Genomic DNA, 275,723 nt, shown 5'->3' on the forward strand with positions numbered 1-275,723 from the left:
TCCTTTATTTGGAACAAAATCAGATCAATTGATCCTCACTACCATCTAGTGGTTTATTGTTGCAAAAATACTTTTTACTTCTCCCTTTTTCCAGTGTTGTCAATTTCTCATCTGCTACAAATATTGAAAAACATTGCACACAAATAATTGGGTGAAAAAGATGATGGTTAATAGATGTCACTTTAGAACGGCAATTGAACTCCATCACTCTGTCAACAGGTGTAACCTCTCAATGTTCCGTTATCTTGGGCTTTGGATCCTGGTGCTACCAGGCTGTCAGTCTTCTCACCATTTCCAATCTGTCTGACTGCCGCAGAATAGAATGGTAGAAATGTGAGTGATTTTCTCCTGGTGTTGGTCGATTTTCAGAGCTGAAGGAGGAGAGGAGAGCCATCCAGTTGGATCTGAAGAAGCAGAGCCTCAGCCTCACCTACTGTCCCTCCTCCCCTGTGGAAACAAGCCTGCAGAGCAGATCCGGATTGGCCTCTCAAGTCTGCTCTATACTCTCCTTTCCAACAGATCCAAAATACCTGTTTTACCACTTCTATGGATTTACAGGCTTTCAGGGGCTTTCTGCTGTCAAGCCCAAGGCATGTCACTGATTAGGGTAACATGCATACTTCCCAGACAAGGACCTAAATTCATTCAGATCAAGCACTAACCAGCGATAGCCGACACCCGCAAAGCTGATGTTTTGGTGGGTTCGGAGTTAGGAAACTGCGTTGGGAGTCGTCAAATTGGTGAGCAGCTCCTCTTGCAGTCATTGTCTTGAAGCCACACCCATCCCACTCGTGTTAAAAGTTTAGAATGAGAAAGTGTAGTCTATATACAGTTGAAGTCGGAAGTTTACATACACCTTAGCCAAATACATTTAAACTCAGTTTTTCACAATTCCTGACATTTAATCCTAGTAAAAATTCTCTATCTTAGGTTAGTTAGGATCCCCACTTTATTTTAAGAATGTGAAATGTCAGAATAATAGTAGAGAGGATTATTTATTTCAGCTTTTATTTCTTTCATCACATTCCCAGTGGGTCAGAAGTTTACATACACTCATTTAGTATTTGGTAGCATTGCCTTTAAATTGTTTAACTTGGATCAAACGTTTCGGGTAGACTTCCACAAGCTTCCCACAATAAGTTGGGTGAATTTTGGCCCATTCCTCCTGACAGAGCTGGTGTTACTGAGTCAGGTTTGTAGGCCTCCTCGCTCACACACGCCTTTTCAGTTCTGCCCACACATTATCTATAGGATTGAGGTCAGGGCTTTGTGATGGCCGCTCCAATACCTTGACTTTGTTGTCCTTAAGCCATTTTGCCACAACTTTAGAAGTATGCTTAGGGTCATTGTCCATTTGGAAGACCTATTTGCGACCAAGCTTTAAATTCCTGACTGATGTCTTGAGATATTGCTTCAATAATCTTCCATCCTCATTATGCCATTTATTTTGTGAAGTACACCAGTCCCTCCTGCAGCAAAGCACCCCCACAACATGATGCTGCCACCCCTGTGCTTCACGGTTGGGATGCTTGCAAGCCTCCCCCTTTTTCCTCCAAACATAACGATGGTCAAACAGTTCTATTTTTGTTTCATCAGACCAGAGGACATTTCTCCAAAAAGTACGATCTTTGTCCCCCTGTGCAGTTGTAAACCGTAGTCTGGCTTTTTTATGGCGGTTTTGGAGCAGTGGCTTCTTCCTTGCTGAGCAGCCTTTCAGGTTATGTCGATATAGGACCCGTTTTACTGTGGATACAGATACTTTTGTACCTGTTTCCTCCAGCATCTTTACAAGGTCCTTTGGGATTGATTTTCACTTTTCGCACCAAAGTACGTTCATCTCTAGGAGACAGAATGCATCTCCTTCCTGAGCGGTATGACGGCTGCGTGGTCCCATGGTGCTTATACTTGCATACTATTGTTTGTACAGATGAACGAGGTTCCTTTAGGCATTTGAAAATGGCTCCCAAGGATGAACCAGACTTGTGGAGGTCTACAATTTATTTTCTGAGGTGTTGGCTGATTTCCTTTGATTTTCCCATGAAGTGATCGAGGCACTGAGTTTGAAAGTTGGCCTTGAAATACATCCACAGGTACACATCCAATTGACTGAAATGATGTCAATTAGCCTGTCGGAAGCTTCTAAAGCCATTACATAATTTTCTGGAATTTTCAAGCTGTTTAAAGGCACAGTCAACTTAGTGAATGTAAACTTCTGACCCACTGGAGTTGTGATACAGTGAATTATAAGTGAAATAATCTGTCTGTAGACAATTATTGAAAAAATTACTTGTTTCATGCACAAAGTAGATTTCTTAACCGACTTGCCAAAACTATAGTTTGTTTCAAGAAATTTGTGGAGTGGTTGAAAAATGAGTTTTAATGACTCCAACCTAAATGTATGTAAACTTCTGACATCAACTGTTAATAAAGATAATGACGCTCAAATTGAATATCATTCATCAAAATAATTAGGATTTCTATCAGCCTAATTGAGGAGTAGATTACGTCTCACATTCCAATGTTTGAATTTGTTAACAATGCTGCATGGGATTTCTAATAATGCGACTCTGTGCAGCCAATGGCAATGTCCGCTTTAGGTATAATGCTGGGAGCCACTTGTGGATTTGAGCGCTCTGACACCATCAAAACAACCTCCGACACCATCAAAACAACCTCTATGCGGGTGTCGGCTAGCGCGGATCTGATAGAATCTAGCCCAAGGTCATCACTTACAGTATCTGGTGAAAGTATTTACGGTAGCTAATTGCAACCTAGTTGATCTTTGCTGTCATGAATGGTGTTAATGGCAATGTTGTTATTCCCAGGTCGATTGGATGGACAGGTTTGTCTGCGGATGAGACACAGAGACACTTGACCCCTGTGGTGGCCCCCAGACTGCATCCTCCACATACCAGGCCCAGTCCACCACTAGTAGTACATCTAGTAAGGAGGACTCCTCCCTTAGACAGGATGAGAGGCAGCTCTCCCAACACCAGAGTATCCAGCCCTCTGAACAACAACATCCAAGGACTCACAGCCAGAGCTCTGCGGCTTCCCACCCCTGCAACAGAGAACCCATCACCACCGCTCAAGCCAGGGACAGCTACCTACCGCCCCTGGTCCCCTCTGCTAGTACTGTAACCACCCATGGATCCTACCTCAACCCTGCCTCAGAACAGAGAATAAAGGGCAGAACTTGCAGGCCTAGTGGTCAGCCTGTGACTGTGAGAGCTCAAAGACATGATGACTCATGGTCAGACTCAGTGAACAGCTGCCCCTTGTTGTTCCCTGGTGGACACAGTCCTCTAGGCACCTCCACACAGCCTCCGGGGAGTAAAGGGAGCTGTGAGCAGATGAGCCCTGTAAGCATGTTCCACCCTGCTCCCCCCGCAGTGCAGAGGCCAGCCAGCAGAGGGCCGAGTGGGGCCGGGCACCTGTGTCTGCCGCAGCAGGGGGACAGTCTGGTTAGCTCCTCGTAAACTGAACTCTTTACTACAGAATAAGAGGATAGTGAATCTCTGATACTGTCATGTATGTTCTACCTGCAGTCTGGTCCTAAAAGGAGACAAGTCTCTCATCAGAGGTCAATAATACTCATACTTGTAAAAGGGATGTCGTAATCACTTTAATATGAAGTAATACAGTAACCCTAGTCTTTCACAATGAGCCAAGAGACACAGGGATGTTATATTGTCCTTTTCTAGAGACTGATAGAAGACCTGAAAGTGAACACATGACAAAAATATGGTTGGATGCTTTCGAAATGTGTCAAATTTGATCTACCTAATTGAACCATTTATTGAATGTATTTTGAAGTAAATAAATGGGACTGTATTTGGATAAATACATGTTCATATGCCTGTAATACATGTTCATATGCCTGTAATACATGTTCATATGCCTGTAATACATGTTCATATGCCTGTAATACATGTTCATATGCCTGTAATACATGGTTTATTAACAATCTACTTTCTCCCATCTAACAAAAGCCTGTCCAGAAAGACAAAACACAAATGGGACATGAACCACACTTGAGTGATCTTTAAAATAGATTTTATTTACCATTTGTAATGGCACAGTTTACGATATACAGCTGACATGACTAAGACAATTCAATGGATTTTGGCCCTAAGGTTCAAGAGACATGGTTAGATATATATGAGAAAGTACCAGTACTGTGTTCATTTCATTTGTGCTTTATTCTCCACTGTGATAGAATTGACATCGGCATAACATTGTGTCTTCTCTGCTGACATGTTGACACAGCAGCTTGTGCAGACCACTGTAAAGGCCTTATTTCAATATGGAACTTTGTATTGTTAAATATGTTATAAACACAAATGACTTGATTTAAAGTGCTGAAAAAAAAAACGTGTAAAAACATGTTTATGAGTTAGAAATTCAAGAGATCTCCTCGGTGATCGTAGAAAACCAGAGTAGATAAATCACAGTTTTAGTACAGCAGAGGCCGAGTATCAGTTTTCAGAACTGGTAACGTATTCATTTCTTACATCCCATATATAGATGACTTACAACAACGATTTCTAAATGAGATGAATAACAAATGTCCAAAAAATATGAATATTCATCTAATGTGTCCTTGAGTGTACATTTTTCACTACCTGCTTATATTAATTTTGAAGGAAAGATCTCACCAGATGCCAAGTTCATCAAATAATAATCCCAGTGCAAAAAGGGAAGAATAAGATAAGATTCTTACTCTGGATATGAGACATTTGGTTGAACCCATTCCTTATTGTCCAATTAGTTTACATTCTAAAACACTTCCCCAATACATTGATCTTTTGATCTAATGTCATATTTATTGCAGTTATAATGTTACCGATTTTGGCGTTTGATTTCTGTAATCTTTTGTTTGCCTTATATGCACATGTGAAATACCCCATCAAATTGAAAAGGCCAGTCTCTTTACACAACGGAATTTACAGAACAGTCACTACATTGTAACCGGATGTCGCTGCAGTATAGTACCACGGTGTTGGCTTAATACTATTGGCATTATTACTATGTAAAATGGATTAATACTGTTATTATATACTTTCCCCAACCGTCATGTACCTCCAACAGAACATACTGTAAAATGCAAATTTCAAGTTTCAACCCAAGCTTTTGTTTGGCAATACTTTTGATATCAGCTGGCTTTTAGAACACGATAAAGGTAGTGTCACTGAACATGGATGATTCACTTGTGACAATAAAATATATATATTTTTTAGTAAAAAACAAACAAAAGATCTCTTAAAAGGTAGATTGTGTTTTGTTACATGACAAAATTGATAGTTACTGATTGATTAGAATTACATGACATCAATACTGACACTATCCTGACCTAAGAACAGTCCTCAGTAGTAAGGTATCGACTACACACAAATACATATTACACTTAACATCGGCTACTTTTACTACAAGAAAAAAATCCTGCCTACCCCCAAATAAAAACAAATAAACACACAAACACCAGTTTTTACACGACTGTACAAGTATCTGATAGAGGAAGAGTTCGGTGGACAGCAGAGACCAAACGGTTGCAATAGCATGGTGGTTATCCTTAACTTACTAGCTACTGTAGCTAATAAATAAGAGGACTACAAGTCAACAGTTTAACAGTAACAGGAGAAAGAAGAAATAAAAGTCCTAGAGGACTCCCTGGAAGCATCCAGAGGCAACCTGACCTGAGCCGGCATGTCTAGAATAATCATACACCATTTCATTCTGTTATCAAATCCTGTCATCGGGGCCATTATATACTAACCCACTTTAGCTCAACCATTTACACCTGCTGTAAACTCCTTATTACCAAAATGATATGTATCCACAGTGTATAGAACACATCAGTTAAAACCATCATCATTATTAATATCCTGTGCTATTCCAGGGCCACTCCTACTCTGCTTTAGAACAGGTTGATTGGTGTGGCCGTACTGTGCTTCTGTCAGCATCAAAGGAGAACACACTAGTCTGTTGTCATCTGAAGTAAAGCTTGAGTCTGTTGGGCTGCATCTAACCTACTGGTGTGCTTTTTGTGTTAGTTCAAATAACCAACGAGTTTCGGTACGTCCCAAATGGCACCCTATTCCCTTTATAGTGCACTACTTTTGACCAGAGCCCTAGTGCCCTACATAGGCAATAAGAGGCCAATCGGAACCAAATAACCAAATACTTTCACCACTAAGTAACTACCTACTCCCCTGAGTGTCTGGATAACTAACTGTCATGACACTTTTAACACAGAGAAACTGAAGTAAAATGGAAGGAGAACAACTCAGTCATATATTCGACAGCAGAAACTGGATTTATGCAGTCTGACAAAGATGTTGAATATTATATTCAGTGATGTACTGGTTAAAGAAGAAATAAAACATCTGAAGTTTCACTAAGATGCGATGCTCTAGCACTTAAGCAGCTGCATTTCCAGACTACCTCTCTCCATCAGTGCAGGCCAGGCAAGGACCCAGTGGATTCACAATGTTACCAGACAGGTCTCTGCCTCAATACAACACAGATGCAACGTAACAGAGCAGAGACGAATGCATTGAATTGGATAGAGAATTGGGACTTCTTGACAATTGTCAATTCCAGCTATCTGTGCGAGCACAACCCCACAGCATCCTGCCACAAAGTGACTGAAATACATCTCCCTCCCACTCCAACCCCCTAAAATAAATCAATTACCAATAAAAATCAAGTCATGGATGAGGAATGGTAAACATTACTGTTATTTCTTAAGATACTGTAGCTTCTTTACAAAATAAACATGTCTTCCTTATAATTATTTACTATGTTACTTTACAATAATGAAAGATAAAATAAGATAATTCTATTGACAGAACGATACAACTACATATAAACTACATAATTCAGTAACTGATTATATATATTTTTTTATCTTGTGGAGACAAACTCCATCTCCAGGCCAACCGATGGCTTCTCTCCTTCCTGTTACCACATCCAATCACATCACTACTTGGCTCAGAGCTTTAAAACGCCTGTAAATACACATATTTTCCTCTGCAAAGACACCTGCTGATGCAAGTCTCTCAGTTTTGAAAAAGTTAACAAAGACACATACTCCAGCTATGCCACCGAGATATTAAAGTTCATGCATGTTTAACATGTTTTTGGTAACCATGCCTTGTTGGAGCAAATCCTACTTGTGAGTAACAGAGGCTATGACGCAACACCACTGTGTCCTCCCTCCTTGTTATGCTACAGATGTAGGACCTTCATTTGATCACTCTGTTGTGGCATGATTATTTTCCTGGTGTTAAAAAAAACGGGTCAAATTAAGAGCCTACATCTGTAGCTGCTTCTGTCGTCAATTAAACGTTCCCTTCACAAGTGAGATGCCACATCTTGAGATGCATTTCCCACGGAAATACCTGGAAGACTAAAAGAGAGATGGCACTTTATTGTACTCAGTTGCATCCATCCACCCATTTGTTTTTGTGTGTGAACATGTTATGGTTGTCTTTTTCTTAGCTCCCTCTTTTATGTAAAGCCTACCATAATCAAATAAAATGTACTCGGGTATTGAACTTGGTCAGTAAGTAGTAAATCATTTTGGGACCCTGAGAATGGGCATGGGGAAATCATGGGCGTCAGTCAGGGTAGGTGTTCAGAAAGCTGGAGACCAACACTGTGTGTGTTTGGGGAGTTGGTGCTGTAATGTATGTTAGTTGTTTACAACATTGGAAGTAAAATGGCTTTAATGTGTTGTTCAAATAAAATATTTCGGAGTAGCTAAATAGCCACTGGCTTACTCCAATATGAGTTGTTCTGGGTAACCCTAAAGCAGCATACGTAACAGTCTGAGTAGTGGAGACTATCATGTATTAGAGGGTACTGAGAGCCTAAAGCTATACCGTAGAGAAAACAACAGAAGGGAAGGATCAGTCCCTAGTGGTGCCATGTGTCTACACTGACCAAAAGAACATTTGGTCTCCAGCTTTAAAACCGCCAGCACTGTCGCTAGAAAAGTTGCCAATTCCGAGTGGATTTCTTTACAGTGTGCATCTCTACTTCAACTCCTGCATAATATGAAGAAGAAAACAAATAACGTGTTTACAAGAAACTGCATTGTGAAATGATGTTGAAACAAGAAATAAAATTCTTTTGGATGATGACCAATTTCTCTAGAGGTTAGAAATAATAAGCCCTTACAATATGTAAAGGTCTCCAGCGAGCGGGTTTTCCCCACAGTGCGGTGGGAACGGGTGAGGGGTGGTTGGGAGGGGGCTGGAGCTGGCCCAGGGGGGGCCTCTATGCGCTGGGGGTAGTGTTGTGTGCTGTGGAGCCGTTGCTGCCCTGGATGGTGAGGCTGATCTCATCCCTCTTCTCATCCTCCTTCTCCTTCAGCTCCTCTTTCAGGGGACGCGCCTCCACTTCTGCCTCTGAGACTGGGGTGGCATAGTGGCCTATCCGGTGCTCACTCAGGGCCGGGCCCCACTTTATGTCCGCCTTGCAGGAATTCTTCAACCGCTGTAAGGGGTAAAGGTTCAGAGGTCAATGTGATGGGAGGGACACAGGTTTATTATTTATTGCTAATTAGAGGCAGGTAAAGTTGGTGAGAAAGTTCTGGAATAACATAACACAAAATCCGTCATTTCTTTCAGTTCAAAGACCTTCGGCAACATGTGCCATTCAACAGAAAACACTAAAACACTTCCACTACTAGTGCGAACAACATCTGCTTCCAATACTAAAGACAGACAAAGCTCTAAACAGAGATCCTGTGGATTTTACCTCCAAAAATGTTGTTCCCTCAGACTTGGAGATCTTGTAGAGAGCATAGATGGGTATACATGTGACGGAGGACATGGCCATAAGGAAGCCGATGGCTAGGGACCAGCCGGGGTACACGTAGTCATTGTAAGTGATGGGCTTGTACTGGATCACTGTGAAGATCAAGATGAACTGCAAATGCAAAGAGAGGAGAGGGGTCACCGGGGTCAAGTCATTTCATTTAACAGAATATACCCTATTTCAATCCTCATACAGTACATATCTTCATCGATCACTTGTGTGTGTCTCATGGTATTCTGGCAGGTGTTTTGCATGACAGGTGTGGTTGAACAACACAGATTAGCGAGGATTAGACACGTGGAATGGAATGCAGAACAGGTCAAGCCTCTAAAACATGTCAACAAGGAGGCACTGGGTGGTAGCTACTATCTTACAGATATGATGATGGGTGATACAAATCTCCAGCAGACGCGGAAGAAGATGGGAGGGGGGAAGCCCAGCATCATCTCAACGTCCTTGAAGTATTTCTTGTGTCCTGAACACAAACAGTACAGCATGTTGTCAGTCATTCCATTACAGTCAGTTTGATTAGCTTTCACCAAGAACGTTGGCAGAGCATTGTGGACGATAGGCATTTATAATCGAGGAAAGACAGTTGGACTCACCATAGACGTACATGATGCAGATGCACATGATGCAGGAGATGATAACCAGAGAGAAACTAGCAGCGTAGTTATCCATGAGCAGTAGCCAGTAGATCCCAGCCTAGATACATGAGAGCACAGGCAGAGAACGCAACATCAGTATACATCCTGAACATTTGTGCCTGGATAATTAAGTGTGTGTTTATGTGTGTGTACACATGCATGTGTATGTTTGCGTGTATGGGTGTGTGTGTGTGATTGTGTGTGTGTGTGTGTGAGTGCGTGAGTGTGTGTGTGTGTGTGTGTGTAAACACCTCCAGTCCATTACCTGTGTGGTGAGCGGCACCCCCAACAGGAAGCCCACTATAGCCACTCCCCCTGTGACCACCGTTTTGTTCCTAATGATCCAGTCAGTACCGATCTCATCCACGATGGCCGTTACCAGGGTCTCCAGCAGGCAGAACTGCACACCGGGACACACACTGACAGGTCAACACTCAGCAGTGATTAGCAGCAGTGTACAAAAGGGATGGGGTTCAATGTAAATGATCCGGTGGCGATGTTATTAATTGTTCAGCAGTCTTATGGCTTGGGGGTAGAAGCTGTTGAGGAGCCTTTTGATCCTAGACATGCATGCAATGATGTCAGAGAGAATAAACAGTGTTACCCTATTCCATACATAGTGCACTACTATTGACCAGAGCCAAACGGTAATAGGGTGCCATTTAGGACAAAACCAGGATATCATGGTGGTTGACAGACTCACCTGCGTCCCCAGGCCCAGCAGGATGAGCATGAAGAAGAAGAGCAGGGACCAGAGGGGGGAGATGGGCAGCAGAGTGAGGGCCTCTGGGTAGGCCACGAAGGCCAGGCCGGGGCCGTGGTCGGCCACCTCAGATACATCCACGTTCAGGTGGTGGGCCATGAAGCCTAGGATGGAGAAGATGACGAAGCCTGCATACACGCTGGTTGCACAGTTGGTGATGCTGATGATGATGCTGTCCCTGTATGGGTAACCAATCAAAGGAGAGAAAACAGGAAGAGAAGGTTATTAGTACAGTGCATTGCGAAAGTATTCGGCCCCCTTGAATAATTTTGCATGCCCAATTTTTCAGTTTTTGATTTGTTAAAAAAGTTTGAAATATCCAATAAATGTCGTTCCACTTCATGATTGTGTCCCACTTGTTGTTGATTCTTCACAAAAAAATACAGTTTTATATCTTTATGCCTGACGTGGCAAAAGGTCGCAAAGTTCAAGGGGGCCGAATACTTTCGCAAGGCACTGTATATTACATTAACCAGCATTACGTTGTATCGGTCCACTAAGATGCAATCGGTGACTTTTACCCTCATACCATCAGTGGGGCAAAAAAGTATTTAGTCAGCCACCAATTGTGCAAGTTCTCCCACTTAAAAAGATGAGAGAGGCCTGTAATTTTCATCATAGGTACACTTCAACTATGACAGACAAAATGAGAAAAAAAATTCCAGAAAATCACATTGTAGGATTTTTAATTAATTTATTTGCAGATTATGGTGGAAAATAAGTATTTGGTCACCTACAAACAAGCAAGATTTCTGGCTCTCACAGACCTGTAACTTCTTCTTTAAGAGGCTCCTCTGTCCTCCACTCGTTATCTGTATTAATGGCACCTGTTTGAACTTGCTATCAGTATAAAAGACACCTGTCCACAACCTCAAACAGTCACACTCCAAACTCCAATATGGCCAAGACCAAAGAGCTGCAAATGACACCAGAAACAAAATTGTAGACCTGCACCAGGCTGGGAAGACTGAATCTGCAATAGGTAAGCAGCTTGGTTTGAAGAAATCAACTGCGGGAGCAATTATTAGGAAATGGAAGACATACAAGACCACTGATTATCTCCCTCGATCTGGGGCTCCACACAAGATCTCACCCCGTGGGGTCAAAATGATCACAAGAACGGTGAGCAAAAATCCCAGAACCACACGGGGGGTCCTAGTGAATGACCTGCAGAGAGCTGGGACCAAAGTAACAAAGCCTACCATCAGTAACACACTACGCAACCAGGGACTCAAATCCTGCAGTGCCAGACGTGTCCCCCTGCTTAAGCCAGTACATGTCCAGGACCGTCTGAAGTTTGCTAGAGAGCATTTGGATGATCCAGAAGAAGATTGGGAGAATGTCATATGGTCAGATGAAACCAAAATATAACATTTGGGAAAAACTCAACTTGTCGTGTTTGGAGGACAAAGAATGCTGAGTTGCATCCAAAGAACACCATAACTACTGTGAAGCATGGGGGTGGAAACATCATGCTTTGAGGCTGTTTTTCTGCAAAGGGACCAGGACGACTGATCCGTGTAAAGGAAAGAATGAATGGGGCCATGTATCGTGAGATTTTGAGTGAAAATCTCCTTCCATCAGCAAGGACATTGAAGATGAAACGTGGCTGGGTCTTTCAGCATGACAATGATCCCAAACACACTGCCCGGGCAACGAAGGAGTGGCTTCGTAAGAAGCATTTCAAGGTCCTGGAGTGGCCTAGCCAGTCTCCAGATCTCAACCCCATAGAAAATCTTTGGAGGGAGTTGAAAGTCTGTGTTGCCCAGCAACAGCCCCAAAACATCACTGCTCTAGAGGAGATCTGCATGGAGGAATGGGCCAAAATACCAGCAACAGTATGTGAAAACCTTGTGAAGACTTACAGAAAATGTTTGACCTCTGTCATTGCCAACAAAGGGTATATAACAAAGTTTTGAGATAAACTTTTGTTATTAACCAAATACTTATTTTCCACCATAATTTGCAAATAAATTCATTAAAAATCCTACAATGTGATTTTCTGGATTTTTTTTTCTAATTTTGTCAGTCATAGTTGAAGTGTACCCATGATGAAAATTACAGGCCTCTCATCTTTTTAAGTGGGAGAACTTGCACAATTGGTGGCTGACAAAATACTTTTTTGCCCCACTGTATTTCCAGTTCAAATTCATATTAAACAGTCTACATCTTAATTGCATAATATCAAATAGTGATAAATACTGAAGAGAGAGAAAGAGATGTGAGAAATATGTTTCCTGCTTACAGCTGGTGGGTTTGTTAGTTACAGTACTTCCTACTCTATCATTGATTTGCAGCCAATTTTAATGGGTGGCGACCCACTTCCTGTTAATGGTGGGTCGCGAATTGTCAGAGTAAATGTATAATTATTTCATGAATTACTGGAATTGATTTGGTCAAGTGCACCTGAGCTCTCTGTTCAGTGGGCTCTCTGCTTAGCAGCGGTCTCTGCTCAGTTTAGCAGCTGGCAGAGTGGGAGAGGGAGATGCCAGTGTGCTTCGCGATGTACCAGATATTTTTTCTGCAATTTTCATGAAGACCACTCCGCGACCCACACGCTGCAGCGCTGTTGTTCAGCAGCAGATGCGCCGTTAGTATGGGATCAATATCATGCCAAATGTATTCACAAATGTAAATCACCAATCCACAAATGTAAATCAAAGTGATTTACATTTGTGGATTGATTATTTACATTTGTGGAAAGTGATTTACATTTGTGGATTGGTGATTTACATTTGTGAATACATTTGGCATGATATTGATCCCATATGTTAGCCACTGACTTGTCAATCCCACTCGCCATCCCTCACCGCTGGCATCAAATGGACTGACTGAACTCAATAGTCATGGAATGCAAAAACAGCGATGAGTTTCGCTCTCTTCCATACAAACGTTTGAGAAATAACTAGGAGCGCCCACAATGTGTTTCGTATAGGGAAGTGTTTAGTAATAAGTCTCTCAAAACAAACAAATGAATTAAACGACACCAAACATCCACAGCATGACGGTAAACCCAGGGAGTTCTTTCAGAACAGGGCAGAATGCTTCAGGAAACTGTGCTTCGACAGTGGAAAAGTAAGTCAACCAGCAAGGCATTGTTGTCATTTTATAACAGGTGATGATAAGCAGAAATAAGAAAGTAACATTACTATCTCTCATAGTAGTAGATGTGAGTTTCTATTTCAAATAATCCTCTGGCCTTGTACACAGCTAATGGCTAACGTTAGCCAAAGCAAGCTAGCTAGCTATTATTGATAGTGATACCCCTAAATACAGATGAAGATGAAAAATTATCAGGCCTACTGTACATCTTACAGTAGAAATGATCAGGTCTACTGTACATCTTACAGTAGAAATTATCAGGCCTACTGTACATCTTACAGTAGAAATGATCAGGCCTACTGTACATCTTACTGTAGAAATGATCAGGCCTACTGTACATCTTACTGTAGAAAGTCCAGGTTGGAACTGTTGGTGTTAAAATACAATAAATATGTTTTATTCTGAACTGGAATAAACTGATTGAAGCAAGACACTTTTTGGGGCAAACACACACTGTTCTGGATTCCTTATATACAGCAGGAAGTCTCCTGTCTGACTGAGAAAGCAGTAGATGTTCTAAACCAGTTTGGCACCACATACCTATGTCCGTCAGGGTTCTCAACTCTGGCACACTTTAAAAAAAAGAACATAAACAGTCTCAATGCAGAGCATGACCTCAGTGTTGCACTGTCAAAAACTGAGCCCAGAATAGACATGCTTGTTGAAAACTTTGGCCTGCTATACACCTCTCATTAGGACTGTGTGTGTGTTCTGGTCTACATCTGTGTGATGTGATCAATCAATTTATTCCAGTTCAGAATGAAAATTATTTATTGTATTTTAACTGCAACAGTTCCAACCTAGACAGATATGTGTTTTTTTTAAATAAACATGAATAGCTATTTATATGGGTAATTAATTTAATTGTTTTTTTGTTTATGTCTGTATTACATTTGTTTTAGGCATAAGGGCAATGAAATGTGCTGATATTTATTTATAGTTGCATATTTGCCTAAGCTTGGGTCCCAGGAAAACACAGTATTTCTAATTAGGGTCCCAGGCTGAAAGAGTTTAAGAACCCCTGATGTATAGTATACTGTCCATCACTTCTGCCCTTCAACCACATGGTGGTGTTATAGAGAAGAGAAAACCTCTTCCAGTTTCCAGGAGATTTGAGTTGGACGACCGTAAACTACAAAGTTAACAATGCAACCGCAGGCGTAATAGCAGTCATTCTTTTGGTCTCCTTCACTCTCTCAGTGTGATGCCTCTGTCCTCCACCTACAGTACAGTGGCATGCAGTACCCACCATCACACCATACTACATACACACCATACACCATCACACCATACACACCAAACACACCATACACCATCACACACCATAACACCACACACCATACACACCATCACACCATACACCATCACACACCATAACACCACACACCATCACACCATCACACACCATAACACCACACACCATCACACACCATCACACCATACTCCATATATACCATACATCACACACCATCACACCATACTCCATACACACCACACACCATACTCCATACACACCACACACCATACACACCATACACTATCACACATCATAACACCACACACCATCACACCATACACCATCACACCATACACCATCACACCATACACCACATCATCACACCATACTCCATCAATTCTTGCAATTTGTAGCTGCCCTCCTCTATTCTGCACAATTTCTGTTCATCTCTGCTGACACTGTAGCGTGATCGCACCCAGAGAGGCAACAAAGACCCCTCCTGATTCACTCCAACTGAGCACGAAGAACTGCAATAGTGTAACCGCTTACACAACTCCAGGGATTTGTCTGCCATTGTAATCCTTGGGCAGGCCGCCGAAGCATTTTTTCGGTTGCCTGAATCCAAACAGTTTAAAAAAAATACATTTTCGGGATGGAAAACGCTTGAAATGTAAACTTAAATGACTAAAACAGATATAAAGTTTGTATAAAATATAATGGACCTATATATTTATAAATAATATAATCTTTGAGAACTAACAACCAAAATAAAAGCTAGACAGTCAGAGAGAAAAGAAGCAGTATTCATTTTGCTATCATGTGTGAGCAAAAGAACACAGCATGAGCCATGGCAAAATGCATAAAATCCCAGGAAATTAGCTTTAAAACTCAGCTCCATGGAGAAATGTGTATCATTGCAGGAATTTGGCTTAAAAATGCTCAAATTTCTCTACACCACCAAGATGGTGGCCTCTAAAATGTTTTTTTTTTAAATTTTTTTTATGTAATTGCTACACCCTCTGCCACGCCCCCTGCTACACACACCACCGAAGCCCCTTTTTGACACAGAAAAAGACCTGAACTCTGACAGGATATGCGTCCCAAATGGTACCTTAGTCCCTTTATAGTGCACTACTTCTGGGGAGAGGAAGAGTAGAGTACCTGTAGCAGTTGTTGTGGAACTTGTTGTAGGAGGCCATAGTGATGAGCCCTCCCCATGCACAGCCCAGAGAGTAGAAGATCTGAGAGGCAGCGTCTCCCCACACCTGGACAGACGGACAAACATGTTTCAGTACAACCACTGAAGAACAACCTTATTTAATATCTGAGGCATATTACATCTGATCAAGCAGTCTCTTCCAACAGCTGTGTTATGAGAAAGCCAATGAACCTACGCTATGAAGAGCTACAGAGCTATTATACGAGCAATAAACAGTAACTGTTTACAACTCATAGAAAGTAGTACTTCACTACAGCAATGGCAAAGAATTCCAGGACTTATAACTATGTTATTTCTATATGATTAACCACACCTTAGCGTCAAGGATCTTATGCCACTGTGGGGTTAGATAGTACTTGATGCCGGTGACAGCTCCCTCCAGGGTGATGCCTCTGATGAACAGGATGGTCAGCACCACGTAGGGGAACGTAGCTGTGAAGTACACCACCTGGGGACCATCGAGAGGAGAAGAACGAGTGAGAAAATCCCTGAATGTGTGTCAATTATACACCATGACCAGGAGTTCTTCCAGACTGTAGACTAAGTTATTTGACCAGGAAAAACCACTGGCCCAAACAATGACATTTGGAGGTGAGAGAGAGAGCGAGAGAGAGAGAGAGATAGAGAGAGTGAGAGAGTGAGAGAGTGAGAAAGAGAGAGAGAGAGAAAGAGAGAGAGAAAGAGAGAGAGAGAGAAAGACACCTCACCTTTCCTGAAGACTTGACTCCTCTGATGAGACAGAGGAAGACCACCACCCAGGACACGGCCAGACATCCCAGAATAGGGAGACGGACTTCCCCGAAATTCCCGATGTCGTCTGAGATCTTCAGCACATAGTGTCTGTGGGGAAGAGAAAAAAATGTATCACTGTGTCTATTCACAACAACAACGTCTGGATGGAGAAACGTGGAATATATAGTTAGTGCCGCAGGGACAAATAATGTCTTTACGTTAATTCCTGAAAGATAGAGAAGAAGCATTGTTCTGGATGTACCCTGGCATTACAATGAGCGAAGCCCATATTTCAATGCAGCAGCAGCTCGACCAAAAACCACTTGGTGCCAAGACAATGGATTATCTTTACTGACAGTTGACGGGAACAACAACTCCTTTCATGATATACTGACAGACAGCACCACCCGGACGGAAGGCCAAAACATTTAGAAAGTCATTAACCAACCACACTGTTTCCTCTGAATGGGCCCTATTCTCAATGCTAGGGGCATAGAACAGCTACACTACTCCCCATGTAGTAAGAATCCAGATAATATTATTTTCTAGGAAAATATACTAAACATCTAATGGTGTGTTCCTCAGACAGTGAACAATGAGTTATGCTTGGTGAAGGCTGGATGATTCATCGTAGGCCCGGATTAGCAAGGCAAACATGCATGCCTGCCTGCTTGTTTTTTTTTCTGACTGGTCTTGTTAAACTCAACTGAAGTATCTAGCAACTCAAACATTCCTTTACAGAGGTACACAAACCTTCTTTTGTTAATTAACCCATAGTCAAACATACTTTGTGTCAAAACACGTTGGGTGCTGCTTTACTGAACATACATGTATCTAGGAGTAATAGTGTGTATTAACCCTTGCAGTCTATTTAATCTAGTACACCTGAGTCAGCCATGCCCACACCTTCCCACCCAGGTACTGTAGGGTTGAAAAATGACAGTAACTCCTAAAATTCCCAGGTTTTATAGAAATCCCAGTTGGAAATTCCTGGAATCAGAAAGGAATAAGCAGGAAATCTGGAATTCTCCATCCAGGGCTTCTGGAAAACCTGGGAATTTTTCAACTCCACACTCAGGCCTTACTTCCAGCACTCAACAGATCTAGAATAGGGCCGGGACAATACCAGTATCGCAAAACTCATTAGTATCGTGGCAAGAAAACAAAACACGAATTAAGGAAAACGTCTTTATGTTGCCATCCAGAGTCACGGTTAGTTATTTTCCAAGCTAAAACACACAATATTTTACATACAGCAGGTTTTTAAAGGACCAAATAGTTTGCTTTGTGTTTTCATTTTTGCCATGGAAAAAAACATTGCGATACAGGTATCGTCACAGCCCTAATCTAGAACAAGATCTTTTGGGATTCAAATAAAGATTGATAACTGACTCCGGGTCCGGGTTAGGCCTTACTTCCAGTACTCCTCGCTGGGGCTGGTCCTCTTGGTCTTATTGACCACCTCCACGGCGACCTCAGCGGCCCCGGTGACCAGGCTGCGGGTGACATTGGCCAGGGTGTTGTTGATGCCCGTGGGCGTCACCACGCCGTTGCAGGTGGGCGTGTTCCAGGGGTTGTTGCAGTAGGTCCACGGCAGCAGGTTGGTCATGGAGGAGAAGAAATAGTAGAAGGCGATGCAGATCACCACGTTGTAGTAGATACCGATGTAGGTGGACACCACCATCATCCCGTAGCCCACACCTGATGCAGGAGAGGGATTGAAACAACATTAGAATGATACCAGGAGCTGAAGAGGTGAATGGACTTCTCTGACTGAAGTAATGTTAAAAAATAATAATACATTAAGCATTCCAAGCAGACAATAGATGTTGCCATTTATTTTCCACCTTTCAGTTTCCTAAGCATGAGATACAGTCAGTGATTAGTTGGATGCCACTGACCAATAGCAATGACGTAATGCCAATCACCAACGGCAGCAGTGGTTGTTGACTTGTCTTTGAACATGACTGACCAACGGCAGCAGTGGTTGTTGGCTTGCCTTTGAACATGACTGACCAACGGCAGCAGTGGTTGTTAACTGGCTCACCTTTGAACATGACTGACCAACGGCAGCAGTGGTTGTTAACTGGCTCACCTTTGAACATGACTGACCAACGGCAGCAGTGGTTGTTAACTGGCTCACCTTTGAACATGACTGACCAATGGCAGCAGTGGTTGTTAACTGGCTCACCTTTGAACATGACTGACCAACGGCAGCAGTGGTTGTTGGCTTGCCTTTGAACATGACTGACCAACGGCAGCAGTGGTTGTTGGCTTGCCTTTGAACACGACTGACCAACGGCAGCAGTGGTTGTTGGCTTGCCTTTGAACACGACTGACCAACGGCAGCAGTGGTTGTTAACTGGCTCACCTTTGAACATGACTGACCAACGGCAGCAGTGGTTGTTAACTGGCTCACCTTTGAACATGACTGACCAACGGCAGCAGTGGTTGTTAACTGGCTCACCTTTGAACATGACTGACCAACGGCAGCAGTGGTTGTTAACTGGCTCACCTTTGAACATGACTGACCAACGGCAGCAGTGGTTGTTAACTGGCTCACCTTTGAACATGGGACTGATCCTCCAGACCCCCAGGCATCCCTGGCTGGCAAACTGTCCGAAGGAGAGCTCCAGGAAGAACAGAGGGATCCCACAGAACACCAGCATGATGAAGTAGGGGAACATGAAGGCTCCTGTTAAACAACAGTAACATGGGGGTCAGGTCAACAGTTCGTCAAGCCAAAACATTTGTATGAAATCGACTAGAATCCAGCTTTGTGTTATTTGAATCTTTAAACTTGTACTTATTGTAAGTATGCATATGTTAATTATTGCTCACCACCAATGGCTTACCTAATGGTCATTCAAATGAAAAATAAATCAATATACAGAAATTGGTATTCCGTGCTGTGACTATATCCTATTTATGCTACTTAATGCTCGGTGAGTGAGTGAGTGGATGGATTGTAAGGTCATGTTTGTGTCTAGAATATAATTATTTTTCATACATATAAAAGTTGTCATCCCCAGACATGGGCAATATCATATTTTTGCTATGCAATGCTCAGTGAATGAGCAGTCAAATGTTAAGGTCATGTTTGTGTCTAGAATAGAAAAATTGCCTAGCTCATATAGAAAAGTTGGCATCCCATGGCAATATCCTATTTCTGCAGCGTAATGCAGTGAGGGGTCAGATTGGAAGGAGAGATGTTTATGTCTATGCCAGCCAGAAGAGGTGAAAGAGGTGAGGGAGCATCAAACAGAGGGTGATGCTAAGCCAGGCAGCAATCCTCTGTCTGCTTGACTGGTTTAACGTGGGGGCCACTGGGGCCAATGGGTCTGGGGAATAACCTGTCCTCTGGGACTGTAGTCTGAAATCATGTGTTAGAGGAAAGACTGGAGAGTGAGGAGCAGGCTGTCTGCGACACAAATAGATTCCTATTCCCTATAGTGCACAACTTTTGACCAGAGCATTCTTTTTTACCTATAAGCCTTGGTCAAAAGTAGTGCACAATATCGGGAATAGGGTGTCTTTTGGGATGTAGCCCAGGCCTCAGCAAGCTGATAGTCTACTGTGGTGTTATTACTGCAGAGCCTTGAGCTACACCAGTCCCCTTGGCTCTATACTCAGCTATGTCATTGTGTGACCTAATGCACAGGCTACTGCATCTGTGTGCCCTTCTATGGCGATCCCCGAACACAAAATGTATAGGAGACTAAAGACAACTAGGAGTGAAAACATTTGAATTGAGGGGGAATGAAGCCAAGAATGACTTGGATCCATTTGACACAATGTGAGGACTGTAAACTTAAACTTGACAACCTGCTACTTTGATTGCTTTTAAAAACACTGCAAAATGTATTGTGAATAAACTAGAATTTATTGCTGTCATTACTACTATATAATCAGTGTGTTGTGAGTGTGAAGACATACCTCCTCCATTTCTGTAGCAGAGGTAGGGGAACCTCCATACGTTTCCCAGGCCCACGGCATAGCCCACGCTGGTGAGGATAAACTCTATCTGGTTCCCCCAGTTCCCTCTCCTGGAGTTCTTATCTGTCTTCACGGGTTCCCCTGGAACAGCTCCATTCTAGAACACAAAGAGAGAAGAACGTTAGAGATGTTTGAACGTTAAGGGAGACCTGTATTTAGTCTACCTCCAGGCTGGAGTGGGTAGGCGATTCACTCAATGAGACACAACTCAAGGAATAAGCCTGTCGGTCAACTACCTACATTTAGCTGAATGTACAGGTCCGAGGTGCACTTTGCACCAATATTGAACAGAAACCAGTGTGAAATAGGCTACTGTACTAGTGAATAGTCACAGTGCTGCAGTGTAGATGCCAAACACCAAAAGGTCTTGTTGGCATGTCCAGTAATGAGGCTAACACTGCGGATGGCAAAATGCACAAATGATTTAATTCTAGAATACTTCTTCCCTTTCGTCCAGTTACAGGCCAAGTTCTACATTGCATGTTAGAACTCTGTAGTCGAGGTGGGCGCATTGGTGCAAACTTGATTTGAACTGAAATTGTTGTTGTGTGTCCAAAATCAACATTTGGTCTTGTCGTCCTGATTTGCAGCTTCTTCCCTCCATCTGTTGATGTCAGATGGTCCTCGTTCTGACCTGACCTCCTCACTAACCCCAAATGTTCACTACTGAGACTGCTACGTTCATCTGACTAACTAACTCACACAGCCAGAGCAGCACATGTTCCCTCCCATTGCACCACAGAACCATTAATAACTATTCAACATGTTATAGTTTCAATACAACTCATTCAGGTTAATGTTATACTACCTTAATCATACACGTGACAAAGGTTTGGATTGCTGTGGGTTTTTGGTTTTGGTGTCTCCTGGAGTGCACTGTTGGATATTATGTGCAGTCAGAGGGATATGAAAAGCTAAGTACACACACAGGCACGAGGAACAAAAACACACACACGCGGTCTAACGGCACCATCTGAGCTCCCCGGGCCATTGCTCCCAGCAGAGACGGCTTCACGCAGGCAAACAACTTATTCATCATCAAAAGACAAACAAAACAACTGAAAAATCCCATATTTTCGTGATTGCCCCCTAGTGATGTTTGGAGTCTAGTTGCACCCAAATGTTACATTTAAAACAAAGTTAACCTTTTTCACAAGAATCCCCAACCCCTCTGTGTTGAATTGTAAACAAAAAGAGGGGATAAATAATACAATATCACCAAACAAAACTCTTGCATATCAATAACATTATTACAGCCAAAATGTCCTGGCTGGCCATTGAGTTTGTGAAATGTGCGCACCTGTGCGGGTGCATGGGAAAGTGTGTGTGGAGGTTGCTCTCCTCAGTGTGATGCCTGTGTGCGTGTGGTGTGTGTTTTAACTGCTGAGCGTCTGAAGGAGGAGCACACCTGTTCAGTGCGAGGCGAGGGCAGGGCAGCTGTACAGCTGATAGAGCCCAGGGTGGAATGAGAGTCTAGCCAACCCATACAACACAACATGGCAGACAGAATGGGTTGCTACATGTTGCCTGCTGACCGGCTGGCCTCCCACCTCCAGCTCTCCCACCTGTGAGAAGCCAAGTCTGTCAACACATGATGCAACTCATAAACTCATCAAAAAAAGAAACATCCTCTCACTGTCAACTGTGTTTATTTTCAGCAAACTTAACATGTATAAATATTTGTATGAACATAACAATATTCAACAACTGAGACATAAACTGAACAAGTTCCACAGACATGTGACTAACATAAATGGAATAATGTGTCCCTGAACAAAGGGGGGGTCAAAATCAAAAGTAACAGTCAGTATCTGGTGTGGCCACCAGCTGCATTAAGTACTGCAGTGCATCTCCTCCTCATAGACTGCACCAGATTTGCCAGTTCTTGCTGTGAGATGTTACCCCACTCTTCCACCAAGGCATCTGCAAGTTCCTGGACATTTCTGGGGGGAATGGCCCTAGCCCTCACCCTCCGATCCAACAGGTCCCAGACGTGCTCAATGGGAATGAGATTCGGGCTCTTCGCTGGCCATGGCAGAACACTGACATTCCTGTCTTAAATGAAATCATGCACAGAACGAGCAGTATGGCTGGTGGCATTGTCATGCTTGAGGGTCATGTCAGGATGAGCCTGCAGGAAGGGTACCACGTGAGGGAGGAGGATGTCTTCTATGTAACGCACAGCATTGAAATTGCCTGCAATGACAACAAGCTCAGTCCGATGATGCTGTGACACATCGATCCAGACAAACCGATGTACCGATCCTGTGCAGGTGTTGTTACACATGGTCTTCCACTGCGAGGACGATCAGCTGTCCGTCCTGTCTCCCTGTAGCGCTGTCTTAGGCGTCTCACAGTACGGACACTGCAATTTATTGCCCTGGCCACATCTGCAGTCCTCATGCCTCCTTGCAGCATGCCTAAAGCACGTTTACGCAGATGAGCAGGGACCCTGGGCATCTTTCTTTTGGTGTTTTTCAGAGTCAGTAGAAAGGCCCCTTTAGTGTCCTAAGTTTTCGTAACTGTGACCTTAATTGGCTACCATCTGTAAGCTGTTAGTGTATTAACGACCGTTCCACAGGTGCATGTTCATTAATTGTTTATGGTTCATTGAACAAGCATGGGAAACACCATTTAAACCCTTTACAATGAAGATCTGTGAAGTTATTTTGATTTTTACAAATTATCTTTGAAAGACAGGGTCCTGAAAAAGGGCCATTTCTTTTTTTTGCTGAGATTAGTTCACTCATAGTAACATACTCAGCACATAAAATGTAAAAACGTTGACTTAAAATGCTCTACATAGGCTTATCCAAGCATTGATGCGACTTGATTCCATATATGAGGCATTATTTGTAAACTATAGAGATAACATTATAACTCTTGTCCACTTCACTATCTGTTCTGATTCTCTCTCCAGGCTGTCTCTCTGACCTGGCTATTAGGTTGTGTCCCAAATATCACCTTATTCTATACGCCCTATGGGGCCTGGTCAAAAGCAGAGCACTAAATAAGCAATGGGGTGACAGACCGCCCGATTCAGATCCACATACTCTCTGCCCTTTCCATCCCATCCACACCGCACGCCCAGCTGGGCCCATCTGCCCTTTACGTAAGCTGCACACATTCTCTTCTCTCGCTCTCTCTCTTCTTCTCTCTGAGGGGCCCTTCCAAATCAGTGGCCTCGGCCCCAGCCTTACTCCCAATGTCCTGCCTGGCCTGCCTCCTTCCAGCGCACTGCACACAGGTGCACCCCATGAGAGAGAGAGAGGGAAAGAATAGAGGGGGGGGGGGGGCAGAGAGCGAGAGCGAGAAAGATATAGGGAGGGGGAGAGGGACAGAGAAAGACAGACAGACTTGAATCGTGCAAGGAAGGGAGAAAGGGTGAGTAAAGACGATTCACATGCAGTGCTAAGACATGGGCAAATACAGTGCATTTAGAAAATATTCAGACCCCTTGACTTTTTTCACATTTTCTTATGTTATAGCCTTATTCTAAAATGGATTGAATTGTCTCCCCATCAATCTACGCACACTACCCCATAATGACAAAGCAAAAACAAGTTTAGATTTATTTAAAAAAGTAAATAGGTGATTACAGCCTCAGGTCTTCTTGGGTATGATGCTACAAGCTTGGCACACCTGTAGTTGGGGAGTTTCTCCCATTCTTCTCTGACGATCCTCTCAAGCTCTGTCAGGTCTCTCCAGAGATGTTCGATCGGGTTCAAGTCCGGGCTCTGGTTGGGCCACTCAAGGACATTCAGAGACTTGTCCCGAAACCCACTCCTACATTGTCTTGGCTGTTATGCTTAGGGTCGTTGTCCTGTACTTTGCTCCATTCATCTTTCCCTTGATCCTGACTAGTCTCCCAGTCCTTACCGCTGAAAAACATCCCTACAGCATGATGCTGCCACCACCATGCTTCCCCGAATGGATGGTGCCAGGTTTCCACCAGGCGTGACGCTTGGCATTCAGGTCAAAGAGTTCAATCTTGGTTTCATCAGACTAGAGAATCCTGTTTCTCATGGTCTGAGACTCCTTCAGGTGCCTTTTGGCAAACTCCAAGCAGGCTGTTGTGTGCCTCTTACTAAGGAGTGGCTTCCGTCTTGCCACTCCACCATAAAGGCCTGATTGGTGGAGTCCTGCTGAGATGGTTGTCCTTCTGGAAGCTTCTCATATCTCCACAGAAGAACTCTGGAGCTCTGTCAGAGTGACCATCGGGTTCTTGGTCACCTCCCTGACCAAGGCCATTATCTCCTGATTGCTCAGTTTAGTTTGGCCAGAAATAATATTTATGTTATACATTTTTTATACATTTGCAAAAAAATTCTAAAAACCTTTCTTCGCTTTGTCATTATTGGGTATTGTGTGTAGATTGATGAGGAAAAACATGTATTTAATACATGTTTTAATAAGGCTGTAACGTAACAAAATGTGGAGAAGGGGAACGGGTCTGAATACTTTCCGAATGCAGTGGAAATACACTAGGGTGATAGTTCTGAAATGACTACTGGGCTAGCTCTCAAATGAGTCGGTCTGATTATGGGTCATTTGGTGCTAACATGGCTTTTTGGGTTGTCATGCTAATACACGGTTATTTTCAGTTCTGCTGAAAGCAAATAAAAATATAGCCAAATTAATTTGATCAAACCTGCCTAGGTCTTGGTCCAAATAACTTAAACATGACTGAAACACGCACGGACCAATGCACTCTACCATTCCAGCTAATTTGATGGACAGTGGCACACACCTAACAAAGCATGGCCAATGACAGCTGTGACCCTGTCATGGTGATAGACATGCTCCATCTTCACTTGAGTGTAAACCCAACCTAGGGCCTGCCAGAGTCCCAGAGAAGCAGCTTGCTACTACAGTACACACAGTATAGTAGATGAGACCTGATTTGGATGCCATACTGCCAACAGGAAAAGACAGAATTGTGTCTGTTATTGTAAAGCTCCAGCCTACAAGGCCGGCTGGCGGCCCAGAGCTCCCTGGCATTTACTGACAACCCCTGCCTGCATCCTCACTAGGCATGCAATCATCACAAGTCATTATGTAGCCCTCTTCGCCGCGATGAGCAGCAATATTCCACAAAATTGGACTGTTTACTTGCCTGAGAGTGAGACACGTTTTACCTAAACTTTGTTCGTTGTGCCAAGAACTATTTGAAGGACTAGCCTGCATGACTGAGTGATAGGCTATGAACTACAGTTTAAGGATACAACTCATTTTCATTTAATACAAGATCAGCAAGTGGCGGAAAAGGGGAAGTGGAGACTGAGAACGAAAACAAAACATAGCGTTTTACACTACTATGTATGAGAGATGTTTTAGCACTGCACAATTCCATGTTGCACTGTACATGGGGGGAGATTGTGCGTGTTCACTTATCATAGCTGAGTACACACATGCCTCGCACACACACACACGCACGTGCACAAGCACACACACACACACACCAGAAGACCTTAACACACTTCTGCACATGTACCCCAGCACCTGATTCACACAGCTAGTTACCTCCTGTTCCACCACTATTATTGGGGACTGTAGACTGCTGACCATAACTGAATGAACAATACTGACAAACCATCAAATCTGCCTGTATGTACAGTGCATTCTGAAGATATTCAGACCCCTTGACTTTTTCCACATTATCTTACGTTACAGCCTTATTCTAAAATGGGTATAACAACAACAACAAAAAATCCTCAATCTACACACAATACCCCATAATAACAAAGCAAAAACAGGTTTTCATAATTTTTTGCAAATTTCTTAAAAATAAAAAATAAATGGAAATACCACATTTACAAGTATTCAGACCCTTTACTCAGTGCTTTTTTGAAGCACCTTTGGCATCGATTACAGCCTTGAGTCTTCTTGTGTATGACGCTACAAGCTTGGCACACCTGTATCTGGGGAGTTTCTTCCATTCTTCTCTACAGATCATTTCAAGCTCTGTCAGGTTGGATGGGGGGCATTGCTACACAGCTATTTTCAGGTCTCTCCAGAGGTTCAAGTCCGGGCACGGGCTCGGCCACTCAAAGAGATTCAGAGACTTGTCCCGAAGCCACTCCTGCGCTGTCTTGGCTGTGTACTTAGGGTCGTTGTCCTGTTGGAAGGTGAATCTTCACCCCAGTCTGAGGTCCTGAGCACTCTGGAGCATGATTTCATCAAGGATCTCTCTGTACCTTTTCATCTTTCCATCAATCCTGACTAGTCTCCCAGTCCCTGCCGCTGAAAAACATACCCAAACCATGATGCTGCCACCACCATGCTTCACCATAGGGATAGCGCCAGGTTTCCCCCAGATGTGACACTTGGCATTGAGGCCAAAGAGTTCAATCTTGGTTTCATCAGAACAGAGAATCTTGTTTCTCATGGTTTGAGAGTCCTTTATAATGGTGTAACGGATCGTAGTTGATCCATACAACGATCCGTACGGATCACCGCCCACGGTTAGGCACGCATGTGAACCACGGAGCAATTGCATAGTTTAACCATCATAGTGTGAAATACAGTTTCACTGCCGCTGTTACTTTTTAAAGTCAAAAAGCAAAGTAGACAAAAGAGCAGTGACAGCTATGGAGCTGGCGGAGGAGCTGAAGAACTGGAAAAGCCTCCCGCTTCATTTAAGTCTCATGTATGGGAGCATTTTGGCCTCCCTGTCAAATATGATGAAGGAAGAAGGGTGGTGGACAACACCATTACGGTGTGTTAGCATTGTGCCACAAGAAATCCGTATGATCATGGAAATACATCGAGCGAGGCCACACATTTAAAGCGTCATCACCCTGGTGTGTCAGTGACGGGAGCCAACTCAGCCAAGAATCAACAACGTCTCACCACGGCATTTAAGCAGCCCTTTGCTGCAGAATTAGACCGGGCTGAAGCCATCACCAAATCTATTGGGATGTTTATCGTTGCAGACATGAGGCCATACTCTGTTGTGGAAAACAAAGTGTTTAAACATATGTAGCAAGTGCTTGAGCCACGCTACAAAATCCCTCGCACACCCACCTTCATTATGAAGATCGTGCCAGATCTTTATGAACAGGAAAAGATCAAAATTATCGACAAAGTATCCAAGGCATCCTCTGTTGCCCTCACCACATACGGGTGGACCTCCAGGGCAACTGAAAGCTACATGACTGTGACTGCTCACTACACCACATACAGGTGGACCTCCAGGGCAACGGAAAGCTACATGACTGTGACTGCTCACTACACCACATACAGGTGGACCTCCAGGGCAACGGTAAGCTACGTGACTGTGACTGCTCACTACACCACATACAGGTGGACCTCCAGGGCAACGGAAAGCTACGTGACTGTGACTGCTCACTACAACACATACAGGTGGACCTCCAGGGTAACGGAAAGCTACGTGACTGTGACTGCTCACTACAACACATACAGGTGGACCTCCAGGGCAACGGTAAGCTACGTGACTGTGACTGCTCACTACACCACATACAGGTGGACCTCCAGGGCAACGGAAAGCTACATGACTGTGACTGCTCACTACACCACATACAGGTGGACCTCCAGGGCAACGGAAAGCTACATGACTGTGACTGCTCACTACACCACCTACAGGTGGACCTCCAGGGCAACGGAAAGCTACGTGACTGTGACTGCTCACTACACCACATACAGGTGGACCTCCAGGGCAACGGAAAGCTACGTGACTGTGACTGCTCACTACACCACATACAGGTGGACCTCCAGGGCAACGGAAAGCTACGTGACTGTGACTGCTCACTACACCACATACAGGTGGACCTCCAGGGTAACGGAAAGCTACGTGACTGTGACTGCTCACTACACCACATACAGGTGGACCTCCAGGGCAACGGAAAGCTACATGACTGTGACTGCTCACTACAACACATACAGGTGGACCTCCAGGGCAACGGAAAGCTACGTGACTGTGACTGCTCACTACACCACATACAGGTGGACCTCCAGGGCAACGGAAAGCTACGTGACTGTGACTGCTCACTACACCACATACAGGTGGACCTCCAGGGCAACGGAAAGCTACGTGACTGTGACTGCTCACTACACCACATACAGGTGGACCTCCAGGGTAACGGAAAGCTACGTGACTGTGACTGCTCACTACAACACATACAGGTGGACCTCCAGGGCAACGGAAAGCTACGTGACTGTGACTGCTCACTACACCACATACAGGTGGACCTCCAGGGCAACGGAAAGCTACATGACTGTGACTGCTCACTACACCACATACAGGTGGACCTCCAGGGCAACGGAAAGCTACGTGACTGTGACTGCTCACTACACCACATACAGGTGGACCTCCAGGGCAACGGAAAGCTACGTGACTGTGACTGCTCACTACACCACATACAGGTGGACCTCCAGGGCATCGGAAAGCTACATGACTGTGACTGCTCACTACACCACAGAGGAGTGGGAGATGTGAAGTCCGGTGCTACAGACATGCCCCCTCTATGAGAGTCACACAGGTACAAATCTGGCGCAGGTAATGCTAGAAGCAGTAGCAGAGTGGAAGCTAGAGAGGCCCAATAGCAATATCCCAATCACCACAGATAATGCCAGGAACCAAGAAAATGCAGTGATAGAAGCATCTTCACAAGGTCCTTTGCTGTTCTTCTGGGATTGATTTGCACTTTATTTACCAAAGTATGTTCATCTCTAGGAGAGAGAACAAGTCTCCTTCCTGAGCGGTATGACAGCTGTGTGGTCCCATGGTGTTTATACTTGCGTTAGTACAGATGAACATGGTACCTTCAGGTGTTTGGAAATTGCTCCCAAGAATGAACCAGACTTGTGGAGGTCTACAATTTTTTTCCCTGTGGTCTTGGCTGATTTCTTTTGATTTTCCCATGATGTCAAGCAAAGAGGCACTGAGTTTGAAGGTAGGCCTTGAAATACATCCACAGGTACACCTCCAATTGTCTCAAATGATGTAAATTAGCCTATCAGAAGCTTCTAAAGTAATGACATCATTTTCTGGAATTTTCCAAGCTGTTTAAAGGCACATTCAACTTAATGAATGTAAACTTCTGACCCACTGGAATTGTGATACAGTGAATTATAAGTGAACTAATCTGTCTGTCAACAATTGTTGGAAAAATGACTTGTGTCATGAACAAAGTAGATGTCCCAACCGACTTGCCAAAACTATAGTTTGTTTCCAATAAATTTGTGGAGTGGTTGTAAAACGAGTTTTAATGACTCCAACCTAAGTGTAGGTAAACTTCCCACTTCAACTGTATAAGCTCAGGTCTGCTTTGCTTTCTTCCCTTTTTTACTTGTTTCTGATGATGTGGACACGGGCTATTTTTACATTCACTATTGTTCAAAGGATGAAGGTATCATGCCTCATATTGCAATATTTTATTTTAAGATTCTACTTAAACATTGAAAAGTTCCTTGTTCTTTATGTAATAAATGGAAAGCAAAGTTATATTTGTTATATTCGTCTCCCTCTTTTTTTTGTTGCTGATTCGAAAAATGATCCGATCCGTGACTCAAAACAGTGATCCAATCCTAACCGTGAGTTTTGTGTTGCACCACTAGTCCTTTAGGTTCCTTTCGGCAAACTCCAATTGGGATGTCATGTGTCTTTTACTGAGGAGTCATATTTACATATTTACCAGACCTATGCCAAAGAGCTGAATAAGAATCCATCAAACAATATCTACTGTACATGTGGCCTACAGTTACTTTACAGCCTTATTCTAAAATATATTAAATAAAACATGTTCTTTATCAATCTAGACACAATACCTCCTAATGATGAAGCAAAAACAGATCATATATATATATATGTTTTTTAAGTATTCAGACCTTTTGCTATGAGACTCGAAAGGCACACACCTGTCTAAAGAAAGGTCCCACAGCTGACAGTTCATGTCAGAGCAAAACCCAAGCAATGAGGTAAAAGGAATCCTGTTTCCATTGATCATCCTTGAGATATTTCTAAAACTTCATTGGAGTCCATCTGTGGTAAATTCCATTGATTGGACATGATTTGGAAAGGATAAAAAAAAACAAGCCATGAGGTCGAATGAATTCTCCGTAGAGTTCCAAAACAGGATTGTGTTGAGGCACAGATTTGGGGACGGGTACCAAAACATTTCTGCAGCATTGAAGGTCCCCAAGAACACAGTGGCCTCCATCATTCTTTAATTGAATAAATTTGGAATCACCAAGACTCTTCCGAGAGCTGGCCTCCTGGCCAAACTGAACAATTGAGGAAGAAGGGCCTCAGGTGACCAAGAACCCAATGGCCACTCCGACAGAGCTCCAGAGTTCCTCGGTGGAAATGGGAAAACCTTCCAGAAGGACAACCATCTCTGCAGCACTCCACCAATCAGGTCTTTGTGGTAGAGTGGCCAGACGGAAGCCTCTCCCCAGTAAAAGCACATGACAGCCCACTTGGAGTTTGTCAAAAGGCACCTAAAGACTCTCAGACCATCAGAAACAGATTCTTTGTCTGATGAAACCAAGATTGAACTATTTGGCCTGAATGCCAAGCATCACGTCTGGAGGAAACCTGGCTCCATCCCTACAGTGAAGCATGGTGGTAGTAGCATCATGCTGTGGGGATGTTTTTCAGTGGCAAGGACTGAGAAACTGGTCAGGATTCAAGGGAAAGATGAACAGAGCAAAGTACTGAGAGATCCTTGATGAAAACCTGCTCCAGAGTGATCAGGACCTCAGACCTTCCAACAGGACAATGACCATAAGCACACATCCAAGACAATGCGGGAGTGGCTTCGGGACAAGTCTCTGACTGTCCTTGAGAGGCCCAGCCAGAGCCTGGACTTGAACCAGATCAAAGATCTCTGGAGAGACCTGAAAATAGCTGTGCTGCAATGCTCACTATCCAACCTGACAGAGCTTGAGAGGACCTCCAGTGAAGAATGGGAGAAACTCCCCAGATACAGGTGTGCCAAGCTTGTAGCGCCATTCTCAAGAAAACCAGAGGCTGTAATTGCTGCTAAAGGCGCTTCAACAAAGTACTGAGTAAAAGGGTCTGAATACTTACGTAAATGTGATATTTCTTCTTTTTTTGTGCCGAAATGTCTAAAAACTAGTTTTTGCTTTGTCATCATGGGGTATTGTGTGCAGACTGGCGAAGGGGAATTTTTTTGAAATCAATTTTATAATAAGGCTTTAACGTAACAAAATGTGGAAAAAGTCAAGGGGTCTGAATACTTCCCGAATGCGCTGTACGTTGGCATAAGCTACACAGTTTACGTTGAATTGAAGCTTGCTACTCTCGCACAAAAATATCACGCAGTTGAAGTACGTCTCCCTGTGTGATTCGGGCTTCATGTAGCTAGGCCAAATCTAAAATGCATTTAGAAAAACTTCTATTTAAAAAATATGTTTAAAAACAACAACGAAACATGTGCGGCTGTTGGTTTGAAACTTTTTCAATAAAAAGTTGTTTTTTTTATCCCGTTATTGCTCAGAAGGGAAGACTTCCATCAATAGAACACCCTCCCAACAACTCTCACATTGGAAGCTCAGTAGCCTAACACTCCTTCTACCATCCATTCTAACGGAGTTTGAATGTCATTTGAAAATAACTGAAGCTGATAAAAGACCAGGTTATTATCAAACTTCAAATCAAAGTCAACCAAGAGTGACTAATACAGTCATTCCAATACAAATGTTTTAAAGTGGCACCCGTAGATACCCTAGCTAACTAACTAACTTCACTTTGGGAGTAAACACGGGTGGGTTCAGTTGTACTCAACTGTGATTAAATAGACCTGGATCCTCAATGTCCTCAAAGGCAGCATTATAAAATGTATGTGAGGTGAAAGTAATTCAACTAAAGACAGCGAGACTGTGGCTTCTCACCCGGCTAGCGGAGGGCCACATTCCTCCAGATCCCATTGGGCATGGTGTGAATACCTACTTTCCATGGTTGATTAATTAAGTGTAATGGTGAGTTGTCAGGAAAGACAGGGGAAAATTGGGCCCAGTCACAGCAAATGGGGTGCTTTGATGGCCTCCCAGAAGCAGGGGTCATCTCTGGGTTACATCACTCAAGCACTGCTTACAGTCACAATCACATTAAGATCCCCTGGGTAGCTGGCTGGAGGAGCTGATCCTATAGGCTACTGCATCATGGACAGCAAAACATGCCTTTCAATCATTAAACTAGGACTTTGTTTAGAATATCTGATAAAGTGTGCTTTAAAAGTTATTGAAAGTCATATCTTGGTCATACCGAATTTGATTGAATTTCAAATTGTAGATATACATTTTTAGATATACATATGCAGATATAAAAACATTAAATCAAATATTTGGATTGACAGTTTAACAGTTTTCTCCCCAAAAGCAACACATCAAATTTGAAAATAAAAACAAGCCATATGCAAGTTATTAGGCAAATAATCTGTACCAACCCATATCTACTTAACTTTAATAAGCAACTATATAATTAAACTAAACATCCAATTACAAAAAAAATCCCAATGAGACAGCATCAATTGTAGGCCCATATTATATTAAAAATACAAACTGAATGGATAAATACAAATCCCACAATACACTATGAATTGTTATGTCATCCAAGTACACCCCCCCCCTCAAAAAAAAAATAGGCCTACATTCCAAAAACCCTGCAATAGCCTTACCTTAAAAAGTTCCATAGTAACTGTTGGTCAATACACACCAATGGACTCCCTGTGGCTGAGCAACTTGAGTATCTGACTCATACTTAGGGAGGGTCTACCAGTGGTGTAACCATTAGTCCAAAATGTTTTGCAACAGAAACCGTTTACTCCAAATGGAAAACGTCCCTTCCCATTTCGTTCCGTTTGGTTCTGTTTGGTTCCTAGTGAACACACCCTAGGGCTCCATGTTGCATCTAGCTACCCTTGCCTAGGAGTCTGGGGTGCAGTAGGAGTGGTTTCCAAGTCAGGAACCAAGTTCTAGGCAAAACAGCCAGTGACTAGCAACTACATCCTGTTTGTTGCAGTTAGACTTTTTTGGAGGGAGGGGTTGATTTAAAAATTTAAGACAGCATTAGGCTAATTAATAGCTATGAGTAATTGCCTTGACAGTTGACAATGTTAGTAGTTAAGTTGCCACTAGTCTCGGGTTGTCAGACTCATGTTCAAATCCAATAACTGGATGGATTTCTGCAGATAAAACAAAGGATTGCATGGCTGAGAGCTATAGACGCTCCTATAGAAAAAAACTGTCCGTGTTAATTTGTGCAGACAACCAGGTCTCGCTTCAGCCACGCGGATCGCTTAACTAGATAATTAAATTACTGTGCACTGGGCATGGCCGTTAAGTGATGCGGGAGGCAGCCTACGGAGCTATTGGCCAAAGCAAGCTGTTCACCTCCACCTCGCTCCCACAGTGAGAACCAACCGCACATACACTTAGAGAATCCTTTAATCACACACATACTGTATAGACAAACACACACCTTATCCCATCTCATCCCCAGATCCATCCCTCTCTCTCCCTAACAAAAATATTCACTTGACATCAAATATATCATAAACTCCTTTTTATGACAATTCACCCAGCAATACATTGAACTCCATCGCGGTTGACAAAGCTGTCAGCTACATGTAACGGACCTTACTGCTCAACCATGAATGAACATTGTTCTTTGGTCATCATTTGACTGTATAGATTTGAGCTACAGTACACTTTAAAACAGACATCCCATGTTATTCCAGAAAACGGACAATGTAGACATCAGACAAGGCAGACTACATTTACAGTAGTATTTGACAAAAACTTAAAGCCTGACTTTACCAATTCAATTCAAGGCAGGGTGAGGCAATTTAAAGAGTCTTCATCATTATAACAGTACTCTCAAGAATTTCAGGATGATATAAATTGACCCAGTTTAGTCTCTCCTTAAACAAGAGAAGAAAAAAAATCATGCAATACTGTATGATAAGGACATAAACATCTTAAAAGTCTGTTAGCATCAGGTCCTGACAGCCTCCCTTCATCACTCACACGAGGTCTGGTTTAGTACACTGGGAGCAGGGGAGGTCAGTTTATCATTTTAAAGAAAACCACAGATATTATTTGGGGTTTAGTTCAGCCAGTACCCAATAGACAATAACATGCAGGTAAGCACATCAACTAGACTAACTATGCTGAATTATAGAGAACTTCTCAATGAGATGACTGGAAGTCTAACATCACTTTGAGAGTGTCCTGGGCCTATCAACATCTGCACCAATTACTTTTCAAAAATATCTTCAGCCAACTACATCCTAGATGTGTTGCACAATCTGTTTGTAAGATGTTTAGCTGAGAGAGATGAGCATTCAACCCAAAAATCAGGTTGAGAGGAGATGGAGACTTCTCTTTCCATGCTTTTTCCTTCCATTCGTGACAATCCTAAATCTGAGCCTCTTCCAAGCCGTGCTCCCTGTCTCCAGGGCATGGTCTTTCATATCATTAACAACACTGCATCGTAGATCAAGACACTGAGCCGTGGTAGAGAAGTCAATAGACTCTACTGTATGCTAGGGTACTCTATTTCAAGTTCATAGGCCATTCACACTGAACCTGACCTGCCAATTATGTGTCCCAAATGGCACCCTGTTCCCTATGGTCACTGGTCAAAAGAAGTGCACTACATAGGGAATAGGGTGCCATTTTGGACTCATACAATGCCTCCAAAGGTCCGGAGCCTGAGGAAATAGAGCAGTACAATCAACCTTCTAGTCACCTAGCTCTCACACACTTAACACACCGACACACTTCTCTTGAACCTATTAAACCTTATTCTTTAATGTCTGCACCAAATACGGCATTTGAATAAGCACAGGACCATCTAATCGGAAAGACCCATGTTTTGTTGATGGTCCACTGTGGTAAACTCAGAGTAAAGAGTGATAAATCCCCTTTCATCATGCAGCTGTCGTCAGCAGCCATAGCACTTTTAGCACAGACCAATTGCCAGCAAGTCATCCAGAGGAAATGCACTCACTGACATCCAGGCTAATCAACCACTCAAAACATCAATGCTTAGAATGGAATGACACCCAACTAGTAACTGAATCCACTTCACAACATCCAGTGGAGACAAAAGAAGTCCCATATGGCCTTTTCAAACGGAGTCTGTTATATTCCACAAAAAAATAGGAAGAGTGCCTCACTGTTAGAGTATGTACGTCGAACATCTCATTCTATAAGCATGGGCATTAATATGGAGTTGGTCCCCCCTTTGCTGCTATAACAGCCTCCACTCTTCTGGGAAGGCTTTCCACTAGGTGTTGGAACATTGCTGCAGGGACTTGCATCCATTCAGCCACAAGTGCATTAGTGAGGTCAGACACTGATTTTTATTTTTGTATTTTTTTATTTAACTAGGCAAGTCAGTTAAGAACAAATTCTTATTTTCAATGACGGCCTAGGAACAGTGGGTTAACTGCCTGTTCAGGGGCAGAACGACAGATTTGTACCTTGTCAGCTCGGGGGCTTGAACTTGCAACCTTCCGGTTACAAGACCAACGCTCTAACCACTAGGCTACCTTTCCTCCCCATGTTGGGCGATTAGGCCTGGCTCGCAGTTGGCGTTCCAATTCATTGCCAAAGGCGTTAGATGGAGTTGAGGTCAGGGCTCTGTACAGGCTAGTCAAGTTCTTCCACACCGATCTTGACAAACCATTCCTGTATGGACCTCACTGTGCACAGGGGCATTGTCATGCTGAAACAAGAAAAGGCCTTCCCCAAACTGTTGGAACAAAGTTGAGTAAAGTACAGAGTCGTCTAGAATGTCATTGTATGCTGTTGTGTTAAGATTTCCCTTTACTGGAGCTAAGAGGTCTAGCCCGAACCATGAAAAACAGCCCCAGACCATTATTCCTCCTCCACCAAACTTTACAGTTAGCACTATGCACTGAGGCTTGTAGCGTTTTCCTGGCATCTGCCAAACCCAGATACGTCCATCGGACTGCTGCCAGATGGTGAAGGGTGACTCATCCCTCCAAAGAATGCGTTTCTACTGCTCCAGAGTCCAATGACGGCAAGCTTTACCCCACTCCAGCCGATGCTTGGCATTGCGCATGGTGATCTTAGGCTTGTGCAGCTGCTCGGCCATGGAAAGCTGCTCGACCATTTCATGAATCTCCCGACAAACCATTATTGTGCTGACATTGTTTCCAGAGGCAGTTTGAAACTCGGTAGTGAGTGTTGCAACCAAGGACAGACAGTTTTTACGCACATCAGTACTCGGCGGTCCTGTTCTGTGAGCTTGTGTGGCCTACCGGTTCGTTGCTGAGACGTTTTTGCTTCTAGACGTTTCCACTTCACAATACCAGCACTTACATTTGACCAGGGCAGCTCTAGCAGGGCAGAAATTTGACGAACTGACTTGTTGGAAAGGTAGCATCCTATAACGATGCCACGTTGAAAGTCACTGAGCTCTTCAGTACGGGCCATTATACTGCCAGTGTTTGTCTATGGAGATTGCATGGCGATGTGGTTGATTTTATACACCTGTAAGCAGTGGGTGTGGCTGAAATCGCTGAACTAATTAACTTGAAGGGGTGTCCACATACTTTTGGCCATGTAGTGTATGGGTTTTGACACACAATAAGATGATTCACGGGTGGTTAAAGCTGCAATATGTAACTTTCTGGACGACCCGACCAAATTCACATAGAAATGTTTGTTCTACATCTTCTCATTGAAAGTAAGTCTAAAAAGCGGTATATCTGTTCTATGTGTGCTATTTCTATGCTTCTCAGTCTTAAGTTTAGTTTTTGCGTCTTTCATTTCAGGTTTTGTACACCAGCTTCAAACAGCTGAATATACACGATTTTTGGTTATTAAAAATATATTTCACAGCAATTTAGATGGTACAATGATTCTCCACATTGCATGTTTTGTCACATAAACAGACATTAGGCAAACTATTAGAATTTTAGCAACCAGGAAATGGCAGAGTGATTTCTGCATATTACACTTTTAATGTTTACAAGAATCTATATTCTTGGTGGAATGTGACAGGTCAGTGTAGTTCATAGTTCAGGAATGTTATGACCATCTTAAGAACTAGGCATAGATCTCTGTACTCAGCTAAATGATTTAACACCGATTACCAGACATATCAATCGCTGCTATTGTTGTATATTGTTTATCGTTGTCATGCTAGGTAGGTGACCACACTGAAAAAAGTTATGTTATGTTTGAAAATCCCCTAACCCAACTATTTCTTACATAGAAAGAAACTCAAACTTCACGTTGGGCGGTCCCATCTGCATTTCTTATTTTATCTGCAATATGTCTGCAGGTCAGGTTAAACCAGCCTGAACTCCATATAGTGTCCCAAATAGCACCCTATTCCCTATATACTGTAGGCCTAGTGCACTATAAGGAGAGTAGGGTGCCTTTTGGGGACGAAGCCGAGGTCCGCTTGGTCTTCATACTGATCTCAATAGTAGAGAATTATTAGATTGTTTCTATACATCAGTGAAAGTATAGAACACTCAACAATGGTCTGCGGCACGGCCAGGCTGCACCCAGCCAGCCAGGCTGTGTTGTACTGCAGTGTGGGGCTAGCTGCCTCCCCTCTCCTCTCCTCGCTGCCAGCTGTGGGTCCAGGAGCACAACATGGCTGGAGACAGAGCCCCGAGCACACATATGTCTGTGCACTCGCCCCTCAGCTGCCTGCCCTCGATCTCTCCCTGCGTGTAAACACTCCAGCCACTGACTTCCGCTCCATATACTGGCCCTCTCAACACCACCTGCACCCAGTTGGAAGCGCTGAAAATAGGCCGGGAAAAATGGGGAAATGAATGTTCAATTGGAGTCGGATGTGCTTCAAAAGCGAAAGCCACTCATTTAGCTAATTTAACACCCATTGCTTACCAAAAACACAAGTACATTTTTACAGTAACCAGGCCTAAATAGTACTGTTGGTATTTTAAATCAATCCCATCGTTTCAGAGAATCCTCTTCATTCATTCATTTATCCTCCAGAATAAGAAGCAATTGGTGAAAGAACATATTTGAATTGAGGAGGGATATTTTTACAGGAGTTAATCATCTTATTACAGTGTTACAGAATTAGTCTAACATTGCAGCCAAACTGCTCTGCAGGGTATTGAAGTTAAATATGCAGTACAATAACATAACAGAGCCATACCCAGATTTAGGAACAACAGTAATCTGCTCCAAAGCCTCCAAGGGAAAATAATATCTGCTTTTTAACTCTGCAGCTCTCATTAGCTTTCTGGCATTGCCTTTTCACGATCTAGCAAATCTGTTTCTGTATAGTGAAATCATTCCAAGCTATGTTTTCAACTGCAATATGTTCTTGTCCAATCGGAAACGGTTTGGACAATTTAAAGAGACGTCTGTGTCATGATATCTATGCTATATCTAGGCACTTACTTCAAGGCACAAAATCAGCCCACTACAATTCAGTAAAGAAAAAAGCAAGACCAATACATAAGGATTACATTTGTGGGCAAATCTTTACATCAAAATCGATGTATAAATCTTGCAAGTTGAGCCTATTCCCAAACTACAATCTATCAATCTCTGGACCCGGCAACAATTTCAAGCAGATTTCAAGCAATGTCACCATCAAATGAAACCAAACTGTCTTTATGAAACCAAGGGATGACGTTAGAGTGCCATTACATTTTTCCTGATTGTGAAAGGCTGTCAGACTAAGTCAGAGGTGCCTACACTAGCCTACCATGCAATTACCACATCCTTCTGAAGTTCTTATTACTTCAATTATCACTGGAGCATGCTTTACAATCACAGATGACCTTAGACAATTGTATTCCTAACAGCGGGTCAAACTACTGCAGAGAATTCACGTAGGCCAGACCGGCTCCTTTATGAATAAGGAAATGGGATATCTGCTGAAAAAGTGGTTTTATAATAACATATGCTATTTAGCAGATGGTTTCATCCAAAGTGACTTACAGTCATGCGTGCATAAACCTTTTACCTATGGTTAGTCCCGGGAATCAAACCCACTATCCAAGCGTTGTGAGCCAGTATCTACCAACTGAGATACAGAGGACAGCAGAAGCCTAAAACATAAAAGTATAGCAATAGAAAAAGTCACATCCCCTTTGGTACAAAGAGAGTCACTTATGACACATGGTAGTCAGTCAGGGGAGCGTGGCAGTGCGGTAGGTAGGTAGGTAGGTAGCTGTCCTATACAAAGCGACAAGGCTCTGTCTGTCTGTCTGTCTGAAGGGTCTGTCGTGTCAGGTGCACCTGATCCTAGAGCTCTCTCTGTGACCCACCATCCTGTCAGATAAACCAGTCGACACAGGACAGCAGTAGTTCACCTCTAACAACTACTGTAACTTATTCAATGAGACTTCTCAGTATAACGTCAACGTAAAACGTCAATAATCGCCAACGGCTTTGTAAGCAATTCACCAATCAGACAATATGTGGTCTTTATTCACTTTTAGGAATATGTCTATAGCAATGTGACACATACATTTTCCAGCAGAAATACATTACCAGGTAGACTCTGATGTTAATGCTATCTGAAACCTGAACCTTCTGAAGAACACAATATCAAATAGATTCTAGAGTATGTCGCATACCAGGACTGAATCAGAGGGACATTGCATCATTCAAAATAACTGTACAAACATTGATTGCATCCTTTGTCACATGCACCAAGGGCCATCCCTTCATCTGAGTAAATAGAGGCTGTTTCGCCCTACATAGATAAGAAAGCTTTCACTCAAATCTGTATCCATCCTAACAAGGGGGCAACGGGAGGCGAGGCGCTCAATGAAAGTGAAGATAAGAACAGTCTGCAAACAGGGCATAGGGAACTCAACGTTCTAAACGGACTGCTTGTGGACACACTAGACAAATGGATAGGATGTTCAGTATCAGCAAGCAGAACAAAAAAAGATACATTGAGAACAGCCAAGCCTAAAATTAGACCAAATAGATAAGCGTAATACCTAACAGGCCATGAGCCTTTTAAGAGAGTTTTATCAATGAATATTGGCTTGATAACTTTGTGGTGCAACATGCAACATTTTTGTTTCCATCTTAAATGAATAATTTTTCTACAGATGAGAAATCTAGATGACTCCTTGTCAACCCTTTAAGTTCCCCTACACTTCTAGGAGCACGGTACATTCATTTAGATGCATGGCTCTGACAAATTTGCATTACATTAACTTCACACACACCAAAACAGGGGGCATACACACGTACAAAGAAAATATATATCTCTGAAAAAATAGGGCTATATTAAAGCTTTACCTACCGCGAGCAACACCATTTTTTTTATCTTCATAGAAATGTTTCTTTAAAAGTATGTGCAATGATCTCAGCGGCCCGTTTCCTTGTGTTTGTTACTGAACACTAGGAGGCTTGCTCAGTCTTCACAGCGGCCAACCAAAAGATGTGACAAGACTTGGCGCTCCACATAAATCGGCAAAGAACAAAGTGCCATAACGGATATCTATATATTTTATTTTAAACAAATCTTTTGGTGGAATTGTTTAACTGACAAGTCCCTTGGCCACTAAAGAGAGTGGCAAAGGAAGAGAGAAAAAACATAAATATGAGCCAACCCCCCTTTTTCGGACACTTTTCCCTTTCCCACTCTGTCACTCTTTCACAGTTAGCCTGCCCACTTCCTTAGAAACTTTATCACACACCCCTCAGCCAGCACCACCAGAACTTCCCACTGCAATTAGTTATAAAAACTTTTCAGTCCAGCCACACGTGGTCTGGTTTTTAAAGAGTTGTATCCCCCTTCTCACGTGGTATGGGGGCTATTGAGTCGTCACAGACCCCCTGAATGATCGCCGAAAAATAAGGCGGTCCAGACAATAGGTCGTCTTGATTCATTCAATTCTTTCAGGACCTTGTACCGTCGTCCGGGCAGCTCCACACAATTGCTGCTTTGATAGTTTGGATAAACTCACTCTCTCCGTTTAATCTAAAAAATCCAATCCATTTTTTTTTTAACAGTTAACTGTCCAAGGTTTTCTCCACGAGTCGACAAAATTACAACATTTTGCTAGAGATCATTGGTATCACATACATCTGTGTATCAAACAGGTCACAAGATGAAAATAATTAGTAAAAAGAAACTGACCTGGTCAGCTGAACAGGCTGCATTGCTGTTGGACTCTGACATGGTTTGATAGTGCCCAGTGGTTCTCTCGTTTCCACTCCTGAGTTCTTCATTCACACCTTTCCTTTCGGTTACGCAGAAAGAGGGGAAAAAAAGAACAGCCTCTTTTTGCCCGGGGTTGATTAATGCCTGAATTATTTTCACCTCATTTCATCTGATGGAGTTCTGTTTCCTCTCCGCCTCTCTCAATCATTCGGCATGGTAGCGCTCTCTCTCCCTCCCCACTCTCACTCACCCTCCCTTCCTCCCCCTCTCTCGCTTTTATTGCCCTCCCTCTCTGTGTCCCCTTTCTGTTCTACTTCACGATTTCAGGAAAATGCCCCCCCCTCCCATTCCCAAAAAGACAGGAGAGATCCACAGCTTTTGCCTCTACCTCCACAATGAATGGATTGTTGTCATCGCAGCACCTTGGCTGAATACAGAGCGAGGGGAGCTGCTGGTTTAGCTGACTGGAGTCAGGGCTCCTGCCAAACCTTCCTCAAGAGATGAAGGAAAAAGTGAGGAGCCGTGCGCTTCCACTGCACTCACTACCCTTGCTGTCTCTCCATTTCTTCCACTTGTTTTCAAGGCAGCTGCACCCAGACCACCAACACTCTCATTCATGAACACTTGACTCTCAAATCCTTGTCCCTTGACATTGCCAATTCCTCCCTGTATGTAGTGCAAAAGGCACAGGGGCACATACCTTCCTCACTGCCTACAACATGCTTGCAGGGTCCCCACCCACCCATTTTTAATTCATGCTCTTCCTCTTTTTTTCAGAGGTCCAAAGATACCATATTATTTGTGCTCTTGACAATGTATGGCCAACTGATACGTGACAAAGACAGTATTAAGTGAGAGAACTAGAATTGCATCACAATGTAAGGAAGGGTTCAACAAAATGCCAAAATGTGTCACAAAGGAGGCCTTTCAAAAACTCTGCTTTTGGCCAAGTCCTCCAAAGAGTATCCTGTTAGTGGTGTCAAAAGTTGACAGACACCTGGCATGGATCCTAATGGATGTTTGATAGTGGGGGACAATGGTGGCAACCGCTTCAGTGGATAGACTCCATGAGTAGGGCTGGCACAATTACCGTATAACCGTGTAACCGACGGTTATGGATGAAGACGTCATGAAAATAAAATAACTAACCCTGGCATTTTGACTGGTAAACTCATGGGTACACTTGCAATAGATAAATAGGTCAATCAAACTCAACCAAAACAATGTAATTGCCATGTAAATACATGGGGGAAAGGGCCATGGGGGAAATATATTGAGTCTCCTGTTTATATGTATTTTACACTATGTTGAGGTAAAAATCGGAGTATAATGCTTCTAGGGATGTCAACCCCAACACATGTTCATGTCATTGTTACCAATCAACTGGATTACATTTTTAAATGAATTAGACTACCACTACCGATTTCTGTATACTAGCTATGCCAACCTGCTTATACGAACAGAAGTTAACATTGAGCAGTCACAAATAAATTCAAATCGGTCTTAAGTGACCAGATTGTGGGCCTGTTATAATACAGAAATCTTGATGGATTTGACAAATATCCACTTTGGTAAATCAGATTTGTTGAATGTGCGCCAAATTGGTAAAAGAATGTCTACATTCTACTGAGTCCTTTACCACATCCTATGGTTGCCTGGTATTGTGATGCAATCATTTCAATGGTAATGTAGAATGTTCATTCAAATGATGATAACTGATGTGGCTCATGCTTTGGATATTTTTTTGTATGTCAATTGAGTTGAATCAACAGATCACTGCACATATTTTACTTCCTGCTTTGCTCCTATAGTTACACTTGCAATACATGCCAGTCCACCCACTATTTCATCATTGACTTGAATGTGGACGCCGATCTATTCATTCTATTTCTATGGCAGGACATGCAGTCAGGAGTGTAGCTGAAGAGAAAATATGCCCCCCCACATTTCTTTGCTATTTGAACAGTTATTACTGTTAATAACAGTTATTATGGTGACAGAAGGTACTGATTTCTCTGTCAGGGTTGGAACCTGACTTTACATTACATTATGAGGTTGCATAAAGACAAATTGCCACACCATCATTGGAGGAAATGATGACGTTCACACATCAGTTTAAAAAGAGAAGTAAACAAAGTTGGCTCACATAATAAAGGAGTTGTGCTATATTGCTTTTTTAAAGAGAAAAACGAATATTCCAACAATTACGCTACTATTAGCCAAATGTAATTTCCAACATTTAAAATTAGATTAGCAGATACATTGCTTTTGAATTGAACAACATAGGGGCAAATTATGCTAGGAATAAAGCATAAATAAGAAATAAGTATTTGAACCAGTGGGGGCCCCAGGACAGAGTTTGGGAAACCCTGCGCTTGGCGACAGCACACTTCCTGCATGCTCTTTAGTAGTAAAGGTCTGCAGACGAGCAAGTGTGTGGTGTGTGTGTGTGTGGGGGGGGATAGTGGAATAAATTACACACATGTAGAGCTCCTCTGGGCTTCCATATGAGGCCCAGGCAGCCACGAGCGTGGCGGTGGGGGAGTTTGACACTGTAGGTCATTAGAAACTCTACATGGGCCACAGCCAACTCCTATTAGTCAGACCAAGAATAGGTCAGATCTAATGAGGATTTTGCGATGCACTATTTTTCCTGCCGCTTATCAATAGTTGAACGGAGAGAGCTGTGTAGAGGGGTGACTATGACCAGGAAAAGAGACAAGAAAACTTACTATAAAAGCCAGTTGACATGTCGGGGAACTTGTTTTTCTAATTGTCCTTTTATGTCTGCTATTTAGCTCCATTTAGACATCACAGATGCCATGCTCTGTAATTGCCCGGATTTGTTCAAATCTTTTACTGCAGGAATGTAAATTGAAAATGTGAAACTAACATTCACACATAATGATTGCTCATTGGAATGGCATGGACCAGTGTTTCCTCTAGAAAAATGTGTAGCAGTGCGTGGAAAAAATGAATTGAAATAAAACCACACTGACACCATATTGGTAAAGTTATTTGTTGTAATGATTTGGACATATTGGACCATGCTTACAGTGCATTTGGAAAGTATTCAGACACCTTCCTTTTTCCACATTTTGTTACATTACAACCTTACTCTAAAATTTATTTAATTGTTTTTTTCCTCATCAATCTACACACAATACCCCATAATGACAAAGCGAAGAAATGTTTTTAGAATTTTTTGCAAATGTATTAAAAATAAATAACAGAAATATTATTTCTGGACAAACTGAGCAATCAGGAGAGAAGGGCCTTGGTCAGGGAGGTGACCAAGAACCCGATGGTCTCTCTGACAGAGCTCCAGAGTTCATCTGTGGAGATATGAGAACCTTCCAGAAGGACAACCATCTCAGCAGGACTCCACCAATCAGGCCTTTATGGTGGAGTGGAAGTAAGTATTCAGACCCTTTACTCAGTGCTTTGTTAATGCACCTTTGGCAGTGATTACAGCCTCAAGTCTTCTTGGGTAAGGCGCTGCAAACTTGACACATCTGTATTTGTCCTAGTCTGAGGTCCTAAGCGTTCTGGAACAGGTTTTCATCAAAGATCTCTCTGTAATTTGTTCCATCTATCCCTCGATCCTGACTAAACTCTCAGTCCTTGCCACTGAAAAACATCTCCACAGCATGATGCTGCCACCACCATGTTTCACCGAAGGGATGGAGCCAGGTTTGCTCCAGACGTGACGCTTGGCAATCTGGCCAAAGAGTTCAAACTTGGTTTCATCAGACCAGAGAATCTTGTTTCTCATGGTCTGAGAGTCTTTAGGTGCCTTTTGGCAAATTCCAAGCATGCTGTCATGTGCCTTTTACTAAGGAGTGGCTTCCGTCTTGCAACTCTTCCATAAAGGCCTGATTGGTGGAGTGCTGCAGAGATGGTTGTCTTTCTGGAAGTTTCTCATATCTCCACAGAGGAACTCTGGAGCTCTGTCAGAGTGACCATCGGGTTATTGGTCACTTCACTGACCAAGGCCCTTCTCCCGCAATTGTTCAGGTTGGCCGGGCGGCCAGCTCTACGAAGAGTCTTGATGGTTCCAAACTTCTTCCATTTAAGAGTCCACTGCGTTCTTGGGGACCTTCAATGCTGCAGACCTTTTCTGGTACCCTTCCCCAGATCTGTGCCTCGACACAATTCCTTCAAACTCATGGCTTGGTTTTTACTCTGACATGTATTGTCAACTGTGGGACCTTATATTGACAGGTGTATGCCTTTTCAAATCCTGTCCTATCAATTGAATTTACCACAGGTGGACTCCAATCAAGTTGTTGAGACATCTCAAGGATGATCAATGGAAACAATTTTGAGTCTCATAGCAAAGAGTCTGAATACTTATGTAAGTAAGATATTTCTGTTTTCCCTTTGGCATTATGGGGTATTGTGTGTAAATTGATGACGAAAATGTTTAATTCAATCCATTTTAGAATAAGGCTGTAACGTAACTAAATGTAGGAAAAAATCAAGGGGTCTGAATACTTTCCAAATGCACTGTACAACCTATGTATGGTCAATATTATCAGGTATGCTATCAGCAATAAGCATTATCACCTGTAGCCCAACTGATGCAGCAGAGTGGCTATAAATAAATAAAGTCTCAAACAAGGGGTAGCCTATCTGCACTTACCCTAGTGGGCCTAGGGTGACCTTTTAATTAGTTAGCATCCTATTGATGAATTGTATGTCCCAAATTCTTGCTTAAACACAGTTAATATAATGTAGGCCGACCTGTAAGGGTCGTTTGGGGTAAACTGCCACCCAGGGTACACTGCCTGTACTTCTCACAGAAACCACTTCCTGTCACAATTTCCCTGGGATACCCTTCTTTTTAACACAGTCCATTAAAACTGCTGTTTTCCCAGCGATTGCAAGACTTGTTGTGCATTGACTGACTGCTTGTTAGAATGCATGTTTCGCTCCCTATGGTACTCATAACTTGAACGCGCCTCGATAGGGATATTTATTTACACACAACAACAAGCCGACGAGATCAATAGATAAACTACTCTACTATAGGGTGTCGGATTTTTGTATTCATTACTAATTTTGTTTGCAGTGGAAATGTAAATGTGGACTGTTCCAGCATAGTTCAACCTTCTGACTCCACAGATGATTGGGGTAAACAGGTTAAACTAAACCTTTCATGGCACCTCCCTACTGGGCGTCAGTCATACCCGGGTCATACGCTGCCCATCACACACAACCCTGCTGCTAAGAATGCATAGGCCAACCCTAACCCGCAAACGAGACAGGGAGACCGGGATCTCCCTGAGAACTCACCATCATCATCATCACTACACTCCTCATACTAATGATACTGAATATGGTAGTGGCGAGGGGGCAAGGTAAGGGGGGCCATTGGGACAGGACAACTTCCGACTAAGGCATGCAAGAATTTAGGAAGGATCGTCTGGCTGTGCACAGCCCATCAATGAGGCGGCCCGGCAGCCTGAGAAAAGCCCAGTTGCTATAGAGAGCAGGGGTAGGCCACAGTCCTAATAGAGGAAGAGCGTGCGGGAGAGAGAGAGTGAGGGGGGGGGGGGCAGTGTGTGGATTAACACTGGGTGTTCCATTTCAATTCTAAATTTGCCGTCTTTATTTCCTACTACGCTCCTATCAGAGAGTAGATCTCACCACATGCCAATTTAATTTGCTGAGAACATCTGAGTTCTAGTCTAGCCCATCGAATCTGCCAGCATTTTTAAAAAAAAAATACTTTTTGGAAGGGTATGGCTAGCGTTATATCAGGTATAAGATAGAAAATCTCCCTATTATTACACAACAACATCTCAATCTTATTCAAACAAAACAAATCACTGAAGTGACACAGAATGGTCCCAGGACGGTTTGAAATGAGCCGCCTTTGGGACTCTTTCCTATTCAAAGCACGCTGCCTCTATTGACAAGCCAAACAAGGAACTTCAGTGTGGGCTAAATTACTACTGCTGACCAAACATGTCACTTTCGCAACTTACTGCCCTATTGATGTGCGGTTTCCGGATCATATTCTCACTCAGTTGGTTTGCAGACTAGAGATACTGACGCAGACATGCACACACAAATATTGCAAAAGCAAGCGTAAACCAACATGCCTGTTACCCCACCGCTTGACACACAAAGCTTGTTGCTGATTGATTTGAAATAATAGGAAAGCACACGCATAGAAAATCCATTTGTGAGCAATCTCATTCCGTTTTGAGTGAAACGTACTCAACTGGGGTGTGTCGTAGTGGCCATGGCCAATGGTGCCGTCTCCGATCTTACATTTTAAAGGCCGTCCCCTTGGCGCAGAGACAACATTTCCTGCAATTCTACATATTGTGGCTTGGGGCGGAGAGAAAAGGTTACAGTTTTAAAGCTAGTTTGATGCAATTGTACACATGTTGTCATGGGGAAGAGAGGAAATTGCAATTTTAAAGCTAATTTCCTGCAACTCTACAGAACGACATCTGTCGTTCTGCCCCTGAACAGGCAGTTAACCCACTGTTCCCAGGCCGTCATTGAAAATAAGAATTTGTTCTTAACTGACTTGCCTGGTTAAATAAAGGTAAAAAAAAAAACATGATAAGAAAATCAATAGGGGCCCCATGACATTTGGGGAATTTTAGATTCAGATAGTGATTGTTAGTTCTCAAAGATGATCTTATTTAAAAATATATAGCTCAATTTTCTTTTCTACATATTTTATATCTGGCTTTAGTCGTTTTAAGTTTACACTGAAAACATTTTATCATCCCAAAAATGATTTACCCTTCCCATAATCATATTTTTTGGCGTGCCGGCAATGAATATAGGGGAAACACTGAGCTTGAGCTGCCCTTGCTCAAAATGTAGGAATCATTCTTACCATTCTCCTCATTTTAACTGTTTTAGCAATACTGATTCGTTTTTTGCCCAAAGGTAACAATAGTCTAACTATTGGGATCAAAATAACTATTGAGTGTTATCTGATCTCATTGTACAGAATCTGAAACAGAACACATTTTAATACAGGTGTAGACAGGGTCACAGGGAAGCTTTTAGTAATCATTCCCAACATTATCATCGAGACCTCTCAGTAGATTGGTATGATGGATCTCTCGGCCGAGTCTTCTTCAGTGATACATCTAGTACCCAGTGCGGTGCTCAGAGATATTCAGCTCTCCCGTGGACATGGTAATGATGTTTGGTCCTATTAAATCCACCTGCATTTAGATTTCTGTCCATTATTGCAATTTACTTAATAGCTCATCACCTCTGATTAGTTTCACCTAAGTGATGGGGTGCGTGAAGGCTTGGTACAAGGAAAATTAGGATAACCCTACATTTTCTCAACAGTTCAGACTGAAAAACAGAAAAGTGACTAAAAATAGCTCTGGGGAATCTCTCTCGCCGGACAGACTAGGTAACGTGGAGGACAGAAAGCAGAGAGGTCAGAAACGGCCCTTTTTTTGGCGAATCTGACAGCCTTTGTCCGGGCAACAAAGGGACAAATTCATTAAGCTATGGTCGGAAAACAACGTCCTAAGCATTTCTTCCAGTTAGAAGAGTGAGTTCTGCTTAGCCTGGCAGCTTTCAGGGACACAGGAGAGCAATCTCTAACGCTTGGGTTAACATGAAGTTTTCATGATAATATCTCCCCTCTGTAATTTAGCTGGAAGGGCCCCAGCTGTTAATTCTTTATAAATAGCGTGTAGCTCAGATTGCCTCCAGGGAGAATGGGGCTCAGTGGAGTAGCTGGGGAACAAATCGGGCCAGATAAAGCACACAACATACACATTTTGACAAACATATGGGACCATTGCTGGGGATGAAAGTGAGGTACATGTGACTTTCGTTCACCTCACGTGGATTCACCAATGAGCAAATTAGAAGAGCAGCAGCAGAAATTGTTGCCGACCTGACTTTTTTTGAGAAGTGATCGAAATTAAGAGGGCTTTATAGGGAAAAAACTCAATCCAAATAGATTTTTTGTCTGAAATAGCTACCACAAGGTTAGTACATTTTCAAGAGTTACCATTATTATTATTTTTATTATTCACACGGGCTCAAAAGTAGAATTGAGCATACATGCTAGCCACTGTAGGTAGGCCCCACTTAATTCTTCTTACGTGCTTTCATAACTTTGAAATCAGATAAAACCTTGTATAAAAGATAAACTAACAACTGATTTAACATTTGCGTTTAGTGACACCAAGGGTGAATGAAGGCCCTTTATCTAGCTAGGTAAACAGAACTGGTCCAGGGTGGTTGTAGGATTTTATCTAGTATTTGAAATGCTGCCAGATTTCTAGTAACATACATGTGTAAGGGACATAATGTAGGTTAGTGAACGTGAAAAATGTAAAAGGAGACAAAAAAGCTTCATTCTAATCTTTTCAAAATTCAATGTTTTGCTAAGTGCTAAAAATGAAGACTTTTCTTTGCCAAGTCATGATAACAACTCAACAGAATAATTAGTTATATTAGTAAATTACTTCAAAACAATACCTTTTTGGAGAAATAATTTGTATATTAGGCTACATGTGGAACGTGAGCAAGAAAGAGCAAACTTTTGGAGATGCTTTCGGGGGGCCTTGGACATGGAAGGAATCAAAGTGATACATAATATGAAGGCAGGTGTTCCTGTGAGGGAGCCCTGAGAACGACAGACCCCCCTTCGTCCCATGCCTATATCTCCCATTCAATAGACAAGGGGCAGAGCAGGTTGAGTTCAAACGCAACAAATTACCTAAATATGGGGTGAAAAGCCTTTGAAGGACCTCAATTGGACTGTCGAAAATAATAATAATAAAAGAGATGAGAAGATTTAAGAGGCCTCGAGGGAACACAATGCTCAACTGCTGTCCATAATTTCACAAAGTAGCCAGCGAAAGTGGGTCTCTCCCTTTTTCTTTTAACTTTGTTTATCCTTTATTTGGAAGGGGCTGCCATTAAACAGAAGAGAGAGGAAGAAAAGTAGGAAAAAACTACATTTTCAGCCTGAGTGGTTTCTTCAAATGAAATCTAAAGGCCGAAACTCAATGGGCCCTTTGGTTGGGGAAACTTTTTAAAGGAAGCGCAGCAGTGGACGTGTTTGGCATTTGGTGGCCCTTGTCCCCCCATTGTACCTTCGCCACAGTGGCTGCATTTTCCCTGGCTCGGCTTCTTGGTGCACTGCACTGTACAGTCAGAGGCTCAAACAAACAGAAATCATGTTTTGACTTCCCCTTTGCTCCGTCACATCTGTTCCCATGCCCCCGAAGGCAGCACAGTTGCACAGTTACAAAGATGTGAACACTCAAGCTAATTCAAGTGAATGACTGACGGCTCAATATGGTCCTCCTTACATAAGAAGGGAAGGAAAAGCTTTAAGCAGACTGAAGACTTGACGGACAGACGAACTTAAGCTTGCCACACGTTGTCTTTACACAAACTTCACATTGCAAGGCAATTATGTACAACATTACAAGTCGTTTAGATCCTCTGCGCCTCGATACTACACGAAATGTCTTGCCAGTTTTCCAAGGTGAGAATGTTAACAAGTAAGAAACAATAAAAGACAAACTACATCAATATTCGCAATATACTTGTTTTTTCCCCTTTTTCATTGCTATGGAACAGACATTTCTGTATCACTCAGTCTGCAGGTAACCTACTGTAAACCATTTCATGGCAGAATGGTCCTTAACAGGGATGGCTCCTGTCCTATGGGACCCTGCAAAGAAGCCCACATTAGCAGGCAGCCCATGGGAAATGCAACTCACTGCAGCACTACCCTCGTACCCAGGGGAGGGGGTGCAAGAAGTCACCACAGCTAACAGTCGCTCTGCTACTGATCTTTAGTCTTTCGTCTCTGACAGGCCAAGCAGAAATACCCCCGTCATTACCGGGCACAAATATGTTTTCAATGTCCGTTTCACATGCATTCTTTCTCTTCACTTTCTTAGAGAAGTGTTTCCTAACCCCCAACAGCACACATTTCTGTTGTAGCCCCTGACAAACTCACCAGATTCAAGTAATTGAAGGCTTGATGATTCGTTGACAAGTTGAATCAGGTGTGCTCGTCTGGTGCTACAACAAAAATGTATACTGTTGGGGGTACTGGAGGACTGGAGAGGGCAAACACTGTCTTAGACGATTACAGAAGAGGCACAACGACACGTGATGCGTGTCCCTTCCCCAACATATCGTCTCTCAATACATAAGACAGCTAGCTGTCTCGTAAAACTGTGCACCAAAACCTCATCCGGCTGCCAATTCAGGGAAAGTGAGTCCATATGCTATAAAAGATGCAGGAGAGCAATTCAGAAGATACGGCCTCTCTTAGAAAGGTTGCAAAGAGTCAGACTTGGGTTTCTAATGCACAATCCCAAGCAGAATAAGCAGCATGTCCATGGCAAGTAAGCTCTCAAATAGATAGAAAACTAGAAAGAGCAATTTTAGCAGTAAGTGAAAATAAGTATACAACTACTAAAACGTCAATTACTGTAGGTTATGTATTAGAGGTCGACCGAGTAATCGGAATGGACGATTAATTAGGGCCGATTTCAAGTTTTCATAACAATTGGAAATCTGTATTTTTGAACACCGATTTGGCGTTTTTAAAAAAAAAAAATATTTTTACACCTTTATAAAATCTTTATTTAACGAGGCAAGTCAGTTAAGAACTCATTCTTATTTTCAATGACGTGGGTTAACTGCCTCGTTCAGGGTCAGAACGACAGATTTTCACCTTGTCAGCTCGGGGGATTCAATCTTGCAACCTTACAGTTAACTAGTCCAATGCTATAACCACCTGCCTCTCGTTGCACTCCACAAGGAGGCTGCCTGTTACGCGAATGGAGTAAGCCAAGGTAAATTGCTAGCTAGCATTAAACTTATCTTATAAAAAACAATCAATCATTCATAATCACTAGTTAACTACACATGGTTGATGATATTACTAGTTTATCTAGCGTGTCCTGCGTTGCATATAAATGTAAATGTAATAATCTGACTGAGCATACAAGCATACAAGTATCTGACTGAGCGGTAGTAGGCAGCAGCAGGCTCGTAAGCATTCATTAAACAACACTTTCGTGCATTTTGCCAGCAGCTCTTCGTTGTGCGTCAAGCATTGCGCTGTTTATGACTTCAAGCCTATCAACTCCCAAGATTAGGCTAGCGTAACCGATGTGAAATGGCTAGCTAGTTAGCGGTGTACGCTAAAATAGCGTTTCAAACGTCACTCGCTCTGAGACTTGGAGTGGTTGTTCCCCTTGCTCTGCATGGGTAACGCTGCTTCGAGGGTGGCTGTTGTCGTTATGTTCCTGGTTCGAGCCCAGGGAGGAGCGAGGAGAGGGACGGAAGCTATACTGTTACACTGGCAATACTAAAGTGCCTATAAGAACACCCAATAGTCAAAGGTATATGAAATACAAATGGTATAGAGAGAAATAGTCCTATAATTCCTATAATAACTACAACCTAAAACATCTTACCTGGGAATATTGAAGACTCATGTTAAAAGGAACCACCAGCTTTCATATGTTCTCATGTTCTGAGCAAGGAACTTAAACGTTAGCTTTCTTACATGGCACATATTGCACTTTTATTGCACATATTGCACCAAATTGAACATGTTTCATTATTTATTTGAGGCTAAATTTATTTTATTGATGTATTATATTAAGTTAAAATAAGTGTTCATTCAGTATTGTTGTAATTGTCATTATTACAAATAAATTTTAAAAAATTGTCCGATTAATCGGTATCGGCTTTTTTGGTCCTCCAATAATCGGTATCGGCGGCGAAAAATCATAATCGGTCGACCTCTATTATGTACAAGAACAAAACATTATAAATAAATCAGTAATACACCATGTCATAAAATCTAAAGATGGAGGCAATTCTACCGTATGTAATATAATACACTGTATGTAGGGGAGCCGTGGCAGTTATTTATGGCGGGAGAAAGGCTCGGTCCCGTGGAATGACTAGCATCACTGTCTGTCAGTGGAAGACAACAGACTCAGCCATGGGGACCGGAGCAGGGGGGAACCAATCACAAGAGGGGAGGGATTTCTGGAGGGATTTTTTTTTGTGAGGGATTTTGGCTCTTTCTACTTTTGACTTCACGTTTAAACCTCAAGGTTTGACCTTACTCGTATGCTTTCCTGTCCAGATAAGAGAAGTTTTACTATCTCTCACTGTCCATTTCTCTGTTTTTACTAACAGCAGTGTGAAATTTGAAAATGTTGTTGTGAAGAACATGTGATGTTGTTATTGAGGCCTTGGCCTAAAAATATTTACAGAGTGGTTTGATAGGACTCACTTATAAAATACAATACAAATAATTTATGTGACGACTTGCGATCTTTATTTGCTTATTCTATAAGCTAACTGTATGTCAAATTGTCTTACAACTGTATAACCTTGGAACAACCTGCAAGAGCCAGTACATTTTTTCAAGGTATGTATGTATTTTGTGTAAGATTTATCAAGTTACGCTAGTTCTCTGGAAAATTACATCATAACCTCTACAATTAAATGAATTAATCATTTAATTCAGCCTAGCAAGATGTGTAATTTATTACAGTTAAGGCAGTTTTAAAGTAGTGAGAAGCTGTATTTGAGTTCAGTGGAGAGTTTCTCTGTGGCCCTCAGCCAGGGACACACTGTTCAGACAATTACAGAAGTGGCTGCTGCGAAAGACACCTCGGCCAAGTCAAACAATCAGCCTGCAGTATACCTGCTTGACAGACACATGGGTCCGGTTGGGTAAAGCCACCCAAGGTCCAGTTACTTCAGTACTAATATTGTGGCAAGGGATGGCTGCTAGCCACTATCCCCAGTGTTCCCCAGTGTTCTCAGTAGTCAAAATCGAAAGGGATAAAGGCATGGAATGAAATATTAGGGATAGTCAAAACCAATTTCATACAAGTTATACAAACATTAAACACATACAAAATACATAAAACAATAGACAGGACACTTAGGAACGTTTGGCTAAATTCAAGCAAGAATCTCGGAGAACCTCATTGATCAAGTACAGGTAACACCTTGTCGACTTGATAAATAGGCCTATTCTATGTCTTCAAATGATAGGCGAAACCAAAAGGATAATTCTTCACACTCAAGAAACATTTCATTCAAATGAATGTGCTATTTAATTACTTTAACCCAAGTACATACTGTATATTATCTAAAGGACCTTTCAAGTCACTAACCAGATGTTTGGTTGATATGCAAAAACATTTTATTTTTGGTATGAAACATGATTTATTTTTCAGTTACTAAAATATTTTCTATATTTTAACTGGATGTAATTTATAGTCTTTAAAGTAAACATTGGATTATCTCCCACATTTTGCTAAAGTTTCTACAACTAGCTAGAATTCTAACTACATTACATTTTTTTTAAATAATGAACAAAGCAACAAAAACAGTAGACATGTTTTTATTTCATTAGCCTACATTTTGATAGGTAGACTATAGGTCTTTCCAGTTGTCATCCAGTTAGCTGATCCTTGGTCTATAGGGCTAGACCAGTGACCAAGTAACAATGGGATACATGATCAACAGCATAAGGTCAACTAATGTTCAATTGCTGGGCAACAGCTGCACACTGCTATTCCTCATCAATGAAAAAACAATACTGTAGCTCAAGTGTGATTTGCCACCCTTAAAAGAAGAGAAGCCTCCACAAGTTATTTTACCAGTCCTAAACCAAACTCCTCTTGTCTGCCCACCAGACACTTGTGTGGCGACCTACTCCCCTCAGTCTATGACGGGGTGTGTGAGGAGATGAGTATGGGAGGGAGGGGGAAAGACTAAATAGAAATACAATAAACATAAACTTAAACTCACCAGAATCCCCTGAAACTGCTTTTCCGCCATGCTTCAGTCAGGAGCGCTTTCAAGCAGAGGGACCTCTTTCTCTTCCGTGAAGATGTAGTCTATGTCCGTGCTGCTGCTCGTCTTCTTCTGGACACCGGTATGTTTCAGTAACAGCGGCTCGCGTGCGTCGTCGCCCCGTTGCTCTCTCGATTCCCTTGTCTCCGACCGTAGCTGAAGTGGCGTCTCTCCTTTGTATTAATTCTCCACTAATCCAGGAACTTTTCTTTCCTGTGAAAGGGACATGTGACAAGGAGGGGGGTGGAGGCAACACTTTTAGTTCCTTTCCCAATTTCAAACATAAATTTCATCACTGGGAAAACAACTCCCTCCCTTTCTAATGGTTGAAGACACTTGTCTTTAGCTGACCAAAGGCACCAGTGGTGAGGATGCTGATATATGCCACAGATTGGAGAGAAACTAGACTGAAATTTTCCTGAAAACTAATCGCTGAAACAATGTGCTAGTGTATAAACAGATTAGTCGACTGTTAGAGAAAAAGCTCAGACTTGTCATTGACTGCACATTGCACAACAAGTGCAGAGAGCAGTAATCGAAATGAACCCAAGAACATGGGAAGCTAACAGTGTTTAATTACTTCCCAGTATAAATTGAATTGAAATTTGATGTCTGCATTGTTCTCTTTTATTCAATTATGTGACAATGGTAAAATTGTTCAAGTCAAATACTTTACATTTGGAGCACATAGAAATCAATTGCTCTCTGTATCAGGGGAAGATGCTGTTTATCCTATAAGCTAATTAATGCCATAGGAAAATTCATTAACATTCACTAAAGCTAAAATTCATCATATTTAAATTGAATTACACAACAATAATTAATATCATACATACAAGTGCCTTCAGAAAGTATTCATATACTTTGATTTATTCCACATTTCGTTGTGTTACAACCTGAATTCAAAATCGATTAAATATATTTTCTCTACACACAATACCCCATAATGACATGGTGAAAACATATTACATAATTTAATTGATAAGTCAATTCCTTGTAGAAGCACCTTTTGGGGTAAGTCTCTAAGAGCTTCCAACACCTGGATTGTACAATATTATTCTTCATAAAATCCTATTTAAATACTTTTTACATTATTTATTTAAAAAATTATAATATTTTTTAAATTCTTCAAGCTCTGTCAAGTTGATTGTTTATCATTGCTACACAGCCATTTTGAAGTCTGCCAATAGATTTTCAAGTCGATTTAAGTCAAAATTGTAACTTGGCCACTCATGAACATTCAATATTGTCTTGGTAAGCAACTCCAGTGTAGATTTGGCCTTTTGATTTAGGTTATTGTCCTGCTCAAAGGTGAATTTGTGTCTGTTGGAAAGCAGGATTTTGCCTGTGCTTATTGCTGTATTCCATTGATTTTTATCCTAAACAACTCGCTAGTCCTTGCCAATGACAAGCATACCCATAACATGATGCAGCAACCACCATGCTTGAAAATATGAAAAGTAGTACTCAGTGATGTGTTGGATTTGCCCCAAACATAACGCTTTGTATACTTAAGTGCCTTGTTGCAAACAGGATGCATGTTTGGTAATATGTTTTATTCTGTACAGGCTTCCTTCTTTTTATTCTGTCATTAAGGTTAGTATTGTGGAAGAACTACAATGTTGTTGATCCATCTTCAGTTCTCATATCACAACCATTCAATTCTGTAATTGTTTTAAAATCACCACTGGCCTCAAGGTGAAATACATGAGCAGTTTCCTCCTCTCTGGCAACTGGCTGTAACAAAACTAAATATGGAGAAAAAAATGGGGTGTGGATATTAGGACTGTTGCAGTGTTGCCAACGTGTTACCGCCACACTGGCAGTCATGAGTCATGACCACAGTAAAATTTCACTTGACCGAGTCACAGTAATCTCCTCTTAATACACTGGACATGAGTTGGTAGTACCCAACTTGATAACAACCATCAGGTGCTAATGGCCTGGTACTCAGGGCTCTATTGTCCCTCTAACCACTCTGACATCAAGGCAAATACAATAGAGAATCACATCAAACACTTTTCATCAAAACAGTAGACCTATCATACTTTTAAAACTCACCTCACTGTGATTGGTAACTTTGAAGAAAAAAGTTCTAAAACAGGTTGAAACTGAGTGGAAAACATGTTCATTGTGGTTGTTGTTTCAAAGCCTAACACAATGAAATGGACAATGCTTTCTAAGGTGATGATGAAGTCAAAACACCCATATGCATATTAAGAGTTTAAGCATGCTGTTGCGGTGACCGTATTACCGCCACACCGGCAGTCACGAGTCACAAAGGCAGTCAAATTCCACATGACCGTTTAGTCACAGTAATTAGACATCTCCAAGCTCTGATGCTGCTGCTATTTAAATTACCAAACTTGCTAACTGCCTGGTACTCAACACTCTATTGTCCGTCTCATCACTCTGACATCAATGCAAATATGTTTTGAAAATCTAATCAAACACTTCCTGAGAGCCCATGAGCTCATGTTGCGCAACATTTCTGTAGGCTATGCAATCGTGGGAGAAAACCGCTAATAAAAAGACGAGGATCCCATCACCTTTCTATAGGCTAGGCCTATGATATTTATTACTCAACATTCCTAATATTATGCACATTGCAGGAGTATAGCCTGCCTTGCTGGTATGAAAATGAACCATGGGGAAAAGCCTCCTCCACTTGCTATTTAAGTGCATAGATGACATGTATTTTTTCCGCTGCCCCTGTTTCGATACAGGTGCATGATAATGGTCCATTCTAAATCAAATCAAATGTCACACATATATTATTTAGTATATGTAAAGACAAGACTAACTGAAGAATAGTCTGATGGGTGACAATATCAGCCTATCACTTGTGAATTATAAATGATCACTTGTGAATTATGCCCAGCATAAGAAACAAAGCCTTTTTTAGCAACTTTTTCGAATCAGTCACACACCCCAAGTCAAATCAAATTGTATTTGTCACATGCACCAAATACAACAGGTGTAGTGTCACGTGTGTCCCTCTCTGGCCTCTAGGTCACCAGGCTGCTCGTTATGGCGCACACCTGGACTCCATCACCTCCTTGATTACCTGCCCTTTATATGTCACTCACTCCCTTTGGTTTCTTCCCCAGTCGTCGTTGTTTCTGTTTCTGTGTCATGTTGGTGCGCTGTTCATTTATTTATTAAACGTATTCACTCCCTGAACTTGCTTCCCGACTATCAGCATACATCGTTGCAGAATGACGACTCACCAAATGGAAGCATTAGAGAGTGTTTTTTTGTTTTGTTTTGGTGTTGGATGTGATGTCGGGTCCGAGTGTCCAAACCGGAGCTACCTGGGAGGCCTCAGACGGTTTGTCGGGTTCCCCTGCCTCAACAGGCCCGACGGGTTTCAATACCTCAGCGGGATCGACAGGCTCCCATGCCTCAGCAGGTTTGACAAGCTCCCATGCCTCAGCGAGTTGGACAAGCTCCCATGCCTCAGCGGGTTCGACAAGCTCCCATGCCTCAGCGGGTTCGACAAGCTCCCATGCCTCAGCGGGTTCGACAAGCTCCCATGCCTCAGCGGGTTCGACAAGCTCCCATGCCTCAGCGGGTTCGACAAGCTCCCATGCCTCAGCGGGTTCGACAAGCTCCCATGCCTCAGCGGGTTCGACAAGCTCCCATTCCTCAGCGAGTTGGACAAGCTCCCATGCCTCAGCGGGTTCGACAAGCTCCCATGCCTCAGCGAGTTGGACAAGCTCCCATGCCTCAGCGGGTTCGACAAGCTCCCATGCCTCAGCGGGTTCGACAAGCTCCCATGCCTCAGCGGGTTCGACAAGCTCCCATGCCTCAGCGGGTTCGACAAGCTCCCATGCCTCAGCGGGTTGGACAAGCTCCCATGCCTCAGCGGGTTCGACAAGCTCCCATGCCTCAGCGGGTTCGGCTCCCATGCCTCAGCGGGTTCGACAAGCTCCCATGCCTCAGCGGGTTCGACAAGCTCCCATGCCTCAGCGGGTTCGACAAGCTCCCATGCCTCAGCGAGTTGGACAAGCTCCCATGCCTCAGCGGGTTCGACAAGCTCCCATGCCTCAGCGAGTTGGACAAGCCCCATGCCTCAGCGGGTTCGACAAGCTCCCATGCCTCAGCGGGTTCGACAAGCTCCCATGCCTCAGCGGGTTCGACAAGCTCCCATGCCTCAGCGGGTTCGACAAGCTCCCATTCCTCAGCGAGTTGGACAAGCTCCCATGCCTCAGCGGGTTCGACAAGCTCCCATGCCTCAGCGAGTTGGACAAGCTCCCATGCCTCAGCGGGTTCGACAAGCTCCCATGCCTCAGCGGGTTCGACAAGCTCCCATGCCTCAGCGGGTTCGACAAGCTCCCATGCCTCAGCGGGTTCGACAAGCTCCCATGCCTCAGCGAGTTGGACAAGCTCCCATGCCTCAGCGGGTTCGACAAGCTCCCATGCCTCAGCGGGTTCGACAAGCTCCCATGCCTCAGCGGGTTCGACAAGCTCCCATGCCTCAGCGGGTTCGACAAGCTCCCATGCCTCAGCGGGTTCGACAAGCTCCCATGCCTCAGCGAGTTGGACAAGCTCCCATGCCTCAGCGGGTTCGACAAGCTCCCATGCCTCAGCGAGTTGGACAAGCTCCCATGCCTCAGCGGGTTCGACAAGCTCCCATGCCTCAGCGGGTTCGACAAGCTCCCATGCCTCAGCGGGTTCGACAAGCTCCCATGCCTCAGCGGGTTCGACAAGCTCCCATGCCTCAGCGAGTTGGACAAGCTCCCATGCCTCAGCGGGTTCGACAAGCTCCCATGCCTCGACCCGAGGCAACCGGGGAGGTCTCAGCCGGCTCATCAGGCTCTCACGCTTCAGCCGGTTCGTCAGGTTTCTGCGCCTTAGCAGAGGTGACCGGTCCGCTCCTGATCCCCGAGGTCGTCATCTTGGTCGGCGTCCGCACATCTGGGAGGGGGTATTGTCACATGTGCTCACCTCTCCGGCCTCTAGGTCACCAGGCTGCTCGTTATGGCGCACACCTGTCACCAGCGTTATGTTCATAATGACACTCACCTGGACTCCATCACCTCCTTCATTACCTGCCCTTTATATGTCACTGCCTTTAGTTTCTTCCCCAGTCATCGTTGTTTCTGTTTGTGTCATGTCGGTGCGCTGTTCACTGACTCTCAGTGTACATCGTTACATGTAGACCTTACAGTGAAATGTTTACTTACGAGCCCTTAACCGACAATGCAGTTACAAAAATACCCCCAAAAATTAAATATACAAAAGTTTTAAAAAATATATATAAAAAGTTGGAGATAAGAATAATTAAAGAGAAGCAGTAAATAACAATAGTGGGGCTATATACTGGGGGTACCGGTACAGAGTCAGTGTGCGGGGGGCACCGATGTCAAGTTAATTGAGGTTATATGTACATGTAGGTAGAGTTATTCAAGTGACTATGCATAGATAATAACGGAGAGTAGCAGCAGCGTAGAAGGGGGGAAGCCATTTGATTAGCTGTTCAGGAGTCTTATGGCTTGGGGGTAGAAGCTGTTTAGAAGCCTCTTGGACCTTTTGAGGATCTGAGGATCGATGCCAATTCTTTTCAGTCTACTGAGGGGGAATAGGTTTTTTGTGCCCTCTTCAAGACTGTCTTGGTGTGCTTGGACCATGTTAGTTTGTTGGTGATGTGGAAGCCAAGGAACTTGAAGCTCTCAACCTGCTCCACTACAGCCCAGTCGATGAGAATGAGCGCGTGCTCGGTCCTCCTTTCCCTGTAGTCCATGTAGCCAATCCCATAGGCCTATATGTTTGATAAGGTTTGTGTCACAACTAAAGCACATTAATTACAATGGGTGTAGTGCCTAACTGTCATACATAAAGAGTGTATGAGTTTCAAGTTTGGGGAAGATAATGTTGACAATAAAAATGAACCTTTATAATAAAAGCATGACATGCATAATTGCATTTGCGGTCTCCTTTGATAATGGTGTTTTCTGCTAATGGAACATTTGCGCTTATAGACTACTACCATGTGCGCATTGATGCGTTTATAATGTGAAGAAATAACCTAATAGTTTATCAACATTTTAAGCTAAATGTTCTGTTGCGTGTGGTTGTATTCATTTGTGATCTATCGTATTCCGCAACAGTCCCAGACTATGTTTGGAATATTTATTTCTCGCACAGAATAGGTCGACTTTGTACTATGGGGAATAGTAGATTGACATAGGCTAGTGGTTTTGCTGTTTGTTAGGTCTACTCATCTTATTGGCTGACGAAAAGTACATTTCAACAGTTCTTCCAATATCTTCAATATGCACCTCGGAATTGGATACGGACACGTGCAGTTGCGTCCTGGATGTGTCTGACTTGTAGCCTGTGAGAACGACCCAATCAGGTAACGGAGAGCCATGTGAGTGAGAGATGCTTTGGATTGGGTTTTGGATTACATTGAGAATAGTCTTATAGGTGGAAATATGATGATCACTTAAAAGTTTTTTTTAAATCATTTTTCAAATCAATAGCCTATCGTGCATTCCATATATGATTTCACTTCTAAGTCATTCTAAGGTTTGTATCATTCACAACTAAAATTGACAGAACTCTAAATCTAGCATATAGGACCTGTTTCAAATGATCACTTTAACGCTCAACTTTCATGCACTTCATATGCGCACTCGCTACAGAATGGGAAAAATATCCTTTCTATTTTATTCAGTTAAATTCAATACTATTCTTCTTACTATAAAATCATATAATATAAAAAATAAAGGCATGGTGTCACACCCTGACCATAGTTTGCTTTGTATGTTTCTATGTTTTGGTTGGTCAGGGTGTGAGCTGAGTGGGCATTCTATGTTACATGTCTAGTTTGTCTAGTTCTATGTTTGGCCTGATATGGTTCTCAATCAGAGGCAGGTGTTAGTCATTGTATCTGATTGGGAACCATATTTAGGTAGCCTGTTTGGTGTTGGGTTTGGTGGGTGATTGTCCTTGTTCTGTTTCTGTGTTACTTTGCACCAGTATTAGGCTGTTTCGGTTTTCGTGTTACATTTATTGTTTTTGTATTTGATGTGTTTACTTTGTTTCATTAAACATTAATCGCAATAGCCACGCCGCATTTTGGTCTGACTCTCCTTTGCTTACAGAAAGCCGTTACACATGGGACTTACGCATATCTTATCTCCTAAATTTACACGCCTACAGCTTATGGCATGGCGCATAGCCAGAAAACATACAGTAGGACAACTCATATTCTGTCCTTCTGAAATAACTTTTCTTCATATCATGTTTCTTTAAACCTCCCTAAAATAAATCATGGATTTATTGTGATGGTGGACAGTATATAATATACAATTGATTTATTCTACTTTTTAAATGTAGATGCTCCAAATGTGTGCATCAGTGGCTTGTAAGCATGGAGCCCTGGAAATGCTAAACGTGTTTATGTTAATTAACGGTCAATTTCCATAAGACCGGCAGAATTTTGCATGACAACAACCAGCTGACAAAATGTCATGACCGCCACAGCAGTAGTAAATACTTTCTGAAGGCACTGTACATGATAATACAATGTAACTAGGTATGACTGCACCATTTAAAAAAAGGCTTCCTTCCAGGAGTCAATTATGGGCATTACAAAACTATTATGCCTATTTATTCTAAGGGGGGGAAAGTACAATGACACAATGCCCTTTGAATATATTTAGGATGATCTATATCTTTTGACATATTGGTTTCCTGACCCTAGAAGCAGTCTGTGGACAAGGTATAACAGCAATCCATGCTCATCATGCTCAAAACATCTGTAGGAGACTGTTGAGCTTCTCAATACATTTCTGATACTTTCGGGTGCTCAGTCGGTAGAGCATGGCGCTTGCAACGCCAAGCGTCGTGGGTTCGATTCCCGCTAGGGCCACCCATATGTAAAAGTAGTGGCCCCAGCCGACTTGTAAGTCGCTTTGGACAAAAGCGTCTGCTAAATGGGATATATATATATATATATGATTTGGACATGATGCGCAAAAATGCTAATATCGGTCCCATGACTTGAATGGGATTTGTACCACAAATGCATGTATTTTCATTTTTTATACTTTCATTGAACCTTTATTTAACTAGGCGAGTCATTTAAGAACACATTCTTATTTACAATGACGGCCTACCCCGGCCAAACCCGGACAACGCTGGGCCAATTGTGCGCCGCCCTATGGGACTCCCAATCACAGCCGGTTGTGATACAGCCTGGATTAGGGTGTCTTTAGTGGGTGTCTGTAGTGACGCCTCTTGCACGGAGATGTGGTGCCTTAGACTGCTGCGCCACTCGGGAGCCCCAACAGTTAGCTTTTGATAAACTTTTGCTTAAAAGTTAGCATGTGGGACCCGTGCCAGGGACTGATTAGACAGTAACAAAATCGATGTGTCATTCTGTAACTTGGGTAAACTCTCTCTTTATCATCTTCAGCATCAATGTGTTGGGAGTCGGTTGACCTGACATCCCACAGTGTGTTAGGATTAATGATGTACACTGAGTGTACAAGACATTAGGAACAAACACCTTCCTAATATTGAGTTGCACCCCCTTTAGCCCTCAGAACAGCCTCAATTCATCAGAGTCCATACTCTACAAGTTGATGAAAGCGTTCCCCAGGGATGCTGGTCCATGTTGACTCCAATGCTTCCCACAGTTGTGTCAAGTTGGCTGGATGTCCTTTGGGTAGTGGACCATTCTTGGTACACACGGGAAACTGTTGAGCATGAAAAAAACAGTAGCGTTACAGTTCTTGACACAAACCAGTGAGCCTGGCACCTACTATCATACCCTGTTCAAAGGCACTTAAATCCTGTCTGGCCCATTCACCCCCTGAATGGCACTCATACACAGTCCAAGTCTCAATTGTCTCAAGACTTAAAAATCCATCTTTAACCTGTCTCCTCCCCTTCATCTACACTGATTGAAGTGAATCTAACAAGTGACATCAATAAGGGATCATAGATTTCACCTGGATTCACCTGGTCACTAAAGGGCAGATGTTCTTCATGTTGTGAACACTCAGTGTGTAGCTCCCATTCCAATGTAACACACCGAATAATCAAACATGCCAGAGGGTTAAATAGTTAAGTTGATGCAACAACAAAAATAAAACAAGGTTAAAAGCCAAGTCTTACCGTCACAGAAGGAGCAATTCCCCTCAAAGATAGAACACGCTTTGGGTTTTACTACAGTGTTGGCTTTCAAAGGAGCTACTAGATAAGATGGCCTCAGCAATGAATAACTAACTGGTCTGCAGAGTGGAACAACACCCCATCCCATGCACTCCACTCAGTCAGTTCTGTTCATTTCCCTCAGGTCTACTCTAGTAGTATGTATAGCACATATGAGTGTTGCTCCACCCCTGGGAGGAGTGAAAGTGAGTTATTGGTGGAAAATTACAGGTCTCTTCTCCTTCCCTTTTTTGTGTTCTCAATTTCAATACCCATTTCCTAGAATGAGTATGTCCAAATAATGTATTCATTTCTTTGTGTAGTCTATACGACTGTGGAGAAAGGTGGGACCTTGAATGTTTTGGTACACCTACTGGAGAGCTCTTCTTTGTCTACACCTATTCAGCATCGTTCACACCGATGTTCCCTCAGAAGAAATTCGGCCCTGACTAAATTTCAGATCTGCTGAGCGCAAACTTGAATGTTGTGAAAATTCTGTGCAACTTCCAGTGTGTGCTTAATGTGAACTCTGAGGCTGTACCCACTTTAAGTTACTAGAGTGGCTTACTATCAAAAACAACAGAGAAATGGATCCCGTACATTTTTTACATGGAAATAGCTGTTGTACCATTCAGCCTCCAGTAGCAGCTAATGTGTGGTGTTCAATTTACATACATTGTCACGTTCTGACCATCGTCCGTGTGTTTTTTCCTTGTTTTAGTGTTGGTCAAGACGTGAGCTGGGTGGGCATTCTATGTTGTGTGTCTGGTTTGTCCATTTCTATGTTAGGCCTGATATGGTTCTCAATCAGAGGTAGGTGTTAGTCATTGTCTCTGATTGGGAACCATATTTAGGTAGCCTGTTTTGTGTTGGGTTTTGTGGGTGATTGTTCCTGTCTTTGTGTTTGTGGCACCAGATAGGACTGTTTTTGCACGTTTCTTGTTTTGTAGATTGTCATACTTTCATCTTTATTAAAGATGCACAAAACTAACCACGCTGCATTTTGGTCCGCCTCTCTTTCCCCACAAGAAAACCATTACAGAATCACCCACCAACCAAGGACTAAGCGGCGTGGTAAACAGGTGCAGCAGGAGAAGCGACAGGTGCAGCAGGAGCAACAGCAGCAGCAGCAGCAGAAGCAGCAGCAGCAGTGGAGAGGCTGCATTATTTGGAAGAATGGACTTGGGAGGAGATCCTTGACGGGAAAGGACCCTGGGCAGAGCCAGGGGAATATTGCCGCCCCAAAGCCGAGCTGGAGGCAGCGAAGGCAGAGAGGCGGCACTATGAGGAGCTAGCACGGCAGAGCGGCTGGAAGCCCGAGAGGCATTTACATACATAAGGGAACATTTCGACAATCACCGTATAGTTAGTGAGAAAGTCCCTATTGGAACTGTACGGTCCCTTACTAGACGTCCGAAAACATTTTAGAAATTCGGGGACGGCGTCGGGCCGAGCGGTAGGGCCAGACCTACCGGGAAGTCATCAAATGAACTTTGTCGGACATTCGGTTTTCGTTTAATAAAATAAACAAATTTTAGCCCATTTTTGCGCAATGCCGAAATATCCCACAAGAGGGCATAAGCAATCATATTGCTATTGGACAAAACATCACGAATCACGACGTGCCATATCTCGGAAACCGAAAATATTTCGAAGCCGAAACTTGGTGGGCGTAGGTTTGGCATTATGGGAAGATGGCCCCGAACAAGATGGCGTCTAGGCCTCAACGGTTTTTGAGTTATGGCCATATTTCTGGGATTAAAGGTCCAAAATGAAAATAGAGAAAAGATTTTTTCACTTCACGTCAAAGTCAAGGAGCCTCCGGTGTCAATAAAAAAAAAATCGGCCATTTATCTATCGTCATTTACGAGAAATCGTACGTTGACCAGATCGTGATGTTCAGATATAGGTGTTTTTTTTTTTCAACGGTTACAGATCCAGTTGCAGGGTGTTCATACGAGTATTTTTAAAATGTGCTGCGGAGCTCTGCGACATTTCTGTGATTTTCTATGATTTTCTGAAATAACACACACTCACTAAACCCTCCGTAAATAACTCAGTTCTTAACGTAAAGACTTAAAACTCAGGATTCTGTAAAGGCATACCCCAATGAGGATATGAGTTTATTTATAGCTTCCTGTGCCAACCGGAAGTGCCATAATTGGTGTCTCAGGGGCTGTTTGGAAGGGTTAAAAAAATCAGATCTGTCCAAAACTTCATATGTGTGATTAGACAACCCCCATGAACTGTAAATCAGTCATTTTTCCCAACAGATGTCAAAGAAAAGCTCTCACACACACACACACAGCAAGGATGGAGTGACAAAGCGTGGTGTTTAAAGACACAGAGAGCAGGCAATGGCATAAACATAATCCCAAGGCAGGGCCGAGTCCAACGAGGTGCCCCGCTTGACCGTAGCTCACTCGGTCTGAGCGCAGCGACCATGAGAAAAATAGGCCCACAATGAAGCCTGCACCACAATGTCATTTGATTTTGGGTGACAGCGGCGGAACCGTTAGGTTTAGAAGGACAATTCAAACACAGGACTGTTCCTAAGGTCCTCCCGATCTGTGCAAGCCTAACCTTGACTGTGTGGCATTAACCTTTCACAGTTAAAAGAAGGTGTTTACAAAAAAACAGTGTGCATTGACTTCTCTCCCCATAGGAATACATTGCCTGCTCCCCTAAATACAACCTGGGGTCTTTATGGGTTATGAATGCTGTATGAACCTGTCTTCTATGACATTCCATCAGACCACTATGAGGTCTACCTGTGTCGATTCTAAGCTTCCTGGAGCAACCGGAAGTGGTTAAATTGACCCAAAAGGTATTTGGATGTACATCACCTCGAAAGGTGCCGAGGCCTCTGCATTATTCAACCCTGTGTAGATCAGTCAATTCTCAACTTAAAGACTTAAAACTCAGGATTCCCTAGGTTTCTATGTCAGTCAAGACATGTATGTATTTATAGCTTCCTGTGCCAACCGGAAGTGCCATAATTGGTGACTCAGGGGCTGTTTGGAAGGGTTAAAAAAATCAGATCTGTCCAAAACTTCATATGTGTGATTAGACAACCCCCATGAACTGTAAATCAGTCATTTTTCCCAACAGATGTCAAAGAAAAGCTCTCACACACACACACAGCAAGGATGGAGTGACAAAGCGTGGTGTTTAAAGACACAGAGAGCAGGCAATGGCATAAACATAATCCCAAGGCCGTGCCGAGTCCAACGAGGTGCCCCTCTTGACCGTAGCTCGCTCGGTCTGAGCGCAGCGACCATGAGAAAAATAGGCCCACAATGATGCCTGCACCACAATGTCATTGGATTTTGGGTGACAGCGGCGGAACCGTTAGGTTTAGAAGGACAATTCAAACACAGGACTGTTCCTAAGGTCCTCCCGATCTGTGCAAGCCTAACCTTGACTGTGTGGCATTAACCTTTCACAGTTAAAAGAAGGTGTTTACAAAAAAACAGTGTGCATTGACTTCTCTCCCCATAGGAATACATTGCCTGCTCCCCTAAATACAACCTGGGGTCTTTATGGGTTATGAATGCTGTATGAACCTGTCTTCTATGACATTCCATCAGACCACTATGAGGTCTACCTGTGTCGATTCTAAGCTTCCTGGAGCAACCGGAAGTGGTTAGATTGACCCAAAAGGTATTTGGATGTACATCACCTCGAAAGGTGCCGAGGCCTCTGCATTTTTCAACCCTGTGTAGATCAGTCAATTCTCAACTTAAAGACTTAAAACTCAGGATTCCCTAGGTTTCTATGTCAGTCAAGACATGTGTGTATTTATAGCTTCCTGTGCCAACCGGAAGTGCCATAATTGGTGACTCAGGGGCTGTTTGGAAGGGTTAAAAAAATCAGATCTGTCCAAAACTTCATATGTGTGATTAGACAACCCCCATGAACTGTAAATCAGTCATTTTTCCCAACAGATGTCAAAGAAAAGCTCTCACACACACACACAGCAAGGATGGAGTGACAAAGCGTGGTGTTTAAAGACACAGAGAGCAGGCAATGGCATAAACATAATCCCAAGGCCGTGCCGAGTCCAACGAGGTGCCCCTCTTGACCGTAGCTCGCTCGGTCTGAGCGCAGCGACCATGAGAAAAATAGGCCCACAATGATGCCTGCACCACAATGTCATTGGATTTTGGGTGACAGCGGCGGAACCGTTAGGTTTAGAAGGACAATTCAAACACAGGACTGTTCCTAAGGTCCTCCCGATCTGTGCAAGCCTAACCTTGACTGTGTGGCATTAACCTTTCACAGTTAAAAGAAGGTGTTTACAAAAAAACAGTGTGCATTGACTTCTCTCCCCATAGGAATACATTGCCTGCTCCCCTAAATACAACCTGGGGTCTTTATGGGTTATGAATGCTGTATGAACCTGTCTTCTATGACATTCCATCAGACCACTATGAGGTCTACCTGTGTCGATTCTAAGCTTCCTGGAGCAACCGGAAGTGGTTAGATTGACCCAAAAGGTATTTGGATGTACATCACCTCGAAAGGTGCCGAGGCCTCTGCATTTTCAACCCTGTGTAGATCAGTCAATTCTCAACTTAAAGACTTAAAACTCAGGATTCCCTAGGTTTCTATGTCAGTCAAGACATGTGTGTATTTATAGCTTCCTGTGCCAACCGGAAGTGCCATAATTGGTGTCTCAGGGGCTGTTTGGAAGGGTTAAAAAAATCAGATCTGTCCAAAACTTCATATGTGTGATTAGACAACCCCCATGAACTGTAAATCAGTCATTTTTCCCATAAAAATTCAAAGGAAAAATAAATCACACAGATACACAACTTGGATGGAGGGACGTATTGGGGTGTGTAGAGACTGACAGTGCCTCCAATAGTTAGCTTTGTTCGAGCTAAAAAAGAACCGTCAGACCTAGAGTTCCGAAACTTTAGAATCCTGTTCTAGACCTCAGGTAGATAGTGCGTGGTGAGTTACGGCGCTCTAGGAGGTTCTCGGACCGAGAAACAGCGTCGAACATTTGCAATGACTTCAATTCATTTTGACCATTACGAAAATGGCGACATTTAGAAATGTCCCAGAGACACAAGACTAGGTGCATTGTGACCGTCTCGGCCCATAGAGACAGAACCCAACATCTCGGTCCGATAGCTCATTCAAGGACCCCGTAGCAAGGCATGGAAAAAAGTGGATTTTCAGCACCAATTAGGCTTTTACTCGGACACCAAATGACCTATCGAGCCGAAACTCGGGATTCGGGGTCGCCTCACATAGGACTACACATAATGTCCGAACTGGCCCCGCAGCTAGAAAGTAACTATGTGTTTTATGGTTTTTTAATGTTTTGTACCGAAGGCCTTGTGAATTTTGGGCCAGCTCTGAAGTATGTTATACTTGGCTCCTAAATGAGTTGGGAAAAGTGGGTTTGGTGTCAGTTTGTATCAGTTTGGTGTCAGAATGATATCAAATTGACTGATGGACGGTGACTTGCAGGTGACTCTTGTCCATTAGCAATATGTTTAAGCGGTGAGGTACCATCACCAAAAGCGACATTTTGAAATCAACCCAAACGAGCGATGGAGAGGTACCAGTATCACTGCCCAGACATCCCTATGTCATCGGGCCAGTCAATTTGGCATTCCTGCATGATTTTTATGGCATGACAAATTGGTGATGGTGACTGCCCAGTTAACCATATGGCAAATGCACAGTGACTTTGCAAAAGTGAGAAAACATGACCAAATGGACATTCTGAAATCAACCCTAACGAGTGATGGAGAGAGATACCAGAATCACTGCCGAGCCATCCCGAGTTCATCGGGCCAGTCAATTTGGCATTCCTGCACAAATTTTCAGTGACTTTGCAAAAGTAAGGAACATTTGCAATATGTTTTAACAGTGAGGTACCATCACCAAAAGCGACATTCTGAAATCAACCCAAACGAGCCATGGAGAGGTACCAGTATCACTGCCCAGCCATCCCGAGGTCATCGGGCCAGTCAATTTGGCATTCCTGCAAAAATTTTCAGTGACTTTGCAAAAGTAAGGAACATTTGCAATATGTTTTAACAGTGAGGTACCATCACCAAAAGCGACATTCTGAAATCAACCCAAACGAGCCATGGAGAGGTACCAGTATCACTGCCCAGCCATCCTGAGGTCATCTGGCCAGTCAATTTGGCATTCCTGCAAAAATTTTCAGTGACTTTGCAAAAGTAAGGAACATTTGCAATATGTTTTAACAGTGAGGTACCATCACCAAAAGCGACATTCTGAAATCAACCCAAACGAGCCATGGAGAGGTACCAGTATCACTGCACAGCCATCCTGAGGTCATCGGGCCAGTCAATTTGGCATTCCTGCACAAATTTTCAGTGACTTTGCAAAAGTAAGGAACATTTGCAATATGTTTTAACAGTGAGGTACCATCACCAAAAGCGACATTCTGAAATCAACCCAAACGAGCGATGGAGAGGTACCAGTATCACTGCCCAGCCATCCTGAGGTCATCGGGCCAGTCAATTTGGCATTCCTGCATGATTTTTATAGCATGACAAATTGGTGATGGTGACTGCCCAGTTAACCATATGGCAAATGCACAGTGACTTTGAAAGAGTGAGAAAAATCACCAAATGGACATTCTGAAATCAGCCCAAACGAGCGATGGAGAGGTACCAGTATCACTGCCCAGCCATCCCGAGGTCATCGGGCCAGTCAATTTGGCATTCCTGCAAGAATTTTTTGTGACTTTGCAAAAGTAAGGAACATTTGCAATATGTTTAAGCGGTGAGGTACCATCACCAAAAGCGACATTCTGAAATCAACCCAAACGAGCGATGGAGAGGTACCAAAATCACTGCCCAGCCATCCCTATGTCATCGGGCCAGTCATTTTGGCATTCCTGCATGATTTTTATGGCATGACAAATTGGTGATGGTGACTGCCCAGTTAACCATATGGCAAATGCACAGTGACTTTGCAAAAGTGAGAAAACATGACCAAATGGACATTCTGAAATCAACACAAACAATGGCATCACCATAGAGTCCAGACTGTGCCGAGTCCAACGAGGCGCCCCGCTTGACCGTAGCTCGCTCGGTCTGAGCGCGGCGACCATGAGAAAAATAGGCCCAATATTAAGCCTTCACCAGTACGTCATTTGATTTTGGGTGACAGCGGCGGAACCGTTAGGTTTAGAAAGACAATTCAACCACAGGACTGTTCCTAAGGTCCTCCTGATCTGTCCAAGCCTATCCTTGACCGTGTGACATTAACCCTTCACAGTCAAAAGAAGGTGTTTACATAAAAACAGTGTTCATTGACTTCTCTCCCCATAGGAATATATTGGCTGCTCCACTAAATACAACCTGGAGTCTATATGGGTTATGAATGTTGTATGAACCTGTCTTTGGTACCAGTCCATCAGACCACTATAAGGTCTACCTGTGTCGATTCTAAGCTTCCTGGACCAACCGGAAGTGGTTCAAATCGCCCTAAAAGTGTATACCCATACACTGCCTGCAATTTGATGGACATATTGCATTGAACCCTGTGTAAATCAGTCAGTTTTCATGGTAAAGACTTAAAACTCAGGATTCTCTAATGGAATAGCCCAATGAGGATGTATGTTGAGTTACAGCTTCCTGTGCCAACCGGAAGTGCCATAATTGGTGACTCAGGGGCTGTTTGGAAGGGTTAAAAAAATCAGATCTGTCCAAAACTTCATATGTGTGATTAGACAACCCCCATGAACTGTAAATCAGTCATTTTTCCCAACAGATGTCAAAGAAAAGCTCTCACACACACACACAGCAAGGATGGAGTGACAAAGCGTGGTGTTTAAAGACACAGAGAGCAGGCAATGGCATAAACATAATCCCAAGGCCGTGCCGAGTCCAACGAGGTGCCCCTCTTGACCGTAGCTCGCTCGGTCTGAGCGCAGCGACCATGAGAAAAATAGGCCCACAATGATGCCTGCACCACAATGTCATTGGATTTTGGGTGACAGCGGCGGAACCGTTAGGTTTAGAAGGACAATTCAAACACAGGACTGTTCCTAAGGTCCTCCCGATCTGTGCAAGCCTAACCTTGACTGTGTGGCATTAACCTTTCACAGTTAAAAGAAGGTGTTTACAAAAAAACAGTGTGCATTGACTTCTCTCCCCATAGGAATACATTGCCTGCTCCCCTAAATACAACCTGGGGTCTTTATGGGTTATGAATGCTGTATGAACCTGTCTTCTATGACATTCCATCAGACCACTATGAGGTCTACCTGTGTCGATTCTAAGCTTCCTGGAGCAACCGGAAGTGGTTAGATTGACCCAAAAGGTATTTGGATGTACATCACCTCGAAAGGTGCCGAGGCCTCTGCATTTTTCAACCCTGTGTAGATCAGTCAATTCTCAACTTAAAGACTTAAAACTCAGGATTCCCTAGGTTTCTATGTCAGTCAAGACATGTGTGTATTTATAGCTTCCTGTGCCAACCGGAAGTGCCATAATTGGTGTCTCAGGGGCTGTTTGGAAGGGTTAAAAAAATCAGATCTGTCCAAAACTTCATATGTGTGATTAGACAACCCCCATGAACTGTAAATCAGTCATTTTTCCCATAAAAATTCAAAGGAAAAATAAATCACACAGATACACAACTTGGATGGAGGGACGTATTGGGGTGTGTAGAGACTGACAGTGCCTCCAATAGTTAGCTTTGTTCGAGCTAAAAAGAACCGTCAGACCTAGAGTTCCGAAACTTTAGAATCCTGTTCTAGACCTCAGGTAGATAGTGCGTGGTGAGTTACGGCGCTCTAGGAGGTTCTCGGACCGAGAAACAGCGTCGAACATTTGCAATGACTTCAATTCATTTTGACCATTACGAAAATGGCGACATTTAGAAATGTCCCAGAGACACAAGACTAGGTGCATTGTGACCGTCTCGGCCCATAGAGACAGAACCCAACATCTCGGTCCGATAGCTCATTCAAGGACCCCGTAGCAAGGCATTGAAAAAAGTGGATTTTCAGCACCAATTAGGCTTTTACTCGGACACCAAATGACCTATCGGGCCGAAACTCGGGATTCGGGGTCGCCTCACATAGGACTACACATAATGTCCGAACTGGCCCCGCAGCTAGAAAGTAACTATGTGTTTTATGGTTTTTTAATGTTTTGTACCGAAGGCCTTGTGAATTTTGGGCCAGCTCTGAAGTATGTTATACTTGGCTCCTAAATGAGTTGGGAAAAGTGGGTTTGGTGTCAGTTTGTATCAGTTTGGTGTCAGAATGATATCAAATTGACTGATGGACGGTGACTTGCAGGTGACTCTTGTCCATTAGCAATATGTTTAAGCGGTGAGGTACCATCACCAAAAGCGACATTCTGAAATCAACCCTAACGAGTGATGGAGAGGTACCAGAATCACTGCCAAGCCATCCCGAGTTCATCGGGCCAGTCAATTTGGCATTCCTGCACAAATTTTCAGTGACTTTGCAAAAGTAAGGAACATTTGCAATATGTTTTAACAGTGAGGTACCATCACCAAAAGCGACATTCTGAAATCAACCCAAACGAGCCATGGAGAGGTACCAGAATAACTGCCCAGCCATCCCTATGTCATCGGGCCAGTCAATTTGGCATTCCTACATGATTTTTATGGCATGACAAATTGGTGATGGTGACTGCCCAGTTAACCATATGGCAAATGCACAGTGACTTTGAAAGAGTGAGAAAAATCACCAAATGGACATTCTGGAATCAACCCAAACGAGTGATGGAGAGGTACCAGAATCACTGCCAAGCCATCCCGAGTTCATCGGGCCAGTCAATTTGGCATTCCTGCAAAAATTTTCAGTGACTTTGCAAAAGTAAGGAACATTTGCAATATGTTTTAACAGTGAGGTACCATCACCAAAAGCGACATTCTGAAATCAACCCAAACGAGCCATGGAGAGGTACCAGTATCACTGCCCAGCCATCCCGAGGTCATCGGGCCAGTCAATTTGGCATTCCTGCAAAAATTTTCAGTGACTTTGCAAAAGTAAGGAACATTTGCAATATGTTTTAACAGTGAGGTACCATCACCAAAAGCGACATTCTGAAATCAACCCAAACGAGCGATGGAGAGGTACCAGTATCACTGCCCAGACATCCCTATGTCATCGGGCCAGTCAATTTGGCATTCCTGCATGATTTTTATGGCATGACAAATTGGTGATGGTGACTGCCCAGTTAACCATATGGCAAATGCACAGTGACTTTGCAAAAGTGAGAAAAATCACCAAATGGACATTCTGGAATCGACCCTAACGAGTGATGGAGAGGTACCAGAATCACTGCCAAGCCATCCCGAGTTCATCGGGCCAGTCAATTTGGCATTCCTGCACAAATTTTCAGTGACTTTGCAAAAGTAAGGAACATTTGCAATATGTTTTAACAGTGAGGTACCATCACCAAAAGCGACATTCTGAAATCAACCCAAAAGAGCCATGGAGAGGTACCAGTATCACTGCCCAGACATCCCTATGTCATCGGGCCAGTCAATTTGGCATTCCTGCATGATTTTTATGGCATGACAAATTGGTGATGGTGACTGCCCAGTTAACCATATGGCAAATGCACAGTGACTTTGCAAAAGTGAGAAAACATGACCAAATGGACATTCTGAAATCAACACAAACAATGGCATCACCATAGTGTCCAGACTATGCCGAGTCCAACGAGGTGCCCCGCTGACCGTAGCTCGCTCGGTCTGAGCGCGGCGACCATGAGAAAAATAGGCCCAATATGAAGCCTTCACCAGTACGTCATTTGATTTTGGGTGACAGCGGCGGAACCGTTAGGTTTAGAAAGACAATTCAACCACAGGAATGTTCCTAAGGTCCTCCTGATCTGTCCAAGCCTATCCTTGACCGTGTGACATTAACCCTTCACAGTCAAAAGAAGGTGTTTACATAAAAACTGTGTTCATTGACTTCTCTCCCCATAGGAATATATTGGCTGCTCCACTAAATACAACCTGGAGTCTATATGGGTTATGAATGTTGTATGAACCTGTCTTTGGTACCAGTCCATCAGACCACTATAAGGTCTACCTGTGTCGATTCTAAGCTTCCTGGACCAACCGGAAGTGGTCCAAATCGCCCTAAAAGTGTATACCCATACACTGCCTGCAATTTGATGGACATAGTGCATTGAACCCTGTGTAAATCAGTCAGTTTTCATGGTAAAGACTTAAAACTCAGGATTCTCTAATGGAATAGCCCAATGAGGATGTATGTTGAGTTACACTTCCTGTGCCAACCGGAAGTGCCATAATTGGTCTCTCATGGGCTGTTTGGAGGGGTTAAAAATATCAGATCTTTCCAAAACTTCATATATATGATTAGGCAACCCCCATGAACTGTAAATCAGTCATTTTTCCCATAAAAATTCAAAGGAAAACTAAATCACACAGATACACAACATGGATGGAGGGACGTATCATTGGGGTGCGTAGAGACTGACAGTGCCTCCAATAGTTAGCTTTGAATGATATCAAATTGACTGATGGACAGTGACTTGCAGGTGACTCTTGTCCACTAGCAATATGTTTAAGCGGTGAGGTACCATCACCAAAAGCGACATTCTGAAATCAACCCTAACGAACGATGGAGAGGTACCAGTATCACTGCCCAGCCATCCCGAGGTCATCGGGCCAGTCAATTTGGCATTCCTGCACAAATTTTCAGTGACTTTGCAAAAGTAAGGAACATTTGCAATATGTTTTAACAGTGAGGTACCATCACCAAAAGCGACATTCTGAAATCAACCCAAACGAGCCATGGAGAGGTACCAGTATCACTGCACAGCCATCCCGAGGTCATCGGGCCAGTCAATTTGGCATTCCTGCACAAATTTTCAGTGACTTTGCAAAAGTAAGGAACATTTGCAATATGTTTTAACAGTGAGGTACCATCACCAAAAGCGACATTCTGAAATCAACCCAAACGAGCCATGGAGAGGTACCAGTATCACTGCCCAGCCATCCCGAGGTCATCGGGCCAGTCAATTTGGCATTCCTGCAAAAATTTTCAGTGACTTTGAAAAAGTAAGGAACATTTGCAATATGTTTTAACAGTGAGGTACCATCACCAAAAGCGACATTCTGAAATCAACCCAAACGAGCCATGGAGAGGTACCAGTATCACTGCCCAGCCATCCCGAGGTCATCGGGCCAGTCAATTTGGCATTCCTGCATGATTTTTATAGCATGACAAATTGGTGATGGTGACTGCCCAGTTAACCATATGGCAACTGCACAGTGACTTTGAAAGAGTGAGAAAAATCACCAAATGGACATTCTGAAATCAACCCAAACGAGTGATGGAGAGGTACCAGAATCACTGCCCAGCCATCCCGAGGTCATCGGGCCAGTCAATTTGGCATTCCTGCAAAATTTTCAGTGACTTTGCAAAAGTAAGGAACATTTGCAATATGTTTTAACAGTGAGGTACCATCACCAAAAGCGACATTCTGAAATCAACCCAAACGAGCCATGGAGAGGTACCAGTATCACTGCCCAGCCATCCCGAGGTCATCGGGCCAGTCAATTTGGCATTCCTGCAAGAATTTTTAGTGACTTTGCAAAAGTAAGGAACATTTGCAATATGTTTTAACAGTGAGGTACCATCACCAAAAGCGACATTCTGAAATCAACCCAAACGAGCCATGGAGAGGTACCAGTATCACTGCCCAGCCATCCCGAGGTCATCGGGCCAGTCAATTTGGCATTCCTGCATGATTTTTATAGCATGACAAATTGGTGATGGTGACTGCCCAGTTAACCATATGGCAAATGCACAGTGACTTTGAAAGAGTGAGAAAAATCACCAAATGGACATTCTGAAATCAGCCCAAACGAGCGATGGAGAGGTACCAGTATCACTGCCCAGCCATCCCGAGGTCATCGGGCCAGTCAATTTGGCATTCCTGCAAGAATTTTTTGTGACTTTGCAAAAGTAAGGAACATTTGCAATATGTTTAACGGTGAGGTACCATCACCAAAAGCGACATTCTGAAATCAACCCAAACGAGCGATGGAGAGGTACCAAAATCACTGCCCAGCCATCCCTATGTCATCGGGCCAGTCATTTTGGCATTCCTGCATGATTTTTATGGCATGACAAATTGGTGATGGTGACTGCTCAGTTAACCATATGGCAAATGCACAGTGACTTTGCAAAAGTGAGAAAACATGACCAAATGGACATTCTGAAATCAACACAAACAATGGCATCACCATAGAGTCCAGACTGTGCCGAGTCCAACGAGGCGCCCCGCTTGACCGTAGCTCGCTCGGTCTGAGCGCGGCGACCATGAGAAAAATAGGCCCAATATTAAGCCTTCACCAGTACGTCATTTGATTTTGGGTGACAGCGGCGGAACCGTTAGGTTTAGAAAGACAATTCAACCACAGGACTGTTCCTAAGGTCCTCCTGATCTGTCCAAGCCTATCCTTGACCGTGTGACATTAACCCTTCACAGTCAAAAGAAGGTGTTTACATAAAAACAGTGTTCATTGACTTCTCTCCCCATAGGAATATATTGGCTGCTCCACTAAATACAACCTGGAGTCTATATGGGTTATGAATGTTGTATGAACCTGTCTTTGGTACCAGTCCATCAGACCACTATAAGGTCTACCTGTGTCGATTCTAAGCTTCCTGGACCAACCGGAAGTGGTCCAAATCGCCCTAAAAGTGTATACCCATACACTGCCTGCAATTTGATGGACATAGTGAATTGAACCCTGTGTAAATCAGTCAGTTTTCATGGTAAAGACTTAAAACTCAGGATTCTCTAATGGAATAGCCCAATGAGGATGTATGTTGAGTTACAGCTTCCTGTGCCAACCGGAAGTGCCATAATTGGTCTCTCATGGGCTGTTTGGAGGGGTTAAAAATATCAGATCTTTCCAAAACTTCATATATATGATTAGGCAACCCCCATGAACTGTAAATCAGTCATTTTTCCCATAAAAATTCAAAGGAAAACTAAATCACACAGATACACAACATGGATGGAGGGACGTATCATTGGGGTGCGTAGAGACTGACAGTGCCTCCAATAGTTAGCTTTGAATGATATCAAATTGACTGATGGACAGTGACTTGCAGGTGACTCTTGTCCATTAGCAATATGTTTAAGCGGTGAGGTACCATCACCAAAAGCGACATTCTGAAATCAACCCTAACGAACGATGGAGAGGTACCAGTATCACTGCCCAGCCATCCCGAGGTCATCGGGCCAGTCAATTTGGCATTCCTGCAAAAATTTTCAGTGACTTTGCAAAAGTAAGGAACATTTGCAATATGTTTTAACAGTGAGGTACCATCACCAAAAGCGACATTCTGAAATCAACCCAAACGAGCCATGGAGAGGTACCAGTATCACTGCACAGCCATCCCGAGGTCATCGGGCCAGTCAATTTGGCATTCCTGCACAAATTTTCAGTGACTTTGCAAAAGTAAGGAACATTTGCAATATGTTTTAACAGTGAGGTACCATCACCAAAAGCGACATTCTGAAATCAACCCAAACGAGCCATGGAGAGGTACCAGTATCACTGCCCAGCCATCCCGAGGTCATCGGGCCAGTCAATTTGGCATTCCTGCAAAAATTTTCAGTGACTTTGAAAAAGTAAGGAACATTTGCAATATGTTTTAACAGTGAGGTACCATCACCAAAAGCGACATTCTGAAATCAACCCAAACGAGCCATGGAGAGGTACCAGTATCACTGCCCAGCCATCCCGAGGTCATCGGGCCAGTCAATTTGGCATTCCTGCATGATTTTTATAGCATGACAAATTGGTGATGGTGACTGCCCAGTTAACCATATGGCAAATGCACAGTGACTTTGAAAGAGTGAGAAAAATCACCAAATGGACATTCTGGAATCGACCATAACGAGTGATGGAGAGGTACCAGAATCACTGCCAAGCCATCCCGAGGTCATCGGGCCAGTCAATTTGGCATTCCTGCAAAAATTTTCAGTGACTTTGAAAAAGTAAGGAACATTTGCAATATGTTTTAACAGTGAGGTACCATCACCAAAAGCGACATTCTGAAATCAACCCAAACGAGCGATGGAGAGGTACCAGAATCACTGCCCAGCCATCCCGAGTTCATCGGGCCAGTCAATTTGGCATTCCTGCATGATTTTTATGGCATGACAAATTGGTGATGGTGAATGCCCAGTTAACCATATGGCAAATGCACAGTGACTTTGCAAAAGTGAGAAAACATAAACAAATGGACATGATGAAATCAACACCACGAGTGATTGAAAGGAACAACAATCACTGCCCGGCCATCCCGAGTTCATCAGGCCAGTCAATTTTGCATTTCTGAAGGATTTTTGAGCATGTCAAATTTCTTATGACATTTGGCCCCCACAAAACATATGCCTTATGCACAAGCAAAAAAAAAAAAACATTATAATAATAAAATATGACTAAAGTATGTTGATACAGTTCTTATACGTGTGTAACTGACACAAAATGCGAAAAAATTTCGAAAAACGGTCCAGAAAGCACTTTTTTAGGGGTGTGTGAAGTTTTTTATGAAATTTAATAATTTTTGACTTTTGACTTCTGACTTCCTATGAAATCATATTGCAGATGGACAAAACACATGCAATATGCGCAAGTAAAAAAAAAAAAAAAATTATGATAATAAAATATGACTAAAGTATGTTGATACAGTTCTTATACGTGTGTAACTGACACAAAATGCGAAAAAATTTCGAAAAACGGTCCAGAAAGCACTTTTTTAGGGGTGTGTGAAGTTTTTTATGAAATTTAAGAATTTTTGACTTTTGACTTCTGACTTCCTATGAAATCATATTGCAAATGGACAAAACATATGCAATATGCGCAAGTAAAAAAATTAAAAAAATTATGTTAATAAAATTGGACAAAAGTATTTTCATACAGTTCTTATACATGTGTAATTGTCAAAAAAAGCGAAAGAATTTCGAAAAACGGTCCAGAAAGCACTTTTTTAAGGGGTGATACGTTTTTTTCAAAAATTCGTTTTTTCAAAATTTGGCTTTTGGATGTTGACTTGGAGTCCAATACCAATATGAAAAACCATGGTGGAGTGCAATCGCCACCTGTTGGATTTTTGAAGTGTTACAACTGGCAATACCCATATGGCAATAGCAGTAAACTTTGCATGAATCAACGCCGCTTTGGGTGGTATTGGCCAATGTGTGCATGGTTCGGTCAATGCCAATAACTTGCCATTCATTTTTGTCCACTACGGGGGTGAAATCCCTTACATTACATTACATTTAAGTCATTTAGCAGACGCTCTTATCCAGAGCGACTTACAAATTGGTGAATTCACCTTCTGACATCAGTGGAACAGCCACTTTACAATAGTGCATCTAAATCATTTAATGGGGGGGGGTGAGAAGGATTGCTTTATCCTATCCTAGGTATTCCTTGAAGAGGTGGGGTTTCAGGTGTCTCCGGAAGGTGGAGATTGACTCCGCTGTCCTGGCGTCGTGAGGGAGTTTGTTCCACCATTGGGGGGCCAGAGCAGCGAACAGTTTTGACTGGGCTGAGCGGGAACTGTACTTCCTCAGTGGTAGGGAGGCGAGCAGGCCAGAGGTGGATGAACGCAGTGCCCTTGTTTGGGTGTAGGGCCTGATCAGAGCCTGGAGGTACTGCGGTGCCGTTCCCCTCACAGCTCCGTAGGCAAGCACCATGGTCTTGTAGTGGATGCGAGCTTCAACTGGCCAGTGGAGAGAGCGGAGGAGCGGGGTGACGTGAGAGAACTTGGGAAGGTTGAACACCAGACGGGCTGCGGCGTTCTGGATGAGTTGTAGGGGTTTAATGGCACAGGCAGGGAGCCCAGCCAACAGCGAGTTGCAGTAATCCAGACGGGAGATGACAAGTGCCTGGATTAGGACCTGCGCCGCTTCCTGTGTGAGGCAGGGGCGTACTCTGCGGATGTTGTAGAGCATGAACCTACAGGAACGGGCCACCGCCTTGATGTTAGTTGAGAACGACAGGGTGTTGTCCAGGATCACGCCAAGGTTCTTAGCGCTCTGGGAGGAGGACACAATGGAGTTGTCAACCGTGATGGCGAGATCATGGAACGGGCAGTCCTTCCCCGGGAGGAAGAGCAGCCCCAAAAATTTCTTGGGGGGGGCACAGGGAGAGTGTGGCGGAGTCAGGAGTCAGACCTGAGCCAACTCCCCCTGTTTACCGTAAGGAGCCATGGATGGAATTGGAGCTGTCGGCGAAGCTGAGGGCTGAGTCTGAGAGTGTTGAGTATGTATTGGACAGAGTAGAGAGAAAGCTGTTGGTTTGGCATAGTATGCACGGCATTCGCCCTGAGGAGCGTGTTAGCTGTCCGATGCCACCTGTGTCAGTTCCTCGTACTCATCCTGAAACGTGTGTTGGAGTTCCGGGGGATTTGATGCCGGCTATACACACCAGGTCTCCAGTACACCTTCACAACCCAGTGTGTCCTATTCCTTGCACTCAACCGGAGGTGGGTGTCCCCGGCCCGGTACCACCAGTGCCGGCTCCCCGCACCAGGCTGTCTCTCCGTCCCATCAACACAGGTGCTCCCGCCTGTCCTGCGCTACCAGGGTTTCCGCCCCTCAGTTCAGAGGCGCCAGAGCCCCTTAGACCAGAGGCGCCAGAGCTCCTCAGTCCAGCACTGCCAGAGCCTTCCTGTCCAGCGCCGCCTGAGCCACCAGTCTGCCCAGCGCCGCCAGTCTGCCCAGCGCCGCCAGTCTGCCCAGCGCTAACAGTCTGCCCAGCGCCGCCAGTTTGCCCAGCGCCGCCAGTGCCGCCAGTCTGCCCAGCGCCGCCAGTCTGCCCAGCGCCGCCAGTCTGCCCAGCGCTAACAGTCTGCCCAGCGCCGCCAGTGCGCCCAGCGCCGCCAGTCTGCCCAGCGCCGCCAGTCTGCCAGGATCCGCCAGTCAGCCAGGAACCGCCAGTCAGCCAGGATCCGCCATTCAGCCAGGATCCGCCATTCAGCCAGTCAGCCAGGATCCGCCATTCAGCCAGGATCTGCCATTCAGCCAGGATCTGCCAGAACTGCCAGTCAGCCAGGATCTGCCATTCAGCCAGGATCTTCCAGATCCGCCAGTCAGCCAGGATCTGCCGGAACCGCCAGTCAGCCAGGATCTTCCGGAACCGCCAGTCAGCCAGGATCTGCCGGAACCGCCAGTCTGCCAGGATCTGCCAGAACTGCCAGTCTGCCAGGATCCGCCAGTCAGGATCTTCCAGATCCGCCATTCAGCCAGGATCCGCCATTCAGCCAGGATCCGCCATTCAGCCAGAATCCGCCATTCAGCCAGGATCTGCCAGAACTGCCAGTCAGCCAGGATCCGCCATTCAGCCAGGATCTGCCAGAACTGCCAGTCAGCCAGGATCCGCCAGTCAGCCAGGATCTGCCGGAACCGCCAGTCAGCCAGGATCTGACGGAACCGCCAGTCAGCCAGGATCTGACGGAACCGCCAGTCAGCCAGGATCTGAAGGAACCGCCAGCCAGCCAGGATCTGCCGGAATCACCAGCCAGCCAGGATCTGCCGGAATCACCAGCCAGCCAGGATCTACTCGATTCATCAATCTGCCTGAGCTGCCCCTCAGTCCCGAGCTGCCCCTCAGTCCCGAGCTGCCCTTCAGTCCCGAGCTGCTCCTCAGTCCCGAGCTGCCCCTCAGTCCAGTGTGGCCCGTTGTTAGGGTTCCTAGGCCAAGGTTAGCGGCGAGGGTCGCCACTCAAGGGACGCTAAGGAGGGGGACTAAGACAATTATGGAGTGGGGTCCACGTATAGCGCCAGAGCCACCACCGCGGACAGATGTCCACCCAGACCCTCCCCTATAGGTTTGGGTTGTGCGTTCGGAGTCCGCACCTTGGGGGGGGGGGGGGTACTGTCACGTTCTGACCATCGTCCGTGTGTGTTTTCCTTGTTTTAGTGTTGGTCAGAACGTGAGCTGGGTGGGCATTCTATGTTGTGTGTCTGGTTTGTCCATTTCTATGTTAGGCCTGATATGGTTCTCAATCAGAGGCAGGTGTTAGTCATTGTCTCTGATTGGGAACCATATTTAGGTAGCCTGTTTTGTGTTGGGTTTTGTGGGTGATTGTTCCTGTCTTTGTGTTTGTGGCACCAGATAGGACTGTTTTGGTTTTTGCACGTTTCTTGTTTTGTAGATTGCCGTACTTTCATCTTTATTAAAGATGCACAAAACTAACCACGCTGCATTTTGGTCCGCCTCTCTTTCCCCACAAGAAAACCATTACATACATTCCATGAGACTTTTGAAAAAACCTGTTTCCACTTGTTCTTCAGACAAGAAGGTAATTGAAAATGTAGTGTCGTTTGATGCAAGAAACCCCTTTACAAAATAAAATGTATTATTATTCCATAACCATTATTACAGAGAATCAGACAAATTATGCTAACTTCTGCCTATTGGCTACTTAACGTATTCAATCCTGTATCAAAATAAAACATTGCCCCTTTAAGACCTGACTCACTTTTCACAGATGTCTAGAAATGTACACGTTTTGTGTTCTTGTAAGAAGCAATCACTCCCCCATTGCTGACTTCAAATGATCTATAACTGGGCTAATAACTCACTAACTAGCAAATGATATGAACAAATGTAACTCTGGCTTTGATACAGTAGTGGTGCATGGATAAAAATCACTGGGGAAGCCATATTACAACCTATGTGTTGTGTTAATTGCAGTGTTTGCTCTATAACCTGTTAGTTCATATGCCCTGTGACCGTGATATACAGTGCCTTCAGAAAGTATTCAGACACTTCTAAAATTGATTTTTTTTTTTTGGAGTCCATCTGTGGTAAAGTATTTCTGCAGCATTGAAGGTCCCCAAGAACACATCATTCTTAAGTGGAAGAAGTTTGGAACCACCAAGACTCTTCCTAGAGCTGGCCACCCGGCCAAACTGAGCAATCAGGGGAGAAGACCCTGTTCAGGGAGGTGACCAAGAACCTGATGGTCACTTTGATAGAGCTCCAGAGTTCCTCTGTGGAGCCCGGACATGAACCCGATCAAACATCTCTGGAGAGACTTGGAAATAGCTGTGCAGCAAGGCAACCCCATCTAACCTGACAGAGTTTGAGAGGATCTGCAGAGATGAATGGGAGAAATTCCCCAAATACAGGTGTGCCAAGCTTGTAGCGTCATACCCAAGAAGACTCAATGCTGTAATAGTGCCAAATGTGCTTCAACAAAGTACTGAGTAAAGGGTCTGAATACTTATGTAAATGTAATATTTAATGTTTTTTTTTACTTTACAAATTAGAAAACATTTGTAAAATATTTTTTTTGCTTTGTCATTATGGGGTATCGTGTGTCGATTGATGAGGGGAAACAATAATTTAATCAATTTTAGAAAAGGATGTAACGTAACAAAATGTTTAAAAAGTCAAAGGGTCTGAATACTTTCCGAAGGCACTGTATAGACCTAATCCTACTCTGATGCGTTCTGCCTGCAACAAAATCTCATGCATAGTTAGTTCCTGAAAACAAACAATGTATACGAAATGCTTCAGTCTGGTTTTAGACCCCATCATAGCACTGAGACTGCACTTGTGAAGGTGGTAAATTACCTTTTAATGGCGTTCGACCGAGGCTCTGCATCTGTCCTTGTGCTCCTAGACCTTAGTGCTGCTTTTGATACCATCGATCACCACATTCTTTTGGAGAGATTGGAAACCCAAATTGGTCTACACGGACAAGTTCTGGCCTGGTTCAGATCTTATCTGTCGGAAATATATCAGTTTGTCTCTGTGGATGGTTTGTCCTCTGACAAATCAACTGTAAATTTCGGTGTCCCTCAAGGTTCCGTTTTAGGACCACTTTAGTTTTCACTGTATATTTTACCTCTTGGTGATGTCATTCGGAAACATAATGTTAACTTTCACTGCTATGCGGATGACACACAGCTGTACAGTTTGATGAAACATAGTGAAGCCCCAAAATTGCCCTCGCTGAAAGCGTGCGTTTCAACATAAGGAAGTGGATGGCTGCAAATGTTCTATTTTTAAACGCAGAAAAAACAGAGATGCTTGTTCTAGGTCCCAAGAAACAAAGAGATCTTCTGTTGAATCTGACAATTAATCTTGATGGTTGTACAGTCGTCTCAAATGAAACTGTGAAGGACCTCGGCGTTACTCTGGACCCCGATCTCTCTTTTGACGAACATATCAGCGCTGTTTCAAGGACAGCTTCATCTACGTAGGACAGCTTCATCAGCTCCACCTACGTAAAATTACAAAAATCAGAAACTTTCTGTCCAAAAATGATGCAGAAAAATGTATCTATGCTTTTGTCACTTCTCGATTAGACTACTGCAATCTACTTTCCGGCTACCCGGATAAAGCACTAAATAAAAGCACTAAATAAACTTCAGTTAGTGCTAAACACGGCTGCTAGAATCTTGACTAGAACCAAATAATTTGATCATATTACTCCAGTGCAGCCTCCCTACACTGGCTTCCTGTTAAGGCAAGGGCTGATTTCAAGGTTTTACTGCTAACCTACAAAACATTACTTGGGCTTGCTCCTACCTTTCTTTCCGATTTAGTCCTGCTGTACATACCTACATGTACGCTACGGTCACAAGAAGCATGCCTCCTTTACTGTCCCTTGAATTCCTAAACAAATAGCTGGATGCAGGGCTTTCTCATATAGAGCTCCATTTTTATGGAATGGTCTGCCTACCCATGTGAGAGACGCAGACTCAATCTCAACCTTTAAGTCTTTATTGAAGACTCATCTAGATCCTATGATTGAGTGTAGTCTGGCCCAGGAGTGTAAAGGTGAATGGAAAGGCACTAGAACAACGAACCGCCCTTGCTGTCTCTGCCTGGCCGGTTCCCCTCTCTCCACTGGGACTGGGTATCTATCTCTCTCTCTCTCTCTCTCTCTCTCTGTCTCTCTCTCTCTCTCGTTTATCTTTAACATACAATCTGTGGAATTTATTAGAATAGAAATGTTCAGAACTTTTGTGAAACATCTCAGAACAGTGGCAGCTGGAAATCAAAACTGGATGGTCTTCAGAGATAGATGGGAGTGGTTGAGGGTAGCTGAAGGCTGTGACTAAAATCAAACAAAATATAATGAATGCAAAATATACTGTATCCGTAAAATGTATATAGTGTGTATAAACTGGAAGTAGAAGCCTTGTTGAAGTATTGTTAATTACTCTAATTAGCAGAGGGGTGGTAGGGTTAGGGGCAGGGTAGGGTTAGGGGCAAATAATAAAGATAGAACAAAGATATATGGGGGATTGGAAATGATGCAGACAATTACATTGATAGAAGCCACAATCTGCAATATTATAGCTGATCTGCTCCTTAAAAAAAAAAAAACATTCAAAAAATTCAAATAGCTTGATGACGAGTTAGTTATTTGAATCAGCTGTATTTCAGTCAGCTTGAATCACATGCAGTAAATATTGTGCATTAACATTGATGAAGGAGTGAACAGCACACAACTTACAGGAACAACTTGTTGGTCAATTTCCTGATATACCGGCTCAAAACAAAGGAGAGAATGTTGAATGAATGAACGGGTGCCACCTTTTGGTGCTTTTATCACAAACTGAATGTTTATTACGCTTAGGCACCCAACTATTGAGGAATAGCCGTTCGAGGGATGGTGCTGTTAACTCTATTCAATCATGTTAAAGCATTCAAAGTCCTGTGGACAGTTTGGATGCCCTCATGTGTTCTCAGTCAAGATAGATATGCTACCCAGTTATTGTTGCCAAACAAATGGATCTAGAAGTGGTGTTACATTTTATCCAGATATGCTCTTCGAATTGAGGCCCAATCACTTGAGGCCCAATCACACTACAATAATATATTCTAACGACAATGAGATCATTATTGGCTTTGGCAGGGATTACAGAAGAAATGGGTAAAACATGCATGCGGATGTCTGCCATAACATCAAACAGATGAATTCATACAATGGCTTTCTCCAGTCGACAGGTCCTAAAACTCACTTGGCCCTTGTCCTTTAGCCTCTTGGTGGTCAATTTTAGGCTAAGTGGTGTTAGTTGAACTCCACTCCACTTCCACTACTCCTATCCTAAGCAATGGCAGGATAATGGGCCTAGGAATTGCCAGAGACCTCACAATATGATAAGGTGTCAATGCGATATGTATTGCGATTATCACGATTCTGTATGTATTGCGATTCGACAATGTGATTTTACTGCGATTGGATGTTCCACACATATTACTCATTATATGTCTGAGAGAGACGACAGAGAGCATGAGACCATTTGTTTTAAAGCAGGTACAGCCGACTACCGCTAGCTAACACTATCTATAATTTAAAAATAATCCATACATAATATTGCAATATGTAACTGTATAGATATTTCTCTCATCACTACAGGACAAGCAGTAATAACAATCTTCTATGGTAAGATTGGCCTCCTTCTACTGTCTCTGTTGCTACATGATACTACACCTCCTCACATGCCCTCCACCCTATAGATAGCACTGGGGGCTCACACTACAGTTCCTCACTGCTGCTTGTTGGGCTAGGCCCATGGCACTTTCTGCTTAGTCTCGAAAACCCGATCCTAGGCAACACAGTGATTAGGGTCTGGTTTCAATGATGGACTCTTTTGGCATAGAGGAAGTACATCACCGCGTACAATGATAAGGGGGGGATCAGGGCTCTCCCAACAAATACCAAGGCAGCCATCCAGCCGGTCACAATTCAAAAACAACATTTGTGCGCAAAACCTTTGCAGTGGTTTTAGTTAAGGTAGTTGATGCCAACTAGCCACTTGCAAACAGCACTCATTAAAAATAACTTCTGTGATCTCCATCTTGCTAGCTAATATTCTGCATTTTATTCCAGCGGATAAAGTAGCGACGTAGGAAGTGACGTAGGTTCTCTATGCCAAAAGAGTCCATCATTGAAACCAGACCGTAGTCACTGTGTTGCCTAGGATTGCGTTTTTACCCCTCCTGAGGGAGTTTACTAAAACCAAATTGAACCAGCTAAGTGTGAAATTGGGAAAGACACATTCTTGAAACAATTTCTTGAAGTTATTAGCATGGTATTTACTGGCATTAGGCCAGTAATACTATGTTTACGGAGCACCACACACCCCACTACTACACCAGGCACAGGCTAGGCCTAGTGTCAGCCTCGTGGCTTAGTGGAGTTGCACAAAGCATTGAATTTCACTATTCTGGCGTTTCCGGTTTCTGCTAAGGATGATTGGCTGCAAAGCATATTCTCTTTGGATTGTTTCCTTTGCAATGGGTGAAAACAAAATATAAGCTCATTTCAGTCCAACTAACAATAAGGCAATCTCAAAATAGACACACTAAATATTGGCTAAGAGGGTAAAACAGGAGCAAGAGCCATAACTTTGATGACAACAAACATTTAGATGTTACTCAACAAAGAATAATGGGTTACATAAACAAGATGGAAATGTCAGATTCAGCCCATGCGGGTAGGGGTGGTTTAATTAGCTATTGTGGAATGAACAGTGATGACATACAAAGATCTCTTTGTGAACACCTTCTACGCCAGACATTCTAGCCAAATGCTGCTGAGAATGCTGTGAATGCTCTGAATGCGGAATCTTTTTTCAAGGCCATAATCTCTGCTACCATCTACGGGCCCTCCATGCACTGAACACCCCACACGTGCACAGAAGCACACACACAAGCACACACACACACACAGTCGCACGTGCGCAAGGCCAGTCCTGGTTAATCTTTTCACTGGATTAGTGGAACAAGGCCTTGGCCCAGTAATGGGCACTGACTGTATTGTTGATATATCACTGGGAACTGTGTCTGTGAGTGGTAGGTGCAGATCTTTACAACCCACCTCAGGAGGATCAAACTTAAGTCAGAACTGCCTCCTGCGGTTACTGCTGGGGGGTTGTTCTTAAGAGCCAGGGTAATGTAGTGGCTTGATGTCAGACTGGAACCTAGCGAATATTGACCTCAATACTGACAAACCACTTATGCTGAGTTTAGACGAGGGGTGCAAAAAACGTCATACCAGACGTTATAGTAGGACAAGAAAGCAAGAAAGAGGGTGACAGGAAGCAAGGCAGCACGACAGTATGCGTTGCTATGGTGATTTCAGTAAACAAACAAATATTTGAATTCTGGAGGAAGGTTCCGTCTACCGTGGTGCCTGACAGTATTCACCGCCAGCCTCAACGGCATTTACCGTCTTGCTCTGATTGAAAACAATGACATCCGATTTGCCGTGTACCTCGTACCATCTAAAAGCATTAGAGATCGGAACACAATTAAACTGATGGTGGCTGACGTGGTGGCTGACGGCAAGCAGTACCAGAACGCCAAGTCAAGGTCCAAAAGACTTCTAAACAGCTTCTACCCCCAAGCCCCAAGACTCCTAAACAGCTAATCAAATGGCTACCCAGACTATTTGCATTGCCCCCCCCCCTTCTATGCTGCTGCTACTCTCTGTTTATTATCTATGCATAGTCACTTTAACTCTACCTACATGTACATATTACCTCAATTACCTCGACTAACTGGTGTCCCCGCACATTGACTCTGTATTGGTACCCCCTGTATATAGCCTCACTGTTGTTATTTTACTGCTGCTCTTTAGTTATTTGTAACATTTTTTTCCCCTCTCATTCTTTTAAAAACGTATCGATTTTTTTACTTAACACTTATTTTTCTTAAAATTGCATTGTTGGTTAAGGGCTTGTATGTAAGCATTTCACTGTAAGGTCTACACCTGTTGTATTCGGCGCATGTGACAAATACATTTTGAGCTTCTCCTTCACCCAAATCCAGATAGCAGATGTTCTGAAAAACATGGACCCGTACAAATCAGCTGGGCTAGACAATCTGGACTAGAGGTCGACCGATTATGATTTTTTTCAACGCCGATACCGATATCGATTATTGGAGGACCAAAAAAAAGCTGATACCGATTATTCGGCCTATTTTTTGTATTTATTTGTAATAATGACAATTACAACAATACTGAATGAACACTAATTTTAACTTATGATACATCAATAATACATCAATAATATAATACATCAATAAAATCCATTTAGCCTCAAATAAATAATGAAACAATGAAACATGTTCAATTTGGTTTTAATAATGCAAAAACAAAGTGTTGGAGAAGAAAGTAAAAGTGCAATATGTGCCATACAAGAAAGCTAACGTTTAAGTTCCTTGCTCAGAACATGAGAACATATGAAAGCTGGTGGTTCCTTTTAACATGATTCTTCAGTATTCCCAGGTAAGAAGTTTTAGGTTGTAGTTATTATAGGAATTATAGGACTATTTCTCTCTATACCATTTGTATTTCATATACCTTTGACTATTGGATGTTCTTATAGGCACTTTAGTATTGCCAGTGTAACAGTATAGCTTCCATCCCTCTCCTCGCCGCTACCTGGGCTCGAACCAGGAACACATTGACAACAGCAACCCTCGAAGCAGCGTTACCCATGCAGAGCAAGGGGAATAACTACTCTCAAGTCTCAGAGCGAGTGACATTTGAAACGCTATTAGCACGCACCCCGCTAACTAGCTAGCCATTTCAAATCGGTTACACCAGCCTAATCTCAGGAGTTGATAGGCTTGAAGTCATAAACAGCGCAATGCTTGAAGCACAGCGAAGAGCTGCTGGCAAAACGCACGAAAGTGCTGTTTGAATGAATGCTTACGAGCCTGCTGGTGCCTACCATCGATCAGTCAGACTGCTCTATCAAATCATAGACTTAATTATAATATAATAACACACATAAATACGAGCCTTAGGTCATTAATATGGTCGAATCTGGAAACTATAATTTCGAAAACAAAACGTTTATTCTTTCAGTGAAGTGCGGAACCGTTCCGTATTTTATCTAACGGGTGGCATCCCTAAGTCTAAATATTCCTGTTACATTGCACAAAATTCAATGTTATGTCATAATTACATAAAATTCTGGCAAATTAGTTCGCAATGAGACAGGCGGCCCAAACTGTTGCATATACCCTGACTCTGCGTGCAATGAACGCAAGAGAAGTGACACAATTTCACCTGGTTAATATTGCCTGCTAACCTGGATTTCTTTTAGCTAAATATGCAGGTTTAAAAATATATACTTCTGTGTATTGATTTTAAGAAAGGCATTGATGTTTATGGTTAGGTACACGTTGGAGCAACGACAGTCCTTTTTCGCGAATGCGCATCGCATCGATTATATGCAACGCAGGACACGCTAGATAAACTAGTAATATCATCAACCATGTGTAGTTATAACTAGTGATTATGATCGATTGATTGATTGTTTTATATAAGATAAGTTTAATGCTAGCTAGCAATTTACCTCGGCTTCTTACTGCATTCGCGTAACAGGCAGGCTCCTCGTGAGGCAGGTGGTTAGAGCGTTGGACTAGTTAACCGTAAGGTTGCAAGATTGAATCCCTGAGCTGACAAGGTAAAAATCTGTCGTTCTGCCCCTGAACAAGGCAGTTAACCCACCGTTCCTAGGCCGTCATTGAAAATACTTGCCTAGTTAAATAAAGGTGAAATAATAAATAAATAAAATAGAGGTTCCAATTTCGATCAGATAACGTGTTACATGTTATCCACCAACCCACTGTCAGTCCAGTGGAAAAGTAAAGTCAATTCTCCACTGTCCATTTAGGTTTTTAGCTACCACGCAGTTATGAAAGTTGTAGTTTGAATCTAACCTTAGTAACTGCTAATAACCTAAGATCTGTGTGAGTCACCTGAATTTTGACAGCCATGGGTGAGTTATTACTCTGTAATTGAGTCGGTGTGGTTTCGGGCAAATTCCCCTAAATTCCACTAGTTCACTCAACCAATGAGAATATTAACATATTATTGCCATAAAATCTCAAATCAATATGAACAGAAGAGGCAGGACAAATATTTCAAAAGTTTGACTTTAGATCTGATGAGGGTAGGCCGATCCTTTCATACCAGCATGAATGACGATGATAAAAATGCCAAAAAAAACATGCAATTATGGGCCAGCAAAACATGTTGAACAACATAGTATCGTGATAGCACGAGGAGGAAACTTCACAGTGGCATAGCATCCTGTTCCATACTTGTTCCAGGTTTTTTTTTACACAAAAAAACCTGTCACTGATATTCACACTTCTACTCAAAACAACACATATGACATTTAACTTCCCACTGTATAACAGAATACTGCATATAATGGCAAAGGCCTACCTATTTGAAAAGGCCTACCTATATGAAAAGGCCTACCTATTTGAAAAGGCCTACCTGTGATTTGGCTGGAGGAATGGCAGAAAGAATATACATGCCATTGTGTCAGGAGAAGAGGAAATCTCACACATCTACTCATTCAAGGGTTTTTCTGAATTTGTTTATCATTTTCTACATTTTAAAATAATAGTGAAGACATAAACTATGAAATAACACACTCTTCGCATTCTCTCTAACAGCTTCATGAGGTAGTCACCTGGAATGAGTAGGTGTGTCCAAACGTTTGACTGTATACTGTATATAAAGTGTAAAATGTAATCAACTCTATATCTGACATGGTACAGGTGTCTCCTTTTTTAAGCCCAGAACCATGTGTGTAACGTGTATACTTTTGTTTTCGAAGTAGATTTGTTTAAGACTACCAACAATCCCTTTGTGTGACCCTGATTTAGATCACTGTAGTAAAAGGTTAAACACATTAGGCACCAAACAGAATGTAAGGAACACCCGAAAGAGATAGATTTCTGATAGTTTAGGCCTATATGGTTATACAGGGATTAAACAATATACCATGTATCAACTTTGCTCGCTCTGCGCGCTTCTCCAATGTGTCAAATGTACAAATTTGACATCGGGAGACTGATCAGGGTCTCCAACTCCACATTTGAAAAGCTGATGGAACAGATGTGCATGAAGAGCAGACGGAGAGAGGCACAGGTGAGTGATGGCTGGAAGGGGATGTAGCTGGCAGATTACAGCTGCCACACGTGATATGTGCATGAAAGTGAGGTGGACATTATTGAACAGGCACATACAAGAGAAGAGTTGCTGTTGCTTAAAAAAACGTAACAGGATTTATAAAAAAAACAACATTAGAAACATTTTATAACAGCCGCCAGCAGGTTTGTTAGATCGGTCTGGCTGAAAAATGTTGTAGTATCGTATGAAACAATCATTAATAGCCAACATACACACATATACTAAATAATATATGTAAAGACAAGATTAATAAATCAAGAATAGTGTGATGGGTATAGTGTGATGACAATATTAGTGTGATGACAATATTAGCCTATCACTTGTGAATGATGCCCAGCATAAGGCAAGAAATAAATACATTTTTTGCCAACTTTTTCGAAACATAGTCCCACACCTCATGTAGCCCATCCCATAGGCCTATATGTTTGATAAGGTTTGTGTCACAACTAAAGTGACCAAATAACTTCTTAAAATTAAGCACATTAATCTGCTTTACAAGGGGTGTAGAGCCTAACTGTCATACATAAAGAGTGTGTGAGTTTCAAGTTCAGGGGAGATAATTTTCACCATAAAAATGCACCTTTAAAATAAAAGCATTACATGCAAAATTGCATTTGCGGTCTCTTTTGATAATGGCGTTTTCCACTAAAGGAAAATTCATGCATATAGCCTACTACCATGTGCACATTGCTGAGCTTATAATGTGAATAAATAAACTAATAGTTTATCAACATTTAAAGCTAAACGTTCTAATATGTTGTTTCAGCCACAATGCTTTTTTTATGCTAGTGGTTGTATTCATTTGGGATCTATTGCATCCCACAATAGTCTCTATTGCATCCCACAATAGTCTCTATTGTATCCCACAATAGTCTCTATTGCATCCCACAATAGTCTCTATTGCATCCCACAATAGTCTCTATTGCATTCCACAATAGTCTCTATTGCATCCCACAATAGTCTCTATTGTATCCCACAATAGTCTCTATTGCATCCCACAATAGTCCCAGACTATGTTTGGAATATTTGTTTCACGCACAGAATAGGTCAACTTTTGTACTATGGGGGATAGTAGACTGACATTGACACATTTTGCTGTTCGTTAGGCCTACTCATCTTGTTGGCTGAAGAAAAGTACATGTGGACAGTTCAATATGCACCTCGGAATTGTATAAGGACACGCGCAGTTGCGTCCCTTATCTATCTTCACTTGTAGCCTGTGAGAACGACCCAATCACGTGATGCAGACCCATGTGAGAGGTGCTTTGTAGCGCGCAGCACTCAGGGAGAAGGGTACAACACAGCACACCGGGCCAAGGGCACAATTGCCACAAAGGGAATGGATCTTTTTAGGGTGCATTACGGCCACACAATGGGGATGCAGCCGTGAAATTCGAGGCAGTATCAAGTGCTTGTCAAATTGTGAATGAGAGACTGATAAAGTGCGTACAGCCTGCGCAAAAAAACTAAGAGAGCATCACTAGAGTTGCATCATGCAGCTTTACAATGTATTACAAATCTAAGCATATAACTCTAAATTAAGCATATAGGAGGACCTATTTCTTTGTTAACCGCTCAACACAGAATAGCCTCATGTGCACACTCCCTCAAATCATTTGGAGAAAATATCCTTTCAATTTTATTCAGCTTTGTTCAATTGTATTTTTCATAATATAAAATAATATAAAATAATGCCACGGAATTCTAAGCAAATCTTGTCTGCTAAATGAATTAGTGTAGCCCACAGCCATTTGGCATAGCCAGATCAGGACAACTATGCAACTCTGTTCTTCTGATATAGACTACATTTTCTTCATATCATGCTTCTTTAGACCTGTCTAAAATAAATGACAGATTCATTGTGAAGGTGTAGGCTATATTACATGACTGTATTAGACTTTTTAAAATGTAGATGTTACAAAGGTCTGCATCAGTGGCTTGTAGGCTGTGTGTGGAAGCCAGGAAATGCTAAATGTGTTTATGTTAATTAACGTCAATTACCATAAGACCGACAGTTATTTCTTTGGCAATCACTGGGCTGACAAATTTTCGTGACCGCCACAGCCCTACGTGGCAACACTAATCCCTGCTACTCAAAATACTGCATGGCTGGCATTCTGAAATGTCCTCTTGTAGACGCCTGGTTAGTTGTGAGATATGCACCGCTAACACCCTCCCGAAAACAACAATGAGAGCAAAAGTACACAGTGGACACGGCAACCTACTTTCAGATTTATTATAGAGCTTTGGGAAATTTCCATTAGGGCCTACGTGCTGTTTTTGTTTGTCTGTCTCTCACCCATACCTCCTCTTGAGTGTCTTACCACAATGCACAAGTAAGAGTCACAGAGACACTTTCCTCATTCACTCACTGTGATAACAGGAATGCAGTCTACCCAGTAGGTCTAGGCTACACACTGCTTTGATGTAGTGCATTGTTGAATTTCAATGCAGCTATGTCTGTGACGGTAACTGAATAACTTTGTAACTGATGGCTACGGATGAAGACCACCATGAGAAACATAAATAAGTTCAAACTTGTTTAAATCAAATCAAATTGTATTGGTCACATACACATGGGTGGTAGATGTTATTGTGAGTGTAGCGAAATGCTTGTAAATAGGCCTACATTCATTTTTCATTCATTTTTATTAACTTTATCTTAATGTAGATAAACTTGACCTAATTGCGCTACTGTTTACTAGTGATCATAAGCAATTGTTTTGCAAACATAGTCTGTCTACATCTCTTCCTCATTCCAACTGTCGTTTGATGCTCAAGCAGCTAATCTGCTAGATGTGTGGGGATGTAGAAGCACTATCCTGTAGGCTATGTTTGATGTGGACTTTCTTTTATACAATGCATGTTTTCATTGCTTGCTTGTCTCTTTTAAAGCTGCAATACGTAACTTTTGAGGGCGACCCGACCAAATCCACATATAAAATGTGAGTTATAGATCTGTCATTCTCATTGAAAGCAAGTCTATGAAGAGGTAGATCTGCTCTATGTGCACTATTTCTATGCTTCCCATTCAAGTTTAGTTTTTGTGTGGTTTACTTTCGGTTTTGTACACCAGCTTCAAGCTGCTGAAAATATTTTTATATATATATATATATATACAATATATACAATATTTTTGGTTATGGAAAATATATTTCACAGTGGTTAAGATGGTACAATGATTCTTTACACTATACTTGCTTGTTTTGTCAGAAACTGAAATTAGGCGAACTATTAGAATTTTTGCAACCAGGAAATGGTGGAGCAATTTCAAAAAGTGCACCTTTAAAAATGGTTGGATGTGTCTGACTATTCATTAATTATTAAACAGCAGCCGACAAAGTTGTTCTGGCTCGGAGGTCTATAATGCACTAATGTTGTGCCAAATGGACAATGCTACCAATCATAGCCAACTTGGCATGATATAATTTGATACAGAATCTTTTCTTAATTTATAGACTAATCAAAACGCTGATAAAAAGGCTATGGACATGTTCCATGTATATGTTTCTATTTTAATGATTGTCAATTTCATCTTCATACTATCGCATAGCTGTCTTTCCCCTTCATACATTCCTTGTCAATTCATTATCTTCTACCTTACTTTCAGAAAGGTTTTTTAATACGTTTTAATAAGTTTTAAAGAAAGGAGAAATATTTGCTTGAGTCTGACATACTGGTGGCTTTGATTGACGGGTCCTTTTACGTGGGTGTGCGTGTCAGTTCACTGATTCTCTCTATAGGCCTATATGTCCATTCAGAAAGTTCTCTAAAGTAGCCTGTCTGAACTCTTTCTTTAATAAGAATCAAACGCTCCTGTCATGATTTCATCTTGCAAAAGGCCTATTTTTAGGAAAGGCCCTTTCTCACCAAGTCCGTTATTTTTGTCCGACACATTCGGAAGAAGAAGAAAAAAATACAATAAATTAATATCGTCCTCCAAAAATCAATCAATTATTTATTCGTAACAGGTTTGATTTTTGCGTCTTCGCATGCGAAAATAAGATATTGACCAATAGAAATTGTTATCTGGGACACCGCCACTAACAGGCCATGCACTGCTACTGACAGGTTTGTGGATTCATGATGTGAATCAATAAATTAATTTCTCTCTGCCTGTTTTTTACGCTTGCAATGCATCCGTGCAGCAAGGTATCAATTTAGCCAATGTTATCACATCACACCAGAGCTAGGCTACACATCGCTCTCACCATTCAAACTGCCAATGCTGTAGCCTATTTTATATCCTTTCAACAAGCAAGAGGATCGATCGATGCTTCTCTCTTAAAATAGGCCTATATTTGTTTTTAAAAATAGCTCGAAATATGTTTCAAACTATATTGCTGTTCATTGTCTGTAAATAGGCCACTCGTTCAAGAGCTAGAAAGAGGAGGAAGAGATAGCTCAGTGGAGTGGCGTGAATTGTGCAAGAAGGGAACAGTGAAGACAGAGAGATATTTAAGATAGAAGTTAATTAATATATGAATGCATCATTCATATAGTCTATCTATTATGCTACATATTATAGAGTGAATCTAGGTGACTACCCATGCTATAGGCAACCGTAAAATTAAAAAATATCTGCCGGCGTTTACCCTTATCAGTAAGTGGTTGCACAGATTTAGATAAAGCACTCAAAAGAAAATGTAGTGTCAAAATTACCACCCATTGCTTTACTAAAATCAATGGCTGACCATTAGGCTATGGACAGGTTGATCATTAGGCTATGGACAGGTTGATCAATAGGCTATGGACAGGTTGATCATTAGGCTATGGACAGGTTGATCAATAGGCTATGGACAGGTTGATCAATAGGCTATGGACAGGTTGATCAATAGGCTATGGACAGGTTGATCAATAGGCTATGGACAGGTTGATCATTAGGCTATGGACAGGTTAATCAATCGGCTATGGACAGGTTGATCATTAGGCTATGGACAGGTTGATCAATAGGCTATGGACAGGTTGATCAATAGGCTATGGACAGGTTGATCATTAGGCTTGGGGCAGGTTAATCAATAGGCTATGGACAGGTTGATCATTAGGCTATGGACAGGTTAATCAATCGGCTATGGACAGGTTGATCATTAGGCTATGGACAGGTTGATCAATAGGCTATGGACAGGTTGATCAATAGGCTATGGACAGGTTGATCATTAGGCTTGGGGCAGGTTAATCAATAGACTATGGACAGATTGATCATTAGGCTATGGACAGATTGATCATTAGGCTATGGACAGGTTGATCATTAGGCTATGGACAGGTTGATCATTAGGCTATGGACAGGTTGATCATTAGGCTATGCACAGGTTGTTTCTGAGTGAGAAGCGCTGCATGTGGCTTTGATGGTGTTTTAGGTGGGTGCGTATGAGTTCACTAATTCTCTATGTCCATTCAAAAAGTTTCCAAAAATGCCAGTTTTACATTTCTTCTTATTCAATGGGGTGCAAGTGAATTAAATGTAGCCAAGCTCCTTTTATGATTCATCCAATAGGATGCATAGCCTCTAACCTAATATTTTTTACAGAGAATGACCACAGCGTTGGTGCCATTATGCAAATTGTCCGGAAAAGTGGAGAGAAAAACTTATCGGACTTGATGTGAGTGGTTTCGTGGGTCAAAATCAGAATCTGTATTATTGGGGAATTCCTCTCCAATCAGACACTCCTTAATTTGTATACTAGATTCATATTTAGAAGTAATAACTTGAATAATAATGAAATGTTACTGATAATAACGAAGTGTAATAGTAATAGTGAAGTTGCAGAGAAAAGCCACAGGGAAAATCCCCCCCCCCCCTACAACGGCTGTCGGTGACCGTGAACATTGGCCCGGCCTTATGTAAGAGCAGACTACTTGTGTCGTGCCATAGCCTAATTAACCGCATTATGCAAATGATCTGATACAAACTAGAAAGGGTCATTTTACATGAAGTAAAATTGTGTGACTTGCTTTAGCTGTCAAAGTATTTATGTTAGTTTTTAGAGGCTAGTGTTGAAAAATGTAGGCTAGTGAGGTACTGACTGTATAATAAAGAGTGGGATAGTAGCCTTTAATTGGATAGTAACAATTGACGTAATGACTGCCATAGCAGTGGAAATAGTGACTGTAGCCCAGCAGTGGTAGTAGCAGTGACTGTGGTAGAAGTATGCCTAATAGCAGTAGTAATAGTGATTGCGGTAGATAGGTAGTGTTATCAATACTATGTGGGATAGCTATTGTAGAGTGTTTAGTGAGTGTAAGTTTGTTATAGTGGGCTATTTTAGTGGGTTGGAGTGAGCTGTGTGGCACAATCATTCTTAGAATGTGCTCCTCCTTGTGCTCCACCTCTGACAATTCTGAAAGTTCCAAGGCAGTAAATTCAACAGCGGAAAGTTAACCTAATTTAAGTAGTTGGTTGGGATGGTGTTCTTCAGCTTGCAAGACTCCCCTTTTTCCTCCAAACATAACGATGGTCATTATGGCCAAACAGTTCTATTTTTGTTTCATCAGACTAGAGGACGTTTAAAAAAATATATATATATATAAACCTAAGTGTATGTAATCTTCCAACATCAACTGTATATATATATATATATATATATATATATATATATATATATATATATATATATATATATATATATATATATATATATACACACAGTTGAAGTTGGAAGTTTACATACACTTCGGATGGAGTGATTAAATCTAATTTTTCAACCACTCCACAAATTTATTGTTAACAAACTATAGTTTTGGCAAGTCGGTTAGGACATCTACTTTGTGCAAGACGCAAGTCATTTTTCCCAAAAAATTTGCAGGCAGATTATTTCATTTATTATTCACTGTATCACAATTCCAGTGGGTCAGAAGTTTACATACACTAAGCTGACTGTGCCTTTAAACAGCTTGGAAAATTCCAGAAAATGATGTCATGGCTTTAGAAGCTTCTGATAGGCTAATTGACATCATTTGAGTGAATTGGAGGTGTACCTGTAGATGTATTTCAAGGTTTACCTTCAAACTCAGTGACTCTTTGCTTGACACTGTTAGGTTCTTATTTTTCAGAGTAGGTAACTCACTGATACTAGAGAAGCTTTAACCAAGTTTAATCATTCCCAAATGTTCTGTACAGCTGTAATCAGACAGCCAAACATTTCTCTCCATAACAGTTTATATACAGTATATCACAAAAGTGAGTACACCTCTCACAATATTTGAGTATATCTTTTCATGTGACAACACTGAAGAAATGACACTTTGCTACAATGTAAAGTAGTGAGTGTACAGCTTGTTTAAATTTGATGTCCCCTCAAAATAACTCAAAACACAGCCATTAATGTCTAAACCGCTGGCAACAAAAGTGAGTACACCCCTAAGTGAAAATGTCCAAATTGGGCCCAAAGTGTCAATATTTTGTGTGGCCACCATCATTTTCCAGCACTGCCTTAACCCTCTTGGGCATGGAGTTCACCAGAGCTTCACAGGTTGCCACTGGAGTCCTCTTCCACTCCTCCATGACAACATCTATGAGCTGGTGGATGTTAGAGACCTTGCACTCCTCCACCTTCCGTTTGAGGATGCCCCACAGATGCTGAATAGGGTTTAGGTCTGGAGACATGCTTGGCCAGTCCATCACCTTTACCCTCAGCTTCTTTAGCAAGGCAGTGATCATCTTAGAGGTGTATTTGGGGTCATTATCATGTTGGAATATTGCCCTGCGGCCCCGTCTCCGAAGGGAGGGGATCATGCTCTGCTTCAGTATGTCACAGTACATGTTGGCATTCATGGTTCCCTCAATGAACTGTAGCTCCCCAGTGCCGGCAGCACTCATGCAGCCCCAGACCATGACACTTCCACCACCATGATTGACTGTAGGCAAGACACACTTGTCTTTGTACTCCTCACCTGGTTGCCGCCACACACGCTTGACACCATCTGAACCAAATAAGTTTATCTTGGTCTCATCAGACCACAGGACATAGTTCCAGTAATAAATGTCCTTAGTCTGCTTGTCTTCAGCAAACTGTTTGCAGGGTTTCTTGTGCATCATCTTTAGAAGAGGCTTCATTCTGGGACGATAGCCATGCAGACCAATTTGATGCAGTGTACGGCATATGGTCTGAGCACTGACAGGCTGACCCCCCCACCCCTTCAACCCCTGCAGCAATGATGGCAGCACTCATACGTCTATTTCCCAAAGACAACCTCTGGATAAAACGCTGAGCATGTGCACTCAACTTCTTTGGTCGACCATGGTGAGGCCTGTTTTGTGTGGAACCTGTCCAGTTAAACCATTGTATGGTCTTGGCTAGAGGTCGACCGATTAATCGAAATGATTAACCGATTTCAAGTTTTCATAACAATCGGAAATCTGTATTTTTGGCCGCCGATTTACACAAAAAAATGTCATACTTTTTTTTGAACCAGGCAAGTCACTTAAGAACACATTCTTATTTTCAAAGACGTCCTAGGAAGGTGGGTTAACTGCCTCGTTCAGGGGCAAGAACGACAGCTTTTCACCTTGTCAGCTTGGGGGATCCAATCTTGCAATTAACTAGTCCAACGCAATAACGACCTGCCTCTCTCTCATTGCACTCCACAAGAAGACTGCCTGTTACGCGAATACAGTAAGCCAAGATAAGTTGCAAGCTAGCATTAAACTTATCTTATAAAAAAACAATCAATCATAATCACTAGTTAACTACACAGGGTTGATGATATTACTAGATATTATTTAGCGTGTCCTGCGTTGCATATAATCTGACTGAGCATACAAGCATACAAGTATCTAAGTATCTGACTGAGCGGTGGTAGGCAGAAACAGGCGCGTAAACATTCATTCAAACAGCACTTTTGTGCATTTTGCAAGCAGCTCTTCGTTGTGCGTCAAGCATTGCGCTGTTTATGACTTCAAGCCTATCAACCCCGAGATGAGGCTGGTGTAACCGAAGTGAAATGGCTAGCCAGTTAGCGCGCGCTAATAGTGTTTCAAACGTCACTCGCTCTGAGCCTTCAAGTAGTTGTTCCCCTTGCTCTGCATGGGTAACGCTGCTTTGATGGTGGCTGTTGTTCCTGTAGGTTCATGCTCTACAACATCCGCAGAGTACGACCCTGCCTCACACAGGAAGCGGCGCAGGTCCTAATCCAGGCACTTGTCATCTCCCGTCTGGATTACTGCAACTCGCTGTTGGCTGGGCTCCCTGCCTGTGCCATTAAACCCCTACAACTCATCCAGAACGCCGCAGCCCGTCTGGTGTTCAACCTTCCCAAGTTCTCTCACGTCACCCCGCTCCTCCACTCTCTCTACTGGCTTCCAGTTGAAGCTCGCATCCGCTACAAGACCATGGTGCTTGCCTACGGAGCTGTGAGGGGAACGGCACCGCAGTACCTCCAGGCTCTGATCAGGCCCTACACCCAAACAAGGGCACTGCGTTCATCCACCTCTGGCCTGCTCGCCTCCCTACCACTGAGGAAGTACAGTTCCCGCTCAGCCCAGTCAAAACTGTTCGCTGCTCTGGCCCCCCAATGGTGGAACAAACTCCCTCACGACGCCAGGACAGCGGAGTCAATCACCACCTTCCGGAGACACCTGAAACCCCACCTCTTCAAGGAATACCTAGGATAGGATAAGTAATCCTTCTCACCCCCCCTTAAATGATTTAGATGCACTATTGTAAAGTGGCTGTTCCACTGGATGTCAGAAGGTGAATTCACCAATTTGTAAGTCGCTCTGGATAAGAGCGTCTGCTAAATGACTTAAATGTAAATGTAATGTAAATGTTGTCGTTGTGTTGCTGGTTCGAGCCCAGGGAGAAGCGAGGAGAGGGACGGAAGCTATACTGTTACACTGGCAATACTAAAGTGCCTATAAGAACATCCAATAGTCAAGGTTAATGAAATACAAATGGTATAAACTTCCTGACTGATGTCTGGAGATGTTGCTTCAATATATCCACATAATTTTCCATTCTTATGATGTCATCGATTTTGTGAAGTGCACCAGTCCCTCCTGCAGCAAAGAACACCCACAACATGATGCTGCCACCCCCGTGCTTCACGGTTGGGATGGTGTTCTTCGGCTTGCAAGCCTCCCCCTTTTTCCTCCAAACATAACGATGGTTATTATAGCCAAACAGTTCTATTTTTGTTTCATCAGACCAGAGGACATTTCGCCAAACCGTAGTCTGGCTTTTTTATGGCGGTTTTGGAGCAGTGCCTTCTTCCTTGCTGAGCGGCCTTACAGGTTATGTTGATATATGACTCATTTTAGTGTGGATATAGATACTTTTGTACCTGTTTCCTCCAGCATCTTCACAAGGTCCTTTGCTGTTGTTCTGGAATTGATTTGCACTTTTCTCACCAAAGTATGTTCATCTCTAGGAGACAGAACGCGTTTCCTTCCTGAGCGGTATGACGGCTGCGTGGTCCCATGGTGTTTATACTTGCGTACTATTGTTTGTGTAGATGAACGTGGTACCTTCAGATGTTTGGAAATTGCTCCCAAGGATGAACCAGACTTGTGGAGGTCTACAATTTTTTTCTGAGGTCTTGGCTGATTTCTTTTGAGTTTCCCATGATGTCAAGCAAAGAGGCACTGAGTTTGAAGGTAAGCCTTGAAATACATTCACAGGTACATCTCCAATTGACTCAAATGATGTCAATTAGCCTATCAGAAGCTTCTAAAGCTATGACATCATTTTCTGGAATTTTCCAAGCTGTTTAAAGGCACAGTCAACTATGTATGTAAACTTCTGACCCACTGGAATTGTGATACAGTGAATTATAAGTGAAATAATCTGTCTGTAAACAATTGTTGTAAAAATTACATGTGTCATGCACAAAATAGATGTCCTAACCGACTTGCCAAAACTATAGTTTGTTAATAAGAAATTTGTGGAGTGGTTGAAATACGAGTTTTAATGTCTCCAACCTAAGTGTAAGTAAACTTCTGACTTCAACTGTATGTATTACAAGCTTACTAGACCTACCACACATGCCTTTGATTTAGGTCTATACAATGTAAAAAAAAAAAACAGTAAGAACACTATCCTAATATTGAGTTGCACCTCTTCTTTTGCCCTCAGAATATCATCAATTTGTTGGGGCATGGACTCTACAAGGTTTCGAAAGCTGGCCCATGTTGACTCCAATGCTTCCCACAGTTGTCAAGTTGGCTTGATGTCCTTTGGGTGGTGGACCATTCTTGATACAGAAACTGTTGAGTGTGAAAAACCCAGCAGTGTTGCAGTTCTTGACACAAACCAGTGCGCCTGGCCCCTACTTCCATAACCCGTTCAAAGACTCTTAAATCTTTTATCTTGCCCATTAACCCTCAATGGCACACATCCATGTCTCAATTTTCATTCATGTCACATCCATGTCTCAAGGCTTCCTAATGCCGATTCTGTGGCAAAACGTTTAGTCTGTTGCAAAACATTTTGTTACAAACTATTTACTCCAAACGGAAAACGCAAGCAAGAGTTTCTATTAGACAAATTCAGGTAGGTCCCGTTTTGTTCCATTTGCGTCAGTTTGGTTCTTGAACGGTTTCCGTAATGAATACACCCCAGGGGTGTAGGCTAATCATTAGTCCAAACAGTTCAAACAAAAATGTCGATTGGACCAAAACATTAGGAACACCTGACAATTGAGACTTGGATTGTGTATGTGTGCAATTCAGAGGGTGAATGGGCAAGACAAAATATTTAAGTGCCTTTGAGCCGGGTATGCTAGTAGGTTCCAGGCGTACTGGTTTGAGTGAGTCAAGAACTGTAACACTGCTTTGGTTTCTGCACTCAACAACGTGTATCAAGAATGGTCCACCACCCAAAGGACATTGAGCCAACTTGACACAACTGTGTGAAGCATTGGAGTCAACATGTGCCAGCATCCCTGTGGAACTCTTTCCATACCCCAGCGAATGGAGGCTGTTCTGAGGGCAAAAGGGGGTGCAACTCAATATTAGGAAGGGGTTCCTAATGTTTTGTACACTCAGTGTAAGTGATGAATGTAAAAGAATATCCCCAAACCATAGTAGCAGTTATACTAGGCTACTACAAATGTTTTATGTAGAGTATTTTTGACGTTTGGAAAAGAATCCTCGTAAACAAGGTGACGTTTAGGGTGGATATTTAAATGAAAGAAACCTAGATTACTTCAAAAGCCATAGTAGTAGTTTTACGTACCTGTACCTGACAAAGTACCCTATTTTTAAAATATGAAAAATAAAAAAACTCATACTATACATAAAACTGACATGAATGCATAATACTTTCTTTAACTGGTTTCGGTCCAACCTGTTGAAATACTGAGACAAGTAATATTACACCATTACAACCATCACATTTGCAATGGCAACATTGACCTCTGGGGGTAGCACCACTTCACAGCAGCACGGAAGAAATAGGCATTTTGAAAAAAATCACACTGCCACTAACAACAATAACAGTCACTCAGGAACTAATAAACCAAATAATTGTTTAGCCATTTGAAAATTCTCACAAGACTTTTAAAGACATAGCCTATTTCCCAGCTTTTACACAAGCATCAGAGTGAGTATGGTTACAGACAACAACTGACAATAACCAAAGGTTACTGTTACTAACAAACACATTAAATAGGTTAAAATCCACAAATGTTCATGGGGATTCCAGGTGTTAAGTTAAAGCTACAGTCCAATATTAGGTAAAATTAGTTAAATATAACTTACAAATGTCTCATGCTTAGTATAACTGTATCATATTGTCATAATGGAAGATCTCGGGCTCTAATAGTCCATTGTTTATGTTTTCCTATAGTTTGAGTGTGAACAAACAGGCCCCGAAATATGTCTAATAACACCAGCTTGATCTATGAATTATAGGATGCTGAGCTACGCTATTTCCCCAGGCTGACCAAACCCAATCACTCAGTTTACCAAACAGTGTCAGGATGTTGAAACGGCAGAATGTGCCTTTAATATTGGTTGACCTCTTTAAGTAAGTTAACTTGTTGAGAAATGTCCAACGTTGCTTTATGAAACCCCAGAGACTTCTTCTATATTGATGAAGCCCTGACATCATTGAATGGATATGTTGATGATTCTCACAGCATCTAATGTCTGGTAAAATACGCTGTGAGAATCGTCAACATATCCATTCTATGATGTCATAACAACAACTAGGGAAGTAGCCTACCGTTAACGTTATCTGACACTGCCACGTGTTGAGTAGCAATGTTGAAATTGGTTTTAAATATCTGTAACCACGGCACAACTGTAGCATGAGTTTATTCAAAAAGAAGTAACGGTGATATTACAAATAGTAAGTACAGCCAGTTGCAGATAACCTGTTATAACTGGAGTGAATAAGCTAACACTGTGTGGGCTAGCGGTTGAATTGGTTATTTATCTCGTCCTTCTTACCAAAATGTGTATCATTCTCGGAGTAAACAACTAGCTAACTAGCAAGCTCATTTTAATTAACTTTAGTAAAGTCAAGGCAAAAAATTATATATTTCAGCATCCACACATGGCGAGCCTAAGTTACGTGCCCATGTCTTTACTGTGGGTTTACATTCAAGTTGATTGATGCTCCTATTCAAACTACTGAACGTACCAAGAAAGCTAGCTATAATAATGTATGATCATCTTATTGCAATGTTTTGTGTCATTGATTCCTTACCATAGCGTGGTGTCGTATAGATCTGGTGGCAGGTTGTGTCAATTCGGAATTTTCAGTTGCATCACCTTGTCTGAAGTCTTCCTCTTCGCGGAGTTTCTGTCCCTCCTCCTTTTTTTCTCAAATCATTTTCTACGCCCACAAGGGGTATTGAATTATGAGCTGCTGCGCGTGCATTGATCCAGCCACCTACAAATAATACTAATAGGAAAATTCAAATGATTAATTTAATATGATCTATATGGCCGCCACAACCTGTTTAATCAAAGTCCCATCCAAGACCCCATTTCTAGTAAGCTACCTTGTTCTTCACCGACCTGTTAGAATGGACATGTCTTGTCCTGTGGTGTAAATGAACACAACAAAGTAGCCTAGGGTAAACTTGTCCGGCTGAACTGAAACTGTGGAATAAACCCCCACCCCCACCCCCACCCCACCCACACACACACACACACACACACAAACAAATGATGATGATGATGATGATAAGCGATAGCCTACTATCATGAATGATGATCACACTTTGGGTCATGTAGGTTTTCTGACATATTTTTGAAGCCTGCGTGCGTGCACATGCTGAGAACGAAATAGGTCCTTTGTGTGATAAATCGGTCTGCAAGAAACAGAAGAGTTTAAACTATAGCCTACTATGCATTGTAATTTAGCTATCGTATATCATGGAATGAGCAATGACAATCTCAGGATAATATCAAATCTAATAGCTGTCTACAAGTATGTATGTATCATTCACAGGATGTCTTTGCCAATGTCAGTGGAGAGAGACCGCTGTGGTGTTCAAATGATGATGATGGCATCGACATGTCATTAAAGAGAGACAGCTATTTCATTCAGAAAAAGAGGTTAAGAAAATTAGTAGGCTAAAGGATGAAATCTAATTCAGCGATAGATAATTGCTTTACCTCGTTGTTAAAACAGGCGGGAGGCTGAGTCGTGGGGGATTTCAGAGAAGGCAGTGCGCTGCGTAGTGGCACGTTTCGACAATACAGTCTGAGGAGAGAGAGAGGCTTCCCATTGTATTACATGGGCCCTGTTCCCTGTTGTAATACTTATAAAATGCAGCTTTGCTTCGTTCCAGGGCTTGCTCTAGCCGTTTTGACGGCCGTAAAAGGGCATTTGGTTGGGGTGCCCTCCACCTCGCTGCAAAACATTTTTAGGTGAGTACCATTTCATTTCCTGCAATTCAACACATTTTGCCATGGGAAATAAAGAAAATGTTGCCGTTTTAAAGCAAGATTTCTGCAATTCTACCTACTAATTCGAAAAGGGGCAGGGATTAACAAAAGCAATCTCTGTTTTACAGCAAATTTCCTGCTATTACCCATTTTGACATTGGGTGGAGAGCAGTGGGGAACCACCCTCAGAGAGGGCCTAAGGATAAATACACATTTTTTAAATCTTTATTTAACAAGGCAAGTCAGTTAGGAACAAATTCTTATTTTCAATTATGTCCTAGGAACAGTGGGTTAACTGCCCTGTTCAGGGGCGGAATGACAGTTTTTTGCCTTGTCAGTTTGGGGATTCGATCTTGCAACCTCTCGGTTACTAGTGCAACACTAACTGCTAGGCTACCTTCCACCCCATAAAACTGTATATATTATCATTTGTAATTGTGTCTTAATTGTAAGGATCTTCCTATTGAATTTATTCAGTTTGTGTTGGAAAAAGAAGGGTTAATATCCAAGAGAAAAAAATATCCTGAGTTTTTCTTTGGCCATCTCTTGGTAGAAATAATCAAGCTGGGCTCAATGCTCATTGGCTAGGCCCTCAGGCTTTGAATAGAAAACAACAGCCAATGACATTGACTTAAATTAAAGCAGTATGTATTTTGGAATGACAGTAGAATCAACCAATCACAAATTGTCTTGTAATAGGTGGGACAATTGTATGATGCCTCAAGGCCCTCTACAGGGCCTAAGAATACGTCACTTATTCAGAGCCAATAGCGAGCCTTATCTTGTTTTCTCACGCTTGAGCCTAGTATGTAACGATGGCGATGGAAACTGCAGAGAGAGTAATTGAGGACGATGTCGTGGCTAAAGTGTTAGCATCGCCCTTTTCAAGACTAGCCTTTAATGAAAAGTTCAATCTTGCACAGACCGGGAGACCCAACTCCTGCACTGCCTGATTTGGTGCAACCAGGAAAGAGTTTTGAAAGGCATTTTCAAGTTAATAATTAGGAGTACTATCCGTGGATAACCAGCTGTGAGCTGACAAAAAAAGCTTTACTGTTGGAATTGCCTACTCTTCAGCACCGATAACAGCTCAACCTGGACAACTGGTTTCAAAGATTTAGCTTGACTGACAAAGTCAGCACTTTGACACCACAACTCAACTTCACACCTGCAAGCTACAGTGCGCTTAAAACATTTGGGGAAACAAGAGTAGACCATCTTCTTAACGAGCAATGGCGCAATGAGACACTTGCTCACAGTGATAAAATCAGGCACAACAGGGAGATTCTAAAGCGCCTTATTCATACGGTTGTGTTTTTAGGCTAGCAAGATTTAGCATTCAGAAGACATGATGAGGGTAAAGAATCAGCTAATAAGGGAAACTATTTGGAAATACTGGATTTCTTGGCTGAGTATGACAGCACATTAAACTACCATTTGGCTACGGCTACCGTGTTCACAGGTACTTCCAGCTAAATCGAAAATGACCTGAAACACGCGGTCGCGAATGCAATGACAAATGTCATGGAGGAAGAATTGAAGAAAACCCCCTTTGTAACCATCATGGTTGACGAGACAACAGACATCAGCAATGTAGCCCAAATTTCTTATGTGTTCCGTTACACTACCGATGGTGGTGTGAAGGAAAGGTTTTTCAAATTTGAGGATGTAACTGAGGATAAACAGGCAGAAGCAGTTGCTGCCTAAATCATGAGCTTTTTAGAGGAGTGTGAATGCACGGCCAAAGTTGTGGCACAGTGTCACGATGGGGCCGCAGTCATGGCCTCTGGTATAAAGAAGTACAAACCAAGGTGAAAGAAACTATCTCGCAAACTCTGTTCATTCATTGCGATGCGCACGCTCTTAATCTGGTGATGTCAAAAGGTGCTGGTAAACTAAAAGAATGCAAGATTAATTTTTCTCATCTTGGTGACCTAGTAGCATTTTTCTCAAGATCTGTCAAACGAACAAAACTACTGGATGAAATATGCCAGCGAAGACTACCCAGAGTGGCGCCAACACGATGGAACTTCTCCTCATGCTTAGTTTACACTGTGTAGGGAAAAAAGGCGGAACTCATTGAACTCTTTGAATACATCACAATGACTCTGATGAAGACACCGTTCACAGCGCAGATGGATACATGATGCAACTGACAAGCTTCGAGTTCTGCTTCCGGCTATCCGCGTTCTACACCATATTTGCATACTCCGAAGTGCTATTTGGAATATTTGCAGAACAGGGAGTTTGACATGCAGTTCTGCTTGTCAAGGGTGGACGACTTCTGCAACTCCACAGAGAGGGAAAATGTGATTCCATCTACGAGGACACTGTGAGTGAGACCAGAGTTCCAAGGGGGTGCAGGACACATATGCAAGGAGACATTTGAAGACATAAGGAGACATATGTGGGCAGTACATACAGCCACACAGTGCGATCATCGACAACATTGTCACTCAGCTAAGAAACCGGTTCAATGACCATGAAAGGCTCATGTTCCTTGCCCTCCTTGACCCACAAAAGCTCCCAATATATAGAGAAACGCCAAACCTTCCAAACGCTGCGTTCTCAAGTCTCGAGGAAAGCTATGGCCCTAATTTTGATTTAAAACAGAACTCACCGTTATGTGATCTGCTCCACTTTCTCCAGCAGAAGAGACTAATTGATTGTATGCATCAATTGTATCTGCTTTCCTGTCTAGTTTTGACAATTCCAGTGTCCACTGCATCAGTAGAAAGCACATTTTCTGCACTAAATAGATCAAGACATATTCCAGGAACACATGATGTTGCAATTGGAAGTATTGGGTACATGACATTTCGTGTTGTGGTGCATTTTTGTATTGTTGCCTGCTGCAGACAGAACATCAAATACAGCGCAATTTGTTTCTCTCTGATGATTGTGATGAGCGTGATCTGGGTTCCACATCTTTTTATTACTAAGTGAAACACACAGCATATCAAAACAATAAACTAAAACGAAACGTGAAACTGACATTGTGCTCACAGGCAACTATCCAAAGTCAAGATCCCACAAAGCACAATGGGGAAATGGCTACCTAAATATGATCCCCAATCAGAGACAACGATAAACAGCTGCCTCTGATTGGGAACCATACCAGGCCAACATATATATACAATTCCCCTAGATAACCCACCCTTAATCACACCCCAACCTAACTAACATAGATAATAAACAGCTCTCTATGGTCAGGGTGTGACAGACTGTTTGTTTTGGCAAATGTTTCTTTGTGGGCCACGGCCGAGGCGTGGCTTAGGACCGTTTGACTCTGTCATCAAATAATTGCTTCTCCTACATATGTCAGCAAAATAAAGGTCTCAGACATGCTCTGTATACACAGGCATCCGAGTTCTTTATCTACATGTATGACGTCAGATCTTTTTCCACAGCTGAGGACCTAGCTCCAGTAGTCACGGTTCGCCACTGGTGGAGAGACATTTTTGCTGTTTAAAAGCTAAATAATATTATTATTACTATATTATAATTACACAAAGGACTCTAAGATTCGGGAGGATCTCCTCTTACAATTTTGGGCACATTTTCTTAATTTTACTCATAAAATAAGCACATCGTTCTGTCAACTTTATATTCCGCAGTGTTTGTATTTTTGTTTATTTGACCAGTTTACGTGATTGGAATGGCATGGTTACTATTGTGCCATGTCAATGACATTACAACGTGATTTTCCTCCCCAGGCAAAGCAATATAAAAGCGCAGGTCTCAGCTACGCTTGGGCGGTATATCGTATGCAGTGCATTCAGAAAGTATTCAGACACCTTGACATTTTCCACATTTAGTTACATTACAGCCTTATTCTAAAATGGATGAAATTATAGATGAAACACAATACCCTATAATGACAAAGCAAAAACAAGTCTAGATTTTTTTGCAAATTTATTACAAATAACAAACGGAAATATCACATTTACATAAGTATTCAGACCCTTTACACAGTACTTTGTTGAAGCACCTTTGGCAGCGATTACAGCCTCGAGACTTCTTGGGTATGACACTACAAGCTTGGCACACCTGTATTTGGGGAGCTTCTCCCATTCTTCTCTGCAGATCCTCTCAAGCTCTGTCAGGTTGGATGGGGAGCATCGCTACACAGCTATTTTCAGGTCTCTCCAGAGATGTTCGATAAGGTTCAAGTCCGGGCTCAAGGACATTCAGAGACTTGTCCCGAAGCCACTCCCGCGTTGTCTTGGCTGTGTGTTTAGGGTCATTGTCCTGTTGGAAGGTGAACCTTCGCCCAGGTCCTGAGCACGCTGGAGCAGGTTTTCATCAAGGATCTCTCAGTACTTTGCTCCGTTCATCTTTGCCTCGATCCTGACTAAAAATGAAAAACAATCTCCATAGCATGATTCTGCCACCACCATGCTTCACTGTCGGGATGGTGCCAGGTTTCCTCCAAATGTGACGCTTGGCATTCAGGACAAAGAGTTCAATCTTGGTTTCATCAGACCAGAGAATCTTGTTGCTCATGGTCTGAGAGTCTTTAGGTGTATTTTAGCAAATTCCAAGTGGGCTGTCATGTGCCTTTTACTGAGGAGTAGCTTCCGTCTGGCCACTCTACCATAAAGGCCAGATTGATGGAGTGCTGCAGTGATTTACATTACATTTAAGTCATTTAGCAGACGCTCTTATCCAGAGTGGTTGTTCTTATTGAAGGTTCTCCCATCTCCACAGAGGAACTCAGGAGCTCTGTCAGAGTGACCATCGGGTTCTTGGTCACCTCCCTGACCAAGGCCCTTCTCCCCGGATTTATCAGTTTTGCCGGGCAGCCAGCTCTAGAAAGAGTCTTGGTGGTTCCAAACTGCTTCCATTGAACAGTGGAGGCCACTGTGTTATTGGGAACCTTCAATGCTGCCGAAATGTTTTGGTACCCTTCGCCAGATCTGTTCCTCGACACAATCCTGTCTCTAAGATCGAAGGACAATTCCTTCGACCTCATGCCTTGGTTTTTGATCTGACATGCACTGTCAACTGTGGGACCTTATATAGACAGGTGTGTGCCTTTCCAATTCAAATCAAATCAAAGTTTATTTGTCACGTGCGCCAAATACAACAGGTGTTGTCCTTACAGTGAAATTCTTACTTACAAGCCCTAACCAACAGTGGACATTTTAAGTAAAAAAATAGGTATTAGGTAAACAATATATAGGTAAAGATTTTTTATGTAAAATGACAGTGAAAATAACAGTAGAGAGGATATTTCTTTTTTATTTTACCTTTATTTAACTAGTCAAGTCAGTTAAGAACAAATTCTTATTTTCAATGATGGCCTAGGAACAGTGGGTTAACTGCCTGTTCAGGGGCAGAACGACAGATTTGCACCTTGTCAGCTCGGGGGTTTGAACTTGCAACCTTCCGGTTACTAGACCAACGCTCTAACCACTTGTCTACCCTGCCGCCCATATACAGGTGGTACCGGCACAGAGTCAATGTGCGGAGGCACCAGTTTAGTCAGGCTAATTGAGGTAATATGTACATATAGCTATAGTTAAAGTGACTATGCATAGTTGATAAACAGAGAGTAGCAGCGGCGTAAAAGAGGGGGTTGGTGGGTGGCAGGTGGCGGGACACAATGCAAATAGTCCAGGTAGCCATTTTATTACCTGTTCAGGAGTCTTATGGCTTTGGCGTAAAAGCTGTTGAGAAGCCTTTGGTTCCTAGACTTGGCGTGCGGTAGCAGAGAAAACAGTCTGACTGGGGTGGCTGGGTTTTTTACTATTTTTAGGGCCACCGCCTGGTATAGAGGTCCTGGATGACGGGCAGCTTAGCTCCAGTGATATACTGGGCCGTACGAACTACCCTCTGTAGTGCCTTGCGGTTGGAGGCCGAGCAGTTGTGCTCGGTCCTCCTCCTCCTTTCCTGTAGTCCACAATCATCTCCTTTGTCTTGATTACGTTGAGGGATAGGTTGTTATTCTTGCACCACCCGGCCAAGTCTCTGACCTCGTCCCTATAGGCTGTTTCGTCGTTGTTGGTGATCAAGCCTACCACTGTTGCGTCGTCTGCAAACTTAATGATGGTGTTGGATTCGTGCCTGACCATGCAGTCGTGAGTGAACAAAGAGTAGAAGAGGGGACTGAGCACACACCCTTGAGGGGCTCGATCAGCGTGGCAGATGTGTTGCTACCTACCCTCACCACCTGGGGGCGGCCCGTCAGGAAGCACAGGATCCAGTTGCAGAGGGAGGTGTTTAGTCCCAGGATCCTTTGAGCTTTTTGAGGGCACTATGGTGTTGAATGCTGAGCTGTAGTCAATGAACAGCATTCTCACATAGGTGTTCCTTTTGTCCAGGTGGGAAAGGGCAGCGTGGGGTGCAATAGAAATTGCATAATCTCTGGATCTGTTTAAGCGGTATGCAAATTGGAGTGGGTCTATGGTTTCTGGGATGATGGTGTTAATGTGAGCCATTACCAGACTTTCAAATCACTTCATGGCTACGGACGTGAGTGCTACGGGTCTGTAGTCATTTAGACAGCTTACCTTAGTGTTCTTGGGCGCAGGGACTATGGTGGTCTGCTTGAAACATGTTAGTATTACAGACTCAATCATGGACATATTGAAAATGTCAGTGAAGACACCTGCCAGTTGGTCAGCACATGCCCGGAGCACACGTCCTGGTAATCCGTCTGGCCCAGCGGCATTATGAATGTTGACCTGTTTAAAGGTTTTACTCACGTCGGCTACAGAGAGCGTGATCACACAATCGTCCGGAACAGCTGATGCAAGCCTCTAAGCGAGCATAGAAGTGATTTAGCTCATCTGGTGGGCTCGTGTCACTGGGCAGCTTCCAGCTGTGCTTCACTTTGTAGTCTGTAATAGTTTGCAGGGGCTGCCACATCCGACGAGCGTCAGAGCCGGTGTGGTACGATTCAATCTTAGTCCTGTATTAGCACTTTCCTGTTTGATGCTTCATCGGAGGGCATAGCAGAATTTCTTATAAACTTCCGGGTAAGAGTCCCGCATCTTGAAGCGGCAGCTCTACCCTTTAGCTCAGTGCGAATGTTTTTTTGACTCCACTGGAGTGCCCTTCTTTGTCTACACCCATTCAGCATCTTTCACACCCTCTTAAGCTTTAGCCCCACCCTGTCTCTTTAAGGGTTGATCCGAACGTTTTGTACTAACAACAGCAGTCAAGCACCCCTGTACAGACCTTTATTATACACAGATTCAAAATAGCTATTGATAACAAATGTGTATTTTGTGGTTATGACCCAGAGACTCTTTATTTTGGGACTGTTCTTATGTCAGAAGATTTTGGAGTGAGTCAGAAGATTTTGTTTCAAAAGATACTACTATTAATGTTAATACAAAAGACTCTGATATTATGTTTTATTTTGAGCCAAAATATATGGACCCTGATTTAACTTTCATTGTTAATTCGTTTATTTTTCATGGCAGATTCTTTATCCATAAAATGAAGTGGGCGGAGAACAAACCCCTCTTCACATTGTTTAAGATAATTTCAAAATAATATTTAAATTCTATCAGTAAGTGTAAAAACAAAAAAGCAATACGTACGATAAAACTTTTGGACAAATTGTGTCTCAATATGTAATATGTCTGTTAGGTTTATGTACTCTTGTTTGTATATTTATGTTTTTGCATTTGTTTTGTTTATAATAATAATACAACATTTTATATATATTTTTTTATAAAAATATATTTAAAACATTCAGTCAAGCACCCAAGCTAACTTCCTAGCTACTTCTAGACACAAATGAGAGAACAGCTCACTGAACATTACTCGCACTAGCAGAGCTGGTTAGGTTGTTATGTTATCTAGAGCCTTGGTGACTGCAACTGTGCTGTCAGATTATCCGTTCGTAAATTCAGAGCGTTTTCGCTCTCTGAGCATTCAGAGTGCACACTAGATGCTCTGGACGGTGCTAACTGGCTAACATTGGCTAGCTTGCTAGCTACTTCCAGACACATAATGAGAGAACACCCCACTCTGACCATTTTACCTACCCTATCAGAGCTGGTTAGGCTGTTTTCGTGTTATCCAGAGCGTTGATGATTGTAACAGTGCTGCTGGCAACAATTTAATTACCTTTTTTGCCAACATTTACTGACATTGGCCATATTCAAAGGGGTGTTGAGCATTTGTAAATTAATCAGTTATTCTGTGCTCTGGCACACTCAGACGAAAGTATTTTGTTAAGACATGCTAGCTAGGTAAACAATGAACCATAATCCCAACTCATGATGTTACTACCTGGCATTAATCTTCAGGTAGCTAACCAACCAGGTTCCATGTTAGTTAGCTAACATAGTCAAGCAAATGTCTCTGAGATACGAATAATAAGATCATACACTTAATGTTAGCTAGCGAGCCAGCCAGCTAACATTATATAGTTAGCTAACAGTAGAATTTCACTTGAAATGAAAAGACTTTATGTCAAAATTAGAAACGTGTAATATCTGAAAATGTAGTTCGCTAGACTATTTTACCCATGTTCTGAAATCAGAGTAGATAGCCAGAGCACATTTACCAGCTAGCATGTCTATTAACAGTTGTAGTGACACTATTGAAATGGATACTTGGATACTAGTGGAATCTTTTGTTAAAACTTCTTATGTATCAAATCCCGTTAGCGGGATTGATTTGACAACATCCGGTGAAATTGCAGAGCGTGAATCTTTTTTACATTTATTCGAAATATTTCATTTTCATACAATCACAAGTGCAATACACCAAATTAAAGCTTAACTTCTTTTAATCCAGCTACAGTGTCAGATTCCAGGCTTTACGGCGAAAGCAAACCATGCGATTATCTGAGGACAGCATCACATCAAACAAACAAATAACAATCATATTTCAAACCACCAGGCACAACACAAAACTCAGAAATAACGATATAATTCATGCCTTACATTTGAAGAGCTTCTTCTTCTGTTGGCACTCCAATATGTCCCTGAGAAGCAGGCAGTTTACTTTGGGCACGCTTTTCATCCGGACGTGAAAATACCGCCCCCTATCCCAGAGAGGTTTTATTAAGACATGTAGCTAGCCAGCTAGCTAAACAATGAACCATAATCCCAACTCATGACGTTACTATCCTGCATGAATCTGCAGGTAGCCAACCAACCAGGTTCAATGTTAGCTAGCTAGTCAAGCAAATGGCTAACTAGTCAAGCAAATGGCTCTGAGATACGAATAATCAGACCATGCACGTAACGTTAGCTAGTGAGCAAGTAGGCTAGCTAACATTACCCTTTAACTTGAAATGAAACCACTTTCTGTCAAAATTAGAAATGAGTAATATCTTAAAATGGACACGTCTCCTGTCGGATGGTTGCCCTTAGTTTGAAGATGTAATCTGGAGACAGGTGTTTTCTCCATCTCCTTACCTATCATACTCAAATTCCACTGATTTTCAAAACTCGGTCCTCCAAAAAGTGGAGAGCATACACGTATCGTTAGCTAGCTAACAGTAGACTTTAACCTGACTTTAGGTTTATGCATTTTTACATCACAATAAAAAAATAAAAAAGCCACATTAGACAGGATTACCTAGACATACTGACCAGCTCAAAGGTACAGAAGTGTGCTATATGGCAGACCAATCCAAACTCATCTCTCAGCATATCCAGCCCAGTCATTATCTCAGCCAATCATGGCTAATGGGAAGGTTGCTGACTTTTTTTGTGGCTAAACCAACTAGGCTCATAATTTAAAAAATGTATTTGTATTTACAGATGGCATACAAGTTTGTTATTAAGGCACATAAAAGTTCACAAGTTCGAGAAGGCATTGTTACCTCAAAAAATGCATTTTGATTTCAAAAAAGTTTATGTTCAAAAAGCTCTCCTGTGAAGTTATGACCCGCGACATACGCCTAGTTTTCTAAAACAGGTCACAAATAATTTTTGGGGGATAAGCCTAAATTAATTACGGGCACAATTGACCACCCACCTCCCTCTCGGTACTCATTCTTCTGGCGTTTCAGTTTGTCCTCCCAATGGCACATGTTCAAAGTGGATGGCCCTTGATAATGTCTCTCACCTAAGCTGCCACTGTCTCTTAACAGTCCATTATGTCTTTGTCCACTTTCCTACCAGTACACCAGCAGCATGAGAGAACTGTGGACATGATCTTTCTCCATGCTCACTCCACGTGAACTCATGTCGCACTCCTGAGAGAAAATGAATGAGAGAAAATGCAGTTGATAGCTTCAACTGGATGCTTTGTACAGGTTGCTGGCTCGGACTCAGGTCTCACGGTAGAAGTGGTGAAGGACCATACTGAACGCCATTTTCGGCATTACTTCAACCAGTTAGAGGGGGTGAGGTTCACACTGTTCTCAGCTAAATTATCCCTTCCATGCATCTAGATACCATCTGTGGTCACCTTCGCCATAACCTTAAGAGAGGAAAGACCAGAACAACAGTTTAGTTTAGGGCATTTCTTATTCAGGAAATCCAGACTTATTATTTACTGTATGACAAATTACAAATTATTCACTGTATGACAAACTATTACTACTGTCAATATTCTTAATACAGATTTCTAAGACAAATGTTAAAGAGAAGAACATCACACGGTTGAAACCATTTTTTCCCAAAATTGTCTTATACTTATACCCTATTATCTTGGCGATCTCACTACAACATTACAGGATCAGGGAGTCAGAGAGCTAATCCTTCGGGAGAAATCCCAACCATCCAGCAGACCCAATCTGGTAAGATTTGTATAGAAGCAAGACAAAAACAAACACAACAGCAATACACTTCTTCATATAAAACTAGAGGTGGGGAAAACTTCAATCCATTTGGAGTAACTTTCAACCACTACCAACATATATATTTTTATTTTACAGGCAGGCATGTGAAGAAAATCAATTTAACAAAGGGCCGCAAGGGACTGGTAATTCCCCCTTTGGACACGACTCACATCGTGATTAATGCGTCCAGAAAACAACACTGCCTGTTAAATTTAAAAAAATGTAAAATGTGAACCCTTGATAACTCAATCTTAACTTCATTGTATCCCATAAGGTTATTAGTATTCTACTATTAAGGAATAGTAGAATAGACTAGAGACATGTGTCCTTCATTCAGGGGCAGCGTTCTCCCTCTCTCCTTCTGTTGTTCCAAATCACACATAGGATTGTTGAGAAATTATAAACTTCAACCAAGAAGTCTGGTTCCACATATGGAACGTACAGTGTCGTTCTGAAATACATAGATCCCCGTCATTCTAAGGGAATCCTTGCAGCATAATAGCTGATACCTCAGGTTCGAGGTAATTTAGATAAGGTTCTCATACTTTGTAGAACTTGTCTGTTTTACTGTTTTAGAATGCAATGTACATGTCAGATATTCCAGAGGCACCCATTCAAATAGTATCTTATGCCAATCTTTAATAGAAGGAACCTTATCACTAATCCACTGTAAAAGGATGTTTTTCTTCGCTGCGAAGGTAAGGATGTTGTAAAGCCTCCTTTTACCCACAGAAGTAACATGCCTACTAGGGAGACCTAACAGTAACGAAACTGGGTCCAATTCTAGATCAACCCCTAGGATCTTTTCAATTTCTTGCAGAACACCAGACCAGTATCTTTGTATTTTGGTACATGGCCATAAACAATGTGTTAAGGTGCCTGTATCAGTTTTGCATTGAAGACATTGAAGACATATCTCCAAATGTCCTCCCACATCTCTTCGTCAATAGTAACAGACAATTCTTTCTCCCACACTTGTTTCACCCTCTGTGTGTTGACAGCAGAAAAGGACCTTAAAGCATCATAAGACAGACTTACAGACATTTTCCTTTGTAGGAAAAAAAGCTTTCAATGACAGACACATCAGGGTTACCAATTAAGGTGGTGCTCTTCAGAATATAATGTCTTACTTGTAGGAAGCGGAAAAAGTCCTGCTTTGGGAGTCGATATTTCTCGACCATCTGCTCAAATGACAATAAAATCTTATCAGCAAATTAGTAATTTAGTCTGCGTTAAAGAAAAAAAAGTTAAAGCCAGCATCCAACAATCCTGGACTAACATCTGGGTTGTTAAAAATTGGGGTAAGAGCAGATCTGACCTCCATACTTTGAGTGTGTTAAGTGTAATGGGATTATTGCAGCGATCTTCTACAGACTTGAAACTTCTGAAAAGTCTCAATGTCTAACCAAATAGAGGAGTCATCATTTGTGATCGAGTCAGAAATATAACATAGGTGGGCACACCACTGGTAGAACCTGATATTGGGCAGCTCCAAGCCGCCCGAACTTGGCAGCTGCAATATTGCCATCTTAAGTCTTGGCTTGCGTTTACTCCATATAAAGGAACTTAGCCATCCATTTGCATCCTTTATTACCTTATTGGAGAGTTATACTGGGATCATTTGGATTGGGTAAAGTAGTGTAGGTAAAATGTTCATTTTCAAGAGGGATATTCTACCCAACCAAGAAATTGGGAGAGAGTTCCAGCGCTCCAGATCCTGTCTTATTGTATCAAACAAGGGCACAAAATTGGCTTTGTACATTTGCTGGAATTTAGGAGTTACAAATATACCCAGATACATGAAACCTGACATAGACCATTTAAAATGGAAGGGGGGAGAAGTATTAGGTACAGAGTGTAGGTTACCAAGTGGTATAGCCTCTGACTTAGTTAGGTTAATCTTGTAGCCTGATAATTCGCTGAATAATTCAATAATATTAATAAGAGATGAAGTCTCGGGACTAGAGATGAATATCATGACATCATCAGCATACAAGCTTATTTTATGGTGAACATCACCAATGAGCAGCCCCTGTATAGCAGGCGTTACCCTGATGGCCTCGGCCAGTGGTTCCATAACGAGTGCAAATAGGAGAGGGGACAAACGACAGCCCTGTCTGGTACCTCTGTGTATAGAGAAGCTATTTGACCTTAGCCAGCAGCCTGAGGATCATAGGACAGCAGCCTGAGGATCATCATATAAAACTTTCACCCATTTTATAAAGTTGTCCCCTAGACCAAATGTATTTAGAGCAAATAATAGGTAAGACCACTCCACACGATCAAATGCTTTCTCAGCATCTAGGGAGAGCACAATACCATCCATAGCACTTTGTTGGTAGGCTTGAATTACATTAAGAAGCCGCCTGACATTGTTGCATGACTTACGGCCCTTAATGAAGCCAGTTTGGTCTCCTTTCACAATTAGTGGCAGTGAGTCCTCTAATCTTGTGGCTATAATTTTAGAAAGCAATTTTCTATCCACATTCAGAAGGGAATTTGGTCTGTACGAGGAACAAGACTCTGGACATTTTCCCTTTTTGGAAATAAGTGATGTGTTGGCTTCTCTCAGCGTTTGAGGGAGCTGGTCATTTGAAAATGAGTTGTTAAACATATCATGCAATGGCTCAAGGATCAGGCTGTGGAACTCTTTATAGAACTCACTACAAAACCCGTCTGGTCCTGGGGCCTTACCATTTTGCAGATTCTTAATTGTGAACATGATCTCTTCCTCGGTAATAGGGGGATTAAGGAGAGACCTCTGTTCTTCGGAGATAGTAGGGAGCTCAATCTTAGAAAATAAGTTCTCCATTAATTTGGGTGCATCCTTTGGCAGTTCTGAGGCATAAAGGTTTGTATAAAATTTCTTAAATGAGTCATTTATCAATTTATTTTCATATAAATGATTGCCATCAGAATAAGTAATAGTAGCAATTGACTGAGAGTCAGCTCTCTTTTTAGCTAGGTATGCCAAGTACTTTCCTGGCTTATCGCCATGTTCATATAGCTTTTGCCTGACAAATCAAATTTTCTTTTCAGTGTCCTGTGTTAGGAGAGAGTCCAACATTGATCTAAGGACTGATATTTCCTTTAATAGGGCAGGAGTGGGAGTTTTAATGTAGTCATTCTCTTTAGTTCCTAATTCACCCTCTAACGTTTTTTGCTTCTCACGCTTTTTCCGTCTCTTAGTGGCTGTGTATGACATAATCAGACCCCTGGCATACGCTTTACAGGTCTCCCAAAGGAGCGAGGGGTTATCTGTTGATTGAGAGTTAATAGAGAAAAATGCTTTAAACTCTGTAATAAAATATGATGTATGGTCTTTAAGAATGGTTGTATTCGACCTCCAATCTCTTGACCGATTGAATGCCCCGTTGAGTTTTATGTCCAGGATCACCTCAGCATGATCAGATATGACTATGCTTCCTATCCTAGTGGATAAAACAGACTGCAAAGACGTCCTGGGCATAAAAAAGTAATCTATTCTAGTCTGACATCCATGAGGTGCAGAGAAAAAAAGTGAACTCTCTGTTGGAGGGATGAAAAGTTCTCCAGACATCTGCATACGCCAGATCATCACAAATAGCTTTAAGTGACTTAGCTTGAGGAGAGAGTGAAGCTATACCGCTGGGAAACTTATCAATAAGGGGGTTCAACAAACAATTAAAATCTCCTTCAACCACTGCAGTGTCCGAGTTTAATTTTGAAAAGTCTAGAAATACCTTAGTAAGGAAATCAGGGGGTGGGCAGGGAGGAAGTAAATATTCATTATGGAAATGTTCTGCCCCTGTAAAGTACCATTAATTATAACAAAGTGACCAAATTTATCTTTCACACAATTCAAGACCTTAAGTGGTAAGTTATTTTTCACAAGAATTGCTACACCTCTACTTCTGGATGTATGATGAGAAAAACATTTGACCAAACCCCCCTTGTTGTAATTTCAGGTGCTCCTTATCATCCGAATGAGTTTCTTGCAACAGGGCAATATCAATATTTTCTTTTTTTTTTAAAAGACAGTACCTTCTTCCTTTTAATGGGGTTATGGCTCCCTCTAATGTTCCATGTACATACACGCAGTCTGTTACCTGCCATTGCGCCTTGACCATTCAATATCCAGACTGAATCCTACTGTAAAAGTGGGGTGGTACCTTTTTCCATGTGTTGAACTCTCCTCTATCTCACCGAGCATAAACAAACGATATGAACCCTGAACTCGAACTATACTAAACCCAAAATTTAAACATGTAAAGATCCAAAAGGGGGTTTTCCCACTAGCTAACATGCAGAGGATTTCAACTCTCCAATGTAGACTCTTAAGTCCGCATTGCCACTCAATAGCCTCATCCTTTATATATATATGAGAAATGAAAATCAATAGAAGAAGATTGAGGCTCTTCCACCTAAAACCAAGCCTGGGCACCAATATGGATTCACACATATAGCCTGAGCTATAGTGGCAATTACTTTAGCAAGAAAAATAATAAAGGTACAAATATTACTGAACCGGAGTACGTGAGAACTCACACCACTGTTTCATGATCAGATTCAACTAAAAATAAAAAAAAGTTATCCAATGCTGCGGAGGTGCAGCTTAAAGTTATTTACCCGAGAGAGTCAATAAACGCAGCAGCCTCTTCAGGTGTGTAGATTTTTTTAGGCGATCCGTTGACCATAACCTTCAATGTGGCCGGGTACAGCAGTGCGTAGTCCATCTTCATTCTCTTGAGTCGAGCCTTCGCCTCATCAAACGCTTTGCGTCTTCGTACAACCGCTGTGGAATAATCATTGAAGAATGAGACCTTTGGACCTTTACGTTGACTACCGTCAGAGCCGATATTTCTAGCCGCATCCATGACGCGCTGCTTGTCTGTGAAGTTGTGGAACTTTATAACCACTGGCCGTGGGCGCTGGTTGGGACCGGGTATCGGTGCTTGAGAGCGATGGGCTCTGTCCAGCTTCACACGAACAGCCTTAGTGTCCATTTGTAGGTAGCCAGGGATCCATTCCTCAAAGAATTTTACTGAACGTGTACCTTCAGAATTTTCTGGGAGTCCCACAACACGAATATTGCATCTGCGTCCTCGATTATAGCAATTCTTCCTTCCGCCTCATCAACACGTTTCACAACCCTCTGTAGTTCAGCTGAATGGCCTGCTATTGCTTCCAAGACCGTTCTTATCTTAACATCAATCACTTTAGTAATGTTATCAGTCATCTTTTGAATTACCAGGTCCATTTTTCCTGGATCCGCAATGGTGTTAGCTTCGCTAACGTTAGCTAGCTCCTCCTGCACATCTACAGGGATGGTGGTTTTGGTCGAGTTCTTAGTAGTTCTGTTGCGCATGTTGTCTGAGATTTTTGAGAAATAGCCGTCAAGACTCATTGTAGGATAACTTATTTAGCCAATTCTACCACTTTTTCAAGCTAGGAGATTAATGTAAAAATATAAATTTACGAATTCCACGGGAGCTCGCTGAAACACAGTGTTCTCTCTACAGCTCCAATTTGTCCCCCCTCAAAGTCATTCTTAAAGGAATCATTGTTTATTATCAGCATGCTGGAGAGGCTCCAACCAAGTCAATGCACCAAGTAAACATGTCGATCAGGAGTTCCACCTGGGCAATCCCGTTTGTTCTCGTATGTACAGACAAGATACACTACTGGTAAAAAGTTTTAGCACACATATTCATTCAAAGGATATTCTTGATTTTTACTATTTTCTACATTGTAGGATAATAGTGAATACTTCAAAACTATGAAATAACACATATGGAATCATGTGGTAACCAAAAAAGTGTTAAACAAATCCAAATGTATTTGAGATTTGAGATTCTTCAAATAGCCTTTGCCTCGGTGACAGCTTTGCATACTCTTGGCATTCTCTCAATCATCTTCATGAGGTAGTCACCTAGAATGCATTTCAATTAACAGGTGTGCCTTCTTAAATGTACATGTTTGGAATTTATTTCCTTCTCAATGTGTTTGAGCATATCAGTTGTGTTGTGACAAGGTTGGGGGGGGTATACATAATATAGCCCTATTTGGTAAAAGTTCAAGTCCATATTATGGAAAGAACAGCTCAAATAAGCAAAGAGAAATGACAGTCCATCATTAATTTAAAACATGAAAGTCAGTCAATACGGAACATTTGAAGAACTTTGCAGGTTTCTTCAAGTGCAGTCGCAACAACTATCAAGCACTATGATGAAACTGGCTCTCATCAGGACCGCGACAGGAATGGAAGACCTAGAGTTACCTCTGCTGCAGAGGATAAGTTCCTTATAGTTACCAGCCTCAGAAATTGCAGCCCAAATAAATGCTTCACATAGTTCAAGTAACAGACACATCTGAACATCAACTGTTCTGAGGAGAATGTGTGAATCATGCCTTTATGGTTGAATTACTGCAAAGAAACTACTACGAAAGGACACCAATAATAAGAAGAGACTTGCTTGGGCCAAGAAACATGAGCAATGGACATGAGACCAGTGGAAATTTGTCCTTTGCCCTGGAGTCCAAATTTGAGATTTTTGGTTCCAACTGTTGTGTTTTTGTTGGTAGCCCTTTGATTAGCTGTTCAGGAGTCTTATGGCTTGGGGATAGATGCTGTTTAGAAGCCCCTTGAACCTAGACTTGGCGCTCCGGTACCACTTGCCGTGCGGTAGCAGAGAGAACAGTCTATGACTAGGGTGACTGGAGTCTTGGACAAATTTTAGGGCCATCCTCTGACACCACCTGGTATAGAGGTCCTGGATGGCAGGAAGCTTGGCCCAGGTGATGTACTGGGCCGTACGCACTACCCTCTGTAGTGCCTTGCGGTCGGAGGCCGAGCAGTTGCCATACCAGGCAGTGATGTAACCAGTCAGGATGTTCTTGATGGTACAGCTGTAAAACCTTTTGAGGATTTTAGGATGCCAAATCTTTTCAGTCTCCTGAGGAGGAATGGGTTTTGTCATGCCCTCTTCTCAACATTCTTGGTGTGCTTGGACCATGTTAGTTTGTTGGTGATGTGGACGCCACGGAACTTGAAGCTTTCAACCTGCTCCACTACAGCCACTACAACTTGAAGCTCTCAACCTGCTCCACTCCACTAATTGAAATGCATTCCAGGTGAATACCTCATGAAGCTAGTTGAATGAATGCTAAGAGTGTGCAAAGCTGTCATCAAGGCAAAGGGTGGCTACTTTGAAGAATCTGAAATATAAATATATTTTGATTTGTTTAACATTTTGGTTACTACATAATTCCATATGTGTTATTTCATAGTTTTAATATCTTCACTATTAATCTACAATGTAGAAAATAATACGAATAAAGAAAAACCCTTGAATAAGTAGGTGTGTCCAAACTTTTGACTGGTACTGTGTATATGGGTCATTGTCCATTTGGACGACCCATTTGCGACCAAGCTTTAACTTCCTGACTGATGTCTTGAGATATATAATAATTTTCCTGCCTCATGATGCCGTCTATTTTGTGAAGTGCACCAGTCCCTCCTGCAGCAAAGCACCCCCACAACATGATGCTGCCACCCCCGTGCTTCACGGTTGGGTTGGTGTTCTTCGGCTTGCAAGCCTCCCCCTTTTTCCTCCAAACATAATGATGGTCATTATGGCCAAACAGTTCTATTGTTGTTTCATCAGACCAGAGGACATTTTTCCAAAAAGTATGATCTTTTTCCACCTGTGCAGTTGCAAACCATAGTCTGGCTATTTTATGCCGGTTTTGGAGCAGTGGCTTCTTCCTTGCTGAGTGGCCTTTCAGGTTATGTCGATATAGGACTCGTTTTACTGTGGATATAGATACTTTTGTACCTTTTTCCTCCAGCATCTTCACAAGGCCCTTTGCTGTTGTTCTGGGATTGATTTGCACTTTAAGCACCAAAGTACATTCATCTTTAGGAGACAGAATGCATTTCCTTCCTGAGCGGTATGACAGCTGCGTGGTCCCATGGTGTTAATACTTGTGTACCATTGTTTGTACAGATGAACCTGGTACCTTCAGGCGTTTGGAAATTGAACCAGACTTGTGGAGGTCAACAATTTTTTTCTGAGGTCTTGGCTGATTTCTTTTGAGTTTCCCATGATGTCAAGCAAAGAGGCACTGAGTTTGAAGGTAGGCCTTGAAATGCATACACAGGTACACCTCCAATTCACTCAAATGATGTCAATTAGCCGACCAGACGCTTCTAGAGCCATTACATCATTTTCTGGAATTTTCCAAGCTGTTTAAAGGCACAGTCAACTTAGTGTATCTAAACTTCTGAAATAATCTGTCTGTAAATAATTGTTGGAAAAATGACGTGTCATGCACAAAGTAGATGTCCTAACCGACTTGCTAAAACTATGGTTTGTTAACAAGAGATTTGTGGAGTGGTTGAAAAACAAGTTTTAATGACTCCAACCTAAGTGTATGTAAACTTCCGACTTCAACTGTATATTGAAGCAACATCTCAATATATCAGTCAGGAAGTTAAAGCTTGGTCGCAAATGGTTCTTCCAAGTGAACAATGACCCCAAACATACTTCCAAAGTTGTGGCAAAATGGATTATGGACAACAATGTCAAGGTATTGGAGTGGCCATCACAAAGCTCTGACCTCAGTCCTATAGAAAATGTGTAGTCAGAACTGGAAAAGCGTGTGCTAGCAAGGAGGCTTACAAACCTGGCTCAGTTACACCAGCTCTGTCAGCAGGAATGAGCCAAAATTCACCCAACTTAATGTGTGAAGCTTGTGGAAGGCTACACCAAACATTTGACCCAAGTTAACAGTTTAAAGGCAATGCTACCAAATGCTAATTGAGTGTATGTAAACTTCTGACCCACTGGGAATGTGATGAAAGAAATCAAATCTGAAATAAATCATTCTCTCTAATATTTATTCTGACATTTCACATTCTTAAAATAAAGTGGTGATCCTAACTGACCTAAAACCAGGATTTTTTACTCGGATTAAATGTCATGAATTGTGAAAAACTGAGTTTAAATGTATTTGGCTAAGGTGTATGTAAACGTCCGACTACAACTGTATATATGGGGTATTGAAAATTATGCAGACAATTACATTAATCGAAGTTACAATCTATCTGGAATATTAAAGCTGATCTACCCCCTAAATATATATATATATTTTTTTAAGTGGTTTGCTTTCCACAATAAGCTTTGCTTGGAAAGAGCAGAGAATCGTTTCCTGGATCAAGAATCTCGCTGTCTAATATTTGTTCTGTGTGTGCAGCAAACTGTGAGTAGAATTGTTTTGTTACTTGTATAACTTTATGAGCTGGGATGTCTGTCCTGTAAATACTTGTGTAATAATGTTCACAGTGCGCTTGGTATTTTTTAGCTAGCATTCTCTATGGGATTTTACATGTGCTTGTTTGCATTGCTAACCTTTGGATTACAAAGGCTCAGTGGTGATTGAAAAGCGCTCCTTGTGTTCAGTTCTGGTATTACTGAATATCCCGGTGTGGCACAAGGTCGGTATGAAAGTATGACAATCTGGATCCCGCCCAAGCCGATTCCTAGCCACTCACTGGATATAATACTATATACTATTATGTTCAGATGCAGACGATCCACTTCTTGCCCAGTCCGCAGGAGGCGTAGAGCCACTCGGAGCATGAGGCACAAGAGGAGAGTTGGCAGGAGGAGACTTTAGGTCCCTCACTAGCCATCAGCCAGGCCTGTTAGTTCAATCCTTTGGGCTGCACAGCTCAATGGGCAAAGGTCTTCTAAATAAAAATGTGGGCTTTTAACTAACTTTGAGGAAGTTCTCTCAGTATTATTAGATGGTTATTTGTTTATTTTCCATTTTTTTGTGTTTGGAATGGCACTGTTAGTACAGGAGATCATGCTATCATAAAGCATTTGATGTATGCGTTTGTAGGCCAATTTTGAATCTTTGCTCATTGACTGGACATTCCAAATTACCATGGCAATTATGCATCACAGTAGTAATGTTCCTTAGTAGCTCAGTTGGTAGAGCATGGCACTTGTAACGCCAGGATCATGTGCTTGATTCCTGGAGTTTCACCTGCGTAAAATGTATGCACGCATGACTGTAAGGCGCTTTGGATAAAAGCATCCTGTAAATGGCATTTATTATTATATTTTTATTATTATTATATTAGTTAATAATATGAATTAATTAAACAATCCATGGTACAGTACCAATTGCTCTGCTGCACTTAGTCCAACTCTATACATAGGTGAGTTAAAATCTGCCATGTGCTTTGACTGTCAATAACTGGAATCTAGAGAATTTATTACGGTATAACTGTATAATACTAAAATGTGAACTAATGTGAATCAACACTTATGACCATACAGTATGTCTACTTCTACTTGATGGTACAGTTATTTTTTTATTTTTTTATTTAACCTTTATTTAACCAGGTAGGCTAGTTGAGAACAAGTTCTCATTTGCAACTGCGACCTGGCCAAGATAAAGCATAGCAGTGTGAACAGACAACACAGAGTTACACATGGAGTAAACAATTAACAAGTCAATAACACAGTAGAAAAAAAAGAGAGTCTATATACATTGTGTGCAAAAGGCATGAGGAGGTAGGCAAATAATTACAATTTTGCAGATTAACACTGGAGTTATATATGATCAGATGGTCATGTACAGGTAGAGATATTGGTTTGCAAAAGAGCAGAAAAGTAAATAAATAAAAACAGTATGAGGATGAGGTAGGTACAATTGGGTGGGCTATTTACCGATAGACCATGTACAGCTGCAGCGATCGGTTAGCTGCTCAGATAGCAGATGTTTGAATTTGGTGAGGGAGATAAAAGTCTCCAACTTCAGCGATTTTTGCAATTCGTTCCAGTCACAGGCAGCAGAGAACTGGAACGAAAGGCGGCCAAAAGAGGTGTTGGCTTTAGGGATGATCAGTGAGATACACCTGCTGGAGTGCGTGCTACGGGTGGGTGTTGCCATCGTGACCAGTGAACTGAGATAAGGCGGAGCTTTACCTAGCATGGACTTGTAGATGACCTGGAGCCAGTGGGTCTGGCAACGAATACGTAGCGAGGGCCAGCCGACTAGAGCATACAGGTCGCAGTGGTGGGTGGTATAAGGTACTTTAGTAACAAAACAGATGGCACTGTGATAAACTGCATCCAGTTTGCTGAGTAGAGTGTTGGAAGCTATTTTGTAGATGACATCGCCGAAGTCGAGGATCGGTAGGATAGTCAGTTTTACTAGGGTAAGTTTGGCGGCGTGAGTGAAGGAGGCTTTGTTGCGGAATAGAATGCCGACTCTAGATTTGATTTTCGATTGGAGATGTTTGATATGAGTCTGGAAGGAGAGTTTACAGTCTAGCCAGACACCTAGGTACTTATAGATGTCCACATATTCAAGGTCGGAACCATCCAGGGTGGTGATGCTAGTCGGGCGTGCGGGTGCAGGCAGCAAACGGTTGAAAAGCATGCATTTGGTTTTACTAGCGTTTAAGAGCAGTTGGAGGCCACGGAAGGAGTGTTGTATGGCATTGAAGCTCGTTTGGAGGTTAGATAGCACAGTGTCCAAGGACGGGCCGGAAGTATACAGAATGGTGTCGTCTGCGTAGAGGTGGATCAGGGAATCGCCCGCAGCAAGAGCAACATCATTGATACAGTGCCTTGCGAAAGTATTCGGCCCCCTTGAACTTTGCGACCTTTTGCCACATTTCAGGCTTCAAACATAAAGATATAAAACTGTATTTTTTGTGAAGAATCAACAACAAGTGGGACACAATCATGAAGTGGAACGACATTTATTGGATATTTCAAACTTTTTTAACAAATCAAAAACTGAAAAATTGGGCGTGCAAAATTATTCAGCCCCCTTTACTTTCAGTGCAGCAAACTCTCTCCAGAAGTTCAGTGAGGATCTCTGAATGATCCAATGTTGACCTAAATGACTAATGATGATAAATACAATCCACCTGTGTGTAATCAAGTCTCCGTATAAATGCACCTGCACTGTGATAGTCTCAGAGGTCCGTTAAAAGCGCAGAGAGCATCATGAAGAACAAGGAACACACCAGGCAGGTCCGAGATACTGTTGTGAAGAAGTTTAAAGCCGGATTTGGATAAAAAAGATTTCCCAAGCTTTAAACATCCCAAGGAGCACTGTGCAAGCGATAATATTGAAATGGAAGGAGTATCAGACCACTGCAAATCTACCAAGACCTGACCGTCCCTCTAAACTTTCAGCTCATACAAGGAGAAGACTGATCAGAGATGCAGCCAAGAGGCCCATGATCACTCTGGATGAACTGCAGAGATCTACAGCTGAGGTGGGAGACTCTGTCCATAGGACAACAATCAGTCGTATATTGCACAAATCTGGCCTTTATGGGAGAGTGGCAAGAAGAAAGCCATTTCTTAAAGATATCCATAAAAAGTATTGTTTAAAGTTTGCCACAAGCCACCTGGGAGACACACCAAACATGTGGAAGAAGGTGCTCTGGTCAGATGAAACCAAACTGTAACTTTTTGGCAACAATGCAAAATGTTATGTTTGGCGTAAAAGCAACACAGCTCATCACCCTGACCACACCATCCCCACTGTCAAACATGGTGGTGGCAGCATCATGGTTTGGGCCTGCTTTTCTTCAGCAGGGACAGGGAAGATGGTTAAAATTGATGGGAAGATGGATGGAGCCAAATACAGGACCATTCTGGAAGAAAACCTGATGGAGTCTGCAAAAGACCTGAGACTGGGACAGAGATTTGTCTTCCAACAAGACAATGATCCAAAACATAAAGCAAAATCTACAATAGAATGGTTCAAAAATAAACATATCCAGGTGTTAGAATGGCCAAGTCAAAGTCCAGACCTGAATCCAATCGAGAATCTGTGGAAAGAACTGAAAACTGCTGTTCACAAATGCTCTCCATCCATCCTCACTGAGCTCGAGCTGTTTTGCAAGGAGGAATGGGAAAAAATTTCAGTCTCTCGATGTGCAAAACTGATAGAGATATACCCAAGCGACTTACAGCTGTAATCGCAGCAAAAGGTGGCGCTACAAAGTATTAACTTAAGGGGGCTGAATAATTTTGCACGCCCAATTTTTCAGTTTTTGATTTGTTAAAAAGTTTGAAATATCCAATAAATGTCGTTCCACTTCATGATTGTGTTCCACTTGTTGTTGATTCTTCACAAAAAAATACAGTTTTATATCTTTATGTTTGAAGCCTGAAATGTGGCAAAAGGTCGCAAAGTTCAAGGGGGCCGAATACTTTCGCAAGGCACTGTATATACAGAGAAAAGAGTCGGCCCGAGAATTGAACCCTGTGGCACCCCCATAGAGACTGCCAGAGGACCGGACAGCATGTCCTCCGATTTGCCACACTGAACTCTGTCTGCAAAGTAGTTGGTGAACCAGGCAAGGCAGTCATCAGAAAAACCGAGGCTACTGAGTCTGCCGATAAGAATATGGTGATTGACAGAGTCGAAAGCCTTGGCAAGGTCGATGAAGAGAGCTGCACAGTACTGTCTTTTATCGATGGCGGTTATGATATCGTTTAGTACCTCGAGCATGGCTGAGGTGCACCCGTGACCGGCTCGGAAACCAGATTGCACAGCGGAGAAGTTACGGTGGGATTCGAGATGGTCAGTAACCTGTTTGTAGACTTGGCTTTCGAAGACCTTAGATAGGCAGGGCAGGATGGATATAGGTCTGTAACAGTTTAGGTCCAGGGTGTCTCCCCCTTTGAAGAGGGGGATGACTGCGGCAGCTTTCCAATCCTTGGGGATCTCAGACGATATGAAAGAGAGGTTGAACAGGCTGGTAATAGGGGTTGCAACAATGGCGGCGGATAGTTTCAGAAATAGAGGGTCCAGATTGTCAAGCCCAGCTGATTTGTAAGGGTCCAGGTTTTGCAGCTCTTTCAGAACATCTGCTATTTGGATTTGGGTAAAGGAGAACCTGGAGAGGCTTGGGCGAGTAGCTGCTGGGGGGGGGGGGGACGTAGCTGTTGGCCGAGGTTGGAGTAGCCAGGCGGAAGGCATGGCCAGCCGGTGAGAAATGCTTGATGAAGTTTTCGATAATCATGGATTTATCGGTGGTGACCGTGTTACCTAGCCTCAGTGCAGTGGGCAGCTGGGTGGAGATGCTCTTGTTCTCCATGGACTTCACAGTGTCCCAGAACTTTTTGGAGTTGGAGCTACAGGATGCAAATTTCTGCCTGAAGAAGCTGGCCTTAGCTTTCCTGACTGACTGCGTGTATTGGTTCCTGACTTCCCTGAACAGTTGCATATCGTAGGGACTATTCGATGCTATTGCAGTCCGCCACAGGATGTTTTTGTGCTGGTCGAGGGCAGTCGGGTCTGGAGTGAACCAAGGGCTATATCTGTTCTTAGTTCTGCATTTTTTGAACGGCGCATGCTTATCTAAAATGGTGAGGAAGTTACTTTTAAAGAATGACCAGGCATCCTCAACTGACGGGATGAGGTCAATGTCCTTCCAGGATACCCTGGCCAGGTCTATTAGAAAGGCCTGCTCACAGAAGTGTTTTAGGGAGCGTTTGACAGTGATGAGGGGTGGTCGTTTGACTGCGGATCCGTAGCGGATACAGGCAATGAGGCAGTGATCGCTGAGATCCTGGTTGAAGACAGCGGAGGTGTATTTGGAGGGCCAGTTGGTCAGGATGATGTCTATGAGGGTGCCCTTGTTTACAGATTTAGGGTTGTACCTGGTGGGTTCCTTGATGATTTGTGTGAGATTGAGGGCATCTAGCTTAGATTGTAGGACTGCCGGGGTGTTAAGCATATCCCAGTTTCGGTCACCTAACAGAACAAACTCTGAAGCTAGATGGGGGGCGATCAATTCACAAATGGATGGCGCTGTCAACTATCCAAAATAATTAGATATATTTGAGAAACAATCAATAATTATGCACACCCTTATTCACTACAAACATAAGAATCATAGACAAGCAACCTTGTTACCCAATCACTTAGGATGCCTATCTGTTGAATAGGAAGGGACACATTTCAAGTAAACATTGTGTCCCCCACGCTATGCTAAGTGAAACCCAGGTTGAACCACCCATATATCAGATATATGTATTATTCAGCTCAATATTGGCCATGTAATAGCTCCAAAAGTATTGGGACAGTGACACATGTTTTGTTGTTTTGGCTCTGATTCCAGAACTAAAGTGCAGACTGGGTGAACAGTTTAGAAATTGCAGCACTTTCTGTACATAGTCCCTCCAAACTTATTGGGACAAATTCACTTGTATGTGTATTAAAGTAGTGAAAAATTTAAAATTTGGTCCCATATTCCTAGCACACAATGCTTACAAGCTTGTGACTTTGCAGTTTGTTTTGATTGTGTTTCAGATGATTTTGTGCTCAATACAAATTAATGGTAAATAATACATTGTGTCATTTTGGAGTCACTTTTATTGTGAAAAAGAATAGGATGTGTTTCTAAACCCTTCTACATTAATGTCGATGTAACCATGATTACGGATAATCCTGAATGAATCGTGAATAAAGAGACCATATTATAATTGCAATATTATTACAGTGTAGATCATCAGTTTTTGTCAGCACATGTGTTTGTATTTCTATTTAGTTAAGTGTGAGCTAATGTCATTTTGGAAATTAATGTACACAAATATACTCCATTTCATGAATACTAAGACCAAAGAAAAAGGGATATCCTTGCTTTGACTTGGCTCAATTGAATTCTGGAGGTATTACTGCTTGGTTATATCAGTGTAATGGTGCAGGACTGCCCTCATGGGGTAGGTGATAGAATTTAAAGCATTTTTCACTTTAAATGTTGCCTAATAAATGTAAGTTGGTAAAATGAACACGAGAGGGCGACATTTGCCTTCTGTTCAGCCAATCAGGATAGTGGCACCCAAAAATCCACGTATTTACAGTGTATTACTATAAATATAGTCGTAACTGTTGTTATGGCATCTCTTCATTCGGCTTTGCAATAATATTAAATTACATAGGTGGTTCAGAAGCAGGGAAGTAGGTTCCAACCTGCCGTTCTTATAATCCCTGTGCTCAGAATTTGAGCACATGGATTATAGACTGAAGTTAACGTCAGTTGCAGTGTACTTTATGGGGCTGACATTCAAAAAATAAAGTGTCTTGTGTTTTGAGGCAACAAGTACAAACATTTTGGCGTGAAATGCTGTATAATAGAGTATTATTAGTATTACTCAGAGAAGATGTGAACCTGCCCTCAGCTGACAATACACTCTTAGAAAAAGGGTTCCAAAAGGGTTCTTTGGCTGTCCCCATAGGTGATCCCTTTTTGGATCCAAGTAGAACTCTTTTTGCTTTTAGGTACAACCCTTTTGGGTCACATGTAGAACCTTTTCCACAGAGGGTTCTACGTGGACCCCAAAAGGGTTCTACTTGGAAAGAAAAAGGGTTCATCAAAGGGTTTCCCTATGGGGACAGCAGAAGAACCGTTTTAGGTTCTAGATGGCACTTATTTTTCTAAGAGTGTAAGATATCAATCTAAAGAGCCACACATATTTTGGTTTTCTCATTTTGAATTCAAATATGTGACTGTTTTTCTTATACTAGATCCATTTCTGGGCCAGACCTTTGTTGAATACTGTAATGTGAACACTATTCATGTTAAATGAAAAAGAAAAACAATTATTTATTTCCATATCATTTTATTTTCATAAAACACAGAGCTCTTTTAACACTTTGTCTTGGTGATTTTACAAAACAATATTTGCTTTGATGCAGTTTAAAGTATCCGAATTAAGAGATATTGCTCTTACAGAGTAAAACACAATTTGTTGCTGTCCAAGAATGAAAATGCATTGCCCTTAAGTATACTTAAAAAAATATTTTGCCCAGAACTTCAAGTTTATCTAGTACTGTTTTCGGACAATATTTCCATACAACTTTAGCATTATTATTTAAACAAAATGTATAAAACATTGAAAAGCCATGTTTAGTGCCTGATTTAGTTAAGAGCACTTTGAGAAGCATAATAAGCTTTCAAACTATTAAATAGAAAAAACTATCCGTTTTTAAATGTACATCATTTTATTGTAAAAAGTATAGAAAACCATAGAAAAAAAATAATGGTGTTTCTTATAATAAGCAACAAAAAAGGAAAAACCCTGACCTGATGTGAAAGTATCAAAATGATGCAGTAGGAATAAGTGATAGATGGGCTTTAACATGTACAGTATGTAAAGACATATTGGGTCCTGCCCTTGTTCAGTGGTTTAATTCAAAAGCCAAAATAGCAACCATCAGCAGTCACCAACAATCATAAATAGAAGAGCAAGCAAGAAAGGCTATTCTTCTCCTTAATTAAATACTGTATTACCATAATTTAGAATAGAATGATAATATGTACAAGCATTTACATCTCATGTCATGCGCCATGATACAAAAATAGAACGTTGAAAGTCCAACTTTCTCTGTTTACATGTGCCTCTTCATGTGCAGCGCAAGGTGATCGGAGCGCGAGAATGCCCTCTCGCACAAGTGGCACTGGAAAGGCCTGTGACCGGTGTGCTTTCTATAATGACGCGTCAGCTCGTCAGACCTCGCGAATTTCCACCCGCAGCCTTCCCAATTGCAATGGTATGGCTTCTCGCCTATGGATAACAAAGAAACTACAGTTAGGCTACATGTTGTGGGAAATCATTAAAAAAACGGAGCCAACATTTTTTTTTTACATCATAGCCGATATCAATGAAAAATATATAAAATGAAAAATATAATTACCTGTGTGTGTTCGCATGTGAGCCTTTAGATGGGAACTCTTGGTGTAAGTCTTCCCACATCCAGGGAATTCGCAGCTGTGCGTCGCGGTGCGTTTTCTCGCCCAAGACCTGCGGCCCCGTTTGGGTTTGCTATCTTCTGGTGCGTAGAACTCCAAAAGTGGCGATGATGGTGGTGTCAATATCACCCCCGGCATGGACGGATGGTGCACCCGCATGGGCTCTCTAAACATCCCGTACTGTTGCTCACCTTGGTGATGGGCGTACTGTGGTGGATATGGGGCATACTGTTGCGGGTGTGCCATGTGAGAATGCTGGTGATGAGAGCTAATCTCTGCCAAGTGACAATCTTTGCGCCCCATCCCGTCTCGGGACACACTCTGTTGCATGTCGTGAGATGCAAACCCCTGACCAGTATGTTGATGGTGCGCGAACGCTGTGTGCATGGAACGCATGTGTTTCTGTTCATACGTGTGTCCCATGAAGTCACCTGCCATCATGCACGACTGCTCAGTGGTTTCAGTCTTTATTTTATATCCCATGGGATGAGAGTTAGTCAGTTCAAAGTGCACTGCAGTGGCAGTGGCTGTGTTCAAGGCACGCAGTTCAGTATACTCCGGCCTGTCCGTGGCAGGCTGTTTCAGGCTGTAGTCTAGCAGTGAGTCGCTATGAAAGTTCATCTCGGGGGTCAGCAGCTCGGCTACCAGACTGTGTCCAGGACTTGTGTTGAAATTGCTGCTGCCGTATGCGTTGGGTGTAAATTGAGAGCCGTCACTGTCATGCCCTGTGCTGCAGCTTTCCGGGGACTCAGGCAGTGAGTAGGAGTAAGCCTGCTGAGAAGATAAGTTGTTATTGGTTCCACTTTCAGATCCAATGGTGTTGGATAAAATGAACTCTAAATCCAAGAATTTCCCCAGGTCGTCTTCATCTCTGGTCACCGCAGGTGATTCAACAATACTGAACTCCACTTCGATCTGGGATTTCAAATCGTCACCTGTTGCGCTGGTATGGCAACCATCAACTTTCCAGTCCTATAATGCAAATAAAACGAAATTGGCATTCAAACATTGTTTCAGTCAAGAACCTCTTTCCGAAACAGTTGTATATTTTTATGTGTGTAATAGGCTATACATATCGTCCAAATTACATAAAAAATGTTCAGCAAATTTCAGCTGAAGAAATTACATTAAAAAAATTACACTTACATGGAATATTGCAGACTGCTTCTCCTCCATAGTCGGACTGCTGGAAAACGTAGTAATCGACTGCAGCATCGCATCAACAAGAGCCATTGCAAAATGTTATTATATTCAACCTTTTACTCCTGTCCAAATTCAGTAAACCAAACGAAACTGTCAGATTTACCCCCAAAACATCTAACGATACGATGGGTTGCGATCCAAGTCAAACGATGTAAGTCCTGATGACTAGGGACAGCTTGTTATAGCCAGTACTGGGAGGACTTTGCGGGGGTGTCTCACCTGTCGACCAATAGGGTGAAGTGTTTAGGTAGGCTAACTACTATTTTACATGTCCTGTATTGTCACCAAATGCCAGTGTCTGAATTAGCGAAATGCATTTTTTAAAGTCTTACAAAATATCAAAATAGTATTTAGTAAAAGCCATAGCATGTTGGGCTTAATTAAATAGAATAAAGGTTGCATGGGGGCATATAACACACATTCTTTTCAGTAAGTTTTACTGCAGATAAAGCTGTCATGATATTACATTTTTACAAAGCCAAGTTTATTTTGTCATTATGATTTGTGAAGTACAACGTGTACAATTGCAACAATTGCAAATCTACACTCATATTTCAATTAAATGATTAGTCAATAATAATAATCATGTAATAACCATGTATTAATATGATTCTAGTAGAATATTATTGACACCGTATTATTGACACCATATTATTTATTATAAGGAGATGTGTCCTACGTGTATATGTATTGATATTCGTTTGAATCATTGTTCCCTTTGCTTTCCCACTCAAAACCAAGTACTTTTGAGACCTTGCCAAAACAAACCCAACCGCTCCTCATAAGATTCCATCATGTATAACCGAAGGGGGCGACACTCACCCTGTGCGAACAAGCTATGCAATTAGTTCAATAATCTGAGAATTTATCTGATACAATTGATCTGAAATCATGTTTCTAACGTTTCTAAACTTCAATATGACAGAATGGTCTTCTAAATTAGACCACTCAAATACATATTTCAAGTGTTTAAAAAGAGGCAATCCTATGCCTAACTGAGTTAAGTCGAACAACTTGTTGAATGCATTCTTTTGAAAGTTAAATATCCAGCTACTTCTCGAGTTTCGTTTCACCCCTCTGTGACATTTTCTTGCAAAGATTTGACAATCTATGGCTAGGCCTAATACCATTAATTTGTCTCAACGTGATCCACTAGTTGTTTAACATTTAAACAATTAGAAATGTGTGAACTTGTGCCATTAACAGGGCCATCGAAACAATGTGTTAAGCTTGACGGTAGACAAAGCTGTTAGTGTACACGTGTGTTAATGACCTTTACATAAACAAGCCCATTCATTGGCTTGATTATTATGCACATCAAGGTGCTTGGCGCATAGAGCATTACAGGTGGTTGAAACATCTGCTGCGAGGCTTGCCACCCTGATGACAAGGTTGAATTGTTTAAATATGTAGGTGTTTGTATAAATATAAGAACGTTTTTAAAAGTGTTTTTTTAAACCTGTAAATATATAGTTTAAAGAGAAATTCAACAAATAGTGTCTTATGTTCAACATGATGTCACCAGCTGCAGAAAACATATGTGAAACTTTTGTTGAACAGCTAAAGTTGTGCTTCAAGTGCCATGCACCACCACGCTATCTATATATATATAAATAAATTAAATAGACTACATTAAACATACAATAAGGAGTTTCTAATTGAAATAAAACATTATGAGTAAGAGATATGTGTGAATCATCTTTAAACCAGAGACTCATAACCTATCTAGAGCTCGTGTGCGGAGTGGACTGCCCAATTCCTGCTATGTGTGACCATGTCTTTATACCCCGTTATTTTTAAACGTCCTACGCAAATCAGACTCCGGAGTAACCGTTGTGTCTGGAGCCAAGTGGAAATGGAGTTCGTTTCCTGAGGAAAAACTGGACTTTTTTCCTCCACTTTCACTCTCCTGCGCGCCTATTACACATGCACTCGCACGTGCTTTCTTTTTTTACGGTGTCATACAGACTCAACCAGGCAATTTCATGTCCAGCAGATAGACGTTTTTATGTTTTGGCTCAATGTCAACCAAAACGAAACCAATTGTTGACGATGTTCATGATATAACTTATACCAGCCTATTCTAAAGTGTATATTTCTAGATTTAAAGGAACAACAATAGAAAGCTAATTCCTATCTTGTATTATCAAATACAATATCAGCCCAAGACATCTAGGACAAATAGAAATTAAGATAAGAATGGCTGGTAGGGTCACGTTTCTCCTTTTGTATTTCTCCGTGTTCAAATAGAGTAAGTATCCTTCTGTTTTCTAAACATTTATGAAGATTTCCGTTTAGCAGACAGTGCCATGGCCTACCTTTGTGGATATATTTAATTTTACTCACAAGGAAATCTACGATGGGACTTAATTTGTTATTTTGCAAGCAGCTCATTACAAACATCGTCTTGTTCTCTATGGACTGTAATTATTCAATAACCTAAACCATATCTCACAATGACGTATTATTGTGATTATAAGTTTTAGCTTGCAAAATAACATAACAGAGGTTGTGGAAAAGTATGATTTGTTTCCACACAGCTGTGGTCCCAGTGGCATAGCGCAGTTTCGCGAGGGTCTGCCAGATTTAGAAAACACACACAATATGTATAAATCAAACATTATCCACTAGGTCTGGCATAGCAAATACTTTAATGTTTAAGCATATGTTGCAGAACAGTAATTGCAATCTTTTTTCAGAATTTTGACCAAAAACATCTTATGGAGGTTAGCCGTCAGTAATAGTTTTGACACGCCACTGACGGAGTTGACAAACAGATACTCTAGACAAACATTTTTGCTTCTAAAAACAAAAAGTTAAACGCAAACATTTGTCAAATATGGACAACCATTCAATCAGATCTTTCAGCACTCTGAAGTAGTTGACATTTTATAGAGTTTACAAAAACGCCAGTGAGTGGTTCACACTCATGATATGGTCATACATGTACAGTAGACATGTTGTTTACACAAATGGGTTTATGTCCAAAGATACATGTTTTTTTGCAGAGTAGACTGCATTCACACCACACACTGGCGTTTTTGCATTCACACCACACACTGGCGTTTTTTGCATTCACACCACAAAGCAGTTTCAATGGGCTTTGTATATGATGCATTTATTTTGACCAGATTTGGAAAATTGAATGGATGTAATGTTTCTACTAATGAGTATATATGAAAAGGTTATTTAATCATGCAGGATCTGTTGCTGATAAATGTGTTTTACAAATGAGATTTAAAGAAAGGCATTAATTAAATTCAAATGACAAGGAACAGTGCATTCGGAAAGAATTCAGACCGCTTGTCTTTTTCCACATTTTGTTACTTACAGCCTTATTCTAAAGTTGAGCGAATACATGTTTTTCCTCATCAATCTACACACAATACCCCATTATGACAAAGCAAAAACTGTTGTTTTAAAAATAAAATGTAAATGTATTAAAAATTAAAAATCAGAAATAACTTATTTACATAAGTATTCAGACCCAATGCTATGAGACTCGAAATTGAGCTCACGTGCATCCTGTTTCCAATGATCATTCTTGAGATCTTTCTACAACTTGATTGGAGTCCACCTGTGGTAAATTCAATTGATTGGAGATGATTTGGAAAGGCACACACATGTCTACAGTATATATAAGGTACCACAGTTGACAGTGCATGGGGAGCAAAAATCAAGCCATGAGGTCGAAGGAATTGTCCGTAGAGCTCTGAAACAGGATTGTGTCGAGGCACAAACATTTTTTCCAGCATTGAAGGTCCCCAAGAATACAATGTCCCCCATCATTCTTAAATGGAAGAAGTTTGGAACCACCAAGACTCTTGCTGGAGACTCAACTGAACAATTGGAGGATAAGGGCCTTGGTCAGGGAGGTGACCAAGAACCCGATGGTCACTCTGACAGAGCTCCAGAGTTCCTCTGTGTAGATGGGACAACTTTCCAGAAGGACAACCATCTCTGCAGCACTCCACCAATCAAGCCTTTATGGTAGAGTGGCCAGACGGAAGCCACTCGTCCATAGAAGGCACATGACAGCCCTCTTGGAGTTTACCAAAAGGCACCTAAAGGACTCTCAGACCATGTGAAACAAGATTCTCTGGTCTGATGAAACCAAGATTGAACTGTTTGTCCTGAATGCCAAGCGTCACGTCTGGAGGAAACCTGGCACCATCCCTACAGTGAAGCATGGTGGAGGCAGAAATGATTCACAGCAGAAATGCTGTGGGGATTGTTTTTCATTTTTAGTCAGGATCGAGGCAAAGATGAACGGAGCAAAGTACTGAGAGATCCTTGATGAAAACCTGCTCCAGAGCGCTCAGAACCTCAGACTGGGGTGAAGGTTAACCTTCCAACAGAACAACAATCCTAAGCACACAGCCAAGACAATGCAGGAGTGGCTTCGGGACAAGTCTCTGAATGTCCTTGAGTGGCCCAGCCAGAGCCCAGACTTGAACCCGATCGAACATCTCTGGAGAGAGCTGAAAATAGCTGTTCAGTGACGCTCCCCATCAAACCTGACAGAGTTTGAGAGAATCTGCCGAGAAGAATGAGAAGAAACTCCCCAAACACAGGTGTTCCAAGCCTGTAGCATCCTACCCAAGAAGACTCGAGGCTGTAATCAGTACCAAAGGTCCTTCAGAAAGTATTGAGTAAAGGGTCTGAATGCTTATGTCAATGTAATATTTCAATATTTATTTTTTATAAATTTGCAAGCATTTCTAAAAACCTGTTTTTTGTTTGTCTTTATGGGGTATTTTGTGTAGATTTTAAAAATCTTTTAGGATAATGCTGTAACGTAACAAAATGTGGAAAAAGTCAAGGGGTCTGAATACTTTCTGAATGCACTGTAGATCTGTTTCACACCCAAAGACAACTGTCAAGATTACAGATTGTGGCTTTATCAAATATTTTTTTGTTTAGTCACATACATTCTGCAGAATCGACTCCACGTCTTCTCTGATGGGTGATGACCACCTTTTCTTTTTGAATCACTCAACATTCTGCCCTGTAATTGGTTCACCCTCTCTACCACATGACTGTCAGTCATCACAAACTAAGACAGATGGACCGTGTCTGTTTAAAATCGAATCAAATATCACGCTTTCTCAGCAATATGGAGGTTGATTCCCGTACAGCAGTAGTTAAGGTTACTGTACAATCCTTGGCAGCCATATCACTCTTTTTACCCCATCCATGGACCATGGAGAGACACCTCTCTCTTTGGACAAAAGTGTGTTCATGTGACCAAGTAAATATTTGTGCCCACCATCACTGCCCGCTTTCCTGTTCCATCTTCTCTTAGCCTGCTGACCATGTTATCTGTCTGAACAAGCCTAGAAGGCTTCTCTTCTCTGTCTCCTGAAGGAGACTTGACAATAACAAAGGCCAGAGGAGAAAAGACTTGAGACGAGATCTCAATCACTACATGACTGGTTAAATGTCCCAACCAGGAGCCAACAGACCTGTCTGCTAGATTGAGAGAAACAGACACAGGTTACTAGTGTGTGTTTGTGGGTTATTGTGTGTGTGTTTGTGTGTGGGGACAAAGGACAGCAGCCTGGCTAGATACCCCATACCCACAACAGTCTCAGGACAGAGCACACAATTAGAGATTTTTACTGATTGTTGTCCTGTTTCGCTTCGGAAACCTTTTAAAAGATATTTTAATTTGAACATATTTAAAATGTTGTTGGTCCTTTCATCATGGTGTGTTGTGTGGGTCATTAGACCATCCTACATCCTTCTTCTCTCTCTTTGATGCATGATAATAATAACCTAGAAGTGGTTGGGACATGCTGTAGTCTGTATTTCTTCTTCTTCCCCCTCTTTTCCCACTGTTCTGTTAGTCTTTCCCACTGTTCTGTTTGTCTTCCTGTAGTTTCACTCAGGCACTTTGACAAATCAATTACAATCTAATCTGGTGACTCCAGTCACTAGTAATTATCCTCCATCACAGAAGCAGAGGGAAAACCCACACTATCTAATATAAATACGCTGCTTTGCATGACATGAAAAAGCCACACAGAAGCGCTACCTTTTCTGATATATCAAAGGAGGTGAGGCCATTGGTCAAGGAGAGAGGAAGTAGGAACAAATACAGAATCTTGGAATAATCATGGGAAAAGAAAAGTAATAACACTGGCTGGGAAGTGGCCGGTTGGCTGACTTGGTAATCAGTAATTCAGCTCTTCCTGAGTGCACACGCCTGCTTTGTTAAATAGTCTGTTGTCTGGACTGTGCTGGAACCTGCTGGCTTTCTGTGAACATCTAGTACATTTAAAAAATGTGTTTATCAAACCCCTAACTATCTATACTGAACAAAAATATAAACGCAACATGCAATAATTTCAAAGGTTTTACTGAGTTACAGTTCATATAAGGAAATCCGTCTATTGAAATAAATTCATTAGGCCCTAATCTATGTATTTCACATGACTGGGCAGGGGTGCAGCCATGGGTGGGTCTTGGAGGGCTTGGGACCACCCACTTGGCAGCCAGGCCCACCCACTGGGGAGCCAAGCCCAGCCAATCAAAATGGCTTTATTACAGACAGAAATACTCCTCAGCACCCCCATCAGATGATCCCGCAGGTAAAGAAGCCAGATGTGGATGTCCTGGGCCGTCGTGGTTATACGTGATTTGCGGTTGTGAAGCTGGTTGGACGTACTGCCAAATTCTCTAAAACAACATTGGAGGCAGTTTATGGTAGATAAATTAACTTTCAATTCTCTGCCAACAGCTTTGGCGGACATTCCTAGAGTCAGCATGACATCTGCGGCATTGTGTTGTGTGACAAAACTGCACATTTTAGAATGGCCTTTTATTGTCCCCCAGCACAAGGTGCACCTGTGTAATGATCATGCTGTTTTATCCGTTTCTTGATATGCCACACCTGTCAGGTAGATGGATTATCTTGGCATATGAGAAATGCTCACAAACGGGAATGTAAACAAATTTGTGTACACAATTTGAGAGAAATAAGCTTTTTGTGCGTATTGAACATTTCTGGAATTTTGTTTTTCGGCTCATGAAACATGGGACCAACACTTTACATGTTGCATTTCTATTCTTGTTCAGTATAGTACCCGGCATGTATAAAGTGTTTTTGTAGTATTGAGTGCTAACAAATTTCTAGTTCACACTTAATAAGATCAGAATACTTAACAGTTTCCAGTAGCAGTTTACCATTATAACGACGACTACTGGGGGTGAGGAGGAACAGAAACACTGCTACACTGAGACAGAGCAGGATAAAGGCATCTGCATGTTTCCCATTCAAAACAGCTGAAGTCTACGCCACGTCGTCTGTGATTGGTCAACAGTAGAGATTTTTAATGAAGTGTTGGTTGTCATTCAACGAGAAATCGTTTTAATGCTAAAAAAAAATGTTACTTGAGAAATACTGCTCCAAGCATCTTAATTGTAAAAATGCGCGACTAAGCTCTTCCCAGCAAACAAAAAATGTCAAAATGAATGACAGATTTGAGTTTTTTTAGATTCATTCAGACTATTTTGAGGAAGTGTATACTGGCTACAGCATCCCAAGATGGACAAACCATATTATTGCAGTTTTTTCTTGTTTTTCAATCGAATGTCTTTTAAGGATGTATACCAGGCACACTCGGGAGTATGTGAGCACAATCATTCAGCTGAACCGAAGCATGCGGAAGACTTTAGGAGTAGGGATGTTTGCTCTCAGCTGGTAGTTTCACACTGATATTACGAGGTGGAGATGGGGTGGGGGTTGGGATGGGAAGGTTGAGTGGAGGTGTATGGCACTATAATGATACTGAAGCTGACTTGGCCTTCACTGTCTCTTTGCACAGTGGTTTTTCAGGGATGTCCATCTCTTTCCACAGAGTTTTACATTATGCTGCTTTCACTGGCTCCTGGTGGCTCCTGACCCAGCCAGGGTCCTGTTCTCAGTCACTCATCCCCCTCTTGGGTCCTTTGTCCTGGGATGTAATTGCCCTTGCCGGCTCTGTATGAACCGTTGTCTGGGGACACAAAACCGTCTCTCTGTGTCTGCATCTGTCTGGGGTCAAAAAGACAGCCCAAGAGGACCTGCTTCAGGCCTCCTCGCTCTCCTACTTACTAACAATGGGGGAAATACCTGGAAAAAAACATGATTTGTTCTCCTATCTGTTCTACAGCTTTTCATATTCTACTGCTGCAGTAAGAATTTAGTCGCGCAAAAGAAAGATTGAGTCACTAACTGGAGTCTCTGCTAAAATGCAATGCTCTTTCTGGCTTTCAAAACTTCAGCCACTTTCTTTTTCTGCTTCTTGACTCCATAAAAATACTGCACTAATTTCAGTTAGCTTTTTGTCTGTCTGCAGACTTGGCATTTCCATAGAAAACTCACACAGCACAACAACAATGTTCCATTTTGTGTTATTGTCATGTTTTGTCTAAAATCGAATTATCCTTGATAGCTGGGTCATTCCATGAATAGAGTACATTTTGGACAGCAGTGGCCCACCATTAGGGTGTTTAAGGGTGGTGCCCCACTTGTGATTGAAAAAAAAAGGGAAATAATTTTTATAAAAAAGTAAATACAGTACCAGTCAAAAGTTTGGACACACCTGTTCATTCAAGGATTTTTCTTTATTTTTTTCTATTTTCTACATTATAGAATAATAGTGAAGACTTCAAAACTATGCAATAACACATAGGAAATCATGTGGTAACCAACAAAAATGTTAAACAAATCTAAATAGATTTTATATTTGAGATTCTTCAAAGTAGCCACCCACTGCCTTGATGACAGCTTTGCACACTCTTGGCATTCTCTCAACCAGCTTCATGAGGTAGTCACCTGGAATGCATTTCAATTAACAGGTGTGCCTTGGGATAGTAAAAGTTAATTTGTGTAATTTCTTTCCTTCTTAATGCATTTCAGCCAATCAGTTGTGTTGTTACAAGGTAGGGCTAGTATGCAGAAGATAGCCCTATTTGGTAAAAGTTCATGTCCATATTATAACAAGAACAGCTCAAATAAGCAAAGAGAAATGACCGTCTGTCATTACTTTAAGTCATGAAGAGCTGTCATTCTAGAAAATGTGAAGAACTTTGAAAGGTTCATCAAGCTCTATGATGAAATAGGCTCTCATGAGGACCGCCACAGGTAAGGAAGACCCAGAATTTCCTCTGCTGCAGAGGATAAGTTCATTAGAGTTAACTGCACCTCAGATTGCAGCCCAAATAAATGCTTCACAGAGTACAAGTAACAGACACATCTCAACATCGACTGTTCAGAGAAGACTGTGTGAATCAGGCTTCATGGCCGAATTGCTGCAAAGAAACAACTGCTGAAGGACACCAATAATGACAAGAGACTTGCTTTGTCCAAGAAACAGACCGGTGGAAATCTGTCCTTTGGTCTGATGAGTCAAAATTTGAGTTTTTTGGTTCCAACCGCCGTGTCTTTCTGCGATAAAGAGTAGGTGTGCGGATGATCTCCGCATGTGTGGTTCCGACCATGAAGCATGGAGGAGGTGTGATGGAATTCAAGGCACACTTAACTAGCATGGCTACCACAGCATTCTGCAGCGATACTCCATCCCATCTGGTTAGCGCTTAGTGGGAATATCATATGTTTTTCAACAGGACCCAAAACATACCTCCAGGCTGTGTAAAGGCTATTTGACCAAGGAGAGTGATGGAGTGCTGCATCAGATGGCCTGGCCTCCACAATCACCCGACCTCAACCCAATTGAGATGGTTTGGGATGAGTTTGACCACAGAGTGAAGGAAAAGCAGCCAACAACTGCTCAGCATATGTGGGAACACCTTCAAGACTGTTGGAAAAGCATTCCTAAGGAAGCTGGTTGAGAGAATGCCAAGAGTGTGCAAAGCTGTCATCAAGGCAAAGGGTGGCTACGTTTAAGAATCAAAAATATTTGTTGAACACTTTTTTGGTTACTACTGTACATGATTCAATATGTGCTATTTCATAGTTTTGATATCTTCACAATTATTCTACAATGTAGAAAATAGTCAAAACAAAGAAAACCCCTGGAATGAGTAGGTGTGTCCAAGCTTTTGACTGGTACTGTATACAGTTGAAGTCGGCAGTTTCCACACACCGTAGCCAAATACATTTAAACTCAGTTTTTCCACAATTCCTGAAATGTAATCCTAGTAAAAAATTCCCTATCTTAGATCAGTTAGGATCACCACTTTATTTCATCACATTCATCACAGCTTTTATTTATTTCATCACATTCCCAGTGGGTCAGAAGTTTACATACACTCAATTAGTATTTGGTAGCATTACTTAAATTGTTTAACTTGGATCAAATGTTTCGGGTAGCCTTCCACAAGCTTCCCACAATAAGTTGGGTGAATTTTGGCTCATTCCTGCTGACAGATCTGCCATAACTGAGTCAGGTTTGTAGGCCTCCTTGCTCGCACATGCTTTTTCAGTTCTGTCCACAAATTTTCTATAGGATTGAGGTCAGGGCTTTGTGATGGCCACTCCAATACCTTGACTTTGTTGTCCTTAATCCATTTTGCCACAACTTTTGAAGTATGCTTGGGGTCATTCTCCATTTGAAAGACCCATTTGCGTCCAAGCTTTAACTTCCTGACTGATGTCTTGAGATGTTGCTTCAGTATATCCACATAATTTTCCATTCTCATGATGCCATCTACTTTGCGAAGTGCACCAGTCCCTCCTGAAGCAAAGCACCCCCACAACATGATGCTGCCACACCCGTGCTTCACGGTTGGGATGGTGTTCTTCGGCTTGCAAGCCTCCCCATTTTTCCTCCAAACATAACAATGGTCATTATGGCCAAACAGTTCTATTTTTGTTTCATCAGACCAGAGGACATTGCTCCAAAAAGTACGATCTTTGTGCAGTTGCAAACCATAGTCTGTCTTTTTTATGGTGGTTTTGGAGCAGTGGTTTCTTCCTTGCTGAGCGGCCTTTCAGGTTATGTCGATATAGGACTCGTTTAACTCTGGATATATATTGTACCTGTTTCCTCCAGCATCTTCACAAGGTCCTTTGCTGTTGTTCTGGGATTGATTTGCACTTTTCGCACCAAAGTACATTCATCTCTAGGAGACAGAATGCATCTCCTTCCTGAGCGGTATGACGGCTGCGTGGTCCCATGTTGTTTATACTTGTGTACTATTATTTGTACAGATGAACGAGGTTCCTTTAGGCATTTGGAAATTGCTCCCAAGGATGAACCTGACTTGTGGAGGTCTACAATCTTTTTTCTGAGGTCTTGGCTGATTTATTTTGATTTTCCCATGATGTCAAGCAAAGAATCACTGAGTTTGAAGGTAGGCCTTGAAATACATACACAGGTACACCTCCAATTGACTCAAATGATGTCAATTAGCCTATCAGAAGCTTCTAAAGCCATGACATAATTTTTGGGAATTTTCTAAGCTGTTTAAAGGCACAGTCAACTTAGTGTATGTAAACTTCTGACCCACTGGAATTGTGATACAGTGAATGATAAGTGAAATACTCTGTCTGTAAACAATTGTTGGAAAAATGACTTGTGTCATGTACAAAGTAGATGTCCTAACGGACTTGCCAAAACTATAGTTTGTTAACAAGAGATTTGTGGAGTGGTTGAAAAACAAGTTTTAATGACTCCAACCTAAGTGTATGTAAACTTCCGACTTTAACTGTATATATTACAGAATTCATGGATTATCTTTCAAATGCTCATAAAGGTGCGGTAAATGTGTACAGTTTCCTGTTGAAAAAAGCTATTGTTCAAAACAAGCTGTTCAGTTACTTACTACTCTGCCCCTCAGTGACTGCCAGCAGCAGCAGATCCGCCTCCTTGGGCACATAGCCGTGCATTGATTGCTTGGATTGTATTGCCAGCTATTTGCTATGAGGGGAAACTGCCAATAAATCACAGGATTTCAAATGATAAATTATAACAGCACAAAGTAAATGGGCAATCCTGAGATGCTCAAATGTGCGTCCGTTCAGTCAGAACTTCGGGGTCTGCTCTCATCTCCTCCCTCCAATGAGTCTCTCATGCCAAACGGCTTACTTCCACATGTGAGACTAGATCTGCTCTATCATGTACAGATGGTGCCAAAATAAAAAAGTAAATTGTAAATAAATAATCATAACAGTCATGGGAGTTTAGGACAACTACATCCAACAAGAGTCTAAGGACAGAGAGATACACTTGCTAGAACCTTTTCATTGCAGATCTAGTAGGACAAATAAAGCATGGCCAACTGTATTATTTTCCCTGTTGTTCATCATGTTCTACTGTAGGTGACAGGGCGACATGTTATGTGGACTAAAACAGTATAAAACTTAATTGGCCGGTTACAGTAAATGTTGGGAACATTGAGAAATAGTTTGTTCGATTTTTGGGGGTCAAATTATCCAGTTATCTTTGACAAGCAGCTTGCTTGACAGTTAGCTCCCATGCCAATTTCAAGTCGTTCTAAACTAATATCTGACTAACTCGGAAATATGACATTATTTCAGAATGAAAGTTAACTGACTAGTGCATCATGCTTTGTGACATTATGTTAACGAGCTATCCCCAGTTTTGTGACATTATGTTAACTAGCTATCCCCAGTTAGATAATGTGTTTTCACTTATTGCGTATTAACTCTTGTTGCGTTCTCCCTGGTGCACTCGTTCATTCGTGAGTTGGCTGCTCATTCTAAATAGTTTAATCTAATCTGCTCAAAACAGTGGCAGCATGTGCAGCAGTGGTCATTCGGTTTTTCACATGCAAAAGTCAAATAGGCGTATTTATGCTGTTGTTTAAATGTACAGATCGCTTTATATATTTTCTCAAAGAAACTACCAGTAGTTTGAAAACTTGCCATCATATTTCTGTCATGGTGCTTTGTTGACAACTCCAACCACCTCAAGCCCCGGGTATTCAGCCAATCAGTGGCCACCACTGATTTTGGGTAGTGTATCTTGGTAAAAAACTACAAATGTTCACCTAATTTTAACATTCTGTCATAAAGAGCACATGTTCAACTTCATAGAAAACATGTTTTCTACTGAAAAGGGAAGCAAAATGTAATCTATTCATTGAACAAGCCAGCTACTAGTTGAAAACGGACCCATCTGTAGCAACTGAGATGGTTTGTGTGATGGTTATCAGTTAATGCCCTGGAGGTTGAGGAGAGTGTGTTTCTACAGCTGCACTGCACTGTGCATTATATTACAGTACTGAAAAAGGTGTACATTTTCAGTTGTTTTTCTCAAAAGAGAAACCGATTTGTAATGATAGGGCTTTCTATTAATGGAAACCGAAGGCTATAGAACACACACCAGGCCTCCTGACGAGATATCCTCTCTATGTCATTTTTTTTTTAAACCTAGTGTTATTGAATGATTGTTTAGAAATGATAGTCAGAAGGTTAATTTTGTTCAATATCAGCTAATGTGTTGCAGTTGTCTGGATACAATCAATTAACTTTGTCTCTAGACATTATGCAATATCCTTGCTCTTAACTTTGTACATTCCCTACAGTGACTCCAGAAAGTATTCACACCCCTTCACTTTTTCTACATTTTGTTGTGTTACAGCCTGAATTCAAAATGTATTACATTGAGATGACACTGGTCTACACACAATATCCCATAATGTCAAAGCGGAATTATGTTTTTAGACATTTTTACAAATTAATAAAAAATAAAAAATCGGATATGTATTGAGTCAATAAGTATTCAACCCATATGTTATGGCAGGCCTAAATAAGTTCAGGAGTAAAAATGTGCTGAACAAGTCACATAATAAGTTGCATGGACTCACGCTGTGTTCAATAATAGTGTTTAACTTGTTTTTTATGACTATCTCATCTCTGTACCCCACACAAACAATTATCTGTAAGGTCCCTCAGTCGAGCAGCGAATTTCAAATACAGATTCAACCACAAAGACCAGGGAGGTTTTACACACAAAGAAGGGCACCTGTTAGTAGGTGGGTAAAAGATGAAAATAAGTAGACAGTGAATATTCCTTTGAGTATGGTGCAGTTATTAAGTTAATTGTGGATGGTGTATCAATACACCCAGTCACTATGAAGATACAGGTGTCCTTTCTAACTCTGTTGCCGGAGAGGAAGGAAACTGGTCAGGGATTTCACCATAAGGCCAGTAGTGACTTTACAGTTACAGAGTTTAATGGCTGTGATAGGAGACATTTAAGGATGGATCAACAACATTGTAGTTACTCCACAATGCTAACCTAAATGACAGTGTGAAAAGAAGGAAGCCTGTACAGAATAAAAATATGCCAAAACATTCATCCTGTTTGCAATAATGCACTGAAGTAACATGCTGACCAAACCACTCGTGCGCTTGCGCATGACTTTTTTATACCCAGACATGATCAGGACACGCAGGTTGAAATATCAAAACAAACTCTGAACCACAGACAGGTCGAAAACCATTAAACATTTATGGCAATTTAGCTAGCTAGCTTGTTGTTGCTAGATAATTTGTCCTGGGATATAAACATGGGTTGTTATTTTACCTGAAATGCACAAGGTCCTCTACTCCAACAATTAACCCACAGATAAAACTGTAAACCGAATTCATTTCTCATCATCTCTCCTCCTTCCTTCAGGCTTCTTTTTCTTCTTTGGGCTTTATATGGCGGTTGGCAACCAACTTTATGGTGCATTACTACCACCGACTGGAGTGTGGACGTCAGTTAATCTTTCAATCACCCACGTGGGTATATGCTCCTAAAAACCAATGAGGAGATTTGAGAGGCAGGACTTTTAGCGCCTTGCCACACAAACTTTCGCGCAATGATTGAATAACATATGTACAATTATTTTGCAAAGCTCGCGAACGCGACGTGTCCGGTCTGGTCAGCATGTAATACTGCAAAAAATGTTGCAAAGAAATTAACCTTATGTCCAGAATACAAAGCGTCATGTTTGGGGAAAATCAACACAACACATCACCTTGTACCACTCTTCATATTTTCAAGAATGGTGATGGCTGCATCTTGTTATGGGTATGTTTGTCTTCTGCAAGGGAGTTTTTTTAATAAAAATAAACAAAATAGAGCTAAGCACAGGCAAAATCCTAGATGAACCTGGTTCAGTCTGCTTTCAAACAGACAAATTCACCTTTCAGCAGGAGAACGTAAAACAAAATATACACTGGAGTTTCTTGCCAAGACAACATTGAATGTTCCTGATTGGCCTAGTTACAGTTTTGACTTAAATAAGCTTGAAAATCTATGGCAAGTACAAATTTTGTACAATCCATGTAATGGCGTTCTTCGTTTGTCGCAAGAAATTCGGACCGAAATGCAGCGTGTTGGTTACTCATGTCTTTAATGAAACAAATGACGATACATGAAATAACTTATAAATACAAAAACAACAAACGGAACGTGAATAACCTATACAGCCTGTCTGGTGAACACTAACACAGAGACAGGAACAATCACCCACAAAATACAAAGTGAAAACCAGGCTACCTAAATACGGTTCCCAATCAGAGACAACGAGAATCACCTGACTCTGATTGAGAACCGCCTCAGGCAGCCAAGCCTATACAACACCCCTACTCAGCCGCAATCCCAAATACTACAAACCCCAATACGAAAATACAATATATAAACCCATGTCACACCCTGGCCTAACCAAATATATAACGAAAACACAAAATACAATGACCAAGGCGTGACAGAACCCCCCCCCTAAGGTGCGGACTCCCGGACGCACCTCAAAACCGTAGGGAGGGTCTGGGTGGGCGTCTGTCCATGGTGGCGGTTCCGGCTCAGGACGTGGACCCCACTCCATAAATGTCATAGTTCCTCCCCTTCGCGTCCTGGGATGATCCACCCTCGCCGCCGACCATGGCCTAATAGTCCTCACCCAGAACCCCACTGAACTGAGGAGCAGCTCGTGACTGAGGAGCAGCTCGGGACTGAGGGGCAGCTCGGGACTGAGGGGCAGCTCGGGACTGAGGGGCAGCTCGGGACTGAGGGGCAGCCCAGTACTGAGAGGAAGCCCAGTACTGAGAGGAAGCCCAGCCAGGCAGTTGAATCCGGCAGATCCTGGCTGACTGGCGGATCTGGAAGAGTCTGGCTGAATAGCAGATCTGGAAGAGTCTGGCTGACTGGCAGATCTGGAAGAGTCTGGCTGACTGGCAGATCTGGAAGAGTCTGGCTGACTGGCAGATCTGGAAGAGTCTGGGTGACTGGCAGATCTGGAAGAGTCTGGCTGACTGGCAGATCTGGAAGAGTCTGGCTGACTGGCAGATCTGGAAGAGTCTGGCAGACTGGCAGGTCTGGAAGAGTCTGGCTGACTGGCAGATCTGGAAGAGTCTGGCAGACTGGCAGATCTGGAAGAGTCTGGCTGACTGGCAGATCTGGAAGAGTCTGGCAGACTGGCAGATCTGGAAGAGTCTGGCTGACTGGCAGATCTGGAAGAGTCTGGCAGACTGGCAGATCTGGAAGAGTCTGGCTGACTGGCAGATCTGGAAGAGTCTGGCTGACTGGCAGATCTGGAAGAGTCTGGCTGACTGGCAGATCTGGAAGAGTCTGGCTGACTGGCAGATCTGGAAGAGTCTTGCTGATTGGCTGATCTGGAAGAGTCTGGCAGACTGACGGCTCTGGCTGCTTCATGCTGGCTGACGGCTCTGGTTGCTCCATGCTGACTGGCGGCTCTGGCTGCTCCATGCTGACTGGCGGCTCTGGCTGCTCCATACAGATTGACAGCTCTGGCGGCTTCTTGCAGACTAACAGCTTTGGCAGCTCCTTGCCGACTGGCAGCTCCTTGCAGACTGGCAGCTCCTTGCAGACTGGCAACTCCATGCAGACTGGCAACTCCATGCAGACTGGCAACTCCATGCAGACTGGCAACTCCATGCAGACTGGCAACTCTGGCTGCTCCAAGCAGACTGACAGCTCTGGCTGCCCCATGCAGACTGGCAGCTCTAGCTGCTCCATGCAGACTGGCAGCTCTAGCTGCTCCATGCAGACTGGCAACTCTGGCTGCTCCATGCAGACTGGCAGCTCTAGCTGCTCCATGCAGACTGGCAGCTCTGGCTGCTCCATGCAGACTGGCAGCTCTAGCTGCTCCATGCAGACTGGCAGCTCAGGCTGCTCCGAACAGGCAGGAGGCTCCGGCAGCGCTGTAGAGGAAGAAGGCTCTAGAAACGCTGAACAGGCGGGAGACTCCGACAGCGCAGGAGAGGGAGAAAGCGCTGGCTGCGCTGAACAGGCGAGGCGCACTGAAGGCCTGGTGCGTGGTACTGGAACTGGTGGTACTGGATCGAGGACACGCACAGGAAGCATGGTGCGAGGAGCTACCATCGGAGGACTGGTGTGTGAAGGTGGCACAGGATGGACTGGACCGTGAAGGTGTACTGGAGAGCCTGAGAGCAGGACTGGCACAGGACGTGCAAGGCTAGGTAGGTACACAGGAGGCCTAGTGCATGAGGCTGGCACATTTTTCACCAGCCGACTAACACGCACCTCAGGACTAGTATGGAGCGCTGACCCAGGTGCCATTAAATCCCCGACACGCTCCGTCGGACGAATCTTATACCTAAAGCACCAAACTAGCAACTCCCTCATTACTCTCTCCTCCAATTTCCCCATTAACTCCTTCACAGTCTCTGCTTCGCTCAACTCCAACACCGGTTCTGGTCTCCTCCTTGGCTCCTCACGATAAACAGGGAGAGTTGGCTCAGGTCTGTCTCCTGACTTAGCCACTCTCCCTCTGAGCCCCCCCCAATAAATTTTTGGGGCTGATTTTCGGGTTTCGCTCTGCGCCGCCGTGTCTTTCTTTTCGACTCCATTCTCCTATAGCCCTCTTCGCACTGCTCCAGCGAATCCCAGGCGGGCTCCGGCACTCTCTCTGGGTCGGCCGCCCACCTGTCTATTTCTTCCCACGTCGTATACTCCAAGCCTCTGCTGTCCATAACGTCCTCCCTTCGCTGCTCCAGCCACCTGTTAACACGCTGCTCGGTCCGTGTGTGGTGGGTGATTCTGTAACGACGTTCTTCGTTTGTCGCAAGAAAGTCGGACCGAAATGCAGCGTGTTGGTTACTCATGTCTTTAATGAAACAAATGACGATACATGAAATAACTTATAAATACAAAAACAACAAACGGAACGTGAAAAACCTATATAGCCTGTCTGGTGAACACTAACACAGAGACAGGAACAATCACCCACGAAATACAAAGTGAAAACCAGGCTACCTAAATACGGTCCCAATCAGAGACAACGAGAATCACCTGACTCTGATTGAGAACCGCCTCAGGCAGCCAAGCCTATACAACACCCCTACTCAGCCGCAATCCCAAATACTACAAACCCCAATACGAAAATAAAATATATAAACCCATGTCACACCCTGGCCTAACCAAATATATAACGAAAACACAAAATACAATGACCAAGGCGTGACAATCCAGGTGTGCAAAACTCTTAAGACTCACAGATGTAATTGCTGCCAAAGATGATTGTAACAGGTATTGACTCGTGGGTCTGAATACTTATGTAAATGAAATATTTTTGTATTTAATTTTCAATACATTTGCAAATATTTCTAAAAACATGTTTTCACTTTGTCTTTCTGGGGTATTGTGTATAGATAGGTGAGAAAATAAAAGAAATGTTATCCATTTCGAATTCAGGCTGTAACACAACAAAATGTGAAATAAGTCAAGGGGTATGAAAACGTTCTGAAGGCACTGTAAGTACACTATTAATGGCTCTCTCTTGCTGGGTAAAACAAACTCATATTGACAGTTGACAGAATAATCCTGGGTAGTTCATCAGAGCAGACTTGTGGCACTGCTCCTAAACCAAACAGGTGGAACCGGTCCATCCTATAATCCTGCAGGTTGCCATGGAAGCATTTGGGCTGCTAATAGGCAGACGCCCAGAGAGACTCCGTGATAGCTGCTGGTTCGTTTGTTCTCTGCTTTACCCTAACTGTTACCCATTCACACTTGACCTGACTGAGCTGAAACCTTGGTGGATAGTGTACCACATGCTAATATCATGCTCATTGGACATAGACTTTCTGGCATTGTGACCCACAATTATTTCCTTAGTCCACTGAGCTGAGAGCAACATGGATAGAAAAGGGACTGTTTTGGGATTCTGGCAATAAGGCCCTTTATCTACATCCCCAGATTCAGATTAACTTGTGGATACACTTTTTATGTATGTGCTTGCAGTTTGAAGGAAGTTACTAACTTGAATTAGCGAAATGACTGGATGAGGCCTTTAAAATAGATTTTCAAATATCTAGCCTATGTTCTCCATCCGCATTTCCATTGTAATTTCCATTCCATTGTCAGTGTTGAAGGGATGTTGAGACAGAAATTCGATATATCACAGTCAGTGGGGTTTATTGCAGTGATACTCATGACCATTCTAATGACTACCAGGTGTAAGTATAAGTACTCTACATGCCCTTGTCGACAAACACCTCACTAGTTTAATACGGTTCCCCGTGAAACCAATGCATATACTCAGTTGTCAATGAGGTTGCCATTGTCATGTTGAGTGTCGTGGGACAAAGCAAGGCCCTTATCCACAACAGAGACTCTGGGATGTCTATTTTATCAGATGTGTGTGTCATTGCCTTTCTATTATTCTACAAGAATCTCAAGAGACCGACCATTCACTGAAAAGAGCTTTTTAACATTACAATTGTTAATAGCACATTTTTTATACAGTATTTATCTTTTTGTTAAGACACTCAAATGAGCATCCTGTGTGTGGTCTTGGTACTCTACAGTAGGGTAGCTAATGCCGTTGGGGGAATGAACCAACTGGAAGCAAAGCCGTGGTATCATCTGAGAAGCCAAATATTGTCTTGACAACAAACACTTTTTATTTTTTATTTTTTTATTGAACCTTTATTTAACTAGGCAAGTCAGTTAAGAACAAATTTGTATTTACATTGACGGCCTATGAACAGTGGGTTAACTGCCTTGTTCAGGGACAGAACGACAGATTTTTACCTTGTAAACTCTGGGACATATCCTAGCAACCTTTTAGTTACTGGCCCAATGCTCTAACCACTAGGCTACCTGCCACCCCATACTTACAATAAATGAATTGCAGTCTTTTCCCGGGGCCAAGCTGTGGGTTTTTAGGTTAAACCACTGGGTGTAAAACTCCCATAGTCAAAACCTGGCAATGTTCACACTCATGTGGCTTTTGATTTTAAAACCTGACACCCGGTCCTATTGCCCATTGGCCCAATGTATTTGTGATGTTAAAGGAATAGAGTGAGAGCATGTGAATGCCCGTGCCCCGGCATGTCTTGGGCTGTCAGGTACAGAAAGAGCCTACTCAGGTGATATGTGCTCTGCTCTCTGCTCTGTTCTCCAGGTCCCGTGAATGAACATGACTCATTCAACCTGGTTTCAATGAGAATGACAGTTGTCAACACTCTCAAGTCGATTTGTATGTTGAGCGCAATATAGACTTATCAGTAGAAAACATACACACCCTTGAGTGGCTATATGGTGATGGCCAAACAGGAGGGAAATACAGGACCTTTTTTCATTGATTTATATCTGGTTTATAAAGCTGAAATGTGTCTATATGCAAATACTTGTTGAGCTGTATAGCAAACATGTCAATTGTAGGGTTGGCATTATATAATCTATGAATTTGGTAATTTGTAACATGCTTTTGTGATGTTAGGGTACTGTTTGAATCTTGTGCATGGCTCTGCTGAAGCAAGCTGTTTCATAATGTTATTATCTAATGCCTCCCCTTTTCACCAAGTCTACTGTAAATTCAATCTGTTGGTCTTTGAAATGCAGACAGGAAGATGGGCCTGTTATTTAACCGATTATGAGATTTAGAACTGAATTCCCTTCAGGTGTTTGAAAGTGCAAGTGCTCAGTGTTACTTGTCACACACAAGCTCCTCCCCTCATATTCAAACCAGTAATTAGAGCTGGCATTGGTTAGACATGATTTATGTCAGCATTTTGGATAAAACCTTGTAAAAAGATTTCCATTGATGTCTTTATTCATTTTTTACTACTGTTACTTTATAGAATATCTCATACAAAACTACACAGGACGTGACAGCATTCAGTAGCTCTTATGCCATGCAACTACTTGAAAACTACTTTGGTACAGAAGGAAGTTACCCAGCTGTACATGGTAACTGCTCTGATAAGGTGCATGAGACAATACATGAATATTCCGTTTGTATATTTACTATTTGCTGCTTGCATGTAATTGCACCAAGGAATTCAAATGATTTGTTACTACGTAGCATCTATACAAATTCATGTAAAACATGACCCAAAACAGAATAGAGAGCACACATGACAATATAGCTAAATATTAGGCTACAACTAATTCACATTAAAATGTTTTTGGTGATGCAACTGCAATCTAACAAAAGCAGGAACACGTCTTAAAAGAGGCCAAGCCTGTTCCACGGGAACACAAAGATCACCAGTCTATCATTTGGACCAGTTAATGAAAATCTTAATTGGAATGGTGAACAGGATAAGCCTGGCCCTGGGCTAGATTAACAGAATTATAATGCTGCTCACAGCTATCATCTCCTCATCCATAAAATATGACTGGCATCTCCCATATTAGGGCCCAGCCATGTCACCTTATGGAAGATTGATGCAATACAGCCATGTTGACAATGTGATGTGAACATGTTAATAACATGTTGATTCAAATGACAGACTCAATAATAATTTGTTCTGAGAAACTTCTCTCAAACAAAACATTTAAGGCATTCACAGTTATGTCTTGTAACACTGAAATCTTCCAGTTTTCTCCATAGGAGGAATGTTTTCTTCCGTACATCTAATGTATCGTTATCTATAGATATGCTAAAGACTCAGACATGAGTGACACAGATGTAAAGGTAAATGGGTCCACTACAGATAAGAGTGTTTGTCCTGGTCTCTCTGTCTCCAACCTCCTCTAACAGTCTGTAAACAGTTTTGGGTCATAAACACTCCTCAGAAAAGCATGACTAAGTGCAGAAGTTAGGACATGCTGGACAGGAGTGAACAACATAAATCATAGATTTTTTAAAAGACACTGTAGTGGTTGTCCATCGTTATGCGTAGGCATTATTGAATCCAAGATGTTAATACCAGACATACAGGTGTAGATGTCATCTGGTGGTGTGAGTTTCTGGTGACTGGAGTTTCAGTCTCCACTTCTCCAGACCTGAGAAGTTTGGACACAGTTCCCTGGGGGGACGAGATTAGTAAAATGGGGACAGGAATAATTGTTTGTCTTCAACCAATTCTACAGAGCAGCTGCTGATTATAAAGCCGCTCTTATGGTAGATCTCTCTACCGTAGTGTGTTTCACATTCGTCCGAAAAAAGAACAAGTGAAAAGAGGTTGGGGCGCAAAGCATTTCCCTGAGCAGTGTCATTCTTTCTGAGAATTCACTCTGCCTATCACATAGACCTGGAGCCTGGGGAGAGTGGTCGTGGCCCCTTATCTGGCAGTCCCTCTTGTGTTTCCGTTGGTGCTGAAGCGCTATCTCCACCTGCCTTTGGCCTGACCGGCCTGTGTTCGAGCGATAGCGGTACCGTCGATTACCAGGAGCAGCCACACACTCCAGCTAGCTACAAGATGTTCTTCTAATGCCAAGCTGTCATCAGCAGGACCTGCTGTATTTCTTAGCAGGACAGTACTAAGACTAGGGGGACAATGGGTCAGTTTATATTTGAGTCATTATGCAGACGTTCTTATAATGAGCGAGGTGAGAGCGCCATATTTCACAGTCATACATTTTTCCTCAATAAAGAAATTATCAGCTAGTTATCAGTGCTAGTAGGAAAAGACAGATCCGGCTCTGTGGTTCCAACGGTTTGTTACATAGCCTTCTTCCAGACAAATCTAAAATGGGTCCTAACCAATCTACCACAACATAATAATCTTGTTGGTGGTTTATCTTGTTTCTTGGTAGAATGTCGGTTGTGACAGTTTGGATTCTAAATCGGTCCTCTGCTCTGACCATCGGAATCATCGTAGAAAAAAATATCAGTAGCAACATCATTCACTAACAAGGATGTCCTGTTTATCATAACATGCTGATACACCTCAAGAGCCATGTGGTTTCATACCATATAGTTTATCTCACCAAAACAGTTCCCGAAAAGACAATACTGACTGGGGTAAGGATCAGGTCACAGTCCTTCACCTCAGACATATCTGCATGGATTACTAGATGCCGATTAAAGGGAACAGTAGGCCCATCAGCATACCAGACATCTCTGTAGTCAGACAACAATTGGACATACAACAAGAGAAGGCAAAACAACAATCAGGCAGCAGAAGAAATCAGATAGTTGTCTGTACATGTCACCAGAAAAAGACTCATCCTGACGTAACTTCTTCAACTCTAAAGCTGTGTACTGGGCATATCATTTCCTCTTTACAGATATGGAGGTAGAGATCAGGCCAGAATGGAGCACCACTGTCAATGTACAAAATCAGGGGTGCAACTTTCATTGGGGACGAGACATGTCCCACCCCACATTCTGAAATGGCATTTTTGTCCCCCCCAGTTTTACCATTGGAATGTGATACACAATTAGGCAATGGCGTGCTTTAGGACCACGCGGACGCCTTTGAGAGGTCAGGTAGGCTGTTTGGAGTGTTTATCTGACTGGATAAAAAATAAAAATGAATAATAATAACAATAATTATGTCCCCCCCACTTCTCTCCCCCCCCCCCCCCCCCACTTCTAAAACCAAAGTTGCAGATCCTCTCAAGCTCTGCTTTGCTGTACAGCTATTTTCAGGTCTCACCAGATATGTTCGATCGGGTTCAAGTCCGGGCCCTGGCTGGGCCACTCAAAGACATTCAGAGACTTGTCCTGAAGCCATTCCTGCCTTGTCTTGGCTGTGTGCTTAGGGTCGTTGTCCTGTTGGAAGGTGAACCTTCGCCCCAGTCTGAGGTCCTGAGTGCTCTGAAGCAGGTTTTCATCAAGGATCTCTCTGTACTTTGCTCCATTCATCTTTGCCTCGATCCTGACTAGTCTCCCAGGCCCTGCCACCAAACTGTTCAATCTTGGTTTCATCAGACTAGAGAATCTTGCCTTTTGGCAAACTCCAAGAGGGCTCTCATGTGACTTTTACTGAGGAGTGGCTTCCGTCTGGCTTGGTGGATTGGTGGAGTGCTGCAGAGATGGTTGTCCTTCTGGAAGGTTCTCCCATCTCCACAGAGGAACTCTAGAGCTCTGTCAGAGTGACCATCAGGTTCTTGGTCACCTCCCTGACCAAGGCCCTTCTCCCCCGATTGCTCAGTTTGGTCAGGCGGCCAGCTCTAGAAAGAGTCTTGGTGGTTCCAAGCTTCTTCTGTTTGTGTTCTTTGGGACCTTCAATGCTTTGGTACCCTTCCCTAGATCTGTGCCTCGACACAATCCTGTCTCTGAGCATTACAGAAAATTCCTTCGACCTCATGGTTTGTTTTTTACTCTGACATGCACTGTCAACTGTGGGACCTTATATAGACCGTTTTGTGCCTTTCCAAATCATGTCAAATTGAATTTACCACAGGTTGATGCCAATCAAGTTGTAGAAACATCTCATGGATGATCAATGGAAACAGGATGAACCTGAACTTAATTTCGAGTCTCATAGAAAAGGGTCTGAATACTTATAAGGTATTTCAGTTTTTTTTATACATTTGCAAAAATGTCAACAAACTTATTTTCCCTTTGTTATTATGGCGTATTGTGTGTCGATTGCTGAAAAAAAACTAATATTTAATCTATTTTAGAATAAGGCTGTAATGTAACAAAATGTGGAAAAAGTCAAGGGGTCTGAATTACTTTCCAAAGGTACTGTACAAAACTAAAGGTCCACATTTCTTGCTAAACCATATAATTGTTTGGGGGAAAACGGTAGCCAGCCAGCCCTGTAGCCAGCCCTGTACCCTGTTCCTGCCTCATTGTAAACCAGATCTGAGGCTCCTTGCTGTCCCCAGGGATGTGGAAATGAGATGTGACAGCCTTATGTCACAACTGGGACCTGAACTAAGCCCCTACACAAACACACAACGAGCGGCACCATGCCAGTTCCCATACCGGACCACAGACCACACAATTCGCCGGTGTAATCAATGGAAAAGCAGAAAGCAGATTGCCATATTCCACAGGTTTTTCTCCAGAAATGGCGCCCATGATAAGATCGTACCATGACCACATGAATAGAAAAACCAACATCTAATTATCCAATTTAGGCTGATGGGGATGAGGGCGAGATAATGAAACCTACATTCAGGCTGTATCACAACCGGCTGTGATTGGGAGTCCCATAGGGCGGCGCACAATTTGCCCAGCGTCTTCCGGGTTTGGCCGGTGTAGGCCGTCATTGTAAATAAGAATTTGTTCTTAACTGACTTGCCAAGAGGTTACATTTTTTAATAAAAATACATGTAAAAAATGAGGCCATTGTCAATATTCACAGCTACTGGCAAAAACATAGTGTATTTTCTTTGGCAGAAGCCGAGAGTAAGGTTCTGCCTTAAAAGGCCCACATCCTGTAAGGCTCTTCCTTGGAGATTCTCTTTGGAGGGTGGTGGATGACAGTTTGAGTTATAGAAATGTTGTGAGTCATTGATGCAGCTGACAAAGGCTTTGAATTGTGTGTTCAAGACGTGTCTATTATTACAGACTGGGCAGAACTCTCTCAGTAAAGCAGTGACATTTGCATATGGATAAGCAGTAGAACACTCAAGTCAGAATCCACAGTGAACTTTGGGTGGTCCAAAAAAATGTCAGACAAAAATGAGTCATTCTAGCATGTTGTGTTCTGCTCAAAATATAATTCTTGTTTGGATCGCATCAATTTCTATAGTGTGCTTGTTACCACTAGATGAAAAAAAACGTCAAAATAGATTTAGAACTCTGGTCTTTCTGCAAACTATCTTTCACTTCTCTTTCCTTCAGTGACACTGATTCATTCACCATTTCAAAAGTAGAGTATGAGATCTTATCAAAGCTATGTTCCTGAGCAAGGCTTTATCAAAATAGCAGTCATCATCAGGGCCGAAGTTACATATGAGGACATCGAGGTTCGGAGTTCTGTAAAAATACAATTATATAAAATGTATACAGTTGAAGTCAGAAGTTTACATACACTTAGATTGGAGTCATTAAAAGTAGTTTTTCAACCACTCTACAAATTTCTTGTAAACAAACTATAGTTTTGGCAAGCCGGTTAGGGCATCTACTTTGTGCATGACACAAGTCATTTTTCCAACAATTGTTTACAGACAGATTATTTAACTTATAATTCACTGTATCACAATTCCATTGGGTCAGATGTTTACATACACTAAGTTGACATTGCCTTTAAACAGCTTGGAAAATTCCAGAAAATGATGTCATGGCTTTAGAAGCTTCTGATCGGCTAATTGACATAATTGGAGTAAATTGGAGGTGTTCCTGTGTATGTATTTCAAGGCCTACCTTCAAACTCAGTGCCTCTTTGCTTGACATCATGGGAAAATCAAAAGAAATTAGCCAAGAACTAAGAAAGAAAATTGTAGACCTCCACAAGTCTGGTTCATCCTTGGGAGCAATTTCCAAACGCCTGAAGGTACCACGTTCATCTGTACAAACAATAGTACGCAAGTATAAACACCATGGGACCACGCAGCTGTCATACCACTCAGGAAGGAGACGCGTTCTATCTCCTAGAGATGAACATACTTTGGTGCAAAAAGTGCAAATCAATCCCAGAACAACAGCAAAGGACCTTGTAAAGATGTGGGAGGAAACAGGAACAAAAGTATCTATATCCACAGTAAAACGAGTCCTATATTGACATAACCTGAATGGCCGCTCAGCAAGGAAGATGCCATTGCTCCAAAACCGCCATAAAAAAGCCAGACTACGGTTTGCAACTGCACATGGGGACAAAGATCTTACTTTTTGGAGAAATGTCCTTTGTTCTGATGAAGCAAAAGTAGAACTGTTGGCCACAATGACCATCGTTATCTTTGGAGGAAAAAGGGGGAGGCTTGCAAGCCGACGAACACCATCCCAACCGTGAAGCATGGGGGTGGCAGCATCATGTTGTGGGGGTGCTTTGCTACAGGAGGGACTGATGCACTTCACAAAATAGATGGAAAATTATGTGGATATATTGAAGCAACATCTCAAGACATCAGTCAGGAAGTTAAAGTTTGGTTGCAAATGGGGTCTTCCAAATGGACAATGACCCCAAGCATACTTCCAAAGTTGTGGCAAAATGGATTAAGGAGAACAAAGTCAAGGTATTGGAGGGGCCATCACAAAGCCCTGACCTCAATCCTATAGATAATTTGTGGGCAGAACTAAAATAGTGCATGCGAGCAAGTAGGCCTACAAACCTGACTCTGTTACACCAGCTCTGTCAGGAGGAATGGGCCAAAATTCACCCAACTTACTGTGGGAAGCTTGTGGGAGGCTACCCGTAACATTTGACCCAAGTTAAACAATTTTAAGGCAATGTACCAAATACTAATTGAGTGCATGTAAACTTCTGACCCACTGGGAATGTGATGAAAGAAATCAAATCTGAAATAAATCATTCTCTCCACTATTATCCTGACATTTCACATTCTTCAAATAAAGTGGTGATCCTAACTGACCTAAGACAGGGAATTTTCACTAGGATTAAATGTCAGGAATTGTGAAAAACTGAGTTTAAATGTATTTGGCTAAGGTGTATGTAAACATCCGACTTTAACTGTATAAATACAACACCAGTCAAAAGTTTGGATACACCTATTCATTCAAGGGTTTTTGTTTATTTTTTAAACTATTTTCTCCATTGTAAAATAATAGTCAAGACGTCAAAACTATGACATAACACATATGGAATCATGTAGTAACCAAAAAAGTGTTAAACAAATCAAAATATATTTTAATGTGTGATTCTTAAAAGTAGCTACCCTTTGCCTTGATGACAGCTTTGCATACTCTTGACATTCTCTCAACCAGCTTCATGAGGTAGTCACCTGGAATGCATTTCAATTTTCAATTAACAGGTGTGCCTTGTTAAAAGTGAATCAGTTGTGTTGTGACAAGGTAGTGTTGGTATACAGAATATAGCCCTACTTGGTAAAAGACCAAGTCCATATTATGGCAAGAACATATCAAATAAGCAAAGAGAAATGACAGCCCATCAGTACTTTAAGCGCTGTTATGAAACTGGCTCTCATGAGGACTGCCACAGGAATGAAAGACCCAGAGTTATCTCTGTTGCAGAGGATAAGTTCATTAGATTTACTAGCCTCAGAAATCAGCAATTAACTGCACCTCAGATTGCAGCCCAAATAAATGCTTCACAGAGTTCAAGTAACACAAACAACTCTACATCGACTGTTCAGAGGAGACTGCGTGAATCAGGCCTTCATGGTCGAATTGCTGAAAAGAAACCACTACTTAAGGACACGAATAAGAAGAAGAGACTTGCTTGGGTCAAGAAACACGAGAAATGGACATTAGACCGGTGGAAATCTGTCCTTTGGTCTGATGAACCCAAATTTGAGATTTTTTGTTCCAACCGCCTTGTCTTTGTGAGACGCAGAGTAGCAGAGTAGATGAGCGGATGATCTCTGCATGTGTGGTTCCCACCGTGAAGCTTGGAGGAAGAGTTGTGATGGTGTGGGGGCGCTTTGCTGGTGACACTGTCTATGATTTATTTAGAATTAAAGGCACCAGCATGGCTACCACAGCATTCTGCAGCGATACTCCATCCCATCTGGTTTGCGCTTAGTGGGACTATCATTTGTCTTTCAACATGACAATGATCCAAGACACACCCCCAGGCTGTGTAAGGGCTATTTGACCAAGGAGAGTGCTGTATCAAACGACCTGGCCTCCACAATCATATGAACTCAACCCAATTGAGATGGTTTGGGATGAGTTGAACCGCATAGTGAAGGAAAGGCATCCAACAAGTGCTCAGCATATGGAGGAACACCTTCAAGACTGTTGGAAAATAATTGCTCATGAAGCTGGTTGAGTGAATACCAAGAGTGTGCAAAGTTGTCATCAAGGCATTTTTAAAAACCTGTTTTCACTTTGTCATAATGGGGTATTGTGTGTAGATTGATGAGGAAAACATTTATTTAATCAATTTTAGAATAAGGCTGTATCCTAACACAATTTGGAAAAAGTCAAGGGCTCTGAATACTTTCCGAATGCACTGTATATATATGTACTACATTACCAAGTATATGGACACCTGCTACTCAGTCGGGGTCTCAACTTACTGTTGAGGGTTAGAATAGTAGAATACACAAGGTGCAATTTCGAAACTTGGTTTTGCATCAGAAGTTTTTCTCTTGTTTTATGTCACTCACTGACGTTCACTCAATTGGACCATGTCATTTAACATTTTTTAGATTGGTAAATCAGTCCAGTTAGTCTAGCCAGCTATCTAAACTTGAAGTAATCATGGCCTAATTACCGACCGGGCACACAGGGCACATGCCCAGGGGCCCTGACCTCCAGGGGACCCCCATTGATTTAGTTAGTCACTCTCACTCAGATATCATATTTAATGTAGTAATATAGGTCATTCACTCATTGCTGTACAATGCAGTTTCACGATTCAAGAGGGTGCTATGAAATTAATGTCAAAATGTAGTTTTCTATACCTTATGTCATTATAAATGACATAAAATTAATCATTAGATTGTTCTCTACAATATTATAACCTTAATAGACTTGTACGTGACAATGTTGATGAAATAAGAACGTTAATTTGCTGTGATCGTTGCTAGTTTAGACTGCGCCGCTCCTGGTTCTCTTCCATATTTGGTGTTGTGAGGTGGCACCATTTGGAGGTGTTATCTGCTGGTTGGACCAATCAAAATAATTTTGTCATTGTCACCTCCAGATCCTTGGCTTTCATTGCCCATAATGGCGATCAATCTACGTTGTGAGGGCCGTTTCTATCACGATTTAAAGGGAAAGACTCAGAAATACACAATGAAAACAGGAAAACAGATGCTCTTTGCAGAGGTTGGATATTGATATTCAGCCTGTTAGCTTTGAAAATAAATATACATTTAGTTTTGTTTTCTGTAGATTTTATTTCGAAAAATATGATCTTTTCACTCACAAAACTGCAGCCACTAGTTAGCTTGCCAGTAGACATTCGAAGTTAGCGCCGTTCTGCCGTGGAGCAGCGCCACAGAGTTCTATTAAGCTTTATAAATGGGGTGGTTCAAACCCTGAATGCTGATTGGCTGAAAGCCGTGGTATATCAGACCGTATACCATGGGTATGACAAAACATTTATTTTTACTGCTCTAATTATGTTGGTACCAGTTTATCATAGCAGTAAGGCACCTCGGGGGTTTGTGATATATGGCCAATATACCTTGGCTAAGGGTTGTGTCCAGGCACTCGCGTTGAGTTGTGCATAAGAATATGCCTTAGCCATGGTATATTGGCCATATATCACACCCCGTCGGGCCTTATTGCTTAAGTGACCACTTTTTGATTATGCCTGTGATGACATTCCATTCACTCTAAACATTCTGAGAGTAAATTGTCTCTAACTTTTGAAACATATATGGTAGATACATGGGGTTTGGACTTCTGACTGAATTTTCCATTCCATAGACATATTTATTTAAACCTTGAATTAATTCATCATTTTATGGGTGAACACCCTACACAATAAGTCCTGGCAAAACGTATAGAATTGCAGAAAATCTGCTTAAAAACAGGGGAAAAAAATGTCCCCCCACATGGCAAAATGTGTACAATTGCAGGAAATTAACTGTAAAACTGCAAAAAAATAAGTTATGTAAAACAAACTTATTTATTTGCCTTTTGTTCATAAAATACTTTTTCTGCTCCCTCTGTAAGTATTAAATTATAGTTTATAGTCTGGTGCTGAGTTCATGTGAGTTAATGTGTAGCAGCTAAATGTATAGCTAATAGGCTATGTGTTTGTAGACTGACTGAGGTGAATGAAACTACAGCAACCAATGTGATAATGGCTGGGGTCATTTTGGCTTGTTTTTGCTATTCTCCAAATAGCATTTGAGAGTTTTCAGATTGTATAGAAATGCAGTAAATGAGCTTCAGCTTTCTTAAAAGGTCCCAAATAGTCATCTTATTTCCCAAGTAAGATTCAGCCTGGATTCAAACCAGGGACTGCAGTGACACCTCTTGCACTGAGATGCAGTACCTTCGACAGCTGCGCCACTCGGGAGCCCTATTTGATGATAAAGGAGAACTGAAGAAATTGTACCTCTTCTCTCATCTCTAACTATCAGGAAGCCCGAAAGAGCAGGCTGAGTGGGCGGGGAGCTTACTGTATATGCATGAGCTCGCCTTGACTGACAGCTCTTTGAACCTTGTGGTTGTTGCCAGGTAACAAGGTAAACAATGGGCCACATGTCATTGATGACATGGTAAACAATGGATCACATGTCATTGAGAGCCTAAATAGTATGCCTTAACCCATTTTCTCTGCAAAATGCTCTCATGGTCAACAGAGCTGATCATGGGCTGTTGGATATTAGACAAACAACAGCAATACACAATTGCATTTGTATTGTTTTGTAACTTATTACAGAATACAGTTCACTGATACACTGCTTCACAAGAATTAGTAAAGCCTGAGTCACCTTAGAAGCTTAGACATAAAGGAATGTACATGAAGACAGTAGAAAATAAGTGTACTGGACAATTTATTGGTGCCTCTGTATTAGCATTATAAATGACAATATGTTCAGAATTGCATGTATTGATCAGACATGTTTTTGTTAGTTTACAATAGGCCAGCATAGCAGAAATATTGATTACGTTTACAGTTTAACATGAACATGAATACACATGAGAAATAAAGGTGAGAAATAATGATGAGACATCATTTTACATTTAAAAAAAATAGAGCCATAAGTCCAATATAGTCACCCGGCCACCCAACAGTGTGTAGGACACAATCATTTGTGCAATTTGTAACACTCATCTCCCTTCTGAATGCTTGAAAAAACTTTAGGAGATGCAACCAACTACCAACTATGGGGAGGGAAGTGGGAGAGGAGAGGGACCCATGTACCCCGCTTCAATCAAGCAGGCTACAGTCACCCACTTGGCTTCTGTCATCCCCAAGATTGAACCTGGAGACAAATCCAGCTATTGCCTCCTCCTTGTCAGGCCACTCACACTGGGCAGACAGGAGTCCTGGGTTGGAGAGCTCGCACAGCTTCTGTACATATGCCGCTGGATCAAGGTTGATGTCATTAAAGAGGAGATCCAGGAGCCTGTCTACATAGACTGTCATCTTTTTGAAAAGGGAAATGTTTGTTAAATGAGTAGTCAATTTCATTTCCTTTTATTTTCTGTTCTGAGTTATGATGCTAAAATGTGTTGATGTAGTGATCTACTCATTCTACAATGTGTTTTCTGGGTACTCAATTTGAAATATTTTATTTACTTTTTTGGTTGTGAAACTTTTCAATACTGGTATTTGAAATGTTCGTGCGCCTGAAATGCTCAAATTCAGATTTTAAATGAATAACTATTAAATCATGATTAGCCTCAATGACACAAGCTACATCAACTGTAAGACAACAACCCACACAATGGAATGGCAAAATATGATTTTCAGGGGTAAATTAAAAATACTATACACAGCACATCTCTTGTGGAAAGCATTCCTTTGTGGCAGCTGTGTGCCTGCAGTTCTCAGACTCAATGTAGGGGGATTGTAGAACTAAAACCATAGTGACTATCAGGTGTGTTACAGAAAAATTATTCAGACCCCTTGACTTTTTTCATAATTATTCGGACCCTTTGCCTTTGCTATGAGAATCAAAATTCAGCTCAGGTGCATCCTGTTTCTACTGATCATCCTTGAGATGTTTCTACAACTTGTTTGGAGTCCACCTGTGGTAAATTCAATTGATTGGACATGATTTGCAAAGGCACACACCTGTCTATAATAGGTTCCACAGTTGACAGTGCAGAGCATAAACCAAGCCATGAGGTCGAAGGAATTGTCTGTAGAGCAGGATTGTGTCAAACCATAGATCTGGGGAAGGGTACCAAAAATGTTTTGCAGCATTGATGGTCCCCAAGAACACAGTGGCCTCCATTATTCTTAAATGGAAGAAGTTTAGAACCACCAAACGCTGTCCGCCCGGCCAATCTGAGCAATTGGGGGAAGAAGGGCCTTGGCCAGGGAGGTGACCAAGAACCTGATGGTCACTCCGACACAGCTCCAGAGTTCCTCTGCAGCACTCCATCTCTGCAGCACTCCACCAATCAGGCATTTATGGTAGGATGGCCAGACGGAAGCCACTCCTCAGTAAAAGGCACATGACAGCCCACTTGGAGCCAAAAGTCACCTAAAGGACTCTCGGGCCATGGAAACAAGATTCTCTAGTCTGATGAAACCAAGATTGAATCTTAGTTCTGAATGCCAAGCATCACGTCTAGAGGAAACCTGGCACCATCCTACGGTGAAGCATGGTGGTGGCAGCATCATGCTGTGGGGATGTTTTTCAGCGCCAGGGACGGGGAGACTAGTCAGGGTCGAGGGAAAGATGACCAGAGTAAATTACAGAGAGATCCTTGATGAAAACCTGCTCCAGAGCGCTCAGGACCTCAGTCTGGGGCAAATGTTCACCTTCCAACAGGACAACGACCCAAAGCACACAGCCAAGATAATGCAGGAGTGACTTCGGGACAAGTCTCTACATGTCCTTGAGTGGCCCAGCCAGAGCCTGGACTTGAACCCAATCGAACATCTCTGGAGAGACTTTGAAATAGCTGTGTAGTGACACTCCCCATCCAACCTGACAGAGCTTGATAGGATCTGCAGAGAAGAATGGGAGAAACTCCCCAAATACACAAGTGTGCCAAGCTTGTAGCGTCGTACCCAAGAAGGCTCAATGCTGTAATCGTTGCCAAAGGTGCTTCAACAAAGTACTGAGTAATAAGGTTATTCTTATTTAGAACTAGGCTGTAACGTCTCTCCTTGTCCGTCCAACATGCCCTCATCTCCCACCCCTTTTAATGCGACTATCCTGATGCTTCTTCCTCTTTTCCCCCTGCCCCGCTACAAAGTTTCTCCCTGCAGGCAGTCACTGAGTCCGAGGTGCTAGAAGAGCTACTGATACTTGACCCCAAAAAAACATCTGGGTCATGGTTTAGACCCTTTCTTCTTTAAGGTTGCTGCACCTATCATCGCTAAGCCTATCTCTGATATTTTTACCTGTCTGTCAGGACCCGGTTTCGAACCTGGGTCTCCGGAGTGAGAAACAGTCACTTAACCAACTGAGCCACGAATAGACAGCAGAACCCAGAAGATGAGGCAGACACAGCAGTACTTAAGACGGTGTATTTAATAAAGAAAAATCCTAAAATACAAAAAATGGCAAATCCAAAAGGTGGTAGGTAAAACACAAAAAGAAACTCACCAAAAATAAACAAAAACAAAAAACAGAATACCACAAGAACGTCACCCGGAATCGACAAGAGCACACAGAACACTAGGGCAGGGTGCTAACATACAAACACAGAGCACAGAACTGAGGGAAACAAAGGGTTTAAATACAATCAGGGGAAAACGAGACACAGGTGCAAATAATAATGGGGATCAAGGGAAAAACATAGGGACAAAAAGCACAATGGGGGCATCTACTGACCAAAACCCGGAACAACCCTGGCCAAATCCTGACACTGTCTCTCCATTCTGGGGAGGTTCCCATTGCTTGGAAGGCAGCCACGATTCATCCTTTATTTAAAGGGGGAGATCAAGCTGATCCTAACTGTTATAGGCCTATTTCTATTTTTGCCCTGTTTATCAAAAGTGTTGGAAAACCTTGTCAATAATCAATTGACTGGCTTTCTTGATGTCTATAGTATTCTCTCTGGTATGCAATCTGATTTCCGCTCAGGTTATGGATGTGTCACTCTAACCTTGAAGGTCCTCAATGATGTCACCATTTCCTTTGAATCTAAGCAATGTTGTGCTCCTATTTTATTGAATTGGTCAATGCTTTTGATACGGTAGACCATTCCATTTTTGTGGTCCGGCTAAGGAATATTGGTGTCTCTGATGGGTCTTTGGCCTGGTTTGCAAACTACCTCTCTCAAAGAGTGCAGTGTATAAAGTCAGAAAATCTGCTGTCTCAGCCACGGCCTGTTACCAAGGGAGTACCCCAAGTCTCAATCCTAGGCCCCACGCTCTTCTCAATTTACATCACCAACATAGCTCAGGCAGTAGGAAGCTCTGTCAGCCATTTATATGCAGCTGGCCCCTCCCCGGGTTTTTTTGTTAAATGCTCTAAAACAAAGCTTTCTTAGTGTCCATCAAGCTTTCTCTACCCTTAACCTTGTTATGAACACCTCCAAAAGAAAGGTCATGTGGTTTGGTAAGAAGAATGCCCAGCTCCTCACATATGTGATGACTACCTCTGAGGGTTTAGAGCTAAAGGTAGTCACCTCATACAAGTACTTGGGGGTATGGCTAGACAGTACACTGTCCGTTTCTCAGCACATATCAAAGCTGCAGGTTAAGTTAAATCTAGACTACCCATGCTAGATTGCGGAGACATAATTTATAGATCAGCAGGTAAGGGTGTTCTTGCGCAGTTAAATGTTCTTTACCATTTGGCCATCAGATTTGCCACCAATGCTCCTTATAGGACACACTCCTCTGTCAACTGGTCATCTATTTATACCCATCGCAAGACCCACTGGTTGATGTTTATTTATAAAACCCTCTTAGGCCTCCCTCCCCCTATCTGAGATATCTACTGCAGCCCTCATTCTCCACATACAACACCCGTTCTGCCAGTCACATTCTGTTAAAGGTCACCAAAGCACACACATCCCTAGGTCGCTTGTCTTTTCAGTTAGCTGCAGCTAGCGACTGAAACGGGCTGCAACAAACACTCAAACTGGACAGTTGTATCTCAATCTCTTCATTCAAAGACTCAATCATGGACACTCTTACTGACAGTTGTGGCTGCTTCGCGTGATGTACAGTATTGTTGTCTCTACCTTCTTGCCCTTTGTGCTGTTGTCTGTGCCCAATAATGTTTGTGCCATGTTTTGCGCTGCTACCATGTTGTGTTGCTACCATGATGTGTTATCATGTCTTGCTGCCTTGCTATGTTGTTGTCTTTAGGTCTCTCTTTGTGTAGTGTTGTGTTGTCTCTCTTGTCGTGATGTGTGTTTTGTCCTATATGTATGTTATTTCTTTTTCAATTTGTCATTTTTAATCCCAGCCCCCGTCTCCACAAAAAAGTGAAGGGGTCTGAATACTTTCCGAATGTACTTTATACCATTCACAAGTCAAAGCAGCCACAGACACAGTTGTATTATCTAACGTTAGCCCCCCGATCCAACCCAAAACGTTGGATACAGTGTCAGACTCATCAAACTCTGATACATACATTATGGTCAGAGCTTGCAAGATCCACTATTATTGATGGTATAGCATCTATCTTCAGCATTAGCTTCCTGGCATGACCCATCGAAAGTTCTCCCCAATTTATAAAGCGACTTTGATTTAAATGTGCACTGCACACGTGTGACATGATCGTAATCCCCATCTCTCAATTACCCTGTCTCTTTTCAGAACAGCATATCCAAAAACAGGAAGCAGAGGTACCTACTTATGGCTACTTTAGTCTGACCTGGTGTATTGTCCCTGGAGGCCCAGCCAACCACAGTAGGCCTACTGCTGGAGGCTGGAGCCCTGCTTCAATGTGACGTCTATCGCCACCACCCCAAGGCAATGTGACACATGAGTTTTCTATGAGCTGAGCAGCTTGAACTCCCTGGTGCCTGAAACCATGGCCCCTTTAAAACAATACGGTAATTAAGAGCGAACGCATGGACACGAAAACTATAATGCTAGTCCTCTCCTTTCTTCCACCATTGTTGTTTTGTAACTTCAAACGTCAAATGGTAACAGGACACTGAGGTGATTTGACCATGCTGTGAGGAGGGGAGATGTGGGTTTAAAGCTCCAGGGACTTTGGGGCAGGATAACCAGGCAAGGCTGGTTTCTGAGGCTGTGAGAAAGAAAGTTTCCCTCACATTACACCGTGGCCCCTGAGAGGGTCTTGTTCCCTCTGAGGATAGTTTCCTTACTTGCATGGCCCATGGCTTTTTTTCACAGGCTATGATTCTCCTCTTGAATGAATGGGACAGTGCTCGCAAGACTAGGATATATTTACCATATCCTTGTTTGTTGACAATGTCTTCTTTCTCTCTGAATGGGTAGTTAGTTATGTAAGGGATAATCCAAGTGGGGCTATGCATTCTATGGAAAATAATGCACACCTAACTTCACTTTTTGTGAATTGCCAAGCATTTATGTATACTGAACAAATATATAAACGCAAATGTGATTTGATTTGAACACGCAACAATTTCAACGACTTTACTGACTTACAGCTCATATAAGGAGATTCAATTGAAATAAATTCACTAGGCCCTAATCTATGGATTTCATATGACAGGGCAGGGGCGCAGCCATGGGTAGGCCTCAGAGGTCATAGGCCCACCCACTGGGAAGCCAGGCCCAGCCAATCAGAATGAGTTTTTGCCCACAAAAGGGCTTTATTACAGACAGAAATACTCCTCAGTTTCATCAGCTGTCCGGGGGCTGGTCTCAGACGATCGCGCAGGTGAAGATGTGGAGGTCCTGGGCTGGCGTGGTCACACGTGGACTGTGGTTGCAGTTAGCATGCCAACTGCACACTCCCTCAAAACTTGAGACATCTGTGGCATTGTGTTGTGAGACAAAACTGCACATTTTAGAGTGGCCTTTTATGTCCCGAGCACAAGGTGCACCTGTGTAATGATCATGCTGCTTAATCAGTTTCTTGATATGCCACACCTGTCAGGTGGATGGATTATCTTGGCAAAGAAGAAATGCTCACTAACAGGGGTGTAAACAAAGTTGTGCCCAACATTTGAGAGAAATAAGCTTTTTGTGCTTATGGAACATTTCTGGGATATTTTATTTCAGCTCATGAAACATGGGACCAACACTTTACATGTTGCGTTTATATTTTTGTTCAGTATAATAAAAAAATGCACATAAAGGCTTCATAATTCATAAAGGTAATGTTAACTGACTGCTATTATCTCATAGAACAAGACGTTTAAGGTCTCCTAAGCCTGTGTTAACCTCAGACCTTGCTTTCTGTGTTTATTACAAACCCTATTCTTTCCCCATTCATTTTCCACACAGGGATGGCTGAACGAACCAGAGGTAACTCATTCCCGGGTTTTAGGACTACAAGCTGGCGAGCTCTATTGCCATGCATTATAGGGAAATGATGCACACTCTAGAATGCCCTTCAAGCCAATCAGAAATGAGTATTCAACAATGCCCCGGTATAATTAAGCAATAAGGCCTGAGGGGGTGTGGTATACGTATGGCAATATACCACAGCTAAGGGCTGTTCTTATGTACAACGCAATGCGGAATGCCTGGATACAGCCCTTAGCCATGTTATATTGTCCATGTACCACAAACCCCAAAGATGCTTTATTGCTATTATAAACTGGTTATCAACATAATTAGAGCAGTAAAAATACATGTTTTGTCATACCCGTGGTATACGGTCTGATATAGCATGGCTGTCAGCCAGTCAGAATTCAGGGCTGGAACCACCCAGTTTATAACTTCCTTTATGGACTTTGTGTCCGTTTTAAAGACGTTAAAATATATTTCCTCCAGCGATACTACCGAAACATTGACTTTTACATCAACTCTTTTCCTATACTTGACCCAGAGGTATAATACACCATTTGAATTCAAACATTTCAATTAGCCCTATGCCATGACTATATGGCTCATAGATAGTTTGTATGAAAGTATAAAATACACTTGGGAATCATAGTCAAGTAACACAAAGTATGTACACCTGGTGCAATTGCCTCCACAAACCCTTGACAAATAGACTTGATCTTCGACCGCAGAACAACAAAAGTGCCCTGAAGACATGGAGCAATTTGTTACGGTGCTGCTCAGAGGTGTTGCCGTCCCCTAACATACATCCCTTTTAACTTGACCTCCTTTCACCAGTCACTTTCCCAGAGTGACACCGCTCCAATGATAGGTGACACATTGTGTTCTGTGTAATTGTAGCTGCTTCAGAAACTCTCTGTCTCTCTCTCTCTCAGTCGGCGTCGTCATATTTGAAGTAGCACTATACTTAGGGGAGCAGCAGAGATCAAGCAAGGCTCTGTTTGGAGGCGGTGGAATTCTGAAGCTCTGGGCAGCGAGGATTTCGCTTTGAAGGATCAGGGGAACATTCTATGGGTCTGTGGCCATCGTGAGTCACTGCTGCTGATACATACAAGTCACATTTTATCTGATTAAAAACCAAAGGCTTCATGACAAACAATTTATTTTCATAAAAAAAATCACCCCAATTATAAGATTCTTGCATTGCCGAAATATTTATAAACACTGCCTTATATCTGGTATTGTAATACTGACAGGCCTTATATTGTAGTATTGACACAACTAAGTACAGTGTGTCTAGTTTTATCTGTGTTATAATAAAGGCTCAATCAGAGTAGTATTACAATATCAGATAACCATAAGCGTCATAACCATAGTGGGCACAGGAGCACATGCCCCCTCAGATACTGTATGTCCAGTAAAACTTTTTTTTTTAAATAAATAATAATTGTCATTTTTGTTGTGGTTGTTTCTCTGTAAAACTATTAACCACCTAGCAATTTTTTGAAGTTGTCTTTAGCCCAGATAGATTCCCAATCTCCCACCTTCATAACTAGCTACCAAGAAGCCATTTCAGGCTATCTATCAAGTTAGAGTAGCTAGCTTGTCTAACTGTCTTACCTGGCATAGGCATAAAAATAAACATTTGTTTGTTTATTCATAAAATTAAGCATAATGATTATGGCTTTAGATTGCAGGAAATAACTGTTTCAGGCCAAATTCTCCAACTTCCACCCCCGAGCCATCTTCATGTACTTTGTGCCCCCTCAGATTTTTGGGGTGAATAACACCCCTGCAGATGTCAATACTGCTTATAAAAACTGAAGCTATCTTTTTTCATGGGCGTTCAATAATTGTTTAGTGGATGAATACAGCCCCTCACAGCAAAAAACCCACTTGATGGAGCAATCATATAATTACAAATTATAGGGGACACAGGTTTTTTAGGGAGACAAAACTCAACGGTTATTATTTCTAAATAATTGTGAAGCCAAGTAAAAGCCTGGATATATTTTGGTTTGAATCAGATACTCACACAAGCACTCATCAATGGCCTTCACAAAAAGTATAATGTGAGATTATACCCCAATCACAGTTATAATAAACCCCAATCAGACCATGACAAAACCTAGAGTAAAAAGACTACCCTCCTTCACATGCTGTCATAATTATCACTCTTCACTATCAGTATTATGTAGATGAACATGCATTCAAAATATTATTTTCAAAGACACTTCTTCTGTTTACAAATGGTTCACTATAAATCTGTTAAGGAGTTATCTGGCTTGTTGACAGAGAATTTACTGTAGGATGAATATAATACTTCCATTGGTCTGGGGGAGCTATGGAAAGTGAAGACTGCTAGCTTCATACCACATAGAAAGTAACTCTCTCCAGCCCCTTTGGAAATTGGAAGCCCCTCCACTCGCGCGGCCATGGAAGAGGTCAACCCACCTTTCCATCTGGTTCAGGGCCTGCCACTGAACTGTGGTTATTACACCTGCCATAGGTCAGCCTGCACACGCACACTGAACCCCAGAATAGACACATATACTGCTCTTTGGTGATGTGGCTCAGTCGGTAGAGCATGGCGCTTGCAACGCCAAGCGTCGTGGGTTCGATTCCCGCTGGGGCCACCCATATGTAAAAAAAAAAAAAAAAAAAAAGTAGTGGCCCCAGCCGACTTGTAAGTCGCTTTGGACAAAAGCGTCTGCTAAATGGGATATATATATATATATAAAGACCTATACTCAGAAACAAGCAATAAACTGTAAATATCTACAGAGGTATTTATCTACTTGTCAGAATAGAAAACAAAGTGACATGGTGCATAAAAATAACTCACTTTAGTGAGTCATGTTCACGTTGTTTCCCGAAATGCAATCAAATGGAGTGAAACTAAAATTAAAGCAAAGGTTTACATTTGATTTGATTCGTTAGGATCTCCGTTAGCATAACAAAAAAATACATAACACACAAAATACTGCCGTACAATTTACATACAGTTAATTTAAAAACCTTATCATGTAGTGTGCATGTGTGTGCATCGATCAGTTACATTTCAGTACGTACACACAACAAGTAGGTCATATGGGGGAGAAGAGTTGCTTTATTTGTTTTTTGAAACCAGGTTTGAGGTTCACTTGCGCTATATGAAATGGAAAGGAGTTCCATGCACTCATGGCTCTGTATAAAACAGTATGTTTCCTTTGATGGACCTGGGAACTATGAAAAGACCCCTGGTTGCAAGTCTGGTGGGGTAAGTGTCAGAAAAATAAGTTTGTGATGCGCTTATTGTGTTGCTTATCAGCATTTACCTGCATTGTGGGTCTTTAGGGCTGTTAGGTGTGTCAGAACAATGAACAATTCTCACTGTGTTTCAGAAAATGCCTTATTCTGTCATGGCCTATATCGAAAGATCTACAAAAAGCTGACTCAGGCCATACCAACAGTTATGACTCTGTTTGTAAGCATGTATTTGGGTGTACATCTATCATTGCCAAGTTCCTAAGTGGGTGTCTGTGCACAATTCTTTACGATGAATCAATCAACTGAAAGAACACGCCCAAATATACCCTAAAGCATCCTCAGTTGTTCCCGGGGAGACTAGAGTACCGATAGGAATCTCATCAGAGCTGCAGGGAAATAACAGCTTTCTTCCTTGGCGTGGCCCTCATCTACCTGCCCTTTCTTCAAAGGTGAGGCTACCCCTTGCTGAGTCTGGTCTGTCCAAGCTGCTCCTATCCCAGGATCTCCTGTGGAGCTCACAGAGACCTGCCCAGGTCAGTCTCTCTCTCCCTCTCTGTGGGTCGAGTGGACGGTTTAAGGGGCTGTATTCTAATGTGCCTCCATTGGAATCTGGTATACAGTTTAAAACCAGTTTACAGCTGTTTAAACACTACATCATAGCATCAGTAAAATGTCTGAGTTGTTACAACCCCAATTGATTTAGATGGCTATTCATATTGAAATTAGGTCCACTTACAGTATTGCTGTACTGAATGTCATGCTTCTGTAGCTACAGTAAATGTATCACGAAATATGACTATTACTATATAAAGTGCACTACTCTACAGTTGGAAAATGTTGTTGTCGAATCAAATATAAATTGAATGCAAAACAGTCAGTCTAACATGAGTGATCACCATTGCCTGCGGCCGACAGGGCAGACAGCATCGGTAATTTAGGAGTTAAGTAAATTACAGGCCAGAGTGTATGGTGTGGCCGAGGGCAGGGGGCCAGAGCCTAGCTACCTGCCCACAGGTGTATGGGTCTGGCTAGTGGACGTGTCCCCTGCCGTGCAGTGTGTTGGTGTAGGCCCAGGCCTGGGGCAGAGCAGGGTTGGGGCAGGGAGTGGAGCTGCCTGCTGGGGGTCATAAGGAGCCCTCCTCCCTTCTCTGCAGGGTCCCTTACTACAGCACCGGCCCCCTGCAGACCTTTAAACCTGCCTGGATGCTTCAGCACACACACAGAGGTGAGTCTCTATCTAGGTGCTCAGCACCACTGCCAAACACTCTTTTATACCTGTCTAAAAGGGAAACTAAGAAATGCACATTGATGCTTAGTGTAAGTTAATGTAATATTTCTTATATCAAAACTAACATTGTGTAATGTTTTCAGAAAGTTCTAAAGAAAATTCTTGGTTAGTGACTAAATTGTGCTTGTTAGGACCTATGACTTGCAATTTTTTCTGTTTTCTTTTCCAGACACATATACATTTGGACAACTATTGTAATGTTTAATTTTGGTTAATTTAGACATTCCTAAATCAGTTTAGTTGATTAAAATGTGTTTAGGAATGTGTTGCTGTCTATTACGTGTCGGTCGGTTTAGCGATTACATCATGGAACGTGTTACAAAAGCAAGCTGATGTTGTCTAACCATTCAACGTAAACTGTCGAGCGGTTCAGTTTATTGTTATCATTACTCCATAACCACATACAGGTCTCAGATATTCCTCTTGAGACGCTACAATAACTTATTTTTCTTTTGATTAAATAACAGGCTGTCAACAGAAGTGCCGCGCACGCATCGGTAAATGTTCACGCTTGTGATAAGAGTTCAAAACAAATCAGTTAAAGTAGTCATGGATTCCTGCATCTCTCCTGGAAGGGAGGAGATGTTTCCACGACTGAGCTTCAAATGCGACACAACGTGTATAAGTACCAATATAACAGAACGGTCAATGTTCCAGTGGACCAGATGGAAAGATTGAAGCCAAAAACAACACTGAGTTTTACAGCCAAAAGGGCAGCAGTAATTTCCCTTTGATGCCACTAACAGCACACTGTTCTTAGGGGAACAGCTAGTGACGTAAATATACGCAAGTGACAAATATGGATCAGCTAGTGCAGAATACCCTTAACTTCACTAAGACCTATTCTGACCAATTACATGTTCTGAAATAGGATCCGAAATAACTATTCATTATCAACGCCATAGATTAACAGTGCAAATGCTGCTGCCAAATGGACAATCTGGAGATTTAAATCACATCAGATCCTGTTGGACAGTTGGGATAGAATTGAAGAATTGAAGTGGGGTCATTGGTTTGAACGAGTTCCTAAATGTCAAGCTGTCAAGCAGATAGGTCTTATGCAAGTTCAGGCTGAGTTGGAAAGGTTACCTGTAGGTTTCCTTTCTTTAAACCTGTTTAGACTGTGCCCTGTCTCAGGCCTTGAGACCTGGGTGAGGCCAGCTGGATACTGACTACAGGTGAGCTAGTTGGTGGCTGAGTCATAGGGGTTAAGCCTTGTAAAGCAATAGAAAAGATCTGCGTTATATATAATATTAACAAATTGTTGGATGCGTCATCAATTACTTGTCACCTAAGCCAAAAAAAAAAAAAAACATTTGTTCTTAACTGACTTGCCTGACTTGTTAAATCAAATAAATAAAAAAGCTTCTCCTTTATGCGTCTTGATATAAAGTGGCTATAATGCACATTTATCATGACTAACATTGAACTCATTTCATGATGTGTAACGTGGCACATGGATTACCGACATACTGTGCATACAGTAGAACTAGGCCTACAAAACCATAATGGCGCATGATAGGACTAATAGTGGAAGTAGGCCAACATGAGAGCTATCAAGCTACTTCTGACTAGGAGGTTGATTGAAGCCTACTGATTGATGGCCACTGGGTTGGGGACTATTGATGCCACTTGTCTGCTCTGTGGGCTTCCCAGCAGTGTGCCAGCAGGCTTCCCAGCAGTGTGCCAGCAGGCTTCCCAGCAGTGTGCCAGCAGGCTTCCCAGCAGTGTGCCAGCAGGCTTCCCTGCAGTGTGCCAGCAGTCTTCCCGCAGTGTGCCAGCAGGCTTCCCGCAGTGTGCCAGCAGGCTTCCCGCAGTGTGCCAGCAGTCTTCCCGCAGTGTGCCAGCAGTCTTCCCGCAGTGTGCCAGCAGTCTTCCCGCAGTGTGCCAGCAGGCTTCCCTGCAGTGTGCCAGCAGGCTTCCCAGCAGTGTGCCAGCAGTCTTCCCGCAGTGTGCCAGCAGGCTTCCCAGCAGTGTGCCAGCAGTCTTCCCGCAGTGTGCCAGCAGGCTTCCCTGCAGTGTGCCAGCAGTCTTCCCGCAGTGTGCCAGCAGGCTTCCCAGCAGTGTGCCAGCAGTCTTTCCGCAGTGTGCCAGCAGTCTTCCCTGGGATCTCCCCCTGAAACAGGAGTCAGGAAGGGCTGCACACTGAGGAATGTTGTTGCCATTTAAGCGGCCATTACTACCTGCTAGCTCTCTTTCTCCCTGGCCTCTATTGCCCGGGGATTCAATTGGATTTGAGCTGTAAACCCTTGTGTTTCATGGGGCTGGGCAGGTAATTGAAGTAAGGCAGGCTCTCATTCAGGCTCCGTGGGGGGCTACAATCACAGACCAGCCCTAGCCTTTGGCCTGCTCTACCAGGAGCTAAAGAGGGCACAGTGGGGGAACCTATCAAACACCGCTGGTGTCTTGCTCCAGTTCCAAACACACACAACTGGATTCCAACTACTTCTATACCTGTTTGGTCTTGTATATTGCACCTGAATAAGGATTTGTGATGTGTGGGGACAAAGACGATGTTACTAAATAAGACATTTTTACTAAATTAACTACATCTGTATATTAAAATGTGGGTTTAGTTTGACTGTGCTCTCCGGGCCAAATCAGACAAAGAAAGCGAATATGATTCATTCAATGTTACTCATAATTTACACAGAGAAAGTTAATATTTTATTAATTAGTCAGGATTTGGCAATGGAGCTCCCTTTACACAGGTGGAGTTTCTATGGAATAAAAAGTAGCAGGGGCATCATGCACCCCCAAAATCTGAGGGGGCACAGAGTAAGTGAGGATGATGGAGAATGTTGATCTTTTCAAACACCTGAAAAAGCTTTTTCCTGCAATCTAGAGACATGCTTAATTCTATGTAAAAAAATGTGTACATCTTTCTGCATATCTAAGCATACCTCTTGAGCTGTCTGTATCCTCCTGTCTGGTGGTTCTTTTTTTAAAGAAACTAAATATTCTTCTCTGCAACTCAGCTGAAATCTGGGTAAAAATGTTAAGGAATGTGAGTCTTATTCAGTACATGTAGTACTTGCTTGCTTTTCTAAGGTCTATTAAATTTGCCTGCAGGCATGCCAGCTTCAGATAGTTAGACAAGCTAACTATTAACTTGATTGATAGCCTGAAAAGGCTTCTTGGTAGCTTATTATGAGTTTGGGAGATTTGGAACCTATAATTGATCAAATTTACTTAAGTATCAAAAGTAAAAGTATAAATCATTTCAAATTTCCTATATTAAGTAAACCAGATAGCACAATGTTGTTGTTTTCTTTATTGACTGACAGACAGGGGCACACTTCAATGATCAGACATAATTCACAAACAAAGCATTTGTGTTTAGCGAGTCCGCCAGATCAGAGGCAGTAGAGATGTCCCTCAAGAAGGACATGAAAGAAAGTCCCCACCACACCAATCGCATGCAAATGACAACAAGTAGGTATAGTTTCACCTCTTCAATAGTAACAGAAACAGCCAAAAAGCAACAGCAAATACTCTCAATAATCCCACTGTGAATAAAGGATGTGCTAAAACAAAACAGAGAGGTTCAAAGAGTTCTGCATTGTGTTCATAAAAGGGCTGGATCCTCGATGTTAAGAGCTTAGGAGTTAGACAATGAACATCTCAAATGTCTATCATGAGGTGTCTCACATAGCATTGAGGAAAGAGGGATTCTGAATGCATGGGTGTTCTGTATCGTCACAAGCTTTGTATTAAGATGAACAAGAGTTTTCTAGAAAGCCCTAGGAAATAGAGAACATCACACTGATTTTAGCATGTCAGTAGAACGACTGATCAAAGTTGATACAAAGGCTAAACTCATGCTCCTCTTTTGGCTCTTCTCTGTGTTTTCACAGCTGGCTGTCGGTGGTTGTTTCAGGCTGAGGTGTAGCATCATCATCCTGGATGGCAGACAGGGGAAGATGGGATGCCCTGCCTTCCTGCCCTGCCTCCACGCCACCAGCTGCCTGGGTCAGGTCTGTAGAGAGAGGGGCAGGGCAGTCCCAGCCAGGCTTACAGTACCTGGCTCTGGTTCTGGCAAATAAGCTGATTAGCAGTGAAGAACCACTATCACCTCCTGGGACACATTGTAGGAGAGGCATGGAGTATAAATGCTAACAGTCAGCTGTGTGATAAAGCTGTTTTCAAGTAATATGTATTATTTAACATTAAAGGTCCAATGCAGCCATTTTTAATTAAATTTCAAATAATTTCTCGGTAACAATTATGTACCTTACTGTGATTGTTTTCAATTAAAATGGTCAGAAAGAAACAAGAATAGCTTCTTTGTAAAGAGTAATTTCACAAGCAAGAATTTAGCTTAGGCGTGGTCTGATTGGGGACGGGAAAACTAGCTGTTATTGGCAGTGAGGTTTGGAACTCTCTTTCTTATTGGTCTATTAACCAATTTACTGCCTGGCAATGTCACCAGGCAGGCCAAAACTCCACCCCACCAAAACAGGCTGAAATTCAGTCTTTTCAATCAGCTTTTACACTAAATGGGCATTATCATTATTTTCACAATTTAACAGTATTAATCCAACCTCATAGTGTGAAAGTATATATAAGACACAGGCAAATCTAGTTTTTGACTGCCCTGGGCCTTTAAAATGTTAATTCCATCTCTTTATCCAGCCTGTATGTACAGTTGATGTAAATTACAATTTATGAACAGGTCTGTCCTCACCATTCAAGCATAGTGATACACAAACAAATGTCAACACTTTAATTATATATTCTTTAATTTATACTTTTTTTAAACCCCTTTTTCTCCCCAATTTCATCCAATTGGTAGTTACAGTCTTGTCCAATCGCTGCAACTCCCATACAGACTCGGGAGAGGCAAAGGTTGGGAGCCGTATGTCCGAAACACGACCCCGCCAAACAACACTGCGTTTTGACACAATGCTCGCTTAACCCAGAAGCCTGCCGCACCAATGTGTCAGAGGAAACATCGTACACCTGGCGACTGTGTCAGTGTGCATGCGCCCGGCCCGCCACAGGAGTTGCTAGAGCGTGATTGGACAAGGACATCCCGGTCGGCCAAACCCTCCCCTAACCCGGACGACCCTGGGTCAATTGTGCATCGCCTCATGGGTCGCCCAATCACGGCAGGCTGCGACACAGCCTGGAATCCAACCAGGATCTGTAGTGATGCAGCTAGCACTGCGATGCAGTGCCTTAGACAGCTGCGCCACTCGGGAGGCCGTCAACACTTTGATTTGATTGAACTTTCCAAACAGACAGAGGTAAAGGTAAGGTTTAAGTGTCCCAAGGCAGCCTATGGGGCCACTTAAAGGTGTTGTATGGAGGTAGAGGATAAGCGAGATCAGGGGATCCCTGAAGGCATCAGCAGCAGTGAGTTCCACGAGAGTCAGGTAAAGATCAGGATCTGGCCATGTCTGGACTCATCGGCTGCAGGGTGGTGGGTACACAGTCAGGGCCTGGGGCTGCCATGGTGAAGGAGAAATACCTCCACCATCAAATCAACTGGTTGTGAGTCTGGTCAAACTGCATTTTATTCCCCTGCAGTAAAGGCTATATATACAGTAACTAAGCTAAAGTGACAGTTTCATGTATGTTCAGAGTATAGCTGAACCGGAGCTATAGTGTTGAGGGAAGCCACTTCCCTGGTCCTCTAACCACTGTCCTGGTAACACAACCTCCATTTTAGTGTAAAAATCAGAATATGAAGGATGTCTCCTTTTGATAAAAGCCCAACTTAGAGCAATAGTTTGCATTACCCCCTCATCTTATTAAATATATACAGTTCCAGTCAAAAGTTTGGACACTCATTCAAGTGTTTTTCTTCATTTTTTATGAGGAGAATGCTAAGAGTTTGCAAAGCTCTCATCAAGGCAAAGGGTGGCTACTTTGAAGAATCTAAAAAAAAAAAAAAATATTGATTTGTTTAACACTTTTTTGCCTCATGATTCCATATGTGTTAATTCATAGTTTTGATGTCTTAACTTGTATTCTACAATGTAGAAAATAGTATAAATAAAGAAAAACCCTTGAATGAGTAGGTGTGTCCAAACTTTTGACTGGTACTGTATGTGTAACATAGCCTTATGTGGCCAATTCCTTACATAAAACAGAAGACATAGTAACAATAACTAACATAGATTTATTCTATAGAACAAACAATGGAAGTGTCAGCTATAAAGGGATTCATATCTCATAATATAGCGCCTAGGCTACAATAAGAGTTGACCTCCTGCTATGGGAATCATGATCCTTATCTACTCTATCAGCTTCCCAAACCACCCAGCTTCCTGCATGCCCTCACACTACTGACAGTGGTAATAACAGTCCTGCAGCAGGCAGTGAGTTGAGGAAACCAGCTTTGGTCTCTGAGACTTACCTCCGAGCCATGTCTGTCAATCTGCCTGACCCTTAGCTTACACTCCTCAGCCTGTCAGTCCTCAGCCTTACCGAACATCACATACCGAATATATCATTAAGAGACCCTATTAACATGGCCAGGGGCCAGAGAGAAATGACTTGGCTTCGCAAAGAAAAGCAATCTCAGAAAGGGGCCACATAAAGAGGAAACATTCACAATCTCTGACTAAAACTGACTCCGTGTACATGTTTGGTACCACTTCGGCCCAATTCCCTGACAATATAAACTGTATCACTTTGTAGTCAGTTTAGGTAATAAGGGAGAAAATAACTTGATTAATAACCCATAAATGACAGCTCAGCTTTACCCCTCCCACACACAAGTTTCCAGAAGCTGCAGCAGAGAAAGGAAGGTCTAAACATGCACATTGTCTATGTGCTCTCCGTAAAAAGAAAAAACGATTACACCATAATTGCATCCAAGCAATGATACCTTATAGACAAATAAAGTAATACAGTGTATAGTGTTGGAGGAGCATGTTGATGTGATACATTTCCAAGCAACCCGCACCATTTATTTTCCCATTAGCCTGGAGCCTTACCACAAAGTACCAAAGCAAACATTCCCCTTTTGATGTCATTAACAGGCTGACACTGACACTCGGCTCAGATTGCTCACTGCTGACAGGGTGCGTGAGGAAGAATGTGTCTGCAGGGGCATATGCACGAGGACCGGGGGACTGCTAGAGCGTTAACGGAGTCCAAAGGTCTCGGCAGAGACGGAAATGGGCGGCCCTTGTGTTTCCCCAGTCATCGTAGTGAGTCGTTCTGTACTTTGCACAAGAAAGAGCCTCGCCCATTACATTGCATTGGGATCTGAAGTTGTAGCACTGCACAAGTACTGGAACTGTACTGTCAATTCTGAACACATTAGATATCCCTTTGCAACTGAATTCAATTAAAATCTGTTATGGGAGAAATTTGGCTACTGCTTGCTGTGGGTTTTCACCTCCCTTTTTTCTTGCAGTAACTGGGGTCGAAAAGTGGGGAAACCCCTTGTTTTCTGTTCGCTTTGTGTGGCCTATAAACTCTGGATGCAGAGGTAGAGTAGACACGACCACAAAGTAGCCCCCTGTTGCCGTGCGTTACGTAGTTAAAGATCTGAGGTTAACTGATGGAGACATGCAGGCTAACGGAAGTGGACCTGGTCCCCTAGCGGCAGGCAAGCATCAGAGGAGGAAATGCCTCTGTTCTGGAGACCATTAGCTAGTTGCACATTAGGGGCGCATGAACTACTACAAGAACATGATCATCCACCACCTCCGCAGTCGTCAGTCCTCACACAGACAGGCCAGGAGGCTAAGAGTTCACCAATAAGCTGTAACAACAATATGCAGGTAGTGACACAAATGCTTCAAATCAAATTGTATTGGTCACATACACATGGTTAGCAGATGTTAACGTGAGTGTAGCGAAATGCTTGTGCTTCTATTTCTGACAGTGAAGGAATGGCTAACAAGTAATCTAACAATTCCCCAACAACTACCTAATACACACAAATCTGATCGTCTATGAAAAGCCAACTGACATTTACTCCTGAGGTGCTGACCTGTTGCACCCTCGACAACCACTGTGATTATTACTATTTGACCCTGCTGGTCATCTATGAACATTTGAACATCTTAGCCATGTTCTGTTATAATCTCCACCACGCACAGCCAGAAGAGGACTGGCCACCCCTCATAGCCTGGTTCCTCTCTAGGTTTCTTCCTCGGTTCTGGCCTTTCAAAGGAGTTTTTCCTAGCCACCGTGCTTCTACACCTGCATTGCTTGCTATTTGGGGTTTTAGGCTGGGTTTCTGTACAGCACTTTGAGATATTAGCTGACGTAAGAAGGGCTTTATAAATACATTTGATTTGAAATCTAAAGGGATGGATTAAGAATATGTAGATATAAATATATGGATGAGCGTTGGCCGAGCGGCATAGGCAAGATGCAGTAGATGGTATGAGTACAGTGTATACATATGAGATGAGTAATGTAAGATATGTTAACATTATTAACGTGGCACTGTTTAAAGTGACTAGTGATCAATTTATTAAAGTGGCCATTGATTGGGTCTCTATGTAGGCGGCAGCCTCTCTGAGTTAGTGATCGCTGTTTAGCAGTCTGATGGTCTTGAGATAGAAGCTGTTTTTCAGTCTCTCGATCCCAGCTTTGATGCACCTGTACTGACCTCGCCTTCTGGATGATAGCGGTGTGAACAGGCAGTGGCTCTGGTGGTTGTTGTCCTTAATGATCTTTTTGGCCTTCCTGTGACATCCGGTGGTGTAGGTGTCATGGAGGGCAGGTAGTTTGCCCCTGGTGATGCGTTGTGCAGACCTCACTACCCTCTGGAGAGCCTTGCGGTTGAGGGCGGTGCAGTTCTCGTACCAGGTGGTGATACAGCCCAACAGGATGCTCTCGATTGTGCATCTGTTTTTTCAGGGTTTTAGGTGACAAGCCAAATTTCTTCAGACTCCTTTTTACAGTCATGCTTAGTACGTGAATAGGTATTGGCCTGTACATGGTTGGCTGGTTGATTATAGGTTGATTATGCCCGGTACTGTTGAGACACCTTACCTGAATTACAATCTATACCACCAGTACATCTTTGTACACTCATTCAGTTCCCCCAAAATACACACACATAGGCTACGTTTATACAGGCAGTCCAATTCAGATATTTTTTAGTAATTAGTCTTTTGACCAATCAGATCAGCTCTGAAAAATATATTTTTCTTTATCTTTATTTAACTAGCTAAGTCAGTTAAGAACAAATTCTTATTTACAATGACGGCCTACCAAAAGGCAAAATACCTCCTGCGGGGATGGGGGCTGGGATAAAAATAGAGAGACACAAGAGAGACACCACAGCACTACATAAAGAGAGACCTAAGACAACAACATAGTGTGGCAGCCACACATGACAACACAGCATGGTAGCAACACAACATGACAACAACATGGTCGCAATATAGCATGGCAGTAGCACAACATGGTACAAACATTATTGGGCACAGTCAACAGCACAAGGGGGAAGAAGGTAGAGACAACAATACATCACGTGAAGCAGCCACATCTGTCAGTAAGAGTATCCATAATTGAGTGTTTCATTTTTGTATTTAACTTGGCAAGTCAGTTAAGAACAAATTCTTATTTACAATGACAGACTACACCCGCAACGTCCTACAGAACCCCCAATCACAGCCAGTTATGATACAGCCTGGATCTGAACCAGGGTGACTGTAGTGATGCTTCTAGCACTGAGATGCAGTGCCTTAGACCGCTGCGCCACTCGGGTGCCCAATGAAGAGATGGAGATAAAACTGTCCTGTTTGAGTGTTTGTTGCAGCTCGTCCCAGTCGCTAGCTGCAGCGAACTGAAAAGAGGAGCGACGCAGGGACATGTGTGTGCTTTGGGGACCTTTGGGGACCTTTAACATGATGTGAAAAGATCTGATGTGATTGATCAAAAGACCAATTAGTGGGGAAAAAAATATCAGAATTGGGCTGCCTGTGTGGATACAGCCTTAAGGTAATTTTTGGGCTGAGATCTGATTACAATATTTGGAAAACAAACACTCAGCAAAATCAAACACTTAGCAGTCATGGGTTACTCTGTTCAAACAGATCCAAACGGCTCTTGTTAGAGGCACTTTAGGTTGGTATAGATATCAGGTTTCCAGATTTACCATAGCATATAGCAGCCGTTCAAATAACAACTAACCATGGCCTACCACAAAGTATACTAACAATACACATGAAAGGGAGATGGAGCACCTGATTTGAACCCATGTGACATCAACTCGTCTTTTGTTGTGCCATAAGTAGAGAGGGGGAGCGAGATGGTGGGAGCGAGAGAGAGAGAGAGAGAGAGAGAGAGAGAGAGAGAGAGAGAGAGAGAGAGAGAGAGAGAGAGAGAGAGAGAGAGAGAGAGAGAGAGAGAGAGAGAGAGAGAGAGAGGGAGGTTGGGATGTTCATGACTTTTCTGGGATATCGTAAGAGATCTACCTGTAGCTGTATAGTGCAGAGGGTTCAGAAATCTTGAATATGTCCTTAGTCCATCACATGGTAAATGTGTAGAATTGCAGGAAATGTGCTTTAAAATTTAAAATGTTTCTCTCTGCTAACAAGAGGGGTGAGAAAAGTTTGAACAGTTTGGGGTGGCATGGGTTCCGAGGTGGGGGTTTGTTACGACGCCGATAAATGACAATATCCATCTAGACCTTTGCCACCTAGGAAATTTGTGTAAACGAAACTTCTCAAATAGTATTTAAGAACCCCTGATGTAGAATAAACAGGAGTTAGCAATGTATACGTGCTAGCTTGGAGTCAAGCCAGCTTTATGGGAGTTCCTTGCTCTCTATATTTGGGCCCATTCCGAGGTGTGGTTCTCTTGGCTGGTGGATAAGTCTTGTTTATAGAGGATGGCCACTAAATGGCCACTAAATTAGACAAGTAATAGTTAGTTATTAATACATGTGCAAGGGATTAAGTGGGAATGGGTGTGGCAGTCCTCGTTGCATGGAACAATTATCTCACGTTTGATTGTGAACAGTCTAGTACCACAGGTACTGTAGTCCCATGGTGATGCTCATCTTACGTCTTCATTGATTAGCAGCTCATTAAGTGCTGCAGCTATTAAAGAGAATATAATGTATGGTAGACTGTTGCCACACTTACACAGAAAGAGATTGTTGAATTTCACAATTCAATGTCACCTTGCTTCGTTGTTTTACAGTCATACACCGGTAGTATGTTTCTCAGTCCAAACCCGATCTTATTGACAGGATGATGACTCACGCCAGGGAAACTTAAGCTGCCTTTTAGGGTCCCCACCCTTACTGTTCTGCACCCATACACACCTCTACGTTGGCGTCTCGTCTTCTCATTGGTCCGTCCAGTGGCAGAAAACAGCAGGGCTGAGGTTGGAGAAGAGGGTGGAGCTCGTCGTGAGTCATGAACCGCTATGCCACTCTCTACAAACCGAACGCTCCCTTGCTATCTTCAGGTCAGTTGTTTCTATGACGATAGATTGACAGTTTATCATCTGCTAACAAAATCCAGCAGAAATGAGTCATACTGTACTGGTCACATGCCTTGCTTGTCTTTATCTGCAAAGACAGTACTTTGGTTCTCAAAAGCCCTTTCTCAAAATTGCATGCTTTGTTTTGATACTGTTCTTGTTAATGATCGCACTATTGTTTTAGAGTAAAGCAATTAAACAGTCTATTCCACATCAGTGCATATTCTGCGTCCAACCTGCACCAACCAGCAGGGTGGAGAAAGCCTCTGATTACTACAACATGCACAAGTTCACAGCTGTGCAAACCTGCTACAATCAGTCTCTGAATCAACACTTCATTCCCCCTCAGCAAACTGAACTTTGACTGTAAATATAGGAATAAGAAACACAACACGTTTTCACAAATTATACTGTAAAAAAATAAGCTCTTACTGAGGTGATTTTAAAAAGCTTGTGTTAAATGTTTGCCAATGCACCTTGAGTGAGCTTCCTGTTCATTTCTTTCATGAACTTAATAATGAGTTTCCTTCTACTACCTGAATGTATGGTTAACTGTAAGAGAGTACACAAGAACATACATGGATTCCTGTTCGCTCCCGAACATGGATTTATAATATTGATGGACGCCTACAAAAAATACATTTAAGTTGACAAAATCAGTCTGGTAAAATGACAAAAAAGGAGAGTTCGGTGAGAACAGCACATTTCAGACATTGACTGCAACGCAATGCGCTTCACAGAGAAAAAATGAATAAAAAACTATGAAAATGAAAGCTGAAATATGTACTACACAACAAACATAAGATGAAAACTAAAGAATGACAAATACTGAACGACTAAAAAACACCCCAGGGAAAAGCAAAGCTAAAAAGATGGGTTTTGAGATGGGTTTTAACATCTCTTTTAAATATGTCCACAGTTTCGACCCCCTCAGGTTCTCTGGCAGGTTATTCCAGAGGCTGGGGGCTTAATAACTAAAGGCTGCCTCTCCATACCGCTTGGTTCTAGGCTTTGGGATAGTTAAAAGGCCAGTGCCAGAGGACCTGAGAGACCGACTGGGTACATGACTTAAAAGCATGTCTGACATGTATTGAGGTGCACAATCGTGGATTGATTTAAAAACCAATAGAATAATATTAAAATCCATTCTTAAACTCACAGGGAGCCAAGTGCAGAGATCTTAAAACTGATGTAAAATGTGCTCTCTGTCTGGTCTTGGTCAGTACCTGTGCTGCAGCATTCTGTATGTTTTGCAGTTGACCAATGGCTTTCTTGGGTAGACCAGACAGGAGAGCATTACAGTAGTCAAGCCTGCTTGTAATAAAAGCATGGATGAGTCTCCCTGTATCAGCCTGTGAGAGAAACAGCCCCACCTTGGCAATGTTCCTCAGTTGGTAAAAAAGCTATTGCTCAAAAGCATTTTTTTAAACTCTCCATTGTACAGAACACATTGGGTGAAGAGATACAATTTAGATGAGATATTGATCAAACTGAATCTAATGCGCGAAGCAAGACAGGGCACGTAGAGAGGTATTTCCAATTTGACTGAAAAGAGAAAGTGACAAGGCTGAAGACACAGCAGATCCTCGCTATCTATACGCCAAAGGCACTGCACATCACATAATCACACCATGCAGAGTGTAGAGTTACAACAAATCACCTGCTCCTGCATAATGCACTGAGACCAGGGGAAGAACCAATGATATAATATTAAATAGGTCCAGGATGTAGTTATCATGCAATTTGAAATCTAATCTGCAGTAATGAACATCAGAATTGATTGATAGACCTGGGGATTTCTCTTCAAGGGCTGATTGTTTTGGATCACACTGTACTGTACATCTTTGCCCTCAAGACAGAGAGGTGAACACTGATCATTAGCAACCATAACTAATATACAAAATACATAGAGGACAGATTTCTTGTAACTGTTATGTACTGTACAATGTGCTGCGTGTTTCTTATGGTTTTTGATAGTGTGTTGCTGTGTGTATGAATAGGTGGTCAGAATGAGTGGGACATGTCATTAAACGTCAATGTGACGTGTCCAATGTGAAACCGTGCAGACGTGGGTTCTTCATATAGCTAAGCAAGCTATAACAGTAACCCTGACAAAGGTTTGCGCCATCTCATTTGCTAAGACACTGAGAGTGGCTTGCCTGTAGATAGGACAAATATGGTCTGGCATTAGATAAGTGACTTGCAGTATGGAAAATACTGACTAGGGTAGTGATAGTCATAACCCTTTAACCTAGCTTCATGTCCACACGCTCAACCCAAACCCTAGCCCTAACCCTTAACCTAGCTTCATGTCCACACCCCAGCTCAACCCAAACCCTGGCCATAACCCTTTAACCTAGCTTCATGTCCACACGCTCAACCCAAAACCTAGCCATAACCCTTAACCTAGCTTCATGTCCACACCCCAGCTCAACCCAAACCCTAGCCATAAACCTTAACCTAGCTTCATATCCACACGCTCAACCCAAACCCTAGGCATAACCCTTACCCTAGCTTCATGTCCACACCCCAGCTCAACCCAAACCCTAGCCATAACCCTTAAACTAGCTTCATGTCCACACGCTCAACCCAAACCCTGACCATAACCCTTACCCTAGCTTCATGTCCACACCCCAGCTCAACCCAAACCCTAGTCATATCCCTTAACCTAGCTTCATATCCACACCCCAGCTCAACCCAAACCCTGGCCATAACACTTAACCTAGCTTCATGTCCACACGCTCAACCCAAACCCTAGCCATAACCCTTAACCTAGCTTCATATCCACACGCTCAACCCAAACCCTAGCCATAACCCTTAACCTAGCTTTATGTCCACACGCTGAACCCAAACCCAAACCCTAGCCCTAAACCTTAACCAAGCTTCATATCCACACGCTGAACCCAAACCCAAACCCTAGCCCTAAGCCTTAACCTAGCTTCATATCCACACGCTGAACCTAAACCCTGACCATAACCCTTAACCTAGCTTCATGTCCACACGCTCAACCCAAACCCTGACCATAACCCTTACCCTAGCTTCATGTCCACACCCCAGCTCAACCCAAACCCGAGTCATAACCCTTAACCTAGCTTCATGTCCACACCCCAGCTCAACCCAAACCCTAGCCATAACCCCTAACCTAGCTTCATGTCCACACGCTCAACCCAAACCCTGGCCATAACCCTTTAACCTAGCTTCATGTCCACACGCTCAACTTAAACCCTAGCCATAACCCTTAACCTAGCTTCATATCCACACGCTCAACCTAAACCCTGACCATAACCCTTAACCTAGCTTCATGTCCACACGCTCAACCCAAACCCTGACCATAACCCTTACCCTAGCTTCATGTCCACACCCCAGCTCAACCCAAACCCGAGTCATAACCCTTAACCTAGGTTCATGTCCACACCCCAGCTCAACCCAAACCCTAGCCATAACCCCTAACCTAGCTTCATGTCCACACGCTCAACCCAAACCCTGGCCATAACCCTTTAACCTAGCTTCATGTCCACACGCTCAACTTAAACCCTAGCCATAACCCTTAACCTAGCTTCATATCCACACGCTCAACCTAAACCCTGACCATAACCCTTAACCTAGCTTCATGTCCACACGCTCAACCCAAACCCTGACCATAACCCTTACCCTAGCTTCATGTCCACACCCCAGCTCAACCCAAACCCGAGTCATAACCCTTAACCTAGCTTCATGTCCACACCCCAGCTCAACCCAAACCCTAGCCATAACCCCTAACCTAGCTTCATGTCCACACGCTCAACCCAAACCCTGGCCATAACCCTTTAACCTAGCTTCATGTCCACACGCTCAACTTAAACCCTAGCCATAACCCTTAACCTAGCTTCATATCCACACGCTCAACCCAAACCCTAGCCATAACCCTTAACCAAGCTTCATGTCCACACCCCAGCTCAACCCAAACCCTAGCCATAACCCTTAACCTAGCTTCATGTCCACACCCCAGCTCAACCCAAACCCTAGCATTAACCCTTAACCTAGCTTCATGTCCACACCCCAGCTCAACCCAAACCCTAGCCATAACCCTTAACCTAGCTTCATGTCCACACCCCAGCTCAACCCAAACCCTGGCCATAACCCTTACCCTAGCTTCATGTCCACACCCCAGCTCAACCCAAACCCTGGCCATAACCCTTTAACCTAGCTTCATGTCCACACGCTCAACCCAAACCCTTGCCATAACCCTTAACCTGGCTTCATGTCCACACGCTGAACCCAAACCCAAACCCTAGCCCTAAACCTTAACCTAGCTTCATATCCACACGCTCAACCCAAACCCTAGGCATAACCCTTAACCTAGCTTCATGTCCACACGCTCAACCCAAAACCTGACCATAACCATTACCCTAGCTTTATGTCCACACCCCAGCTCAACCCAAACCCTAGTCATAACCCTTAACCTAGCTTCATATCCACACCCCAGCTCAACCCAAACCCTGGCCATAACCCTTAACCTAGCTTCATGTCCACACCCCAGCTCAACCCAAACCCTAGCCATAACCCTTAACCTAGCTTCATGTCCACACGCTCAACCCAAACCCTGGCCATAACCCTTTAACCTAGCTTCATGTCCACACGCTCAACCCAAACCCTGGCCATAATCCTTAACCTAGCTTCATGTCCACACCCCAGCTCAACCCAAACCCTGACTATAACCCTTAACCTAGCTTCATATCCACACGCTCAACCCAAACCCTGGCCATAACCCTTAACCTAGCTTCATGTCCACACCCCAGCTCAACCCAAGCCCTAGCCATAACCCTTAACCTAGCTTCATGTCCACACGCTCAACCCAAACCCTAGCCATAACCCTTAACCTAGCTTCATATCCACACCCCAGCTCAACCCAAAACCTCGCCATAACCCTTAACTTAGCTTCATGTCCACACCCCAGCTCAACCCAAACCCTGACCATAACCCTTAACCTAGCTTCATGTCCACACGCTCAACCCAAACCCTAGTCATAACCCTTAACCTAGCTTCATATCCACACCCCAGCTCAACCCAAACCCTAGCCATAACCCTTACCCTAGCTTCATGTCCACACCCCAGCTCAACCCAAACCCGAGTCATAACCCTTAACCTAGCTTCATGTCCACACCCCAGCTCAACCCAAACCCTAGCCATAACCCCTAACCTAGCTTCATGTCCACACGCTCAACCCAAACCCTGGCCATAACCCTTTAACCTAGCTTCATGTCCACACGCTCAACTTAAACCCTAGCCATAACCCTTAACCTAGCTTCATATCCACACGCTCAACCTAAACCCTGACCATAACCCTTAACCTAGCTTCATGTCCACACGCTCAACCCAAACCCTGACCATAACCCTTACCCTAGCTTCATGTCCACACCCCAGCTCAACCCAAACCCGAGTCATAACCCTTAACCTAGGTTCATGTCCACACCCCAGCTCAACCCAAACCCTAGCCATAACCCCTAACCTAGCTTCATGTCCACACGCTCAACCCAAACCCTGGCCATAACCCTTTAACCTAGCTTCATGTCCACACGCTCAACTTAAACCCTAGCCATAACCCTTAACCTAGCTTCATATCCACACGCTCAACCTAAACCCTGACCATAACCCTTAACCTAGCTTCATGTCCACACGCTCAACCCAAACCCTGACCATAACCCTTACCCTAGCTTCATGTCCACACCCCAGCTCAACCCAAACCCGAGTCATAACCCTTAACCTAGCTTCATGTCCACACCCCAGCTCAACCCAAACCCTAGCCATAACCCCTAACCTAGCTTCATGTCCACACGCTCAACCCAAACCCTGGCCATAACCCTTTAACCTAGCTTCATGTCCACACGCTCAACTTAAACCCTAGCCATAACCCTTAACCTAGCTTCATATCCACACGCTCAACCCAAACCCTAGCCATAACCCTTAACCAAGCTTCATGTCCACACCCCAGCTCAACCCAAACCCTAGCCATAACCCTTAACCTAGCTTCATGTCCACACCCCAGCTCAACCCAAACCCTAGCATTAACCCTTAACCTAGCTTCATGTCCACACCCCAGCTCAACCCAAACCCTAGCCATAACCCTTAACCTAGCTTCATGTCCACACCCCAGCTCAACCCAAACCCTGGCCATAACCCTTACCCTAGCTTCATGTCCACACCCCAGCTCAACCCAAACCCTGGCCATAACCCTTTAACCTAGCTTCATGTCCACACGCTCAACCCAAACCCTTGCCATAACCCTTAACCTGGCTTCATGTCCACACGCTGAACCCAAACCCAAACCCTAGCCCTAAACCTTAACCTAGCTTCATATCCACACGCTCAACCCAAACCCTAGGCATAACCCTTAACCTAGCTTCATGTCCACACGCTCAACCCAAAACCTGACCATAACCCTTACCCTAGCTTCATGTCCACACCCCAGCTCAACCCAAACCCTAGCCATAACCCTTAACCTAGCTTCATGTCCACACGCTCAACCCAAACCCTGACCATAACCATTACCCTAGCTTTATGTCCACACCCCAGCTCAACCCAAACCCTAGTCATAACCCTTAACCTAGCTTCATATCCACACCCCAGCTCAACCCAAACCCTGGCCATAACCCTTAACCTAGCTTCATGTCCACACCCCAGCTCAACCCAAACCCTAGCCATAACCCTTAACCTAGCTTCATGTCCACACGCTCAACCCAAACCCTGGCCATAACCCTTTAACCTAGCTTCATGTCCACACGCTCAACCCAAACCCTGGCCATAATCCTTAACCTAGCTTCATGTCCACACCCCAGCTCAACCCAAACCCTGACTATAACCCTTAACCTAGCTTCATATCCACACGCTCAACCCAAACCCTGGCCATAACCCTTAACCTAGCTTCATGTCCACACCCCAGCTCAACCCAAGCCCTAGCCATAACCCTTAACCTAGCTTCATGTCCACACGCTCAACCCAAACCCTAGCCATAACCCTTAACCTAGCTTCATATCCACACCCCAGCTCAACCCAAAACCTCGCCATAACCCTTAACTTAGCTTCATGTCCACACCCCAGCTCAACCCAAACCCTGACCATAACCCTTAACCTAGCTTCATGTCCACACGCTCAACCCAAACCCTAGTCATAACCCTTAACCTAGCTTCATATCCACACCCCAGCTCAACCCAAACCCTAGCCATAACCCTTAACCTAGCTTCATGTCCACACCCCAACTCAACCCAAACCCTGGCCATAACCCTTAACCTGGCTTCATGTCCACACGCTGAACCAAACCCAAACCCTAGCCCTAAACCTTAACCTAGCTTCATGTCCACACGCTCAACCCAAACCCTAGGCATAACCCTTAACCTAGCTTCATGTCCACACGCTCAACCCAAACCCTGACCATAACCCTTACCCTAGCTTCATGTCCACACCCCAGCTCAACCCAAACCCTGGTCATAACCCTTAACCTAGCTTCATGTCCACACCCCAGCTCAACCCAAACCCTGGTCATAACCCTTAACCTAGCTTCATGTCCACACCCCAGCTCAACCCAAACCCTAGCCATAACCCCTAAAACCACTTAAGGATCCGCCCCTTTTTTTCAATTTTCACTCAAAATTACATACCCAAATCTAACTGCCTGTAGCTCAGGCCCTAAAGCAAGGATATTTATATTCTTGGTATTGTTTGAAAGGTAACACATTGAAGATGTGAACAAATGATTTTTAAGCGCTACGTGCTTCAGCACTTGGCGGTCCCGCTCTGTGAGCCTGTGTGGCCTGTGTGGCCTACCACTTTGAGCAGTTGTTGCTCCTAGACATTTCCACTTCACAATAACAGCACTTACAGCTGACCAGGGCAGCTCTACCATGGCAGAAATTTGACGAACTTACTTGTTGGAAAGGTGGCATCCTATGACGGTGCCACGTTGAAAGCCACTGAGCTCTTCAGTAAGGACATTCTACTGCCAATGTTTGTATTTGGAGATTGCATGGTTGTGTGCAACATTTTATACACCTGTCAGCAACGGGTGTGGCTGAAATAGCCGATTCCACTAATTTGAAGGTGTGTCAACATACTTTTGTATATATATATTTTTTGACTCATATTTTTTGACTCACAATGCCAATGCCACCCTCCTCTCTTTCATGGTGCTGTCATTCAATACACTTTCAATTTTCGCTGTCATTAGGCTACCTAGCTAAAATTCTTGCTAGTTTGACTTTCTCACATGGGCAACAAAGTTAGCTATCTAGGCTACATATTGCATTTCAATTGTCTCAGGCCAATGGCACAACATATTCACTCGTGGTTAGATCAGAATTGGTGTCATAATCATAGGCCTGTACAGAGAATGAAGTCAAAATCACAAGTCCAAATCCCTATCTATGGCTTAGGAAATGCCCAATTTAGCAAGCTTGCTACTGCAGGACATCAACACAAGCAGACCAGAAACAGACACGAATACAACGGGAATACAACGGGTATAGACTTTACCGTGAAATGCTTACTTACGAGCCCTTCTCAACAATGCAGAGTTAGGGTTAATTCACATTTAAAAAAGATCTATTAACACAAGAGGAATAACTTACACAACAATGAGACTATATACAGGGAGTACCAGTACCAGATCAATGTGCAGAGTTACGAGGTATTTGCTGAAGATACTGTATGTACATAAAGGCAGGGTAAAGTGACAAGGTATCAGAATAGATAACAACAACAGAGTAGCAGCAGCATATGATGAGTGTGAACGCGTGTTTGCATGTGTGTGTGTGTTCCTGCAAGTGTGTGCTGTGTCGGTATGCACGTGTGCGTTATGTGTTTGTGCGTATCTAGTGAATGTGAATGTGTGTGGGCTTTATATGATAGTGTCAGTGTAGTGTGTGTGAGTGAGTGTGTATATAGCTGGTAACAGGGTTTCCTTAAGGAATTCCGATGCACACTTTTGTCCACATTTACTTTTCCTCAGCCAACAAGACCGGTAATGAACAGCAAAATCGCCTGTCTCTGTCAATCTACTATCCCCCATATTAAAGGTTCTTCAAAAGGTTCTCCCATTGGGACAGCCGAAGAAACCTTTTTGGTTCAAGATAGCACTTTTTTTTCAAAGAAAGTAAACTGTGGGTCAGTTTGTCAATTTGTGATGGAAAGAAATAGATAATTTTTCCAAACAAACTCTGGGATAGTTTTGGGACGATAGATCCCAAATTCATACTGTTAGTAGGCTTAGCTACAACAACAAAAAGCAATGAGGCTGATGCTGCAGATCAGAACGTTCAGCTTAAAATGGTGATCAACTATACATTTTTCACATTATAAGTGAAGGATGCTTTGTTGCAAAATAGGAAGCTGATTCTAGATTTAATTTTGGATTGGCGATGCTTAATGTGTGGAAGGAGGTTAGTTAACACAGTGTCCAAAGAAGGGCCAGAAGTATACAGAATGGTGTCATCTGCGTAGAGGTGGATCAGAGAATCACCAGCAGCAAGAGCATCATCATTGATGTATACAGAGAAAAGAGTCAGCCTGAGAATTGAACCCTGTGGCAACCCCTTAGAGACTGCCAGAGGTCCAGACAACAGGCCCTCAGATTTGACACACTGAACTCTGTCTGAGAAGTAGTTGGTGAACCAGGCGAGCGAGTCATTTGAGAAACCAAGGCTGTTGAGTCTGCTGATAAAAATGCAGGAATTGACAGAGTCGAAAGCCTTGGCCAGGTCGATGAATATGGCTGCACAGTCTTGTCTTTTATCGATGGCGGTTATGATATAATTTAGGACCTTGATCGTGGCTGAGGTGCACCCATGACCAGCTCTGAAACCAGATTGCATAGCGGAGAAGGTATGGTGGGATTCGAAATGGTCGGTAATCTGTCTGTTAACTTGGCTTTCGAAGACCTTCAAGAGAGGTTGAACAGGCTAGTAATAGGGGTTGCAACAATTGAGGTGGATAATTTTAGAAAGAGAGGATCCAGATTGTCTAGTCCAGCTGATTTGCAGGGGTCCAGATTTTGCCGCTCTTTCAGAACATCAGCTATCTGGATTTGGGTGAAGGAGAAATGGGGAGGCTTGGGCAAGTTGCTGTGGGGGGTACAGAGCTGTTGGCCTGGTAGGGGTAGCCAGGTAGAAAGCATGGCCAACCGTAGAAAAATGCTTCTTGAAATTCTCGATTATCGTAGATTTATCAGTGGTGACAGTGTTTCCTAGCCTCAGTGCAGTGGGCAGCTGGGAGGAAGTGCTCTTATTCTCCATGAACTTTACAGTGCCCCAGAACTTTTTAGAGTTTGTGCTACAGGTGCAAATTTCTGTTTGAAAAAGCTAGCCTTTGCTTTCCTAACTGCCTGTGTATATTGGTATCTAAGTTCCCGTGGGAGAGGGCAGTGTGAAGTGCAATTGAGATTGTGTCATGTGATGATAGTGTTGACCAGCCTCTCAAAGCACTTCATAATTACAGATGTGTGCTACAGGGTGATAGTCATTTAGGCAGGTTACCTTGGAGTTCTTGGGAATAGGGACAATGGTGGTCCGCTTGAAACATGTTGGGATTACAGACTGGGAAAAGGAGAGATTGAAAATGTCTGTGAAGACACTTGCCACCCTTAGGCCTACAGTGTAACCTGGCTTCATGTCCACTCCCCAGCTCAACCTTTACAGAAATAATTACATAGTAATAAGTACACTGTCATGGACAGATTTACCCAATGTGCTTTATGAATTGGATTCACTCTCAATTGACAAGAATATTTGCATCACCGTGTTCCTCATTTAGTTGACTCCCTTAAGGAGTTTGACAAACAAGTCAAGCTACATTTGGTGCACAAGAAAACGTGATTGGAAGTACAGTGATTTTCATGTGATATTTTTCACATCAGATGTGTGTGTATATGTGTTTGCCTAGTTATGTATATGTGTACGGGTGTGTACACTTGTGTTTAAAGGCTTTCGAGTGTGTGTGAGTACACTGTACATTTGATAAGCAGAGAGAAAGGAGGGAGAATAGACAAATAGAGAGCCTCTGAACCCAGAAGGCATGGAGGTATGTGGCGTCTCTCCAGAGTTGCTGGGGCATGGGCCAAGGCATGTATCGGAGGTCCCCGCGGGACTCTACAACGCAACGAGCTGCTTCCAAAATGAAAAGAGGGAATTCAGGTTTTCGTTTCTGCGCAACTCCAAAGCACTGAGTTGAGACCACAATTTACATGGGTGATTTTCTGTTTAAATCCCAATGCACCAGTGGCAGAGGCACCTTTGTATCTAATATCTAAGAGTCCACCCTCCCCATCTCTCTCTCTCTCTCTCTCTCTCTCTCTCTCTCTCTCTCTCTCTCTCATAAATAAAAAATTGAACATTTATTCTTTCTCTTGTGACTGACCCAAAGTTTACACTCAGCCAGGCAAAGAATGGTGCACAATACACAGTACACACACAAAAATGAAAAAGACACAAACATCTGAGATTGTGATAAAAGTGGTCAGTTTCTTTGCCCTCAGCTTTAATATCCATCTCAACTTATTTTATAATTTTTTCTGTCCTGCTGTTACCTCTCTCTCTCTCTCTCTCTCCATCACCCTTCTCTCTCAGTCTCTTACTTTCTCTGCAAGGATCTTGGAGTGTGTTTGTGTTGGATTCCGTCAGACAGTCTCGTTGGCGGTTGCAGCGGAAACCATAATACCATTATTGCCCCTGAATGATTCAATAGGTCTTAAACAGCACGGTGGTGTGATAAGGACCTGTAGACGTGACGACGCGTCCCCAGGGAGTGCTAGCACACACACACACAGGAAGAAATGGCACAGCAGCTCATAATAAATAACACTTGATTTCAAACATACTGGCTGTCACTGTCGTTCAATTTGTGGATGATAAAGAACTGCCAACGTCAGGCAACAGATCCGGTGATAAGGACTTCCAAGGATATGAGGAGTGGATAGAGAACGTAGTGATGATTGAAGGTATACAGTATGAGGACTGAAGAGGAAATGCTGTTTTTGTTTCCTGAAAATGTTTCTTCATCAGTCAGTTGTATAATCAACGGCCAACATCTGAGATACAGGATCAATATTCTGGACAGTAATCCCTTTCTCTGGAGAAAAAAAAAATAACTCAGGGAAAGTTGTCATATACCTGGCTAGCACATACCTTTTCTCAGCACCAAGCATTGTGTATTTATCTTATGGGTACGGTAGAATACATTATACACAAAGTTCACATATACACGCTTAGAAAAAAGGGTTCTAAAAGGGTTTTGCGGCTGTTCCCATAGGAGAACCCTTTTCGGTTAAAGCCTTTTTGGTGTAAAGGGGTTCTACATGGAACCCAACAAGGTTCTACCTGGAACCTAAAATGTTCTACCTGGAACCAAAATGGGTTGATCAAAGGGTTTTCCTATGAGGACAGCCACTTCTATATAGCACTTTTTTCTCTAAGCGTGTACCTGGCTGGCTCGTACTTTTCTCAGAGAAGGAAGACACAAGGCAACAACCATCAGAGGCAGTGCCAATCGTTGTGTTATTCTAAGTGAACTTACGGTGACATGAAGTTTACACAAACCTGCCTGTCAGGTAACATTTCTATGGAAAGTAAAGCAACCTGATTACCCTCAGACATCCGGCCGGCTGTTTAATTCCAACAGTCACATAGTCAACAGACAGGGGAGACACTCAGGCAAGCAATGTCATGATAACAGAGCAATTATACTATAAAGTGCAATATATGATAACAATATCACTCTTTTACATTTCTAAGCTGTTGGTGCATAACAGCATGCTAACATAAAATAGTGGTAATGTCTATAAAAGCTTTCAATGTAAATAAATCATTAAGATTTTGATCAAGAGTTTTTATTCTACATTGGATTATAAGGCCTGTTTTTATTTTAATACACCTGAAATGTACTGCCTCCCAGTGGTAGTTTTTAGTAGAGCATTCTTCTGCAGTGCCACAGCTCTGATGGTTGCTGTGGCAAAATTAAAAGTTTAGCACACCAGGGGCAGTGACACTACTATCATCAAATTATAAGCACATAACTAGACAAGACCATTGGGTTATTTTTGTTCAGCAGTACAGGTCATCTGATTTATTTTTTCTTTCTCTCATTTTGAGGTGGTTGAACTGGGATATTACCAGGACTGTTTGGTTTTGGTAGGATGGCATCACAACATGTCGCAAGCACATGTTATTTAAATGCAGAGTGCGCTACACACAACACCTCATGCCTCATTGCTTGAATGGTAGTTATTTTTTGATAGAGTTCAAGGCAAACCTGTTGTTTTTGATAGAGGCTAATTGTTCCATATCACTGACACAGTTCATTGAGTTTGAAAGGTAATCGGCATGATGTCACCTACGAAACTATCCACGCACAGGTCATTGTACAGTCATGAACAGATCACCTTCCTTTTTGCCAGAATAATATGTCTGTAGTAGTTGCACAAAGTACAAATCATTGAGTGTTTGGCTCTTTCAGGATATAACATACTTCCCGGGATACTGTTTTGGGCTAAATCAGGGACACACAGAGTGTTCCTTGGTAGTCAAACAAATCTACATTGAAACAAAAGTATACATCTCCTGAACATGGTTATGGGTTTACAACAAGAAGACACCTGTACCATGTCAGATATAGAGTTGAAATGTTTTAAATGTTTAGTTTGCATCCCAATATTAGACTTTATATACAGTTACCAGTCAACATTTTGGACACATGTGGTTTTGATGTCTTCACTATTATTCTACAATCTAAAAAAAATTGTCAAACTTTAAAAACACCTTGAATGAGGGTCCAAACTTTAAAAACACCTTGAATGAGGGTCCAAACTTTAAAAACACCTTGAATAAGGGTCCAAACTTTAAAAACACCTTGAATGAGGGTCCAAACTTTAAAAACACCTTGAATGAGGGTCCAAACTTTAAAAACACCTTGAATGAGGGTTCGAACTTTAAAAACACCTTGAATGAGGATCCAAACTTTAAAAACACCTTGAATGAGGGTTCGAACTTTAAAAACACCTTGAATGAGGGTCCAAACTTTTGACTGAAATATAACAAATAGAACAAAACCGTTTAACATAGAAACACTAGAGTTTATATATATATATATATATATATATATATATATATATATATATATATATATATATATATATATTTTTTCATGTTTCTTAATTAGGAAATTAGGAAAAATGTGTAACATAATGTTCCACCCATGATGCCACTAGAGAGCTATTTGGTCAGGAAAGGTCAACAAACAGCACTGTTTGATACAAGCCACCAAAAGTTAAGGTTATCTCTGTTTTTTTATTTCTCTTCATTCTCATGATCATGATTCAACCAGGCTGTGAAACCGTAAAGGAAAAATCCACTCGAAAACTACATTTTGGTGTTTTTCATTAGTCCACTGTTAATACAGTCGCAAAGTGTTCTGCATATCAGCAGTCAAGTTTCAAAGATATTGGACATTCAACAAAGTGTCACTTGCCACATCATCATGATGTATAGGCTCGTCTGACATCTACATGTACGCGATGCCATAATTACAGATGGTATGTAACTTGTTGATAGAAATGGGGCCAGGCACTTTATATGTCAACTTTCCCTGAGTTATTCACGTTTGTGTTTTAAGATTGATGGTGTCACTGATGAAGGCAGGTCCTCTGTAGTGTTCAACAGAGGACTACATGCATGAATCACTCCCCCATATACATGCGCTCTGCTCTGGGACAATTACTATCGAGTGGTTCACTTGTCCCTCTCTCTGTCAACAGTCAAACCTCTTCACCACACAACTTTTCATTCACTCCTCACAAAGTATTGTAGAAGCAATCGGGTGGATAGTAGAGTTGTAGGCTACACAGAATAAATTGTACTAGCTATATGGAACCAAAAAGGGTCCACTGACTCAATTGAAATATGATCCTGAAAAAGGTTCTATATAGACCCACAAAGCACCCTGTTTTGAACAGTGTAATGGCACCTGCACCAATTATACTGTGCACTTACTAGTGAAGTGTGTGAGGAAGAGGTTTTGCTGTCACATTCTAGATTCATTGAAATGTATAGCCTGTAACCTATACTGTGCAATCTTAAGGCATCTTCAAGGTTGGAGACTTGATAAGTCAATGATAATGTGAAAGCGATAAAAGATGACACCTAGTTAACAGGTGTTCCTACTTTGGGAATGATGTTTCAGAAGTTGATGTATTTTGATCAGGGGAAATAGGAGGAGCTCCTCTATCTTTCTTACAAATCTTATGAATGTGTAAAACGAGATACTTAAAAAACGGCCTACTTACAGTACTTGGTGTTTTGCATTATGAAAAAAAGATACTAAAAAACACTGTAAAATTAGGAAATAACTAACATTTCCCAGAACCATACAAATAGAATCTAGATTCTATTTCTATGGCCAAAACACTTGCAATGGATGGCTGGGGTAACAACCCTCACTCCATAAGTGGGGCAGAGAAACCACGAAGCAGTCTAGAGACTGGAGGTGTGTGTGAAGGGACTGTGAATGGTATTCTCCAGGTATTCTCCAGGTATTCCCTCCAGCTGATGATTAAGCATATTAAACCAAGAGATATACCTTATTTCCTGTGACAGGTAGCTGCATGCTGTACATGCCAATCATTTTGATCGCATGACTGATTCACGCCTCTTGCAGCTCGTATTCTCTCTAGCAGAAGGGAGCCAGCTACAGCTTTGTTATTTATTTGATGTAACCTGTATTTAACTAGGCAAGTCAGTTAAGAACAAATGTACTTACAATGACGGCCTACCAAAAGGCAAAAGGCCTCCTGCAGGGATGGGGGCTGGGATTAAAAAAATACTCATAAATTAAATAAAAATAGGGCAATCGAGATTCAGGCGACATACTGTTTGTCTGTTGTAATCAGTTTATCATGACTCTCTACACTTGATCAAAGTTGTAAAGGGGAGAACCCCCAGAAGAGTGTTTTTGGTTGTCTTAAACCTACTGTGGGGGAAGTATACACTTCACACACACATGATTATGGGCTTAGAGAAAAAGAAGACACCTGTACCTCTTCAGAGTTTAAATGTTTTCACTTATGAGTTTGCATCACAATATTACACTCTATATACAGTACATTACAGAAGACTGGAATATAATAAAGCAGTTTGATGTAGAAACAATGGATTTTCACCCCCTTCCCCCCCCCCCCCCCAAAAAAAAAAGAAAATACATTTGGTCATTTGACTGCAGGAAAGGGCTACAATTATCTGTCCACTGTGTCTGCATTGTGACCAGACCACAGTCAGATCACAATGTGTCTTTTGATTGTCTACACCTGTCAAACCATTTGAGCACAGATCAGGACAAAGGACAGAAGTTAGGAACAGGTATAAACAGGGCTATAGATGCTGTCTGCCCTGCTGCTGGAGTTCCTGAGAAAAAGGAGGAGGTCAAAGGGGAATGGGTGCAACCAGTGTGACATGGCTAGCGAGTTAGCAGTGCACACTAGAAGCGTTTCAATTGGTGACATCACTCGCTCTGAGACCTTGAAGTAGTTGATTCCCTTGCTCTGCATGGACTGCGGCTTTCGGAGAGCTATACTGTAGGTAACAATGCTTTGTGAGTGACTGTTGTCAATGTGCACAGAGGGTCCCTGGTTCAAGCCCCAGTTGGGACAAGGAGAGGGACGGAAGTAATACTGTTACAGAATGTGCATGTGGCACAATGTGAGAGAGATCCTCACTTGTCTCCTGGTGCTTAACTTTGAGGGAACTAGAGCGACAGGTTGGCTCAACCAGTCCTTGTTCCTTCCTTTTTGATGTCTCTAATAACAGGCATCTCCTTTCAAATGCACCCTACTTGAATGGCAGGGTAATGATGTGAAGGATGCAAAGTGAGAAAGGTCATCGCTCAATTGATTGACTTCCTCTAACCTTTCATCTCTGTGTATCACACGCCTGCGGATATAATACAGGATTGTGCCTTAGAGGATGAATGCACTCAAAGACATGCGGTTTGTGGTATGGAGGTTAATGACTGGCACGTGCACACGCACACAAATGTATGTATACACACACACACACACACACATTGGCGCATGCGCTCACGCGCACACATATACACATTGGATCAGCAAGAAGTATTCCAACACACTTATAATAGATTTCTTCCGCAGGTGTAAAAGCATTCTTAAAATGTTATGGGCATGTTTGGACAGATAGAAGCCCAGAATCCCTCTTTAACATTTCCTAGTGCTGATTCCTTACTGTCTGTTGACCTGCCTTGTCTGAACTCCTCAAGCAAGCGACTCTGACATGGAAGGAAACAGAATGCCTGAGTTCCATAATATAATGCTCAACCTCCGAAAAGGCAATCCATCTCGAGTGTACTGTTCCTCCGTGCAGACCGTGCCATGTGAAAGAAAATGACCTCATGGAGTACGCCAGTGATTCATGTTTCATTCCATTCTGAATACCCTGGTTGCTGTAATGCAACTGTTCACAAACAAACAAAACGTCCCCTTTTAAATGAAAGGGATTTAATAGAGAATGATCGTTAGTCTCAGCTCTCTGCCTGATGTAACTTAACATGAATGTGTCTAAAATCACAGTAGAAACATAAATAGGTGTTTGAAACCCCTTCATTATTGAACTGAACAAAAGCTATTGTCTGCTTCAATGTGCACGTTTTCTTCAGGACATATTGTATAGAAGGAGGGAGCGTCATATCAAATAGACTGTTCACACTGCAGAGGTCATAGGAGCCAGCGGTTCCTGTAGAAATCACACCACAATGCCTCTGCAACCCTGTATTCAACAAGTGACTTAAAGAACCTTTAGGAAGTCTGGTTTCCACTGTTCCGACCGGAACACAAAGTCTCATGAAACAGCACTGCCTCGGGACAAATAATTTGACACTCTCAAACAGGAAATCTCTAAATCGCACACTCATTGTCCAGCTACATCAAATCTGTTTTTCACCACAAAAAGAAAGAGTTGGGGGAAGGGAAAAAGACAGAGACACTAAAATTAGACTCTTTGATGGGATGTCTTTTAGGCAAGTTCCCTGCACCTGAATAATGAATTTGACCTTACCTGTCATGGGAGACTTCAGATCCACATCCACATTCTGGAGACGAGGGAAAATGAAAACAGAATCGTTTCAAAAGCAATATTCGCGAAGAAAACAAAAAGTATGACAAAGATTTGTCTTAGTATATTAGAATATATTTAGTAATTTCTTAGACAACAGAATTATTGCTATTAATCTGTTTGTTATACAGTATATGTACATAGTTGCACGGTAGAGTGACAACTTCAACAGACATTATATTGCATTCTGCAACACACAAACATCCTACATCCCCATTTCATATTTTTTTTATATTTAACCTTTATTTAACTAGGCAAGTCAGCCTTTTTCAGGGGCAGAACGACAGATTTTGACCTTGTCAGCTCGGGTATTCGATCCAGCAACATTTCGGTAACTGGCCCATCGCGCTAACCACTAGGTCCCCCCTAGGCACAGAGGTCAACAATCTATGTGCCATCCACCTTCTGCAGTATACTGTATATTACAGTAGAACTGAAGGTGACTTCAGGAATTTATTAATCAATAATATAAAATAGAAATACATCATGGCTGCATCCCAAATGGGCCTTGGTCAAAAGTGTTGCATTACATAGGGAATAGGGATGCAACCCATTTTTGGGGAAGTAAAACTGGGATCCAGGTTTCCAGGTGGTGACAGGTCAGGTCAGACATGAGTTAGGCTGATTTAAAACCGGTCTGTCTCTCCATACACACAGGGCCTTGTTGCTCTGACTCCAAACCCAGCCACAATCAATCCAGACTACACTCTTAGAAAAAAGGGTTCCAAATTGGTTGTGTGGAAAGGGTTCTACATGGAACACAAAAGGGTTATATCTAGAATCAAAATAGGTTCTTCAAAGTGTTCTCCTTTGGGGACAGTTGAAGAACCCCTTTTGGTTCGAGATAGCACCTTTTTTTCTAAGAGTGTACTGCCTGCCTATCTCTGTTTGCACAGGTGAGTACAGTCCCATCCAGGTGTGCCTCAGGCAACCAGCTCTGTCCTTTTTAATGTGTGAGAGAGCAGGAAGAAGAGACAGTGGAGGCACCCCCTACAGCAGATAGGGAGGGAGGCATGCAGGCATGCAGGCATGCAGGCAGACAGACAGACAGACAGACAGGGAGGGAGGGAGGGAGGGAGGGAGGGAGGGAGGGAGGGAGGGAGGGAGGAGGCAGACAGACAGACAGACAGACAGACAGACAGACAGACAGACAGACAGACAGACAGACAGACAGACAGACAGACAGACAGACAGACAGACAGACAGACAGACAGACAGACAGACAGAGGTGATGGCTGTAACAGTGTCCTGACCTTCATAGCTAAATCTTGTACAACCTCTTGTTGATTTAGTGCTCTGTCTGCCATGAAACACTGACATAAGTAGAGCACAAAATCAATCAGATCAAAATCAAATCAAATTGTATTGGTCACATACACATGGTTAGCAGATGTTAATGCGAGTGTAGCAAATTGCTTGTGCTTCTAGTTCCAACAGTGCAGTAACAAGTAATCTAACAACTCCACAACAATTCCCCCACAAGGAAGGACGAGGAAGACAAGATTAGTTCATTGACTCTTATGACCAGTCTTCCAGCTGTGAGTCTTTATCTAATGTACACTAACGTACACTAATGTACACCAATGTACAGTATCATGCTGATAAAAAGCCAAAACCTATGTCCCAAAGATTGTGATAAGTGCATAACCCAGAGGCATGTACACAAACCCACTGGAATCATTGAATTATCATGAGACAACTCAAAACCAACATTTGCCTATTAGTACAGTAGGCATTTTAAACCTCATGCAAACATCCGGTGCAGCGAACAGGAATTTTCATTTGTTTCTATTGCCCTCCAGTGGCTTTTACAGGCACGTAGATTGAGGTGGGTGTTCAACTCCCCATTAATTAAACTAATCCCCTCATTTATATTGTCTCCTTTGATATTGATAACAACAATAATAACCACTGAATAACCAGTTAGAATGTATTATATTTTGCATAATAGAGGTAAATAAATTAAATTACTGTAGCTAAGATAACAGCACCAGGGTGCCACATGTGTCAGTCTATCTATATGACAATTACTATGTTTTCAGTGAAAAGTAGGCATTAGTCTTTCACATGAGCACCACAATGTATACTCCACCCATGCTCTAGCAAGGATTTCCAGCACACAGCTTTGACCTACTACAGTAGCTATGTTAGTCTATTGTACTTCAAACAATGTGTAGGCAGGTTGCTTAGGATTCAAACCTTCTCAAATTCATACTCTTAGAGGAGGGGCTCCCAAAATGATGTGATTTGTACCGCATACAAGTTAAAGTATTGGATTCTTCACACACCACACTAATCTCATTCCACTACCTTTTCAAGCTTTATTTTAATCATTTGAAAGCAAGCTTTGTTTTTATACTCACAACACCACCAGGCTTGATTTAGCGATCTGTTTGGTCTTGTAGTAATGTGGTGCCTGCCTATATTTCCTTTCAACATTATTTTAAAGATACATGTCATTAAGATAAAAACAATGAATAAGCTATTTTGGGGGTGTTAGTAGGTGCCCAATATAACAGGTGGTGTGTTGAACTCAGTCATGTATAGCGGTCTATAGAGCCAGCCTGTCTCCTGATTTCTGTAAGCATTTGCTTACCTGTGTAATATTGACACAAGCTCAGAAACACTTGAATTGCAATCATGGTCCTGTTTGATCAATTGCTGTGCTGATCAATGGACTGATCATTACCTCTGTCAAATGACTAAGTAGCTTAAAACTATGTGTGTATTTGTATTTCTTTTTGAAATAAAGATGATGACGCTACAATAACACACATTTATAACAGGCCTAGAGTGCATTCGGAAAGTATTCAAACCCCTTCCGTTTGTCAAAAGGTTCTTACCTTACAGCCTTATTCTACAGTGTATTACATGTATTTTTTCCCTCATCAATCTACACACAATGCCCCATAATGACAAAGTGAAAACAGATTTTTTTAGAAATGATTGCAAATGTATTAAAAAATCATTCAAATAAATAACAAATACCTTATTTACATAAGTATTCAGACCTTTGTTATGAGCATTCAGACCTTTGTCCCAGCGGCGTCCGCGTTGGGGTATGTCCGGTGTATAGGCCGTCATTGTAAATAAGAATTTGTTCTTAACCTTCTTGCCTAGTTAAATAAAGGTCAAAAAAGAAAAAAGAAAAAAATGAGACTCGAAATTGAGTTCAGGTGCATCCTGCTTCCATTGATTCCTTGAGATGTTTCTACAACTTCATTGGAGTCCACCTGTGGTAAATTCAATTGATTGGACATGATTTGGAAAGTCATACACCTGTCTATATAAGGTCCCACAGTTGACAGTGCATGTCAGAGCAAAATCCAAGCCATGAGGTTGAAGGAATTGTCCATAGAGCTCCGAGACAGGATTGTGTCGAGGCACAGTGTAACGTCTGCTTCCAACTTACACCGTCATACACTTAGATTCCCTGAACGCAGCTCACTTTCCAGCCCACTTTCCAGCTCACACTCTCACACACATAGATCCCCTGAATGCAGGTCACTATCTAGATCCCAATCACCCAAATTCTAATCACCTGTTCACACACCTGTATGTCATTATCACACACTATTTAGTTCAATTCTTTGCAGCCCATCTTTGTGAGCTATTGTTTGTTTTGTGACACACTTCTATTCGGAGCGCTGGATATCACCCTCTAATTTAATCCTCTCATGTATGATAGTTTTTGCCTGCCTCACTAACGACAACTTTTGCCTATTCCCTGCCTGTACTTTAGCCTATCAGATTTCCTGTTATTCACCTATTGCCTGATCTCCCCGGACTACGTTCCTAGCCTTTTCCCTGCCTGTACTGTTGCCTTTTGGACCCCCTGTGTATGACCTTCTGCCTGCCCCTGGACCCAGCTACCTGCCTCCTCCTGTGGTCCTTTACATTCAAGCGCCCTGCGCCCAGCTCTCTGTCTCCTTCGTGTTCATTACACACAGATCTGGGGAAGGGTACCAAACAATTTCATGCAGCATTGAAGGACCCCAAGAACAGAGTGGTCTCCATAATTTTTAAATAGATGAAATTTGGAACCACCAACACTCATCCTAGGTCTGGCCTCAAGGCCAAACTGAGCAATCTGGGGTGAAGGGCCTTGGTCAGGGATGAGCTCCAGAGTTCGTCTGTGGAGATGGATGAACCTTCCAGAAGGACAACCATCTCTACAGCAATCCACCAATTATGGTTAGAGGTGCCAGTTGGAAACCCCTCCTCAGTAAAAGCCGCATTACAGCCCGGTCGGAGTTTGCCAAAAGCCATCTAAAGGACTCTCAGACCATAATAAACAAGATTCTCTGGTCTGATGAAACCAAGATTGAACTTTGGCCTGAATGTCAAGCGTCACGTCTGGAGGAAACCTGGCACCATGCCTACATTGAAGCATGGTGGTGGAAGTGGCAGGGACTGGGAGACTAGTCAGGATTGAGGGAAAGATGAACGGAGCAAACTACAGAGAGATCCTTGATGAAAACCTGCTCCAGATCGCTCAGGACCTCAGTCTGAGGCGGAAATTCAACTTCCAACAGGAAAACAATCCTAAGCACACAGCCAAGACAATTCAGGTGTGGCATCGGGACAAGTCTCTGTGTCCTTGAGTGGCCGAACCAGAGCCCAGACTTGAACCCAAAACATCTCTGGAGAGACCTGAAAATAGCTGTGCAGCGACGCTCCCCATCCAACCTGACAGAGCTTGAGAGGATCTGCAGAGAAGAACGGGAGAAACTCTTCAAATTCAGGTGTGCCAAGCTTGTAGCATCATATCTAAGACTCGACGCTGTAATTGCTGTCAAAGGTGCTTCAACAAAGTACTGAGGAAAGGGTCTGAATACTTATGTAAATGTGATATTTAAGTTTTTTATTTTTATAAATTTGCAAAAAAAATCTTTAAACCTGTTTTTGCTTTGTCATTATGGGGTATTGTGTGTAGATTAATGAGTGAAAACATCAATTTAATCCATTTTAGAATATAAAATTAAATCAAATTTATATAGCCCTTCGTGAATCAGCTGATATCTCAAAGTGCTGTACAGAAACCCTGCCTAAAACCCCAAACAGCAAGCAATGCAGGTGTAGAATAAAGCTGGAACGTAACAAAACATGGAAAAAGTCAAGGGGTCTGAATATTTTCCGAATGCACTGTATATCTAAGAATACATACAGCCTAATGATATATACTATATATACAAAAGTATGTGGACAACCCTTCAAATTAGTGGATTCGGCTATTTCAGCCACACCCGTTGCTGACTGGTGTATAAAATTGATCGCACACCCATGCATTCTCTGTAGTCAAACATTGGCAGTAGAATGGTCTTATTGAAGAGCTCAGTGACTTTCAACGTGGCACCGTCATAGGATGCCACCTTTCCAACGAATCAGTTCGTCAAATTTCTGCCCTGCCAGAGCTTCCCAGGTCAACTGTAAGTGCTGTTATTTTGAAGTGGTACTGTCTAGGATTGACAACGGCTCAGCTGCGAAGTGGTAGGTCACACAAGCAGGTAGCGTGTAAAAAACGTCTGTCCTCGGGTTCCAAAATGTCTCTGGAAGCAATGTCAGCACAAGAACTGTTTGTCTGGAGCTTCATTAAATCATTTTCCATGGCTAAGCAGCCGTACACAAGATCACCATGCGCAATGCCAAGCGTCGGCTGGCTGTGTGTAAAGCCATTGGACTCTGGAGCAGTGGAAACGCATTCTCCGGAGTGATGAATCTCCCACACTGACGGATAAATCTAGGTTTGGCAGATGCCAGGAGAATGCTACCTGCCCCAATGCATAGTGCCAACTGTAAAGTTAGGCGGCTGCTTTTCAGGCTGGGCACCTTAGTTCCAGTGAAGGGAAATATTTTAATGCTACAGCATACAATGACATTCTAGACAATTCTGTTAATTCGTGTAGACGAAGTGGAGACAGGTTAAAGAAGGATTTTTAAGCCCTGAGACAATTGAGACATGGTTTGTGTATGTCTTCCATTCAGAGGGTAAATGGCCAAGACAAAAGATTTAAGTACCTCAAACAGTGTATGGCTGGCTGGCTGGCTGGCTGGCTGGCTGGCTGGCTGGCTGGCTGGCTGGCTGGCAGGCAGGCAGGCAGGCAGGCAGGCAGGCAGGCAGAGACAGGGGTGCAGGCTGTAACAGTGTCCTGGCCTTAATAGCTAAGTAAATCTTGAACGACCTCTGGTTGATTTAGAGCCCTGTCTGTCATAAAACATAAACATGAGAAGAGCACAAGGAAGGATAAGATTAGTTCAACTCCAGACTTTGAACTTCTTGTCTTCCAGCTGCAATTCTATATCTAATGTACACTAACGTACACTAATGTACACACCTAATGTACACCAACGTACAGTATCATGCTGATAAAAAGCCATAGCCTATGTCCCAAAGATTGTGATAAGGGCATAACTCAGAAGCATGTACAGAATGACAGCTGACAACCAAACCCACTGGACTTATTGAATTATCATAAGACAACATCTATTCATAACTCAAAACCAACATATGCATTTTAGTAGGTCTGTTAAACCTTATGCAAACATCCAATACAGCAGCCAGGAATCGTTTAACCTTAATCTGTTCCTATTGCTATCCATTACAGACTTGTAGATTTTGAGTTGGAATTTCAAGCATTCGTTACCTCACAACTCCCCATTAACTCAAATAATCCCCTCGCTTACATTATTTCCTATGACACCCAGTAATAACCACTGAATAACCAGGTAGAGTGTGTTATAGTTTGCATAATAGAGGTAAATAAATTAAAGTACTGTAGCTAAGATAACAGCGGCATAAAGCACCAGGGTGCCAAGTGTGTCAGTCTATCCTATGACTATGCATCAGATAACAGCAGCCCCCTATGGGGATAACGGACAAGGAAGAGTCAACAGTGTCCCACTGCTTTCCTCCTGGCTTCATATTTACTGGACAGATTAGTGTGTTGTCATCTTGAAGATGGGAGATACAGGAGCAAACACACAGAGGAATCCCCTTCCTGTTTTATACATCTCTGGCCTGTCAAGTGGATACAGTGGTGGTGCTTTTATAGGAATGGTTTCTCAATAAGACATTCCACTGGCCCAGTGGCGAGGTGACATGCGCTACATGACCAAAAGTATGTGGACACCTCCTCGTCGAACATCTTATTCCAAAATCATGGGAATTAATATGGAGTTGGTCCCCTTTTTGCTGCTATAACAGCCTCCACTCTTCTAGAAAGGCTTTCCACTAGATGTTGGAACATTGCTGCGGGGACTTGCTTCTATTCAGCCACAAGAGTATTAGTGAGGTCGTGCACTGATGTTGGGTGGTTAGACCTGGCTTGCAGTCAGAGTTCCAATTCATCCCAAAGGTGTTCGATGGGGTTGAGGTTGGGGCTCTGTGCAGGGCAGTCAAGTTATTCCACACCAATCTCAACAAACCATTTCTGTATGGACCTCGCTTTGTGCACGGGGGTATTGTCATGCTGAAACAGGAAAGGGCCTTCTCCAAATTGTTGCCACAAAGTTGGAAGCACAGAATCGTCTACAATGTCATTGTATGATGTAGAATTAAGATTTCCCTTCACTGGAACTAATGGGCCTAGCCCGAACCATGAAAAATAGCCCCAGACCATTATTCCTCCTCCACCAAACTTTACAGTTGGCACTATGCATTGGGGTAGGTAGCATTCTCCTAGCATCTGCCAAATTCAGATTAATCTGTCGGACTGCCAGATGGTGAAGCGTGAATCATCACTCCATAGAACGCATTTCCACTGCTCCAGAGTCCAATGGCAGTGAGCTTTACACCACTCCAGCTAACGATTGGCATTGTGCATGGTGATCTTAGGCTTGTGTGAGGCTGCTCCGCCATAGAAAACCATTTCATGAAGTTCCCGTCGAACAGTTATTGTGCTGCCGTTGCTTCCAGAGGCAGTTTAGAACTCGGTAGTGAGTGTTGCAACCGAGGACAGACAATTTTTACGCGTTCTGTGAGCTTCTGTGACTTGTCACTTCGCGGCTGAGCCGTTGTTGCTCCTAGATGTTTCCACTTCACAATAACAGCACTTACAGTTGACCTGGGAAGTTCTAGCAGGGTAGAAATCTGACTTATTGGAAAGGTGTCATCCTATGACGGTGCCAAGTTGAAAGTCATTGAGCTCTTCAGTAAGGGGCGGCAGGGTAGCCTAGTGGTTAGAGTGGTGGACTAGTAACCGGAAGGTTGCAAGTTCAAACCCCCGAGCTAACAAGGTACAAATCTGTCGTTCTGCCCCTGAACAGGCAGTTAACCCACTGTTCCCAGGCCTACCTCCAGCAGGCCACAAATGTGCATGTGTTTGCTCAAATGGTCAGAAACAGACTCCATGAGGGTGGTATGAGGGCCCGACGTTCACAGGTGGGGGTTGTGCTTACAGCCCAACACTGTGCAGGACGTTTGACATTTGCCAGAGAACACCAAGATTGTCAAATTCGCCACTGTTGCCCTGTGCTCTTCACAGATGAAAGCAGGTTCACTCTGAGCACGTGACAGACGTGACAGAGTCTGGAGACGCCGTGGAGAACGTTCTGCTGCCTGCAACATCCTCCAGCATGAGCGGTTTGGCGGTGGGTCAGTCATGGTGTGTGATGGCATTTCTTTGGGGGGCCGCACAGCCCTCCATGTGCTCGCCAGAGGTAGCCTGACTGCCATTAGGTACCGAGATGAGATCCTCAGACCCCTTGTGAGACCATATGCTGGTGCGGTTGGCCCTGGGTTCCTCCTAATGCAAGACAATGCTAGACCTCATGTGGCTGGAGTGTGTCAGCAGTTCCTGGAAGAGGAAGGCATTGATGCTATGGACTGGCCCTCCCGTTCCCCATACCCGAATCCAATTGAGCACATCTGGGACATCATGTCTCTCTCCATCCACCAACGCCACGTGGCACCACAGACTGTCCAGGAGTTGGCGGATGCTTTAGTCCAGGTCTGGGAGGAGATCCCTCAGGAGACCATCCGCCACCTCATCAGGAGCATGCCCAGGCGTTGTAGGGAGATCATACAGGCACGTGGAGGCCACACACACTACTGAGCCTCATTTTGACTTGTTTTAAGGACATTACATCAAAGTTGGATCAGCCTGTAGTATGGTTTTCCACTTTAATTTTGAGTGTGACTACAAATCCAGACCTCCATGGGTTGATGAATTTGATTTCCATTGATAATTTTTGTGTGATTTTGTTGTCAGCACATTCAACTATGTAAAGAAAAAAATATTTAATAAGAATATTTCATTCATTCAGATCTGGGATGTGTTATTTTAGTGTTCCCTTTATTTTTTTGAGCAGTGTATATAGCTTCATTCATGTGTGTTTAATGTATCATGTGTTCTTCTTTTCCTATTTAACTCAACAGTGTTGGGAAAGAGCTTGTAAAGTAAGCATTTTACTGTAAGGTCTACATCTGTTGTATCCGGCGCATGAGACAAAACAGTTTTATTTGATTAGAGGTGAAGGGTCAATCACCAAAAAGTTCAAACAGGCCCATGGTAAAATGAGTTTTACTCTGTCATCATGGATTCTTCTTTGTAGTTTTGGGTTCTGGCGACTGTGCGGGTGAATAGCCCTGAACAGCCTGTTTCCATAGCATACTATTTTACCCATAGCGGTGGTCCCTCGGGGGGGGTTACGAGGGAATGACAGCCGGCGCCAGCTGAGCCTGTGACTCATGTATGGCAGGGACGTCACTCCCTGAAGTAGTTAGTGTAATAAGCCAACTACCCGCTACCCAGTAACTCTAAGTAGAAATAGAAATCTAGAAAAGTAGAAATGTTGAGATAGACAGGGCTATTACTTGGCACCGGTGTCTTTAAAGTTTCTTCAGCACCTCAAGACTTTTTCGCAGCTGTTCTTAAAAGAGCTGGTTCCGACTGACGCTATACTTCTTGTCAACACATCTATAAGCAGTGCATTACATAATCAGCTTTACGTTGTCCCTAGACAGACTCTCGACCGGTTAGTGCTCATAGACAGCACTGCATTGAAATGAGTGTTTCTTCATTTAATCCATTTGCATGTTAAGCTTTGAGCTGGCACAAAGCACTGTGTTTTCTAGTCAAACAACATTGTAGAACTCTGAAAACACATTGTAGTGGACTTTATCGAACCTAAGTCCTCCTTAACCATGCATTGTGTTCCTGTGTTGGGGTATGAGTGCGAAGTTTACTCTGCCCTGTAAAAGCCTCAACAACAATAGCCCACTTACAAGACACTTCCCTCTAAACCAACTCATGTCCCAGTGGCAGACTTATCACACGGATTAGTGCTGTTAATTAGAGGTATTATCATCCAATTACTGGGGAATATCCCATCAAGACTTTATTCAGCGACTTAAGGAAAGAGTAGCAACAGACTGGTGTTGAAAATGGACCTTCCATTCAGAGACAACAGGTCTATTTAGCCGACAGTCAACTCTGCCAATACAGATTGTGTGGTGGTAATGCTCCAGTCATTTACCCATGGCTTAGAGGTGACTAACTGCCTTGGCGAACTGCTTTGACTGTTTACATTAGAGTGAGCAAAGATTTACCTTTACTTCATATGCGTTTTACTGATCCTGTCTGTTGTAACCTTAGAGGATTGATTGTGAAGCATTAACATTGCCGTTTACATGAAGTATGTTTTTGTCATAATGTTAGAACACAACTAGTGAATGAACTTGACTCTCCCTTTAAGACCTAAAGCTGCCCACAAGGAACCATAGACTGCTCTCTCTCTCTCTCTCTCTCTCTCTAGCTCTCTCTCTCTCTCTCTCTCTCTCCAGCTCTCTCTCTCTCTCTCTCTATTTTATCTCTCTCTAGCTCTCTCTCTCTCCAGCTCTCTCTCTAGCACTCTCTCTCTCTCTATAGCTCTCTCTCTCTAGCTCTCTCTCTCTCTCTCTCTCTCTCTAGCTCTCTCTCTAGCTCTCTCTCTCTCCAGCTCTCTCTCTCTCTCTCTAGCTCTCTCTCTCTAGCGCTCTCTCTCTCTCTAGCTCTCTCTCTCTCCAGCTCTCTCTCTCTCTCTTTTATCTCTCTCTAGCTCTCTCTCTCTCAGCTCTCTCTCTCTCTCTCTCTAGCTCTCTCTCTCTAGCGCTCTCTCTCTCTCTAGCTCTCTCTCTCTCTAGCTCTCTCTCTCTAGCTCTCTCTCTCTCTCTCTAGCTCTCTCACTCTTCAGCAGAGCCATGACATCTGAACGTCACGCACAGTTGGCCAAGTACAGCCACATTCAGCAGTGGGGGGTCATCTCCCCCAACCCTCTCACCCTCATCCCCCCCAACCCCACGATCTCCATTTGTCATCTCCCCCTTTCAAGATAGGAAAATAGGTGGATACTACATTAAGAACCCCCCTTTCTCTCCCTTCTACCTCTACCTATACGAAGCAATCCCTCAGCAAACTTGACCACCCCCTCCCATTCCCCTCCACCGCTCTCCCCTACCCCCGTCCCCATCACCACACACAAAACCCTCAGTGTTCCCCCTGGGGCCAACTGGAGATGAAAGGCGGTGTGTTGAAGGGGCCAGAGGGGAGAAGATGAAATGTCTCTGATAATTGTGGGAGCATCTCAGCCTTCATTGCGGGGGCCCAATCAAAGGCCTTCGTTGTCTGGAACCTGTCTCTCGTGGGTGGCTGTGTGGTTTGGCAGGGGGTGGCAGGGGGTGACAGGGGGTGGCAGGTTCATGCTCCTGTGTATGTGGGGAGTGGCAAGCAGTAGGTTAATATAACATAACACTGCCCTGGCCTGGCCTGGTTAACTTGAACTCTGGATAGAAGCTTAAGTTAGGTAAAGGTTTTGCAATGTGTTGTTTTCTATTGTATTTAACATAGACTGAAAATAATACTTCCATTTTCGATGTTGTTTTACTAAAGTAAGTGTGAAAACATTATTATCATCATATGCCTGTGTTCGTTGAGTTGAACAAGAACACAACTACTCATGCAATGGGGGGCAGGTAGCCTAGCGGTTAAGAGGGTTGTTCCAGTAACCGAAAGGTTCTTGGTTCAAATCCCAGATCTGTCAATGAGCCCTTAATCCTAATTGCTCTTGTAAATTGCTCTGGATAAGAGCATCTGCTAAATGACTAAAATGGAAATGTATTCACAACTCCATCTCTTCTATCACATTAGTTTATTATCAAAACAGCTACTATTTAATTGATCATCAATCTGATTTCAAAGGGTGATTTTTTTAACCTACAGTAGGTGTACAGATGGGCATCTCCTTGAAAAAACACTGTGTCTTGCTTCTTAGTGCCCCCATGTGGACAGTGATAGTAAATTACAAGTTGGCCGAATAACAGAAATGTAAGTAGTTATTGCTTGCATACAAACAATTCATAAAATTGAATGGAAAAATCCCATGCCAAAAAATGTGTTGGCTACAATAGCCTAGTGTGATAACTTCATACTAGGCATCAACACTGTGTGGGATGTGGGTGTGTGTGGGCAGCCAAATTGCTAACTTTTAACATCATCACAATAGCTGTAAAGCATTAGGAGGCAGCTAATGTAAATCAGTCGCAACTTTGTGAGAGAGAGATTAGGAAGGTAACTTTGGCACACTCCCACATGGAGGGTTTTAGGTTTCTCTGGTGGCTTTGACTTAATGTCTCATTGCACACGTAGCGGATGACAGTAATCCTGTACATGAACACACACCGTAGCAGTCTCACCTCGCCTTGTTATTGAAACACACCCCGCTCTAAACCCACATAACGTCATTCTCCAATCTCTTAAGCATTCATGGAAATGAAAGCAATTTATCAAAACTGTAATTATGGGATTAGCTAGGCAGAGAAGAGGGCTCTGAAGACATCGACAACCGTGCTAGCTAGGGTTTAGTAAAGATGCTGGCTTCTACGGGCTGCTTTTACTCTTTACCTGTAATTACTCTGGAGAAGGGAGAACGATAAGAGTTTCTTTTTTTGCACTTGTTTGAAATAGTTGTTTCTTTTTTTGAGAGTTCGTATATCTGAAAAATGTGATTATTGAGGTGAAAAACACCTGCACACCTGTGTAAAAGAGAGTAAATTCAAGGTGATTAGCCAATATAACCATTCAATAACTGCCCCCGTAATATTAGGATAATGATAGGTGCTACATAGGAGAGATTGGCTGTTTGATCAGCTGATTGACCTGCCGAAACCTCTTAACTGGTTCAAATGGCCCTTTCTGAAGGCAACTCACATCCGCGATGAGTCAGACGTCTCTGGCACCACCACGATCGGAAACAGAAAAGGACACAACACCATATGGAATATGTCAAACACTCTCCCTTCCCTTTTCTCCAAACAGAGATCCCCTGACTGACCAAATCCTTTTCCGATGAACCACCTTGGGTTGGATCGATGTTGTAAAAAGGCCATGGTGGAGAGCAGGCCCTTAATTGAATGAGATGTACCAGGAGCGATATGCTGAGTGCCAGAGGAAGAGGAGGATGCTAGTAGGGGGAGGTAGGGTAGGGGGTCCAAGTCAAATTCCCACGTGAAGGTGTAAATTACCATTGGTACAGACAGGCAATGCAATAGAGCAATTACCGAACACAGCAGGGAAGGCCTGTCCTATTGATCGGTCTGTGGAGATGTTTGTAAACTAGCAATAATGGCCCCCACATTCTATACTCCCCCATCAGGACAAGCTTTGACCTCCAAAAGCAATTTCTATAGATCTGCCTTGACTTGGAGCCCCCACTTCCTGGGTCCAGAGCCACTCAGGCTCCAAGACTAGCCGTAACCCGACCCACAGCCACAGCTCCTCTAATGCACCAGTTATGGATTGGTTGGGTGTCTGGCCTGCAACCTCTTGACATGCTGGGCAGGGGGGTAAATGATACAGGCTCTGTGACGTTCATTTAACCATATAGGCACATTTAATCTGGCCTCCTGCCCCCACCTCCAGCCTAGCGGTCACTCCTCCTCCACTTTGACCCCCACACACTTCACACTCAGGGGGTATTAAGCGTGTTTAGCCACTGGTCAATCCTAATCTGATTGACCCCCTCCTGTCCTGTCCTTGCTTGTTGGGGTAAGATTGAGTGATGATTTCCCATGGTTTTAGACTGACCATACCTCAGATTGCTATATACAGGCCCATAGCCAGTCAGTCAACCTCTCTCTGGGCAAGGCCCCAGTCATAAAACCCACGAGGAAAGAAGATTCAGGCTCACTGTTGGGTTGGTAAACACCTACAATCTACCAGGCAAGGTCCCAAATGGCACTGACCCTGTTCCCTATATAGTCAACTATATAGCACATAGGGCTCTGGTCAAAAGTAGTGCACTATAATAGGGAATAGGCTACCATTTAGACGCAAAAACCCTGACTTTGGGGCTCCATCCTTGGGACTTCCAGAACTTTCAGCAGGAGTACGAGGTGAAATTCCACAGGAAGTCTTTTGGAACCCCTGCCTCCTTTCCAACTTATTTATCACTAGTTCATTAGCATCTGATAACACATGAATTTTAGGGATTGTTTCGCTTTCTTTCTGGATGTGCCTTTATTTACCTCGACATCAGAAAGACAATATGTGTTGAATTCAAAGTTTGGCTATGGATCTAAGCGGCGGCAAGGGGAAAAATTACTTTCAGTGATCATCTTGTAGTAATTTCACCAAATTACTGTAACAGGTTTCTGCTGAATGGGCAGTGTTCCTTGGCTGGATTGTTCTAGTTATGTTAACAAGCACACACACTTTCCCTTGCCTCAGCCTGCCGCACCATCTGGAGAGCACCCATAATTAGGGGGTTTGAGAGTTAGAAACACTTTAGAGTTAGTGGACACATTTTGCCACTAGATGGCAACGGAGGCTGCTATTTCCAGCAGTCTAATTTTGAATAACTTGATTCTAGAGGAATTGCTAATCATTGGTTTGGCTGCTGGGAAAACATAGAAATTCTGATCACTCACCATGTCATATGAAATGTTCTCCTGGTTTAACTATACTGAACAAAAAATATAAAGGCAACATGTAAAGTGTTGGTCCCATGTTTCATGAGCTGAAATAAAAGATTCCAGAATTTTCCATACGCACAAAAAACTTACTCAAATTTTGTGCACAAATTTGTTCACATCCCTGTTAGTGAGCATTTCTTCTTTGCCAAGATAATCCATCCACCTGACTGGTGTGGCATATCAAGAAGCTGATAAAACAGCATGATTATTACAGGTGCACCTTGTGCTGGGGACAATAAAAGGCCACTCTAAAATGTGCAGCTTTGTCATACAACACATTGCCACAGTTGCCTGAAGTGTGCAATTGGCATGCTGACGGCAGGAATGTCCACCAGAGTTGTTGCCAGATAATGTACTGTTAATTTCTCTTCCATAAGCCACTGCCAACATTGTTTTAGAGAATTTGGCAGTAGGTCCAACTGGCTTTGTAACCTGCTGACCACGTTTATGCCGTTGTGTGGGCGAGCGGTTTGATGTCCATGTTGTGAACAGACTGCCCCATGGTGGCGGTGGGGTTATGGTATGGGCAGGCATAAGCTACGGACAATGAACACAATTGCATTTTATCGCAATTTGAATGCACAGATACCGTTACGAGATCCTGAGGCCCATTGTCGTGCCATTTAACCGCCACCATCACCTTGTGTTTCAGTATGAAAATACACGGCCCCATGTTGCAATGATCTGTACACAATTCCTGGAAGCTGAAAATGTCCCAGTTCTTCCATGGCCTGCACACTCACCAGACATGTCACCCATTGAGCATGTTTGGGATGCTCTGGATCGACATGTACGACATGTCTTCCAGTTCCCACTAATATCCAGCAACTTCACATAGCCTTTGAGGAGGAGTGGGACATTCCACAGGCCACAATCAACAGCCTGAACAACTCTATGCGAAGGAAACATGCCGCGCTGGATGAGGCAAATGGTCACACCAGATACCGACTGGTTTTCTGATCCATGCTCCTAGCTTTTCTTGAAGGTATCTGTAACCAAACAGATGCACATCTGTATTACCAGTCGTGAAATCCGTAGATTAGGGCCTTAATTAATTTCAATTAACTGGATTTACTTATATGAACTATAACTCAGGTAAAGCTTTGAAATTGTTGCTGGTTGTGTTTATATTTTTGTTCAGTATAGATGTTTTTAATGTTAATTCATATTCAGGACCTAAAGAGAGTAATGAGCAACGAGTACAGTGAGTGATGAGATCTGTGAAGAGGCGGCACACTTCTGATTTACAATCATTTAATTAATGTCAAATGTAGTTTACAAACGGGAAAGACAAGTACCATTTTCAAGAATATACAAGACACAAATTATTTGACACAATCATCTTGTGCAATTTGTCATCTTTGGGGCAGGTTGAAATAAATCTCCAGTTGAAGGAACCACAAAGTGAGAGTAGATCCTTAACCCTTAACAGTGTTGTGAAGCAGATTCACATTGTCTTGACACACAAGTGCAGTAAGCTCAAACATCCTATTACAGGTTCAAAAGGTGCCCCACACATACTGTTGCACAGCTCTAAGTGTTCATTTGCCTAGGCATGGTTACCTGTACACGTGACTACAAAGTGAAACTAGACCACAAACCTATACACACACACGTACTGTATGAATGAACAGAGGTATTGGGAGGGGGGATCAGTGTAACAATGTGGAATTGTTCTACGGATCCTTTGAAGTTCTACGAGCCTGTGATCATCCCTTCAAACAGGTTGCTCCAGAACATTCCTTTTACAGGAACAATAATACTGTACTAAAGATGTTGTATACTGCTTTTATGAAAACAAATCTGCTGTAGGTCTACATTGCAGCCATCCCTATGACTCAAATTATCCTTGTAAAATAGCATCTAAATCCACAATGTAGGGAGATGATCAAAGACAAGCTTAGACAGAAACCCACCCCCGCAATAAACACTAAACTGGAGACAGTTCTGAAGACGCTAGTCCGTGAAGAAAATGGATGTGAATGGAAACCAGAAGGTCTGGACTGAAATAAATATCCAACGCTTTGCATGTGATTAAAGCCATCATCTATTGTTCCACTTCACTGAAAATGTAACATTTCTGTTCTGTACATGTGTTAATATACAGGGGTTAAAGCAACAAAATAATCCCATGACTGAAACTTCAGTCGATGTCAGAACGACTGTCTGGGGACACTTAACCTCCACTTTCATGTAAAAAAGTCATGACCATCATGCATTTAGGAAAAGAGGATAATTTCGGAGTTTGACCAATTCCAGTCCTTGTCATTATTGGAGAAAAAATACAAAGAAAAAAAGAATCCATGATGGAAATCCGTCCCAGTGACAGGGGATTTAACCCTGTAGTATATCTGTTGGGTTTCTGTTGGGGGTTTGAATTCAGTCATAAACCTTTAAATTCTTCTTTCTTTTTTTGTCAGCTTACATCAATACAGACATCACAGGATACATTGTTTTACAACTACAAAGCACATCACCTTGCTGTGGGGAAGTGTTCAGTAACTGGGCTTGGGCAGTCAGAGTGGGCTGGGACAACATGTCGGCCCACTGCTCCTTCCCTCACAGATGGGAAGGACCTGCCTTGACGAGTTGCCAGGATGGAAGCCTGGCTAGGTCGCACAATGGAAGCAACACTCAAAAACATTTCTGGAGAAGCATCTTTTGAGGCTTTATCAGAGTGGAGGCCAAAACAGAAAACCTAAGTGATCAGTAAAGTGATTTAATCAACAGGTAGGCTGGTCAACTGAGGACAAGCAGTGGAGGTGGAGGTTAACTCAACTGAGTTCCCGGTTGTGATTTAGAAAACAGCGGTTCATTTGACCAGCGTTGCAGTTCCGTAACAAATTAAAGACATCATCTCCCCTCGTCTAGTGTTAGAGCGATGTGAACCTTTCCATTAAAACATCAAATCAAAAAACATATACTCCTTGCTTTAGGTTTAAAACTTTGACAGCTTTTACTGTATAGTTGAAGAAAAAATGTACACCATCTAAACCTTGAATTTCTAGTTGAGTAGTTTATTATTATTATTATTGTGACTTAAATCTATTCCTGTACAATGAAATACAACTTCAACCTCAAGACGACAACATTGGTTGAAAAATAGGGCTTTCTTTTTCACATAGATTAAACATCACTCCCTACCCTTCCTCAAAACTCTAACTAAAAACTGGACTTTATTAATATATACTTTTGTGAGTTTGTGTGTGTGTGCGCATATATGTGTGAATGTGTGTAAGCATGTGTGCACATATGTATAGAAGTGTAAGCTCTATGTCATTTACACACAACACTGTAAACTAACATACACTATTATACATGTGCTTGCACTGATTCTTGGAATTTGGTTGACTTCACGATTTAAGACCACAAAAGGGAAAAAAAGAGTCTGAAAAGAAGAGGATCCTCTGGATGTTCTGAGGTTGTCAGTTTGGTAAGAAAGCTCAGAGTTCATCGTTTTCCTTTCCCCCTTACCAGGCCTTCAAGCAGGGTGCAACGACCGGCGGCCAGCTCAATATCTAGCTTGGCTGTCCTGATGGCTTGGCCCAAGACGGGTTTTCTACACACAGCGAGCAGTGACGGTAATAACAAAAAAGGGGGGGGGGTTACATCACCACCTCCTCCTACCTGAACACACCTTTCAGCATGGTGAGAGGATGGTGAGGCAAGCAAGGGCTCCATGAGTGTAAAGCTGGGTTGCCTGAGAGCTAAAGGATGAAAACACATAGAACCAGAAATGTGAGCCAGTGTGGAGGGGATTTGACTGTGGAGTGGACCACTCACCACTTGAGGCCAGGCAGGCGGTTGGAGGAGCCAGAGAGAGGTGGTTGGTTTATTTGTCATTCTGAGAACACTCAGACATAATGGGCAACTGGGTTCGGTTCTGTTCCCAACCGGGTTGGTTGATCAATCAGTCAGTCCTCCCCTGATCAGAAGAGTCAATCAAGACATCAGTCTTGTCTCTTTAAGCTATGAGGGGGGGGGGGGGGGCTTTACAAACCCCAAAACACAGACGGTGAGAACAAATGGAAATAAAAAGAGGAAACATGGAGGGGGGGGTTGGAGGGGAGGCCGGTCAGGGAAGGCGTAGTCTTCTTCACAAGTAGACGCGCCTTAGATCTCCTGGCGATGTGATGGTGTTGCATTGTGGGCACAGTTTCTTATTTCCCTGTGGGAGAGAAAGAGAGAAACGGGTCATTGTTTAGGTCACAATATGAGCAGTTAAAAGTTTGAGTAAAACAGAGAATGCTTGTCAAACAACCCTGGTGATATGCGATACTTCAACTGACTGACAGTACAGAAATAGTCCTATAATAGATCAAAACAACCACAACAGTAAAGAACAGGTATAAAACCATATAAGAGTAGCTAACCAAACTATACTGGCATGCAGCCCACATCCAGCCACAGAGTGTGGAGACACATGCATGTATCCGCCAGTCAGACAGACGGCCTATAGTGGAGCACGTGAATCATCAAAGCCTGCTCATCATCCTGTTCCAGGACTCCTGCTCTGCTCTGTTCTGCTCTCTGCCACTTTGAATCACTGCCATCTCCTATAAAGCTGTGTTGTGTGGGTGTAATTAAAAGACAGCGGGTGCAGAAGCTGAGAGAACAGGGCAAGGTACGCTGTGTGGTCTCCTTGCGCTGTGCCAAAATAGGTGGTTGTGGTGGTTAGAGAATGGTGGAAACCTGGTAAACAAGATTTACCATCCAAAACCACTCCATTTTCCCGGGATAAATAACTACAAGAAACCGGTAAATTATAATAAATGATTTATATGAACAGCATGGCGTGAAATGGAACTGTTAAATTATATGCGCTGTCTAAATCTGGATCTCAGTATGGAGCCCAGTTCACAATGCATGAAGACCGACAGTATCATCTCATCATGGTAACTGCTTTTCTTGTGACAGCTAGGCCTATGATACAGTAATATAAAGACAAAATGCAGGTCTAATTTACCCATCTCTATCTGTCTTTCTGGGGTCATCTTGTTTAAAAAAAATGCATTCCGGGTGACTACCTCATGAAGCTGGTTGAGAGAATGCCAAGAGTGTGAAAAACTGTCAAGGCAAAGGGTGGCTACTTTGAAGAACCTCAAATATAAGCTCAAACACAAAAGACACAGAACATTTTGACTACCTGCTGACACTGAACTCTCACGGGTCTCCTGTCACTGGCCCATTAACAGGAAAGAGGGGTACGGGGAAAGTTACTGGAACCACACTGATGTGTGAGGAAGAGGTGTAGCCTACTACCTGCGTGTGTGCTCTGAGCATGAGTTCCAGCACACGGGGACCTGCGGATGTACAGTCTGACAGCTACTAGCTGACTGACCTGAGCTCTATCTGGAATGAATGCAGAGGGCAAATAGTGGGAGTTACTGGACTAGGGGGCAGAGTTCATACACTGAGTCCTGACACACTCATGTGGTGGGCTGGGTTTGCCCTGTGTGTGTGGGTGTGTGTGTGTAAGTACACAGTGTTACATCTTTCCTCGGGACAAGGGAGCATTCAGCTGTGGGCAAACAGTGGAGTCTCCATGCTGCCAGAACCAGGCGGTCTGGACAACTCTCCCACCTAGAGTCAGGGGGCCTAGACAACTCTCCCCCCGGAGCAGGGGCAGCTGGGGGGCCCGGGTAGCCCTGAACAACTCTCCCACCGGAGCAGGGGCAGCTGGGGGGCCCGGGTAGCCCTGGACAACTCTCCCACCGGAGCAGGGGCAGCTGGGGGGCCCGGGTAGCCCTGGACAACTCTCCCACCGGAGCAGGGGCAGCTGGGGGGCCCGGGTAGCCCTGGACAGCTCTCTCCCCCTGGAGCAAAGAGGATTTGTAGCTCCCAACATGTGGAGCTGCTCATGTGGAGCCCAAAGATGACCAGGCTATGGAAAGGGGCAGAGGGGCCTTGAGTGGAGGTGGTCTCTGTAACAGTAACATGCACTCAGAGAAACTGTTAGGGAGTCTTGGACCAAGCCCAAACTGATAAGCTCTCTTGTTATGTCTTAACAGCCTTCAGGTTCATTTCAAAAGTGAATAAAGATCACTCTGAACTTAAATTAGTGCCTAACCACCTTGCAGACAGACAGACGAGCTACCATACCGTATCGTCTTTGTATATTGTTGTACACCTCACCCAGACTGCTTGAATTTCCACTAAGAACCTCCCCTCCTCCACCCTGGCTCCAATGAGAACCAGGTTCTCCATCTCTCCCCTCTTTACACAAAGAAATAACGGCCTTTCTTGCATTTCTTCATATAAAATAAAGGAGTTACCTGATCTTAATGAGCCTGGTGTACGGTGTGGGCTTCTCACATTGCACGCCAGCTGCCGCGCTCTATTAAATCCTAAAAAAATGCCCGACGGTAACTAGATTACATGCATTTCCTTTGATGAAGACGCGGGGAGCCCTGCCGCGCAACGCTTTTATTGCTGTCTTCGGGCAACATTTTAATACCCACATTAGGAACAAGCTGCTGCAGCAGGCACACATTTCTTAACCAACCCTCCGTGTTCCCCTTCTCAGCCCTTCTTCCTCCACCGCCTTTGTCTTTCACACACAGGGCTTTGTGATAATAAAAAAAACAGCAGCGTATTTAATATATTGTATATTGGTGAAGGAGAGAGGAGAGCTAAACTGTGGCTGGGAAGCATTTTCTTATGAATTGATTCCGTGTGTAGAAGCAAAATGTGTTAGTGGACAAAGCCAGCCGTTTCCCTGGTGAGAGAGAGCAGCTAAAAACAGGCGAGGAGGAGAGAGCAGAGGGCACAGTGCACCAGGAACAACAAATGCTCCCCAAATCAAAGGCTACAGCAGTGGTCCTGGAGGTTTCTCTGCCTGGCTGGGCATACCGTACTGGGCCCGCTTTCCCAAGAGCATCTTAAGGCTAAGTTCATCGTCAGAACCTTCGTAGGAACATCGTTAAATCTCTGAGCGGTTTTTCAAAACCATCGTTAAAGTTGTAGTTGAAAATGCTGGTTATTTAGCGCCTGCCCCAGACCAGTTAAGAACAGCTCGGTTAGTTTTTTGATGCCTTTTCACTCTCCCACGTAACTTTAAAAACACAGAACATCTCCACTAAACATACAATCAAGCTGTTTACTTTCTGCCCGATAACTTGGAAACGAAGTTGAATACAAATACAATGTTGCCAATGTCTTTGCAATTGAGCAAGCAAAGGATAAAAAGATGAACATCGAGATGAACGAATAAACATTTAAAAATAGGCCTGAAGGCTACATAGGACTTTATATTTCAAATCATATTGAAATAAATGTCATGTTCAGACAATTAGAGTTTTATTGTAGGCTAAACTGTCTTGAATTTGCTTCAATATATTTAAATACGTGCAATGACGTGCCAAATTAATCTGATTTAGTGCATTATTATAGTAAGCATTAGAATAGGCTGCATGACTATTTGCAGCTGTAGGTGGTAATATCTCTAGGAGCTGATCTGTCGTCAGTATTGTGGAATAATTAGAATGTTAATGTAAAATTTGAATGGAGAAAGCTGATCTGAGAGCAGCGCGCTCTTTCTTTCGATCCCAACAGTATCAACTCATGCTTCAACGACGCACTTAGTGACCGCTCTCTCTGCATGGTGTTTTGGGAAACTCATGTTACATCTTCAGCTGTTGTAGGAAAGATGCATCGTTAAAAAAACACTAGTAAGCCTAAGTTCCACTGCTATTGGGAAATCGGGCACTGTACAATAAAGGTTGAGGAGACCTGCCCAGGGGTTGAGGAGTTAGGTGGAACTCACTACTGTGTTGGTAAAGAGAGTAGAGGAGAGGTACCTACACTGTTCCCTACACAACTGTGGTTAGATGCAGCACAATTGTCTATTGTCATTATGCAAAGCTTCCACTGGATAATCACTCAGCTACATTTGAAAAAAAGAGTGTGTGCATGTGTGTAGACCTAGGGGGATATAATTCAGATGAAACAAGTAGACCTCTTTATTTCAGAGTTTAACTACCGATTTTGGGGGACCATTTTGTTTTACCATGTCCCTGTTGGAATGTGTGAGTGAGTGAGTGAGTGAGTGAGTGAGTGAGTGAGTGAGAGAGAGAAAGTTCAGTCACTATGAAACCAGTGGCTGTAATGTGATGAAGTAGTGTTGCCATGCAACAGCAGTGTTGCGATGTGTTGTGGAGTCTGGGTTGGCATTGGGTTCTCACCAGAGTCCTGAGCCAGCATTCCTCACAGTGGACGTGCCAGCACTGGATGGAGGTGAGGGGCATCGTGTACGAGTCCTGCCACATAGGGGGGAGAAAGGGAAAGAGAGAGCATTAATATGAGATTACAGGAGAACTGTGCGGACTGACACAAATAGACAAACGCTGGTCGCAGGCACACACGGTACAACACTGGGCAGGCCCTGACGAACGACGCCACCAAACCAAAGCACAGGCATGGAAGAGGGGGGTGGCCAGCCCAGCCGGGTGAGCGGGCAGGCAGGCAGAGGGGCGAGGGAGGGTGGGTGGGAAGGGAGCACAGAGAGCCTTACCCTCCGGAGCGGGAGCAGCCGTTTAATCCCGCCGCCGGCCATAACGTAGCCTCTATACAAACAGTAAATGCTGAGCGGGGGAGGGGCTTTGAACAGCTCTCAGCAACCCGCCTCTCATTGGGCGCTGTTACCGCGAGGGCCCGCCCCGATTGGCCCAGATTCTTGTCTTCAGCCCTGTCTGTTTGGAATCTCTTCCTCTGTAGGGAAGTACAGAGGGGGCACCGCTGAGCACTAGAATGTGGCGGACTACAAAGCATGGAAAGAAACAGGTACGGACGGACTGGACACATGCATTCACACACAACCTGAGCGGCACTAGGCACTGGAGAGAGAGACCCACTAAAATTTCTGTTGCAGCTCGTGTGATGTGTTTGAGACTTGTAGCAGGCTCTGAGCAAAATAATCAGCACCATGTACCATGTCCAACACATGTCATAGATTATAATTTTACAAGCCAGAACGTTGTTTCTATGAAATGCATTGAAACAGAACAGAGAACACTGAACGTGAAGATGATGTGATGTGAAATCCAATGCATCCATTTAGTGCCCAGTTCCTCAAAGCAACAGCAGGTGGTGGTAGAGATCCACTGATAAGGACCCTGCTGACTCAGTATGCCTGTATGGTTCTTGAACAAGTGTTCAGAGAACACAAACAGATCGCAAAACAAACTCCTGTAGAGAAAGATACTCAACTCTACTGCTTACAAGCACAAGCCATTTTGTCTTTCAAAATGAGTGATGAGGTGTTAGCAGTCAAATATGACTCTTCACCACCTTGGCTGGTGGGTTAGACTTTCAGGATATTGCAGAGGCTATTTCCTCAACCATCTTTAAAAAAATCAAATCGAAATCCCGTCAACAAGGAACTGTGTCCGTCAGAGTAGAAGAGGAAAAGCGTCTTCACTCCTCAGCCTGGCTGAGTGAGATTTGTGATGGGAGGAGACGACAGCAATGACAAATGAGCTCTAAGATGGTCGCTGGAGGGCAGGAGTGATCAATATGCATCTCTTCCCCTCTCCTCTCCGTCACCCCGGGGCTGGGACGACCTTTAGGAGCGACAGGCGTCAGTAATTGCTCGCTTTTCACAGAGTCAAGAGTCGTGGGGCCTGGGCCAGGGAGAAGGAGCTGCCAAAGCTGAGGAATCTGGCTTCTTCACTCTTCACTCATTCTCAAGGTGAGACTAGAAGATGGCGGGGTGGGGGTGTGTGTGGCTATGAGTGACAATGGAGGAAGTACAACCACAACACACACTCACACTTCGGAAAGGGTTGCTCAGGTATGTGGTGTTCTGTTCTTAATCCATATCGTCTGATTCTCTCACATAGACCAGGGGAGCGGATGGCCGAGCAGTCATTAGGGACAGGACAGAATCAAATCTCCAGGAACCGGATGCATTGATGGATGTCAAATCACCGTGATGACGTCAATAACCAAAGACAAAAGTTTGCTTATTGATCCCCACCAAATGATAATGAACCATCAGTTGAAATGGTCAGAAAACCCCTCAAAGTTGCCAGATGGTAATAAGCCATCCTGCAGCTGGGGATTCAGAACTATATGACAGTTGGTGCAACAGAATCTCTCTGACACACACACACACACACACACACACACAATCAATCAATCAATCAGGTGGAGGAGAGATGGCTGACTTTCAGGCCATGCAGGAATCACTTCAACCACCAGACAATATGTCAATACAAAGCCCATGCCTGTAAACTGCAACGCTGCATCCTAAATGGTACCCCATATACCCTATGGGCCCTAGTCAAAAGTAGTGCACTATATAGGGAATAGGGTGTCAATTAGGTCCCTAGTCAAAAGTAGTGCGGTATATAGGGGATAGGGTGTCATTTGTGACACAGCCAAAAGTTGTTTAAGTAGTGGATGGGCAGGTTGCTTGGGTTCAAACACTCTGATATGGCAGACATGCTTAGAGACTGAGAGAAAAGCACACGGATGGACAGAGTGAAGGTAAAGGACTATGTTGGTTGCTTACCATGCAGATGAGACACTTATATCTGTCCCCTCGAAGGATCTGTTTCTCCAGTTCCCGGATACGAGCCTTTAGTGCTTCAAATGTGGTGGCTTTCGAGCCCTCTGTGATCCTGCAACAAACGGGAAGAGGCTGGGTCAGGTCACAGTGACACTCAAAGAGAAAGGATCCTCACCATTACATCACAGAATCCCTTGTTTTGTCTCTATGGTAGCAGCACTGCAGGAATCCAGAGGCCATTTTAATACGTAAATCACTCTTAATCTGTGTCCTCAGTCCCAGGATCTGATTGCTTTGAGAGTTATTTCTCGCTGACAAGCTTTTTATTCAGCCCTTCCTTGTCAGGACACTGAGCTGTCTTTATACTGTACATGACACATCCCCATTTAACATCTGTCTATCGGTCTGTATCCTCCCTGGTCCTATCCCTACACTGACTGACCCAGGATGTACAGCTCCCTCCCCTCCTCACCTCTCAGGCCCTCCACTAAATATCCCCTGATTAATGCCCCATGCCTGGAGAATGTACGTTTAACACTGTCCTGCAGCATATGAACGAGCAATAACTAAGTCAATATGTCCGCCAGTGATTGGCCGGGACACGGCGCTGGCCAGATGTTTATGGTGATCTGCTCATTTTCCAGCCAGATGGAGTGCTGATCTACAGTATTGATTTACCATTGGACCAGCTCTCAGCGGGAGACACGCAGCAAGGCACAGCGCTCCCCCACTCCGATTACTGGCCATTCGGAGGGCCCAGTGCCTTGGCTATCTATAGCTTAATTTATTATACTACCGGCCCTGTGTGGTTCTTCAATAAGGAGTGGATTGCCCAGAGGAACACAGAGACAGTACAGGAGTTGTGCTAGACTGACCACTGTCAACACAACGTAGTTCAACTTACCTAGCCCGAAAGCTACACTGAATAAAGCATTGTTTTTGCCATTGTATTTAGATATACACACACCAATGCTGTTTTCTCATCGGAAGGTAGCATCATTTGAGTTAAGCTGAATGTGACTTCAAGAGCTTAAAATGTTCCTATGTCTGGTGTTAGTCCATTACAATACACTTGGTGACTCGAGTCAACTTGAAACTCTTGTTTGACTGGACAGAGACCTTGGCCAAGGATAGCCAGAGAAGAGAGACCAGGCCAGTCATTCTCTCCTGTGACTCCAATCTGCCACACCATGGCCATAAAGCTTTAAAATCTCCTCTTATTAGCAGGGCGCTTGTAAAAAGGCATTTAGCCTTGATTAGCGTGCTTGCTTATAAAGAAGGCCCAGTAGCGCTGTCCTCCGTAGCCTGGTGTTTTCCCTTTAACAGCATCATAAATCCCTGTGGTGGTTTACTCAACCAACACTGTCATTGGGCGGCACTGAGTAAAACTTTTCCCTATAAAAGACCAACCCTCGTCTCCTCTCTCGCTCTCAGGCACGACGTGGTTTGACGATGAATATTAATTTAGCCGGTGATTTATAAGAAACCACATTCTAAAAGTGACTTAATTCCCTCGTGCAATAAAAGCGGTTTTAATCTTTCTTTATGTAGAGGCCTGAGCCATTGGAGCGATGGATGGCCGATAGAATGTGGGTTTTTGTGTGCCCCTAGTTTACTACACTCTAGGCAGAAGGGACTGGATGATCTCACTGGGATGAAAAGAATCAACCATTTGATGATTGTATCAGGTGGGCCAGCCCCAACCCCAGGAAGACAGACCAGCTGGACTGTACCATCTATTAGTATCTGTACACCACTTTCCCCATACAGTGCCTCCAGAAAGTTCTCACATCCCTTTACCTTTTCCACATTTTGTTTTATTACAAAGTGGGATTCAAAGTGATATAATTTAACTATTTTTTTTGTCCACATTCTACACAAAATTAATGTAAAAATGAAAGAAAAATGTTTAAAACATTCAAATTAAAAAATAAAACATCTTCATTAGATAAGTATTCAACCCCCGGAGTCAATGCATGTTAGAATCACCTTTGGCAGTGATGACAGCTGTGTGTCTTTCTGGGTTAGTCTCTAAGAGCTTTGCACAACTGGATTGTACAATACTTGCACATTATTCTTGAAATTCTTCAAGCTGTCAAGTTGGTTGTTGATCATTGCTAGAGAGCCATTTTCACATCGTGCCAAAGATTTTAAGATGTTTTAAGTCAAAACTGTAACTAGGACACTCAGGAACATTCCATGTCATCTTGGTAAGCAACTCCAGTGTATATTTGGCCTTGTGTTTTAAGCAATTGTCCTGCTGAAATGTGAATTTGTCTCCTAGTCTCTGTTGGAAAGCAGACTGAACAAGGTTTTTCTCTACTATAATTTATAACACTGCAGTTCAAAAATCCATGTTAAGACAGCAGCTTAAAATATACCAAACAACCTTTGCTAAACCTGAAATTGTTTCTAAAGATGAGTTACGTTATTGGTTGAGGCATGTTATGCTAAGGGAAAATACAAGTAAAGCAAACATTGTGGGCATAAAACAGGGCCGTGAATCAGGCCTGGGCTGAGGTTTGTGACCACAGTGGGACTCTGTAGTGGCCTTGAGTACACATACAATCTTACAAGACTTACAATGTAACCTGAAATACTACCCCATGCAAAGTTTCCCACGCTGCTACACCGTTTTTAGCTGGGACACTACAGGTAGGGCTGGGCAGTATCCATATTTTCACATCGTCATACTGTTTCAGAGCCATACTGGGGTATACGCTATTACCGGAAGTGCACACAAGGGCCGCTATTTTGTTGTTTTTGCTGCAACTAAAAAGTTTGATCTTAACATCTAGCCACTTAGCTAGCAAGTTAGCAAGCCAAATGCATAGCTGGATCCCTGAGCTGCTTATAATTTATGACATCGTAGATTTCTTATAATTATACTTAACTTATAAGCAGTGGCGTATTGAAAATCACACCATCTTGGAGGACTACAAAGAAACTAGAATTGTGTTCAGAAAGGCACAACATACAACAGAAAACTAAAATATTATGTAGTAGTTTTAAAAGTTCTCCCCACTGAACATACAAGCGTACCTAGTTAAAAATGTAAAAAAGGAGTCTGGAACCAAAGAACAGTTCATATATGTCATCTCAGTTGAGATGCTCCCCTCTCACTGCCACAGGCTGGAAAGATCCAGAAATATAGAAAGAGAGCGAGAAAGAAAGAGCGAGGGAGAACTTGTCCTTCTTCCCCATTAAGTGTTCTGTGTTCAGTCTGAACGTTTGCGGGAGGCGGTGGAGATTGTGCCGTGTGCCCATTTCTCATTTCATTAGCCGGGCTTGCCAGGCTCCCTGGGCCACTGCACCCCTGCAATCCATCTCCATCAGCCCGTTATCTTAATCTAGCGTCCATCTATATCCTCGCCTTTCATCTCTCAGGCTGGGAGGGAGGCAGGCAGGGAGGGCCTCCTGAGCACATTACTGGCTGGTGTAATTTCAGTTAGATTCAGGAGAGAGGGAGGAGGAGGAAAAGAGAGACCAAGGGGACTGACAACCTTTTAGAATGGGGAATAGTCCACAACCATTCACACATTTACCTTCAGAAAGTATTCACACTCCTCACCTTTTTCCACATTTTGTTGCGTTACAAAATAAAATGTATTTAATTGTCATTTTTGTGAACGATCTACACAAAATACTCAGTAATGTCAAAGTGGAAGAAATATTAACATTAGTAAAGATAAGTATTCAAACCAAGTCAATACATGCTAGAATCACCTTTGGCAGTGATTACAGCTGTGAGTCTAACTAAAGCTTTCCACTGCTAGAAAACCATTTTCAGGTATTGCCATAGTTAGTTAACTTAAATATGTTTGAAAATCTAACTCAGCCACTCAAGCACATTCACGTCTTCTTGGCAAGTAACTACAGTGTAGATTTGGCCTTGTGTTTTAGGTTAATGTCCTGCTGAAAGGTGAATTCATCTCAGTGTCTGGTGGAAAGCAGACCGAAGGGTTTCCGCCAGGATTTAGCACCATTCTGTTCATTTTTTTATTCTGAAAAACTGCCCAGTCTTTAACAATTACAAGCATACCCATAACATGATTCAGCTACCACTATGCTTGAAAATATGGAGAGCAGTACTCGGTAATGTGTTGTATTGGATTTGCCCCAAACATAACTCTTTGTATTCAGAGAAAAAAGTTAATTTCTTTGCCACATTTGTTCCAGTATTACCTTAATGCCTTGTTGCAAACAGGATGCATGTTTTGGAATATTGTTATTCTGTACAGGCTTCCTTCTTTTCACTCTGTCAATTAGGTTAGTATTGTGGAGAAACTACAATGTTGTTGAAGCATCCTCAGTTTTCTCCTACCACAGCCATTAAACTGTGTAATGGTTTTAAAGTCACCATTGGCCTCATGGTGAAATCCATGAGGCGTTTCTGTCCTCTCTCCGGCAACTGAGTTAGGAAGGACGCCTGTATCTTGTAGTGACTGGGTGTATTGATACACCATCCAAAGTGTAATTAATAACTCCACCATGCTCAAAGGGTTATTCAATGTGTTTTTTTTAATCTACCAATAGGTGCCCTTCTTTGCGAACCATTGGAAAACCTCCCTGGTGTTTGTGGTTGAATTTCACTGCTCAACTGAGGGACCTTAAAAATAATTGTATGTATGGTACAGAGCAGAGATAGTCATTACACAATCATGGTAAATACTATTATTGCACACAGAGTGAGTCCATGCAATTTATGTGAATTGTTAAGGACATTTTCACTCTTGAACTTCTTTAGGCTTGTCATAACAAAGGGGTTGAACACTTACTGACTCAAGACATTTCAGCTTTTAATCTGTACTTGATTTGTAAAATTATAGAAGAACATCATTCCACTTTGACATTATGGGGTCGTGTGTGTAATCCCTGAAGGCAATGTCCACGCCAGCGCGTGAATCTAATCAGCGTAATAAAAAGTCACAAAAAGAAATTAGGCAAACTATTCACATTTTTTGCAACCAGGAAATGGCAGAGCGATTTCTGCATTGTGCATCTTTAACTAAACTGACACCAGATAAAACATTGAAGTCACAATTGATTTCTTCAGCTCCAGCCATTGTGTGTGAGGAAGGCCTCAGATGGCTATAGGGGGAGGGCTTCTCTCTCTATCTCTCTCTCTCTCACAGGGTCCGAGGGGGGAGATGGCGAGAAGCAGAGGAGGACGGAGGAGGTGGGGTAGAGTCATCACTTAGAAATTGAGGACAGATTCAATTACTTGCAAAGCTACACGGAAATCTCTGCCATTGTTTCATGTTGAGCATGACATTTTGCAGCAATCACATTGGCGGCATTGGAGAGGTCATTTATCTTGTTGGGAACGAGTGGGGTTGGAGACGACCCCAATGCCAAGAGATCATTACCCATCTGGGATGAGATCAGAGATTTCACTACCGCGCCACACACACACACACTTACATACACAATGCATCAGCATAACGAAAGGAGACAAACCTCATTTTCATTTGAGAACGAGGGCTGAGAAAGCACCTACAAATACATGCATTTTGCAAACAGCAAGGAGGGAATTTCGGCCTCGTTCTTCTAAAATCATTCAATCCCTTATTTGGTCTCCTTAAAGGGATTCTCAGATTAAACCTATTTCTTTCGTATCAGGAAATTGCCCACAAAACTGTCACACTGCATGCCCATTTCTTTACTTATAGATTTTGGCACAAAAATCCACAGAATGCCAACAGAAAGATCCAAATGGAACAACAAGGCAGCCTAGTGGATAGAGTGTTGGGCCCGTAACCGAAAGGTTGCTAGATCAAATCCCCGAGCTGACATGGTAAAAATCTGTGGTTCTGTACCTGAACAAGGCAGTTAAACCCACTGTTCCGAGGCTGTTATTATTGTAAATAATAATTTGTTCTTAACTGACTTGCCTGGTTAAATAAAAAATAAATAATGTAATTTAATGATTTATTTGTATTTGAATAAGAAATGTATTTCAATAAACTCACTACCACATCTCTTTCCCTTCTGTGACAATACTAATAATACGGTCTTGTTCCTCCCACTAAGCCAGTGGTTCCAAAACCTTTTATAGTCCGTACACCTTCAAACATTCAACCTCCAGCTGCATACCCCCGCTAGCACCAGGGTCAGCGCACTCTCAAACGTTGTTTTTGCCATCTTTGTAAACCTGCCACACACTATACGATACATTTATTAAACATAAGAATGTGTGGTGTGAGCTGTCACAAACCCGGCTTGTTGGAAGTGTCAAGGAGCTCTTATAGGACCCGGGCAGAAATAATAATAATAAATCATTTTGCTCTATATTTAACCATTTTAAATATAAATCCTTATTTGTTCATCAAAAATGGTGAATAACTCACCACAGGTTAATGAGAAGGATGCACACAACTCTGCAATGTTGGGTTGTATTGGAGAGTCTCTCCGTCTTAAATCATTTTACACACAGTCTGTGCCTGTATGTAGTTTTCATAATAGTGAGAGTCGAGAATCCAAATAGGTACATGGTTGCAAAGGGCATCAGTGACTTACCAGCAGGATTTGCTAAGGTAAGAAACTGAGCGCATCCCAATCCAGAAATCTGGCACTGGCTTCTGATTAAATTACATTTCCCAGAACCGCTTGTTGCAATTTCGATGAGGCTCTTGTTGAGATATCAATAAATGGACTGGAAGCAGGGGATAAAAGGGATAACGAATCCAGTTGTTTGTGTTGTCCGTTTCGGAAAAGTACCTGCGTAATTGCACACCCAGCTCACTCAGTTGCTTCGCTATATTACATTTGACATTGTCCGTAAGCTTGAGTTCATTTGCACACAAAAAAAATCTAACAATGATGGAAAGACCTGTGTGTTTTCCTTGTTTTTTTGCAGCCAAAAAAAGAGCTCGTAATCATAGACTCTATTTTGTCCCCACATTGAATATAGTTGTGGAGAGTCCCTGGTATCCTAGATTCAGATCATTCAGGCGAGAAAAAACATCACCCAGATAGGCCAGTCGTGTGAGAAACTCGACATCATGCAAGCGGTCAGACAAGTGAAAATTATGGTCAGTAAAGAAAACTAAGCTTGTTTCTCAATTTTAAAAACGTATCAATACTTTGCCCCTTGATAACCAGAGCACTTCTGTATGTTGTAAAAGCGTTACATGGTCGCTGCCCACATCATTGCATAATGCAGAAAATACACAAGCGTTCAGGGGCCTTGCCAACTTGTTATGGCTGCAATCCCCCTATCGGGATAAGTGTCATCAACAACCACTGAATAGCATAGCGCTACATTCAATAAATATTACTACAAATACTTATATTCATGAAATCACAAGTGCAATATAGGAAAACACAGCTTAGCCTTTTGTTAATCCACCTGTCGTGTCAGATTTAGAAAATATTCTTTACAGCAAAAGCTATCCAAGCGTTTGTGTAAGTTTATCGATCGCACAACAAAACATTAAGTACACTTAGCATCAGGAAGCTTGGTCACAAAAATCAGAAAAGCAATCAAATAAATTGTTTATCTTTGATGATCTTCGGATGTTTTCACTAACGAGACTCCCAGTTACAAAACAAATGTTCCTTTTGTTCCATAAAGATTATTTTTATATCCAAAATACCTCTGTTTGTTTGTTTGTCGCGTTATATTCAGAAATCCACAGGAAATAGCGGTCAAGACAACGCAGACGAAAATTCCAAATAGTTTTCATAATGTCCACAGGAACATGTCAAACGTTTAAAAAAAAATCAATCCTCAGGTTGTTTTTAAAATATATAATCGATAATATATCAACCGCAAATGTCTTTCACAGTAGGAGAGGGAAAAGCAATACCTATCCAAACTCTGTTGCGCGAGCAAAACTCATGTGACCACTTGACGCGATGTTATCGGACTGGCTCATTTTTCAAAATAAAAGCCTGAAACTATGTCTGAAGACTGTTGACACCTTGAGGAAACGATAGGAAAAGGAATCTGGTTCATTTCCCTTTAAATCCAGCAAAGGGAGGCTATGGAACATGGAGTTTTCAAAATAGAAGCCACTTCTTGTTTTGATTTTCCTCAGGGTTTCACCTGCAATATGAGTTCTGTTATACTCACAGACAATATTTTGACAGTTTTGGAAACGTTAGTGTTTTCTATCCAATACTACTAATAATATGCATATATTAGCAACTGAGACTGAGGAGCTGGCCGTTTACAATGGGCACATTTTCATCCAAGCTACTCAATACTGCCCCAGCAGTCATAAAAAGTTAACTTTGTTAACCATTTTCACTGTAGTGTCCAAAACATCTTTCAAGCTGTTAGGCATTTCCTTTGCAGCAAGAGCCTCTCTGTGGATGCTGCAGTGTACCCAAGTAGCGTCATGAGCAACTACTTGCATGCGTGTTACCACTCCACTATGTCTCCCTGTCATGGCTTTTACGCAATTAGTACAGATACCAACACATCTTGACCACCAAATTCCATTTGATGTCACAAAGCTGTCCAGTACTTTAAAAATATCCTCTCCTGTTGTCCTGGTTTACAGTGGTTTGCAGAAGAGGATGTCGTCCTTAACTTCTTCGATATAGGGGGCGCTCTTTTAATTTTTGGATTAAAAAAAACGTTCCAGTTTTAAACAAGTATTTTGTCACGAAAAGATGCTCGACTATGCATATATATGCACGTTTCCAAAACTGCAAAGATATTGTCTGAGTGCCACAGAACTAATGCTACAGGCGAAACCAAGATGAAATTTCATACAGGAAGTGCCCCAGATTTTGAATGCGCTGTGTTCCAATGTCTTCTTATATGGCTGTGAATGCGCCAGGAACGAGCCTACACTTTCTGTCGTTTCCCCAAGGTGTCTGCAGCATTGTGACGTATTTGTAGGCATATCATTGGAAGATTGACCATAAGAGACTACATTTACCAGGTGTCCGCTTGGTGTCCTCCGTCGAAATTATTGTGCAATCTCCAGCTGCGTGAATTTTTCCATTTGGTTCAGAGGAGAAAGGCAACTGCCACGAATGATTTATCATCATATAGATATGTGAAAAACACCTTGAGGATTGATTCTAAACAACGTTTGCCATGTTTCTGTCGATATTATGGAGTTAATTTGGAAAAAAGTTTGGCGTTGTAATGACTGAATTTTTTATTTTTATTTTTTTCTTAGCCAAACGTGATGAACAAAACGGAGCGATTTCTCCTACACAAATAATCTTTTTGGAAAAACTGAACAATTGCTATCTAACTGAGAGTCTCCTCATTGAAAACATCTGAAGTTCTTCAAAGGTAAATTATTTTATTTGAATGCTTTTCTTGTTTTTGTGAAAATGTTGCCTGCTGAATGCTAGGCTTAATGCTATGCTAGCTATCAATACTCTTACACAAATGCTTGTGTAGCTATGGTTGAAAAGCATATTTTGAAAATCTGAGATGACACTGTTGTTAACAAAAGGCTAAGCTTGTGAGCCAATATATTTATTTCATTTCATTTCTGATTTTCATGAATAGTTAACGTTGCGTTATGGTAATGAGCTTGAGGCTATGATTACGCTCCCGGATACGGGATTGCTCGACGCAACAAGTTAATAGACACCCCATAAACGTAACAGATATATACCAGGAGTTGTGCCAGGCCTGCCATGACATCCAGCTGTAACGCATAGTAATTGTTTCAAAACATCTCCTGCCATGTCACTGATGCATCATGAAACAGTGTTGTTTGACGAAGGCATTGTCTGGATAGTTTTTTTTATGTTTCCCCCCATCATTGTCCCAGCCAAATCCGTGGCAGCAGGAAGAATTAAGTCCTCCACAATTGTATTGGGCATGCCTGCCGTAGCTACTCGGTAGTTCACCATATAAGACGCTTCTAAATAATGGTATCTGTTGCTTTTATATATGTCTTACTACTCAAAATACGTATCTATTCTTGCTCAAAAAACTCCTGTGGCTTATTTTTCAAATAATCATGTTTTGTTTCTAAATGTCTGTTCAACAGTGAAGGTTTCCCGTCAGAGTAATGGTTAATGTGATTGGATGCTAATTATTTGACTAGGCTACCTGTATTTGACATTGTGTTGTTATTCCGCTGAACACTAGATGGTTTAATTTTATTTGAAACGAGGCTGCTCAGGCGAGAGAGAAAAACTTGCCCAAATGCATAGCTCCGTTGGAAAATATAAATGTACAGTTTGAAAATGATTGATCCCCACCAAATGATTATGAACCATCAGTTGAAATGGTCAGACAAACCCCTCCAGTTTGGGAATACCTGCAGTAAGCCAACAGACACTAAGGAGGAATGGTTAAAAACTATAATTCCCAGAACAACACTCTCTCTATGATGAATGACATCATTCCCCTCCGGCGTATAATAAAATATCCCCCAAACATCCCCTGGAACCTGATCAAATAAGGATTTTTCTAAACTGGGTGGGTCAAGCACACACTGCAAATAGTCCGGTTAACCATTTGGTTACCTGTTCAGGAGTCTTATGGCTTGGGGGTAAAAACTGTTAAGAAGCTTTTTTGTCCTAGACTTGGCACTCCGGTACCGCTTGCCATGCGGTAGTAGAGAGAACAATCTATGACTGGGGTGGCTAGGGTCTTTGACAATTTTCAGGACCTTCCCCTGACACCGCCTGGTGTAGAGGTCCTGGATGGCAGGCAGCCCCAGTGATGTACTGGGCAGTACGCACTACCCTCTGAAGTGCCTTGCGGTCGGAGGCAGAGTAATTGCCGTACCAGGCAGTGATGCAACCGGTCAGGATGCTCTCGATGTTGCAGCTGTAGAACCTTTTGAGGATCTCAGGACCCATGCCAAATCTGTTTAGTTTCCTGATGGGGGATAGGCTTTGTCGTGCCCTCTTCATGACTGTCTTGGTGTGTTTGGACCATTCTAGTTTGTTGGTGATGTGGACACCAAGGAACTTGAAGCTCTCAACCTGCTCCACTACAGCACCGTCGATGAGAATGAGAACGTGCTTGGTGCTCCTTTTCCTGTAGTCCACAATCATCTCCTTAGTCTTGATTACGTTGAGGGACAGGTTGTTGTTCTGGCACCACCCGGCCAGGTCTCTAACCTCCTCCCTATAGGCTGTCTCATCGTTGTCGGTGATCAGGCCTACCACTGTTTTGTCGTCAGCAAACTTAATGATGGTGTTGGAGTAGTGCCTGGCCATGCAGTCGTGGGTGAACAGGGAGTACAGGAGGGGACTGAGCACGCACCCCTGGGGAGCTCCAGTGTTGAGGATCAGCATGGCAGATGTGTTGCTACCTACCCTCACCACCTGGGTGCGGCCCGTCAGGAAGTCCAGGATCCAGTTGCAGAGGGAGGTGTTTAGTCCCAGGTTCCTTAGCTTAGTGATGAGCTTTGAGGGTACTATGGTGTTGAACGCTGAGCTGTAGTCAATGAATAGCATTCTCACATAGGTGTTCCTTTTGTCTAGGTGGAAAAAGGCAGGAAGGAGTGCAATAGAGATTGCATCATCTGTGGATCTGTTTGAGCGGTATGCAAATTGGAGTGGGTCTAGGGTTTCTGGGATAATGGTGTTGATGTGAGCTATTACCAGCCTTTCAAAGCATTTCATGGTTACGGACGTGAGTGCCACGAGTCTGTAGTCATTTAGGCAGGTTGACTTTGTGTTCTTGGGCACAGGGACTATGGTGGTCTGCTTGAAGCATGTTGGTATTCCAAACTCAATCAGGGACATGTTGAAAATGTCAGTGAAGACACCAGCCAGTTGGTTAGCACATGCCCGGAGCACACGTCCTGGTAATCCATCTGGCCCCGCAGCCTTGTGAATGTTGACCTGTTTAAAGGTCTTACTCACGTCGGCTACGGAGAGCATGATCACACAGTCGTCCAGAACAGTTGATGCTCTCATACATGCTATTAAAGAGAGCATAGAAATTATTTAGCTTGTCTGGTAGGCTCGTGTCACTGGGCAGCTTGAGGCTTCCCTTTGTAGTCTGTAATAGTTTGCAAGCCCTGCCACATCCAACGAGCATCAGAGCCAGTGTAGTATGATTCAATCTTAGCCCTGTATTGACGTTTGATGGTTCGTCACAGGGCATAGCGGGATTTCTTGTCAGCTTCCGGGTTAGTGTCCCGCACCTTGAAAGTGGCAGCTCTACCCTTTAGCTCAGTGCGAATGTTGCCTGTAATCCATGGCTTCTGGTTGGGGTATGTACGTACAGTCACTGTGGGGACGATGTCCTCAATGCACTTATTGATAAAGCCAGTGACTGATGTGGTGTATTCCTCAATGTCATCGGAAGAATCCCGGAAAATGTTCCTGTCTGTGATAGCAAAACAATCCTGTAGTTTAGCATCTGCTTCATCTGACCATTTTTTTTATAGGCCAAGTCACTGGTGCTTCCTGCTTTAATTTTAGCTTGTAAGCAGGAATCAGGAGGATAGAGTTGTGGTTGGATTTACCAAATGGAGGGCGAGGGAGAGCTCTATACGCATCTCTGTGTGTGGAGTACAGGTGATCTAGAGTTTTTCCCTTCTGGTTGCACATTTAACATGTTGATAGAGATTTGGTAGAACTGATTTAGGTTTCCCTGCATTAAAGTCTCCGGCCACTAGGAGTGCCGTCTCTGGGTGAGTGGTTTCCTATTTGCTTATTTCCTTATACAGCTGACTGAGTGCGGTCTTAGTGCAGGCATCCGTCTGGTAAATAAACAGCCACGAAAAGTATAGCTGAGAACTCTCTTGGCAAGTAGTGTGGCCTGCAATTTATCATAATATACTCTACTTTGTGAGCAAAATCTAGAGACTTCCTTAGATTTCGTGCACCAGCTGTTGTTATCAGACCGTATACCACGGGTATGACAAAACATGTATTTTTACTGCTCTAATTACATTGGTAACCAGTTCATAATAGCAGTAAGGCACCTCAGGGGTTTGTGGTATATGGACAATATACCTCGGCTAAGGGCTGTGTCCAGGCACTCCACAATGCGTCATACCTAAGAACAGCCCTTAGCCGTGGTATATTGGCCATATACCACGTCCCCTGAGGTGCCTTACTGCTTAAGTAGAAAACAACGGCAGGGAGGGAGAAAAACAAGAAATATCTGTGAATAATACAGTTTCAGCTGGAGAGTTACTGTGACTGTCTGTGGAGGTGTCCCAAACGGCACCCAATTCCCTGTAAAGTGCACTACGTTTGACTTTCTTTTTCCCCATAGGGCACAATCAAAAGTAGTGCACTATTTAGGGAATAGGGTACCAACCAGTGAGTATGTGCTCCAGAGCAGACTGGTTGGTGGAAACATTAAATACACGGGCGTGTGTCACATCTGGAGCAGAGCAGCCGATAGATAAGCTAATAAAGCTGATTCAGGAGGCAGGCAGGAGGCCCTGCTCATGGCTTAGGCATACTCTTCCTTCTGTCTGACAACCAGCGGGAGTGATCTATGGCCTGCCCGCCTAACACACCTAATGCCCCTCTCCACCACATAATGGCACAGAGAGGTGGCTGTCGCGAATATGTGTGTGTTTGTGTGTGAGGGAGCTGGACCGTGTGTGTATGTGTGTGTGTAAGAGGGGAGGCAGGGAGCCTCAACAGGGTTACAGCGATGAATCAACCTAAGCTGTCATGCTCTTGGCTTCACCACTTAGGGAGCGCTCACCTGTCTTTCTTCATGCCGACACACATACACACCAAAAAAAGAGCAACTCGCTATTCCTACACTCACTTAAGCCTAAACCCCCGACACTGTTATCCTTATGGACACAAGGCTTTCCCTCCCTAACCCTCAGACAGTCACTGTGTTCACATCGGTCTGTCTGCCACACAGACGGATCATAACCACACCGCCCCAGAGGATGTGCTGCTGATGAATTCATCCTCCCTCTCCGCACACACACATTCATCCTGGGTACACATACTGTCACCCAGGAAGAGGGGTGGAGGGATAGGGCCAGATACGTGATCACAGTGTACCGATGAGCCCAGATCAGGGTCATTCCCTTTATAGTACACCACGTCTGACCAGGGCCCATAGGGTTCCGGTCAAAAGCAGTGCACTATAAAGGGAATATGATGCCATTTGGGACACAAACCAGATCAATACACCTCAAGCTGCTTTGCTTATGCACCAGTTCAGTTCTCCAGCAGCAGGCTGATATTTAATATGTGGCTAGACCAGCTCTACTCTAAGCTGAGCAACTTCCTCCTGATTGATTCATTTAAATTAAGCATTTAGCCTGCCAGGCAGGCAGGACAGCCCTCCCAAGAGTGTGTAGAAAAGTGTGTGTGTGACTACGGGCGCTAAGAAAAAGAGGAAATAAACATGTGTGTGTGGATTTAGAAAACACTTGCTGCTCTCGTACTACTAGGCAGTTTAACATGAGCCCTTTACAGGAAGTCAATGATGATGATGGCGGCTGAGGGAGAGTAAGAAACGGAGCCGTTTGGCTGCTTTATTGAAAACAAAACAATCATTTATCTCAGTCAGAGTCAGCAGGGGAAATGGACACTGAGGAAAGGAAATGGCCAAATGAGATGTAAGGAAGGAGTCAGAAGGAGTCAGTAAGTCAGTCAGTCTCTGAGGCTTAGACAAGTGAAGGCAGCAAGGAAGAGAGAGGGATTGTGATGGAAGGCAGTGGCAGACTGCAGTTTTGACCTATGGCCATGTTTAAGATAGGGGTGGGGGGGAAACTGAAGCAACTGAGCCAAAATAGGGCGCAAAAGGAGCAAAGGGGGGGGACATGGAATATGCCAAACATGCAAAAGCAAGCAATCAACCAAAATCCCTCTCTCTCTCCACTTGCTGTGCTGCTCTGACCCCAATTACCCATTCAGAGGGGCCGGCCATGCTGCTGCTGGTGGAAATTGTTTTCTGGGCACCGCTTGTCGGGGAATATGGATGAGGACATGGAGATGAGGGAATTAGAGGGGCTGCCCTTTCACATGAACAGGTTATTCACATTTATCTGCTGCTTGGCAGGGAGGGGCTGGGGAGACTGGAGCTGGGCTTCTACTAGGAGGTCTGCTGCTAGGTATGTAGCAGGAGTGTGTGTGCTTATGTGGTGAAATTAGGATTCCTGCGTGGTGCTGTGTGTCTGGCCCAGATGGAGCACACGGCTACAGAGAGAGGATCAATACCACGGGAGCCTCTCTGTGATCAGACCAGTGGATGAAGTGAGTCAAAGCAACAGATTCACCGGCTATCTCACCGCAGGAGGAAAAATGACCACACAAAATGCATCATTTATGACCCAACCGGCCGGGCGCAGGAAGGAAAGAAAACTAATTTGAGAGTAATAGAAACGAGATAGGAAAGGGCTTGGGCGGGTGTGCTCTGGGGCTGAGAAGAGGGGAGGACGGGATGGTTCTTACTTCTCTATTTCACTGTTTTTACAGGTCCGGGGCGCGTTGGAGGATGAGCAGGTGGCGTTGGGGTCCTGAGGCAGCTGCTGCTTGCTGCTCTCGCCATTGCTGGTGGAGGGCATCTCTGCAGAGAGAGATGTGGAACTATGACCTTGACATTAAATCAATACGGTCAAAAGATTTCAATATGGTAACCATAAAAACAGAAGATGACATCTTGTTCCAAGCTTCAACTCACCATCACTGGCCCATTTGGAGAACTCTGCCGCTATTCTGTTGGACGGCATTCCACCACTGAAAGAGCAAACAAAACCCAAAGCCGTGAGAAGGAGCGCAACGCCACAGAGCACAGTCAGTAGAGTAGACCAGAGCGGACTTCAGTAGAGTGGTAGGAGTGAGAACCTACTTCAACACCGCCCCGCGCAGGGCCTCCCGTTCTTTGGCTTCTCCTTGGTCCTCTCCGGAGCAGGGAATGATGTCTGCCTCTGTGTACTGGGCCTTGCCGTACTCCAGCGTGTCGTCTCCATCCACGTCCAGGTCGACGTCGCTGTCGTGGCTATCCTTCGTGCTACACATGGCAAAGCCTGTTCCTGAGGAGCGGGAGGGGGGGGGGGGGGCAGAGGGAGGGAGGGGAGAGCAGAGGGGGCAAGGTCATTGCCTAGGCTCTGTCAGACCATGCAACCGTCCTTAATATTGTGGAGGGAAATACAAATGCGTTTAAACACTGTATATACACTTCACAACCTCTGAAGCAGGCAGTTCTGTCATGTCAGACAGGATGACAGTGTAAAGCAGGGCTCCAAAAGTGGCAAGCCCTTCTTCCAGACCCCGTCTCCCTATCGCTCTCTCTACACACGTAGACCAGCAGAGTAAGAAAGATCTGAGCTAGCTATTAACCCTACTGCTAAAGCAGACTGATTGAAATAGACATGTTGAGATGCTGCAATCTCCCCCTCCCTCCCTGTAAAGTGTTGTTGGCTGTCAGCGGCAGACAGAGGGAGGAGGTTTACTGGGTTGTGTCAGCTGTCTGTCAGCTGCCAGTGGCTGGTTATCTGGTTATGGGAGCGTGGCAGTCTGTAGGGGGGGGGGCTGACTGGCGGTAGATCTGACTGGCACCTCTATAAACCCTGTGATGAGCGGCCCGCCAGACAAACTCCAGCCTGACTGCTGGCTGACTGGCGCTTTCAGCTCCACTTAGGACTTGCCTCTCCCCCTGCCTGTGCTGCCACGGAGACGCACACAGCGCTGGGGGCTGATTGAGTGGTCAGGGACCGAGTGTCTCACTCGTCTAGGACTGGACACTGACAGCTGACGTGTCAGGACAGGAGATGGTACATGGCTGTGGTGGGGTACAGACAGACTGGGCTCATGTGGAGACAGATGGATAGATGTCCTAAAATCAACCCAGCACAGACACCCAGAAGGCAGGCAGCCTCCTCCCCTCCCTCTGTGAAGGATGGAGGAAGCGGCTGCTGGAGAGGATAAAACTCTGTCCCTGCCCGCCACCAAGGCTAACCCTTTTTACAATGTGCCCATGCTTTTAGTGATCACATAAAAAGGGACCTTTTAAGTTTTATTTGGTCCCTGTGGCTGCGTGGAGCATATGCGAACAATGGCTGTGGTGCATAAATGTCTGTTCAGCTGCTGGTGGCAGAGGCAGTAGTACCAGACAGCTGAGGGGATCAGCGGGCAGCATGGAAGCCTATCCTATCCAGATAGACCACCACCATTCAGGGACTTTGAGATGATAAAAATACTATAGAGCAAGGGATGGACTAATAATGTGTTTTTCAAGTCCAAGCCTTTGTCTCTCCCACAGCACAGTCGACCACCTGGACCTGGGGGATGCCTCAAAGGCCGCTGGGAAGGAGGGAAGGTATGGCAGCCGGGCCAGGCGGTAAGGTCATAAATTAGATAAACTGCAAATGATGCCCTGCATTTAATTTATCTACTGTGAACGAGTGGCGACACGTAGGAGAGGCTAAAATAAATAAATAGATTGTCCCTCCGTCCCGACCACTAATGGCGGCCGCTGGCCAGGCACATTGAGGAGGAGAAAGTGGCAGAGGGTTGGAAGGAACCTGAAATCACTGTTAATCCAATCAATTGATCAGCGTATGGATCCTGCGGCTAGTTAGCGATGCATGGCTGGGATTGGGGCCAGGAGATGGGAGGGACAGAGGCAGAGCAGCACAGCATTGATTTTTCAAAAGGCTGTGGTGTGGTGGCTCTCTGGCTGAGGAGAGAGAGGCTCTAGATGCTTTCACTGTTCCCGACCCACCCACTGACAAGGCCGGGGCCACTGTTGCCCCTAAGAAGTGGACTTTCCACTGCTAAGTGTTACTAGGTAGGATTAGCCTAAACCCAGTGGGACATGGAGAAATATTTCTCTCAAATATACTTCCCCCAACTGGAACCGACAGGTGTGGGCTGCCTACAACTTCTGCATTCGATCCAATTCAATCTCAATTCACCACAGCGGTAAGTGTGGAAGAAGACTATAAAGACAAGTAGGGAAAACAAGATCCCCATCACACTGATAGTTGACTGATAGAAACTAAAACGCGGGGATGCTGTAAAAGCAAGTGGCATGTCGCCGAACCGTACGGCTGAAATTGGATTGCCCAAAGTCCGACCCGGTTGATGTCCCATGAGCAGAGAGGAGAGGAGGACTACAGCAGTCTGACGTAACGGATAGTGTCCCAAATGCCACTCTATTCACCATTAAAGTGCACTACTTCTTACCAGAGCCCTATGGGCCATGGTGAAAAACTAAATAGGGAATAAGGTGCCATTTAGGACACAAAGATGCTGTTGGGCTGCCCAGCCTGGTCATGCTGCTCGGCTCAGTTCAGGCCCCATCTCTCCCTTTAACCAGTCTTGGCAGGCAATCTAATCTCCCCTGAAAAGGTCAGCGCCACTATAACTGCCTTTCAGTCACATTATGCACGCCGTTGCACGCGCTCCATCTCTCGCTTCGACCCCAGGGGATAGGCTACTCCCTTTTTGCCCCTCCTCCTGGCAGATCATCTAGGATCAATACTAGGGTTGCACATTTTGGGGAATATTCAGAGGTGGAAACTTTCCATGGGAATTACTGGGTATATATTAGAATTAAACGGGAATAGATGGGAGTTAACAGAAATATGTAAATGAATATTAAAACCATTTAAATGGACAGAAACATAAACCTTTTACCTTACCATAAGTTTACATAATTGCAAATGATTAAATCCTTCCAATAGAAAAATTATAATAATTTAGTTATGAATTGGAACTTTAATTACTCTTCACTAAAGGGAATATTGAATGATCCCCAATGATCCATCGCATCTCCCAAAAACATTTTCAACATACATCTGTAAAATGATAGTCTAGAAAACTAAAGCTTTGGTTGTCTTCCTCTCAGGCTTCCATGTCTTCTCCCTGGACCTCCTCAATGTCCACCTCTTGAACATCAGACTCTGAGGCCTCTTCTTCACTGTCATTTTCCAACCTTGTTGAGGATGACTCATTGTCAGGCTCAAAAAGCATCAAATTTGCCCAGATGGTCACCAATTTTTCAACCCTTGTATTGGTCTGCCTGTAGCGTGCTTTGGTGTGTGTGTTCCCAAACAAGAACCAGTTGCGCTCTGAGGCGGCTGATGTTGGTGGGATTTGGAGGATGATGGAGGCAACAGGGGAAAGAGCCTCAGATCCACAAAGTCCCTTCCACCAGGTGGCTGATGAGATATGTTGGCACGACTGCCATATTGCATCTCCATCCCAAAGCCCTTGCTTGGAAGTGTACTTCGCCAGACTGCCAAGAATCTTGCCATCATCCAGGCCAAGGTGGCGAGACACGGTAGTGATGACACCATAGGCCTTGTTGATCTCTGCACCAGACAGGATGCTCTTGCCAGCATACTTGGGGTAAAAATGTACGCTGTGGCGTGTATGGGCTTCAGTCAGCAGTATTCAGGTTTTTTTATGCATTTCAGAAGTGCAGTTTCCTCTGCTTGGAGTAACAGTGAAGTGGGCAGGGCAGTACGGATTTATTCTCTTACATCTGCAAGCAGAGTCTGAACATCAGAAAGGATGGCATTGTCTCACTCAATCCGTGCAATGGCTACTGCTATAGGTTTCAGAAGTTTCAGGCTGCTTACCACTTTCTCCCAAAATACATCATCCAGGAGGATTCACTTGGAGCTGTCCACATCAGCAAACTGTGATATGGCCATTTCTTGGAGAGACGCCTTCCCCTCCAGGAGACTGTCAAACAGGATGACAACACCACCCCAACGGGTATTGCTGAGCAGCTTCAATGTGGTGCTCTTATTCTTCTCACTTTGCTTGGTGAGGTAGATTGCTACTACAACTTGATGACCATTCACATACCTAACCATTTCCTTGGTTCTCTTGTAGAGTGTATCCATTGTTTTCAGTGCCATGATGTCCTTGAGGAGCAGATTCAATGCATGAGCAGCACAGCCAATGAGTATGATGTGAGGGTAGGACTCCTCCACTTTAGACCAAGCAGCCTTCATGTTCACAGAATTTTCTGTCACCAGTGCATATACCTTCTGTGGTCCAAGGTCAATGATGACTGCCTTCGTCTGTTGTCCCTGGCATCTGTACTCTTGTAGAATACTGGTTGCGGGATGGAGATGAAGTAGTTAATTATACCTTGCCCACAAACATTTGTCCACACATCAGAGATGATTGCAATACAGTCTGCTTTCTCTATGATTTGCTTGACCTTCACTTGAAATCTGCATCCAGCAAATGAGTAGATAAAGCATGTCTGGTTGGAGGGGTGTATGCTGCGCAAAGAACATTCAGAAATCTCTTCCAATACACATTGCCTGTGAGTAGAGGTTGACCGATTATGATTTTTCAACGCCGATACCGATTATTGGAGGACCCCCAAAAAAAGCCGGTACCGATTAAATCGGCCGATTTTTATTTATTTATTTGTAATAATGACAATTACAACAACACTGAATGAACACTTATTTTAACTTAATATAATACATCAATAAAAATCAACTTAGCCTCAAATAAATAATGAAACATGTTCAATTTGGTTTAAATAATGCAAAAACAAAGTGTTGGAGAAGTAAGTGCAATATGTGCCATGTAAAAAAGCTAACGTTTGAGTTCCTTGCTCAGAACATGAGAACATATGAAAGTTGGTGGTTCCTTTCAACATGACACGTCAATATTCCAAGGTAAGAGGTTTTAGGTTGTAGTTAATATAGTATTTATAGGACTATTTCTCTCTATACCATTTGTATTTCATATACCTTTGACTATTGGATGTTCTTATAGGCATCTGGGCTCGAACCAGAAACACAGACAGCCACACTCGAAGCATCGTCACCCATGCAGAGCAAGGGGAACAACTACTCTAAGTCTCAGAGCGAGTGTGTTTGAAATGCTATTAGCGCGAAACCCGCTAACTAGCTAGCCATATCACATCGGTTACACCAGCCATTAGGCTGATAGGCTTGAAGTCATAAACAACTATAAATTCGAAGAACAAAACATTTATTATTTCAGTGAAATACGGAACCGTTCCGTATTTTATCTAACGGGTGGCACCCCTAAGTCTAAATATTCTTGTTACATTGCACAATGTTATGTCATAATTACGTAAAATTCTGGCAAATTAGTTCGCAATGAGCCAGGCTGCCCAAACTGTTGCATATACCCTGACTCTGCGTGCAAGAGAGGTGACACAATTTCACCTGGTTAATATAACCAGATTTCTTTTAGCTAAATATGCAGGTTTAAAAATATATACTTCTGTGTATTGATTTTAGGAAAGGCATTGATATTCATTGGTGTTTATGGTTAGGTACAGTCGACGACTGTGCTTTTTTCGCAAATGCGCTTTTATTAAATCATCCCCCAGCGTTGCATCGATTATATGCAACGCAGGACACGCTAGATAAACTAGTAATGTCAACAACAATGTGTAGTTATAACTAGTGATTATGATTGATTGTGTTTTACAAGATAAGTTTAATGCTAGCTAGCAATTTTTTTTTTTTTTTTTTTAAACCTTTATTTAACCAGGCAAGTCAGTTAAGAACAAATTCTTATTTTCAATGACGGCCTGGGAACAGTGGGTTAACTGCCTGTTCAAGGGCAGAACGACAGATTTGTACCTTGTCAGCTCGGGGGTTTGAACTCACAACCTTCTGGTTACTAGTCCAACGCTCTAACCACTAGGCCACCCTAACTTGGCTTACTGCATTCGCGTAACAGGCAGTCTCCTTGTGGAGTGCAACGAGAGGCAGGTGGTTATAGTGTTGGACTAGTTAACTGTAAGGTTGCAAGATTGGATCCCCCGAGCTGACAAGGTGAAAATCTGTCTTTCTGCCCCTGAACAAGGCAGTTAACCCACCGTTCCTAGGCCGTCATTGAAAATAAGAATGTGTTCTTAACTGAATTGCCTAGTTAAGTAAAGGTATATATATATAAAAAATAAAAAACAATAGGCAAAATCGGCGCACAAAAATAACGATTTCCAATTGTTATGAAAACTTGAAATCGGCCCTAATTAAATCAGCCATTCCGATGAATCGGTCGACCTCTACCTGTGAGCAGAGGTGAACCAGTTGCATACACAGCTCGAGCAGGACATTCATCAGCAATCCTCTGACTACGTTCCTCCATTGAGTAAAAAAACCACCTGATTCTTTATGCACTTGGCCAGAATGATTCTGCATCTTTGTTGCATTCTTCACATATGATTTGGCACAGTATCTGCAAATGTACACAGCTTTTCGTTCTACATTAGCTGCAGTGAAATGTCTACACACATCAGATAGTGCCCGTGGCATTTTGCTGTAAAGATTAGAAAAAAAATTAGTAAAAAAATAAATACAATTCCATGTACAGATAAATAGTTAACAGGTTAGATTAAACAACTCCTTTATAATAAATGTTTTAAAATGAAACATGTATGGAAACAGGTGTATTAACACTCAGTTAGCAGGCTCAAGCTAAAACCCACATGGTAGAAAACACTAACCAGCAGAAATTGTTAACAAGTTAGAAATTATTTTAAACACACTTTGCTGTAGGCTACTCTTTTACGAGTTAACAAAAAATAATGTATGTCATATAAAATATATTCAACCCACCCAGTATCGTAATCAAAAATTATCAGAAAGCATGTAGTCCTTGGCTCAGACAACGTAGTAGTGTGGGCTCAAAAGCATCTCATTAGTGTAAGATCTTGAGAATCAGCTGTACATGTGATGGAAGAATGCACTGTGCATGCAGAGGGTTGCAATTCAATTGGGGATAGTTTAACCAAAATATGCCACAAGACCTAGAATTGCCTTGTGTATCCCACAAAAAAGGTTCACTGTTATAAGCTAACTTTCTTGATGAATTTAAGCAAAATTCCCGGGCTGAACTTCCCATGGAAAATTCCCGGAAATATACTGGAAAGTTTCCGACCCTTTCCAGCCCTGAACACACACACACACAACACACACTACAAGGGTGCACCTAAATGGCACCTGTCACTCGCATATCCTCCACACTCATTATCATAACCAATCATGTGCATCTTATTGACATGAACATGTCAAATACATGTGTTCTTCCCTGTGTAACACAGACGTGACTGTGACACGGAACACCTATCTCCATATGTCACCACCATCTGGAGATGAGACAGAGACAACGCTAAGGTTCTGAGCGAGTGGCGAGGGAGGGTCAAGGGACCAATCAACATGAGAGACAGTCTGACCAATAACAGCCGGTTGCCATGGTGCTTATAGCCCTTATCAGTCCTCCCCAGTTGGCTCTGGTCATATCCATCATCTCTCTCTGGCATTTACAGGACACGTCTGGAGAGATGATGGGACAGAGATGGCCGCCATCTTTGAAGCCTGTTTACAAAGCAGAGAGTGCCTTCTGTCCCCGCTGTCATCTTCAGTCATCGGCCCCAAATCCTCTCTCCCAGGATCGACTCACTTAGCCTTGGTCTTCACTATCAGGCTGCTGGGATCAGATCTGACCCTCTTCCTCAATACATCAGCCTTTAGTGCTTTTCTCTCAGGCCCTCATAAGTCATGTACACAGGAGGACCACGTGAGGGCTGGGCCCCCCACGTCTCAAGCAGAAAGTGATCCTGTTCGATTTTCCTCCCTCTCTCTCCTGGTCCTCGACTTTTCTGTGGTGTTTAAACGGCTTCCCTTTGCCTTTCTTCCCTCCCCTCAAAGCGAGAGAGGTGGCGGTGGTGGTGCTGGTGGCTCACAGAGGATAGGCCTCTCTTATCCCATTGAAGCCCCTCATCTCTGTCTCTCCTCCCCGCATCAACCACCCCCCCTGGGCCGGGTAGATGGTGGATTCTGCCTGGCTGGGCCCATTGAACCAAGGCTGACTGCAGCAAAGCTTTCAAGGCAAATCCACCTTCTGAGCTTCTAGGGGGGTGCGAGGGGTTGCTTTCAAGTGGTCTCCCCAGGCTGGCTAAGAGCAGCAGAAAGCACCTCTGGCTTTGACCAGCCCTTATCTGTGTCACATCACAGGATGCCGGGCTATCACAGCCGGCCAGAAGGGTTCTGCTGCTCATTAGATGAATGGACAGACAGACGGACAGCCTCCTGCTCAGGAGGTTCAGTCGAGATATCAAATTGATCTGTAGGCTGTTGATGTCTGTCTGGTCAGGTTTGTAGCGAGAGAGAGGGGCCAAAAGGCACACGTCTTATTGGGCTTTGTAATGCAGTTTTACCGCCTGGATCAAATTTGGGGACTTTGAGAGTTTTAAAGGGGCCCTTAGAGAAGACGAGGACTCTTCGCTTTCCTGTGATCTGTAGACTCACACCACGAGGACCTGTGGCCAATTCATTTTCATAGCTCTCTCTAGCAGTAAAGCAAAGGCCTGTCTGTTGGACATGAGATAATGAATGCTGACCTATGGCCAAATCATACACTTGTCCAATCAAGCGGAGTACACTAGCTATTGATCATGGACCAATGGCCTTCTAAATATTCACAAATCATTTAGGTGAGCACACAGTGGCTAGGCTGGATCAATTCATTACAGCATCTAAATCACAGCCTGCGTTTCAAAGTCCCTGTATTGTACTGGGAAATTAAAAAGACATAACTTACAGGTTATTGAGCATTCCAGTCAATATCCCACTGATGTCTCGTTGTCAATGATTACCGATTTGATATTCAATTCTAGCCCTCCCATAAGATAAGATACGTTTCGTGGGGGGGTCGGAGGAGAGAGCAGCCTATGGTCCCTAGTGGGCAGCTTTAGGTCCAGGGCTATAATTGCATTGCTGGGCTGAGGGGAACCTGTGGGTCACTGGCCCATTTCCCTTCCACACACCACTCCTCACAGGTTCAGACGGGTCAATTGCACAGCTAAATGTGTTTTCCTTTCCCTCCTAAAGGGCTGGGGCCAGGACCGGACTGGGCTGTCCCCTGTCTGGAACGGGGCTACATGGACACACACTGCAGCTGGAGAGATAGATATTGCGTGTCCCAAATGGCACCCTATTCAGTGCACTACTTGTGTACAGAACCCATAGGGTGCACTATGTAGTAGTGCACTATGTAGGGAATTGGGTGTAATTTGGTAAACAGAGCCAAAGCTGTCCACCATGTCTGGCTGCAGCCCTGGGCATGTTAGCCTCTTTGCACCCAGCTACGTCCTTTTAAAAAGGCAATGATACACAGACTCAACCTGTTGTTATACTGAAGGAGAATTGTGACTAGCAGGGAATGTTGTTCAGAGTGGGTCCTGTTGCGTGCTGGAAGGCATTTTGGTGTACTGGCTTTAGACTCTTATCGGTAGGATACTTTCAACTACCCTAAACACTTTGTTATTGCTCAAATGTTGCACAAATGTTTTGTCATTTTAATGTAAGAACCAAAGTAGACTGATTTTCTTAGTGAAAAATTGATTTGCGTCCCAATTGGCACCTATTCCCTTTATAGTGCACTACTTTTGATCGGGTCCATAGGGTTGTAGTGCATAGTGTACCTCTGAAGCCTCCTTCCAGCAGGGTGGTAGCTCTGACCCTCTTCTGGCCGCACCACTCGTACTCCTCGAAACGTGTCCCGTTCTCTCCGTCCATGTCTGCAGAGTCATCCTCAGCAAACACACCCTCCCTCTGAGAGAACAAAGACACTGTCAACACTGACCCAGACACAGGGTAGGGCTTGGAGTGGAAAGAATAAATAGAAAATAAAAATAGAAAATGATCAGTAACCTTTGTATTCATTAAAATACAAATATTGAATAATATAGATTAATACAAAACTAGCTATGATGCACAATAGGTGTTAGTAAAACTACAACTAATGCATCTGTAAGATTTGGAAAGACCATCACCAAAGTAGGGGGGCAAGTGGAGCATCATGACCAACGTTACAGCCAAGTTTATGAGAGCATGATTACTATAAATACATCGATCCTATTCTGTGAGCGAAGGAGAAGTGGCTACAATGGCAGTGAGCATGAATCTGTGTTGGTCAGGAGGCCTCACTTGACATCTATTCTATTTAGGAAGCAGAGATACTGAGGAGGAAGAAGATTTTCATACAGGGGAGAGAGGTGGGCTAACTATTCGACAGGAGAGAGAGCTGTTTTCCTAGACTAATGATTATTTCTGTTGAACATCTAACTGGTACTACAATTCATTGACATAGAGCAAAGAGGAAAGCTCCTTTTTTAAGACTGGAGTAAGCTAGATTCAGTGCCTGGAGAAGTAAAATAAGAGCTTGTCAGGCAACGAAGCCCTGGTGGCTACTGTTTCCATCTGTTCTGAGTCTTGTTATGGTCTATGTTATATCTATGTCATTTTCAAGTAGTGTGTACGCTCTGTCAGATCCAGGGGAAAGAGCGAGAGCAGAGTGGATAGACACTAGACAGCATGGTGGTGACTAGTGACTAGAAAGATGGTGATTGGTTGACTAGAGGCCCGAGGCTGAGGGTACGGGTAGGGACGTGAGACTACCTTGAACAGACATTGTTCCACATGCCTACTCATCTCCTCCTCGGTCCCTGCCAGCGGCGCGCTGCACAGTGGACATACCTGCCCATCCTCTGGCTTCCGGCGTTTCATCTTCCCAATCCGGGCTGAAACACAAAGAAGCAGAGGAAGAGGTGGTTAGAATCATGAAAAAATACACAGCAATCTGGGACTTGTTTTTGTATTTCTGTTTTAAGTGCCGTACTAAAACATCACATCGGTAGGTCCATTGACTTCAGCAGACAGCGATGTGGCTACAATGACATGATTGGTTGAAATGCAGAAAAAGAGTACGCAACCCAAAAAACACAATCAACCGAATGTTCTTGATTAGAATCTGATATAGCCTAATGAGTTATTTGATCAAATTAAACCCCGTCAGTGTGGATAACGGGCTCATAGCAGGCAATACAGCCCAGCGGAATGCCTCTGTCACAACCAGGCTCTCTTTCAATATGGCAACCGGCATTTGACATGGACGAAAAATACATTGTAAATTCATGGTAGTGGTAGTCTATTGGGGGTTTTCCATCTCCTCTGTCCTCCAGCTGGGTCCTGTGTGTCTCTCCTCTGTCCTCCAGCTGTGTACTGTGTGTCTCTCTGTCCTCCAGCTGTGTACTGTGTCTCTCCTCTGTCCTCCAGCTGGGTACTGTGTGTCTCTCCTCTGTCCTCCAGCTGGGTCCTGTGTCTCTCCTCTGTCCTCCAGCTGGGTACTGTGTCTCTCCTCTGTCCTCCAGCTGGGTCCTGTGTGTCTCTCCTCTGTCCTCCAGCTGTGTACTGTGTGTCTCTCCTCTGCTTGGCAGAAGAGCAGCAGTGAACGCTATTGGCATTCACCACATGTCAGAGAAGTTTGCTGTCTCGCTGGCAATAATGCGGGTCAGCGGAGTGGTGAGGAATCGATGCGCCCCAGGTCTCTTAGAAGATGCCAGTGTCTGGTACCGGAAGATCAGGAATTACAACAGCGAGTGGAGATGCCGCTGTGACAATCCTCCTCAGCGCCACAACTAGTCTAACGTCAGGACCGTATTCATAATGTGTCTCAGTTTTGCCTTTCAGACAAAAAATGAATAAGATTACATGGTCAGGGGGAACCTGATCCTAGACCAGCACTCTTACTCCGAGATGCCCAGGAGACTACAGTCTAATGTTCTAACACTGTGCCGTGATGACAAAAAGAGAGGCCAATCTATTCTCTTCAACCAGTGTTTGAGGAGAAGCTAAACATTGAGCAGGTTCCTCCTCTTTTTTCACAGGATATGGTAATTTACTCTCCTCATAGAAACTAACATTGTTTTAGGAGACGATAGGCCTGAACTTGGTTCCCCCTCTCCATAGGACGGGTAAGGATGGTCTACTGTAGGTCTAGGTCACGTGACTCAACAATCCTTCTACAGCACTAGTCGACAACTCCACCCACTGCATAATTTGAAATTTAACACAGCAGAACAGTGGCCAATGCGCCGTAAGTCTTTGTCGCTTTTTCTAAACTGCAAATGGCGTCCGGGGACATTAATTTTTAGGTGGCTGTGATTGCGAAAGGGGCCAAGGAGGACCCGAGGAGGGACGGCGAGAGGAGGAAGGACAACGCGCCATAACTTTGGGGAGATTGGGACAGCTACTAATAATCTCTCTTTCCCAGGCCAGGGAACGGGTGATGGTAATCGAGTAGGGCTTCATTAAACGCAGACAGAAAGGGACGATTAATTAGGCCCGGCACGAGTCGTCCACCATCCCCCCTCCCCCTCAGAATCATTCAGGTTCCACATGAGAGGTAATAGACATTAATGGAGGCTTGAGTTTAAACAAAGTCGGCACCGTTTCTTTTCATAGCAGCACTGTGGCTGCTGCCGAGGCTGGTGCAAATGCCAATGGAGGCAGAGAGGGAGCCTGGGGCTGCTGGATGACAGAGGGGGTGTTGTGGAGAGGACGTGGGGGCAGGCTCTTACCGTGGCCAATGCAGCAGGGGGCAAGGGGGGCTCCATTGTGCAGTCCAAGGGGAGCATTTTTGACACTTTCCTTGGCGTAGCGCCTGCACCAGCAGAGGTCATCGACTGTCAACATATCAAGAAGGTCAAGGGTTAATAGATCCTCTGCTCGTGTAGGCGCTAGGTCAAGGGAACAGCAGGGACGGACACACACAACGGCAGCCAGGACTCCCGACCCCCCCACCAGCCAGCCCTGAAATCACACTCAGTTGGGCAACAAGGGGCAGGCCTGGCTCTGTAGCTGTAATGTAGGCTAAAGCCTGGAGCTGGTCCACAGTGTGAAGGGCTGTCAGCAAGGCCACACAGGGCTTTGTTCAACACGGGCCTCTGGCTATACTTAACCATAATGTGTTATATAGATGGCGGAGCCAAGGTTATGGCTATGCAGGGTAGAAATGCATGGTCAAACCAAACACAGCCTGGTCAAGGGTCCACGGACTGACTCTGTCAGCCGGTCCATCCAGACCTACACTATGACTCTGTTCTCACACTCTGAAGATGCACATTCGCCTCCCCAGTTGCTTGCTGCTTCAACTTTGATTGACAATTCCACCAACTGTAGTGCGGATGATATTTGGTTGAGCAATCTTTTTTTTTCAGTAGTGTAATGTATTTTTTAAATAAAGAAAACTGTTATGACAATCATAGGCTACTCAATAAATATAAACAGAAGATTATTTGATGAGGAACTGTTTGGTTTTAGGAAATAGCCTTAATAATTTCGCACGCCATTTGCACCATTTTCACCAAGATGAGCTTGGCTCCAATCATGTCATTGCATACACGTTAGCTGTGAGAAGTTGCAGATTAAGATACACCTGGCTTAAATCAATATTTACGAATTCTACAGGATGTTGTACCAGAAATGTACTTAAAAAAAATACAACTGTGTAAGATGTTTATGAAGAATAATTAGGCACTTTACAAAAAAAAAAGGAAATGTATACATACCATTCAACCGCGTTTGCCTGTTTGCTCGCACTCTTAAAAACGTCTAAAATTAGGAAGAAAGGAAACACACAAAATATACATTAGATATGGACCTTTCAATTTATATTGTTTATAGATACATTAGTAGCAGTTCAGGGCTGGATTGATTTGGATTCTACAGAGTGCCCTACAAGTTTAAGCTTGATAGTAAACAAAAACGTACTTCTTTTATGGGCTGTATCGTCTCTTCCATAACAGGGTCGCAAGTTTTTGTTCAAAGCCTTTTCAAGCCGACAAACTCACTTTTACACGTCTATCATTTAAGCCTCCCGATAGTACACCGCACCATGAATACACTTTTGTATCAATAATTTTATAAGGATGCCAAAGGATTGAATGTGGCGCCTACAAAGCAGCTTTGTATATCACCGTCGCCATGTTGGCTTGACGCGTGTCATGTGACTAAACAAAGGAGTGAAAGTTCAGAGGACGCCCGATGTTGTTCCACCATTGGCCACTAGGGAGCAGCAATACGTAATACAGTGACTTCAATGAAAGTTCATTTGATTTGAGATTTTAAGATTGATTCAAGTTTGTCTCAAGCAACTTGTAGGGTAAACTAGTTCCATGCATCATATCTAAACGTAGTTTTTTTTGCAGACAATACTAATAGTTCAAACTTTTAATTTCATTTCATGAAAATGAGTGTTTAATCATTTTCCCATCATTTGAAAGTGACATAGGAAATAGGCTAGGAATTCTCCCCATCTAAACCTGTTTGAAACTGACAGGCATGATCAGTGATTGTGAATACCACTACGATACGGGTTAAATGGGACCACCTATCTTTCTTCTCCCCTCTCTTTCAGAGTGGGTAGGCTATGTGCTGACACCAACAGGGCCAGTCAGGGCAATGGATGGATGCCCACTCACTGACAATGGCACAGAGTGTGGGCACAAGTTCAAACTCCTAGTGAGTGGATCGTCCATCATATTGCAGAGAGGCCTCTTACACTGACACTTGCGTTGTGCTCATACACAACCTGCCCATGATATGATGATCCACTATGCAGTGTCCCAAAGTATACCCTATTCCATACTTAGTGCATTACTTTTGACCAGGATTCATGGGACTCTGGTCAAATATAGCACACTATACAGGGAATAGGATGCCATGTTGGATGAAAACTATCTAAATGGCTTACACAACCACATGATAGCTCATGTAACAACAACAAAAAAGAAAACAAATCTAACATTTAAGGGGGGAAAGCATCTGTTTAATCGTTTGCATGAAATGGTTTCAGCAGCAGCTTTACTAATAAAAATATATACTTTCACCACAGCCCCTTTAATAGGCGTGTCAATGTATGGATATGATGTCTTACACTTCATAGCTCTTACTTTATGGTAGAAGGGAAGAAGCCACTTAACCCAAATAATAAATCACTGCCGTATGAGTTTGAAATACCAAACTTTGAGATGTAAAAAAAAATAAAGCTCCATCATAACCTTATAACTTAGGTTAAAACACTGTGCTGTATGAAGCAGTTTAATCCTAACTAATCTATGCCAGCGTCCCATACGGCACCCTATTCCCTATATAGTGCACTACATTTGACCAGGGCCCATAGGGGTCTGATCAAAAGTAGTGCACTGTGTGTGGAGTATGGTGTAGTTTGGGACGCAAGCCTATCTGTAGTGGTGAGGCCTCCAGCAGAGTGAGGTGGGAGACATGTCAAGGACGTGGTGGACCAGAAGAGATACCATCCAGGCTTAGGGAGCATAAGAGCATTGCTTGAGGTAAATTGTGGGTGATTACCTATCTGAACAGGGAAACACATTACAGCCTCGGCAAATCTTTGCCAGAGATAGCGGGAGGATTGAGGTGCTGCATTACAAATGACACCTTATTCCCTATACAGTGCACTACCTATGGGCTCCGTCAAAAGTAGTGCACTATAAAGGGAATTTGGTGCCATTTGGAACACAACCAGGCAGGATAGAAGGAGGTAGGCAGCTGGGCTGATGCCTGATCCACTCCATGATAAGATGTGAGAGCCAGATGATTGGCTGAGTCAATGCTGTGTGTTCAACACTAAAACAACAAATTACCACCTCAACATCATCTCAACCATCGCCGCATGAGTTTGCCTAATGTGAATCCGTTTAACCTCCCAAACAGAAAGTAGCAGGGTACTTTTTGTATGTTGTCCATCCATTGCTGTTCTTTCCTTCGACTTTTCCTTTTATTTTCCCAGGAGTACATTTCATAGTGGCTTTAATCCATATTTCTTGTCATGTGACAGGATATGAAAATGGCATTATGATTATGATGATATGTGGGCCAAGAGCAACATCCTGGCTTTACGTCCCAGTTAGCACCCTATTCCCTACATAGTGTACCACTGCCATTTGGAATGCATCCCGTTTCTCCAGGCAGGGCACACGAGCATGGCAGCTCACCTGGTATCTGTCGGAGTGGTGGGCATCTTCAGAAGACAGAGGGGAGACCACCGGTGACTCTCCCTCGCGTTTGATGTGCACCGACAACAGCATAGACTGGGGAGAAAGAGCAGGACAGTTGTTGTGAGAGGAAGAGAAAACGGGCAATGTTGCAGTGGAGGAGAGGAGGAGGACACAAGCCAACATTACAGGACACCTTGGTCATCTATAAACCTCTTCTGACAGCCTCCAAAGAGCCTCCGACATTACAGGACACCTTGGTCATCTATAAACCTCTTCTGACAGCCTCCAAAGAGCCTCCGACATTACAGGCCACCTTGGTCATCTATAAACCTCTTCTGACAGCCTCCAAAGAGCCTCCGACATTACAGGACACCTTGGTCATCTATAAACCTCTTCTGACAGCCTCCAAAGAGCCTCCGACATTACAGGACACCGTGGTCATCTATAAACCTCTTCTGACAGCCTCCAAAGAGCCTCCGACATTACAGGACACCTTGGTCATCTATAAACCTCTTCTGACAGCCTCCAAAGAGCCTCCGACATTACAGGACACCTTGGTCATCTATAAACCTCTTCTGACAGCCTCCAAAGAGCCTCCGACATTACAGGACACCTTGGTCATCTATAAACCTCTTCTGACAGCCTCCAAAGAGCCTCCGACATTACAGGCCACCTTGGTCATCTATAAACCTCTTCTGACAGCCTCCAAAGAGCCTCCGACATTACAGGACACCTTGGTCATCTATAAACCTCTTCTGACAGCCTCCAAAGAGCCTCCGACATTACAGGACACCGTGGTCATCTATAAACCTCTTCTGACAGCCTCCAAAGAGCCTCCGACATTACAGGACACCTTGGTCATCTATAAACCTCTTCTGACAGCCTCCAAAGAGCCTCCGACATTACAGGACACCTTGGTCATCTATAAACCTCTTCTGACAGCCTCCAAAGAGCCTCCGACATTACAGGACACCTTGGTCATCTATAAACCTCTTCTGACAGCCTCCAAAGAGCCTCCGACATTACAGGACACCTTGGTCATCTATAAACCTCTTCTGACAGCCTCCAAAGAGCCTCCGACATTACAGGACACCTTGGTCATCTATAAACCTCTTCTGACAGCCTCCAAAGAGCCTCCGACATTACAGGACACCGTGGTCATCTATAAACCTCTTCTGACAGCCTCCAAAGAGCCTCCGACATTACAGGACACCTTGGTCATCTATAAACCTCTTCTGACAGCCTCCAAAGAGCCTCCGACATTACAGGACACCTTGGTCATCTATAAACCTCTTCTGACAGCCTCCAAAGAGCCTCCGACATTACAGGCCCGCCCCACTGACAAACTTAATTGAGTTTATTTCACAAATGAACTAGAGAAAAGGGAGAAAGAAGGGGGGAAGAAGGGAGGAAGGGGAAATAGTGCTTACTTTACGGGGAAGAGTTGACAGAGATCCAGCTCTTTACAAGGCTGCTATGAAATATTTGTATTTACAAAGTGTTCCTATTAATCAAGGAGAGAGGAGAGAGCAGAGGCGTAAGTGGCCGACAAGTATAATCTAATATTAATATGTGAGAAATGGCAGACCCCTAGTGCTGGGACAGTAAATTAAGCATTGTGCATGTATTTTTATGCTTCGGGACGGCAAGGTCACGGAACTGCTGTTTATTTGTGTGGCTTTTATTCATTGATGTAACTGGAATTGTTACCTACTACACAGCATTATAACGCTGCATTTTTGAATGCCTATGTGTCAATTAGCACAAGCTTCTGATAACTACCACTTGTTATTCTACATGAGAGTAATAGTTTGTAATGTGTTGACTAATTAACAGAATGACGCCAGCGTTAGATACGGGAGGTGCCATGTTAGGTAACGTGCTCATCTCCCCTCATCTTGCCTTGCCGTACCGTTGCCCCCTGACCCCGAGGATTAAGAGGCACAGGGCTGACACGGAGTCGCTATGGCGATGGCGTGGTTGAGAGGGGGCGGGTGGCCGTTGTGGCAGCTGTGAAGTGGGAGAGGTTAATCCGCTTTACAACCGGTAGGAAGGTCTGGAAGGCAGACTGGGCACAGGAAGCAGCAGCCCCTGTGATCTCTAAGCAGCTTCTTCATTTCTCACACGGTGTGTCGGAATACTAAACACCTACTGGGGAATGCTCAGTCACGCCTCGCTCAGAGGGCCTGTTCTGTTCCCCTCACCCCGGTCCCTGTTCAATCTCTGTTCCCTTACTCCCATTTCCCCACTAACCACAGTTACTCCTGTTCCATTACTCCCATTTCCCCCACTAACCACAATTACTCCTGTTCCCTTACTCCCATTGCCCCACTAATCACAATTACTCCTGTTCCCTTACTCCCATTTCCCCCACTAACCACAATTACTCCTGTTCCCTTACTCCCATTGCCCCACTAATCACAATTACTCCTGTTCCCTTACTCCCATTTCCCCACTAACCACAGTTACTCCTGTTCCCTTACTCCCATTTCCCCCACTAACCACAATTATTCCTGTTCCCTTACTCCCATTTCCCCCACTAACCACAATTACTCCTATTCCCCAACACTGTCTGTCTGACTCTCCCCTAGCCCCTGTCTGTCTGACTGTTCCGAGACTCTGTCTGTCTGACTCTCCCCTAGCCCCGTCTGTCTGACTGTTCCCAGACCCTGTCTGTCTGACTCTCACCTAGCCCCTGTCTGTCTGACTGTTCCCAGACCCTGTCTGTCTGACTCTCCCCTAGCCCCTGTCAGTCTGACTGTTCCCAGACCCTGTCTGTCTGACTGTTCCCAGACCCTGTCTGTCTGACTCTCCCCTAGCCCCTGTCAGTCTGACTGTTCCCAGACCCTGTCTGTCTGACTCTCCCCTAGCCCCTGTCTGTCTGACTGTTCCCAGACCCTGTCTGTCTGACTCTCCCCTAGCCCCTGTCTGTCTGACTGTTCCCAGACCCTGTGAGGCAGGGTGAGCCTCGGAGCTTGTATTGATAAAAACCTGTCTCCAATCTCCATTAAATATCTTTATCAAGTTCATCCATTTCATCTCAACCCAGTAAATGTCCTCTGAAATGGCAGTTGAATGAAGAGTAGTGGAAACACTATTGAGCACATTAAAGCGTGTCTTTGAAGATGTTAAAGATATTAAAGGTCCCCTTTTACCAGACAGGTACAGTGATCATTAAGAGACAGACATCCTTCATAGCATCTTTACCCTCCGCAGGGACACATACCATCAGCAAATCTTACCGTTATTGCAGAGGGACGATCAAGTTCTCCCCCAGTGCCAACTGCGGCTGGCTCCAGACTACACTTTAAAAAACTCTCATATCTCTTTCTCTCTTTCTGTCACTCTCTCCCTTTCTCTCTCTGTCACTGACTCTCCCTCTCTCTCTTTCTCCCTCTCTTTATCCCTTCACTCAGCACATTCAGTGAGGGGCCTGAAGAACAGTGTCAGAGCTAAATGTGGCAACATTAAGAGACCATGAATGAAACCTCTTATTAACATAAGAGAGACATACCCTGTCCCAGCGGACTACAGGGATGCAATGTGGCTTGGAGTGTGTCTCCAAGTGAACACTCTGAAACACCGCGTCTACTGAGAAGATAGACCCAGCTAGAGTCCCTTTTTAAGTCCTTAGTCTTACCGAGTCCTTTGGGTTCTTATTGGGTGTTCACAGAAACTGCTCTGTCCAGGGTCTATTGGATCTGCTTTTTAATGAGGACTCCGAGAGCCATAGTTAGTGCATCTATGGCAGTTTCCTCCAGTCCCCTCTCCACTGCCTGCTGGAGCACGGACACTCTGCTGATACAGTAGCAGCTAGTTTAACAGCCTTCCTTCCGGAGGATCCTGCTATACGTCTCCTTAAGACACTGCCTTGTCGAGCTCCGCTGGGAGCCTCCCAGAGATCCAGACCTGAAGTACAGTAGCCTAATGAGGCTCAGATAGTTCAGAGGAAGATCGTTCTGGTCAGGGAGCTGGTCAGTGGAACGATGATGGTCTTATTGGGGCTGTGGAGTCTGAGAGAGATTCTGCTGGTAAATCCTCTTACCTTAGGAGTTCCTGGAACCACACTGCCGTCCTTGTGTCCGTGTGATGGGTTCTTACTATAGGAGGAAAGAGAGAGACCGATTTAGACAGGTTATTGGATATGTATTTTTGCAGTACGGTGGATTTGGGTGTTTCCATTCAAATGGGAGGTGCACTTCGAGACAGATGTGTTTTTGATTGAGGTCACATGTCTTTCTAGGATGTTCTTATGCCTCTCTCTCTGTATGTCTGCGTCTGTCCTAATATAAGTGATATTCTTCTCAGTATCCCCTCAGGTGACACCTCGGTCCTCTGTCTCTGTGCAGACGACACCCCTCTTTCAACACTCAATTCTGCTTAAAGTCACACAGGCAGAGAGACAGCACTGTTTCTCCCCTCACTCACTCAGACAAAACGCAATACCCAGGGGACAGCTCAAATGGTCAGTCAGTCATCGAGAAACACAAATCACACTTTTAATCGTCTGCAAGATTCAAACCCGCCTATCCTCCCCTTTCTCCCCCAGTGCCACTCAATCTGCCCACCCTTGGGCCATGCTGTGTTTGAAACAATTACAGCTCAAAGTACGACTGCTAAGCAGATTTGGGATATAATTTTTTTTATTGAAGTAATCATTCTCTTGGATGCTCCAATCCACCCCTTAACCCCCTCTCCTCTCCCCTCCTCCTCCTTTCCTAACCGCCGTCGCAGAGCCAGTGGCAGGAGCAGGAAATAAATGATTTTGCTGTTATTTGATTTGTCAGTGAAACGCCCCAGGCACTTAGGACTTTGAAATATGTTGAGGACAATGCGCTGGCTTGTAAACATTGTATTAAAGAGGCGGAGGAGAGGAAAGAGAGATGGAGAGAAAGGGGGGAGGTAGAGAGAGAGGGGGGGCCTGCTCTCCCCAGAGTCTGACCAGCGGGGTCTACATCAAATCACAGCCTCATCGACATTGCGGATTGAAGATGACTGATTACAAGGCCGGAAATATTAAACGGGCCGGCTAAGGCATCCGTCGACAATGGGGAGAGACATATCAAATCAGACCTCTCCCTGAGACATGAATATTCATCATTCCCTCTCATCCTCCCTGAGACATGAATATTCATTATTCCCTCTCATCCTCCCTGAGACATGAATATTCATCATTCCCTCTCATCCTCCCTGAGACATGAATATTCATTATTCCCTCTCATCCTCCCTGAGACATGAATATTCATTATTCCCTCTCATCCTCCCTGAGACATGAATATTCATCATTCCCTCTCATCCTCCCTGAGACATGAATATTCATTATTCCCTCTCATCCTCCCTGAGACATGAATATTCATTATTCCCTTTCATCCTCCCTGAGACATGAATATTCATCATTCCCTCTCACCCTCCCTGAGACATGAATATTCATTATTCCCTCTCATCCTCCCTGAGACATGAATATTCATCATTCCCTCTCATCCTCCCTGAGACATGAATATTCATCATCCCTCTCCTGCTCCCTGAGACATGAATATTCATCATCCCTCTCCTGCTCCCTGAGACATGAATATTCATCATTCCCTCTCCTGCTCCCTGAGACATGAATATTCATCATTCCCCCTCCGTCTCCCTGAGACATGAATATTCATCATCCCTCTCCTGCTCCCTGAGATATGAATATTCATCATTCCCTCTCCTGCTCCCTGAGACATGAATATTCATCATCCCTCTCCTGCTCCCTGAGACATGAATATTCATCATTCCCTCTCCTGCTCCCTGAGACATGAAAATTCATCATTCCCTCTCCTGCTCCCTGAGACATGAATATTCATCATTCCCTCTCCTGCTCCCTGAGACATGAATATTCATCATCCCTCTCCTGCTCCCTGAGACATGAATATTCATCATTCCCCCTCCGTCTCCCTGTGCATGAATAGGTTGGCTGGGGCTCTCTTGGCATTCATTTTATTTTATTTTGTGTTCATTTTTCCCCCGTTTTCTTCTGTTTTGTTACTTTCCCTGTCTAGCTTCTCTTCCTCTTTCTCCCTCTTGCTCTCCATTTCAGTCTTTCTTTATTTCGCTCCTCCTCCCTATCTTCTCCTTTCACTCCGACAAGGATACATTTTTATGATGCGCCAGGTCGAAGTGACAAAAAAGTCACCCTTGTCATGTTCGCTTTGTGTCCCATGCACAGCCCCAGATTCAGAGCGGCTTTGGCAAGGCGCTGAAATTGAATTTGCCCAGGTCCTAATCTGACAACGTGATTTGTCAGGCGAGCGCGTCCCCGGAGTGGACGGCTGGAGAGGGGAGGAGGGGCGTGGGGGTGGGGCCTCATACAGGAGGTTACAGACAAGGTGTTGCAGGAAGGAATCAAGGAAACTAAGGAGACCAACTAAGGTAAACAGGAAGTAGAGACGAGTTGATTTCCAATCAAATCTCAGAAAGAAGAAATACTTACCTTCCTGATATAAATCCTAATGTGGCCATTGGTTGAGGTTCCGGTCAGTTAGGCAACCAGAGATGGGTGTAATGAATGGCAAGTGAGGGCGGGCGGGTTCAACCACTCGTCCTGCCTCCCTTATCAGGTAATAAGCCTTGTCCCCTCCCCTAGCCCCTCTGTGGAGGCACTCGTGATTGATCTGCCAACACAAATCAGGGCTGGACCTTGAAAGGGGATAAATCGCCACACGGGCTCTATGCTGTTTGTGAGATAATAAACGCACTCACCGCCATCATAAATCCACCAGCCAGGCAGGCAGGCAGTGAAACAGGCAGGTAGGGAGTGAGGCAGCATTGTTTGGGCTGTGTCTCTATCTGTTTCTGTGCTGGCTGTGTCACACTCATCCCTCCACTCTGGTCCGACAGACAGGACAGAAGGGCCTGCTGCTTTCAGAGCACTGTAACTAATGTACTGCACCATCAATCTGGAAGAGAGACCCCGGCCACACTGGCCATGCAGAGAGACCCACCGGGGGGGGGGGGGGGGGGGGGTGGAGACGGGTTGGAGACGGAGTGGGAGTATGGCTCTTACTAACACAGGTCAAAGGTTTTAGTGGCTGAGGGTTGAGGGTAAGTCCACCGTGTCTGATTCCTTTAAAGACTAGACCTAGTAGGAGCCTACACAAGCATTTTGGAAAAGTTGTATTTGTGGGTATTGTACACTCGGAAGGACTCGGAAGAAAGAGTACTGACAAAAAGAATAAACAGTAGTTACATACTCAGGCACCGTGTAATGCAGGGTACAGTATCTATTTCCTGAATGTCGAGTGTTTCTGTTTTTACATTTATTACCTTAAAACTCCATTGAAACAATAACAAAAGCTGACTTGTTGTTGGTGGCTGGGACCAGATAGGGAGCGACAACAAGGAGATTCAACACCGGGGTGCTGTTGTCAGTGACAGTGAGGTGACAGGAAGGAGAGAGAGAGAGGGAGGGGAGAGAGGAGAGATGAAAGAAAACAGAGAGAGAGAGGGGTGGATGGGGAAGGAGTGCAGGTGGGGCTTCTTGCGGCTTCCTCACACGTGCCCATTTCAATGAATTTTGATGTCAACGCTCAGGCAAAAAGCTTCCAGCCTGTCATGTCAAACCAATGACATCGGTTTGAAATGAGGAACAAAGCCAGGAGAGAAAATAGACAAGACGGAGGGAAAAGGGGAGAAACAAGAGTTGCCGAAACAAGAGTTCAAATGTGTTTTGTTAATGATAAATGTGAATAGTGTAGCAGATTTACCAAAGAAAAGGGATCTTTTTCCAGCCATATAAATCTCCATAAAAGTAGTAGAAGTTCATGTGAACTGAATATGTTTGATATTTCCGCCCATGATTTTGACTGCTCTTTGACAGCTCTGGCAGAATGCTAAGCCTTCATCTCCTAGACTGTTGGTTGATAGGGTTAGCAACGGTCAGTTGGCTATAGGGGCCTGATAGGATGCCTTTACAATAACCCCTACACCGCCTCTGCTCCTCCTCTC

General features: G+C 43.1%; 3 protein-coding genes and 1 long non-coding RNA gene across 14 annotated transcripts in view; 1 reads left to right on the forward strand and 3 right to left on the reverse strand.

Moving 5' to 3' along the window:
- Positions 1-4,039: 4,039 nt before the first annotated feature.
- LOC135558704 (sodium- and chloride-dependent glycine transporter 1-like) lies at positions 4,040-107,462 on the reverse strand. 7 transcript variants are annotated; one of them, XM_064992752.1, is made up of 16 exons: positions 107,371-107,455; positions 64,123-64,247; positions 55,492-55,749; positions 41,641-41,738; positions 20,463-20,619; positions 19,090-19,221; positions 17,942-18,227; positions 16,502-16,634; positions 16,108-16,242; positions 15,737-15,840; positions 10,177-10,414; positions 9,739-9,873; positions 9,432-9,531; positions 9,201-9,301; positions 8,767-8,937; positions 4,040-8,502 (listed from the first exon to the last, which is right to left on the reverse strand). In XM_064992752.1, exons 4-16 carry the CDS (start codon positions 41,680-41,682, stop codon positions 8,284-8,286), a joined length of 1,953 nt encoding a protein of 650 aa, XP_064848824.1. In that variant the 5' UTR covers positions 41,683-41,738; positions 55,492-55,749; positions 64,123-64,247; positions 107,371-107,455; the 3' UTR covers positions 4,040-8,283. The 7 variants fall into 7 exon arrangements, with proteins under 7 accessions (XP_064848824.1, XP_064848821.1, XP_064848822.1 ...); XM_064992749.1 differs by lacking the exon at positions 107,371-107,455 and adding an exon at positions 64,669-64,839; XM_064992750.1 differs by lacking the exon at positions 107,371-107,455 and adding an exon at positions 64,669-64,839 and having other exon boundaries at positions 41,641-41,743.
- On the forward strand, positions 106,891-170,915 carry LOC135558705 (uncharacterized). The gene is made up of 3 exons (XR_010458388.1): positions 106,891-107,010; positions 108,464-108,542; positions 170,295-170,915. It is a non-coding gene; the product is annotated as an uncharacterized LOC135558705 (long non-coding RNA).
- LOC135558703 (Krueppel-like factor 4) lies at positions 135,952-138,472 on the reverse strand. The gene is made up of 3 exons (XM_064992748.1): positions 138,248-138,472; positions 137,047-138,073; positions 135,952-136,916 (listed from the first exon to the last, which is right to left on the reverse strand). The coding sequence occupies exons 1-3, from the start codon at positions 138,332-138,334 to the stop codon at positions 136,741-136,743; spliced, it is 1,290 nt and encodes a 429-aa protein (XP_064848820.1). The 5' UTR covers positions 138,335-138,472; the 3' UTR covers positions 135,952-136,740.
- A 58,685-nt stretch (positions 170,916-229,600) lies between the features above and the next one.
- Positions 229,601-275,723, reverse strand: part of LOC135558706 (E3 ubiquitin-protein ligase RNF220-like) — a 198,237-nt gene continuing 152,114 nt past the window's right edge. The window contains exons 4-15 of one of the 5 annotated variants that reach the window (XM_064992758.1): positions 271,795-271,849; positions 267,747-267,842; positions 265,302-265,344; positions 264,312-264,416; positions 262,429-262,472; positions 261,375-261,504; positions 251,781-251,964; positions 251,613-251,668; positions 251,384-251,498; positions 236,060-236,168; positions 233,730-233,804; positions 229,601-229,714 (exon numbers count right to left, since the gene is read on the reverse strand). In XM_064992758.1, coding sequence (XP_064848830.1) covers positions 229,643-229,714; positions 233,730-233,804; positions 236,060-236,168; positions 251,384-251,498; positions 251,613-251,668; positions 251,781-251,964; positions 261,375-261,504; positions 262,429-262,472; positions 264,312-264,416; positions 265,302-265,344; positions 267,747-267,842; positions 271,795-271,849 — 1,084 coding nt within the window. In that variant the 3' untranslated portion in view covers positions 229,601-229,642. Of the gene's footprint in view, positions 229,715-233,729; positions 233,805-236,059; positions 236,169-251,383; positions 251,499-251,612; positions 251,669-251,780; positions 251,965-261,374; positions 261,505-262,350; positions 262,473-264,311; positions 264,417-265,301; positions 265,345-265,503; positions 265,735-267,746; positions 267,843-271,794; positions 271,850-275,723 lie in introns of those variants that run through there. The other 4 variants (XM_064992757.1, XM_064992760.1, XM_064992759.1 and 1 more) reach the window with 4 other exon arrangements.

This window comes from Oncorhynchus masou, chromosome 17 (genome assembly GCF_036934945.1).
Source record: "Oncorhynchus masou masou isolate Uvic2021 chromosome 17, UVic_Omas_1.1, whole genome shotgun sequence".
Classification (NCBI taxonomy): domain Eukaryota; kingdom Metazoa; phylum Chordata; class Actinopteri; order Salmoniformes; family Salmonidae; genus Oncorhynchus; species Oncorhynchus masou.

Excerpts from the sequence above, each read along its gene's own strand:
- LOC135558703 (XM_064992748.1), bottom strand. The coding sequence starts at position 138,334 with ATGGCTCTTGTTGATGCGATGCTGCAGTCGATTACTACGTTTTCCAGC. Across the intron at positions 138,074-138,247 it reads AGCAGTCTGCAATATTCCAT|GACTGGAAAGTTGATGGTTG; the intron begins GTAAGTGTAATT and ends TTTGCATTATAG. Across the intron at positions 136,917-137,046 it reads TCACATGCGAACACACACAG|GCGAGAAGCCATACCATTGC; the intron begins GTAATTATATTT and ends TGTTATCCATAG.
- LOC135558704 (XM_064992751.1), bottom strand. The coding sequence starts at position 41,682 with ATGTCAGAGTCCAACAGCAATGCAGCCTGTTCAGCTGACCAG. Across the intron at positions 16,635-17,941 it reads CCCAGCGAGGAGTACTGGAA|ACACTATGTGCTGAAGATCT; the intron begins GTAAGGCCTAAC and ends TCTTCCCCACAG. Across the intron at positions 9,532-9,738 it reads GGGTGCCGCTCACCACACAG|GCTGGGATCTACTGGCTACT; the intron begins GTAATGGACTGG and ends TCATGTATCTAG.